We start from the raw sequence: 227251 nt of genomic DNA on the forward strand, positions 1-227251 counted from the left end.
TTTGGGTCAGTATCCCCTACCCAGGAAACCTTCCCCATCGTGATTACCTCTAACGATGTGCATACTTTTCATTTTAAGATATTGTCACATTATTCTCCCCAAGAGTTGTAGCAATTCACATTCCCACGAGTAATGCACACATATATCAGTTTCCCCACATCCTCTCTTAAATTAGATATCACTTTTTACAACTGTTTGCTTATCTGATGGGTGAAAATAGTATCTTATTTTATATTTGCATTTTTCTGAGTACCCAGTGAGGTTGAGTGTAATGGCACAAACTCCTTAATTTACAGATGAGAAATCTAAGGCTCAGAGAAGAGCACGGATCTCGCCCAAGTCACTAATATTTGCTTCATTTCTGTGGTTCACGCGGTGTTGTAGGGCTCAGTAAGGAATCATAGGTCACTCCCCAATGAGTAAAGTTCCCTAAGCAGACCTTATCCAAGCTCTAAAGGAAAGTAGGGAAAGGACACATACTACCTCGTTTTATTCCGTGGGGCTTGAGAGACAAACCTTGTTCTGCTTATACAAACCTTTGTGATTTTATAGACGTGGCTCAAAGACTGGTTTGAGGGCGTTGAGGGAAGGGAGCCATGCTGAATGCAGGCAGGGATGGCTGGTTGTGGAGATAGTAAGTAATCCAGCCTGGTTGAGGGAACAATCAAGCAACCACAAGTGCAACAAATCTAGTGAGGGCCTGGAGGCCTTGGGGAAAAGTGGAAAGATCTGTGGACCGAAAGCCAAGAGGCTTTGGGGCATCGCTTGCTCTCTCAGAGCCTGTTTTCTCCTCTCTGAGAAGAAGGGCTTGGAGGTGCTGAGATCCGCAGCCTGGGAAGGAGGCAGGCCCATGAGGATCTGCTATCCAAAGTCAGGCAAGACAAACAAGCGTCCTCACACATCTGAAACAGTAACAGCGCAGGCAGGAGTTGTCCATGCTCAGGTGACTATGTGGGGAGGCTGGGGTGAAGGTCGTCCGGGGCAGTGGGACTAGAGCTGGGCCCTGAAGGGACCAGTGGGGTTACAATAGGCAGAAGGAAGAGCCTGGCATAGTCTGTGGGGCAAGAGATGGAAAGGAGGGTTGGGTCAGTTTTAACACTAAGGGCCCAGACAGGAAAACGAGAAGAGTAACCGTGACTGAAGAAAGTACTGAAAGAAGCCCTTATGGAGACATGAAGCTGGAGAGATAGGCTGAAGTCAGAAAGGGCAGCCCATGTAGGCCCCGAGTCCTGCAGGAAGGTGAGTCAGCAGTTGTGCTTTAACAGGCAGTGTTAGGAGGCAACTGGTAAAATACAGGGCATTTCAGTTTTCTAAACTGAACTGTAACATTACCACACGCTTGGTGGCTGCTGCAACAAGTCACCAAAAGGTTGGTGGCTTAAAACTGCACAAGGTTATTATCCCACAGTTCTACAGGTTATAACTGTGGCGTGGGTCTCATGGGCTGAAACTGAGGTTTTGGCAGGGCTGTGTTCCTTTCTGGAGCCTCTAGAGGAGAATCTGTTTCCTTTGCTTTGCCAGTTTCTAGAAGCTTTCTGCATTCTTTGGCTCATGGCCCTTTACTCCATCTTGAAAGCCAGCAAAGGCAATTTGCACCCTTCTCACGTCTCATCACTGACCTTTTCTTCTGCCTCCCGCTTCCATTGTTAAGGACTCCTGTGACTACATTGGTCCCATTTGGGTAATCCAGGATAGTCCTAAAATCATCTGATTAGCAGCTTCAATTCCCTCTGCAACCTTAACTTCCCTTTGCCATGTAAGGTGACATAATCCCCGATTCCAGGGATGAGGATGATTAGGATATGGGCCAGTGTCCTGCCTACCTTCCCGTGTCAGTTGGGACTCCGCAAGAAGGAAAATAGAAGGAAATACATTGGCTTAAATAACTGACGCCTCAGTATCGTTCCCTCTTTACCTCTGGATCTGCTTTCCTCGCGGTTGGTTTTGTCACAGCCTTCTTCTAGGCTCACATCCTACCAGCTTGGCAACATTAACGGAGTCCCCTCTCCCAGTAGTTTCAACATAACCCAGAATGACGAGTGTGGATTCTGATTGACCCAACTTCTGTCCAGGGTTGTCCCTGGACCAAACACTGCGGCCTGGGAGACAACCCTCATTAGCCAGGTATGCATTTCATATGCACCCCTGCAAATGAAATACGGGAAGCCCCACGTAACCAAATGGAGCTGGGGGTGGGTAGTTTCTTAGAGGAAAAACGGCAGGCTGCTACCCAGAGCGAACAACAGTGGTAATAATTGCACAACCATGTGAATGCACTTAATACCACAGAACGGTGTACTTTAAAAATGATTAAAATGGTAAATTTTATGTGATGTGTATTTTACCACACACAAAAAATCAATCGAGGCTACGGAGTCCACCCTTGGACTTTTTCTAGACCTGTTAGAAAAGAGGACCTCTGTCTGGCCATGAAGATTACGAGGCTGGTCTGAGGCAATCTCAGAGCTCCTGAGACCATCATGTCACCATGTGGGAGAGACCCTGCCTGAGAACAGAGAGAACATGAGGAAAGCAGAGCCCAAGGATGGAGACAGATTCCTAATGATGATCGAGACACCTGGACCCAGGCCTGCTCTGACCCGCCCCAGTAACTTCCCTCTATGTTTAGACCAAGTCAAGTTCAGTTTCTGTCGTTGGCGATTAAGAGTACAGATGTAAAAAAAAAAAAAGAGGAAGAGGAAGAAGGAAGAAGAGACACCTTAAGCTATGCCTAAGGAGGAAGATACCAACTCTCAAAAAAAAAAAAAAAAAGTGACCAACCTATTCAAACTACCACTGCATTCTCAGCTTATCAGTTCCCTGTATCCCTTTTGTATAAAAAGATGGGATATTGTTATGTACATGAAGCTCAGGTGGCGCGAAGCAAACCCCATGTGTGGTGAATCAGTTTTATAGAAACTATAAATTGGAAGTTATTTCCTTAAAAGAGTGATTCTCAAAATGTGGTCCTGGATCAGCAGCAGCATCAACAGGAAACTTGATGGAGATGCAGATTCTCAGGCCCCATCCACAGTCCCAGGTCGGGGGTGGGGCCAGCAATCTAGATTTTAACTAGCCCTCCAGGTTACTGATGCAAGCTCAGGTTTGAGAACCACTGTTTTAAGACAGTTTTGGTTTTTGGGTTTTTTGGGGTTTTTTTTGTAGTTCTCTTGAATATTTTAAATATGATTCACTTTGAACAAAGACTTAACCATGGATTTTCAAGGGATATAAATCATTGCTAAAGTGATACACAGTACACCTGGGAACACATGTCATATTAAATTATTTGCCTTAAAATGTTTAAAATAAAAATAATATATAACAGTAATGTAAAATAATTTTTTTTTGGAAACACAAGGAATGTTGGGTAGAACATAGCAGGAGAAATCCACAAACAGCCACTACCGGACAAGGTGGACCAGGGCAGCCTGGCGACCAGAAAACATCTGACGGTTCTTAAATTTAGATGTGAACTGTTGATGAATAGAAAGGAAAGACAGAAGCTTTAAATCAGTCGTTCTCAATCTTTTTTGTCTTAAGACCACTTTACGCTTTTTTAAATTACTGAATTTTGTTGCTGTGGAGTTTATCCATTGATGTTTACCGTATTACACATTAAAACTAAGAAAAAAATCTAAATAACAATAACGAACTCTTTACATGTTAACATGTTTTCTGATAATAACTATATATTCCAAAATGAAAATAACTAGTCAGAAGAGTGGCATTGTTTTCCATTTTTTCAAATCTCTTTGCTATCCAGCTAGTGAGAAAGATGGCTTACTGGATTCTCACCTCTGTCTCCGAATTCAGTCTGTTGTGATGTCGCATAGCTTCTGACACTCCACTGTACCCGTGTAGGAGGAGAGTGAAAAGGCAAATAACGGTGTTATTGTGAAAATAGTTTTGACTCACAGACCCCTAGAAAGTTCTCAGGGATCCCCAAGGGTCCCTGGACACACTGAAAGAAGCATGCTACTCATTGGGAATAGACCTGGATTTGAGATCTGGTTATGCTACTTTCTAGCTAGCGTTTGACCTTTGGCAAATTAATGAACCTTTCTGAACTTCCCTTTTCTCATCTATAAGGAAGCTCACCTCATAGTTTTGTGGTGGGGTTAAATTAGGTAACATATGTGCCGGGAGCATATTCAACACTCAGTAGATGTGACCCATTTCTATTGTCACGGAAGTTTTAGGCAGGGGTGACTGTAAGTAGTGGTGTCATTGAGTGGAAAAGGGATGTAAAGTGCAGGAAGAGGTGGTAAGAAAATTTCAACTGGGTCATGGTAAGTTTGAGTTGATGATGGCCTCCCCAGATGGACCAGCCGAGCTGGAGCACTGGGGTCAGGTCCCAGCCAGAGGTCACGATTTGTGCCTGGGAGAGTCACAGGAGGAAATAGAAGATGTAAAGGCCAAGAATGCCAGCTGTGAGGGGGGAACAGCGTCTTGGAGCCCCAGCTCTGAGAAGAGTGCCCGCCACAAAGTGAGCCCTCAGGAATGTTTGTTGCTGTGGGTGGATGCTCTCCGGGGGGGCAATCTAGTGCTCAGCAGTGGAAGTGGAAATGAACCAGGAAAGGGAAGGACAACTAGTCCTGGGCTGTGGAGAGGAAGGAATGGCTGTGATGCTAGCTGTCCTGAGACAGACAGGGATGCCGATCTCCTCTGGAAGCATTTGCTTTCATCAACAAGGGCGTCCTTCCTGAAGCTTTGATTGAGACACCCGCCTTTTAAATTGAGACCACGTAACTAGGCTCAAGAGCTGGAGAAACGGGGGTCAGAGGGGGGTCTTGGCTGTACTCGTGTCCTTTAGGTGTCACTTCACATTTACTTGCTCATTTACATTGGTCACCTTGCCCCTGAGTTGTCTTAAATTGCAGAAGGGAGTGAAGGTGTGTTTTCACATGATGCTTAAGTTGGGACTTAGCTACTGTCTCACAGAAGGATAAAGAGGACGGACCCCAGTGCCTCTTCCCCATCTGCATCTGCTCCTGACCGGATGTGCAGGGAGTCACAGTATGGGGACCCTCCCTGCCCACCTGCCCTTGGCCCAATGCTCTCCTTTTCCAGGATGTGAATGCAGACCATTGTCTTGGAGGCAGCAGCTATGTGTCCCCATAATTTCTCCACCTAGCATGGAATGGACTTTTTTAAGGTCAGTATAATTTCAATAAAGTCATTCTTTCTTAATTTTAAATTTTATTTTAGGCATCTTAAGGCAGTGTCATGGCTGAAAACTACTGGATAATGGAGATTGGGAACCCATCTAGACTTGGGACTTTAATTCTTGGGGAAATAATTCCCTTTTCTATGTGCTTTTGCTATAAGCTGTGTACCTTTAGATTTAACTTTATCATGCAATTGAACTCTCTGCTGAGGGCCTCTTGGTGAGCCTTTCTTGGATGGATGCATATGATGGCCTGATCCTTCCTGTAGGGAGCCAAAGGACACAGAATCAGGTCTCGGGGCTGGCCCTCCTTGGGAATGGATCTGGTCTCCCTTCAGCTGGTGCATTAGCGTCACTGCCCTCAGGGTGGAGCTCACAACACCCCATGGTCAGGCCATCTAAAGAGAGGCAGCTGACACCTTAGGTGGCTTCTGTGTGCGCAGAAGGAATGGGTCATGAGGATGTGTCTCTGCTCCCGTGCTGCTCTCGGAGCCTGGCAGAATATATTTCCCTGGCTGGAAAGGTGGCTCAGCTGCCACTGTCAACTCATGCGGAAGTCCAGAGGCCCGATTCCCTTCGTACTCTACTGCCAGGGGTCCCATTAGATCAACCTCTACTCACCATGCGCCAGACCCTGCAAAGCATTCAGATGTGCACCTTGTCTAACCCTCCCAACAAACTTTTGAAGTAGATCTTGTCACTGAGGCCCAAGTCACAAAACTAGCAAGTGCCCAAGATGGTTAATTTTATGTGTCAGCTTGGCTAAGCGATGGCGCCCAGTTGTTTGGTCCAACACCAGTCCAGATGTTGTTGGGGAGATATTTTTTAGATGTCTTAGTCTGTTCAGGCTGCTATAAGAAGGTACCATAGATTGGGTGGCTTATAAACCATAGAAGTGTATTTCTCATTATTCTGGAGGCTGGCAGTCTGAGACAAGACATAGTAGGGTTCTGGTGAGAGCCTTTTTCTGGGTTGCAGCCAGCCACCTTCTGGCTGTGTCTTCCCATGGTGGAAAGAGCAAGCTAGCACTCTGGTTTCTTCTTAATAAGGACACTAGGGAGAACCCACGCAGTGCTGCCAACGCCCCGGCGAGAAGCTGAGGTCATCATTGGATTTGAAGTATTTAAAGTGGATAGAAAACGGTTTCAGCAATGCATGCAATTAAGTGTGTTGTGGTGGGTGATGGTGCCGTTGGTAAAACATGTCTCCTGATATCCTGTACAACGAACAAATTTCCATCTGAGTAGGTACCGACTGTTTTTGACAACTATGCAGTCACAGTTATGATTGGTGGAGAGCCATATACTCTTGGACTTTTTGATACTGCAGGGCAAGAGGATTATGACAGATTACGACCGCTGAGTTACCCACAAACAGATGTTTTTCTAGTCTGTTTTTCAGTGGTCTCTCCATCCTCATGTGAAAATGTGAAAGAAAAATGGGTGCCTGAGATAACTCACCACTGTCCAAAGACTCCTTTCTTGTTTGTTGGGACCCAAATTGATCTAAGCGATGACCCCTCTACTGTTGAGAAACTTGCCAAGAACAACAGAAGCCTGTCACTCCAGAGACTGCTGAAAAGCTGGCCCGGGACCTGAAGGCTGTCAAGTACGTGGCGTGCTCTGCGCTCACACAGAAAGGCCTACAGAATGTATTTGATGAAGCAATATTGGCTGCCCTGGAGCCTCCAGAACCAAAGAAGAGCCGCAGGTGTGTGCTGCTATGAACATCTCTCCAGAGTCCTTTCTGTACATCTGGTGTCGGCATCATACTAAAAGCAATGTTTAAATCAAACTGAAGATTAAAAATTAAAATTTGTTTTGGCAATAATGACAAATGCCCTGCACCTACCCTCATGCACTCGTGTGAGACAAGGCCCGTAGGCATGGCCCCTTTACCCCCCTCAGTACTAGTTAATTTGGGGTAACTGTGTATTGTCAGAAAAGTGATCAGTCCTAGTTTTTGTTTTGTTGTTCCAGTTTTTTGTTTGTTTTTTGTTTAAAAGCAAGGCATGCTTGTGATGACGCTGTAACAGACTAATCTGGGTTATTGAAGCTGCTCCTGGATTTGACGCTGGAGAGTAATCTGGGGCATCTAGTGGTTTTTTTTTTGGGGGGGGCGTAGGGGGAGTGTGTGTGGGGTTTGTTTTTATTTAGTCATTTTTAAAAAATTCATTAGCCATCAGACAGCCCTTACAGGGAGGAGGATGGAGTGATTGCGCATTCCACCCCCGAGATCTAGTTTAGAAAACATGTTCCCCACCTGGTGCTCTTAGGAAGGAGTATAGTAAATGCCTCATTTAATAACATACTCCTGTTTGAAAGTTGCCTTTTCTCTCCACTCCTGAGTAGGTCCAGTATTTGATGAAACTCGTGAAAGCGGGTGGAACCTGTCTTGCCCCTCCTCTTTTCTAGGATGCACTATATATGTGACTGTGACTTTCAAGGAAATTTGGTAGCCATTTGCTGATTTTTTAAAGTTAATTTCTAACTTCTTTTACTGATAAAATGAAAACAAGTATTGAACCTTTTGAAATGCACCAAATGGATTGAGTACGTAATTAAAAAAACCATTTTTCCCCTGTCAGTCATTGTCTTATATGCTTAGCATAGATGTGCAGCTTGATAGCATGTGAGGCCGTGTTCCTAGAACACAGCAGACCTGGTATAGATGAGGGGTGGTGCTAGGAGACAGATGTCTGTGCAGTGATTCACATCCTCTTCCAGGCTAGGAGGATGGAGACCTGCTTCATTGAGAAGCTAGGGGTGGGGTGGGGATGGGGAGAACATTTAACAACATGGTGACCAGTCAGGGGAATCCCCTTATTTCTGTTTTGCATGAGGAACTCTAGAGCAGCCAGTTGGGGCTCTCTAGTTTAGTAAAAGTCACGGGGAGAGTCTTAGGAAGACTCTTCATAAGTGTTAGTAGGGATTTTATCAGCTTATTTGGGTTGCAGTTTCCAATTTTTAAAAAAGTTTAGGTAATCTCCACCTTCCCCAAATCCTAATTCTTGTAGATTCATTAGTGTTGAACCAATGCTTTCTCATGTCTCAATTCTTTGTATATGCATTCTTTTCCGATGTATTAAACAAACAAAAACCCTTCAAAAAAAACACACAACAACAACAAAAACTAAGGACACTAGTCCCATTCATCAAGTCTCCACCTGCATGATCTAATTATCTCTCAAAGGCCCCACCTCCTAATACCATCACACTGGGATTAGGGATTCAACATATGAATTTTGGGGAGACACAAGCAGCCAGTTCATTGCAGATGGATTAACATTTAAATCAGTAGACTGAATAAAGCTAATTACCTCCCATAATGTGTGTGGGCCTCATCCAATCAGTTGAAGGCCTTAAAAGAAAAGACAGGTCTCTCAGGAGGAAGGAATTCTGTCTCCAAACTGCCCTTGAACTCAAGACTGCAACATCAACTCCTGTGGGAATTTTCAGCCTGCTGGCCTTTCCTGCAGATTTGGGATTTGCCCACACAATTGCATTAGACACTTCCTTAAAATAAATAATTTATAGAAGTGGAAGGCTTTTATAGGCAGAAACTGGGTGGAACAATAAAGTTAGTAGCAAAGGAAAAGAAAGGATTATTTCAGCCCAGGGCACCTTTCTTTGGGGACGGGCAGCAGGAGTCTTATCAAACAGATTACCTAGTGTTGACCAGAAAATTCCAGACTGATTAGTTTAAAATTCCATTCTGGGAGACGCTGAAACCGCACTTAGGTTATGTATTAAGTCCTGGTGGGGCTTAGCAAAATTGACTCCATTCTGGGCCTATTGTTTTTTAACAGATTTGAGCCCCGTTTGGACTCCAAAGCACAAAGCACTGGGAGTGTAAAATCCAGAGACACCCGACCCCCACCCTGTCGACATGAGAACATCTAAATATGTTAAGAATGTTTATTTGAGCCAAAACTGACAACAATGCTGGGAGGCAAGATCTTAAGTGCTCCATAGAATAACAGTTTTGCAGCTTCTTTCATGCATTTGGAATTAAAGAGAGAAGTAAGGGAAATTACAAGGAGGTGGGAGAAAGCAAGGCAGGAACTGGATACAGGATAGCTAACAAGGTTATGTGCTGTCTTGAGGGTTAACACCCCCTTGGAGGGGTGTTACTTCTGGTATTTCAAAGGTGTGTTAACCTAGATGCACAAGAATAATGGACAGGGCTTGATTTAAAAGCTTTCACTGAAGAAGTTACAGGTGTGACTACCCACCGAGACCCACCCAGTTAGGAATTTATGATTTATTACAACACCACTGTTTTGTCCACATACCCTGGGGCTGATTTCACTTCTTACCGATTCCACATCAACACTGCTGGAAATCAGTGTCCCCACCATTTAAGTGTGAACTACCTTTTTAGGCCCCTGAATCTTCTGCTTTACTCTGGATGCAGATCTGTTTTTAATTTGTTATTTCTGTGTATAAAGTAGCCAGCTTACTATTTTTCCCCTTTTCACTGAAATTTGAAAACGGTTCACCACGTCTGTGAGCAATGTTGTAATGACAGGTGCCTCTATAGGAAATTGGGGGGTCCAAGTGTGTGTGTGTGTTTGTGTGTGTGTGTGTGTGTGTGTGTGTGACCAGAGCTGTGTGCGTTTGGGAATAGCTGCCTTCATCCGCACAGTGTCAATGAGACACAGTCCTTGCCCTCAGGAGGCAGGCTGTCACACGTCATCCCAGAAGCCTGGGCGTGAGGGGAAGTGAGGCCCCGTGGAGTTAGGACCCTCAGGCTCTTTACTATCGTAGCTATTTGTCATCACAACCAAGGTACCTTGGACCTCATAATATTCTCCATTTGAGTCAAAGCCATTGGCATGTTTTAGAGCAGGCTGGCCAGAAGTTACCTCTTTAACTGTTAACTCCACAGGCTCTCTTTGAACCCCACTGTGGCACCTTCACTTTCTGCCCCTAATATGGGATGTTTGTAGATATAGTGCTTCGGCATCACGCAGACCTGGGCTTGGCTCCTGACGTACCGTTCAGCAGATCTGTGATCTTGGCCTCATGACTTCACCTCTCTCAGCATCCCTCTCCTCACCTGTCATACTAATTTGGGGAAAAGAACAGTTTTGTACTTACCTAGGGAGCCTGTTGGGGGAATTTAGTGAGATGATATATACCATAGTGCCTTGTATAAATGCTAAAGAAATAATATTATTTTCATTATTGTTACTTATATTCCTTATGTATCTGTTCTTGACTCCTCAGGACCAGGACCATTTTTCTGCTTCTCTTACCCTCTTCCTCATTCTAAATAGGACTTAAGACAAATTTCAGCAGGTTGATGTTAAAAACAGAGGAAAAGTGAAGATATGAACATGCAGTGGAGCTAGTCAAGAGATTAATACAGAAATAGACATCCTCCCTTTATGGGGGGCGGGTAACAGGAATGATCTGAGCTTCATAGCAGCCAAAGAGAAAAGGGAAAGTAGATTGGTTCCACAGTCCAACTGTGTCCATGAACTAAAACAACCTAATAACACACCCTGGCAGGGTTTTTTCCTCCTCAGTATGCTTCCTTCTTGACTTTGTGATTCACTTTGCTGAAGGGAAGCCCATTTGTGGAAAAGTTTTTCTGAAAGTGACCGAAATCCTAAGCCTTAGCAGAGGCCCATCTCTCACTGTTTCCAGCTGATCTAACAGCAAAGAATTAGTTCCTCGCCCAGAGAACTAAAGAACTAATTTTGCAATAGGCCTATGTTTGTGAAACCAAAAGCGTCCGTCACCTGCAGATAACAAACAAGATGTGTGCACACTGTGGTTAGGCTGTTTTGTAGCAACTCTTGTTTCCTCTCTTTTGCAACTTCAGGGTCAAATGGGACATGATCTATACATGAATGATGCAGTTCCCAGGCTGACTGTATAATTTATGTCTAGCCCCTAAGTGAATTTGAATTTCCACTTCCACCCCTTGGAGCGCTTATCAAACCCATCAATCAGTGAAGCTTTATTGAGCACTTCTTTCATGCAAGGCCCCTGCCTGGGAACCCAAGCTCCAGTTTCCAGTGAAAAGGTCAAGGAGGAAATGCAGGTAACTACAGCTCTGGGGACTCAGAAGAACTAGAGAGGCCTGGAAACTTCTTGGAGGAGGTGGGACTTGAAAGATAAGGAGAGGCAGGGAAGAGAAGAGGGCACGTGTGATGACGAGGACTGAGGCTAGGACGGTGCAGGGTGTTCCGGCACCAGGAGGAGCCCGGGGACAGGGAAATCCATGCGTGTTCCCCCCGGAAGCCCCTCAGGGAAGCTTTGGGAGTCATCCAATAGGAGACTTTCTGAGACAATTTGTTACTTGGGAGTTTATGGACTTTTAGAAATATATCATCTCTGAGTGTGGCTCAGAGTCAACGTTAACATTTCTGTGAATGGAAATTACAGGATCCCAGCCACGGACTTTGTGGGAAGTCCGTCGTGTTGCTTGGGATCGTGTCAAGACACTGAAATTGGTGTCAGGAATATTCTTTTTCCATCCTCTGGGGAAAATAACTATGGTTATCTTTGTTTTGGTGTCTTGGGAGGAACTCAAGGAAGTGTTTTGACCTTATATATACTGGTGTCTGAAACACTGGGTTTTTCTTCAAGCCTCTTGACCATAGTGTTCAGTTTTCCCAGTTTGGTGGGGGAGTGGGGTGGAGAGGCAAGGGCTGGGCCCAGAAGGCTGGCATCTGCGAGGACCAAGAACGGGGCTCTTACAGCTGTCAATCATTTAATCTCATGTTATTTCCCTTCTGCAGGTAAGAAAAGGGAAACTCAGTGAGGTTAAAACAAAAACATGTCCAAAGTCACAGAGCTAGAAAGCGACAGGAAGCCAGCTTCAAAATTCAGGTGACTGCAAAGCCCAGCTCCCACTCTGCCGTGCAATCTTCCTTAGGAAAAGGAAACAAAGCTAACAATGAACACAAATGGAATCACCAGGAGACCCCTATCAGTAGAGGATTCCTGGGCCCTTTCCCCAGAGATGCCGGTGTAATGGGTCTGAGGCCCAGGCACCCACACCCCCAAGGTGGTTCTGATGACCAGCCAGACTGAGGACTCTCATTGTAAAAAGGCCTTCACTGTAGGTCCATCCTGGGTGTGTGTGGGGGGTGGGGTGGTGGCGAATGATTGCTACTGGGATCCTCCCTGTGAGAGCCAGCGTGGGAAGTCACGGATGCTAGGCCCTTGATGAGGAAGATGGGGCAAGAGCAAAAAAAAAGAGGAAGTTGTATTTTCCATGGAAATTTGTATGAGAACTAAAATGAGTTCGGGAGAATATGTCACACTTGTAGGTGCAAGAAGCTGTGGAAACTGCTGCTTGCTGACTTCTGTTTCCGCCCCCACACCCTCCTCACTGCTGATGTCACACCAAGAATCTCCGCTGCTCTCTAGGGCTGGGGGCAGGGGTGGTGAGGGGACCTAACATAGTCCAGAAGCATGGCTTCTAGTCCAAACTGTGTCACGAAGCAATATGTTCCCTTGAGTAGGCCCCCCTTCTCTGCCCACAGGCTCTTGTACTGAAAATGAAAGGGCTGGGCTCAGTCTTCAGCCCACAAGTCTATAACCACGGCAGTTCTAAACCTTTTGCAGATGCCAAGACTCCTTTGAAAATTGAGTAAAACTATCAACCCTTTCTTGAGGAAAAAGCACAGGCACTCAAATGTTGGCTGATAGTTTCAGGGAAATTAATGGACTTCCCAAAGCTCATTGACAAAGTCCTAGAGGTGCCTGGGCCCATGTTAAGCACAGCTGGTCCATCTGGAAGCCTCTATGATGGTGTTGTCCAGTGCAGCCACCTCTAGCCACATGAGGAAACAGCACTTGAAATGTGACAGGTCTGAATTGAGATGTGATGTAAATGCAAAGTGCACACTAGATTTTGAAGACTTTGTATGAAAAAAGAATGAAAATATCTCAGTAAGTTTTGTATTGATTATATCTTAAAAGATAACTTGGATATTTGCGGTTGAATAAAATGTTTTGTTAAAATTAATGCCACCTGTTTCTTTCTGCTTTTTAAAAATGTGGCTAGAACATTTGAAAGGACATGCGTTCGTGACGGGCACTATGTACTTATTGGTCAGCACGGTTCTGTGATGACATCCTGTTGGCAAGGACTTGCCGCTGTTTCCCCTGAGTCAGCGTATGCCTTCACAACAAAATTTGCTTCACTGCAGACCCATCACTTCCTACTTCTGGAAGACGCAGTTTCGAGAATAGGTAGGGAAATCTTTGCGAGAACAAGCTGTTTGTTCCGTCATGTCTTCCCGACTAGACTGAAAGCTCCTTGAGGTCAGGGGCATGTCTAATGCTGCTGGGTTCCTCCAGGGATGGGCACCCAGCAAATGGAGTGATTCCCTCTTTGGCCACTTAAGAGACTAGGTTCCAGGTAACATTGGTGTATTAGTTTCCTAGGGCTGTTGTAACAAAGTGCCACCAACTGGCTGGCTTAAAACGCAAACGTAGTCGTTCACAGTTCTGGAGACCAGAAGTCAGGAATCAGGTGTCAGCAGGGCCATGCTCCCTTTGAAGGCTGTAGGGGAGGGATCATTTCCCTTTTTCTTGCTTCTGGTGGTGGCTGGCAATCCTTGGCTTATAGATAGATGTGTCACTCTGAAACCCACCACCCTGGTCACATGGCCTTCCCCTTCTGTCTCACATATTTTTCCCTCTGTGTCCAAATTTTTCTCTTCTTATAGGGACAATTGGATTAGGGCCCATCCTCATCCAGAATGACCTCATTTTAATTTGATTACGTCTGCAAGGACCCTATTTCCAAGCAAGGTCACATGCTGAGTTTCCAGTAGACATGAATTTGGGGGGGGGGGGGGCACTGTTCAACCCAGTACATGTTGAATACCTTTTGTGAGAAAGATGTTTTCAAATACTCTGGTGAGCACTTGGGTAGTTCCCCCAGCATCTCCTGATCCCAAGAAAGGGCAGAACAGAGTGCTTAACGCATGCCAGGCACTGGTCTAGACTCTAGGGACACAGTGATGAACATGACACAGCCTTTGTCCCCATAGAGCTTACTTTCTAGCGATGGAGAAAAACAATACATTGGTATATAGTATGATGTTAGGTTGTGGAAAGCAGGGTACGGGATAGAGAGGAACAGGGTAGGGTGGTAGAGGTGGTGAGCTAATTTTTTATACGATAAGATGGGCAGGGAAGACCACTCTGAAGCAACATTTGAGAACTGAACTGAGGTGACAGTGAGTGGCAGAAGTATCTGGGGGCAGGGCTTCTGGCCCCACCAGTCCCGAGCTGCTGGGCCTGGGTGGAGTGGCAGTGTGGAGGGGCCTTCCAAAGCTTCTGGCTCAAGAGTTTCACTTCCTCCAGCCCCACCTCCCCCATTGTTTGGCTGGGGTAGAGGCTGGGTATCCCTGCTACTCGCTGGAGGGATCAAATGCCATTGTCATATTGACTTTTCCAGACAATATGAACTGAATTTGGTCTTTTCTTTGCTACTTGTTCTTCAAGATCAAGGTCCTAAAATTCATTCCTCCATTTCTTCCTTTTTACCCCCGGGGGTAGACCTGAGTTTTCTACTGTGTCTCTCCAGGGTTTGAGGCTGGCTTCTACTTTCCTCTGGAAGCGGGTGAGTAGCCCCATCCTCCTACATGGGTAGGCTCTCCACCTGGCTCGCTCCTTCACCTCCTTCGAGTTTTCACTCAGATGTCACCTTCCCGAGTGAGTGCCTCTGACTGTGTTACTTCAAAAGAGTGCATGTCACTTCCAACTGCCTGTTCTCTTTGTTTATTTCCCCCTAGCACACTGTATAATTTCTTTAAGCGTGAGGTATCACTTAGTGTATCCCCAAACCCCACCCCATCCTGCTAAACTGTAAACTCCATAAGGGCAAAGATTTGTACCTTTTTTTATTGATATAGCTCGAGCAGCTAGAACAGTGCCTGGAATATTGAGTAGGTACTCAAATATTTGTGCGATTAAAATGAATAAACAAGTGAATGGGTTATGAGGAAGAATCTTAAGTAGATTCTGTGCCTTTCTTTACATGGGAACTGAGAAGCAGAGAACAGCAAGGAATTCTTGAGACTACTTCTAGAGTGTGCCAGACCCAGTGCCAGAAGCAGAAAAGCAGCGGGGAGCAGAGCTGGATGCAGAGCTGCCCTCAAGGAGTTTGCTTTCTCATTGGGGATGGGCAGTTCCCCTCCTTGCACAACTCCAGGGGGCACCATTTTCACAGAACACAATGTGAGTGGTGCCCCTGGAGTTCTTCAAGGCAGGCACCTGTGGGAAAGGCAGGTGGGGAAAGGCTGTGGATGGTCCATGGTGTGGGACTCAGAAGAGAGAGTGGGTACAAGTGAGCAGGGTGTGACAGCTCGGAAGGAGGGCCCAACCCAAGAAAGCATCACCAGCCTAAGGCCAGGAGAAGCACGAGCATGGCCTGCCTCCATGGTGTTCTCTATGCCCAGTACGAGGCTGGCCTGGGGCCAGCACCCAGTGGGCGACGGCTTGATGGGAGGGCAGCAGTGCCCAGGTTCCAGGCTCAGGAGAAGAGTTCAGACTTACTCTTGTGCCTGGGCCTCTAACACAGTGGAGTTCACTCCCCTTGATTTTTTTTTTAAATTTATTGGGGTGACAATTGTTAGTGAAATTACATAGATTTCAGGTGTACAATTCTGTATTACATCATCTATAAATTCCATTGTGTGTTCACCACCCAGAGTCAGTTCTCCTTCCATCACCACATATTTGAACTCCCCTTGATTCTGTTCCTCTAGTTGGTGGCTCTTCATTCTGCTTTGATGGTAGAATCTCAAATCCCCTGGGAAATTAGAAAACAAACAAACAACACTGGATGCCAGAGCCCCATCCTCAGGGATTCCAATTCAGGTGGTCAGAGGTGGGGCTGAGTGTCACCATATGAGGTGAGACTTGTGGTAGCCAGTTTGAGAGCCACTGCCCTACAAGTCCTACTATTGTCCCAGTATTGTGGGAGGTTAAGGATTCTTAACCCCGCATCTCCACAAAAAAATTCAAGGGAGTCTGTGAACTTGAGTGGGAATAGATTACACCTTAATTTTCACTAACCTCCAACTGCAATTGAGCATTTCCTTGTATTATGAATGTGGGTGTCAAACCACAGCAGTGCCTGTGACTTTGTCACCCATAGAAATCACAGATATTTTCATATCACTTTATGATTGTTGTGGGTATCTTGAGACATCATTTAAGTTCATTCCTACTTCAAAATAAAGGTATTAGACTTGCTCCTAGATTTTGTTATTTAATGCATTCGTGAAGGATCACGTATATCACTATATTACTATTTCTAAAATATTTTGATTCCTGGTATTCCACATGATTGTTTCTGTTGAAATTCTATGTACGTATATGTATTTTACAACAGTATTCTGAGAAGGGGTCCCTAGGTTTCCCCAGATGGCCAAAGGGGCCCCTGACCAAGCAAAGACTCACCTTCAGAAGAGGCTTGCTCTCTCGTCCTGTGTGGCCTTCAAGCAAAGGTCATATGATTCATTGTTAGGGCTGCCTGATCTCCCTCTTGGGGTGGGCACCACCAGCTCTCTCACCCTGTTTCCAATCTCTTAGTAAAAGTGCCCCTTTGCCCCCCATTGGCAGTGTAGGGTCAGCCCTCCTGTGGGTACCCAGTTGGGGCTTTCCTTTCTTCCCTGTCAGCCACCTGGGGAGGGGGCAACCCAGACAGTGAGGAAACGAATTTGGACTGGAGGAGAGCGACAGTTCCCCGAGCCTGGGCTGGTTGCCAGCATGCCAATGTTGGCTTATTGCTGCCTTTTCACCACTTTGTCCTGCCTCTATTATTAGTACATCAGGTGGAGGAAATAAAACGGAGACCCATGGATTCCCAGCGATACTCCTTTAGAGCCCTTCTTCAATGCGGTGGACACAGGGGCATCCAAGCCTGACCTAGACATAGTCCCCCCACTTAGGGAGCTCGTAGCCTGTCCAGGGAATCAGAGTAAAAACTCAGAGTAGGAAGAGATTAAAACCAAATAAAAGTTTGGAGCTGGGAAAGGTATAGGTCTTAGAGCAAATCAGAAACAAATGGGTTAACTATAAATGACGCTTCCACACTCTCACACCTATTCCTGGGCTGTTGGTGGGTTGCTCAGCGGGCCCACGGCTGTTTAGCGGAGCTGAAAAGCAGAGGCACAGGGAATTGGAGTCTGGGCTCACTTCCTGGGCTGCTCAGCTCATGATGAGACATCATTTCCAGGCAGCCTAGATGCAAAAGCCTTTGGCCTATTTTCCTTTCAGATGTCAGCAAGAGCAAACAGTCTGGGTCACCATGGTTTGGTTCTTGTTGAAATCCAGAACCATGTCTCTGCTTGAGGAGGAAGGTCTTAGATGGAGAAGAGGCTGGAGTGTTAGCTGCCCAGCTCCCAACAGTGTCCTTGGGTCCATTCCCTACCTCCACCCCTGTGAACATACGCACTGTGGAAGGCATGCACACTGGTGACCAGGTGGTGACACATGGCAGTGTCACCATGGTGAACTTCACCTCTTGACTCAAGAGCCAAAAACAAGGCGTTGTTATATACAAGAATTGTAGTTGTAGGTAGCAGGAGTCCTGGAGAGGGATCACTGGGTCACAGAGGGAATAAAACCCTGTCAAATGGAAAGCCCAGGAAATAACTGTCATGCTTTCCAGAGTCAGAGAACAGGGCCCTCAGACAGGACCTTTTATCCTCCTGGGGTTGGGGTACTCTTTTAGATCCTAGTGAAAGCCATAGACCCTTCTCCCCAGGAGAATTCATGTGTATCGTTTAAATACTGTACCTCATTTCAAAAGTTCTCAACCAAAGGGTGCAAACCCCATGTTAGGAGGAGAAAGAAATAGAGCAGGAATGTGGAATGAATCCCCCATGATTCGTTGCGCAGCTGCTAGCAGCAGGGCCAGGACCTCAGGTCCCAGCTGGCTTAGTCTGCCGCCCTTTCCCCACCCTTCACTGTCTTCACTGGAAAGGAGGAACGGGAGGAAGGGTAGCCACACTCTGGCTCACACCACTGGGCAAACTAATTGGTAGAAATAAACAAAGGACGCCACATGGACCCAAGGTGGCCGAGGCTTCTAGTTCTCCCTCCTCGTCACTCTCTCTTTGAATTCTTGGTTCCACAGCAAAAGACCAACAGGTTTCCTCCCTGAGGCATAACCTGGGGTAGTTACAAAAAGCCTTCTAGCTTCTTCTGTATCTAAGACCCTCTCTTAAAACAGAGAAAGTTTTCAAGATTTTTAACAAGAACCAAACTACACTGACCCCACCGTGTCCACCATGCTGAAATCTGAAAGTGGACCAAAGACTTTCATGCTGGGCTGCCTGGAAATGGTGTCTTCTCAGCATGAGCTGAGCAACCCAGAACAGACTCCTCTCCTCTAAACACCTCTTGGCAATAGTGGAGGGACTGCTGGTGACAAAAGGACCCTCCTAAAAAAAACTAGAGGATCACCCACACTCTTCCAACTAATTCTACCTACAAACAAGGAGGAAACAGTGGGGAATATGCCTCTAGACATCTGAATCCCTCCCCAAGGGCTCAAGAGTGATTTAGGCTGCAGGTTTCTGAGGCTGGGGTTCGAGAGAGCTATGCCCAGAAGCCTGGATTTTCTGACTCAGTGTTCATTTCAGATATGCTATTTCCCCTCAGTTGTGTGTCCTGGTTATTGATTCAGAAAATTTGTCACTCTGAAGGGTCTGAAGCAAAGCCCTGGGGTATGAGCAGGGCTCGGTGGTATCCACAGGAGTACGTGGATTCGAGTTCTGTCCCCAGTGTTCTTTCCAAGGTCTGACTGGTGTCTGTTTAGTATCAGTTCCGCATGGATCAGCTCATTCCTCTTCTGTTTTCTCTCTCCTTTTCTTTTGTATTGCCCAATGTTAGCCATCACCAAAGGGGAAGCCAACTCCCTTTTCCTGACTTCAAACTATTTTTGATTTCACAGTCAAATTTGACCAACTTGGGACAAAATACAGAATAATCAGTGAAGAGTCTGTCTTAGAGAATATTTGAAAAAGGGAATCTAGATAAGAATGGTTTATAATTAGCAGGTCACTTGACTAAACTGGGGTCTTAGAAGAGTGTATTCCCTTAAGTTTTCTTAAATCATTAAGAACCCCCTTACCCCCAACCCCTGATATTGTTTGCACAATTCATTCTCCCCATCTCAGGAGTTTGCTAAGTAAAGATAAATTTCAGCTCCAACCCTGCCAAAATGAGTCAGATTTTTCTGAGTCTAGAATTATATTTGGGGGGGCTCCTTCTATGCAAAATTCTTCTGGGTTATAAGCATCTCTGAATATAAAATGGACACAAAGCAGGAGCTCCCGTGGCCTCTTTGCAACACACCCAGGAAGCTCAGGTCCCATGATGAGACTTTCAGGCACAATAATCCTCCCCACCTAGCTTCTGCCTCTCAGAATTGCAGCAGAAAAAAATTGGAAAGCCATTTAACACGTATTATATGTATATGACTTTTAATTTTGGATTCTTGCTCACTGCAATAGAAAAATTCTGTGACTGTTTTTGAAATAAAGCAGCCCATTCTTCATGAAGCACACTTGAAGAAAAGATGGCTTTCAAAGAAAGACGTGTTATGATTCCTTGAGAACTTCTGAAGATTAAACATGGGACATACGCTGATAATGTGTGATCACCTTTGCAGGGCATGAATGCGTATGAGGCATTTTTAAATAACCTCTGTCATTACTCTTGAGTAGATGTTAAAGCCAATCCAGGAAATTTAGGGACAGAGTGTAGTTTAGGAGTCATAGTATTTCTTGGACTAGTGGGCTGATGAGAAGCACAGCAGTTTGGGAATTACACAATCTCTGCTCATATGTATTTCTTAATAACTCACTGACTACAGTTAAATGAATATTTTCTGTTCCTGTTTGCATTTAACAAAAATAGCAAAGGAAGCATCTATGAGGTTAGGAGAAGAACAAAGCCCAAACAGCAAATTCTGTTCCATTTGACCCAATGTGCACAATAGTGATCAGAGGAGATCTTCGAGAGCTCGTTTTTCCTCTTGACCTTGTGTACTTCCTGTACTTGGCTGCCTCTGCTGGGCGTGCTGCCCAGGCAGCGCTCTGGCTTCTCTGCAGCACTGCCATGATGAGGCTCGGTGGCAGCCATGGGCTATCGGTGACTACCATGCACGAGCAAGGGACTTCTGCAGTTCAAGGCAGATCCCACCATCGCTCTGAGAGGCAGCTGCCCCTCCCTGCATATCACAGATAAGAAAAGAGGCTCAGAGGAGTCAGGCAGCTCTAGGTGGCAGAGCCGGGCTTAAGAGCCACGTCTGTCTGGTTCCAGAGCTTGTGCTTCTACGGCTCTACCACCCACTCTGTGACTTTGTCTCCACTTGTTTTTCTCGCCAAATTTTTTTAGCAGTACAGGAGTGAGAAAGTCCGGCTTCAAGGAACTTACAATTTAGCTAAAGAGAAAAGATGAATAGATAAAAATCATTTCCTTCTCTGTACGAGGAGCTTGGCATTCAGGGATTCTATCTGGAGCATCAGGCCCAATGAGCAGAACTGCAGGAACAGAGCACAGGGAGGGTTCTGGTTAATTTTGGCCAGAGCTGTGGGGGAGGGGGCAATGGGGCGAGAATGCAGTGGGAAACAGTGCAAGTTGGAGGGAGGAGGATTCACACCCCTGAATGATGGGTAAGGTGTAGACACAGTAACAGCTACCTCAATAGCCAGAAGGTATTTGGGGTTTACCAGTGTGAGGTTTTAAGAGCTTCACAGGTTTTGATGCATTGAATCCACCTTACATCCTTCAGATTAGGTACTATCCTTCTGCCTGTTTTCCACAGGAGGAACAGAGATTTAGGGGCTTAGGGAGCTTGTCCAGCTGATCTCCCAGCTAGTACATGGGAGCAGGGATTTGAACCTAGGTAGGCTGGCTCCAAGCCCTAGCTCTTACTTACTACACAAAGGACAGGCTAGGCTAAGCTATACCCTCTCATAGACTGTCATTACACTTATCAAAATTGTTATTATTTGCTTACTGTCTGTTTTTCCACTAGACTACAAGTATGTCTCTGAGAGGACAAGGCTTATGTCTGTCTTACTCTCAGAGGTAATTCCAGTACGAAGATTTGTGACTGGCACATCGAAGGCATTGAGCAGGTTTTTAAATGGATAAACCGCATTGGAGGAAAGCAGAGGATTCCTTTTCATGAGAAAGCCCCATCCCATCCGTCCCCCAGGTCCTCCATTCAATAGCTGGGAAATCACCTCACTTCCTCCTCACCTCAGTTTCCTCATCAGCAAAATGAGGATGATAAGAGAGGTGAAATTTTAGAAAACAGTTTTGCAATTCCTCACAAAGTTCAACATAGAGTTACTATATGACCCAGCATTTTACTCCTGGGTATATATATATCCCAGAGAATTGAAAATACAGTATATGTCCACAAAAAAGACTTGTACATGAATGTTCATAGCAGCATTACCATAATAACCAAAAAATGGAAACAACTCAAATGTCTATCAACGGATAAATGGATAAACAAAATGAGTGTGGGGACAGAGCCAGGAGTAGTTTCCAGGCTCTCGTCCTCACGTGGAAAGTTGCTCACTCAGGTAGTAAATGGCCATCAACTGTGATTGGATGGCCATCAGCTGTGGCTAGTTGGCCGTCAGCTGTAACCAGTGAGCCATTAGCCACTAATATAACTGCTGTGGCTACGCTAGCAGCAAATGGGGGCTAGCAAGAAGATGGTGGCTGAGCTAGCAACAGTGGATTGCAGCTAGCAGGTGAGGTTGGTTAGCAGAGAGAAGTGGACGGCAGGTTGCGGACACAACATGAGCAGTGTGGCTCCTGCTTCCTGTGTCTCCAACCCAGGTGCCAGCAAGAATATGGTGGTATGACTCCCCTATCTATGGCTCCATGGGTGTTCCTTTTTGGCCTCACCGTATCCTTCGTTCTTATGTGGGGAGCAGGACCAGAGACTCCGCATGAGTCCCTGAATGACAATGAGGTATACCCATGCAATGGAATATCATTGGGCACCAAAAGGAATAAAGTATTGATACATGCTACAACATGAGTAAACCTCAAAAACATTATGCTAAGTGAAGAAGCCAGTCACAAAGATTACATATTGTCCCATGTCCCATTTACATGACATATCCAGAATAGACAAGTCCCTAGAGGCAGAAAGTAGATTAGTTGTTGCCAGAGGCTGGATGGAGGGGAGAATAGGCAGTGTTGGGAAGGGGGTGAATTCCCTTCCTCTGCCCTTCTTTAGTTCTTACAGCTGGACTAATTTTAAAATAATAAACTTGACACAAGACTAGGTTAACAGGAGAAAAAAAAACCAATTTATTACGTGATTACAGGATAATTACAATATGATATTCCAATCATAAGATGAGGCTCAAAAAAATGATCCAACTGGGCACCTTTTTATACTTTTTTATGCAAAGGAACAATAAACTTGTGAGGATTGGACAGGACAAAGAAAGTTGGTACTCATTAGAAAGGGATGAAGCAAGGTTTGGGCTTGGGTAGTAAGTTAGTAAAGGGATTACAAGGTTTGTTTATACAGGCTTTTTCGCCTCAGGAGGGCACCTACCAGATGGAGAGTTATTTCCTGCATTTAGGGAGGCAGAGGAGAGTCAGAGAGCTCCTCCGCCCCTGCTGCTTCTCAAGTGCTTTTAATTCTAGATAATCAATATGCCACTGTGGGTTACCTTTGGACAGGCTGCCCTGAGCCCTGGCAGTAGTGACAACTAATGGGTACAGGGTTTCTCTTTGGAGTGACGCAAATATTCTGGCATTAGACACTAGTGATGATGGTTATGAATAGACTAAAAAACCACTGAATTGTACACTTTAAAAGGGTGAATATGATGGCATGTGAATTATATCTCAAAAAAAAAAAAAAAAAACAGAATGCAAGTGAAAACAATACAAAAGTTCTGCCTAAATTTAGGTTGGCAACTTATTCATATTTTGTAGGGAATTTGGGGATCTGGGCAGAGTCTCAAAAATGAGGGTCTTTTTTTATTTTTTATTTTTAGCCTCCACTCTAGTTCAGGTGATGGTGCTAAATTTAGAAAGTCAAGAAGGGGGAGGAAAAGTGCAGGCATGAGACTGGGATTCTAGTGTTTGTGGATCCGGAGGCTTAATATGTGGGAGATAGTGAAGAGAGAATGTGGGCTTGGGACAAGCCAGCTCTAGATTAACCCAGCTTAATTTTCCAGAATTCTCTCTGCCCTTCGCCTCCATCTTCTCTGCCACCATCCTTTTACAAGCCACCATTATCTTGTGTCTGAACTACTGCAGTTGCCTCTTAAGTGCTTCATTCATTCCAGAAATATTTACTGAACACCTGTTAGGGAAGTGCACTGTTCCAGGTATTGGGGATCAGCAGCGAACAAAACACACAGAAATCCCTGCCCTCAGGGAGCTGACATTCCAGACAGCAAACAAATGAATATGCAAATTGCTTGATATATTAGAAAATGGTAAGTACTCTGGAGATAAAGCAGAGGAGGGAGGTAGTGAGTTTTGTGCTGAGGAGTTGCAATTTTAAATTTGGAGGTGAGGAAGACATCATTGAGAGGGTATCATTTGAGCAAAGATTGACAAGTGAGGGGGCAAGCCATGCTGATATCTGAGGGAAAAGTGTTCTAGGCAGAAGGAACAGCCAGTACAAAGGGTTCAAGGGAAGAGTGGCCTGGAGTGGTCCTGTTTGTAGAAAAGCAAGGATGTCATTGTGGCTGGGGGGAGGGAGGGAAGCAATGAGGTCAAAGAGGTAAGGGGAGGGGGGACCCCCTAAGATCTTAAAGTCTCTGTTCTTTCCTCTCTGCAAAACCTTCCAGTGGCTTCTAATTCCTTCTAGCCTACAAGGTTCCACATGGTGTAAGCCCCCTGCCTCTCAGACCCCAAAGGCTCCCCCCACCCCCCAGTGCTTTGCCAAGCTCGTTCCCACCTCAGGACCTCTTCCCTTGTGGTTCTCTCTGCCTGGAAAGACTTTCCCCTATCTTCCTGGCTGGCTAGTTCTTGTCATTCTGATCTCAAACTTCACCTCTTCTGTGAACCCTGTGTAAAGTAGCCCCCGCCTCTGATTATTCCATTACTAGTTTTATTTTCTTGCTTTATGACTACCTAAAATGATCTTGCATGTTTTATATGTGAGTGGTCTGTCTGCTCCCTCAGAAAGGAAGCCCGTGAGGTCAGACACTTCCTCTGGCTTGTTTACCTGCCATTCCTGGAGTCTTCCTTAAAAATTATCTGTTGAATGCAGAGGAATTTGATGACCTTCATCTCCTGGGGTATTCCTCGGATTGAAGAGGTAGCTTTTGGGTGTCAGCACAGCCTGTAAGCTTTCCAGAGGGGTTTATCACTGCACTATCCAGACAACCTTTGCTCTAGGGGATGAACGGTTGTACCTTTGGCTGGGACCCAGCATTCTTTACCTCTGTCTCTAGGAAGGAGAATGCTTTGTGACCTCCACCCTCTGTCCTATAACTACCTGTGACATCCTGGGTGGATTGTGTAACTTCTTTGAGATTGAATTTCCTCTGTAAATGAATATAATTCTGCCTTACTTAAATCTAAGTGTTATTGTGAAGTTAAATAAGATAATTAAGGACTGAACAAATACAAAAAAAAAACCCTTCCAAGGTCCTATCTGCTTTCCTTCTCCTAATCTCATTTCAGCTGGCCAGCTCTCTAAAAACTGGGGATGAGGGAAGCTTCTGAAATTACTGATCTCTGAGATCTGAGAGTGTATCAGGGACCATCTGGCCAAGGGAGTCTCAAGAATTCGTGTTACAGGTGGGGAAACTGAGGCCTACAGTGGGGAAACAATATGTCCAGGAGAATTGGGGGAAGGTCCTAGGTAGCAGTCATCAGATTGGGAGTTCTAACTCTGGGGGCTTCATTAAAACCCTTAGAATTATGTGAATAATCTTATGGTTACAGTTCTTTTTCTGAGAAAAGGTTCACCAATATCTTAAGGGGTTTCTACAATGGCCTTAGATGCTAAGAACACTTTAAGGGTCATGGACTCTTTTGAGAAAATTATAACTGAACTCCTTGAGGTGTCATGTTACCATTCTCCTAGAAAATAGCAGTGCCAGGTTCATAGCAGATGCCCCCAAACTATCTATTGAATGATTGAGTGAGTGAGTGAATGAATGAGGAATGAATAAATAGATCAATGGATTGAGAAATGACACCATTTCCTCCATTTCATTCCAGTGCTCTTTTTACCTACTCACAAATATAAGAAGTTAACCCTCTCCCAAAAAGGACTGAGGACCTTGGATTCTCATTGCCTCATGCCTGACTGCCCTGCCCCTCTGGAATGATCTCCTAGCTGGCTGCACGTGTGTGACAAGCAGCCTCTGTTGGACCAGGCTGTCAGCTGACCTGAAGATGGTCCTATTGTATGTAGAAGATTCAAGCTTTCCCTGTCTGACTTTGCCAGGTGTCAAGAAACCCAACCTCCTGCTCAGCCCTGGTCCTCGGGAGTACAGCTCGGACAGGGACAAGAGCCAGAGAGAGGTGAGTGGCTAGAAGTCCAAACTTTCCAGCTTTTCTGGGCATAGACTAGTGATTCTCCTGGGGGCTGGTTTGGTTTGAGACACAAGAAGGTCCATTAAAAAAAAAAAATCACCAAGCAGATCCTTGAATTTTAGACTTCAGTCACATTGGCCCAGAAATACCCAGACTGAAGGTCTGGGAACAATCTGAGAAAGACAGAGCTGGACCCAAGACTGGGAAGGCTGACAGGTGGAGAGTGTGTCAGGACCTGGGACCTACTGACTTGGAGGTTCCCCTACTGTGAGGAGAGCTTGGTGGTACTTTCTTTAGGAACTCTGAGGGAAGTTTGGGATTTCCTGGCTGGTAAATAGGGTTAGGGAGTACATTCCGAAATAAAGGGGGTTTTCCTTTAGTCGCCAATGAAATCAGACGAATTGCCATTTAGAAATACAACTTTGTGTGGAGGCAGTTTCAGCTTTGTTGGTGACTGAAAGTTGGAGCTGGGACTTCCTCTGACACTTCACTTCAGTCATTCTGAAAATGTAGAATTCTTCTGGGCCCCTCAGACCTGAGTCCCTTTTGCCGGGGGTTTTTAGTGTGATTCACTTTTTGTCTTCCAAGGTGTCCTTTCATTTTCCTGAAATGGTTTGCTAGTATGCCTTGGGACTTTAAGGGCCAATGGAACCTTGATCTCTGTGAGAACTGAGGTTAGCCCGTAGCCCCCTGGGCCCCTGGTGCTCTTAGCACAGGACCTGGATGGAGTAGGTGCTCCACAGCCATCGTTAGGTCAGGAAACACTGCGCTGGTTTTCACAACTCCAAAAAAACCAGGTGAAACTCCAAAAATAGGGGATTTGTTTGTAATTCTGGCACAGGAACCAGGGTAGAATAGCATGTAGCCTTTTGGAAAAGCGAATTATGAAGACTAGGTGGGAATATATAAAAAGATAAGTGGTGGGAAAATATTATCCAGTAATTAGGTTACGGTGGACCAGAAGCAAAGGCAAATGGAAATCATTGTGCTAAGGCAGTGAGATTATGGGTAGTGACTGTTCAAGGTTTTTCTTAAATTTTAACTCTCATATCATCAATGTAAGGTAACAACCAAACCTCTGCAGCGGTATTCTGTAATAGACGTAACCAGGACTTGGGTGGCCGAAGTCCTTTGCTTGTCCTGGCTAGACAGAGCTCCTCATGGACAGAGTCCATTTTGTTCCTGCCTCACCCCCCTGACCCCACCCCTAGCATATAGTAAGTGCTTGAGAAATACTTGCTGAACTAGTGGCTCAATGGGCAGTTTATGCCAAAGGTTAGGTCTTTTTTGAAGATTCCCCAAGGGGTTTTGATTGGAGGAGAACTTGGGAAAAGAATCACATCTGATTCACAAACCACCAGCCAAAGGAAAAGTTTAAGTACTGTGACCTCTTGTCTTGATTGTATATAAGTGAGTTCTTTCCAATTAAAGTTGTTTAGTAAATGCGTAACCAAATTATTTATTTGTTTGTTTGCTTGTTTATTTATTTATTTATTTCCCCCTCAAACAAGCTTTTTCTTGTTTGAATAAAATCACAAAAAGAAGAGGGAAAAACCCTTTGTCCACATGGGTACCTTTCTGGGTTCAGAACCCAGTGAGGGTGATAAAGGGCTGCACTCAGGGAGAAGTGGTGGCCTAACTGACACCGCCTTTGGGACTCAGAATCCATAACTGCAGGTCGACCTCTCTCTTGTTCCAAGTGTGGGCCTCTGTCGAGGTGGGAGGCCGGGCATTCACTGACCTCTCTCTCTTCTTGGGGTCCTGGTGCATGGTTCCATGACTCTGCCAGGGCCTTTATATCAGCATATGGAAGGACTTGGCTTGTGGCCAAGGAGCAAGTGGGGTGTTTTTGGTTTGGTTCGGCATTTGCTAACTGGTAAAGGTCCTGCCTCACTCTATTCCTTCTCTAACACCCTGTGTCTGAAATACCACTGCTAGTTCCTCCTGAAGTGTAGGGTTTCAAAGGCCCCTGCTCAGGCCCAGATCTGGAGAGGGAGCCTCTCTGGACCATTTCTCCAACAGAAAAAAGAACCACAGGTGACTCAACTCTGGGGGAGATTAACCATTGAATTAAGTAGTGGGATATTATATCTGGGAGATAGAAATGATGTGTCCCTAGCAAGGGAGGCCCAGAGCAATTTTATCTTTTCTAGAGCCTCTACCTGGAGTACTAATATTAATTAATATATCCAGCCAGTTAGTCACTCACCTAGCAAGACCCTGAAAGTATGGCATATAACATAGTGAATGTTTGACTTCTTACTCTTTATTTTCCAAGCAGTGCACTAAGCCCTCTACACGTGATATTCTCTTTCAATCTTTCTGACAACTCCGTGAGGTAGATAATATCCCTCCTTTAGAGGAACAAACACCAAGGCTCAGAGATGTGATTTGACCAGTATCATGCAGCTAAATATAGTAATGCTATTTAATAGCTAACGACCATTGAGTACTTACTACTAGAGGGCTTCCTGTTTCAATTCACTTAATAACATTCTCATGAAGGAGACAGAATAACCATTTTATCAAGTGTAGGAAGTAGAATACAAGAAGGTTAAAGGCTCCCCAAGGCATCAGCTAGCAGACGTCAGCGTAGGGATAGGAACACAGGCAGCTCCACTGAGCTGTGCTCTCAACCTCCATGCTGTGTAAGTGTTGGGTCCAGCTGTGTCTGGTCCACAGAAATGTACTAGAGCCTGCTGTGTGCCAGGCACATACGACGACGCTGGTGATCAGACTGGTGACTCAGGTACTGCCCTCGTACATCCAGAGGACCCACGCAGGAAGCAGCCTGGCCTCCTGTCTCCTCCTGCCTGCAAAGGGCAGTCAGCAGAGACCCTAACCTCTTCCTTTGTGGCTCCCCAAGGTAATAATTGTCCTCTTTGGGGGACTAAAACAAGAGATCAGGTGTCTCTAAAGCTTGTTATCCCTGAGACTTGGATCTCTGTGGGGTCTTGCCTTACATGTGCACTGTGGGGTTTTCCCTATCCCTGTTTCACACACGCCCGCACAATAGAAGACGCTGCTGATGGATCCTGTCAGAGAAGCTCCTCCCAAGATTTTGAGGCCAGGATTAAGGGGTCTTAAGTCAAAATTTATGCTAGGGAGAAATTGTGCTTGGCTACATGGCTCTGCCTTTGGAGGTTCTGGAGGGATGTGAGATGATCTGATTTATATTATAACAAGCTGACTCTGGCCACTGCACGGTGACAGAATTGCCAGTACCTGAGTGTGAATGTTTTCCCTGTAGGATCAGCCCTATGGGAGCCCATTTCAGCCTGAGTTCTGGAATCCTGCCCTGGATTGGAGAGGTCCTCTCTGTTCTACAGGACAGGGCTTGGTCCTCTCTGTCCTACAGGACAGGGCTTGGCCCTGGAACTTGGCTTCAGCTGATCAAATTCTGTCCTCAGCTTCCTCAACAGTACAATCCTCAGTGGACTGTGAAAGCATTAAATGTTTTAATATCTGGCAAGTACTTAGCGTACTGCCTGCTTATATTATACATGTGAGCAATTATTATAATTATCCCTGGCCTCATGGGCAGAGATGAACAGAAACCAGGGTCCATCCTGGCTACCTCCCCTTTATCAGCCAGCCTTGAGCCTCCATTCTCACCTGTGAGCTGGGGATGGTTAAGCCAACCTCACATCCTGACTCGCACGTAGTAGACCCCTCCTCCCCCAAGATCAAAGAAAACAGGTTTAAGATTTTTCAGGAAATATTTTGCTCCAGTTGTTTTTCCTTCCTCACTTCCCAAATGTCCACCCTCTCACCACCACCTTCCCCCAAGCCGTGCATCCTTCAATTCTCAGATCTAGTGTGTCTCCTTGCAGTGTCTAGTGTCTCAGATCTAGTGTGTCTAGTGTGTCTCCTTTTGTCTCAGCTAGGATTACCCTTTGGTCCTTGTTCCATCTCTCCACCTCTGGGAAATGACATACACCTTTAAGGACTTCTAACATTACCACACCTGAATGGTAAGGGTGCCTACTTACTGGGCCCTGACTGGGTGCCTGGCTTTGTTCTTTATTGCCATGTGCTGGGTCTTCACACAGATGTGCTTGTTTGATCCTAAGAGTTCCTAGGAGATTGGGGTGATTATCACCCCATTTAAAAGATAGAAAAACCAAGGTACAAGTGATTAAACATCAGGTCTGATGCCATAGCTAGGAAGTAGTAGGTTTGAACCCAAGCAGTCTCAGTCTAAGCCCCAGCTCCCAGCCACTCCATTTTTTTGCCACCACATGACCCTTATGTTTAGAATCCATAGGAATTCGGAAATGGAGCATTGTCTTTGTCCTATGAATGTCAGAGCTTTATTTGTTTACTCTTTCTTAATCAAAAGATATTTTACTCCAGAGTTGGACGGCTCAAATTCCCCCTGGTTATATTCTGCTGGAGTTTCGTTTCTTTTGAAGGAAGGCATTCTTTCTAAATCTCACTGAACTCTCCTATACTCAGAAATAGACATATTTTCTCTTGCTCTGTCACCTGGAGAGATGGAACTCTGCCAATCTGTACATTCTTTCACCAGCTTGAAAAGAGTCTTAAGATGTCTCAAAATCTCTCTGAGCCAGTTCTTCTCTGAAGCAAGACAGACCTGGCCTCTTTCCACTATACTGGTTTCCTGTCAGTGACTCTGAGAAAAGTATTTGCAGTTTTCCAGGCTCTCTCCTTCCATCGGTTATGCTCTGGACAATGACTTACACCTAGTGTGTACACAGGGTCTAAAGCAAGTATGGACGAAGAAGGAGCCACATACTAAACCTAATAAGCTCAGGGGAGGCCTGCATGGTGGGCCTTACAAACTGAGAGACCAAAGTTACCACATAGAATGGTCTGAACATAAAAATTCCTCACTAAAAGCGGGTCATGGCAGTAGTCACATCCTAGGCCTGTAGCTTCTTTAACAAAGGTCAATCTTTACCATAAGGGAACCTGTCTATTGTCTTTTTGCATCTAAGATAACATACCTTTGAAATGTCAGAGTAATCTTTTCCAGACACCTCAGGGCACCCCCCTCCACCTCATCAGAGCACCAGACTACAGAACCCCTCGTTGTTATCTTGTTCCCCACATACCATTTCTATGTGCTGTAAATGTATACTATCCTGTACCCACCAATGTAAAGGAAGTATGTGTCTTTCTGTTTTACTTTTTAGCTAATTCCAGAAATTTCCTTGCTTTGCTTTCTCCTGCCCCTTTAACCTACTACCAATGGATTTCATATAACCCTCCTTACATCTCCTCTTTTGATTCTAATGTACAAAATAAACTAGAAAATGTCCATTCTCCGGAGCATTGAGATTTGCTTGCTGGCAATTGTCATCAGTTTGGCTCAAATAAACCATAAAAATTCTCTATAGGTTTGAGGTTTCTAATGTCGACACAAGCCACACTGGGCTCCTCTGCCCCTGCTCAGAGTTTTATTTTAGCTTAATTTGTTGTTTTCATATTCCAGAACATTTAGAAATGACATAAAAGTATAAAGAAGTAGGAAAACATATGATCCCTAAGACCCCCGCTCCTGACGTTTGTGCAGATTGGAGTTTACTTGAACCTGAGGGCCTGCCTGCCAATGTGCAGGGCACTGCATGGGCCTATGGCAGGGACAGTCCTTGCCCCAAGGTTCTTAGAATCTGAGCTGGTGAGTGTGGAGAAGAGCTTTGAACAATTTCCATTCTAACCAGTATTGACTGAGCATCTATTGTGGCCAGGGATTCTTCTGAGCACTTCAGGTACATTAGTGAACAAAAGATCCCTTTTCTTCCTCAAAGAGTTTCCGTTCTAGTGGGGAAGGCAGACAATGAGTTGATAAATGCTATAGAGAAAAGAAAAGAAAGAAAGGGGGCTGGCGTGCAGGGTGTGTGAGGGGAGACTGCAGTATTAAAAGAGGATTGTGGCCTCCTTAAGAAGGACATATTTGCGTCAAGACTTGAAATAGGTGATGGATTTAGCCATGTGGGAATATAGAGTTTCAGGCAGCAGGAATCGCTAAAGCCTCAGAGAAACAAGATCCAACACAAACATCAGGAAGGGGCCACCCAAAAGATAAGGAGTCTGAGAAGGGGCCAAGGGGGAGGGAGGAAGGAGGGCTGGCCTGCCTTTGCTAATTGCATTGTGTGGCTGCCGTGCTAGGTGGGGCGATTTACCAGACCCTGGGGACCAGCCTCTCCCCAAACCTCTGGGCCAACGGAAATCAGCTCTGATCCAGGCTCTTTCAAACTAGGACCTGGTCTTGTGTAGGCCCTATACTCCCTGGGCCTCAGCGGCCTCAGTGGCCTTGTCTGTAAAAGAAGATAGCCAACATCTGGGTGCTCCCTGGTCTCCTGCCCGCCAGCCCCCTGAGTAATAACAATACTAGTAATAATAGAAATAACAAAAATAATGATAATAATGTTACAAATAAGATGGCAATTGCGTCATCTTCCCAGGGTGAATAAGTTAATTAGTCTCATTATTGAGACTTTTTAAAATCAAAAGTAAAACCATCTAACTTCTGTGGTTTCTGAGGAAAAGAAAGGAAAGAGCATGGTCTTTGGTCAGGAAAAAAAGTGAGGTGAAAGAGGCAAAAGGCTTCCTCTCACCAGCATTTAACCGCCTTCCCTTGGAGGGAACTGTGCTCCGAGGGCGGGTCTTGCCTGCACCTTGAGAGTGTTTCCTTAGCCGAGCTTCAGAACACCCGCAAGCAGCCAACTGTCAGTTTGGGAACGTTTGGGAAGTGTTATGCAAAAGGTGGAAAAAACGGTCTTTGACAAAATAAAAAAAAGAGAGAAAATTTGGCAAAGTTTCCTAGCCTTTAGGTAGGGGCCAGAAATGCAAAAATGTGTTCTCACAATCTGAGTTGCTAAAAGGAGGTTATTTGAGAGCACCATATTGTCAGATACTTGGTGTTGCCCAGGATTTAGGGTACTATGATTCTAGGAGAGAGCTTTTCCTACCCACGACAGACAGGAGTGTTTAATTTTTAGTTCTAGAGGGGAAGTGGGATGTGCTTGTTGGGGAAACGGGACTAACAAATGAAAAGCATACCCAGGGAAGTTCATCCAGACAGGAGAGCTTATGTGAGGGGTCACAGACCTGGTAAGAATCAGGGTCTGAAGTCAGATTATCAAAGGTCAAATCCCACCTGCTTTTATAATGTTCTATGCTTCAGTTTCCTCATCTGTATAATAGGTATAACTTCACAGCGCAGTTATGGTAAAGTGAATGAATACACAGGAAGTCCTTAGAACGGTACCTATGTCCTAGTGAAACAACCGACAGTGGGTGCTTTTGTCTTTGGGTTTCATGGGTTTTTCCTAACCAACATTTGAGTCTTTTTCATTGAAGGCTGCCTATTTTGGGGCACATCTTCTGTGCAAGCACACTTTCAGGTCTTGTATCTCTCTTCTTTCTAACCAAGATTTTCTTTAATCTTAAAAGAGCCACCATTTTCTAAGCCAACACTGTCTAACAGAAATATAATGCAAGCCACAAATATAGGCCTCTATATGTGACTTTAAATTTTCTAGTAGCCACATTTTAAAAATGTAAAACAAGTGAAATTAATTTTAATAATATACATTTTTACCTAATACATCCAATATATTATCATTTCAACATATATTCAATAGAGAAATTGTTGATGAGATTTCACGTTCTTTTCTTGCTTACTACAGCTTTGAAATCCAATGCATATTTTAAAAATACAGTGCATTTCAATTCAGGTTAGTGACACTCCAGGTGCAGTGGCCACATGTGGCTGCCATGTTGGACAGTGCAATGCTAAATGACAGGAAGGTGGTTCTTGGCAGTCAGCTTGGGTGGGCTAGTCAGACTGGACCCTGACTCTCTCCCAGCCACTACTATGATAACTAGAAAGGCCTCTGAGGTTTGCGGGCAGGGGCTCTTCTGGTCATAGGAACAAGGAGGATCTCAGAGCAAGCCCTGCAAGTCCAACGGTGCGGTTTTGAACTGAGATCTATTGAGCAAGCTCTTGCTTGCCCCTAACGGTCTTTTCCTCCCTCCCCTGAATCTAACCTCATCCTCCACCTCCAATTTAATCTTGAGGATTAAATTCTCAAATTAGTTTATTCATGATTATCATCCTCTTTTAAGATGCAAATGTTGGGATAATACCTTCACTGAGTATCAACTGAGACTAAGTAGTTGAGATAGAGATGAGGATGGAAACAGAATGCTCTTTTGGGTGCTGTTTGGAAGCTCAGAGAAGTGGCAGTGTTTAAAAACCAGTAGTGATAGGAAAGAGCTGCTTTCTGCAGGATTTCGGCCTCTAATGAGCCCTTTCAGCACAAGTCACTTAGTTCTAATAGGAGCCTCCTCAACCAAAGGCAGAGTAAGAGCAGAAACCAACGTTCTGGGCATCATGTGTCCGTATTTTTCTAGGTGAATGAGTCTGAATCTGAAAACTACATCAGGAGTCCCTCAAAGTAGGAATTTTCAGACTTGTCTTGCCCATCCATTCCTAGCAGCCCAGAAGAAGCAGAGGCAGCACCTTTTCTTCTGAGGAAATGCCCTTTGATCCTATTTGAGGAAATTTCAGTTTGGTTTCTAGAGTAGGCTGTGCCTTGGGGAAGGCTGGCTTGATTTTGAGGACAGAACCTCCTCTCTGTATCTCTCCCTCTTCTCATTCTGTCGTTTTAGGGTAAATTTGCACATCTTTCCTCTAATTTGTTATTAAGGTTTGCGTGAAGGGAGTCTCATTTCTCTGTTTCCAAGTTCTTGGGAAGAGTGGAAGGGACCTCACTTTTACCCCCATGAGTGCCTAGTATTATTACCTCCAGGGATACTCTAAAATGTGAAAAGTTCTGCTCTTGTTTCATTTGTGGTAAGATTGGACTATCTACATAACCCACAGATGTTCTTCCCTTCAGTCTTACTGACTACTACTTTTTTCCAATCTATTACTATTTTCCCAATCTATTAGTGTTTTCCCAATCTATTCCTAGCTAGCTACATTACCTTGAAGAAAATTACTTTTATAAAGCAGTTCCCAAGTACTGATCTCTGACCCAAGTTCTTCAGTCTCATTATAGCCAAAGAATGCTCTCCATTAATAGTTCTTTTTTGAGTTAAACTTTTGTCAGCAATCAAAATATTTTTTGAGTGTTTTTTTAATTACTAATACAATAATTTTGTTTCATAAATTTGGCATAGTCTGAAAAGGATGAAGAGGAAACATTTGTCATCCTACTGTCTAGAAAACACTACTGTTAACTTTTTGGCAATCAACAGTTATTTGAGCCCATTATATTCCAGTGAAAACTAGATTCCTACAATAATCCAGGTATAAAAACAAGATTAGCACAAGCAACAAAATAGAAATATTCAATACAGAATTCATTCATTTATTCATTTATCCAGTGCCTCGGGAGAAGGCTAAATTAATCTAGAAGTTTAGTCCCTTTGGGGATATCATCAAATAAAGGTCATCAAATGTAGAGCATGTTATCGAAGTCAGAAGAGCAACTCATTCCAACAGTATATACTTCTTTGAGGGAAAGTAGGCAATATTCTTTCATTCTTTAGTGGAGGGGGTGGGGTGTTAAAAGTTAAGATTTCCCTTGAGAAAAATTTTTACTATCTCAATGTAATAACTGTGACCCAACGGTTAAGTTTCTAAATAGCATTTCACTGAGCAATTTTGTTCATTTTTTATGTTTGTGACCAAGACCCCCTCACCCTAAAAAAAAGAGCCTAGAGTATGGAAAAAAAATAAGAACCAACTAAAGTGTAGCAACTTAATTGGTAAATGTGGTCAGCCTTGGAGGATTGAAATCAATGGGCCGTTGAAGATCTGGTTGATGCTCTGTGGTTACAAATTAAGGGACAAGAACTTTTCTCTTCCCTAGTGACAAATAAATAACCTTAAATATAAATGCAGATAGGTGAGTGGAATTTCGGTATGTGTGTTTCGGTATGTGTATGAGATTCAGTCGTGAAGTCTGGGAAATACTGTCGCGGAGTTTGGGAACTTGGAAAGTTTACTTATCTGCAGAGGTGGTGAATTGATGCATGGTTACAGAATTGTCAGGAACTGACAACCAAATTAGTTCTGGGGACATCCATGGGGCCACATAGTGCCACAGGGTAGGGTATAAAATAAAAGCAATAAGAAGAGATGAGAGGGAACCCGGTGTGCTAACAACTGGTATGTGGCACTTTGAATTCTGAAGGCAGGACATGGCAGTGGTAATCTCCGGATGAAAGGTGATAGGGATTTGTCTTTTCTTTTAAGTCCCACCTTGCCACTCCCCAACGGCCCACTTTTCCATAATAAGCATTATTAATTTTTGAATTAGAAAATATAATTTACTAAAGATATAAGAAATCATTTAGAATAGTATTGATAGATAACATGTCTTGGGAGAAAGATAAGACTTAAGAAGTCAAATAAGGACCTCCTTTCTTGATTTATTTTCAAAAGGTCTGGTTCCCCCTAAACCATATGTCCACTCCTGTTCCCTTATACCTAAAATTTTCTCTAAGAGATTTGTTTCTAATATTTGTGATCCCTGTGAAAATATTCCCAAGAGAAGTAACACATCCCACTGCTCCCAATTATTTATGTCAATAATATTTAGCATATGGCTCTTCCATTGCAACTTTTGGTTTTTCAAAGCCCTATAACTTTGGAATTGGAATGTCATATTCTACTAGACTCAAGATAGCATTTGAGAAGTCTTTTTGCCCTTTTATTTTAAAGAACATATTTTTTAGAGCAGTTTTAGGTTCACAGCAAAATTGAGCAGAAGGTATAGAGATTTCCTATATATCACAGCCCCTAGTTTTCTTCTTGTCAAATTATAGATCCAAACTATGGTGGGGGAGCTCTAACCCTCCTCCACCCCCATCTAAGATTAAAACATTAAAAGTCCCAAACTTTTATGTATTTGGCAACACCTGGGGAGGCTTCTGGACTAGGGTCATGGAGACTTTCAACAACGGGAGATCCTGCTCTTGGGAAACTGAGTATGTGGCTACAGTGATGAGAAGGGAGGAGCTAGGGGAAGGAGCCACTGGCCCAGGTGGGGATGCCCATGAGCCTGTGCTCTCCCAGGGCACCTATCCTGTGGGCACCCATCCATTGATACTCAGTGAGGGGACTAAGAACACAATAGTAGCTTCTCCCTTGAGACTTTTTGTCTTGCCACAGTCTCCCACCCACTAAAGGGGAGGAAGGTGGAATGAGAGTAGAAATGAGAGAGTGGGAAATTCAGAGGTGATGAGATCCATGAACAGAGGAGTTGCTTTTTGAAAAAAAAAATAAAAATAAAAATTTTTTTCTCCAAAGTTAGATGTTTTCTTATTTATATGGACTTCAAATAAGATAAAGATACCTTTTTAAAAGGTTCATTTTTAAGAAGTGTCTTACTATGGAAATTCTCAAACTCATATTAAAATAGGGAGATTAGGGTCATGAGCCTCCATCTACCCATCACTCAGCTTCAGCAGTTGTCAGCCCACTGCTATACCTCTCTCATCCCCCCTCTTCAAACTGGGTTATTTAGAAGCAATTCCCAGCCATTTTGTCATTCCAAACTTTAGTATATACCCCTGAAAAATAAAACGACTAAAAGGAAGACTTCTGATGATTTATCAATCTTAACCTGGTTTTCTCATCGTTCTTCACGTGTCACTAGACTTCGTTTTAGGAAACTTGACTTCTAGACCTGGTTTTGCCACTCACCCAGCTGTGTGACTAGTGACACGTCATATACCTTTCTGGACCTCCACCTCTCCTACCTGAGTGAATGAAGTAGATGATTTCTAAGGTCTCTTCCAGTTCTAGAAATCAAAGATTCTTGCAAGGGGCATCCTTTACGCCTCCTGAGATTTGGTACAGGGTTTATTTGCTGTTTGTTTTCTTGGTGCAGTGCTCAGTTCAGAGTCAATACCTTCTCAGTGAAAAGCCAAGGAAGTCCCAGAGGCTGCTGAGTGGTGGAATCTTCAACTTGGAGCTTTAAAAAAGAAGTAAGCCTTAAAACCATTCCTGGAAGCAGTTTTGTGTTGCCCTCAATATCGCTTCCGACAACCTCAATTCATCTTTAAAAAAAAAATTTAAAAAAATTTTCAATTACACTTAACATTCAATATTATATTAGTTTCAGATACACAGCATAGTGGTTAGATATTTATAAATCTTACAAAGTGATCCCCCTGATAAGTCTTGCACCCATCTGGCACCATACACAGTTATTACAATATTATTGATTGTATTCCTTAAACTGTGCTTTATATCCCATGACTATTTTGTAACTTCCAATTTGTACTTCCTTAATCCTTTCACCTTTTTAACTCAGTCCCCCAAACCCCCTAACATCCCATCTAGCAACCATCAGTTTGTTCTCTTTATCTATAAGTTTGTTTCTGTTTTGTTTGTTCATTTATTTTGTTTTTTAGTTTCCACATATAAGTGAAATCATATGGTATTTGAAATCATATGGCCTTTTCTGATTGTTTTTGTAGTTTTTGTCTGTTCCTTTCTTATTCTCTTGTACGTTGATGAATTTCTGTAGTGGTTGTTTAGATTCCTTTCTCTTTATTTTTTGTATATCTCTTGTAGATTTTTGATTTGTGGTTACCATGTTCTTCATATATACCAAGCTATGTTTATAGTAATGTATTTTAATTTGATGGTCACTTAAGTTCAAACACACTCTAAAATCACTACTATTTTTACTCACCCACTTCACGTTCATATTTTTCACTTTATTTGTGTGTATCCTTTAATTTACTGTTTTATTTACACATGATTTTTCTACTTTGACCTTTATAACCTTTGTGCTAGCTTTAGTGTTGGTTGATTCACTGCTTTTATTATGTGTTTGCCTTTGTCAGTGAGAATTTTTCTTTGCAATTTTTTCTTATTCAGATAGATAGATAGATAGATAGATAGATAGATAGATAGATAGATAGATAGATATAGATATAGATATATATAGATATATACTTTTTTCCTTCTTCTTAAAGAAGTTCCTTTAACATTTCTTGTAAGACTGATTTGCTGGTGATAAACTCCTTCAGCTTTTTCTTGTCTGGGAAACTCTTGATTTCTCCTTTGATTCTAAATGATAGCCTTGCTGGTTAGAGTAATCTTGTTTGTATGTCCTTGCTTTTCATCACTTTGAATATTTCATGCCAATCCCTTCTGGCTTGCAAAGTTGCCTTTGAGAAATCATCTGACAGTCTTATGGGAGCTCCCTTGTAGGTAACTAACTGTATTTCTCTTCCTGCTTTTAAGATTTTCTCTTTGTCTTTAATCTTTGGCATTTTAATTATGATGTGTCTTGGTGTGGGCCTCTTTGGGTTGATCTTGTTTGAGACTTTCTGTGCTTCCTGGACTTGTATGCCTATTTCCTTTGCCATGTTAGGGAAGTTTTCCATCATTATTTTTTCAAATAGGTTTTCAATCCCTTTCTCTCTCTCTCTTCTCCTTCTGGTACCCCATGACGCAAATGTTGTTATGCTTGATGTTGTCCCAATGGTCTCTTAAACTATTCTCTTTTTTTTTAAGTTATTTATTTCTTTTTGCTGTTCCAATTAGGTGTTTTCTGCTACCTTGTCTTCCAAATCACTGATTCGATCCTCTGCTTCATCTAATCTGCTATTGATTCCATGTAACGTTTTCTTCATTTCAATTATTGTATTCTTCATTTCTGACTAGTTCTTTTTTATGTTTTCTATCTCCTTTTTCATGTTTCTTATCTCTTTGTTGAAGTTCTCACTGAGATCATCTATTCTTCCCCTAAGTTCACTGAGCATCCTTATAACCAGTGTTTTGAACTCTGCATCTGGTAGATTGTGTGTCTCCATTTTATTTAGTTCTTTTTCTGGACTTTTCCCTCTTCTTTCTTTTGGGACATATTTGTCTCCTCATTTTGGTTGTCTCCCTGTGTTTATTTCTATGTATTAGGTAGAGCTGCTGTATCTCCTGGTCCTGGTAGAGTGGCCTTATGTAGTAGGTGTCCTGTGGGGCCGAATGGTGCTGTCTCCCTGTCCACCTGAGCTGGGTGCTCCAGTGGACACCCTTGTGTGTGTTGTGTGTGCCCTCCTGTTGTAGGTGAGCCATGATTGTTGTTGGCGCATCAGTGGGTGGGATTAACTCTCAAGCTAATTGGCTGTGAGGACTGGCCATGACTACTGTGGACAAGCTTTTGTGTAGGTGCTGACCTCACGTAGCAGGATTTACTTTAGTAAGGATCTGGTGCTTGCTGAGTCCACCCTTTTGGTGTGTCATTTGTGGAGGTGATTGTGTGGTCTGAAGCTGGCCACTAGGTGTGTTGATTCTGGAGCCTCTTGGGAGGGTCTGTGGTGCAGGCCAAAGTCAGCTGCTGCCTATATTAGGCCCATGGCCACCTGGTAGGAGCTACAAAGTGATCTGAGGTTGATAGCTGCCTGTGCTGAGCTTGGAGGCACCTGGGAGTGTTTATGCTATAAATTGACTGACACTAGCTGGCACTAGTGCTGAGCTTGGGGCTGCTTAGCAAGTGGTACAGGACATGCCAAGCCAGTCACTGCTTATTTGAGGTTTGTGGACTTTTGATAGATGTTTGAAAGATCTGTAACATGGGTGTAAGCTGGTCACTTGTGTGAATTAGCCTCTGAAAGAGGTTCAGGCCCGGTGCATAAATTGGGTGTGGCAGGGTCTCAGAGAATCACCAGGGTGGGGCAAGAGTGGTGTTAGCCAAGTTAATGGAGATTCAGATTTTGTGCCCACCTTTGTCTGCTGGCTAAGTGGGAAAAGGACTCAATAAAGAAACAATGGTGCCTGCCAGCCCTTTAGTCTGAGAAAGAGCAGCCCCTCCCCCCTTGCCATGAAGCTACACAATTCAGTTCCTCCCCTATGTCCCTGGTGCTTTTTGAGCTACTGTCACTTTGCTGGAGCTTAGGGCCAGTATTTGTGAGCTAGTGAGTCTGTGCTCAGGCCCTTTAAGAGGATGCTGTGGTCTACAGCAGCACTCTTTCTCACCAGGACTGCTTCCCTGCTGATTTTCACAGCCAGCTGTTGTGGGGATTCCTTTTCCCAGCACTAGTGCTCTGGGCTGGGGAGTCCAGTGTGGGGTTGGGACCACACAATCCTCAGTGGAAATTTCTGCGGCTGAGATATCCCACCTGATTCTTAACCATCACATGTGGGTGTGGGACCAGCCCTTTTCACATCACTCCCCCTTCTATCCGTCTCAACATGGCTTCTTCTTTATATCCTTAGTTATAGGAATTCTGTTCAGCTAGACTTCAGGTGATTCTCAGTGGTGGTTGCTCTATAATTTAGTTGTAATTTTGATGTGGTCATAAGAGGAGATGAGTACAGCATTTACCTACTCTGCTGTCCTTCAACCTTGATTCATCTTAACAAGTGTTCTGCTGAGTTGTGATGCTGGGAAGGTTCAAGTGCTCCAACTGGACCCTCCTTTTTAAAAAACCAGCCAGGAACCAATAGCCAGTGAAAAACGATGTTAACATTGCTTTGGGGGGAGGGGTTACATTACTTTCTTAGACAAGGACTGATTGGTGTCCTGTTCCAGGGTGATTGTAAAGAAATAGAGATACTCAGTATACAGGCAAATCAATGGAACGTGAAGTAAAGTAGGTGTATTGTAGTTTCCCTGGTAAATGAAAGATTAAGTCTGGAATTTGTCCTTTAAAGTTATGGAAACATCCTTACGGCACAGGCTGAGGTTTAGGGAAAGATGGGGGTACTCCTTGGATAATGGAGGAAACTTTGGGCAAGAAGATGGTATCCAGCCCAGAGGAGCACTGCCAATATGACCCTCACAGTGGTGCCATGAGTTTTTGTGGACATCGTCTCATTGGTTTCCCACACCATCTTTAGCACTACGACGATGGGTGCACGAAGAGTGGATGGTCTCGCATCTCTCAGCTGGTAAGTGAGGGAGACAAGCTCTAACTTAGAGCTTCTGGCTGCTGCAGGCATCTGTCCTGCTCCTCTACAGCTTGAAAAACTAGGGAAATTAAACTGGAGAAAACCCATTTAGAAAAAAACCCAAAAACTGTTGGTTGTCAGTGTACTGGGAAAAGAGCAAATGCTTATGAATGCTGAAATTTTTTAAAGAAAATCACCATAATCCAAAGAAGGAAAAAATGATGTACCTAGAAAAAGCCTCCAAAATTACCATTTTAAGGCACGAACTTTAACCAGCTCTGACATTTTGCAGGGAATTAATAGAATTAAACTATTGACAGAGTTTTTTGGTTTGGTGCCAGGGTTTTAAATTGGGGGATAGGATTAAAAGGGACTGAAGATGAGGGCTGTTATTTCAAGCTGAAACCAATATTCCATAGTGGGGAACTCACTGGGTTTGGGAGTTTTGGTGTTGGTTACTGCTCTCAGAGGAGTCCTGGGTGCAATTCCAGCTGGTTCTGAGGAGGGTCATAAGGTACATTCTTTGTAACCCTTGTTTACTTGCATGACAGCTACTCAGTGATTAGATTCTGAGGGCTGTCCTTAGCAGGAAATGGTAAAGGAATCAGCAGGAAGCCGAAAGCAAGTGAAGGGAAACTCCTCCCTCCTGTCAAAGGACAGGCCAGAGTGAGGATGAAATGGCAAGTGGGAGCTGTAGGGACAGACGTGTTGAAAGGGAGTGCCGTTGAATCTTGAATGGAAGGAAGAAAAAAGCACAGGCACCATGGGCAGGAACACATGATAGACTGTTGTGTTTATTGCGTGACTTTAATATGGAGCCTGTACCTGGTTTACCTCAGTCCTGCAGAAGTCTGCACATGAACCCCAGAACCTGGGAAAATGCTGTTCCTTAATTTACAGAGGGCAGTGGGTGTGTTTTCTGAGGGCCAGCAGCCCACGGAGAAGACAACTTCCCCTAGTTTCTGATTTCCAGCTTCTTCAAGGCCAGAGGACCCAAAACTCAAGTTGAAATTTTTTTACCAGAAGAAAAGATGAAAGTATAACTGTAATCTAATCATAAGAAATACTTGGTGTGAAGGAGCAGAGGAGTGGCGAATCATTTTTCTGTTTTACCCTGTTCTTTGTAAATGAAAATACTCACTTTATTCTTGAGGTAGAGGGAGTGTCTGTGATTCAATGGGAGAAACTGAGTCCAAAAAGAAGAAACTGGTTATGTAAATCTGACAACACTCTCTTGTAGATTACAATTTAGCTTTGAAGTTTCACTTCTTGAATTTGATTCAGTGAGTTATGTTACTCTTGATGAAAAAGAAAATTAAGAACATTTTATGTGAAAGGTGTGCAGCAATGAAACGTCATCACCCAGCTCACTTAACTCATCAACAGTGTGTGGACTCTTAATGTTAGCAATCTCCTGTTTAGATTGTTACCTGAAGAAGTGAAAAACAAACTGTGCTGGATGCTGATTCTACCATTTAGTGGGGAAAATTTTCAAGTGGCAAACAACAAAGCTTTTGAAAAACCAGAGCTGGGGAGAGTAATGCAGTTTCATAATGGGTATGAATAGTTATTTTGCTGCCTGGTGTTTTTTTTTGTTGTTGTTTAATCTTTCTGGGTTTTGATGTAGATCTCTTTCTATTTGTTCAGGAAATTGTGACGTGTGTTCTGGGCAGGGTCTGAGGTTTTAGAACCCTTTCTAAAAGGGACAGAGAGCACCCTGCTACATTTCCTAATCGTGGGGTTGGAGTGCTGGTGGTTGAGCTGAAGTGAGCTGGTCACGATGCGGGTGCTTCTCCAGTGCAGCAGGCTGGTCCTGCTTCTCTCCCTCACCCTGGTGTTGGATTCTTCAGTGCAAGGTAAGACTCAGGACTCTTGTCCCTGTGTAATCTTCTTTGTAAGCCCCAGGGTCCACACAAAAAATTACACTCCCTTTAAAGTACAGAATGTATTATGTTGTGAGAAAATAGGCTAAGGAAGGGGATTTATGGTAGCTGAACTCCTTAGTGTGAGTTTGGTTAAGTTTGGTACCAGGAAAAATGAAACTCTCAGGCGGGTGAAGCCTTGTAAACTTTTACAATGATTGAAATGTGCTATTTTTATTTTTTGGATGAAAATGTATGGTTTGTAAACTTTTAAAAGCTCAGGAAAGGAATAATGACTGGTTGCATGGAGGAGATGACACCTTTGTGTTTTGGAGTATCTACCGAAGTGTCTACATCAATCCCTACTTTTAATATATTACAGTGGTGTCATAATTATTGTAACACTGGGAAATGCTATTTTTTAATCAGAGTAAATTTGACAGTATGTATTTTTTCTTGTGTTTTTTTTTAAACCTGATCCTTAGTGAAAATTCAATTATCATTAGGCATAGTTAATACAAACCCTCTCAGATTTTAAAGAGAAGCCACAGAATTTTCCTATTTGTGCTATTGCTCAGAGAAACATCACATTTGTAAATTTCTCGTCAGGTTTCTCTGTCATTTAGTGCTGTTTAGTCAGACAGAAACAACTTAAAACCTAGAATGACTAAGAAAACAAGAATGATCAGTTTTGTAAGAAATACACAATTTCTTCTCCTTTAGTAAATAAGGGATTATGTCTAAATAAGTCAGAAGGTCATGGCCTGATAAATATTAATAGATGGGGTATAGAAAAACATTAAGTTCCCCTAAATCGTAAAGGAAATACTGAGTCATGGTGACACACATGTCCTGGATTTGTTCCTTTGAAGTGACTTCTCGTTGTCTTGTTTTTATTTCTGGTGGAAATGAAATTGTATAGATGATCTCACATACATTAATTATGTATTGAAGATTTAGAAAATCATTTTTTTCTTGTTATGCAATTACTGAAGAGAGAAAAAAACAGCAAGTAACATTGCTGAAACTTTCCCACTAATTATTTATTTTTAAAAGTATAGAACATGTGTTAATTGTAGGGAACAGGCTTTACCTGGATTTTTAGGGGAAATCGTCAGCTTGATGAAGTAATTCCGTAATGTGTTCTGACAAGATTCAGAGCAGAAAAGTCCGTGTTTGTAGCACAGACTCGTGTGACCAGTGGTGCTGGGTCTATCTCACCACAGCTCTTTATGTCTTCACGTGTCACATTCCCCACTAAGATTCAATAAGTAAAACTAGAGTTAGAACAAAAATGTTCCTACGTAGTAGGTATTCACCAGAAAGAAGTGAAAAAAGAAACCATTATGAAATGTATGTCATTTACTGGTAGGTTTAGCTCTTTGTTGGAAAAGAAACCAAAAAAGAGAGAATAAATGAACTGAAAAATGAAGGTGTTTTCAAAAGGGAAGTGCACTTGGTGTTGGAATTAAGGGTTTGTGCTCAGTTCTGATTAAGAAGGGAAATAGGTGTCCACCCACAGCAGCGTGTGTGAGTCATAGCGACTCAAGGCTGCAGTACCAAGAGCCACAGCACCGTTTCACTGCACAGCCACTTCATGCTAGATGGGACTTGATAGCATTCTTTCCCCACTGGTTACGAATGTTTTACTTAGCCCATTGGTTTGCTTCAGCTGATCCAATTAACTAGGTTTCGGCTTGCTTGCTTGTTTGTTTATTTATTTATTTATTTATTTATTTATTATTGGGGAACAGTGTTTACTACCAGGACTTTTTTTTTTTTTCCCCAAGTCAAGTTGTTGTCCTTTCAATCTTAGTTGTGGAGGGTGCAGTTCAGCTTCAAGTTGTTGAACTTTCAGTCTTAGTTGTGGAGGGCGCAGCTCAGCTCCAGGCCCAGTTGCCGTTGCTAGTTGCAGGGGGCGGAGCCCACCATCCCTTGCAGGACTCAGGAGTTGAACTGGCAACCTTGTGGTTGAGAGCCCACTGGTCCATGTGGGAATCGAACCAGCAGCCTTCAGAATTAGGAGCATGGAGCTCCAACTGCCTGAGCCACTGAGCCGGCCCCCAGCTTGCTTCTAGAGAACATATTCAAAACATCTTAGGTTACTGCATTGGTTTGCCAGGGCTGCCATAACAAAGTACCACAGACTGGGTGGCTTAAACAACAGAAATTTATTTCCTTACAGTTTGGGAGGCTTGAAGTCCAAGATCAAGGTGTTGGCAGGGTTGGTTTCATTCTGAAGCCTCTCCCCTTGGCTGTCTTCTCGCTGCCTTCACGTGGTTCTTCCTCTGTGTATGTCTGTGTCCCAATCTCTTCTTCTTATAAGGACACCAGCCGTATGGGATTAGGGTTCATCTATATGACCTCATTTTACCTTAATTACCTCTTTAAGGCCCTATCTCAAATACAGCCCTATTCTGAGGCACTGGGGGGTAAGGACTTCAACCTATGAATTGGGGGGACATAATTCAGCCCATTTCAGTTACTATGTCAAACCCAAGTAAAGACATGGTGTAAAACTGTGTCTACGAGTACAAAGAAATGGAAGTTTGGCAAAGCAGGAGACCCTAGATGGCTAATCAATAAATGTAAAGCTGCAGGGGATTGTTGATGAGGCCTGTGATTCCTTAACTCTTTTATTGCCTCTCTTTTTCAAAGATGCCCATAGAGCGAGAAACTGGAAAATCCATGAGCAGGTGTGGCCAAGGAGGTCAGGGCCAGACCATATGTCTCTTCCACTCACTCCTGGATCACAGCAATGATATTGATTCCACCCATGTGTGCTGCTCTTGGATTGTAATGTGATTTCACACCCGTTCTCTGGTAAATAATCACATTTTCTGTGAGGAGGAATTAACACCAAATTTAGAGAGGAGAAAACTGGATCTTACACTCCTCATCTCATTTGCTCTTTACATCGACCTCTTGCAAATAATTTATGAGACTTGCCAAAGGCCCACTACAACTAATTAATGCCAGAATAGTAGTCTGCTTTCAAGGTCAGAGTTAGCTTTCTACTGCAACTTGGCTGTCTTCTAGGTGGATTAGAGATTTTCTTTATTTCAAACAAAAAACCATTCTTTGATTATATATAGTGTTACTGTAACTTTATCACTGAGTTGAGGGACAGAGAAGAAGAAATTGAAAGTAAACTTAGAACTTTTTATGTAGCTTGTCAAATCAAGGGTCAGGGACACCTCTCCATATTATGGAATCGATTGGCCAATAGGAAGCAACTCCAGCCAAGTGGTGTCTGTTTGAATTCTACCAAACAGTAAATCAAAGTGGTCCCCACCCCCACCCCCGCCCTGTCCCGCATGGCAGTTTCTGCTTAAGTTTCTCTAACACACCTGCACAGCAAGTCCCCATTAAGAATAGGAAACTAGCAACTGTGATGATGATGGGGGGAAATTGGTACTATAATATAAAAAGATACAGAGAGCTTACTGGGGTAAATTATTTGCTCTGGTACTAATTATTTACAGAAAATATTTTGGTAAAGTTAGACTAGCAACAGAGAGAGAGAGAGAGAGAGAGAGAGAGAGAGAGAGAGAGAGAGAGAGAGAGAGGCGGCGGGCAGTGAGGGAAGGAATTCTAAATAAAAACCATTATTCTCCCAGAATCCACTTTAAAATCAACCAGCAGATCCAGGAAATGGGGCCTTTTTGGAAGATAATCTTTCTGTCCATTAGCATAATCTCTTTTATTTTTTAAAATATGGTAATCATAAGATATTTCTCTCAAGCAAGATAGAGTCAAAGATATCCCACAACATCAGGGGCTAGAACTGTTGAATTTTCACATCCTGCAACCCCCCCTTGAATAGGTATGTCAAGAATTATGTGTCTGTAACAGTGTTCTTTATTTTAAAGTAGATTTAAAAGCATCAGTCCCAAATCAAATAAACTTTTGGAGGGGAAGGGGGGACTTCTACCTCTGATTTCTTTATAAATTTTTAAATCAGCTTTATTGAGAACATTTGCATACCATACAATACACCCATTTAAACTATACAACTCAATGGTTTTTACCATATTCACAGGTATGTGCAACCATCACCATAGTCAATTTAGAACATTTTATCACCCCAAAAGAGTCCCCTTTATAAATTTTAAAAGCCAACATTCTGAAAGCTGGGGGAATTTTTGTATTTTAGATTTTATTTTTACTAATTTATCAAAATTGTATTTGTTATACCAGTGAAAAGATATGGTCTGTTGCATGGATTCTTCTTCATGAAGTATTAGTTTTAGTTTTCTGTTTAACTTCCTATCTATGCAAATAATTCCCCGGCTTGATATTCAGTGCATCAGCGGCAGGTAGAGGAAAATGCCTAGACCTGCTCTATCCAAAATGGTAGCCATGAGCCCGTTGTGGCTACTGAACACTTGAGGTGTGTGAAATGAGGCGAGTACAAACTGAGATGTGGTTTAAGTGCAAAATATACACCAGATATGAAGTCTTAGTATGACAGTGTTTGAATATATTGCTTAAAATAAAATGTATTAAAATTAATTTCATTTGTTTCTTTTTACTTTTTAAAATATGGCTGCTATAACACTGAAAATACCGTATGTGGTTTCGTCTTATGTTTCTATTGGACAGCCCTGGTCTAGACAACATAGGGCGTGAAGACAGCGCCCTCTGCTGGAAGAGATGTTGGGTTTTTATCCCACCTTCAAGATGAGGCTTCTAAGTAGCAATTAAGATTCCAAATTTAGGCTGCTTCGGGAAAGAATTAGAGGAGGAAGAAAGAGCTAAAAAGTGTTAAATACCTACCATATGCAAAGGCTTGTGCTAGATGTTTCGCACACGTTTACCTTGCTTAAACAGGAACTCTTTGGGATACTATTAATAACATTTGAAAGATGAGAAATTGAGAGCCATTAAATAGGAGAATAGGAATTTAAATTCTAGTCTCTCTGTGAGCTGTTTTCTATCAGAGATAGCTCTTTGTTCTCCTAATCAGAGAAACTAGCACTTAAAGAGCTCTGACATGGTGCTATTCTAAGAACCTAACATTTCTATCTCATTATTAGATCTATTACTGTCCCCATTTTATGGATGAGGAAATTGAGGTACAGGGAGCGAAGTAAGTTGGTCAAGGTCACACAGCTGGTAAGGGACAGACATTGTGATATCAATCTTTCTACCTTACCTCCACCCTCCAGGCAGTGACAGAGCTAATCCATTTTGCATGACTAGCTGTCTGTCCCAGACCAGACATTGAAAGCTATATTCAGGAACCATGGGGCAGATTTCAATAGAATAGTAGTCCCAAAGAAAGGAAAGAAATGCAATGGGAGAATATTTACTTTTTTTTTTTCACAAAAGAGTATTTATTTGTTTATATTTTTAAAGAAATATTGTTTATGAAATGAGAACAAAAAATCACCAGAGTCTACTACTATAGTTATGTTCCTGTATTTCCTCCCATCCCCCCCAATATCTGTTTATGTAGTTGCATTAACAACTATTATGCATACAGAATGGTCTTCTATTTTTTTCACTCATTTTAAAATATAGATTTTCCTATGATGCTACATAGTCTTTTCCAATAACCTACTACTTTTTTACCATTTGGTTAATATTCTCTCATATGAATGCCTCAATTTATCTGAGTGTTTTCTATTGTTTTGACTACTCAGTTGTTTTCTTTTTTTAAATAATACTAAGGTGAACAGCTTCATGTGTTTTTTATATACATTATATTTGCTCTATCTATAGATCTCTTTATAGATCCATATAAATATGTATCATGTATATCTTAATGATATAATAACTTGGCAATGTTGTATTTATAAAATTAATCAGAGATACTAGCTAGGGAAAAGTTGAGAACAAACAGAGATAATAGAGAGTCATGAGGAAAAGGGACATAATGAGGAAAGAGAACATTTGGAAAATATTCAGTGGTTCTGCAGTCTTTTAAGAACAATGTTCTTGGCCATCCCATTGACATGAAATGTGAACTTGACCTCAGCAAAAGCTCCACTTTTCAATCTCTGAGAATTACTGTCAGAAGAGAGCAGGACACACCTTGTGCATATTCTCTTTGAAACAGAGGCGGGGTGGGTGGGTGGGGGGGGGGCCGGGGGGGGGCGGGGGGGGGGAGCCAAACTCCAAAATTCATGATCTCTGGGTGTGGGGGAAGGAGATTAGGGGTAATTTTCCCTCTTTTGTTTGCTACATTTTTCAGTTTTCTGTGATAAACACATATTCCCCTTCTAACATAAATGTTATTTTTAAAAATTGGCAACAAATCAGTCTAGGTATAAGGAATATCTAAACAGAATTTGCATTTCTAGGAGAGGTACTATAAAAGGTACAGACCCCTCTTGACTAGTCTCTGAGTTAAAACAAAGTCAGGAAACCCTTTGACAAGTTGCTGTATGAGTCCATTTACATAAAATTCTAGAAAATGCAAACTAATCTATAATGACAGAAAGCAGATTAATGGTTTGGTGGGGTCAGAAGGAATCAAGAGGAGAGAGGGAGAAGGGCAGGATCACAAAGGGCTCAAGGAAACTTTGGGCGTGTTGGATATGTTCATATTTGTTTTATTATAGTGATGGTTCCAATGGAGTATTCATATGTCAAAACATTAAATTGTTCAACTTAAATATGTACAGCTTATTGTATGTCAATTCCACTAGACTGAAGCTGTTAAAAATAAAAATAATTAATTTTGAATAGACAACGCATACAGATGACTCAGAAATCAAAAGGTTTAAAAGGATATGCTGTGAAAACTCAGTGTCCTTCTTTCCACTGTCTTCCAGCCACCAATTCCCTCCACAAAGGCAGTTTGTTGTATATCTTTTCAGAGGTGTTCCATGCATATAAGCACATATGTAAATATATTCTTAAAAACACAAACACACACAAGTAGTAACACACAGTGCATAGTGTTCGTTAGTTTTTTTTTACTTGATAATATATCTTGGAGATTATTCTGTATCAGTACCCAGGGATCTGTTTCATTCTTTTAATAGCTACAGGGTATTATAGGTTATCTCTTAATTTATTTAACATTTAATTTTCCAGTCTTTTGTTATTGCAAAAAAAAAATGCTACAGTGATTGTCGATAGCACCGTCCTTTTTTCTCTCTCTGTTAAATAGTTATCATTTACATTTTGATCTGTACAGGACAACAATGTGCTGTGCTTTGAAACTACCTTTCCTGCTTTTCAAAAATTCTATCTGTCAACTATATTAAAAAAACATTCTACACATGCCTCTTCTTGCTAGGTGATTATTAGTTACACTTGTGTGAATAAAGTGTATGCTTGGGGTGCGGAAGAGATGAACATTTTGAAGGGTGGTGAAGTATTTCTCATCACCACGCCTCCATCCTTGCCAAATTGAGGAATGAAGAATTTATTCTATGAATGAATAAGAAATCTCCTATATAACCCCATAACACCAGTTGAAATTAAACTCAAAAAAAGCTGTGACAATCTAGGATATTTGAACCTGTCTGTCCCTCTGTGAACCAAGGAACCTTGTTCTTTCGAAATCTCTGACTGTATCAGAGGGCAAAGAAAGAGGCCAAGTTTTTGTCTACTTTCCATTCCTAAGAGCACCATATGGCCCTAAGGAACTAGGACTCTGTAATATTTCAGGTACACTCAGGGTATTCCTTAGCCTTTCTGAACATCATTTGACTCACCTTCACAAGAAAAGTCAGGCTTTAGGGTCACCTACAGGTTTGAATCCTGGGTCCTCTACTTAGCTCCTGTGTTGACTCAGTTTTGCTCTGTGTAAAATGGAGATACTCGTACAAAAATAGTAATAGTTAACCTTATCCAGTGTTTGCTGTGTGCCTGGCAATATATTAAGGTCTTTACATGCATTTTCTCATTTGATTTTTGTGACCAGCTTATGAAAAAGAGATACTAATGTATCTTCATTTTATAGTGGGGATTTGGGGAAGTGAAAGTTTCACAGCTCAGCAGTAGCAGAGCTGGGACTTGACTTCGGGCAGCTGATTGCAAAGCCTATTCTAACCTCCAACTCTGGGCTACCTTATAAGGGTGATGAGAGGAGGACAAATGATGTATATAAAAGGCTGGCACATAGTGGGTGCTCCCATTATATTAATGGTCATAAAACCTGTCCACACCTTACCTTCTACCAAATTTAGAATCTACTTAATTAAACATTTCTCAGGGACAGAGAGATTAGAAGCTGTGTAAGAGATACTTATTAACCACATGGATTCCTTGTTTGGGCAGGTTTACCTCTGCAGAGAGCCAGGTACCAGTGGGTCCGCTGTAATCCCGACAGTAATTCTGCAAACTGCATTGATGAAAAGGGACCAACGGTCGATCTATCTCCAGGGGAATCCAACAGAATCCTCTCTCCAAGGAATGACCCTTTTTTGTAAGTGGACTTTACTTTTACTTTCACCAGCTTTTGTTAAGATCTTGGCATGGAGGTAAGAGGGTCATCCAGAGTGATTTTATTCAAGCTCTTGTTTTGGTGGTTTGGTTTTCACTGTACAGTACATGATAAAACTGTACGATATTTACTGGTATATAAGATGTGCAAGAATACACGATTCATCTAGGCTTTTGCAAAGTCTTTTTATTGTGTGGCAGAGACAAAAATTGAATGAAAAAATGGTGAAAATAATTGGTGAAAATATTTTTAACCAATAGGAATTGAAAATGATTATTTTATTTATGTAAATAGAGCCCATTAGAAGGTAAAATCTAATAGGAGTCCCTCAACTGAATGGATAAACAAAATGTATATTTCTAAAGTGGAATATTATTTAATCATAAGAAAGAACGAAGTACTGATATAGGCTACAGGGATGAATCCTGAAAACATTATGCAAATTGAAAGAAACCAGACACCAAAAGCCATATGATTCCGCTTATATGAAATGTCCAGAATAGATAAATCCATAGAGGCAGAAAAATAGATTAGTGGTTGCCAGGGGCTTGGGGGAAGGGAGGAATAAAGAGTGACTGTTAATAGGTATGGGATTCTTGAAGGGTGATAAAAACATTCTGGAATTATATAGTGGTGATTCTTTTTTTTAAAGAAGAAATTAGCGAAATGAAGAATAAATGCCATGACTTACAAAAAGAAAACCAAACATTCTTGATCAAATAAAACCTGCTTTAAACTTGCAAAATATACTCAATAGGAATTCTTAAGTAACAAAAAATTGAATTGTTTTAGAATCTATTATCTCAATGAATATCAAAGTTACATAACAGACAACAGAAATGTATTATGAAAAGGATTACCATAAAAGTTTTAATCCTCAGAGTTAAACCTAGAAAATCACTCTTCTCAAAGCCAGGTAAACGGTCACACCCAAGCCATGCAAGTCCATCATCACTCTGGGGATCCTGGTGACCCTCTTTAGCACTGCAGTCACCGTGTAAGATATTATGTCATCGCCACCCTCAAAATGCAGCTCTGCAATCCTGCCCCTTGAACCTGACATTACAGCATCATTCATTATTTTAAGTTCCAATAGTAATTCATGTAAATCTAAAGTGTTAGAGGAATAACCTAAGTTCTCCAAAACAATCACTTTACACCATTTCTCCTCTCTTTACATCTCAATGCTATTTCGTCTGCACAGCCAGTAACCTTCCTTTTCACTTTGGCGCTCCTGTCACCGTGGATGAACCTTCCCTGCATCTGTGTAGGTCCTGGACCTGTGTGCCGTCAGGTCTATTTCTTCTTCCTCCTTCTCCCTGCTCTGTACTGGGTGGGGGGTGAGGGCTGATTCCTGCGATCTGCGTTTCTCAGGCTGCCAGATCTGTGACTGAGATTGGCCAATGGGAGGAACGGAAGAGAGATTGGAGAGCAAGTTCACTAATCTCTGCGTTTCCTCGCTGTTCCCTGTTTGGCTTCGCTTCTCTTCTATCACACGTGTAAGCAGTTCCCTGTGTTAAATATTTAGATATGTTTCCTGATTGGACTCTGACTGTGGCAGCTTCTAAGGCCACCCCTCCTTGTGCTGGGTATCTTATCCCCACATACCCTCTCCAGAACTTTAATTCTACAGTTACCCCTCTAAACCCAGCGTCTTCTTCCCATCAGGATGCAAACATTCTCTAGCATCTCCTACACTTAGGTGAAATCCCTTCTTCAACTCTGCATCCTCTCCAGCTATTGCCCCATTCTCTGCTCCTCTTTACAGGAGCACTTCCTGAAAGGGTAGCCTGTGCTTGCTGTCTCCCCCTCCTCTCCTCAACCTCTCCTGGTTGCACTTCTGTTCCCACTCTCCACTCAGACTGCTTGTTAAGGTCACAGTTACTCCCGGCTGACAGAACCACTGGTTACTTCTCTCTGTTTAGCTTACTTGACTTAACTTACTTGACTTCTTAATTGCCTTCAAAAACAGTTGACCTCCCCTCCTTTGAAATGTTTTCTTCTTTGGGCTTCCAAGGCCCCACCTTATCTTGGGTTTCCTTCTACGTCCCTGACTATTCTTTTTCCTCTGCTCAATATTTTATATGGTGGTGTGGTCCTGGCTCCGTCCTGGGCCTTTGCTCTATTTGCATGCTTCCTTTAGGTGACCTCATTCTGTTCCATGGCTTTCAATACTCGGGGTGTGTGTGTGTGTGTGTGTGTGTGTGTGTGTGTGTGTAACTACCAAATCTGTGTTTCCAGCTATGATCCCTTTTCCCTGACCCCATAGTCTAAACTAGCCATCCGGTCACCCTCTGTTACATTAGTCTTTTTCATTTTTCTGCACAGCATTTAGCGCCACCTAATGTTTCCTGATTAATAGATGCACTTTTTATTGTCTGTCTTCCCCATTAAATTATAAACTTTTTTTTTTTTTAATAAACTTTTGAGCAGGGACCCTTTCTGTCAATCCCCATTCTATCCAGGCACTCAGAACAGGGATCAAATGTTCAATAAATATTTACTGAATGCATGCATGAATGAAATTCTAATCTGCAATATGGCCTGTGGTTTATTATTTTCATGGAGAAAATGACCCATAGGCTGTGAAACTCAGTGTTTGATACTTTGTGGCCTTCTTTTGCCATTGAGGGGTGGTGCCATTGCCCTGGGCTTTTAGTACTGAGTGACTTCTAACCACCACACTAAACCCAGATGAATGAATGTACTTTTTTTGGAGGAGGAAATTGAATGTGAATATGCAAATATAATCCTTAACTTATGACAAAGAATTTCTTAGGAGTGGGCTTTGTTGAAGCACTGTCAATTATTAGAAGTTTTGTAGAAATTTTAAATTAGGAAAAAATGTCATCTATCTAGACTGACTCACTTGTTTGTCCTTTCTTTAGTGGGAGAACAAGGAAAAAAGGGGTCTTTTTATTTTTAATAAATGATCCTGTAAGTAAATTCCACATATAGGATTGCTATGCTAGTGATAAGAAAACTAGCATTGTTTATATGAGTTGGCAGTGGGTAAATGTGGACTTGATTAATGCAATGAGTTAGGTATAATAAAATAGACAAACATGAGGAAAGGTCTGGCTTGTTTTTTGTGTTAAAGTATTGAATAACTGGGAAGCTTTTAATTTGATTAACTGGGTGGCGGCATTTATTTTGTTATCTTTAAAAAAGTGTATTACGATTACCTTCCTCATATCTCCAGCTTTACTGTGATATTTTTCATTTTTCTGTCTTCCTTCAGGACGAGGAGATCTGAGAACTTGAATGATGTCTTCCCTCTTTCTGAGGACTATCCTGGATCAGGCTCTGGAAGTGGCTCTGGAAGTGACTTCCTAAGTAGAATGGAAGAGGAATACCAACCAGTAGATAATATTGATGCTTTCTATTACAACTCTAGGCCTCTGCCCTCAGACAACCAGGACTTGAATCAAGATGGACCAGAAGAGAATTTTATTATATAAAAGAAAGGATTTCTCACCTTGATTTCAGGCAGTGCATTCAGTATATTTGGTTTGCCATGGTTAAATGATTAATTTTGTGACAAAAAGTTTTATAGAAAGTTTAAAACATCTGAAAAAGAAGTTTAAGTTTTATCATCTTTTTACCTTTTTTGTCTCATGAATTCTTAAAGCTCCTTCATCTATACTGTCCTAGATAATACCTGCATTTTCTTTGTATCGCATTCAACCAACATCACGATGAAATTAACTCCCCAAGTCTATAAAATTGCTTTAAAGAATAAATTATACTCGTCTTTAAAAATTCAGTTTGAGAAGCAAATTGACAGGCAGTGTTTCTTACCTAAGTCTTTAGAAACTTGACTCTGTGAATTACAGATATGCCCTTTTTATGAAAAAAAACCCAGATGAAACACAGTGAATTTAGAGTGGGTATTTGACATGTTTTATGATGTGAAATGTACTGCTCTAATATTCCCATTGGATGTGTTTACAGAGCTATTGAACATGGCTTGTTTAAAAGTATGATTCCTATTATAATTACAAATGTAAGAGCCAAATTAAAGCATAGTTGTGCTCTCAATATCTCATACTGCTTTACCTTTTTCCTGGATATCTGTGTATTTTCAAATGTTATTCTATTAAAGCAGAAGTATAATCAAAGGGTTAAGCTGTCTGGGACGTCTTGTTCTAAACTGAAGATAGTAATTATTTTTGTTCAGATGTTTCTAGAACTCTTATTAACAAAATATCTATGAAATTATTTTACAGTGAGAACAGATTTTGTAACTAGAATCAATCCTATTAACTATTAGATTGGTGCAAAAGCAATGGCAGTTTTTGCAATTATTTTTAACCTTTTAAACCGCAATTACATTTGCACCAAACTAATAGTAGGTGAAGAAAACAATCATACTACAGCAAGAGGGTTGTTCTTGTCCAAGCACTTCCTCTTCCTGAAGGCAGTTCCCATCAAATGTTCCCCTTAGTTCCAAAAAGCCAGTTATTGTCATGGACCCTTTTCTGCACCATCCAGACCCCCTCTTCAGAACTGAGGACTTTCTCACATTAATCTCTGCTGAAGAGAGCCACTCTGTCCAAGGCCAACCAAGGCTTCTTCCCAGGGCAGCCTGTACCCGATGACTGGCTGATGTGGGCATGTGAATGTCAGGTCCCTTCCCTAAACTTGGGGCAGCTCAAAAGCACCATGATTGATTCAGAGCTTCCTGAGAGGTCAGCTGAGGCTTTGCTGGGAATGCTTTGCAGCTCAGTTTCTTCCTTAGTTTTTTGCTTCCTTCCATTCCCTCACAGCTGTGCTCCTTTAGAAACTTTCTGCAAGCCAGTTTTCATCTCAGAATTTGCTCCATGGAGAATCCAACCTGAGACAGTTGGTGCCAGGACAAGTAGAAAGGAGGTGGTACTGTGGGATTTTGAAGCTAGGTCACCTGCTGCCTGGCTGGCAATGAGGGCTCCCACCTTGGCCGTAGATGCAGCATGGGCACAGGATAGCATTCTAATCGTTAAAACTTTCACTGATGATGCACTGGATGGTGTACCAATGGAGGGAAATGCACTAGGGTAAGAGGTATCAGACATTCGAGAAATATGATGAAGAAGGAATTATAAAGACAATGGTATTGGATGGCTATTGCTGGAGGCAATTAATGCCTTTAAAAGAGACAATGAATAGCCAGGGATGATTAATTAAAGGCTAAATGTGAAAACCAATAAGCCTCCTTGGCAGCATATTAAGAAACTCTCTTCTGTAGTGGAAGGGCAGAAAACGCTGAGGACCAGGCCCAGGATGTAATCATAAGAACAGCAGAGATCAAGAATGTTAAATTGTCCAATCTAACCAAGTCTATTATGCAAAGTCAGGGCCCTAATTGGAAAAAAATGAGCCCCTGGGAGATGAGGACATCTGGGCTGGTATTCAGATCTTGAATGCCCAGATTTCTTCAAATCCTCTGAACCTAGAGAAGAGGCCCACTCCTTATGAACTAATGCTTTCCTCTGGCTTGAAGGTGATTAAGAGACTTCTGCCCTTCAAGATCACAGACATGCTCCCTCAAGGTCTGTCCCCACCTTCCCTCCTAGCCATCAAATCAATAACTAGTTATATTATAAACCAACAGGGAAGTGTTGGGCCTGAGAAGGAAGAAAGGTAATATACTCTGAAGATTCTGCAGAACCTAGTAGCTGTCATGGACCTCAGAAGCAAGGGGTGTGTCTATGCGACTCAATTCTAAGAGTGCTAGATCGAAGGATGGAGATAAAACATAAAGTTGGATGGGAATATTTGCCACTGTAGAAGTACTCTTCTGGAACACAGGTCTTAACGCCCTGGCAAGAACCCCAGGAGAAGGTGTTGATCCGTTGCTCGAATGGCTCTTAGAAGGTTGGAGAGAGTGCAGCCCCTTTTAAGTGAAGTAGAATGCTAGAACTGCCATGGCATGCAGTGGAAGAAGGGGTTCAAAATGTTTAAGGAAGGGAGGATGCTAGAATGAACAGACTGTGTAAGCCTTGAAAAGCCACCAGATGACCTCGTTCTGCAGGACGGCCGGAGTGGTGAAGAATATGCTGGTGAGAGGGACAGCATGTCTGGGCTATCAGTGGTAGCTCTCCTCTGAAGGGAGGCGGTGATGGTAGAGCTGTTGTTACAGAACTGGGCTCACTAATACTAGCAATGGGAATGATAGGATCCCAAAATAATAGAGGCCGGGTCATAGTGCAAGGTCAGAATGAAACCCAGGAGACCCTGATGGGGAGAGTTATGGAGATGGCATCTCTAGAGGTAAGATAGTTGGTAAGAGTTCTGCATTCAATTCCAATGTGTTGTGGGGCAGAGTGGGGGAGGGGCAGGGGAAAGGAAGGAATTCAACCACACCCACCAGCAAGTCTCCAACACCAGCTGGATGTCCTACAATTCAACTCAATTCTGAACTATCTACGTGGAGATAGCATCATACTCTACAGGTTAAGGGCTTGGTCCCACAAGGCTCCTCTCTACTTTAGATGCCAATCACAAGCTCAGGTTGATACCTGTGCTTCTGACCAACTGACTGTAGATTGGAGGGTCCAACAATCCCCTCCTGAAGTTCTATTAATTTGATAGAGTGTCTCACAGAACTCAGAGAACCATTTTACTTACTGGATCACCAGTATATTATAAAAGGATGTAACTCCAGCCAGATGAAGAGATACATAGGGCAATGTTTTGAACGAAGAAGCTTCTGTCCTAGTGGAGTTTCGGGCCTGGTACAGTGGCATGTGGACAGTTCTGGTTCACCAACATGGAAGCTCTCAAACTTCTTCCTTTTGGATTTTTTTGGAGGCTTCATTACACAGGTATGATTGATTAAGTCACTGGCCATTGGTGATTGAAATCAATCGCCAGTCTGTCTCCCCTGGGGGTCAGGGCGGGGTGTGAATGAAAGTTCCAACCCTGTAATCACAAGGTTGCCTCCACTGGCAACCAGCCCCCAATCCTAGGTACAGTCTAAAAGTCACCTCATTAACATAACAAAAGAGACTGTAAGGCTTTCATCTTTTAGGAAATTCCAAGCATTTTAGCTCTGTGCCAAAGACAGTAAATAAAGGCCAAATATATACAGAGGGTGCCAACAAAATGTATACACTTTTTAAGAAAGGAAAAACTGTATTAAAATTATGCTGATGGTAACCACTTTGAGCACCTCTTGTAATTGCACAAGTCAAACCTGACTTATATTCATCTTTTGTTATTGGTATATATTATCAAAATTTTAATTCAATTTTTTCCTTTCTTAAAATGCGTATACATTTTTTTGGCACCCTCTGTATATTCCTTATTATAAATCACAATATCACAGTTGGGCAGCCAACAAAGATATCACTCAATCTATTCAATGAGAAACAATAAGGATGGATGATTAAGGCAGCTGCCTTAATAAAAAAGTGTGATCCCTCAGACCAGTTTCCTTACCTGAGTTAGTTTTCAGACCTGGGAACCACTGACTAAAACAGAGGTTAGATCCTCTGGAATAAGGATCCTGTGGCATTGTGGCGAGTATATAGAACACCGATTCCTCTAATGCTTAACCAAAGGTGTTACTGAAGAACAGGTTCTTGGTATTGTCACAGGAAAGAATTCAAGGACTCCCCAAATAAACCATGCAAACAAAGCAAATCAACCAGTGGATTTATTAAGAGAAAGGCATAGAGTGCACTCCTAAAACAGTGGGAGCAGACAGGTCAGGAGCAGACAACTACACTGAAGAGGCTTAGGACTTTATTAAAATGAGGGCATGAAGTATTCAAGTTTAGTTGGTCATGAGTTGGTCAGGTAATAAATGGAATCTTGACCCAGGTCTGGCTTACAGTGGTCATTTAGTCAGTCCCCAAATGTATAATTAGCGTGCACATACTTGGTAGTTAGCACAACCTCCACATTGATTTCTTGACCTATGTGCTAGGAGCTATTGTAATGAAAAAGACCAAATGAAAACTTCCAAAGCTGCGACCCCCATGTCCACCAATAAATCAAAAACATTTCATCCTGAGGGGAACAGCAGAGATTAGTAGTACCTTTAAAAACCTAAAGAATGCAGGGGTGTTGTTCCCCAGTGTATGTCCATTTAATTCACTAGTTCGGGTCTTGCAAAAACCAGATGGATCCTGGAGGATGACAGTGGACTCTCACAAGTTCAGACAAGTAATTCTAATTGCAGCAGGTCTGCCAGATGTAGTACTTCTGCTATGGCAGAGTTACACAGCTTCAGGTATGTGGTAGGCAGGCCCTGAGCTGGCAAATGCTTTCTTTTCCATCCCTGTCAAAAAAGAGGATCAGAAACAGTTTGTGTTCTCTTGGATTGGACAACAGTATATATTTGTCCAATATATAAGGAAGCATCCATCAGAGAAGCATCCATCAGAGAAGAGGCACTACACCACCAGAAGGACAACATGACTTGGGCAGATGTCAGTCAGCCTCCGTCACGGACCACCCTAATGCTAGCAAAATGAACACGGAGAAGTAGCCATATGGCAGGGAGGAGGCTATGCGTGGGCTCCCGCTGACCAAGACTGATCTAGCTACCGATGTTGCCAAGTGTCCCATGTGCTAGCAGCGGCAGTCACTGCTGAATTATGATGTGGCACCATTCTTCAAGGAGGCCTTGGTAGCAAGTTGACTATATTGGCCTCCTTCCATCTTGGAGGGGCCAGATATTTGTTCTAATAGGAACAGACATGTATTCTAAGTATGGATTTGCTTTTCCTATCCATGGGGCTTCCAGCAGCATCAAGATCTAAGGGCTTGCAGAATGTTTAATTCACCAACATGATTCATATATAACAATGCATCAGCTCAAAGGACCCACTTTTACAGTGAGGAGATTCAGCAGACACATGACCCTGGTTGCCGTTGATTGTATCACATATCATATAGATGCCACCAGCATGATAGAATAATGGAAGGGCCTGTTGAAGCCACAGCTGAGACACCAGCTTGGATATGATACATTGAGATTGGGACACCAACTTCCAGGATGTGTATCACGCTTAATCAGTAAACTTTTTATTGTACTGCGTCCTTAGTATAGGTAATACGTGGCTCCAGGATCCAAAGAGTGGAAGTAAGATAGGACACATTTAATATCTAACTTGTACTTGGGGAATTTGTGTTTCCTATCCTGATAACTCCGTGTTTTGCAGATTCAGATGTTATGGTTCCCCAGGGGAAACATTTCCATCAGGGGACACAGTAAGCATCCTATTGAACTTTAAGCTATGGCTGTCATCATTCAGGCACTTCAAGCTCTTTGCACCAAGGGGTGAACAGTCAAGAAGAAGTCACCATCTAGGCAGTGGTAATGAACCTGATCAGCAGGAGGAGGGAGGTCTGCTGCTACACAGTGGGGATTGGGAAAACTATCTTTGACACCCAGGTGATCTACTGATGATTCTCTTCATACTTCCTTATCCAGTTTTGATGGTAAATGGATAAAATCTGCAGCCAGGCCTGAGAAGTATGTGATAACCAGGGGCTCAGATACTCTTGGTTGAAGGTCTGGGTCAGTCCTCCAACTAAACCATATAGACCAGTAGTGGTGTTAGTCAAGGATGAGCAAATCTAAATTGATAACAAAGGAGGAATTTGGTGAGTATCAGTTGTAGTCTTGATACCAGCTGCAGCAGAAGCATCTGAAGTTCATTCCACTGACCTTCTAAGTTTCCCCCAGGAAAAGAGACCTCCCGTGTCCTGAAGGAGAAGCTTCCAGAATTTATATGAAGCAAATGGATCTGAGTGGCACAGGGGTGGACTATTATGGTTGCCGTGCTGTGCTGTGTTGCCCAGATGCCCCCTTCAGAACTGGAGGACTTATTCCCTTAGCTACTGGGAAGGTTGGCTGACAGCTGCAAGTTCTTGGATGGACAGACACATTATCCAAGGTCATACTCTCTTCCCTGGATAGCTCACAGCCAAAGACTCATCTGTGTGGAGGTATAAAGGCTTGCACTCCACTTGGGACAACTATGATGGGACAGTCCAGCTTCCGAACTCTCTATGGGATCAGGTGAAGCTTCTTGTAACTCCATTGCAGCTTAATTTATTCCTGTCTAATCCTGTTTCCTTCCAATTCTACACAGGTATTGATCCTAAGAACACTCTCTGAAAAACTTCCCCTGTGACTTTGCTTCTCATAGAACCCAACTCAGGAATTGTCTTCATAGCATTTTACTTTTGGTGACAGTTCTTAAGTTATACCCTGATCTTTCCATTAATAAATACATCTGTGATTATTTAACAGAAACTTTGTGAGTTTTTATGCCCAGTAAGGTGTTATCGTCATGAGACCTTTTTTTTGGCTCCCATGACTATTATAATACAGCAGAGAGGATAAGTCATGTTTTAGAAAATATACATATTGCTTTGTGTTTTTCTACTTAAGCACTAGGTTTTACATATTTGAGGAAAGGATAGATAGTCTAGGTTGATTTTTATCAATGACACTTTTATTAAGAAAGATCTTAAACTTGCCACAAAGGAAATAGAATATATTTCTATGTTTACAAAGGTAATTAGACTAATAGAAAAAGTATGAGCCTTAGGATTGCAAAGTCCTGACTTAAATACCAATTTCACTCTTTATTAGCTTTGTAACTTAAGGCAAATTACTCAGTTTTGCTAAGCTTGTCTAGGGAGAGCCATGTAGTGAAGGGTTAATTGCGTGGACCTGGAGTCAGATCACTTTGGTTCAAAGCTCTCTCACTTACCAACTAGGTAACCTTGGATGAGTTACTTAACCTCTTTGTACTATAGTTTCCTCCTCTTTAAAATGAAGCTAATAGTGCCTACGTTATAGGTTTGTTGAGAAGATTAAATAATGTATATAGTGTACCTGGAACAATGTCACTGATTGAGTGATCGATAAACACAAGCTATTATCATTATCTGCACTATAGGTTCACAATATTAGCCCAATGGGTTATAGTGAAGACTAACTGAGGCAATGCATGAGATATGATTATCTCAGTGCCTGGCTCATAGTAAGCCTCTAAAAAATTATAATCATGAAAATGTGTGTTATAGCTACTTCATAAGATTATTTTAAAGAGTCCATCTATGTGCCAGGTACTGTGCTTGGTGCTTGGGATACAGAAGGCAACAAAGACACATCAGACAGCCTTTGTCCTTGAGCTTAGAGTCTAACAGGGATTGAATGAAAGTGAATGTTAGTCTTGCCTGGTGCACAGGAAGGTAGAGAAATTAATGTAAATATTCTCCGGCACATAGGGGAAACAGTATATAATCCATGTAGGTTCTTTTACCTTTTGGGTTCTATTTGTCAGTCAGTCATTTATCATGTGGACACCAATAAACCCTCAAATCCTACCTCACATTATTTGCAAAATTTAATTTGAGATGGATCACATATTTAAATGTAAAATCCAAATTCTAAGGTCATCTAAAAACAGTAAGAAAATAAATAGGCAAGCTACAGACTGGGAGAAAATATTTGCAATTAATATATTTGATACAGAATTGTATCCAAAATATTTAATAAATTATAACTCAATAAGAAGGCAAACATCCCAATAAAAGATTGTCCAAAGTTTTGACAGACACTCACAAAGGGAGGTATACTACATTGTTAATTACCAGGGAAATGCAAATTAAAACCACAGTGATATAACGACACACCCGTAACAATGGCTAATATTGAAAACATTGACAACACCAAATGGCAAAGATATAGAGATACTAAATTTTCATGTACTGCTGATGGGAGGGTAAAATGGCACAACCATTTTAGAAAACGGTGTGATAGTTTCTTACAAAATTAAATATATACCTACCTTACACAGCAATTCCACTTTAAGTATGTTCACAAAAGGACTTGTTCATGAATGTTGATAGCACTTTATTCACAAAACAGATGTCTGTTAACAGGAAAAAAGATATTTTGTGATTTATTCATACAATGGAATACTACTAAGCAATAAAAAGAGACAAATTGTTAATACATAGAAAAACATGAATGAATTTCAAAATCATTGTGTTTAGTGAGTGAAATGAGACACAAAATAGTACTTACTGTATGATTTAATTACTATGACAATATAAAGCACCCAAAACCAACCAATATTGAAAAAACTTAGAACAGTGGTTGACTTTAGGAGATGGCATTGACTAAGAGGATATGAGAAAGTTTTCTGGGGTGGATGGCAGCATTGTACATCTTGATAAAAGTGTGGGTTAAAGCCATATGCATTTGTCAAAACTGATCAAACTGTATACTTAAAACTTATGTATGTAAATTATAACTCAAAAAAGAAAAGGGGAGCAATGAGGTAAAACATTAAGTATGGGTACATTTAAGAAAATAACTGGGGATGGCCGGTTAGCTCAGTCGGTTAGAGCGTGGTGCTCTTAACAACAAGGTTGCGGGTTCCATCCCCACATGGGCCACTGTGAGCTGCGTCCTCCACAACTAGATTGAAACAACTACTTGACTTGGAGCTGATGGGTCCTGGAAAAACACACTTAAAATAAATAAAAGTTTAAAAAGAAAGAAAGAAAAACAAAGAAAATAACTGTATATTGTGAAAGAAACATTTGGCATTTACAATGGTAACTCAAAAAAGGAAACAAGAATGTGTACCTTGATTACAGCAGCAGGGTGAAGTTGCTAAGCAGAATATATTCTATCTGGTCTGGAAGGTTAAGAGAAAAAAGTGTTTTTATACTCAATGATATGCTTTAAATTAGATTTTTTTGGGGTGTATTTGTATTTGATTCTGTTTCCTTAGCTTTGGCTGTTAACTCTGCAAATAGCTGCTGCCTGACACTGTCACAGTCATTAATAGACTTTTAGACTTTTTAGACTTCGTGAATTTAAATACATGCCTTATCCTAACTGGTTCCTGGTAGATAGAGGCTCAAATTATATTCTCACCTAATACTTTTTTACCTAAACCTGGCACTTTTGTTTACAAAGTCTATGAAGTGATCCCCCTGATAAGTCCAGTGCCCATCGGGCACCTTACATGATCTTTACAATATTGTGATTATTTGCCCCATACTGTATTAACTATCAATTTATATTTCTTAATGCCTTCACCTTTTCCACTCTGACCCCAACCCCATTTCCATCTGTCACCCTGATAGATCTAGTACCTACCTGGCCCCATACCTAGTTAGTACAATATTGTTGACTATATTCCTTATGCTATAGCCTCCATCCCCATGACTGCTGTATAACACCCAATTTGTACTTCTTAATCCCTTCCCCTTTCACCCGTCCTTAACCCCCTCCCATCTTAAAGAAGTCCCTCTAAGATTCCTTGTAATACTGGTTTGGTGATGATGAACTCCTTCAGCTTTTTCTTGTCTGGGAAGCTCCTTATCTATCCTTCAATTCTAAACGACAGCCTTGCTGGGTAGAGCAATCTTGGTTGTATGTCATTGTTTTTCATCACTTGGAATATTTCTTGCCACTCCCTTCTTCCCTACAAAATTGCTGTTGAGAAATCAGCTAACAGTCGTATGGGGGCTCCTTTGTAGGTAACTAACTGCTTTTCTCTTGCTGCTTTTAAGATTCTCTCTTTGTATTTAACCTTTGGCATTTTAATTATGCTGTGTCTTGGTGTGGGCCTCTTTGGGTTCATCTTGTTTGGGACACTGTGCTTCCTGGGCTTGAATGTCTATTTCCTTCACTAGGCTAGGGAAGTTTTCTGACATTACTTCTTCAAAAAGGTTTTCAGTTCCTTGCTCTCTCTCTTCTCCTTCTGGTACCCCTATAATGTGAATGTTGGTATGCCTGATATTGCAGATTCTATCTGACTTATTAAATGTGCTTTGACTACAGTCCTACTTACTAAGGTCAAGTGGGCAGTGTGATAGAGTTAAAAAGAATTCTGTACTGGGAATCAGGACATTAGCACTCTCCAATAATCAGTTGTATGGTCTGATCCTAATGAAATAAAAAAGTTGATCTCCCATTAGATCTACTAATTAAAAAACAAAACAAAATATTTTTGTGGATTTACTGAGTTTTAGGTGTTGCGGTTGGTTGGAGAGGTGTGGGATGAAGTTGTAGCTTTTAGTCCCTTCCCTAAGTCTCGTAGAGAAGACAGACTATATTCAAAGAGAAGAAACAGCGTGCTCTGGTGGAATGAGGTTGGAAGAAGACAGTTCTCCTGATGGTTGTGAAGAGATACACAGGCAAAATGTTGCTTTAAAATTCTGACCCAACAATCCTCCTGAATCTGGAGGTAAGGGAGCAACACCTATAGATCTCATTATACTCAACTGTTCTCTCATTTGTCCTCAACCTGTATTATTTACTGTCCCTGTCATTCACTAGGCTTCAGTTACCCTGTCTTTCCATTACTGGAAAGAACCAAGCCTTTTCTTAGTTTAGGACCTTTGTATTTGCTATTCTTTCTGCCTGGAATGGACTCTTCCTTCAGTTCTTTTGATAGGTGACTCATCCTTTCAGGTTTCAGTTTAAATGTCACTTTCTACCACCTATCTAAAAATAGCCCTTTTCAACCCATCATGTCCCCATGTTTATTTCTGCTTGTGCTTTTTTTCACTGAAAATATTTTATTTAATTACTTGTTTCTTGACTATTTCTTACACTAAATTCAAGCTCCTTGGGAGGAAGAACCTCCTCCTCCTCCTCCTCCTCCTCCTCCTCCTCCTCCTCCTCCTCCTTCTCCTTCTTTGCTCTACCCCTACAGCCTAGAAGAAAAACTAGCATTCAGTGAGCACTCAATAAGTATGTGTTTAATGAGTGAATGTCAGGATCCCAGAATGCAAATATCTGGCTCCAGCAAATACTCTCAGTTATCTGACAGAGATTCCTATAATAAAAACAGTCTAGGGGGAAAACATGAAACTCATTCTTTCTCCTTTGATTTATCCTTAATTTTCTTTACAGTCCTACGTAAAAGGACTCTGTACTTGTTTTATTTCACATTTTATCTATATTGTCATTTGTATCGAGCATCAACAATAATAGAAATGAATTTTAAAACATGTATAAAGATGTTGTCTTACTCTACTAAATAGGAATTTTTCAGAGACACAAAGGAGAATATTTAATCACAGTGTAGGGCTAATACACAGATAACTGTTTTCACAGAAATTTCTGCCTTATAAACTGCATGTAGGATTTTTGCAGCTAAGTTTATGAAGGATATTAACATGCAATTTTCTTTTCTGTAATGTCCTTGTCAGATTTTGGTATCAGGATTATGATTGCCTCAAAAAGGAGTTGGCATGTGTTCTCTCTTCTTATATTCTCTTTAAAAGTTTGTGTAAAAAGCTTGGAATTATTTCTTCCTTACATTTTGGTAGAACTCACCAGTGAATTCTATGGCCTAGAGGTGTTTAAGGGTAGGAAGATTCAATTTCTTTAACTGATGTAGGACTGTTCAGATTTTGTATTTCTTCTTATGTTCATTTCAGAAAGTTTTGTTTTATGGAAGGTGTCCATTTCCTCTAAGTTGTCAAACTTATGGAAATAAAAATTGTTCATATATTCCCTATTATCCTTTTGATGTCTGTAGGATCTAAAGTGATGTCTTCTTTTTCATTCCTAATATTGTTAATTTGTGTTTGCACCATATTTTCTTAATCAGTATTGCTAGGGGCTTTAAAATATGTTAACCTTTCAAAGTACCAACTTTTTGCTTTCTTGCTCTCCTCTATTTGCTTGCCTATTTTCTATTCTATTGACTTCTGTTCTTTTCTTTATTTTCCTTCCTTCTACTCTCTTAGAGTTTAATTTGCGTTTTTTACTGTGAGAGAAAAATACATAACATAAAATATACCATCTTAACCATTTTACAGTGTGCAGTTCAGTAGCATTAAGTATATTCATATTGTTGTAAAACAGATCTCCAGAACTTTTTCATCTTGCAAACCTGAAACTCTGTACCTATTAACAACTCTCCTTTCCTCCTACCCCCAATCTCTGGTAACCACCATTCTACTGTCTGTTTCTAAGAATTTGACTACTTTAGCTACCTCATATAAGTGGAATCATACAGTTTATCTTTTTGTGACTGGCTTATTTCACTTAGCATAATGTCCTCAAGATTCATCCATGTTGTAGCATGTGACAGGATTTCCTTTCTTTTTAGATGGAAGATTATTCCATTCATCTGTCCATGAACATTTGGATTATTTCTATCTCTTGGCTAGTCTAAATGAACATGAGTGTTCATATGTGCTATAAATTTGGGTATCCAAATATCTCTTTGAGACCCTACTTTTCTTTTAGATATATACCAGAAATGGGATTGCTGGATCGTACAGTAATTATATTCTCAATTTTTTGAAGACCCTCTGCAGTATTTTCCATAGGGGTTACACCATTTTGCAATCCCACCAACAGCGTATAAAGGTTCCAATTTCTCTACATCCTCTCTCACATTTGTTACCTTGATTTTTTTCCCCCCTTCTTCCGCCTTCCCCACCTTCCACACTCCGGTTCAAGCTGTTGTTTCTCAGTCTAGTTGTGCAGGACACAGCTCCTTGGTCCATGCTGGTATTATGAGCCTTGCACTCCCCCTCGCTGAGGCAGTCGGTTGCCAGTTGTCGGTCGGCCGCTCACAGCAGCTCACGGCAGCTCTCGCCAGCTGGCGGCCACTCACGCTGGCTGCTGGCCACTCATACTGGCCACCAACAGCTCATGCTGGCACACGGTAGCCCATGGCAGCTCACGAAAACCTCCGGCTTCTCACAGCAGCCCAGATCCAGGGAGAGCTGTTGTTCACAATCTTAGCTGTAGAGGGCACAGCTCACTGGCCCATGTGGGAATCGAAGGGGTGACCTCAGCATTAGGAGCATGGCGCGCCAACCACCTGAGCCACCGGGCAGCTCTTTTTAAATTTATTTTTATTTTTATAGTAACCATCCTAATGGGTGTGAGGTGATACCTCCTGGTTTTGATTTGCATTTCTCTGATGATTAGTGATGTTGAGCATCTTTTCAGATGCTTGGACATTTGTATATCATCTTTGGAGAAATGTCTATTCAAGTCCTTTGCCCAATGTTTAATCGGGTTATTTGATTTCTTTTTGTTACTGAGTTGTAGTTCTTTATATATTCTGGACACCTAATTAGCTATACGACTTACAAATATTTTCTCCCATTCCATAGGTTACCTTTCACTCTGTTGTGTCCTTTGCTGAACAAAAGTTTCTAAATTTGATGTAGTCCCATTTGACTGTCGCCTGTGTTTTTGGTGTCATAGCCAAGAAATCATTGACAACTCTATTGTTGTGAAGATTTTTCTCTATGTTTTCTTCTAGGAGGTTTATAGTTTTAGGTCTTATGTTTAAGTCTTTAATCCATTTTGAGTTACTTTTACATATGGTGTAAGATAAGGGTCCAACTTCAATCTTTTGCATGTGGATATCCAGTTTTCCCAACACTATTTGTTGAAGAGACTGTCCTTTCCCCCATTAAGTCGTCAAGTCACCTTTATCAAAGATCACTTGATCATATATGCAAGGGCTTTTTATTTTTTAAATAAGACTTTACTTTTTTGAGCAATTTTAGGCTCACAGCAAAACTGAGCCCAAAGTAGAGTTCGCATATACCTCATGCCCCCTCCGCATGCTTTTTTCAAGCTTCCTCATGTGAATGTAGATTGATTTTAAATCTTTCTTTACAAATATATGCATTTAAACTACAGATATCCCTCGAAATACTACTTCAGTTGTATCCCATTAATTGTTACGTTGTACTTTCATCTTTTACTTGAATCTATTTTTAAATTTCCACTATTGTCTTTGCCACAGTGATTTAGAATTATGTTGCTTAGTTTCCAAATATTTGTGGATTTTCGGGCTAACCTTTTTGTTATTTCTAGTTTAATTCTATTGTGGTTAGTAACCATACTCTAATTTCAAGCCTCTTAAATTTGAGACTTGCTTTATGGCCCTGCCTCACAAGCTTGATTTTGTTTTGTTATGATGGGATAATTATGGTGCATTCTGAGTGACTTTTTTCCTTCTTCTTCGGTTATGTATAGACTGCACTGTGGTGGTTCGCCACTAAGTTTTGAAATCCTAAAACAGTATTCCATCATCTGGAGGTCCTCCAGGCTTACACTAGTGATTAGGATGCGGTTAAAGCCAGAGTACTCTTTAGAAGCATCATCAGGCTTTTTAAGAAGGCTTTTCCCTCTCACGGAATGGCAGGGTGATACAACCGATCTGTGAAGCCTCTAGCAGCTCGGGGCGGATAGTTCTCCGGACTGTGTACTTCAGGCAGCAACGGATGTAGTACCCTAACATTTTTTTCTATTGGTAGTCTCTTCAGAGTCAACAAAGTTAACAAGTTCTCAAAACCCAGAAGCTCTCAGGGGAAGAGGGAGCTGGGTAGAGTTCAAGAAAGGTGCAATAATGCCTCACCCCTGGATTAAGAGAGCACCTATCCTGCGAGGCCTAAGGAAGCAGGGCCCCGGGTAACTGCTTCCCTTCCCCTCGGGGGTCAGTAACCTAACCGCAGAGAGCGCCTCTGCAACAAACTCTCTCACCTTCCTCCTTCCCCAGCTACTCAAACTTTCTCAGGGAAGAAGAATCAATGCAGCAAAACCCAACATCGAACCACCCGTCACGTGACGGAAAAGAGAGCAAAGAAGACCTAGAGAGCTTGCGGCCCCTCAGGCCCCTCCCTCTTTACGACAACTCAGTGGCTCCGCCCCCTCCGTTGCGGGGTGGAGCACAAGGCCCCGCCTCCAAACAGCCTCTCCTCGCCGGGCCTGGCAGGCCAGTAGGGCGGGGCCAGAGAGCCGGAGGAGACCGGTGCTGGGGGAAGGGAAGAGAGGAAGGGAGGGGTCACATGCGGTGGGAGGCCCAAGGTCACGTGACGGGGCTCCGGCGCTGGGAGTTCTCCTGAGCGAAGAGGAGTGAAGTGGGGGGGACGCGACGGCGCGGCGCTGACAATGGTGAGTGCGCGGCGGCCCGCGCGCTCGCTTCCAGCCCTCACCCCGGAGCGCGCCGCGAGACGGCCAACTGCGGGCTTGGCGTCGCGGGAGGGGCCGCAGGGAGCGGCAGAAGGAGGCAGGCTAGCGGGGCGGGGAGCCTGTCTGACCACGGCCTTAGGCCTGTCTGACCACGGCGGGGTCGGGGAAGTGCGGGCGGCGCCGTCTCTTCCCGGTCTCGGCGAGGCCAGAGCATTCGCAGGAGGCGGCGCGCTCTCCCGGCCATGTCAGAGCCTCTGCCCGCGTTCCTGGATCGGCTGTGGGGGCCCTGGCTGGGTACTCGGACCCCGCCTCTGCGGGGGCTCGCCACTGCCTCCCCCTCCAAGGTAGCCAGTCCCTCCTCCCCTCCCGGGCGGCCTCGCTTCCCTTCAGGTAGGATGACCCTGGAGTCCCCCAGTTCCGGACTCGGGTGGAAGGGGACTGGGTCACTCTCTTCCAGTGTGTCACGAGCTTGATAAACTGACATTATGCGATTTCCTGACCCCAGTTCAGCCTGATGTTGACACTTGTAGAATGAGAGAGAGAAAGAAAAGGACCTTGGAATGGGGACATTTTTAACTGAAAAGACTAAGTTTTGGGTCCGCTGGTTTAAGCATTGGCTTTCATTTCCTTCCCCAAGCCATTTCTACGGTAGAAACTTAACGCTCTGGGATGTTGAAATGGCCTAGGGAGTTGAGGGAGGCAAATCAGAGTACTCGAGCCACAGTTAGTGGGAAGCACAAGCGTGGGCACGATGGCGTTTAACTTTGTGTGTGTTGACACTCTCTAGATTGGATCTCATTTCGCTCATTTTATGGTAATATTCGTTTCATTTAGCAAGCATATGTTAGGCACCTACTGTGTGTTCTTATACCACCTGCTTTACCAAAGCTCAACGGCTCAAACTGCGTGAGACTTTTGGCTAAAGACCAAGCTAGGTTTATTTTTTAAAAGTTACTTTGAATAAATACTCTTTACTTACTTTGCATAAGATTGACATGTTCATTCTTAAACTTGGAGCCTTTTTTCCTTTCATTCAACAGATAATTAGGTGTGCTCAGGGGCGGTGAGCAATACTGAAACAGACCTTGCTCTCTTGTAGTTTACAGTCTAGATAAACATTTGTGTAATTATTTGTTTAATTGGAAATTGCGGTTGTGATAAATACTAAGAAGGAAGTATTGGGGGACTTTGCCTACTTGGGAGTCTTTCTTTAATTGAATATAATTTGCAAAGAAAACTTAAAAGGCCTTCCTAGTTTTGTGCTTCTATTTAAAATTACTGCTTTTAGTAAGCTTTTGAATTATGGTCAAGAGCGATTTATTTTTATTTTCAGATTAGTCAAACTAAATTGTAAGGCTTTGAACACTGAAATGGGCACATGTGTAATATATGTATGAAAATTTGCTGTTTCATTGCTTGTGTATGGGCTGAGTAAATTGTGAGAGCCTCCCTTCTGCCTCACCTTGAGGTGCATTTCTTTTCATCCACTTGACCTAGTGAAATTTCTTCAGTGGGAGCTAAAAGTTTGTTGTCTTTTAATGTATCCACATGTAATTTGGCTAGATGGTCATGCTCAATATTGGGTTTATAAATTATATCTTAATATGAAAAAAATCTTAAATTAACGTAAAGTCAGTGATACGAGGTTTAGGCCACGATTAGAAAAGTGTAAAAACAATTGCTAATAATGTTTTAATAGTCATATATTGCAGACTAATTATTTAAGGGCTACCTAAGACTTTTAACTTGTATATTAATTGTCTGTCTAGTATTGCTCCTGAAAATCTCATGTTCTAAATGCTTACTTGAAGGTATCTTTTCCAGAACTGAGTAGTCTTTCACTTTAAAGATCTCAAAACTGTCTTCTGTGATTTCAGCAAAAGTGTACGTTAATGTACCTAACCCTCTTTACAACTTTTATTCCCTTCTTCAAGGCCTCACCATCCTGACAATTTTGTATTTTGTTTTCTCTTTACATATCAGGAGAAGTATTATAATTTGATTGTGAATAATTTAAAAAATATTTTAATTTTACGACTTTTTGTTTGAAATGACAAAAGATGCACATCTTGAAATAAAAACTTCACAAGTGGTACTTTGGGTAGAGAATCTTTCAACTCCTTTTAGGAGGAAAACAAAAGACAAACTTTTTTCACAGATTTTTTTCTCTGTGTTGTTTACTTGTTAAATGTAAGACAGCCACAATTTCCTGAAGGCTTTTAGTAAGACTAGTTCATTTTTGCTATGACTTAGAGTAAAAACACATGATGTTGACCCAGTGCTAAATTCTCATGACCGTCATTCACTTAACGTTGTTAAAGTGTTATAGTTTATTTCTCAGCCTACTATTCTGCATATGTAGAATAAGTTTTTTAAATATCTTGCAATCTCTCCCAATCTTAGTATTTTAATTGTGTTGAAAATGCAGATTATAATTATCTTTTGTGTTAAGTCATAAAGGATCTATACTTAAGGATTTTTAAATATCCAAATTAATAGAATTATATTAACAAAACTAATCTTCTGTTACTAAAATAGGACAACATAGAATATGGAAAAGACTTTGGGATCATTAGTGCAAATGATGAAAAGCAAGTGAATTATCAGACTGGTTAAAACTCTACTAAGGGGTAAAATATGTATGTTATTTTTCATTAGGCATTTAAAGTCATTATATAAGGAATGCATAATTGATTATTTTAAAATGCATGAATTATATAGCATGTTACCTGCATGTGGTGACTAAGAAGAGACTCAGAGATTGCAATAATGCAAGGAAGTTTCATGTTGCACAGATTTAAAGATCTTATACTACAAAAGTAATAATTTGTCAATACATGTACACTCACTTAAGTATTCTGTAATAGTCTCTTCTTAAAAGCTGTTCCACAATATGTAGAGCTTTTCTCTCAAACTCAGTCTTCTTTCTCAGTCTCTTATAGTTCTGCTTTCCTTTTAGAAGCTTCTTCTTGGTTCAAGGCACTTGACTATTTAGTACCTGTGTTTTGGGGTACAGGGTACAGGGCACTGATTCAGCCCCAGGGAGTGTTGTCAGATGGTCCTGGATGGACCTTTGTATCTCCCTCAGAGGCTGTAAATATTTTAAAGGACTAGAAGACTAGCTTTCGTTATTGATAAAAATAATCCACAAGTATATCTGATATTGGAATTGCTAATGGATTCTGTATTATTACTATAATATGCTTTGGCATTCTTAAGCAATTGATCTTTGTCCCTTATAGTTCTGTCATGTTTGGGATTTATAGAACAGGCTTATACATTTTTGGAGGGAAAAATTTACAGAAATTTAGTTACTCTCCTCCATTAGAACCCGTTGCTTTCCAAGGGCTTACACAGTGTAACATCCTGTTCAGACCTATGTAGCAGTAGATTTTACAGGAAGTAGTATATTGTAATAATTTGGATTTGTATGAGTAATTTGGATTTTATGACTTCTGCTTAATTGAAGAACCTCATAGAGGTATGACTAAAGGTAGTTTTTCAAATCCAAATGTGAAGAATTTTTTAGATTTCTAGTATATATAAGTATTTGGTTATTTGTAGTGGTAGTTATGGAAATAATTGAAATTACATATTTAAATTTGTTTAGTTTTTGTCTTTTTATTGTAAAACTCATGTAATGAATTTATCTTAAATTATTAAGTGTACAGCACAATATTAACTGTATGCACATTGTATTACATTTATTTAGTTTTGATGTAGAATTTTATGTAAGTTCATTTCCTTGTGAACGCACAGATTTACAGTCTGTTAAACTGTAGGTCATCCTTAATTAAAATTGAATTATAAAACATAGTGACTGGCAAAACATGGTAACGATGAGTATTTTTCTTTTATTTTAGAGTTTTCTTGGTGGTTTTTTTGGTCCCATTTGTGAGATCGATGTTGTCCTTAATGATGGAGAAACCAGGAAAATGGCGGAAATGAAAACTGAAGATGGCAAAGTAGAAAAACACTATCTTTTCTATGATGGGGAATCTGTTTCAGGAAAGGTAAATCATGTGTCTGGGAGAATTACCTAGTTGGGGATGTTAGAATTAGTCATCAAAGTGGTCTGTGCTATTTCTAAATTTGATTTTATTAGAGATGGAATTTTTCTTTCAGAGGGTCCGCTAAAATCCTTGATTCATTAGAACATTTGTAGGAAAGATTCTTAAACTGAAGGTTTACAGGGGCAGAGTCTAAATTAAATTGGATGCAAAATTTTGTGTTTGTGACTGGACATGTTTAGCTTCAGACAGTTTCTCCAGTGGGGCTGCAATCCATACAAAGTTCGTTTCCCCGTAACATAAAGTTGAGTTTTAGAGATTAAGGATAATTCTCTAGTATACCTTTGTAAAAGTTTCTTTATCATTCTTTGTAGCTTATCGCTCTGTTCTACCACCATGTGTCTCTCTTCGTTTCTTGGTACTCTGTAGAGAACTTAAGTACATTTGGAATGTATCTATGCGTGGTCAGATACATTTATGATACCTTCTATATGGTTTCACTTTTTCCCCTTTTCCTTATCAAGTGATATATAAGATTATTCTTATACCTTAGGAAATATCAATATTCATTAGTCTGTGTTATTGAGGAATGGTAATATTATAGAGCAAATCAAGCTGTGAAACATTTGAAATAATTTTTAAAATATAAAATAAGATAATTTTGCTTTCCTTCTTGTTAAAGTAATATAGACACATGGTAGACAGTTCGGGAAATAATGTAACTTTAATCCCATCATATGGAAAGAAGTCACTGTTAAAATTTGGGTGTTTCTTCCTAGTCTCTCTGCATTAATTAATGTTTATGTGTATGTAGTATATTAAGCATACTTTTCCCTATTACTGGATATTTATGTAGTTTTTATTTTTCAGATGGCTTATACTATATCACTGTATCTTTGATAATACAGACATCTATATACATAAATTTTTCTCCAAATTTCTGTAGGATAAGATAATTTCCTTAGAATGAATTCCTGGAAGTGAGTTGCTGGACATGAGTATTTGAAGGGTGTTGATACATATGAATCTGGAAAATTTGCATCAAATCACATGTCCATTTATAATGTCTTGTTTCACCCAACTTTCATTACATATCACTTTTTAATCTTTTATTTTGATAGGCAAAAATTTTATACATATATATTATTTATTGGGGTGACAATGGTTAGTAATATTACATAGATTTCAAGTGTTCATTTTTACAATACATCATCCACATATCACATTGTGTGTTCACCACCCAGAAAAATGATATTTTTATATTTAGCATTTCTTTGGTTACTAGATAGGTTGAACTTAGGTTTATTAGCCATTTTATTGCATTGTCTGTTCTGATCCTTTGCCAAATTACTTCTATTGCCGTCTTAGTGTTATACCTGAAATAAATATTTTGGTTTTCAACTTTACTCTTCTGGTACTCTTCCTTTAAAAAGATGGAGAGAAAGAGAGGCCTAAAAGAGAGCAAGTTAATCAGAAGGATGGAGCGTGTCAAATGAAAGATGAGTAAAGAAAATAGTGTTTGGTCTGTGGAAGAGAAGACTTGTTAATATTGTGGAGTCGGAGAGGGTAGGGATACCAATCTAGTCTTTCTAGAGATAGATTGAACCTGCTAATATCTCACATATTTAATTTATAGATCTGACAAGTAAGTATCTGTCCTGCTAGGTTGAAAGCTTTTTAAGTGATCAGAGAATCAATGTGCTTCTGTAGTCTCCATAAAATACATTACAGTTTGTTTATGTAATAAACTCACTAAATATTTATTTGATTTTATTTACTGTTTTTAAGTCTAGTAGTGAACATTTCCTGTCTGGTTTAAAATAATCTATGTCATCTGGGTCAATTAAGAGTTCATGGCTGATGTTTATGGGTTAAATAAAGGAAGAAGGGAATGTTTAAGGAAATAGAACCACTTAAGTGTGGTTTTTTAAAAATAGCTGGTATTCAAATTACATTTTTGGAATTGCTAGGGATCATGTGTAGATCTAATCAATAACTATAGAGTATATTTTTAAAAATGATACATCTCTTAGAGGTAAATATTTTGCTCAAAAGATGTTATATCTGGAATGTGATTATTTATTGACCTGAGATTATTTTTTTCAGTTTTCACCTTTTTGTTGTGAAATAAAACATACAGAAAACCATACAAAACAAAAATAAATTATTATAAGGCGTATTTTCTTGTAATCACCATTCAGGTCAAGAAGGAGGCCTTTGCCAACCACTCCTTATGTTCCGTCCCCTTCCCCTCAAAAGCAACCACTATGCTCACATTTATGGTAATAAACTTCCTGTGTTTCTTAATCACTTAGGCTTGCTCCTTTAAAAAAAATTAGTACGGCTTTTAAGTCTCTTTCAATCTCATGTTCCCTCTTCATGCCTTTCTCCCCCCGCCCCTTTTTTCCCCCAAATTATTTGTTGAAGAACCTGGGCCATTGGCACTGTGGAGTTCTCTGTGATTACACTCACGATACAGTTATTGCCTGTAAATTGGCAGCTGGATCCAGATACTTGATCAAACTCAAATTAAATTCTTTTGGCTAACATTCAGGTGATGGTGTGTTTTTTTAGCAGGGGTACATGATATCTAGTTTCCTCTTCCTCTCTTTTTTTTTTTCTTTGCAACTCTTGTAACAGTTGTTAATACTGATTTCTGGCATACCTCCAGAATAGGTCATTAAATATTCATGAGTACTTTGAAAAGAAAGCTTAAAAGAAAAAGAAAACAAGCATTGGTTACCTGTGACCTAGCATGGGTCACTAAGAACAAGTCTTACCACACCAGTCTAGGCTTTTTGAAATGTCTGAGTATTAATAAAAAGATCATTGGGATAGAGTTGGAAGATCTAGCTTTGACTTTACCACTGTCCTAGTAGATAACTCTTGGTAGTCATTTAACTTTCTGGATCTCACCTGTAAATTGAGGAAGTTGCACTGAATCATTGGTTTCCAAACTTGGCTTTGCATTGTAGGATTCTCTACATAAAAATCCTTCATATATTAGATGTGATGTCGGAGACGGGGGAGGGCTGACATCCCATCCAAAGCAAGAATAAATTCTTTTATGATATTCTGACAGTGAGCTTCTGTATGCACTTTGTTTTCAGTTTTTTTAAAAGACTTTTTTTTTTTTTTTCACGTTCCGCCTTCCCCGCACTCCGATTCAAGCCGTTGTTTCTCAGTCTAGTTGTGTAGGACACAGCTCCCTGGCCTATGCTGGTGGTATTATGAGCCTTGTGCTCCCCTCGGTTGCCAGTCAGCCGCTCACAGCAGCTCACGGCAGCTCTTGCAGCTGCCAGCCCCTTACGTTGGCTGCTGGCTGCTCATGGCAGCACACGGTAGCCTACCGCGGCACACAGCAACCCACAACACCTCACGCCAACCTCCGGCTGCTCACGGCAGCCCAGCTTCAGGGAGAGCTGTTGTTCACAATCTTAGCTGTAGAGGGCGCAGCTCACTGGCCCATGTGGGAATCGAACTTGCGACCTCGTTGTTAGGAGCATGGTCCTCCAACCACCTGACACACTGGGCTGGCCCCCTGTTTTTTTTAAAGGCAGTTTTAGGTTTACATCAAAATTGAGGAGTTACAGAGATTTCTCATGTACCCCATGCCCCCACACTTAGACCCCCTTTCCTGTCATCAACATCACTCCCCCAAATGGTACATTTCTCACCAGTGACGAACCTAATTGACACATCATAATCACCCAAAGTCCATAGTGTACCCAAGGATTCACTCTTGGTGTTGCATTTTCTGTGGGTTTGGACAAATGTATGATGACATGAGGTGTGATAAAAAATATATGGTGAATGTTTACATTTAAAAAATTTTTCTTATAGTAAAAGACACATTGCCATTAATCCCTCTCAAAATACTTTCTCTTGCTTCGAACACACTTATCCCATCATTCTTGCCTCTTTCTGAAGCAGTTCTGGAAGTCCTCTTTTGTGAATGTCTTTAGTTGTGCTGTCGTGGCTGCCTTGATGTCCTGAATCATTTTGACTTTGGGGAAGAGCCAGAAGTCTCATGGTGCCAAATCTGGTGAATAAGGTGGATGAGGACACACTGTAATGTTTTTATTTGATAGAAATTGCCGTGTACCAGAAGCAATGTGTGACGTGGAGCGTTATTGTGATGGAGGGTGATTTACGGCACACTTTAAAACACACCTTCTCTCAACTGTAGCTCACACCAGATTGACTGCACCGAACAAATTGAAACTTACACTGTTACTAAGGTTCAACGTGCCACATTGAAGATCGCTACCTTTCCGTTGGATGGCACTTGGCAGCAGCATTCACTGTATTTTGTGATCACAATGGAAAAGCCCTGTGTCACACATCATTTCAGGTTTGACAGCAATTTCTGTCAAATAAAAACATTGCGGTGTGTCCTCATCCACTTTATTCACCAGAGCTGGTACTGTGCGACTTCTGGCTCTTTCCCAAAATGACCATGAAAGGTAAACATTTTGAATCGTTTCAGGACATCGAGGCAGCCACAACAGCACAACTAAAGACACTCACAAAAGAAGACCTTCCAGAACTGCTTCAGAAAGTGGCAAGAATGATGGGATAAATGTGTTCAAAGCAAGGGGGAGTAATTTGAGGGAGATTAATGGCAATGTGTCTTTTACTGTAATAAATTTTATTTAAACATTCACCATATTGTTTGATCACATGTCGTATATCCATCACTATGTCATATAGAATCTTTTCATTGACCTGAAAATCCTCTTTGTTCATCTCCCCTGTCCCCAAAACTATTAATCTTTTTATTGTCACCATAGGTTTGCCTTTTTCAGAATGTCATATAGTTAGAAATCATACTGTATGTAGCCTTTTCACATTGGCTTTCACTTAATAATATGCATTTAAGGTTCCTCTACGACTTTTCATGACTTGATAACTGGTATCTTTTTAATGCTGAATAATATTCCGTTGTTTCAATGTACCAGTTTATTTATCCATTCACCTACTGAAGGACATCTCAGTTCTTGAAAGTCTTTGACAATTATGAATGAAGCTTCTATAAACATCTGTGTACAGATTTTTGTATAAAGTTTTCAGCTCATTTGGATAAATACTTGTAAGTGCACTTGGTAAGCCTGTCTTTAGCTCTGTAAGAAACTGTCTTTTAAAGTAGCGCTGCCATTTTGTATTTCCACCAGCGATAAATGAGAGTTCCTGTTGCTCCACATCCTTGCTAGCATTTGGTGTTGTCAGTGTTTTGGCTTTTGTCCATTCTAATAGATATACAGTGGCATCTCATTGTTTTAATTTGCAACTTCCTAAAGTATGATGTTGAACATCTTTTCATACGTTTATTTGCCAAATGTATTTCTTCTTTGGTGAATGCCTGTTCAATATTTTTTAAATTGAATTATTTGTTTTCTTGTTGCGTTTCAAGAGTTCTTTGTGAATTTTGGATAATAGTCCTTTTTCATCTGTCTTTTGCAAATATTTTTCTCCCAATCTATGGCTTTTCTTCTCATCGTCTTGATTGTTACATGGTGTTAATTTCCATTTCCCTGACATCTAATAAGATTGTGCATCTTTTCATATATTTATTGGCCATTTGTTATCTTTTGTGAAGTGCCTATTCATGTTTTTTTTGGGGGGGGGGGTTCATTTGACTTTTTTCCTTATTGATGTTGAGGATTTTTTTTGTATGTTCTTGATAAGAGTCTTATGTTTCTAAATATAGAGTCCTTCATCTGTGTAAACCTATATATTGTGAATACCTCCTCTCACTTTCTGGCTTGACTTTTCACTATGTTAACGGTGTCTTTTGATGAGCAGTTATTCTTACTTTTAACACATTACACGTGTTTTGTTTCCTTTTTATTAATGCTTTTTGTAGCCTATTTAAGAAATCTTTGCCTACCTTATGGGCATGAAGATACTCTTGTTTTCGTTCTCCTGTAAATTTTGTATTTTACATTCAGATCCTCAGTTTGCTTGGAATTGATTTTGTCTATGTGACATAGGAGTTGAGGCTAGTTTGTTTTTTTATTTTTTAACATAATGGATATCTAATTAGCCCACAATATTTATTGAAAAAGCCATTCTTTCCCCCTATTGTATTGCAATCAACTGCTAATCCCATTTGTCATAAAGCAGAGGTCATGTGGGTCTATTCCAACCTCTCTCTGTTCTGTTCTATTGATCTATTTGTGACATACACTTTTTCTTTTTTTAAAAACCTTATTGACTTATAATTTACGTACCACAAAACTCACCCTATTGAATTGTACAGTACAATTCAGTGATTTTTGCTTTATTTGCAGAGTTGTTTATCCATCACCACTATCTAATTCTATAATATTTTCATCAGAAAAGCACCCAGAAAAGCACCATACCATTATCAGTCACTCCCTTGGGGCCATAGATTGGATGTTTGTGTCCTCATAAGATTCATGTGTTGAAACCTAATTCTCAATGTGATGGTATTTGGAGGTGGGGCCTTTGGGAAGTGATGAGGTTCTGAGGGCAAATCCCTCGAATAGGATTATTGCCCTTATGAAAGAGGCTCCCAAGAAGTCTTGCACCTTCGGCCCTGTGAGGACACAGTGAAAAGACAGCTGTGTATGAACCAGAAATCAAGCTCTCACCAGACAACAAATTCGCTGGTGCCTTGATCTTGGAACTGTCCAGCCTTCAGAACTGTGAACAATAAATTCCTGTTGTTTATAAGCCACCTAGTCTGTGGTAGTTTGTTATAGCAGCTCAAATGGACTAAGACACCTATCAAGTACTAATCTACAAATGCTTTCTTTCACTATGGATTGCCTATTCTGGACATTTCATATGAATGGAATCATAAAATAATGTGGCCTTTTGTATCTGGCTCCTTTCATTTAGCATGATGTTTTCAAGGTTCATATCTTTAAAAAATCTTTTTTGGTTAAAAAAATGTATAAAAAATAAAATTAGCCATTTTGACCATTTTTAAGTGTGCAATTCAGTGGCATTAATTACATTCACAATGTTGTGCAATCATCACCACCATTTCCTAAATTTGTTCATCACCCCGAACAGAAACTTGGTACCAGTTAAGCAATAACTACCCATTTCCCTTTTCTCCCAATTTCTAGATACCTCTAGTCTACTTTGTTTTCCTACAAATTTGCCTGTTCTAGATATTTCATATAAGAATGGTCATACAGGATTTGGCCTTTTGTGCCTGCCTTATTTCATTTAGCGTAATGTTTTCAAGGTTCGTTCACGTTGTAGCATGTATCCAAACATCATTCTTTTTGATGGCTGAATAATATTCCAGTATATGTCCATGTGCTATATGGTTATACCACATTTCCTTTATCTACTCATCAGTTGAGGACTTTGGTGTATCCACTTTTTGGCTATTATGAATAATGCTGTACTTGTGTGAACAATTTTTTGTGCGAATATATGTTTTCATTTCTCTTCGTGTCTCTAGGAGTGGAATTGCTGGATCATATGTTAACTCTGTTTAACTTTTAGAGGAACTGCCAAAGTTTTCCAAGCAGGTATACCATTTTACATTCTCTCCAGCAATGTATGAGGGTTCCAATTTCTTCACATTCTTGGCAATACTTAGGATTGTATTTTTTATTATGGCCGTCTTAGTGGGTGTGAAGTAGTATCCCATTATGGTTTTGATTTGCATTTCACTAATGACTAATAATATTAAGGATCTTTTCGTGTGCTTATTGCCATTTGTATATCTTTGGAAAAGAGTCTATTCTTCTCTGACCATTTTTTAAAATTGTGTTGTCTCTATTGTTGAGTTGTGAAAGTTCTTTATATATTCTGGATACAAGTCCTTTATCAGTTATGTTTTGCAAGTATTTTCTCCTGTAATTTGTCTTACTTTCTTGATGGTGTCTTATAGCACTAAAGTTTGAAATTTTGATGAAGTCCAATTTTTGTTTTCTTTTGTTGCTCATATTGTTGGTGTCATCTAAAATAACCATTGTCCATCCAAGGTAATGAAGATTTACATTTAGGTTTTCTTCTCAGACTTTTGTAGTTGTAGCTTGTATATTTAAGTCTTTGATCCATTTTGAGTTAATATTTGTATATTGTATGAGGTAGGGTTCCAACTTCATTCTTTTACATGTTGATATTTAGTTGTTCCAGCACCATTTGTTGAAAAGAGTATTTTTTCCACATTGAATTGTCTTGGGACTGTTGTAGCACATACTTTTTGTAGTTAAAATAATTGCTATCTGTCAAAATTTTTTGGAGAGTTTTTGAAGCATTCCTTAAGGCAATGGGGGAAATATTTAGATTATCATGAGATTAATAGGGAACATCTACTTGCTCAGGTTCTTTTTATCCTCAGTTAGAATATTTACTGCTTTGGTTCATGTGACAAATATTCTTTAAGTCTAGAACAATTTGGACTATATCCTAAATTATTATGCTTTAAGAATATGTTTAACCTAGGTTTCCACTTTTTAAAATACAGCTTGTATCTCTGTACTTTCTGAATAATTTTGGGAGAGCCTTGCTGACTGTGTTTAATTACTGAGGTACAGGTTTGTTTGTTGTTTAGAATTGTGAAAAATTTGACTAGTAATTTATCTGGCAAGTTGGAGGGGGTCATAAGTTATAATTTTTTTAACCAGGATATTCTTTTAGATTGGTCAATGATGAGCAAATTGTCTTGAAATGGTGGTATCAGTGCCAAGCCACCTATAGTGAATTCTACATCTATTACTTGTTGCAAAAGTGAAGAAAGACATATGTTTAGTTTGAGATTATAGGAGTGTATAGTTTAGTTATTTAAGCCAGGAATATTACTGTAGTATCTTTCATCAACATAAATATGGACCATATTCTTCTAGCAGCAGTTGGAAACTTATCTTGGATGATCACGATATCCAGCAACAATCATGTACAGATACCTTGGTGCCCACTATAAATGGCATGTAGTACACTGATATATGTTTGTCTTAAACACAATATGGATGAATTTAACTCTTTAAATAGATCCTGAAGACATCATAATTCGAGACATCTATAGATATTATACGAGTATGTATGCATGCATATATGTATATAGAGAGAAGATGGTAAAGCATATGGGATAAAGTATAAACATATGATGGGTTTGAGTAATGGTTATGTGGGATTTCCTTGTGCTGTTCTTGCAACTTTTCTATAAGTTTGAAATTATAATAAAAGTTACAAAAATATAACTGAGTTGGTGTTAAAATTCTTTAACCCAGTTCATTGTCATTATTTCATTTATTTTTCCATGTTCCCTTGCAGAATAGCTTTTAAACCAAAATACTTAATTATGCCTTCCAATTCTGGCATCCTTCAGGTTCCAGAATAGCTTGCATTAGGCTTAAAAGCAACTATATTTAATAATAGTGGAAGATTAAGGAAAATTTCATAGTTTAGGCAGTTTGGTGGGAAAATTGAACAACTTTGCATTTCTACCTCAATAAGGTGGTTTCAAAGGGCTTTTGAAGAACTCTAAATTTTAAAAATATCGTGTATAGCTGTGTTCAAACAAAGACATTCTCATAAACTGTTGCATAATAGAATTGTTTAAAGTATACTTTTTTCTATGTGCTTTATTAGGTGCAAATTAGGGAATAGCTGTAATTACTGCCTGGCATATGAAACAGTTGGGAGTTATACCTGTTTTATTTGTGGTTCAAACCAAAAATTCAGCTTGTTAATATATGTGAAGCATTTCTAAGTACTACCCTTTTTTTCTTAAAAGAAGTATTTTTCTGACTTTGGAAGTATTACTTGCCTGTTATATATAAAAAAAAAACCTTGAAAACTATAAAGAAAACAAAATTACCTGTAATCATACATTCCAGAAATGACTGCTGTTAAGAGTATTTCTTTTATGTGGTTTTAAAAAATATAATTGGCATTATACTTGTATACAATTTGACCATGCTTCCTTCATGTAACATATCATGCACATCTGCTGACATCATTAAAAATTCTTTGACCGTATTATTTTTAAACTTTAATAATATTCCATCATATGGTGTACCACAATTTTAGTTATTTTTTTTTTCTGAGATATTAATATGGAAGGCAAGTAACTAACTCATCCTGGTAACAGATAATGGAAGATAGAGAAGAGTGACTATTTTAATTTATGTAGTTTATAAGCAGAAGTAATTGGAACTCTGTTTTTATTGGTCCTTGATTTCTATTATATTTTGAGAAACATTGTTTGGAAGAAAAGCTTTTAAGAATCACATTACCAATATTTTTATAGTAAAGAATAAACCTGGATGTATGCTTTTTTGTTTAGCTAATCCATAAACATTTGGCACTTTAGTTTTAATATGTCAAATTAAAAATTTATAAAATTAAGGTTTTCATTTGGCAGGTAATGAATTTAGGGAATTTGAAGGTATATATTTTATTTCATAAGTATGTAAGATAAATCATACTCAAAATTTAAATCTTTGGACATTCTGTTTTAGGATAAGAAGCAGACCCAGGGCAATAAGCATTGGTTTTATGGTTAGAAATTACAACAATATAGTCTTGGTTACAAAAAGCTGAAAGTGATCCTTCAGGTCAATTCTTGGAATTAGTGATTACCTGACATTAAAATGCTGTTGTCGTAGAATTGTTTAACCATTTGACCGAAAAACATATTTGAATAGTTGAAAGTTTTCCGCCTTTTTTTTTTTATTGAGTCTTTATAGTTTTCTAGCTATAAAGAAGGATTCTTTCCTAACAGAGCAGATGCTTTAAGTGATAGGTTCGTTAGTGATCGCATGTAAGTTATACCTTCTCTGGTGCTGTAAGATCATCATGATCTGGGTACGTGATGTTGTCTCAAACTTCAGAAATGAATACCTGAAATACTTACAATTGCATTCGTCTGGAAGGAATCTACACTAGTAGGCCCACTCATAGGATTAACATCTCTTAAAATTTCATGTTTTGGCAGGTAAACCTAGCCTTTAAGCAACCTGGAAAGAGGCTAGAGCACCAAGGAATTAGAATTGAATTTGTAGGTCAAATTGGTGAGTTTTAAAATAGTATTACTTTTTTTCCTTGATAACTGAGTTTGAAGAGGGTTGTATTTGGCACTTAAATAATTGAATTTAGAGCTTAGCTTTGTGGAAAGAACTGATTTTGCATAATAAAAGGATTTATTTTATAAACATTAAATCATGTTTCATTTAATTGTGTTAAATGATATTTGACTCATCCTGCCTTTATTAAAATTAATTAGTAAAAATGAAACGAGTTATGTAAGCTACCAGCCTTGAAAAATAATTCTTGTAAATTAGTTGACTCACTGAAATTTCCATCTGCCTACATTTTTTTCACCAGCTTTAGTCACAATTATGTGTCACCTTCATTCATCACTTTCTAATTACCCATGCTATTTGTCTTCCTAAACTAGTGTGTATCCTAAGCCATACTCACCTGTCAACAGAAAATTCTATGTGAAAAGGAAAGACGTAATTTCTTCTTGACTTAGATCAACTTTTGTACATTTCCATACATGTATTTCCAGAGACTTTCTTGATTTAGCAGGAGTGTAACTGTATAAATCTTTTAGTACTGCAGATTCAGAAAAGAGAAAACAGGTCTTTATAATACTGTAACATAGTTAGGTTTTAAATCTAGTTTTCTAAGTTTTACTGTATGTTTTTAAAGTATCAAAATTGGAGTGGGTGGATATTTATTTACATATCTGTTCTAGATGAGATTATACATGAGGGGCAAATTATAGTAATTGACTGGTAGTTGTTTTAGTCTTTTGTGTATTATAGTTTTATCAAGGAAATATATTCGCCTAACTAAAGCAAAACAAAATGCTTTTTGCCTTGAAGAGAGGAAGTTCAGATAATTGCTGGAAATCTGTTTTTTAAAACAGCTTCATATTGGGCAAACCCTAACTACATTAAAGGAATGAATTCATTTTTATTTGCTTTGGAGGTAGAAGATTGGGTTTTAATGAGATGACGTTAAATATAATTGGTATTTTTCTTTTTAAAATTTCTTAGAACTTTTCAATGACAAGAGTAATACTCACGAATTTGTAAACCTAGTGAAAGAACTAGCCTTACCTGGAGAACTGACCCAGAGCAGAAGTTATGATTTTGAATTTATGCAAGTTGAAAAGCCATATGAATCTTACATCGGTGCCAATGTTCGCTTGAGGTATGAACTAGGTATACTAGACACTGTAGACATAGTCAAAACCAGAAGTAATACAGTTACTACTGAACGTCTTATTAGAACTTCTAATTATAATTCTGGAGTGGAAGACTTAAAATTTTTAAAAATTCTGTCAAATCTTTTGTTTTGTCTAACTAATGCTGATCTGAGGTAATAAGAGCTTTCTATCATTCTAGATTTAGAGAACCGTATGATGAGACGTTTCAGTCATATACTTCCTTTGTATGAACTGTCCCTTAGGTACTCATTTGTTGTGTAAATGGAATTACCCTCTAAATGCATTAGTTTCCCAACAAGTCTCATGTAGTGTACAGTTAAGGAGTGATCTAGAGAGGTTTCTTCCAGTAGGCTTGATGGTAGCACACCAAATTTATCTGAAAGTTACACAATTCTTTAAATTGAACGTTTTTTCCATGGTGGGGGCATTTATTTAAAAATTAGAACTCCTTTGTGAAGTAAGTTGATCCCAAAGGAGTTCCAGGAGGAGAAAGCAGAGTTGTAGTTAATGTTTGCTTTTTTAAACACCGTGATTTATCATAGGAGATTTAACTTGACCTCTCCATTAACTTTGTAGGTATTTTCTTAAAGTGACAATAGTAAGAAGACTGACAGACTTGGTAAAAGAATATGATCTTATTGTTCACCAGCTTGCCACCTATCCTGATGTTAACAACTCTATTAAGATGGAAGTGGGCATTGAGGATTGTCTACATATAGAATTTGAATATAATAAGTCAAAGTAAGTACCTTTCACAAACAACTTAAATGTTCAGGGATAACTAAGAAGCTTTTCGGGTCTTTGTAGATTGGTCAAAGAGAGGATAGAATTGACATTAATCTGATGTTAACAGACCAACGGAATCTCTGAGCTGAAAGGAGCTTTAGGTGTTTGGTCTGGCTTCTGATTCATTGCAGGTGTCTTTCACATTCTATTCCTGGTAAGTCTCCGCGTGGCCATTTTCTGTAGAGAATCTTACCATCTCAGAGGCAGCTAATCCCTTATGTCTGTAAAAATTGATTTTACTGGCCTGACATCACTTTAACTTGGTTATCTCTTTAAAACTAAATGAAAATACTTTTTATCTGACTACATAAACATTAAATACATTTTCATTACTGAAAATTTTGACAATGTAGAAGTCAAAGGAAGCAAACATCTCACATATTTTCACCTTTGCCATTTAAGCACAATTATTATTCTCTTACATATCTTTCCATGAGGGAGGGGAAGGAAAGTATATGTGTTTATATATGTTATATTTTTACAGAAATGGGCCCTTTTGTTTATTGTTTAATGCCTTTTCAAACTTTATTATGGAAAATTTCAAATACGTACCAAAGAATATGAATAGTATATAATGAATCCTCAGGTACGATTGCCCAGTTCCAACTGTTGTCAACACATGGTTAGATTTGTTTTGTGTGTATTGAGCCCTACATTCCAGCAGCAAATTTCAGGCATAAAATTTCATTCATAAAAACTATGTATCATTTTTAACATAACCACAATACTGTTATATCTAAAAATATTAATTCCTTAATATCTTCACATAGCCAGTGTTCACATTTCCCTAATTGTTTCATAAATGTCTTTTTTTTGTTTCTCCACATGGTTTGCTCAAATCAGTTTTCAAACAAGATTTGTCCAAATCTAGTCCATCGAGACACATCACATTTGGTTGTTTGACTCTTAAATCTAATTTATAGGTTTTCTCCCTATTTTTTTCATTAAAGCTTATTTGTTGAAGAAATGGATGTATACTCTTTTATCCCCTTCCTGTGCACTCTTCTGTTACATGATTTTTATTAGTTGTCACTCCCCAGTTTTTATCGCTGAATATATGATGTAATGCCTTCAGAGTCTTATATTGTTAGTAAAATTATCAGATAGTTTAGGACCTAAAAACTTGTCACTGGAAGCCTCCCTTCAGACTGACATAATTGCATTAATCAACTCTTGGGATATTATTTTGAGATCCAAACCTGGGAGAAGCTTAAAAAAGTCCTCTGGGTGTTGTGGGAATTTCCAGGTTTATTATCTCTTCATTTCAAGGTACCTGGGGAAAGGTCTTTGATAAGTAGATAGTATAGCAACAAACTCATCTAGGGGGTCTCTCTTTGATGCCTGGTGATTTGTTAGGTGCACTAGTCTAGCACTTGGAGTAGTAATGACACTAAACTCTTGTGTAGAGTTTTTAATGTTCAAAAACATCTTCATAACACCAAATGAATATTTTTTGTTTGTTTGTTTCTCAAATGAATATTTCAAGCATAAAAATCTTAAATTTTCCATGCTTAAGTTCTTTGGAATTTAAGTTAACCTCTGAGTAAGGACCAACAATTAATCAGGCTAATTCTTCCTTCTGAGGTATAGTGATGGTCAAGTAAAAGTTTGCTTCCTTATTTTATAGTATAGTCGTATGCTACGTAATGATGTTTCCATCAACGACAGATTGCACCTACAACAGTGGTATACCATATAGCCTAGGTGTGCAGTAGGCTGTCATCCATGTTATGTAAGTGCGCGCCAGGATACTCACACAATGACGAAATCATGGTACATTTCTCAGAACGTATCCCCATCATTAAGCAGTGCATATCGTAAAATGATTAAAACTTTTTTGGAGGAACATTTAACAATATGAATACTCAAAATGGTATTCTTAAATAGTTACTAATCTAAAGATGTGTATTAAACTCTTTTAGGACATGTTTCACTCTTTTTGTTTGTTTTTTAAATTTTAGTAAGTGAGATATATTATTTCCCCAAAGGTATCACTTAAAGGATGTGATTGTTGGAAAAATTTACTTCTTATTAGTAAGAATAAAGATCCAACATATGGAGTTACAACTGATCAAAAAAGAGATCACAGGAATTGGTAAGTTGAAATAGCATATGAATTAAAATTCCTGTTTTAGTTGAAATTTTAAAATCTTAAAATATTATTTAAACATAAAATAAATGTCTACATTGGATACTAACTTTGATACTTAATATTGCTGACAGTAAGTTATTCATTGATGCTTTTTTAAATTAATTTTTGTATATAGTAATTCCTCTTAGCCGTGGGGGATACATTTTTAGGACCCCCAGTAGATGCCTAAAACTGCAGATAGCACTGAGCCCTATATACTGTTTTTTCCCTATACATACATACATACCTATGATAAAGTTTAATTTGTAAGTTAGGCACAGTAAGAGATTAACAAGAACAACAATAAAATCAACAATTAGAACAATATACTGTAATAAAAGTTATGTGACCTTTCTCTCTCTCTCTCTCTCCCCCAAAATATCTTACTGTGCTGTACTCACCCTTCTTGTGATGATGTGAGATGATACAGTGCCTACGTGATGAAATGATGTGAGGTGAATGACATAGGCATTGTGACGTAGCATTAGGTTACTGTAAGAGTAGGCATACTGTGATAGTTGATCTGATAATGAGATGGCTACTGAAGTAATTGATAGGCAGATAGTTTATAGAGTGTGGATACACTGGACCACATGATTCATATCCCAGGCAGGATGGAGCGGGATGGTGTGATATTTCATCACGCTACTCACAACAGCGAGCACTCTAAAACTTATGAATAGTTTATTTCTGGAATTTTCCATTTAATATTTTTGAACCGTGGTTGACCACAGGTAACTGAAACCACGGATAAGGGGGGAACTACTGTAGGTAATAAATTTACATGGTTCAAAAATAAAGTGTAAGGGGCCAGCTTCCGTGGCTCAGGCGGTTAGAGCTCCATGCTCCTAACTCTGAAGGCTGCCGGTTTGATCCCACATGGGCCAGTGGGCTCTCAACCACAAGGTTGCCAGTTCAATCCCTCGAGTCCTGCAAGGGCAGCACCCCCTGCAACCAAGATTGAACACAGCATCTTGAGCTGAGCTGCTGCTGAGCTCCCGGATGGCTTAGTTGGTTGGAGTGCGTCCTCTTAACCACAGGGTTGCCGGTTCGACTCCCGGAAGGGATGGTGGGCAGAGCCCCCTGCAACTAGCAATGGCAACTGGACCTGGAGTTGAGCTGTGCCCACTACAGCTAAGACTGAAAGGGCAACAACTTGAAGCTGAACGGTGCTCTCCACAACTAAGATTGAAAGGACAACAACTTGACTTGGAAAAAAAATGTCCTGGAAGTACACACTGTTCCCTAATAAAGTCCTGTTCCCCTTCCCCAATAGAAATCTTTAAAAAAAAATAAAAAAATAAAATAAGTGAATCTAAAAAAAAAGTGTAAGACCACACAGTAAAAAATGTCCTATTTTTGTACTCCAAGTATTATCTACTCATAGGTGATAGGTTTATAAGTTTTAAAATCCTTCTAGAGCTTATGCATATACAAGCCAAGTACCTCTATGTTATGCCCTTCCCCCCTTTTTAGTTAAATGCTTACATAAACTACATACTTTGCTTTTTCACTTAATATATCTTAGAGATATTTTCATATCAACATGTAAGAAAGAGCACTTGCTCATCTTTTTTTATAGTATTCCATTCCAAGGGTGTACTAGAATTTAACCAGTCTGCTGTTGGTGGACAGACAGGTTGTTTCCAGATTTTTGCTATTACAGACAGTGCTTCAGTTAATAACATCATTTTGCCTTAGGGGTGTGTGTTTGTAGAACTGCTATTTCAAAGGGTATATTCATTTGTCATTTTGATACGTGTTAATCAGTTTTGTCCTCTTTAGGGGTTGTAATAATCTGTATCTGCCAGCAATGAATGTAGGAGAGTGCCTCTTTTTCCTCTGTTCTCACCAGCACAATGTTATAAAACTTTTAGCTGATTTGATGGGTAGGAGAAGAAGTTCCCCATTGTAGTTTTAATTTAGTTTTCTCATTCTGAGTGAGGGTGAGCGTCTTTTCATATGTATAAAAGCCATTTCTGTAAACTGGCTATTCCATACCTTTTGCCCCATCGATATTGGATTACCAGCCTTTTCTTATTTGTAGAAACTATATATATGTTACAGAATTCAATCCCTTTTACTGTTAAGAGCAGCAAAACTTTCCCCAGTGTATCTTGCTATGGTGGGTTATGCCATGTAGAAGTTCTTGATGTTAATGTACTAGTATATAGATTTAGTTTATCCTCTTCAGCTTTTGTTGGTTTTTTTGCCGAAAATCATTTTAGGCAACACTTTTTAAGAATTTGTAATTGATAGTTATAATTATAAATTTCTGTTTTTCTTAGTCTCCATCTTTTACCTTCTAATAAAAGTCTAAGTGATTTAAAAACATTAAAATAAAACCAGGTTCCCATTTACTGTTTAAAAAGAAATTGTTTATTTAAACATTTTTTGTGAGTATAAAGATTATGTTCAAGTTTAGAAAATTTTAAATGAAAAATAATCTGTACTCATCCAGAACAGACGTGTATTTTACATCATTGGGATCATTACTGTGTGTTTTGGTATATTTTTTTCACTTACCATAATAGCGACTTTTTAAAAATATCTGGGTTCCAATAATTTCTTTGAGGTCAAATTCCCAAATTTCAAAGAACTATATGTAAATCAGATATTCAGTTTGATATTTTGTTTATGTTAAAGTTAACTAACTCTGAGAGAATACAGTTTGGGTGTTGGAGAGAAAACTAGCATGTCAGTGGTTAGTTCTGATGTGTATTACTAGTTTCTATTTTAACAGATACTGGAAATGACAAGGACCTCGGAAGAAGATTCTTTCTTGCGCTGTATATTACTTTTGGGAGGAAGGGAAAGAAACACTCAGTTTGGGCGTTCAGTATGTTAAGTGTAGATCAAGAAATAGAAAAGCATTATCAACATTTTCACAAAATGGGAAGATAAATTAGTACTAAAATAATGTAGTAGGAAAATAGGAAGAAGGTATAAGACTGGAAATTATATTCTGGAAATATTTAAATTAATATCGTTTACATTGTTGCACTAGGACCCAGTACCACAACAGAAACAGAAACAATCGCTAAATATGAAATAATGGATGGTGCACCAGTAAAAGGTAACACACTTTTCATTTACTACTTTTTTGGTATAGGTAGTGCAAACAGCAAGTGTTCATGGCAATTTAGTTTGAAAGTATTTATTCAGTATGGGCATGTTTGAGAATTCTTAGAATGATTCTTACAATAATGGTTTTTAAAATCATCTTTGTATAGATACTGAGAAGACTACAATAGTACTTACTAGTCTGAAGTAAGGTTTAATTTTTTTACTCAGTTTAAATTTAGAATTTAGAAGACACGTATATCTCTTCCCTAGTTCTGAATTTGTGATACTTTGTCTTCTGTTATAATAGTTCATCTCTGTAAATCTTTTTTATTCTTGATGAACATAAAGTACAGTATAGCTGAGCATTAATTCCTGTAGGATTCAAGAAAATAAGCAGTTCCATTACTAGATAATTTTCATTGTCTAAGATAATGAAGCCAGTATTTATCGTTTTAAATTTATATCTTTGAAGTTGTGGTATATATACACAATGGAATACTATTCAGCGGTAAGAAAAGATGATATAGGAACATTTGTGACAACATGGATGGATCTTGAGAGTGTAATGCTGAGCGAAATAAGTCAGACAGAAAAAGCAGAGAACCATGTGATTTCACTGATATGTGGTATATAAACCAAAAACAACAAAAGAACAAGACAAACAAATGAGAAACAGAAACTCATAGACACAGGCAATAGTTTAGTGGTTACCAGAGGATAAGGGGGGTGGGGGGTGGGGGGTGGGAGATGAAGGTAAAGGGGATCAAATATATGGTGATGGAAGGAGAACTGACTCTGAGTGATGAACACACAATGGGATTTATAGATGATGTAATACAGAATTGTACACCTGAAATCTATGTAATTTTACTAACAATTGTCACCCCAATAAATTTAATAAAAATAAAATGTATATCTTTGGCTTTTTTTTACTCTGTTAGTAATTACTTCAAAAAGTAGCTACCATTTATTGAGTGCCAGCTCTGGAGGAGGCATTGTACTCTCTCAGGTGCTCTGAAGTTCCCTACCACCCTTTGAGTTAGGTGTTGGTATTCCTTATTTTACAGATGAAAACAAGATGCAAAGAAGTTTTAAAAATTTGTTAAAGGTGATATAGTGTAGGGAGGCAGAACTTTACTTCTGCCCATCATAGATTTTCTGCTGGGACTGCATAACAAAAAGATTAATAAGAGAAAAGATTTATTTAATGCATGCAGTGTACATCACGCAGGAGAAACCTCAACAAAAAAAAATAACTCAAAGCAGTGGCTTAAAATTTTAGCTTATACAGCATCTTTAAAAGAACCATAAATTTGGAGAGAAATGGCTGGACAAAGAAAAGTAGTTTTAGACTTCCAAGAGTGGCAAACTGTGGGAAGGTAAATACATGGGAGGAAACTAATGGAGTAAGGGTTCATTTGCAGATTCCTCTGGTTCCACTCCTGAGCTGATGAGTCTGTCTCCAGTAAAAGGAGAATTTATATCCTGCCTTTAGGCAGAAAAGGGGGAGACTTTCTGTTTTTGCTGCTTCTTGATTGCCTTCAGCTCAAAATAATTTGTACAAAGAAGCATATTTTGTGGTGACGTATTCTACTTGCCTTCAATAGCTAATCATAGCAGAGTTGGAGTTTGAACTTAGGACTTTCTGATTCCAAGACCCATGTGTGTACTCTCATGTTATGCAACAATTACTTTGTAAAATTCCAGCAGCCACAAATTTTTATGTAAATTGATGGGTTGTATATCTTTGAGGAAATAGATATACACAAGAAAAGTATTACATAAAAAGATTCCAAACAGAAGATGCAAATAATTACCCTTAGGAAAAGAGAAGCCATGAAAATCTATATAGCAATCTTTGGTGATGAAGGAATGTCATCATTCTGAACATGCTAGTTTCTTCGGATGAATTAGTAATAAGTATTCAAGCATTTACACACATGATTAGAAATTATGGTAAACTTCATGAAAGCAGAAAATAACAATTATTAAAACAACATCTCTCTGCTGGCATGTAGTATTTTTACATGTAGTATTAACCCGTGTAGCCCTTACAAATTCTCTACAAGATGGATATTATTGGTATTCCCCAGATGAGGGACTTAAAGCAGAATGGTTAAGTGACTTGGTCAAGGTCACACAGCCAGTAAATCATAGAGTTGGGATTAAAATCCAGGCATTCTGGCTCTAGAGCAGTGGGTCTCATTTAGGAGCAATTTTGCCACCCCTACACTCCTCACCCCCAGGACATTTGGCAATGCCTGGAGACATTTTTGGTTGTCACACTTGGGGAATGCTACTGGCATCTAGTGGGTAGAGGCCAGGGATGCTGCTAAACCTCCTACAGGGCACAGCACCTTACAACAAAGAATTAACAAGCTTAAAATATTAATAGTGCCAAGGCTGAGAAACCTGGGTTTAAAGTTTTTGTTATGTTGCTGTCTCATGAGGAACTGGAGCATTCATATCTTCTCCATCATGTTCTAGGTGTTGTGTGACTTTATTTAATAAGCTTTTAGAATTAAATGGAAATTGCTTTTCTTTCAGGTGAATCAATTCCAATAAGACTATTTTTAGCGGGATATGACCCCACTCCAACAATGAGAGATGTGAACAAAAAATTTTCAGTAAGGTACTTTTTGAATCTAGTCCTTGTTGATGAGGAAGACAGAAGGTACTTCAAGCAGCAGGTATGGTGCTACCCAGGCTCGTATCCTGTTCAATGGCAGTTCTAAAAACACCTGAAAAGACTCGTTTTTCTAAACTTGATTGTACTGAGCAAGGGGGTTACTAAGTAAGTGAAAACACTGAGAGTATAAGGAAGTACGTAGGCATGAATGGGATTGTGTTGTGATAGATCTCTTCTCAAGCATTCTGTAGGATCCAAAATGGGCTATAATTTAGCAGGGCTTTTATTTTTCTCTTGAAAGTTTTTTTTTTTTTTTTTTTTAATAAAAACAATACCTGCTGTTTGTTTAAAAAAAAGGGGGTGGGGGTGGCCGGTTAGTTCAGTTGGTTAGAGCGTGGTGCTGATAACACCAAATTTGCTGGTTCAATCCCAGCATGGGCCACTGACCTGCGTCCTCCTTAAAAAAAAAAAAAAAAAAAAAAAAGATTTTAAAAAAAAATCAGGAAATACAGAACAGAATGAAGTAAAGGGCAACAAAAATTTCATCATCACGATGAGTTTTCCAGACCTATTTGTGTGTGTTTAGATCATATAAGGCATGTTGTTCTTTGATTTGCTTTTTTACTCAAATGTCTTAAATATCTTTCCTGTGTCAACAAATACAGATTTCCGGTATCACTTTTTATGACTCATTAATATGGTGGGTTCTGGGGTTTCCATTTTTTCCTTATTAAACAATTCTGTTACAAATGTCCATGAGATGACCCAGATCTAATACGTTTGATGTAAAATGTTTATCATAAAACTTGTTCTCATATCAAAATCAAAGTCATGGTGAATTTTGAATGAAGATTGATTAGAATAGATTTTTTGTATTCTGAATCAGATTAATATTTGAATGTCAATTGAGTGTTCAAAACTAATTAGAAATTATTTTGTGCTGAGTGCTGTGAAGAATATAAAAACTACCTTTTATAAACAGGGTTTGTCCTCAAGGGTCTCACATTGCAGATATGTGGAAAAATAAAAATTATTTAAGTTAATTAAGAAAAAACTTAATAGTTCTAATACTTTAGAAGAGAAAAAACTTAATTCCACTAATGCTGCCACCATAATGCTGTGTAATTAAACATAGGTAATTATAAGTTCAAAATAGATTATATGAAATTTACAATTTCCAAATCAATTACATATTGTGGCCCTATTGAGTAAGTATATCGCTTCCCATGGGCATTCATTTAGATGTTTAAATTCTGATATATTGGTTAAAAAAACAACAGCCTGTCATGACTGTCTGAAGCAAATAATTTGCAAGTAATTTTAGGAATTTGGAAGAGATCTCAGGATGGATTGGTTAGGGTCAGATTTAGATTGGCTGAGGAACAGAGTTGGAGGATATATTGGGGAAGATGTGGGACAAGTTTATTTGGAGTGCGTTGGAGGCAGTGAGTAACTCAGTTTGGGGGGGATGCGGGTCTAGGGAAGGAAGAGAGTGAGGTTGGTACATTGGAAAAAGTTTGTGGAGGGCCTTGCGTGCTTGGCTGGAGATGGGTCCTGGAGGCACTGAGAACTACCGAAGAGCAATGTAGGCAGTGTTGTAGACTAATCCGTGATGGGAAGGGTGGATAAAGGGGCCTCAGGCAATCCGAGGCAGTCCTCTACCAGGACGGCATTTTAGTATCTAAGATTGAAATGACAAGGGCGTGAACATGAATGAGGGCAGTGGAATAGCAAACCAAAGGACAGGTTTTAAGAATTCTTTACTGATGCAAATAATTAGTTGGAAACTCATATTAAATGAGCCTTCCTAGATTAACACATTTTAAACAAAGGTTCTTACTATTAAAAAAAAAAAAAAAAAAGAATTCTTTAAATCAATAATACCTAGAACTTTGTGCCAGATTGGATTGGTAGTGGTGGTGTGCATGGGTGCTGATTGGGGGAGGCAGAGTTGGCAGAAAGGGCATTTCAAGATTAGAACCAGAAGAAAGTGGGTCCATCAGGAAAGAGGAGGGCTTTAGTAGGGAAGACTTTAATTTTGTTTTTGTTAAAATTGAAGTGGCATTATTTTCATGTTGAAAATTTAAGGCATAATATGAGAACATTGATTTGTTAACATTGTGCTTTTTTTTTTTTTTTTTTTTTTTTTAATTAGGAAATCATTTTGTGGAGAAAAGCTCCTGAAAAACTGAGGAAACAGAGAACAAACTTTCACCAGCGATTTGAATCACCAGAATCACAGGCATCTGCTGAACAGCCTGAAATGTGAAGTGAATGGGGAAAAAAAAAGAAAAACCAAGGCCTCCTATATCCACTGAGATTAAGTTTGGCAGGATAAAGATGGTTGCAATATGTATGGGGGGGAGGAAAGGCCAAAAGTCCATTTATAATAGTCTTCCTTTATCTTACAGTGCTGCATTTATTTTATGATATAACTAAATGTTCTTCGTGTATATACATTAAAAAATGTGCTTTCTTTGAAACACTGGGACTTTCTTAAGTTGCCTTTTTTTTTTACTGCATACTTTGATGATAAGCACTCATATGCATCAATATAAACATTAAAGATTTTCATGAGTAGGCTGGTATTTGTAATTTTGCTTTCTTTCTGCATAAGTTGATTATAAATCCTTTTCTCCTTTTTCATGCTAATGATTACCTCTTATTCTCTACTTGCAAAAAATGAAATATTTTGTGTTCAAATAAAAGTAGAAAACCTGAATGGCCCTTACATACTGCAGAGATTTAAAACATGGCATCTTGATATTTTTTCGTACTACATTTATGGTTTTACATATGTATTTGAGAAATGTATATGGAATGTTTCACTGTAGGTGCATCTGAGTCTACCATTCCGTGGGTTCCTGGATTTTATTCTCTTTGAAGTCTTCTGTGGTAAGAATATTAAATTTTTTCCACAAGGGATTATGTGGCATGTCATTGTAGCTTTTTCCCCCCATGTTTAAGTAACCATTTTGCTACTACCCATCAGGTTCTACTGTGTGCTTTCTGCAATGTGGAGTTGACTCTGTATTGTTGGCATTTTAGAATTTTTAAAAACTATATAATTTTTCCATTAACACTTTGAAATTTTTTTAAGGAATATTTTTACCACATACACACAAATGTAATTTTCTTGACTTCATAAATATTTTCTTCCCTTTTCAGGGGAGAATTTGAGGATGGGGAGATTCAGTTAGACCTGTTAAGCATGTAGTTATCCAGATCTGGACAATTTTTATGTTTGTTAAATTGGGACTTTGGCTAGTTCAAACTCAGTTTTAAACTTCACCCATTCTGCTTAAAAAATTTTAACACTAAATTCAAGTCATTTTTTCAAAGTCTGTAAAAAAGAAGGCTGCAGTCATCTGTTCATATGCATGAGGTCTGATCTCAAATACACTAAATGTGGGGTGTAGGAACTAAAACGACAAAGCCTGTTGTTTGAAACTACTTTCACTTATGGTTCATTGGTTTTTGTACCAGTATTTTTTATACACTTCAGTGCAAGTCTCGTCAGTTAACCTTACTTTATGAGTAAGCTAAGTAACCCAAATTACATTTCTTTAAACTTGTTTTACTACTATGGCACTTTGATAAAATGGTCAGTAACCAACTTTACTGGCTAAAGGTTCCATGTACCATGTGCTGGAGCATCTATTTTACATGTGGATATCTGTAAATGGTAATGTTTTCCTTCATGTAAGTGCCTGTTCAGAATTTCAGAATTTTAAAATGCCAAATATTTTCATGGTCACTTGCATGTAGTAATCTAGAAAATATTCAAAGAAAATTTGAAAACCAATTGTATTTAATCAGCCTCAAATTGTGCAACCATGATGTATAATAAAGAATTTGAAACAGATACTGAGCTTGCTATTTGAATGATTAAAATAGTTCTATTTTCAAATCTCTTCTCATTGTCAGATTTATCATTGAGGCCAGAATTGCTCAGTAGTTCAGTAAAGCTATAATTGTGATGATTAGAAGTTTTTATAAATGTCAGTTTCAATTTTAAAGAGCTATGTAATGCTTTTAATTAGGTGGCTTAAAACACTTGTCATAAATAGGATGCTTATTCACTTTGCTTGAGACTTTGTTGCATAACCAGTTTGAAAAATAAAAATTTGAATTCAGTATTTGGTGAACTGAGTAAAAAGTTGGCCAGGTAATCTGAAGTAAACTGGAAAAGAAATTTGTGTCTTTAATAGTGTACAATATCTAATCCAGTTGTTCTGAACCCTGGCTGCATATTTAAATCACTTCTGGAGTTTTTAAAAATAACTATGCCAAGTCCTACCCAGACAGACAAAATCAGAATTTCAGGGACCTGGACGTAAGCATTAAAACTACCCAGAGTTGAGAACCACTGTCTAAACAATTTAAGTAGTTGTTTTTCTCACTAGTGAAGAATTTTTGTTGTCTTGAATTGTTGGGGAAGAAAAACTTTTTATCTGCTTTTTGTATGTTTGGGAACCTGCTAACTAAACTGACAAAAATTAGCAAGAGAAAAGAGATTTAATTGAGTAGGAGGGAGTTCACAAAAATGTGACTTAAAGGGGTGGTTAGAATTGGGGGCTTACATGTCATCTTGATAAGGGAAAGGGGATGAGGGACATAAATGACTTAGGGCATTTTGGGGGGAGAAAGGGCACTTGAGGGTAAAGCAAATCACTTTCAGGAAAAATATATGGGCCCTTAGGAGAACGCCGGGATGCCAAAAAATGTATACACATGACTTGTATTCATCTTTTGTTATCGATATACATTGAGTATTACAATTTTAATAGTTTTTTCCTTTCTTAAAATGTGTGTACATTTTTTTGGCACCCTCTGTAGATGGTAGACATAATAGTTTTGTGACAGTTGGTTTAGGTATGGTACCAAATTTTCACTGTGGTGATGAAGTTAATCTTGCCTGGTTGCTCCCCGAGGGCCTTTATCACAGTTGAGTTCTTTTGGGAGGCTCCGCTTTTAGGCAGATACGGGATTTCAGGAACTCAGATGCCTTCTACTCAGAAATGTTATGCCACAGTGGTATATTCTGGACTCCTAATATGGATCAGGTAGTTGGAATACTCAATTATAATTACCATGTGAGTCAGTAAAGTCTTATATTTAATTATGTTCCTTTATAGTCAGCTGAATCTGTTAGACATATATAAAGGCATACTCCAAAGGTTTATACTAGCCTGGATTGGAATATAGCATATTTTAAGTTTCAAGTTAGGTAAAGGCATAGTAAGGAAAATGTGCGCCCTTAAATATAATATATCCTTTTCTTAGGCTTGGGGTCTTCTATGAGCATAATTCTTACGTCATTCCCCTATCTAAAATCTTTTAGTGACTCAATTCCTGGATAAAGTTGAAGTTCCATATTACCAAACACCTTCAGCCCCAGTTAATGCCAGACTCCATGGAGAATGCCCACCCTCCTTCCTGCACTCCAGCTAACTTCTAGTAAGGCTCTCCTGGCCAGTCTTGCCTGACACCATCTTCATCTCTAAGTCACAGAGTTAGATGTCCCTTTGTTGTGCTGCCAAGGCACACTGCACACCTCCAGGACTGCTGACCACACTTAAAAGACGTTAATTCTATGGATTTAAGCCTCTTGAGGGCTCAGCCTGGTTTGTTTTGGTATACTTTGTGCCTGTCATATACACTCAGTATCTGAATAAATGGATGAAACTAATTTTCCTAGTGATAAAAGTCCTTTAGAAAAAGATACGGTTCCAAATGCAATAAAATTACGGATAAGAACTGTTATACACCTCAGGATTAGAATAAAGGAAACAGACTAGCGTCCGTAGGAGTGTTACCAGGTCTTGGAGAAGAAAGCAAAACCAGAGCAGGACCATGTGGGTGCTATCTACAAGTTGCACAAATGCATCTGATAGTTGTCCCCTCCCTAGATTTGGGGGAATTGGATGAGATGATGTCTGTCAAGACCCCTTCTTGCTTTAATACTCCATGATTTTAAGAGTAAATTTATAAACATTCACTTAGGATAAACAATATAGTATCTAGATGATAACCTTACATAAGAAAAATACAGGAAACTTCAAATTACAGAATTTGGTTTAGGCAAGATGTGAGGAGGAGAAATCTACAAGGAGGTGCTTTTGGGAAACCTATACCAGGTTTTGTCAATAGCAAAGGCAGAGAAGAGAGAAGAACTTGCTCATTTTATTCCCTACCACCTGGGTTATCTTCTCCCACTTCCTTTCCCCCCCTCCCATTTATTTCTGTATTTACGCAATGCATTCCGTATGTTTCTTGAGTATTTCATTAGCGCTATTTCATTATAGATTATAGTCCCTTCCTAACCTTCAGGTTAGGAAGGAACTATCCTCTATAGCAGTTCTCCAAGTGTGGTCCCCAGACCAACAACACCTGGAAACTTGTTAGAAATGCAAACTTGGGCCCCTCCCCAAACCTACTGAATCAGAAACTCCGGGGATAGGGCCCAACAATCTTTGTTTTTAACAAGCTTTTCAGATGATTATGATGCAGCCTAAAGTTTGAGAATTACTATAGAAACAATGGATAGAGTTTTAGTGCTATGATAGTGGTGTACTAGGTCCTATGGCATACCAGAAATGCACCCGATGTGTTCAGAGGTATGGAGGTGAGAAATGATGACAACTGGTACATAGTTCTGGCATAAACAGAATAATAAATTTGGGGAGTAGAGAGGTTAGGCTGGAAGAGGAGTATAAGGAGAGCCAATTTAGGAAGGGACTTGGATGCTATACAAATGAATGGAATATGGGCTTTATCTGAACATTTATTCAGAATTCACTGAAGCATTTTAAGCAAGAGTAACAACCAGATTTGTATTTTGAAAAGATTGTAGTGACTGCAAAGTATGGATGGAGCCTTGATAGACTAGGATACCAGTTACATGTTTATTGCATTCATTTTTTTTTTTTTTTTTTTTTTAAAGATTTTTATTGGGGAAGGGGAACAGGACTTTATTGGGGAACAATGGTCAAATTGTTGTCCTTTCAATCTTAGTTGTGGATGGTGCTGTTCAGCTTCAAGTTGTTGTTCTTTCAGTCTTAGTTGTGGAGGGCGCAGCTCAGCTCCAGGTCCAGTTGCCGTTGCTAGTTGCAGGGGGCACAGCCCACCATCCCTTGTGGGAGTCGAACCGGCAACCTTGTGGTTGACAGCCCACGCTCCAACCAACAACTGAGCCATCCGGGAGGCAGCTCAGCTCAAGGTGCCGTGTTCAATCTTAGTTGCAGGGGGCAGAGCCCACCATCCCTTGCGGGACTCGAGGAATTGAACTGGCAACCTTATGGTTGAGAGCCCACTGGCCCATGTGGGAATCAAACCGGCAGCCTTCGGAGTTAGGAGCACGGAGCTCTAACCGCCTGAGCCACCGGGCCGGCCCGCATTCATTTTTTTCAGCGAACAAAACACATATGGAGGCTCTATTATGTGCAGGTGCTGATAACAGTGCTATAAATCTCTCTCAAAGGGAATGACAGCTCTATCCTGTAAAAGCAAAATATTTATGTTGAATTTTTCCATTTCAGTGTTTATAAAACTTTATGAATTGCTGAAGAGGAAAATGTATATACATGCTTATCATAAAATTCAGACCGTACTTTATACCTGCAAGGAAGTACAAAGTTACCAGTTAAAATAGTTTTACGATCTATTTTTTCTGCAAAACTATATTAGAGTATGTTACTACATTCATAAGATTAGCAACAATTGTTGGTTCTGGCCCAATAATATAAATGGTTGTAGGAATACTAACAAAAGGAGTAACACTAGCCTCAGATGCATATTAAAAGTTTGGCTTATCCTCCCAGTTTCCAAATATGATGAGACATCCCTTGTTTAATGCCATTCTATCATAGTCACTAAATTGTCTAAGGATTCTTTTGTAAAGCCCATTCCATATACATGGTCTCTACCATAATTCAGATGCTAATCCACCATCTTCACCTAGAACATTTGCTATAGTTATAATTGGTTTTCCTTCCTCTTTTTTTTTTTTTTTGGGTGGGGGGTTTGTTTCAGTTGTGAGGGAGGAAAATAATTTTTCCTCCTATTCTGTAAGTTCTGGCTGGACTAATAATCAAATTAGCATGAAGACAGATTAACGGAACCCTTGTATGTATATACTTATTATGTATATACATACAAGGGTTCCAAGAATGAGACAGAGACCACATAGGATTGCATGCTATCTTGAGCTAAGAAGGGGGCGTTGGGTTGTGATTGGGACTTCAAAGAAGGAAGGCAATATACGTGGAGATGGAACAGCAAGTGTTTGGTAAATAAATGTTTGCTGGGCCATCTTTAACAATGGGATACAGAGAGGACTTTGATCAAATGGGTCTTGCTAGGTTCCTCCCTGCCTATCACACCTAGTTCATATTAAACTACAGGTATCTAGTATAAGGATAGCTCCCTACCAGGAGCAGGTCCTCTACTTAAATTGTTTTTTTAGATTTTATTGGGGAGCAGTGTGTTTTTCCCAGGACCCATCAGCTCCAAGTCAAGTTGTTCTTCAATCTTAATTGTGGAGGGCGCAGCTCAGCTCCAAGTCCAGTTGCCATTGTTCAATCTTAGTTGTGTGGGGGGCGAGGGGGGAGGTGTAGCCCACCATCCCTTGTGGGAATCAAACCGGCAACCTTGTGGTTGAGAGCACGTGCTCCAATCAACTGAGCCATCCAGCTGCCCGGGAGCTCAGTGGCAGCTTAGTGGCAGCTCATTGTCTTCATTCTAATTGCGGAGGGCACAGCCCGCTGGCCAGTGTGGGAATCGAACCGGCAACCCTGTTGCCCAGAGCTCACACTCTAACCAAGTGAGCCACCCATCTGCCTCTCTAAATTCTTTTAGGCAGTTATTGGTCTTTTGTTTCTTAACAATAACCAGCTTAAAATAATATCAAAAAAGTGTATTTTAGAGTGGCAAACCTGTTTCCCTTCACAGTCTATCCTAGACACTTTCTAAATTGAGTTCTCAAAAATTTAATGATTTTTTTATAAAACATAGAATGAGGCCTGCCTTAACTCTGGTATTTAAAAATTTTCAGCATGCCTTTTCCATAGTTAAGTCTCTACTTACACCATTTCCTCTGACTGGAATTTCCTTACCTCTTCTCTACTTGTCTTGTTTTGTTGGCTTTTAAGTCTGGCCGAAATCTCCTTAGCTCTGAAAGTGCTCATTATTTTCTTTCTTTCTTTCTTTTTTTTTTTTTTTTTTTTAAGATTTTATTAGGGAAGGGGAACAGGACTTTATTGGTAAACAGTGTGTACTTCCAGGACTTTTTTCCAAGTCGAGCTGTTGTCCTTTCAATTTAGTTGTGGAGGGCACAGCTCAGCTCCAGGTCCAGTTGCCATTGCTAGTTGCAGGGGGCGCTGCCCACCATCCCTTGCGGGACTCGAGGAATTGAACTGGCAACCTTGTGGTTGAGAGCCCACTGGCCCATGTGGGAATCGAACCGGCAGCCTTTGGAGTTAGGAGCATGGAGCTCTAACCGCCTGAACCACCAGGCCGGCCCAGTGCTCATTTCTTTTAACTCTCATTAGCGTAAGAATAATAAGTATTTGTATTATTTAACGTGTACACTTTCTTTCAGCAAAACCAGATCAGAAACTCTTTGAGGGCAAGGGTCCCCCTATTTGTATCCCTGATGTTTAAAAAGTATTTTGTGAATCAAAGGCACATAGCACATTGTTATTGGAATCCTATTTGACACGTAATATTGCATATTACATGGCACATTTCTTGAAGTTACCAAGTCTTAATGTTTTAAGTATAATGAGAGAGACAGGTGGAAAAATCTAACAGCATATTTTGAAATTAATGTTGCAACCTCGTATGCACACAGCCAATGCAAATGAAACTAAGATTGGCAGGGGTACAGAAGACAATTTTTTGTTATGCGGTTGTGAAACACTGGCTGCTAGGATGATGCACACAAACTGCTCACATTACAGTACAAGTACTTAACACGCGTCACACGAAAGGTTTTCCTTAAGAAACTGTAGAACAAAATTCCTTGGCAACGTTCCTGTAGGGCATGTCAAATTATGCTAATGCTACGCTATCAGAAAACGAAAGTTAATAATTCAAGGAACTTTTGGGAAATGCTGGTTAGTGCTGGATTCAGCATGCCAAGCTGGTCATCACAGTACAGTTGCTTCTACCTCAATCGCCTCTGCTGAACTCCCCGCGCTGCCCACGTGCTGCTGACCGCGCCAGCTTGCGTCACGTGACACAGCTCGCAGGCCCCTTCTTCTCACATGTGACAACCCCAAAAGTGCCTGATTATTTTCCTTTGGGAAGCTGGCTCCAACTTCTAATGAAAGAGAGAGAACAAGAACTTATCTTTTCTAGTTTTCGTTTCTAAGCTTTCCCTTCCTTTTATGAGCAGTCTTACGGCACCAGTACTTTTTCCTTAGTGATCGGGATTTTTCCTGGGCAGCTTTCCTGCTCCCTCTGGGTCTTTCCGAACAGTAGTCGCTGGCGGTGTGCGTCACTGTTCGCCGCCGTGTCCCTGCGCTGCTCCAGCCAGTCTCCTTTAGGGCTTGTGGCCTCGATGTCCTTCCCTCGTTGTGCCCTGTTGTGGGCTCGGCTCCCGGCGGGGCGCCACGCTGGCCACCCGGCAGCCGTCTGCTCTGCCCTTCGCGCCCACGTTGGGCTCTTTCCTGGGGCCCTGGGGCGCGTTCCTGCCGTTGCCTCCGCCTCCTCCTCTGCCTCGGGGGGTTCTAAAGCCCCGAACACATCCTTGTTCGTGCCGCTGACTGTGAAACCTCAGGGCCCTAGCGCGGATGGCGATGTCGGGGCCGAGCTAACCCGTCCTCTGGACAAGAGTGAGTGCAGGAGCTAGCGAGGGTGTCGGGGTGGTGTCTCTAGGGCCGACGGGCGACCGTAGGGAAGCTTTCCCTGGAGACCCGAGGTCCTCTCGAGCGTTGTCCTCGTGCCTGCCAGTGTCTGTCTGCCTTGCTGGTTTGTGAGCCCTCAGAACTTGGGATTGTGTCCGTTTCATCCTTCTATGTGCCGCCCCAGAAATGGCCTTTTCCCTTTCACTCTCCTCTCAGTGTTAGTTTAAACCCTCCTGTGATGGGACGATTCACCTTTTCTTTTTTTCAGACGTTAGGTGGGCAACCAATTTTCTAGCATCCTTCTTTGTTTCTTACCGCTGCCCAGCACTGTTGTCTTCAAGAAGGGGCAGGGGAGTGAGTGGGTCAAAGGAAAGCCGGTGGGGGAACTTCTTCTTTCAGGGTTCTTGTCACTGACTGGGCACTTAACGCAAACCAGACACTGTGAGAGGCGGTCTGGTAGTTGCCAAGAGCAACCAGATTCAGATCCACATCTTTTCCTCTCCAGACACATGTCGTGGGCAGGAAGGGCACATGGATAACAAGGTAGAAGATGACATGGGTGTCCTTGCCACAGGTGGTAGGCACCATGGTCATCCCGGGCGCCAGGGAACAAATCGTTTAGCATCAGCAAGTGGCCGTGGGTTTGGTCCCCCAAACTAACTTTGGATGGATTTAGCAGGGAGGCGTGTAAATGTCTACAAGGGGAATCTCGGATTACAAGGCTGTACCCCTCTCGTTTCTGGATGATTAGGGAGGTGAGGCAGTTTCCTCTGTCCAAAGGAAGCTCTGGGAGGCTGAGGAAATGCTATCACTTCACAGGGCACTAGCGCTCCAGGAACTATCTTTAGGCATTTCACTTCAACAAGCAACATTGGTGCCTTCTATTGTCACTTTAAAATACAGACTACAACATGCTATGGGTCAAATCTTGTTTTTCAGGACAAAGATACAATGCTTTCGCTGAAAATGTGATGGAACTCGCACCGTCTTTGTTATTTAACCCGTCTTCCAAACCACTGTTGAGCAAGCCCTTTCACTTTTCTTGGAGCTGGGGGCTATATTATTTTGATTACTTTAATAGTGTAATTATTTATATTAGTTTATTATTTATTTTAAAATTGTGATAAAAATATAAAATTTACCATCTCAACTATTGTTTAAGGGTATTGCTCATTAGTGTTAAGTACATTTACGGTGTTGTAAAATCCATCTCCAGAACTTTTGCATCTTGTAAAACTCAAACTCTAAACCCATTAAAGGTAATTTCCCCATTTATTATTTTATTTTATTTTTCAATTATAATATGCATTTTGATTTTTTTAATTAAAGTTTATTGGGGTGACAGTTGTTAGTAAAGTTACATGGATTTCAGGTATACAATTCTGTAATACATTATCTATGTATCACGTGTGTTCATCCCCATTTATTTTACATTTTTTAAGATACAGTAATTTGTTGGGCTAGAAAGCGGTGGCCAAGATCACGGCCCTGGCTGAAGCTCCAGAGATGAGCGGCTGAGAGACCCGGCGTGAGGGCCCGCGCTCTCGCGGGGCGGGGACGTGGCGCGTCTGGAACGTGAGGTAGAAGGCCTGGCGCGCGCACACGCGAGGAAAAACGCCTGCGTCCGGGTTTCCTCTCGCGCCATGGCCCCCAAACCCCGCGCGTGAGGCGTTGGATGGCAGGACACGCGGGCACGGCCGGCGGCAGGGGTTACCGCGCTCGGCTGTCCCCCTCTCCTCGTGGGGGCGCTGTGGCGCTCTTCCCCTCCTCGCAGGCGGTCGGAGCCCAGGTTGGCGCTGCGGCGTCTGCACGGGGAGGCGAGAGTCAGCAGGTTGTTTACCAAGGATAAAAAAATAGGGTACAGACCCTTTGTATCGGGAGTTTGGAACCAGGGGGCTACTTTCACCCGCTGAAGGTCCGGGGCTGCTGGACGCCCGGACCCTGCTTGCTCAGCCGGAGGGACATTCCTCCGAAACAGCTGCGCCCCTGTGAGGAATGAGCGGGTTAATGGACGGTTCAGGGACAGAGCAGACTAACTTTTCCTCCAGTGAAGGGCGCCATGCTCTCAGGGACATGGAAGGAACCTTTTCTGCAATGGAAAATGTGCTTCCTCAGATTACCCTAAACTTGTCTGCCCATTGTTTTTAGTGGCATTTAAGATTCTGCTGTGCACTTAGTGGAGGAACAAATGTTTTTAAAATAAAACAGATACAGGTCACAGCCTTAAAAAAAGATACAGTAATTTACGTGAGATAATTTGTTTTATTTATTAGATTTAAATATAGAAAAATCCTTATTTTACGCAGCGATTCCAATTTACCTGAAAGTGGAAGTGTTTTTGAGGCTTCCAGTAAGGAAATACAATGAAGACATACCGTGTTTCCCCAAAAGTAAGACCCAGCCGGACCATCAGCGCTAATGCGTCTTTTGGAGCCAAAAATTGGTATAAGACCGGGTCTTATATAATATATAATACAAGACCGGGTCTTATATTAATTTTTGCTCCAAAAGACGCATTAGCGCTGATGGTCCGGCTGGGTCTTATTTACCAGGAAACACGGTAGCACCCAGACATTGAGTTCAGCCAGGTGACCACCAGTGACAGATGCATGGTCTCCTGATTTTTGATTGATCACTGGCATGTTTATAGGAGCTGGCAGCAACAAATAATATTTATGGTTGATTTTATTAGCTGTTGTGAATCTGAGGGAGGCTATCAGGTTAATTGAGGCAGGCTGTGGGAAATTCCTCATAGATTCTAGTCCTGGTAGATGGGGAGATGCAGACTGGAACTTGGATTCTTAGAGCTGCGGCAAGAGTATTGAAGCCACTCGCCTCCCTATTAGGAGGGTGAACTGGAGTCAGAATTTTTGGGAAGCTTGCTTGTCAAAACACCTGGACTGATATATTCTGGCATACCACTGACGAAGTACGAGTACAAAATTAGGGTGTAATGCCAAGGGGCTCAAGATTATGGAGATAGGCCCTGTATAGGCTCTTAGGGGATACTTTCCTAACTTCACATCTAGCTAGCTTCCTGGATGAGAATCGTGCTGTTGGTTGTGAGAAGAACCTTGTGGAAAGAGCAGAGACTTAAGGAAGTCATTGTAATTTACTGTAAGTTTATTGGGTACAGACCCATTTCGGCGTATAGGGAATAAATAGCTCGGGCTCCTGAGTCTTAATGCTGCTGTCACGCTGTCACCTGAGCTAGATGCAGAAAGGTCAGACGCATTTCTTCTAATACAGCTATCTGCTGCAAGAGTGGCAATGTTTGTATACCTAGTACCACTTTTTAGAACTTTCTTTGTGATTATGTGAAGGGTTCAGCACGAGTTCCTACCACAAGAACAATATTCAGGCACATCTTAATATTCAGTGACAAGGAGTCAGCTCTGACTCCTGGGGACCCTGTGAATGAGTGATGTCCACCACGTCCTGTCCTTAAGAGCCCTGCTCAGCTCCTGTAGACTCACGCCTACGGTTTCTGTTATGGAGTCGATCCATCTCATATTGGGTCTGCCTCTTTCCTGCTGCCTTCTTTTTTTCCCAGCTTTATTATCTTTTCCAAAGACTCCTACCTTTTCATGATGTGCCCAGAGTAAGACATCTTCCGTTTTGTCATTTTTACCTCCAGTGATGTTTCAGGCGCAATTTGCTCTAGTACCCACTTGTTTGTCTTTCTGCTGGTCCAGGGTAACCATCGAGCTCACCTCCAACTCCCTACTTCAAATGAATCTTTTTTTTTTCCTGTCAGCTTTCTGCACTGTCCAACTTTCACATCGGTACATAGTAGTCGGGAATATGAGAGTGTGTGGATGATCTTAGCTTTGGTCTCTAATGACCCTTCTTTGTTCTTGGTGGCCTTTCCGAATTCTTCCATTGTTGTCTTTCTGAGTGTCTGCCTTGATTTCTTGGCTGTAGTTTCCATTTGAATTGATGACTGAACCAAGGAAAGCAAAATCTTGAACAATTTTAATGACTTCACTGTCTGTAGTAAAGTTGTGTATTTCCTACCCCTTTAATGCTACAACTAGTATTAGTAAAGGATAATAAAACTAGTTATAATATTAAAGGGAAAGGAACTAAATGCCGCTACTCAGTAGTCTTTTGATACAATCTCTTCAGGGTTGATTCTGCCTTTCTTTTTGGATCCTAGAGATTTTCTAGCCTATTTCTGATCGCTTCTCTCCACCTGTTTCCACTGTGACTTTGGACTTTTCAATTTATGAAGAGGTTGAATCACATAACCTTCCCATCTGCTTCTCCAACCTTCAAATGAGCACGTAGCTTCTGTGTATTGAGATGGACTTCTAGTTGATTACTGATGAGTACAGTGCAACAAGTGAATTAAACCATTTTAACAAAATGGGTAAATCATAAGGTTTAAGCAGTCCCAAGCCCATAATAGCTACTTTGTTCTTCATCAGGATGTAAGTGGAATGAGTAACGTGGATCATTATTTTTGTGTACAGATTCTTGGAAGGTAGTGTTAGATTTTAGAAAAGAACCTATTCTGATGGATTGTCTTGAACATTTTGTTTTCTCTTCAGAAGAATATGTAATCATTTAAAACACAACGCACCTGGTTTAGAGTTTATAGTGGGCTTTTTAATTTTAGCATACACAGTTTTGAATCCCAATACAGCCATAGTAAATGCCAGGCTCCTATTACAGGAAGCTGGAAGAAAGCTGTTACCTGGTTAAAAGTTGTAGTGACTGAATAATTTCTACCGTGGCTGAAATCCAGAGAGTGTCTTCATTAATCACTGTTAATTTTAATGAGAAGTAAAAAAAATCAGGTCATTGTGTTAACAACAGTGAAACAGTTAAAACTTATTTTTATGAAAAACAAAGCTGTTTCCATATACTTCTGTAGTAGATTAAAATTTTTCTCAGTGTCATTTCCATTGTCTTAATGTTCTTGCAGTTATTTAAAAAAAATTGATAGTGGATTTCCAAAAATCCTTTTATATAAAATAAAGTATTGATGCAGATAAACCTCACTTTAAAAAAAAAAAAAAATTATTGGGGAGTATTGAGGAACAGTGTGTTTTTCCAGGACCCATCAGCTCCCTGTCAAATCGTTTTCAATCTAGTTGTGAAGGGTGCAGCTCACTGGCCCATGTGGGATTGAACCGGCGACCTTGGTGTCATGAGCACTGCACTCTAACCACTGAGAAAACTGGCACCCGAAACCTCACTTTTTTGTGTGGGTAGTATTCATTTTTTAAAACAGCTTTAAAATATTTGCATACCATAAATTTCATCCATTTAAAGTGTCTGGTTAAGTGGAATATTTGCAGGGTTGTACAATTATCACCACAATCTAATTTTAGAACATTTTCATCACCCCAAAAAGAAATCCTCATACCCAGTAGCAATCACTAGCCGTTCCCCAAGCCCCTACTCCCCTCCGCCAAGCCCGTGGTACACGAATCCACATCGTTTCTGTTTGGACATTTCATATAAATAGTATTCAGTATGTGGTCTTTCTTGACTATCTGTCACTTAGCATTAGAAACCGCATTTTTTTTTTTTAATGGTCGCCTTAGTTTTTTTTTATTTTTTTATTTTTTTATTTTTTATTTATTTATTTTATTTATTTATTTATTTTCCCCAAGTCAAGCTGTTGTCCTTTCAATCTTAGTTGTGGAGGGTTCTGTTCAGCTTCAAGTTGTTGTTCTTTCAGTCTTAGTTGTGGAGGGCGCAGCTCAGCTCCAGGTCCAGTTGCCGTTGCCAGTTGCAGGGGGCACAGCCCACCATCCGTTGTGGGAGTCGAACCGGCAACCTTGTGGTTGAGAGGGTGCACTCCAACCAACTGAGCCATCCGGGAGCTCAGCGGCAGCTCAGCTCAAGGTGCTGTGTTCAATTTTTTTTAGTTGCAGGGGGCGCTGCCCACCATCCCTTGCGGGAGTTGAGGAATTGAACTGGCAACCTTGTGGTTGAGAGCCTGTGCTCCAACCAACTGAGCCATCCGGGAGGCAGCTCAGCTCAAGGTGCCGTGTTCAATCTTAGTTGCAGGGGGCAGAGCCCACCTCGAGGGATTGAACTGGCAACCTTGTGGTTGAGAGCCCACTGGCCCATGTGGGAATCGAACCGGCAGCCTTCGGAGTTAGGAGCACGGAGCTCTAACCGCCTGAGCCACCGGGCCGGCCCCAAACCTCATATTTTTTAAGCATTTAAAATTGAGTAAAGTATTGTGATTCTTGCATAACACTGGAATGTTTTAATTATAGGAAATGGGTTAGTTCTAAATAAATTTGATGTCTTCAGTTTTTATTAGTTTATAGGTTAGCAGAATTTCCCCAAGTAATTGCATGTGCTTCATTATAGTCTTTTTGTCACTGATTTTTCTGCTGTTGCTGCAAAGAAACTGTTGCCCCCAGTGGATACAAAGTAACAGAAACCCAGAAATATCAGGATAACTGCCTGTGGTAGGGCAGACGTGTGTATAGCATTCAGCTGTGGGCAAACATAGTGGCCAAACCAGCGATTCTGAAGTTGCCTCATTCTGCAGAACAAATTTTTGTTAGTGGGATGCTTTATTCAGGCTTAATTTCTTCAGTGAGTGTTGTATGTATTATAGCTTGAAAATGTGGTTCGTACTTTTGTGGGAGGTAGAAATATAGGCTACTTGACTTTTTTATGTTTCACGGGCAAAGACCGTATCTTCAGTTTTGGCCTGCTTTCCCAGAAATGCAGAGTGTGAGGCTGGATCAGTAAAATGTTTCATCTCTACAGAATAATGCAGTCGTATTTTAACATGTACATTGGTAATACAATCTCAGCTTGATTAATTTAAAATATTTTCGCCTATAAAATTTTTGATTCATAGTGGCATGTTACTTCAGCAGGCATCTAATTCAGCCTTTCCTACAGCACAGTAATTTCTCTGCTGTCACCCTTGACATACAGTCATCTAAGCCTTGCTTGAGTACTTTCAGTGACAAGGAGCTGGCACTTTTGTGAGACAATCCCTTTTCACTGTTCTAATTGTTAGGAAGTTCTTATATAAATTCAACTGAAATCTGCTTCCCTCACTTCCCACTGACTTTAGTTTTGCTATCTAGAACAAAATAAGTAATCTGTTCTCCCTGAAATCATCTTCAAACTAAAAAATATCCCTGGTTCCTTTAATCATGTGCATAAAAGCATAATGATCTGGTCCTTGCAGTATTGGTTGTCTTTCTAGACACCTTTTAGCTGCTGGCTCTTAGATGTTCAGAATGGTTGTAAGTAAACAAAACAGAACGTGGTTATCTAAAAGTGGCCTGATGGAGGCTAGGGGCGATGTCTCATCCTGTAGCACCTTGCTTATACCTCTGCAGTATAACAAGAATATTGCAGTTTGACTTTACAATTTTTCTAGGCACTTCATCTCACTATTAAACCATAAAGAGCTTGTGATCACCCCAAACCGTTATGTTCTTGTAACATTCAGTAGACTGCTACCTTGAGTGTTAAGACTTCAAGTTTCTTTTGCTTTTTGGGCATTTCTCTTTCTGGGAAACAAATGTTAAACTTTGATATCTTTCTTCCAGATGAAGTAAAGAAGATCTTAGACAAGTTTTACAAGAGGAAAGAAATTCAGAAATTGGGTGCTGATTATGGACTTGATGGTAAGGCTAATAACGTTCCATTAGAGATATTTTATTACTTAGATTGCAGCTTTGTCAGTATTGTGTGGCACCTTGTGTGGCCTAGACATACGTGCCTACTGTGTTTCCCCGAAAACAAGACCTAGCCAGACAGTCAGCTCTAATGCGTCTTTTGGAGCTAAAATTAATATAAGACCCGATCTTATTTTACTCTGATATAAGACTGGGTCTTATACGCTATAAGACTGGGTATAATATAATATAATATAATATAATATAATATAAACTAGGTCTTATATTAATTTTTGCTCCAAAAGACGCATTAGAGCTGATTGTCCAACTAGGTCTTATTTTCGGGGAAATAGGGTAGTTATAACCTGCAGGACGTCCCTGAACTTTGCTTCTGTCTGGGCAGGAGATTGGCTAGATACCTGGTGAACCAGACACAGCAAAGAAACTGTGTTCAGCTTTCCTTCATGTTGTGCTAGAATTTCAATTTTAGCCCAGATCATAATAAACCAGCTATACTATCAAACAGAAAAAGACACTTGATGAGTTAAGTGTGATTTGTATATGTACCTTTTAAAATGAGAAATGAAATGAAAACTAAGCCCTGCCTATTTTGATTTTGTGTTTCCTGTAGCTCGTCTCTTCCACCAAGCTTTCATAAGCTTTAGAAATTATATCATGCAGTCTCACTCCCTGGATGTGGACATTCACATTATTTTGAATGATATTTGCTTCAGTGCAGGCAAGTGTTTATAATGACTTTTTAAAATCCTTGTTGAACATACTTTCTGTTTCTTTCATGTTTACTTCTCTAGTCAGGTCTTTATTTTAGAATAGGCCATATTAATATTCTCTGTAAATAATTCAGTGCTTGAGTAGAAGGCTGTCTAGATCCTTTTTGCTTTATAGTGGGTCCCTGAGCTAGTTATTAAATCACCCATGTGTCAGAGACTGGAGGTAGCCTTGATCTGTCACCATCTGCTCTTCACTATGTGTTAATATAGGACATAGTGAATTGAACTCTCACACAAGATAGAATTAATACATAGCAGATTCCATCTACTTCTGCCACTGGCTTCTTCCTCATATCAGGAAAAGAGCTCTTGCCATAAAATAAAAAAAGGTAAGAGCATCATTATTTTGATCCTGTGGGCAGCTTGGCTTTGGTTATGTGTTTTAAATGTATTTGACTATTAGACCTTTACGCTGTGCCGGGTGCTGAGGTAGAGCCTGGGTACATAGCCGAATGTGACACTGCCCAGCCTCCTCAGACCCACGACTGAGGTGTGGAGACTTCTTGTTGAGGAATCAGTTCGCTTTCATGTTTTGTCTTGCCGTGGTCTCTGTAGCGTAAAAAATGTTTGCACCTGCAATTCTCTTCAGTAACCACAGGCCTCTCTAATGTATATTTCCAGGTTCTTTAGTTTTAATTTAGCTTTCAGCAATGCTGATCTTTACCTGTTTGCATGGAAGGAATAGAACATGGTGGTTGGGAGCCAATTTTCTGTTTCCTTAGAAAATAGAAGTGAAATTAGGCAAACGTAAGACAAAGCAGGATCTCAGAAAAGGGTATAGTTCCTTGCTCCAGGGTTTTTCGTTTTATCCTGTCAGTGTCCCTCTAACTTAGCTCACTAAGAAAAAAGGTTTCACTAAGTTAGCTATGGATAACATGTAAATTGCACATGTTAATACAGTGTTTTATTTTCCAGCTCATGTGGATGATTTATTTCCATTTTTCTTGAGACATGCGAAACAGATGTTTCCAGTGTTGGAATGTAAGGATGATCTACGTAAAATCAGTGACTTAAGAATACCACCTAATTGGTTAGTGTCTTCATTTGTGGATTTGAAATGTTAAGTTTCTAATCTTGGGAGATTAATGATAATTATGTTTTTCTATTAATGCTGGATGATAAATCATAAGGAGTATAGATTGTATTGTTTTACCTTGAAAAACAGGAAGTTAATCCTGGCAGGAAATTAACTGGTGTCTCCCCTTGATCCTGAGCTTGGTTTTAGGTTTTTTTACTACATATCTAGAGTAGCCCTTACTTTAGGGTGTTGTCCTTACAAGGTGTGGCCTTTCTGGTGTCTCAGCTGAATGCCTGGGGTGTTAGTGAGCTCTCTCACCAGCGCTGTGGCCGGAACGCCAACATCTCCTAGCACTTAGCCACCTCACTGAGACTTTCTGCTCAAACCCTTAGCAAGCTGTCCTCCTGGGGCCTGCACATACTCATCCAGCCCTTGGCCGAGGACCCATGGGTAACTCCCACGCAGACCCCACGCAAGGCTCCCCTCCACTGCGCCTTGTCTTCTCTTCCACATTCTGTCCTGGAAATTCGAGCTGCTTCAGCAACTCTGAACTTGATCTCTGCTGCTCAGCTCAGGGGGACTGTTGTACAGTGCTTGGGTTCCACCTCTCTGTGCCCTGTGGGGTGCAGAAGGGCTCATCTCAAGTGTTGTCTTCTTTCAGGGCCTGTAGTCTTGCACTGCCTGTTGTCCATGTCCCTAAGCAGCTGTTTACTTAGTCTGGTTTTATACTTTTTATGGTGGGAAGGCAAGCCCATCATGGCCAGAAGCAGAAGACATGGCCATTATATTGTATATGTTAAAATTCAGAAGCCTGGGAATGTTTGCTTATAGGGTCATGTGTTTAGAGCTGTGGAAATGATGTGAACGTATCTATGGAGCGGATGGCAGTTCAAACTTATTTTAAGTAACCCTTGAGGAAAAGGAAAATATCCAAGAAATTAATTTGCATTTGGAGTTTTCTGTCCTCTAGTTAGTAAATGTTAGAAAGCAGCCATTATTTTAGTGTGGATACGAAACTCATCATTTCACTTAAGTTCTTCAAATATGTTATCTTGTTCATGTTAAGAGGATGTTTCATTGGAATTTTTTTTTAGTTGATAACTTGGCCAAGATGGATTTTGAGATTAAGCTGTTTACCTACTCATCTTTTAGGTACCCAGAAGCCAGAGCCATACAGCGGAAGATAATCTTCCATTCAGGCCCCACAAACAGTGGAAAGACTTATCACGCAATCCAGAGATACTTGTCAGCAAAATCTGGAGTGTATTGTGGTCCTTTAAAATTACTGGCACATGAGATCTTCGAAAAGAGTAATGCTGCTGTCAGTGTATTACCAAATATTCACTCTCTTTATTGTTAATTTTGTGTTTGTGTGTGTGTGGGGGGTAAGAGTGTAGATGGGAGGCAGGGAAGGGGCATATGTAGTAATTTACCCTTAACAGAAATTGCTATATTTCATTGCACCTAAGAAGCCATCAATTGTAAGATGTATTATTGTTTTATGTACAACTGAGAAAGAAAAAGATACTGCTAACTGAACTGTGACATGCCAACAATTGTTAAGATGTGTCTTGATTTCAGAGACACTAAAATGTGAAAATATTAGAGTACAGAATGTTTCACATACAGAGATATGCAGAGAATAGCACAAATAAGCTAAACCCAGTAGCCAACTCCCATCAGATTCTAACATTTGCCATACTTGTTTTATTTACTTTTTTAAGAAATAAAATTAATTGATCCATTTGAAACTCTCTGAACACCTCTTTTGCCTCCTCAGAGTTACAACCACTACTCTGTTATGATGTTTAATTTACCTTTATTTAGATTAGACCTCTGATACTCTCAATTAGAACCAATGATAAAGACTGAAGCCACCTTTTCAGACCTGAAAAGGACTGAATGCCCTGTGGTCTGAGGCATCATTTTACTGAATGGTCCAAAATTTGGTTCATTGTTATCATGGCTTTTTAATGTGAGATTACCCAGTTTTGGTAGGTAATTTGCATTCTCTCTTTTTTGTTTTGAATAATTTGTGTAGGTTGCTTACATAATTGCCTCGTTATCTATAAATACTTGAAGTATTGCCTCAGAACAAAGACTTTCTTTTACATAACCACAGGGTATTTATCGAAAGCAGGACATTTAATATTGATAGAATACTATTATTTAATCCACAGCCTATATTCAAATTTTGCCAATTGTCCAATAACAACAGCAACATTCCCCTTTCCCTGCTGCTCACCCCACCCCCAGATTCTGTTCATGGTCTCACACTGTATTTCATCATCATGTCTCTAGTTTTCATTAATCTGGGACAATTTCTTAGTCTGCCTTTGTCTTTCATAACCTTGACACTTTGGAAGACTACTACAGGTTATTTGTGTTGTAAACTGTCACTCAGTTTGTGTATGTCTGATGTTTCCTCATGATTAGTTTCAGGCCACTAGGGAGACCAGCTGTTCCAGTTTGCCTGGAGTTTTCCAGATTTAGCACCAAAAGTCATTTGTCTTGGGAAACCCCTCAGTGCTGGGTGAAACAGGGTGATTGATCACTCTAATATATACCCTGGCTTTGATGTTGGTCCTTCTCAAGGAACTATATTAGGAGGACTTTACATTTTTAAATTTTATTTATGATATTCTTGAATATAGAAACAATTCATGTTCATTTTATTTTAATAAACTGAAAGTACAGAAACGTACAAAGTTAAAAAGTGAAACTGCTACAATTTCTCACGCTTTTGTTATCTTAGAAGTCAGCTGGCTTGAGATGTTTCCAAGTTTACCTAAGTTATGTAAGAGAGTAGCTTTTATTTTATTTTTTATGAAAAAATTTCTTTAGGGGCCGGCCCAGTGGCTCAGGTGGTTAGAGCTCCGTGCTCCTAACTTCAAAGGCTGCCGGTTCGATTCCCACGTGGGCCAGTGGGCTCTCAACCACAAGGTTGCTGGTTTGACTCCTCAACTCCCTCAAGGGATGGTGGGCTCCGCCCCCTGCAACTAAGATTGAACATGGCATCTTGAGCTGAGCTGCCTCCCGGATGGCTCAGTTGGTTGGATCGCAGGCTCTCAACCACAAGGGTGTTGCCAGTTTAATTCCTTGAGTCCCACAAGGGATGGTGGGCAGCGCCCCCTGCAACTAAAGATTGAGCATGGCACCTTGAGGTGACCTGCCACTGAGCTCCCAGATGGCTCAGTTGGTTGGAGCACGTCCTCTCAACCATACGGTTGCCGGTTCAACTCCCGCAAGGGATGGTGGGTTGCAGAAGCGGCAACTGGACCTGGAGCTGAGCTGCGCCCTCCACAACTAAAACTGAAAGGACAAAACTTGAAGCTGAACGGCACCCTCCACAACTAAGATTGAAAGGACAACAACTTGACTTGGAAAAAAAGTCCTGGAAGTACACACTGTTCCCCTTCCCCAATAAAATCTTTAAAAAAAAAAAAAAAAGATTGGAACAGAATAGGCATTGAGGCTGTTAGCTACAAATATGAAAAGTTTGTTAATGAAAGGAAAGAATAAAATTACAGAAAGTAAAAATTAAAAAAAAGATTTTTTTAAAGGATTGGAAATATTTTGTTTCAGCTATTAGACAAATACATTTGATGGTAATGGAGAGAATACTCTAGTAAACATCCAAAACTTTTTGCTGTTGTTTTCAAGGTTAAAATAATCCATTTCTTTTTCTCATCCTAGGGTGTACCATGTGACTTGGTAACCGGTGAAGAACGCGTGACAGTAGGGCTAGATGGGAAACAGGCGGCCCATGTTGCTTGTACTGTTGAGATGTGCAGTGTTGCAACTCCTTGTACGTATATACCATTTAAAAAGCTTTATGGTTTAGTATTTTTTTAATTTTAAAATGCTGATGAGCATATGAAATGTTCTTTATTGTGAAAAAAATTTTAAATTGAGATGAATAAGGGAATAATACAACAATTACTCAGTACCTCCTATCACTTACAAATGCCCAAAACTCTCCATCACGTTTGAATGTTCTTTCCCTTTTTCTCTTATAAGAACTAAAATGGTAACAAGTATGACATTACCTTTATACAACTCCTCACTTCAATTCCTTCCCCCTCTTTTGACCCCAACTGCTATCAAGTATTTGGTGTATATTTTTCCTGTTTTTTTTATATCACTGATATATATTACCTTTCAATACTATAGATTGTGGGAGTTTTTTTGTTTGTTTGTTTGTTTTTAGTTTCAGGTGCACAAGACAAAGCAAAACTTAGACGTTTATCATTTATATCCCTCACACTGTGTGAATCCCCCTCCCCCCATCCACTATCCCTCTGTACGTTCCCCAAATTAATTTTCAATCCCCCATGACCATCTTGTGGTTACCGACTATTTTTCAAAACCTCTCACCTTCCCCTTATCCCCAGGAGTTTTTTTTAATTAAAAAAAATTTCTCTTCTATGTATTGATTCATTTTTAAATGTTTAACATAATTTAACTTACAGAAAAGTTACAAGAACAACACAAACTATTCCTATATACGTGTCTCCTGGGTTCCCCAAATATTAATATTATGTTATTTTCTGTATCTCTATCTCTCTAACTATATATATATATATATATATATATATATATATATATATATATATATATCTCCATGTATTTTCTTCTGAAGCTGTTTTTTTTTTTTAAATTTATTTTTCAGTTACCATTGACATATAATATTATTTTAGTTTTAGGTGTACACACAACATAGTGATTAGATATTTATGTACCTCACAAAGTGATCGCCCCAATAAGTCTATTGCCCATCTGACACTGTACAGTTATTATAATATTATTGATTATATTCCCTATACTGTACTTTATATCCCCTAGATTGTGTTTTAAAACATTTACATGATTATTCTATTGTATTATTGTTCCAACTTGTTGTTTATTCTAGTCTTGTTTTATATGCGTATATATATATATATATATATATATATATATATATATATAAAGTTTATTCATTTAAACTATTATATAGTATTTCATCTTATGACTAAAATTATTCATTCCTCTATTAAAGGATACTTAGGTTGTATAAAATCTTTATTAATAGTCATTTTGGAAATATTTTAAATGAAAATTAACTTTTTCTTATTGCCTAAGCAATTATATCTTCATACAGAAAACATAAAAATAAACACAAAGGAAAAGGGAAAAAATACATAATCTCCCAGTCCCACCCATTGAGAATCAACAAGTGTTAACCCTATGGTGTATATTTTTCAGATTTTTTTTCCTGCATTTGTGTTTGTATTGTGTATGCATATACTTATTTGCATATTGTGGGTGTGTATATTAAATAAATAGGGATTATATGTTGTGTACTATTATGTGTTAGAGCACATTATATACTATTTAGTAGCTTTTTAAATCTTATCATCTTTCTGAGTAAATGCATAGATTTTTAAATATTAATTCATTATAAAATAATACATGTCAAAATTCAAATAGCACAGAACTTTATAAATAAAAATTCCCCCTTCTCTCTCTTTTCTAATCTTGTTTGCATATACTCAGAGGTGATAAGTAATTTTAAATCAGATGGTTTTTCGGTATACCGGGGGTGCGGGGTGCCAAAAAAATGTATACAAGTGGACACTTTGGTCAACGTTGCTCAAGCAGTAGTTTGCCGTAATCAGAAGTGTCTGGACGCTGATGGTAACCACTTTGAGCACCTCTTGTAATCGCAGAAGTCAAACGTGACTTGTATTCATCTTTTGTTATTGGTATATATTATTAACAATTTTAGTACAGTTTTCCTTTCTTAAAATGCGTATACATTTTTTTGGCACCCTCTGTAGAATTAGCTTTCTTTTGTTTCCTAAATGTCATTGTGCGCATATTAAATTTTTTAAATTTAATGTGTTCTTAGCTCTTTGGTATTTTGGGAAGAAAATTAAAATATAATTTATATGACTTAAAATAAATTAGAATAAAATAATATGGTTGGAAGCATTTTGGCATCAGAAAATAAAATGAAGCACTAATTTTTGCTATAGTGATGAGTTTAAAACTCCTAAGAAGCTGGAGGTCGGGTAATTACACTTTGCACTCTACTTTCTGCTCCTAGCACCTGTCTGGGTTCCTGTGGTAGAGATGCTTCATTTACTACAGGGCTGTATACTCCTGGTTCCTGGAAGCATAGATACTTTCTTTTACTGCTGTATATGTGTGTTAGTTTTTATTAGGCAGATTCTTCAGGCTATGTCTGAGATTGCAGAAAATAGGACAAATGAACCTGCTTAATTTGGGAGGCAGTGCAGTAGAGTGCTTAAGAGTATAAACTTTGGGGCTAGATGGCGTGGGTTTGAATTTTGTATTTTTTGATCTTACACTTAACTGCACATACTGTGTAACCTTGGATTAGTAACTTAACTTCTCTGGGCCTCAGTTTATTTTATAAAATGGAGATGATGATGACTTTCCTCATACGTTTGTTGTGAGGGTTAAATGAGTATCATTGTAAAGCATTTAGAACAAGACTGCCGGAAAAGAAGCACTTAATGATTCAATGATGATGATTATGGTGGTGATGAAAGCTTGAATTTTGGTGTTGTAATTTGTTTATAATACTATTTGCGTAGATCATATTGCTCACAGTAACTTTTTATTTTAAGATGAAGTGGCTGTGATTGATGAAATTCAAATGATTAAAGATCCAGCCAGAGGATGGGCCTGGACCAGAGCACTTCTAGGTTGGTGGTCTTAATGCTATAACACCTGTGCTTTGTGGCATCTGCACTGAGATGCATTTATCTGCTTGACATTGCCAAGTAGAGCCAGCTAGATCCTTTCTTTTTTGACACATCAGACAAAAAAGTCAGCTAAGTGTGAGTTTTATTTTCCAAATATTATTTTTATAATGGGAAGACCATTTTTCCTGTTACAAAGTTAGCGTAACCATTGAATTAAAGTTAAAATGTTCAAATCTCACCATATTTACACACCCACTATTCAGATTTTGGTGTGTTTCATGCCAGTCTTTTTTCTTACGCATATGGTGTTTTGTGACTATATAACTTTGTATCTTGCTTTTTTCAGATCTATTTTAGGCATTTTTGGTACCACATATTAATATTGCATATTCTCTATGGAAGAGCTGTACTATGATTTTTTCTACAGAGTTTCCCCTATTATGATTAATGCTGCAGTAAAAATCTTTGTGGCCATAGGTTTTTAGTTTTTTATTTTATTATTTCTTTAGGATAGGCTCCTGGAAGTGGAGTTCTTGAGGTCCACGGACATGAATGAATGTTATTGGAGTGAATTTTTGATCAGCATGTTGTAGGTCAGGTGTTTTCAAATTTAAGAACAAATAGCTGACCTCTTTCTTCAAACAAGAGTATTCTTTGAAGCCTATAATGTAAAATCGATGAAAGTGTGTCTGCTAAGGGGTAAAGAAGCTTTTCCTCCTACCCTCCAGCTCCCAGCCTCTGTGGCACCTCAGTGATTCCACGGAGCCTAATTTGGAAAGCACAAGTACTGGACTAATGTTCAGTACTAACCATAAAATGCCAGGTTCTAGTCCTGGCTGGCATCACCTCTAAACCTTGGCCAAAGCAATTTAAAAGCCTTGAGATTTATAAAAATGGAGATAATCTTTGCCCGCTAGAAAGTTGCTTGGAGGTTTGATTAAAAGGGATAATATTTATGAAAACATTTGGTAAAGTTGTAAAGCAAAAGGTAACAAACTATTTTTGCTATGTAAAGTGTTGCACATTTAATTTTATATCTTTAAAATTTTTTAAATTGTAATTTTGCATTTAACAGGACTCTGTGCTGAAGAAGTCCATTTATGTGGAGAAGCTGCTGCTATTGACCTGGTTACTGAGCTGATGTACACAACGGGGGAGGAAGTAGAGGTACACGCTTCGGTCTGAGGACAGCACAGCAAACAGCCCCGAGTACCCAGGCAGTAGCTTCATAGGCACCAGACAGTGGCAAAGTCAGAACTTGACTACAAAGAAAGCTTCGTTTCCTCATAGTTGACTAGATCATAGATGTTTGATTGAACCTCATGAGCTGAAGTTCTGACCGAGTGGCCATCACACCCTGCGTCTTCCCAAAGTGCAGCAAAGTCTTCATCATCTTCTGACAAAAACCTTCTGGAGTTTGAACAGATAGCTTTAGAATTAAATAAATCAGGAGTGTTGGAAGTTTGGGGCTCAGCAAAAGTTTGGTGTTTTTAAAGTCTCAGATGTTGCATAATTGGGGCCTTTGATATACATCTAATTACTAGAGATCGTTTGTATCCCTTTCTCAAATTCCTAGACTAGGAAGTTACTTGTTTTCTTTTAATCCTACTTTTCATTTTCTTTACCAGTGTTCTATAAGATGAAGAAATACTGTTAAAGTCGTCCATTAATTTTGTGCTCAGATTTCAGAGAGAACTAGTGAAGTGTAGTGGAAGAAGTTCTGGATTCTAGTCTTTCTTGGTTTTGCTATTACTAGCTTAGTGTTCGTAGGCAAATCACAGAAAGCTAGACCTGAAAAAATCCTTATCAGACTTTGTCTTTTATTGGACTCTATTTTACTCTTTTATAAAATGGAAATAAGTTAATATAATAACCCTTCTGAACTTACTGAGTTGCCACGAAAATCAAATATATATGAAAGTGCTTTGAAAAGTTATGAAACACTTTAACCTTTTATAAATTTAGAAATACCAATGAGAAATGAAAGTAACATTTATGATATTAAAATAAATATTTTCCTGCATTTTCCCTTGAAAAACATTGGAACTTATCAGTTTTTAGCTACTTTTAAATGCTTTGCAAATTTTTCAGTTAATTAGTCACAAGAAGTTGAATTAAGTGTGTTATTTTACAATATCATGTCTTTATTAAAGGTTCGAACCTATAAGAGGCTTACCCCCATTTCTGTGCTGGATCATGCACTAGAATCATTAGACAACCTTCGGCCCGGGGACTGCATTGTCTGTTTTAGCAAGAATGATATTTATTCTGTGAGTCGACAGATTGAAATTCGGGGATTGGAATCAGCTGTTATATATGGCAGTCTCCCACCTGGTAATTGTTGGCTTTCATCATGACAGCATCTGAAATCGAAATTCTGTTGAGATATGTATAGAAAACACAGTAAAAGATACTGAATTAAGTTGCTTGACATATTAGTAATTTGTTGTAAGTCGTATAAAATAAATGTTTCTCTAGTTCATCTTGGTGAGGATAGAAGAATTTTGATTATGTCTAGCTCTTGTCATTAGACTATAAATGTTGAGCTGATGATTCTCTTACAGAAATGTCATTAAAATTTGAACTTAGTAATATTCCTCAGGTTGTAGTCCTGAAACCTGTTACTGTGTGTCCTCAGAAATGATAAGGCTATTGTGGGGGTTGTGTTGCTCTCTGGGGGGATACGTAAAGGAGTGGAAATAAAGGATAAGTGGCTCTTTGAGGATATAAAGAAATAAGTTTGAAAGAATAAGGGTTTTATCCATAAAAATGGAGAGTAGGAGGTTAAGGTTTCCAAGATCTACTTAGTGTGATATAGTAAAAGATTGAAGACACTGATTTAACATAAACTGTTCTCATTTTAGGAACCAAACTTGCTCAAGCAAAAAAGTTTAATGATCCTGATGATCCCTGCAAAATCCTGGTTGCTACGGATGCAATTGGCATGGGACTTAACTTGTAAGTAATTTGTTAACGGTCATGGATATTCAGTGGGTTAGATGTCAATTTAAAAATTTATAGTTGGCGTTAGACCAAACCCTTTAATTTAGGAGAGAGGGTATGACAGTATAGAGCTGAGATTTATGTAGCTTCCATCTGTTACGGGAGTAAAAAGAAAATGTCATATAGCACTAAGTCTGTGAGTGCTGCTCCCTGCTGCTGGTAACCTGTGCATTATCTCACTTTATTTTCAGTTTCTCAGGCAACAAGTGTGTGAGTGCCTGTTATGTTTGTGGGGCTAGCTGTGATCTCTAGGGGGACCAGTATTAAGCCAAATGCTCCCCTCTGGGGAATGACTCAAAAAACGATTCATAGCCATTAATAGCTTTTAAACGCAGCCTGAGAACGCTTTATGTGGTTTCTTTGTGAAAAAGTTATTTTCTGTAGCCTTATTGAGGTAAAACTAACATATGGTACAATTTACCCACTGTAAATATACAATTTGATGATTTTTAGTAAATTTACACAATTGTTAAAAAATACTATTTAAAGGGAAGAAAAAGAATTACCAACAAACTTATTTTCTTTATTTTGAAAACAGTGGGCAAGTTTGCAAATAGGCTAGAATCAGAGTCATTTCTACAATGACCCAGTGATGGAGGGTTTTGCATATACTGTCTGTGAGATCACTTTTACTTCTATTTCAGGAGCATAAGACGAATTATTTTTTACTCCCTTATAAAGCCGAGTATCAATGAAAAGGGAGAGAAGGAAATAGAACCAATTACCACTTCTCAAGCCTTGCAGATTGCTGGCAGAGCTGGTAGATTCAGTTCAAAATATAAAGAAGGAGAGGTTACAACAATGCATCGAGAAGACCTCCGTTTATTAAAGGAAATTTTGAATAGGCCTGTGGATCCTATAAGGGTAAGGTGTATATAACATGTTAATTACTTCTCTGTGGAGGACTGTCATTCCTTTCTTCACCTACCCTCCAAACTTGCCTCAGACACCTGGAAACAAATAAAAGAAAAATTTTATGCTATAAAAATCATGTCAAAGAAGCTCTACTTTATTGCTTTGGAGAGAGATAGAGACCCCCTGGTTGAGAAGGGTGTGCAAATGAAAGATCCAGATGGAACATGTTTAGTAAACCTGCTTTTCCTTTAGTTCTTCCTGTCATTTAGCCGCAGGTGGGGATAGGGGCCCAGTTGCTTAGGCACACAGCTATGTCAGCAGATTGAAAAATTGCCTGAAGTTTGAATGTAGAAGAAACCCTTGAGTGTGGGGCAAAAACAGCACTAAGCAATACAACTTCGAGTCAGTGAGGACAAGGTTAAGTTTTGGTTAGTGTCGTTAATGAGGCAGAAATGTACGTGTTTTAAACAAACTAGCTTAACAATTTAAAGTTGCCTGGAAAATTTACCTAATGTGGCTCTTCTTGTTTTTCAGTGGCCCTAGATCAGGGGTGTCCAAACTGCGGCCTGCGGGCCAACTGCAGCCCGCGATCCATTTTTAATTGGCCTGCAGCAAATTCCAAAAATATATTTAGTTTACTTAAATAAACCAGGAGAGGCAATCCGTACTTCACCTCGAGTGAGTGGCCCGGCTGTTTGTGTATTTTACCGCATATGGCCCTTGGTGAAAAATGTTGAAAAAAGTTTGGACACCCCTGCTCTAGATAAAGGGGAATATAAATGAGATAATGCAAGAAAAAGTTGTTTGAGGAAAGCTGTGGTTAAAATCATTTCTGTAGCTTTTGTTAGAGTACGGGTAATAATGACACACCCCCATTTGCCTTCTGTGTACCTTATTTCTTGTGCTCATGTTCTTCTTCCCTCCCACCATGATGACTCATATCGCTCTCCTTCTTTCTCTTTCTCATTCCTTCTCTCTGTTTTTTTCTAGCTTATTCTTACCTGTAGGTATTTCTTTCTTTCCTTTTTTTTTTTTAAGGGCACAGCTCACAGTGGCCCACGTGGGGTATCGAACCAGCAACCTTGGTGTTATTAGCACCATGCTCTAACCAACTGAGCTAACCAGGCACCCCATTTCTTAACACTGCAATATACAGTTAAAGAGATACATTTTCTCATGTACTTATGTATGTATGTATGTCAGTTATATTGTCCTGGTTAAAGCAGTTAGGTTCTCCTTGTTCATTTTTGTTCAGTGGAAAGAATTGAGACCCTGGAAAGCATGTTGATACTCTATCAGATCATAATAGATTTTAGAAATATAACTGAAATGGAGGTGAAAGATTGATTACTCAGTAGGTATAATTGGTTACTTTTACTGAATCATCTCATTAGCTTTCCTAATTGGTAATAGGAAAATGATGATGCACTTCTCCCTTTTACTCAAATTCTTATATAGGACTTTATCTTGAAATAACTTAGGAAAACTTACCCTTTTAAAAAAATGAACTTATGGTTGTTTTTTTCTTTTACTAAAGGCAGCTGGTCTTCATCCAACTGCTGAACAGATTGAAATGTTTGCCTACCATCTCCCTGACACAACGCTTTCTAATCTCATTGTAAGTAGAAATTCACTTTTAAATCTTTTTTAAAAAGAATGTTGATATGTCAGACAATTACTGGTTAACCTTATGGGTGTGAATGGATAGTCTGTTTTTGTGAATTTGCTATTAATATTTATGAAATTCATCTTGAAAGCGAAAACTTTCCTCTCAAAATCTCCTGGTCTGATACGGATTAACGAGATTGTCTTTTGTAGACTTGAGTACTTTATTCATGCCCAATTAGGCAGTCCAGTAATTTAATATATCTTTCCCCCTCCCTCTAGGATATTTTTGTAGACTTTTCACAAGTTGATGGCCAATATTTTGTCTGCAATTTGGATGATTTTAAATTTTCTGCAGAGTTGATCCAGCATATTCCATTAAGTCTACGGGTGAGGTATGTTTTCTGCACAGCCCCGATCAACAAGAAGCAGCCTTTTGTCTGTTCTTCATTGTTACAGGTAAGCCTATATTTTTATGGTAGTTTGAGTTGTTCCAGGTTAATGTATTTCCCCAAAACAATACTTTGTTACTCAAAACACTTGTAGAATACCTTTTAATATGAGATAACTATGTAAGAAAGAACTTAAATGTAAATGATTCTTCTTCTTATAATTTTTTTGGGAAAGGAGAAACCTTAATTTGTATTTGGGCTTATATGGTAGCTTTTGTGAAGGAGCTAAAACAAAAATTAAATACAATTATTTTCAAGGGATGGGGACCTCTTTGCATGATGATACACTATTTCCTTATTGGTATTGGGTAATAGTTTTTGGAAGGGAGCAGGGATTGGGGGCTTAGTAGTGGCAATACTATTCAGTTTTTTTAAAACTATAAGGTACTGAGCCAAGGATTGCTATCTTGCATGAGTTTGGTGTCAAGGGTTCAGTCTCTTTTCTTTTAACTTAAGAGGGTGTATAAATCTCTGACCTCTGAGAAGCATAGGGTTCACCCAAACAAGGGGGCCAGGGAAGGACAGTAGAACCTGAGCTTCTAGCGCCCCACCGTGTTCTTTCTCCTCCTGGGCCCTTACTCACCCTGTTGGGGTGCCCTCCCCACCCCACTAAACCCATATGCTGAGGTTGCTAAGATCTATAGTAATAACGAAATCTTTTACCCGTGAAATTGTGAGGAAGGAAAAAAATGTGTGCTATTTTGATGGGAGAAAAAGACCACATTCATGTAACTTTTATTATAGTATATTGTTATAATTGTTTTATTACTAGTTATTGTTGTTAATCTCTTATTGTCCCTCATTTATGTATTAAACATTGTCGTAGGAATGTATGTATAGGAAAAAACAGAATATGTAGGGTTCAGTACTAGCTGTAGTTTCAGGCATCCACTGGGGATGTTGGAACATATACCCCAAGGATAAGGGAGGATTACTATGTTTTACCACAATTTGTCTAAAACTGCTCTGCCTCTCTGAAGTATTGACCTTGCTTAGGTTAAACATTTAGAGATAATTATCCTTAATTAGGAAATGAACCCTTTGAAATCAGCTTATTCTTGATGCTAATGATTTTAACCTCTTGCTTAGAAGGTCTTACATGGATGTATTCCTGTCTCGTAGTATGTTGTGATGTGTAATATGCCTGATGTTGTCTTGGGGGGCAGCATGGTTTTCAGAGCACGTTCTCCAGCAGTGTGTGTTGCGGCTCAGGCAGGTGGGATGGTGGTCATACGGTACTGACAGAGTAGCTGAAGCACACAGTGGTGGCTTAGCCGGAATCACACAGCTGGGAAAGAGGCAGAGTCTTTTTATTGGTTTGATAGACTCATGACCAGCCTTGCACCAAGCCACCTCAAAGAGTTTCTTTATAATAAGGGAAGACATTAATAAGATAGAGAAAATGAAGCTCATATTAGAGGTTATAGGACCATTACTAAGAAATGAGAGTCTTAGGTACTTTCTGCCCAGAACTTAGAACATCAAATCATAAAAGTTAACAGACTTTATTTAGGCCCTGGAAAGTTAGTTCTTATACAAGTGCTGATGCACTTAGTATTGTCCTGGTTTTGTAAAAAAGGAAATTATCTCCCCACCTTTCTTAAAAAGTAGGTTTATAAAACATTAAGTGTTCTTAAAAATAATAGAAAAGTAGGGCCGGCCCGGTGGCTCAGGCGGTTAGAGCTCCGTGCTCCTAACTCTGAAGGCTGCCGGTTCGATTTCCACATGGGCCAGTGGGCTCTCAACCACAAGGTTGCCAGTTCAACTCCTCGAGTCCTGCAAAGGATGGTGGACAGCGCCCTCTGCAACTAAAATTGAACACGGCACCTTGAGCTGAGCTGCCGCTGAGCTCCCTGATGGCTCAGTTGGTTGGACCGTGTCCTTTCAACCATAAGGTTGCCGGTTCAACTCCCGCAAGGGATGGTGGGCTGTGCCCCCTGCAACTAGAAATGGCAACTGAACCTGGAGCTGAGCTGCGCCCTCCACAACTAAGACTGAAAGGACAACAACTTGACTTGGAAAAAAAAGTCCTGGAAGTACACACTGTTCCCCAATAAAGTCCTGTGTTCCCCTTCCCCAATAAAAAAAAAAAAAAAAAAAGTATAAAGAAGGAAAGAAACCAGCCTGTCCATTGAAACACAATCACAGTTAACATTTTATTCTTTCTTTTTGTTTGTTTTCTAATCACAGACTTAAGTGAATTCTGATTCTCATACCAAACTCTTTCTGCTGTTTCTCTTAGTTTGCCAGGCAGTATAGCAGGAACGAGCCCCTGACCTTCACATGGTTACGCCGATATATGAAATGGCCATTACTTCCACCTAAGAATATTAAAGACCTCATGGATCTTGAAGCTGTCCATGATGTCTTGGATCTTTACCTGTGGCTAAGGTATCAAATTTTTCCTTTTTCTGTGCTGTCAGTTTTATAAGTAATAGGGCAAGTTAAAGGTTTTATAGATGGTCTTTTGCTCTTTCAAATGAGGCGCATATTTGCAGGGTACTCTATGTTTATTGTCAGTAATGCAGTTGATCCTGGTTTATTCCCTTTCCAAAATGACTTAAGAAATTCCTCTTACGATTCTAGTTAAGATAGGTAGATGGGAAGGTCCACTAGGTTCTTGCTACTGAAAGGGCGGCTCCTGAACCAAAAGCATTGGTGTCACCTGGGAGCTTGTAAGAAATAGAGAATATCAGGCCCACCCCAGTCTTAATCAAATTCTGCATTTTAACAGGATCCCCAGGTGATTGATTTGCACACTAACATTTGAGAGGTACAGTAAGTCCTCAATTAACGTTGCGATAGATTCTGAGACTTTAAGCAAAAAGGTATATAACAAACCAGTTTTACTGTGGGCTGATTGTTGCAAATAAGACTTAAGCTCCTCTAGTTTTGCATCATGTTATAATGAAATGATGTTATTTGAGGACCTGCTGTACTGCTCTAGATTAGAGGTTCTCAAAAGAGGGGCGCGTCCCACTAGGGGAGCATATTGTAACCACTTAAGATAGGAGTGATGCCCTATCTTCATAGTGACATATTCCTCAGGTGTATTGGGGCAGAAATAAAGGTTGAGCAAAGGCACTGGACAGGTTTTGCAAAAACTTAACATTTTGGAATTAATCAGTGTCATGATATGCTTCTGTCATTGAGATTAGTTTAGCGACTATAGAAAAAGAACTGTTGCTATATAACACAATGTCTTTTTCCCAGCTATCGGTTTATAGATATGTTTCCAGATGCCAGCCTTGTCCGAGACCTCCAGAAAGAACTAGATGGTATTATCCAAGATGGTGTACACAACATCACCAAACTGATTAAAATTTCAGAGACACATAAGCTGTTGAATTTGGAGAGCTTGTCAGCAGAGGGCCAATCTCGTTTGTCGGGAACCTTAAAGAGCCACGCTAGAAGGATGCGTCTTACCAAAACTTTAGAGAGTAAAGTTGCGGTACCACCCAACTCCAGTGCAGCAGAGAAATCCCTTGCTTCCAGATTGGTGCAGCAAGGACTCCTTACTGCAGACATGCTGAAACAGCTAGAAAAAGAGTGGTTGACACGACGAACTGAGCATGGCAAAGAAAGAACAGAATCTGAGACTTACTCAAAAGGGACAAGAAGAAAGAAGAAGGAACCTGATTCGGACTAGTTTTATTTTTATTTTTGCAAATAAAATCTGTTTTAAAATCCTTTTTTCCCCTCATCTGCATTTACTGTGTACTGTAGTATTATGGCTATCTCATACTGTTTGTTTTTGTTTTGCCCAGAAAAAAAAACTTTTAAAGATGAGTAAACTGCTGTTTGTTTCTACACTTTAAATATACAGAATGTCGTAGAGATTTTATTTAAAGCTTTATATAATGGCCATTTGTAGTATAGAACTAAGACAATGCACTATAAGGAATTCTGCATGGGAATAAAATCAGTTTGGTGAATTGTGTGACCAGTTTCCAACACCACTGCTGAGGATATCATGGATGGAATTCTTTGACAAATAGTGCATGTACCAGAGGCTCTTCTAGGTGCTGGAAATATGCAGTAAGGAAGACATAGGGAGATTTTGATACGGGAGACAGAAATAAGTTCAATATTGTCAGTTCTGTGAGGGCTGAGATTGTCTGTCTAGTTGACTGCAATCTCTTCAGTGCCTAGACTATAGGAGAAGCACAATCAGCCTTTGTTAAATGAATGGATGTAATTTCAGAGATAACTGCTAGGATAAAGAAGAATAAGGGAAAAGAGTGACAAGTGGTAGCAGTGGGCTGTTTTAGATACAGAGGTCTTTCCATGTCCAAAGGCCAGTCTGATGCACAGTGGCCTCTACTTGTCCAACAAAGTTTTCGGCACACGTTAGAGACAGCTGAAAGGAGCATAAAGACACAGGCTTTGGAGTTGGACAGGCCTGGGTTCAGTGTCTCATCACTACTAGCTCAGTGACCTTGCCCTCTCTGGGGCTTGGTCTCTATCTGAAGACGATGGACAATAACGCCTACAGTTATTTGGGAGGTTAAATGTCATGAGGTGGCATTTGGCACTGTACCTGGCGTATAAGGAAGTGTTTTATCGGTGAACCTGAAAGTTGGGGTTTGTTCTGGGCTGTGAATTGGGCTCTTAGCTGATTTCAAGAACTGAACTAATTTCTTGAGCAACTGCTAACCAGTCTGACTTCAGACTAGGGATTAAATTGGTTTGGGAAATTGGGTCAAGGGACAGCCAAGTTTGCCAAGCTAGTCATCTCTCTACCTTTTTCTTTAGTTCTGAGTTCATATGATTTTTCATTTAATTGAGATGTCAAGCTTTATTCTTGTAACCTTTGCCTCTGTGGAAATAAAGGCTGAATAGGTGGCACTGACTATATTTCTCCCTTGCTTGTGGGTAAACAGTAGTGAAATGCCTGGAAGGGCATATTTCTTTAGATATTCTTCATTGGACAACAGTTCATAGAGTTTGTCTTCCCCTGTGACTTACGTCATAGCAGGCATAGTCCATTCTTGCCCAGATGGTCTCAAGAAATACCCATGAACTGAACTAGATAATGGATTTGGTCTCATTGTATTTAAGTGAGGTATATCACGTAGAGGGTTAATTCTCCCACTTTTTCCGTTTTGGGGGCCAAAGCTGGTAATTCAGAGCAGACAGACAAGACACTTGCAAACTTCGGCAAGTTAAATGTTAGTAAAGCCTCAGATAAGAGTGGGGGTGGGGAATGCTGTAAGGAAAGGGCTGCTTGAGCACTGAGCTAGGGTGTTTATAAATAGTGATAGTTTTCACCTTTGGGGGTGGACGGAAAGCTCTGTGGTTAGACGCAAGAAGAGACTAAAGAAATGCAATCAAGTGAAACTAAAAGGGGAAACATAATTGGAGTGACCCAGAATAATTCTCTGCAAAGTGCTTAAAACTGTCACTATGAAAACAACCTGATTTTCCTTCTCTACGACAAGCTGGACATGTCATTTATCTTTCATTGCGGGCTTCTGGGCCAGCTAAGTCCCAGGCGTATATTTCACTAAAGTCATGTCCTCAACCCTTCCAAAATACAACTTTTTTTTTCTTGCAGTTTTCTAACAGGTTTTGAAGTACTTGCCTGAAATAATCCTGTTTGGATTATTGTGGATTCAGCTGAACATCAACATGGAGCGTCAACGGAGGCTTAGATGTTGACCTCAGTTCCCGTCAGTACAGAGCTGGGTAATTCAGTAAAATGTGGTTAGTACAATAACTGGTTAGGAATAATAACCAATGACTTGTAATGCTTTGTACATTATATTTGTGGCCGAGAGTAAATCTACAAAATGAAATGGGGTCTTTTGAAAAATGACTTACTATGACTCACAAGCATACAAAACTACGACAAATCAGTGAAGTCTTACAGCGCAGAACTGGGAGTCTATTTATGGTGCAGTCATTCTATGTGTGTCCACCTCAAAGCAAACCCATTAGGACATAATGAAAAGTTGTGGTTTGCTAAAAAGACAAGCAAATGAATAAATGAGTCTAGTTATTTCCCTCTGTTTTGCAGCTATAAAATACATAAACTGGAACAGAGCAGTGTTTATAAACATGTTTCTGAGTTGTTACCTAAAAACCTGTCACTGAATATAGACATTTCCACACAGGACTGATAAACAGTAGTTGTCTCTATGGGCAAAAAGATGCCAGAGAAGAAAAAAAAAGTCCGTGAAGTAGGTAGGATCAGCCTTTTGAGGGCTGAATTACAAAAGCTATTTTGGGCAAATTTTGGTAGAGGCAGGAATTTTGAATTTCTTTAAGGCTATACTCTTGGAATCTACTCAAAGAGTCTATCACGTGCTCCCTATCCACTCCTTGCCCTTGACATGCTCCTGATGCTCACAGAGCCTTGGCAAAGTCCTGTAACCCGGTGACTGTGAATCGCCATTGCACACACCGGTAAATTGCGGTGAAATTGATAACCCCCTGCTGGAAAATGGTTTTTCTCAAGGGCTTGTAATCAGCTCAAGATCATTTTTTTTTTTTAGACTTTATTAGGGAACAGTGTGTACTTCCAGGCCTTTTTTCCAAGTCAAGTTGTTGTCATTTCAATCTTCGTTGTGGAGGGTGCCGTTCAGCTTCAAGTTGTTGTCCTTTCAGTCCTAGTTGTGGAGGGCACAGCTCAGCTCCAGGTCCAGTTGCCGTTGCTAGTTGCAGGGGGCGCAGCCCACCATCCCTTGCGGGACTCGAGGAGTTGAACCGGCAACCTTGTGGTTGAGAGCCCACTGGCCCATGTGGGAATCGAACCGGCAGCCTTTGGAGTTAGGAGCATGGAGCTCTAACTGCCTGAGCCACCGGGCCCACCCCTCAAGATCATTTTTTTAAAAAATTCCTTCAGTAATTTGTAGTGTTCAAAAATTGCCTTATTCTTTTAACAGCTACATTTTCATTTTCTTAATATGTTTATCACTCATTGTGATCCTTTTAAAATTGATAAATGAATGGATATTAATCACATTCTATCCATAAAATTCCCTGTACGTGTAAGTATTTAAAGGAATGCATAATATTAGGTTGGTGCAAAAGTAATTGCGGTTTTTGCAACTATTTTTAACCTTTTAAGCCGCAATTGAAAAAAAACCCTCCTATGACTTAGTCTCCGAAATTCTGCACAGTAATTTAATTTCAATTTCATTACTACCTGGTTCATATTCCATGACTTTTTACTTACAGTACAAATTCATATAAATGATTTTCAGCTGAATTATCAATTCTTGCCTCCTGTTAATTTTTAATAATATTAGAGCTCATGCATTTTCACATATTCTTTTAACTCTAAATCTTGCCTAGATCTTAAAACTTTTGAGTTTATCTTCTGTGTTTTCCTAGGCTACTACTCTTTTTCCCTTACCAACGAAATACATCATGTATTGTTATAGCAAAGTTAATAATGTATTTGTATATGTATTACCTTATTTCAATGACAGACAACCCTAGTATAGTATTTCTTAGAGGCTGTCATCTTATTAGCTGAATTTAAAATGCTCAAAACTAATTAAGAACTCTAAAATGAGTTTGTTTGGGGTTGTTTTTTTGTTTGTTTGTTTTAGTATTTCCTTACGTTCTGCTACTACAAGTTTCTTCAAGTCCATCTTGGATATATATCCTGCCCTAGTCTAGAATAGCCATTTTTCCAAGGTGCCCTGGTTTCTCTCTCTCTCTCTCTCTCTCTCTCTCTCTCTCTCTCTCTCTCTCTCTCTCTCTCTCTCTCTCTCTCATTTTCAGAGTGATATTAGAAACTGAAATCTGGGCACTATGTGTGCTTATTTCTACTGGGTGTCATTGCCTCTAGGGTTTCTCAGCTGGCAGAGCAAGGAAACACATGTGAGTATATTAACCTATGTATACAAAGTCTGACAATTAAGTTTGCAAACTTGTTGCAACGATGTTGCTAACCTTTTTTGGTATCAGAGGGATTATTCATTAAGAATTTGTACCAGGTGGACAAACAGTTAACCAAGTTGACTATTTGGAAGTGCTGAAAAGGCTGCATGAAAAAGTTAGACGACCTGAACTTTTTGCCAACAATTCATGGCTCTTGCATCACAACAATGCACCAGCTCACAGGGCACTGTCTGTGGGGAGTTTTTAGCCAGTAAACAAATAACTGTATTGGAACACCCTCCCTACTCTCCTGATCTGGCCCCCAATGACTTCTGTTTTTACTTGAAGATAAAGGAAATATTGAAAGGAAGACATTTTGATGACATTTAGGACATCAAGGGTAATACGACGACAGCTCTAATGGCCATTTCAGAAAAAGAGTTCCAAAAGTGCCTTGAAGGATGGACTAGGTGCTGGCGTCGGTGCATAGCTTCCCAAGGGGAGCACTTCAAAGGTGACTGTAGTGATATTTAGCAATGAAGTATGTAGCACTTTTTCTAGGATGAGTTTGCAAACTTATTTGTCCGACCTCGTATGCACATATCTACAAATATTTACAAATATTTATGTGTTCATCTCTATATTAAGCTAAACATGAGTTTATAGTGATGTTCTCGACTCTAATCCAGTGACACAAATCATCCTAGCCTCCCCTTGCTTTTATGTCACCCTCCACTCCAACAGTGAGAAACCTACCTCCCACTACCCACCCTTCACTCACTTAATTGTTCAGTTCCAGTGTACATGTATAGTGGTTGCAGATTTGTTCAGCCATGCTCCTGGGGGAAACAGCTTTATTAACCAGGCCACAGTGCTACATACAGTTCCGTTTACCTTTAGTCTTGCTGACTCCACTCATTTCCAAGATTATTAGGTCAGCATCTTCCCATCCTCTTCAGAGAGGCTATTTCATACATTTATAATACAGTTAGGTTCTTTTGTCAGTCTGTATTACATCCCTGGTCTCCTAAATATTTTTTTTTAATTCACATACATTAAAGTTCATTCTTTGTGCTGTAAAGTTCTGTGGGTTTTGACAAATGTATTGTGTCATATATTCACTGATAGAGCATCGTACAGAATAGTTTCACTTCCCTAAAAACTCCCCTGTGCTTCGCTTATTCAACCCTCCCCCTCTCCAAACATCTGGTAACACCGATATGCTTACTATATTATTTTGCCTTTTCCATATCCATAGGTTTTTAAATTTTTCTCTGAGGCCATTTAGTTTTACCAGAGAAAAAAACGGGTCCCCCAACTCCTCCCAGTGAGGGAGGAAAGGTTGTATACAGCTAGATGTCTGCTGGTGGAAACAAGACAGAAAAAAGTAGTTTGGGGTCTCGTTGTTCAGCTTGAAGTTTTCACTTTGGCCCTATTTTCAGTCTTGTGTCTCTCAGTCTCACTTTACATGGTGCCTGATGGTCCCAAGTCCAGAGACTTTTGGGTTCAATCTCGCCAGAGAATAAATGCCCAGTCTCCTATAGGGGCAGGGGTTGGTGGTCACTCATTGCTCTAGGTGGAGGGACACACCTGTGGCCTAACTGCAGCCTAACTAGCTTTGTTTTTTTTTTTTTTTTTTAAGATTTTATTGGGGAAGGGGAACAGGACTTTATTGGGGGACAGTGTGTATTTCCAGGACTTTTCATTGGGGAACAGTAATGTGTTTTTCCCAGGACTCATCAGCTCCATCCAAGTCAAGTTATCATTTTAGTCTTCGTTGTGGAGGGCGCAGCTCAGCTCCAGGTCCAGTCTCCGTTGTTAGTTGCAGGGGGCGCAGCCCACCATACCTTGCGGGAGTCAAACTGGCAACCTTGTGGTTGAGAGCACGTGCTCCAACCAACTGAGCCATCTGGCCACCCGGGAGCTCAGTGGCAGCTCATTCACTTCATTCTCGTTGAGGAGGGTGCAACACTCTGGCCCATGTGGGAATCGAACCAGCACCCCTGTTGCCCAGAGCTTGCGTTCTAATCAACTGAGCCACCTGTCCGCCCCTAACTGCCTTTTTATATAGACTTTTAGCCAATCTCCTGTTTTCGGGTGTTTCCTACTGCTTTGCAGAGGTATCTGAGCCTCCAATTCCTGAACATTAGAATTCTAGAGTTACAAATATCATCACTCATTCTCAACAGAATCATTGCAAGCTGTTAGGTTTCAATGTTTCCCCTGCTAAGCCATCACTTTTCTGTTAGCTTTCTGTCTTCCAAAATTATGTTAAAATTCCTGATCAATCACTATTTCATTTCTCTTTGTCCTCGTGTGTTTATGCTACATTTAACCAGAAGTCTCATTTGCTTTTAGAAGTTTTCTATTTTGTGCAATTGTGATTGTAATTACTCCGAAAAATGTTAAAAGCCACATTTCCTTGTATGACTTGTCTTTCCTTGATATGTATTTTGCAAACACAGCTCTTGATGTATAGTTGGGATAAAAAATAATTGTGTATAATTGATTTCCTCATGAGCATTCCCTGTCTTCTCTTGGGTCAGGAATAAACCTATAAGAGATTATCAGTAGCTTTCTTTTGAAATTAGCGGAGGTTAACATTTCTGCTTCATTTGTGGTTGTTCCCATGGAGACACCATAGTAACTGTAACTACAGGCTGGGTTTGGAAGTTTCTACATTGACTCTTTTAATGGAAGTTTGCTCTCTAACACTGTCTTCTTTTGCAGCAAGTGGAATACCAGCAGGTCGGACTGGTTTATATTATGGACAACTTAACTTTGGACTTACCATTAAAAAGAACATGGGACAGAATTGAAGTCTATTTTTTTTTTTTTAGTAACAGGAATAGAATATTTATAAAATTCCCAACTCTTCCTATCATTCCAGTAAATGGAACTGGTACCTTCTAATGGTTTATGGTTACGTTTTACTGAATATACTGAAAGGGCTGCATGCGTTTTCTTATCCTAATAGGATGAGATGAAATAGCAGTTTTAAGAAAGGGTCCCTAACCAGGTGAAGGCTTAGATTAAAGGGATACTTTTAGCTTGCCCACTGTGGGCCACATGCCTTCTCTTATGTGAGCTCATTTACTTTCATTCTCATAATGATTACTGAGGTAGCTACAAACCCTTTACAGATATGAACTTGGGGCCTTCTTTAGTGAGGGCAGAGTGGGAACCCAGGGCCTGTGCACTTGCCCCTCTGCTGCCAGCTTTGGGCGGGTTGTCCCAGCTTCGGTCCCATGTTTCCCCTTCATGGGGAAACATGCTTCTAGGTTCGTGAGAGCCACACAGTGATTAAGCGTGGGCTCTGCAGCTACACTACCCACATTTAAATATCTATTCCACCATGTACCAGTTTCGCTCTGTGCCTCAGTTTCTCCATTTGTAAAGTGGAGAGAGTGATAGTTGCTGTGGGAATTCATATTGTAAATCCCCTAGTAAACACTATACAAGTGTTTACTAAATAAATCTGTAAATTCTATTGGACTTCTGGTCCTCTTATCTAGTCAGTATTACCGTGCTCAGTATTAAAGGAAAGCAGATACTTCCTTTAAATGGTGCGCTCTATGGAAACGTGTATAGAGGTGAGAGCATTTCCTATCTTACATGGAAGATTTGGGCCAGATGGGTACTACACGTTAACTAAAATGTCCCTTGGCAGTGCCAACTCTCAAATGGCTATTCTTAAGGAAAATCCAAGTGCTTATAATACTTACACTAAGATATCCTTGAATACTTACATAGAGCTTTGATAAGGGTAAAAATTCCAAGGGTTAGACTAGACTAGTCAGATGAGGAATGATAAAATAATTGAGTTATTTTTGTCTATATTCAATAAAGTGAGGGGACTGAGCTGCTCCAAACGCATATGATCTTCATAATCATTAAGCGTCCTGGTTTAGTAGGCTCACACCTGTAATGTAGATACTGATAAAAGTGAACTGGCATCCTAAGATAATTAACCATAGAGCTGGGAGGACTATGGGTGGAGCTGGGTTCCCCCCCTGCCTTGTTAACTCTAGTCCTGACTTCCTGTTAAACTTTGTGGTAACTTCCAGCGGGAGGGACACTAATAAATAGAGAAGCCATCTTGGAATCGGGCCTTTTTTGCACACGTGTGGCGCGTTGGAGCTCGGCCCAGAAGTGTGTTCGCATACTCCTCGGTGGCTTTGTTTCTTTTTCTTTTTGCGGATAAACCGCTCTTTTGGTGGGCTACCTGGAGAATTATTTGTCCAGTCGAAAATGCTGATCTGCTTGGAAAAAAATGGAATGATGTAACTGATGAAAGTTGCGGAGTGTCATTTGCCTGATTAAAATTCCAAATGCCGCCTAGCTGGCACATACAAGCAACCATGAGATTACAGAGACCTTTGGTTATGGCTTTGTGTCCTTTTGTCCACTGGCCATTGTAACCTCATCCCTATGTTGAAGAAATCAGTGACAGTTGGAGCCGAACTGCACCACAGAGGTTACTTTTTAAATGGAGGAATTAAGACAAGTACTATTATCATCTGTGGGCGGGCAACCAGCCCCAGGATGTTTTCCTCAGCCTGTGCAGACTCAAGCATAGCACGATTGTTTCAGAAAACCAGCAGTTCCACATGCTTTGGGGAACTGAATAGTTCCAACAACCGAAGGTTAACTTTTGTTTGCTTGTCTAATAGACAAAGTAAAGGAGCTAAAAGAGAGTTCATAGTCTGAGGGGTAAACAGACTGAAAAGGAGTGGGTTTGTCATTCTGGGAGACAGTATCTGATTTTTATTTCTCAGATATCAATCTGTAAAAGTACCTGGAGTAATTTTGATCAAGCGTAGGCTTAAACTAGACTTCCGGTGGCTGAACCACATGACCATGGGATAAAAAGAGCACTGATTGGAGAATCAGTCTTTTGGGGAGACCATTGTTAAAGGTTCTCTCACCAAGCAATTGTTTGGTAATTGTTTTGATTAATGAGATCGTGCGGCAGGAAAGGAAACAAAGCTGAGGCTGCTAAGCTGGCAGGAAAACATGTTTTTTTCCCTCCTATTGAAGAGGAGGTAAGTTATAGGAGCGAGAAACATTGGGGTGCCCAGCTATCCTTCATTAACATTTTAGGAAGCATTTCATTAGTATTTGGGAAGTTATGGCCAAGAATTCCTTAAACTGTACATAGTTTTCCGAGTAGTTGGAATTCTTGATAATAACTCAGCAGAATGCTGCTGCTACTAACAGTTATCAATTGAGTATTTACTGCAAGGAGAAAGAATAGAGGCAATATTACGTATTAGTTAAGAGCTGGACCCTGGAATTGAACTCCTGGATTTGAGTTCTCACTGTACCATTTACAAGCGTTGTGATTTCGAATAAGTCACTTAACCTTTCTGGACCTCAGTTTTCTCATCTAAAAAATGGGAATAGTAAGTGCTCCATCCGTGTTAGCTGCTGTTGTTAACACCATTGTTATTGTTACTGATTTTGTTAGCTGACCAATGACTGTGGAAAGAATGCAAGGTCTATTGTACCCACACATTGGCCCCTTTCTGGGTTCTTCTCATATCACATGTGATGAGGGAGATAATCAAGTGAGTAAACCAAACACCTTCGCAGCATGAGGCATTTCCTACCTGTAACTTCCAATTTTTCTCTCCAGCAGCAGCTTCCTTCCCAATGAGTCCTGCTGATTTCAGTTCAGTCTTTCTCTTGCCTATATTTTTCTGGATCACTACCTGTGAAATCAAGGTTTTCTGGTTTAACATTGTGAATAGATAAACCTTAATCGATTATTTTCCATTACCATGGACTGTTAACTAAGAGATCTAATCTGTCACAAACAGAGCCATTTGTCCCAGCATTCTTGAAATCTCCCCGACCAGGGCAATGTTTAGTCTTAATTAAAACAGTGCTACAGAGGAGCAGGGAGTCATGGAGTTATACTGCTGGGTTGAGGAGAAAAGGGCTAAAGAGAAAAGCCTAGACATTTGCAAAGCAGCTCAGCTGGTTGAAAGTTGGTATTGTTTAACACCCAACTTCTCAGAAGATTTTCCTCGGCTGAGTGGGCTTGGTGGAGCCCTGGCTTGAGAGTGTTGCTTAGCAACAAGATTTTGTATCACTGGAGTTTCAGAGTCAAGCACAACCCATCCCCTGCCTCCCCTCCACCAACTCTCAGCTACCATCCTGAGCGTCCTACTAGACAATCAAGTGTGCAGGAGGGAGGGACCAGAGAGAGGGGGCGAAGTTTAATCATTGCACTGAGCAGCCTGGAAGTATTTAATCTGTAGCACCTAGTTCCCCACAGGCCTCCAGCCTGAACTGGAAGTGTGCAGTACTCCGGAGACTGCTCTGAAATCTTGGCCCATCTCAGGACAAACCAAACTTGGGGAAAATGTTTGCGGTACACTTGATGGCGTTTTACTTCACCAAGATGAAGGAGGATCAGATCAAGAAGGTAAGGGCTCCCAAAGCTGAGAAATGCGGGCTTCACTCTTCACTCACAGACCTGATACCTTGCGTTCATCGCAAGGATTTAAGAGAGCTTATTTAAAAACACAGAGGGAGCATAGGACCAGTGAAACAAAACTCACAGAAGGGGAAGAGGAAGTAAGTCTCCCCAGGCTGGGCATTGCATATTGTCCTGAGCCTTGAATTTCACTCGGAACTTCCTGGCAGATCCCCGGGTGGCAAGGGGAGGAGGAGAAAGCTTTTAGAAGCCATTTGTATTATTTGATGTAAGGCATGTTTGGGGAGAAGGCTACAGAAGAGAGGAGAATCATTATAAAAGAAATTTTGAGATCTTTTAAAGTAATTCCTGTGATTTTTCATGTGCTTGAAAGAATATACATGTAGCACCAAGAGGGAGGTGAGTTTTTATGTACAGTAATCGAAATACTTATGATTGGCGTGTGCTGTTGGCCAAGGGTATGCTAGTCATGGTGTGCATTATTTTGCCACTTTGCCCAAGAAACTCACCGACAAAATTCTTTCCAAGGTGGGCTGGTTAAAATTTGCTGAGGCTCAACTGGGGGCCGTCAGCATTTCCTCCTGGCAGCTTGGAAGAAACCCAGCCTGCCACTCCAGCCATACCAGCTCCCCAGAGTGTCTCTCAATATACGGTTAATGGAAGTCCTCCCCGCAGCGGGACTTAGCCAAGGTAACCCAGATGTTTAAAGTGGTGCTGGGGAGATTAAACCAAAGTCACCGACTCCTCCTCCTGCATTCTTTCCATTGTGCCATGATGCTTCCTGGTGTTTCAAACTGAGAGAAAAGGAGATGGTCCCTTGCAGCCCTCATGCTCGGTGGGATAAACTCCCACTAAATCCTGTTCATCAGAGAGTAGGGTTAGAGGTTATAGCAAATCTTAAAATATAAATCAATCAGATGTAACCTGTATTTACATTTGTTGATTAGATTCCCAGAGCCCTTTACTGGCTTCTTAAGGAGGTGGAAACATGCTCTACAGCACTGCTTAAGAATTCACTTTCTGTTATTACTTGCTTGGTAAAGATGCAACCTGCGAGGTATCTCTCCAACCCCCAAAGGGGGGGTCTTTGGAAACTTGACACCTGAGGTTCTGCAAATTAGTTTCCGTTCCTTGGGCCTCTTTGTGGTGGTTAATTTTTGTTACACCCTAGAATCAGGTGGATGTGTTTATCCACCAGCCCAGGTGCAGTCTCAGGAGGCCTCTGTGACTGAAAATGCCACTTCCACTGATCTGTTCCAGATTCTTCTGGGTGGAGGGTCAGCCTGTGTCAAGGCCTAGGGTTGACCTACCCTCTCCCTATGATGGGCAAGAAAGCCTGTGAGAGGGAGCTGAGTAGGGCTGGTCAGGAAGACTTTGTAGCCATCTTAAGGAAGTGACACAGCAGGTGTCTGGGGTAGCACGGGAGGCTGGTTTATGGGTTGCTGGGATGAGTCACAGGTTCAGAGAACACTGGCTCATTCACTTCTCCAGGTGGTGAAAACACACCTGGTCAAAAGGCACAGGCTCCTTCTCCCTCTGGTGTCAGGCATCCGGTCCCCTTCTTAGTGCCTGTGTTTCCGGTCTCTACACTTATCAAGATCCTGAACTTACCTGACTGCTAGGATTGCTATCAGACCCTGGGATGATTTTTAAAAATCTTTCTATAACAACATTAAAATAAAAACAATACAGAATAAAACAAAGAAAAGAAAGAGAGAGAGAGAGAGAGAGAGAGAGAGAGAGAGAGAGAGAGAGAGAGAGAAGAGAGAAACTACTCTGACAGCTTCTCTTCCGATTTAATACATTGATATTATTTGACCTATTCATAGCATTGGGGTGGGCCTGGCCACTGACCTATAGATTGTTTACTCGTAAGAGAAGGACCGGTTAGGTTTTCAAAGTGTCCTTTTTACAGTCTAGTAAGTCAACATTACGAAAAGTGGAAATGTTACCTTTAATCCCACCGCTCCCGTTTCTCAGTGTGTGTTTTTACATTTATATTTATATAGTGTATACAATTCTGAACTTGTGTCCTTCACTTATCGTTATATTGTAACCACTTATGTACATTTCTCCATTTCTTTATAATTATGTGAATATCTTCCTAGTAATCAATTTGGATATGCCATAATTTAACTTTTCCCTCTTGTAGGACGTTCGGCTACTTTCTAAAATGCCTTTTTTTTTTTTTTTGACAGTTAAAAATTGCTTTGCTAAACATTGGTATGTATTTAATGCCCTCCACCTTTGGGATTATTTCCTAAAGGCTCCCAGAAGTGAAATCACTGGGTCCAAGAGTTGACCCTTTTTATGACTCTTGATTCATAAAACGGGACCTTTGGCCTGTGATCTCTGAGTCCCTTGCAGCTCCCACCTCCCATAATTCGGTAAACGCTGAGTTTACATTTGACAATCTGCCCGTCCTATGTTAAACACGCTGCCTGCTGGCTCCTTTGCTCAGCAGCAGTGCCATGCATAGTTTGGGAGCCACTCCAGAAGCAGGCTTGCTTGCCTCCTGCAGCTCAAGCCCCCTCCCTCAGGGCTTGCAACATGTATGCCTGGCTACACAAGCCCCAGCTCACCTATTTGCATTGAAAATACAGCAACGTTCTTCCTTTGTCCCCACATACGTTTCATTCTTCCCTTCTAGCTACTGTACCAGGAACTGCAAGATACAAAGAACAAACAAGAAACTGCTGCTAAATTGACCTTCTTTTTACATAACTGTAACTTATTGAAGCAACGGGAGCGGTAACACAAAGTCCTGAATGACTGTTAAACTGCAGCTCACAAGTGACCCAAGCACTTTAAAGCCATTACTTACACAGACGGGATGACCCTATGGGGATGACCAGAGAGGTTCTTTATACTCTGGGGCTGCGTGAACATGAGCAATAGGCTCAGGGCCACTGTCTCAGAGGCCTTGGGTGATAAAGGAGGAAGTTTCCTTCCCGTGTGGTACATCTTGCCTTTCCCAAGCCCAAATTACTTGAGTCACATCTCTGTCATCAGCTTTCTCCGTGTGAGCGGCAGTGCCAACCAATTAGTCATGAACAAATGCCGGATGAACGGGAAGCCCTTAGTGAAGCCTGACCTGGTTCCATACTGTCTTCTCAAATGTGCTGACAGCCCAATTGTCCTGTTTTATTAATGGCTCTCTGATGGTTTCCTGGCTTCTCTCTTGCCCCCAAGTCCCTGGAACCATGGCCATTTCACTGGCTTGGGTCTCTGTATCGGCCCGACTGAGCTGGGCTGCCGTCCTCTAGGTCTAGCTGACGGCTAGGTACCTGCCCTGTGATTAAGGCCGTGTGGCCCCTGCACTTTTGGTGTAGTCTGTCTGTTGGGCTTGTAGGTCCCGCAGTCCCAGGGCTGCCACTTACCCGCAGCTCCCCTAATGCTGCTTAATGACTCTGAGCCTTGGGGTGCTCGTCTCTCCATCAGGGACAAGAATTTTGGCCTTACCTGGCTGCCTCAAGGGGATATCATGGTAATTAAATGAGGGGACAGGCATGAAAGCACTTTGTAGTCTGTAATGTATGTTCTTAGCCTTAGGGAAAAGCGTGGGAGAGCAGTTCCTCCAGGAACGGGCTAGGATAGCGCCTTCTTGTGACCTGGGTGGGTAGAGAGGCCCCTCAGTATACAAAGCACGGGTGGCAAATACAGGGCACTTAGGCCACTGGCCCTCCTCCTGCCCTTGTCAATAATCCACCCCAGTGAGCCCTGGAATCCAGGTTGCCCCCGCCACAGGATTAGCAGCGGGGACGAAGCTGTTCTGCTTTTCCTGATGTGACGTAGCTCCTTCAAGTGGGCTGGTCACAGTCATAGTGCTTTTTATAACTTACCTCCTGTGGGGGTCCTGTACCTCAATTTCCTGGTTACTTGAGTGACATCCACTGGTTTCCAATAGCAATTTGAGCTGGCATTAAAAATTAAACTTCAGGGGCCGGCCCGGTGGCTCAGGTGGTTAGAGCTCCGTGCTCCTAACTCCGAAGGCTGCTGGTTCGATTCCCACATGGGCCAGTGGGCTCTCAACCACAAGGTTGCCAGTTCAATTCCTCGAGTCCCGCAAGGGATGGTGGGCTCTGCCCCCTGCAACTAAGATTGAACACGGCACCTTGAGCTGAGCTGCCTCCCGGATGGCTCAGTTGTTGGTTGGAGCGTGGGCTCTCAACCACAAGGTTGCCGGTTCGACTCCTGCAAGGGATGGTGGGCTGCGCCCCCTGCAACTAGCAACGGCAACTGGACCTGGAGCTGAGCTGCGCCCTCCACAACTAAGACTGAAAGAACAACAACTTGAAGCCGAACAGAACCCTCCACAACTAAGATTGAAAGGACAACAATTTGACCATTGTTCCCCAATAAAGTCCTGTTCCCCTTCCCCAATAAAATCTTTAAAAAAAAAAAAAAAAATTAAACTTCATCTTAATTAGAGCAGCCTCAGACAAAAACAAAATGGAAATTTAAAGGACTGGATTTTAGAGATTGCAGTTGGAAATGGGGTTAGCTCTGAGCTCCCTAGCAGCTCGTAAACAAAGGGAAACATGTTTGGACATATACTGTCATCATTAGACGAAAGAGCTTCCATGTTTAGGAATTCAAGGTTCAAGATACATTAATAGCTAGTCTTTCCTAGCAGCGAAGCAGTGCGTCGAGGGTGAGGGCTCTGAACTGGGCATTAGAAAACCTAAATCTTTCTTAGTTTTTGCCCCTCCATTGACCCATCATAAAAATGGGGAAATCGGTTCTTCCTAAGAGCTTACACTTGAGAGGAATAAATTCTCACCTTCCCCAGCCTTCCATTCTGTTCTTCTAACTCCCCACCTCGTCCCCAGCTTGATAAGGGGTCCGGCAAGGAACCTTTGGGAATCCACGTCACGAAGCTGTCCCCACGTAGTGGGAATTTACAGCCTCAGCTGGAGGGCAGGTGCCCCCAGCAGCTAACCCTGGTCACCCCGGTGTCTGTTCCAGGTGGACAGGTTCCTGTATCACATGCGTCTGTCTGATGAGACCCTTTTGGACATCATGACTCGTTTCCAGGCTGAAATGCAGAAGGGTCTGGGGAAGGACACCAACCCTACCGCCTCGGTGAAGATGCTGCCCACCTTTGTCAGGGCCATTCCAGACGGCTCAGGTGAGGGGGCTGGGGGCTTCCTGGGGTCCTGATTCTCCCGGGTCCTTCTTAGCTGAAGGTAACTGATGTTTGCTCCTGTTCCCTGGCTTATCGCTCCAGCCCTTTCTCCACACCCTCCCCCCGCCTTCAGCTCTTGATGCATCAGTCAGACTCAATACCAAGAGTTTTGAACCAAAGCTCCAACTATCTTGCTTGTTCTCTGCCTGCCGTGGCCCCGCACATTCTGTTCCCTCTCCTGTCAGAACATCCCAGCATCCTTCCCCTGGTGAACGCCAGTGGAGCTTTTTGATCTCAGTGTACAGACCACTGCCCCCATCTGGGAAGCATTCCCGTGCTGGCTCAGGTACTTGGCAGCGCCCATCACCCTGCTGTGTGTGACCGTCTCCCTGCGGGACCAGTACTCCACGAGGGCTGGGGCTTCTCCACCCCGTGTTCTGAGCCCCTGGCATGGTGCCTGATGCATACTAGGCCCGGAGGTATTTGACTGGCTAATAAATGGCATTTTATGCCTAGGTATCTAGGTTCTAGGCTATCAATAGTAAGTAATGGAAGACAGTGTGATATAAGAGAAAGAATATTAAATGATAATTCAAGACATTTGGGTTCTAGGCCGGCCCAGCTCTGCCATTCCTAGGTGGCCTTTGGCAAAATGTTGAGCTTTACTTTCTCTATCTGTAAAATGACAGAGTTGGCCTATATGTTAGTTTTCTATTGATGCTGTAATAAATTACCACACACACAGCAACTTAAAACAAGACAAATTTATTCTCATAGCTGTGGAGTGGGTGTCACGGGGCTATAACCAAGGCGTGCGCAGGGCTGGATTCCTTCCGGAGGCCCGAGGGGCAAATCTGTTTCCTTGCCTTTTCCAGCTTCTAGAGGCGGCCTGTATTCCTCTCTCAAGCCCCTTTCCATCCCCAAGTCGGCAGTGTAGCATCTTCGAATCTCTCTCTGACTCAGTCCCTTCTGCATCTTCCACATTTAAATGTGGCCCACTGAGATAATCCAGGATAATCTCCCAACCTCAAGGTCAACTGATGAGCAAGTTCGATTCCATCCGCAGCCTTCATTCCCTCTTGCTATATGAACTAACGTATTCACAAGACCTGGGGATTGGGATGTGGACAGCTCTGGGGGACCATTATGTTGCTTACACAGTCTAGAGAACTCTAGAAGGAATCTATGAGATTTCATCCAACTCCTCCATTCTCAGTCTCTGGGAAAAGCCATACGAGAGAAACGAACTGGTATCTACCAGATGCTTCCTGTGGTCAAGGGGTGCTAGGGACTCACTGTCCCACACAATCCCCGTAAGAACCCCGTGGTGTACCTCTTATCCCCAGGACAGATGAAAGTACTGAGGACCAAGGGGTTACCCCAGGGTCAGGGTCCCAGTGTTCTGTCCAGGCTCCAGCAAGGGCTCGGGGACTCTTGAAGGAAGAGGGACTGAAGTTTGGGGAGCCCTCAGGGGCCTTAGATTAGATTAGCCAGATTCCGGGTCCCTTTGGGACACTGCCTGGGTCAAAGTAGCTTGGCTCTGCGGTTTGAGAGGCCCCTGGGAACTGAGGAGAGAGACCTGTTCTGTTGCTGGTGGGTGAGTATACAGGGCGGGCAGTGTACCACCCCAGAGGAACAGAAGCTTTGGAGACAGATAGTCCTGCTTTGAAATCTCTCCTGGTTCCTGACACTGTGCTGAGAGTGCTGAGGGGACTATGGTCCTTGACGGGTCATCCAGGGCTAGTTGGAGGAAGCAGCGGAGTCCTGGGGTGTGTGGGGGCAGTGAGGGAGCCACAGAGGGAGGGTGAAGTCCTCCTGGCTCCCTGTGCCATGGCGCCTCCTGCAGAGGTTGTCCCCAGAAGCAAGGGGAAGTGGCCTTTGATGGTTGGGAGGATGCTGGGCCAGATGTGCCTTCCTGGCCCAGGCTGCTTCAGAAAGCTTTGGAAATTCCTTCCTCCTTAGGCCACCTCCTTTCTTCCTGTCTCCTCGAAGCCTCTCGTCACACAATGCATCTTACCAGTGATCCTGTGGCAGAGTCCCTATGAAGCCACGTGGCCTTGGGGAGTCCCTATCCTCATCAGTAAAGGGACGTGGCCAGTTTGCCCTACCGACATGCAGGGTCATTAGGATCAGATGAGGTCATGTGGAAGGAGTGTTTTAAAATCTACAAAATGTTGTCCCAAGTCTGCTGTAGCTCCTGTGAACTAGCTAGTGATGTAATTTCATGATTACTAACCAACAAGACCAAACAAATAGCACTCTCTTAATCCTGGAGGGCCTCCGTTTCAGAAATGTATGCAGTTTCCAAAGAAACCCTCTGAGTGCACCCGCTGTCTGTAGTTTCCCCTCCTGCCACCGGAACCTACCTGAGAGGAGGTAAACTATTGGAGCTTATTGCCTCCCAGTGTTTCAGTCGGGGAGCTGCCACTGACGGTGCTTACAAAGTACCTTACAACTGTTACCATTTGTGCCATCTCCTTTACCATCACGAAGGAAGTGTCCACTGACTGGGAAGGGGACTGATTCTGTGGGCCGCACCCCAGCTGCCTCCCTTCTTGGCCTCTTCCTCCAGGCAGCCTCCTAGGCCTCCTGGAGGGTGAGCCTTGCGGGTGAGCCCGGGGAGCCCCGAGGCAGTTGGCTGATAGGCACAGGGGTCCCATACCTGCCTGAGCATCAGACTCACCTGGCACGATTCCTAAACACATGGTTTCCTAGGCGTCTTCCCCTGGAGATTCTGAACCTCCGGGGATCTACACATTCAAACGTATGTGCCTTTGCCAGATGATGCACTAGCAGGTGGGGAAGGGCCAGAGGCACAAGCTTTGGCCATGGCTTAGGAGGAGGAAACCCCCAGCGTCCGCGGCAGCCTGGAGCCACTGGGCGGTCAGGGGAGCAGCATCCACAGTGGGCAGGTTGTCCAGGAAATCTCACCCTCTTGGGAGGTCATTTTCTTCTTTTTAATTGTTATTATTTTTAATTTATATTTTATTGAGAAATGACTGATATATACCATATATTAGTTTCAGGTGTACAATACAAGGATTCAATACTTGTATATATTGTGAAATGATCACCACAATAAGTCTAGTTGGTATCTGTCACCAGACACAGTTACAAAATGTTTTTCTTGGGTTGAGAACTCTTAAGATCTACTCTCTTAGCAACTTTCAAATATGCGATACAGTGTTATTAACTGCAGTCACCATGCTGTAACTACATCCCTGTGGTGGGAGGTCATAATAATCTCTGTGAAGACCGTAATGGTCCCACTGCCGCTGTTGCCCTCTTCCGGGCAGGTTCTCCCCTGGGGTCCCATGAGTCTTTTGTCTGGGGGCAGAGTCATGGAAGGGACCATACCACATGGTTTCCATGAATACTGCCCTGAGTCACCGGTGGAGCAAGGTGATTGCTTAGTGGTAATGGTGCTGGTGGCCCGAGGAACAAATGAGTGCATGCTGACACCATACCAGGTCTGTGCACACCTCCTGTCTGGATGGGGGCACAGCAGCCTCCTCTTTTATTAAAACCCTTTGGTCTAGCCTGCGGGGTGCCACAAGTGTTTTCCCAGAATCTCAATTGGACCTTGGCACTCCCTAGCTCAAAGTCTTTCTGTGGCTCCCCCTCACCTTCCAGATAAAGCCCAAGCTCCTTGGGGCTGAGGCAGCTTTCTAAATCCTTCCTAATTTACCCTGAGACTACCTGCCAGCCTCATTTCTGTCACACCTCCCTCCTTCCTCAGAAGCACAGTTCCCCCCTCTCCCATCCACCCCAGTGTGAGCTGGTTCCTTTGCTCAGTTTCTTCTCCCTGGGATCCATCCACCCTTCCCCTCCCCTACCCAGCTGGCTGATTCTCTCTCATTCAGCTCTCAGCTCTGTATCGTCCCTTCTGGATTGTTGCTCCTGCTCTGATTTAGATCCCGCTCCGTGTGCTTCCCATGATCAGAGCACTTTCGCTGCTGTATGGAAGTGACTTACTTGCCTGTACGTCTGATGGGCTCCCAAAGTCTTTCGTCTTTGCACCCCTAGCACCTGGCGCATTACTTGGCACAGAGTCGTGCTCAGTAAATGTTTGTACATGGACTGTGTGATCTACCCTACGGTACTTCCTATGCAGCAAGGTAACCTCTGTGAAAACATCTCTTGCTTGGTACATGAGGAGTGCTAACAAAATTTGCTCAGGATTACGTAGGTCCCTGTATTCCCTGTTGGAATAATAAATGGCTCCTTTGGGGCTGACCTAGGGAGATAAGTATCTCACTTTCCAGATGTTTCCACAAAAACAAAATATCCAGATGTTTCCACAGAAACAAAAGATCCAGCTGGCTGAGCCCGTAAATGAGGACCCTAAGCCTTTGCTACACCAGCAGGTCCACGTCCCAGCAGCACCTGGCAGCTTGTTCAGAAAGGCAGAGTCGCAAACACCACCTCCGCTACATCACAATCTGTGTGTTAACCAAATTCTTGGGAGGTCCACGTGCACATTCAAGTTTGAAGAGCACCAGGAGCGCCTGCTTGTGGCTCTGCGACTACCAGGAACAGAGAAACCTAGTTGAGCCAGGTCAAGAAAGGGGGTTGGGGGTTTCTGTACAAGGACACAACCGGGAAGGAGACACACCTGATCCCGTGGGATTCTGAGGGCAGGAACCATGGTCCACTCGGGACTGTGACTCCATGGTTTCGGCGATATCTGTGGGGCTACCCTGGCTGCCCTGCTGACCTCCGGCTTGCAAGACGCTTCCATTTCTGATTTTACCACCTACCAGCAACTTCCCTCTATGTTGTTTTTCATAAGGAGTGAATCTGAATGGCCAGCGGGCCCCTTAGAGCCACGAAGCAGCTGTAGCTGGGGGTCACATGGTACAAAACAAGGCCACTTGGGTTCCCAGGTTTGTGGGCATGGAGTTTCCCTCACACACGCCTTGGGCATATAGCATGAAGCGTGCCTGGTACGGGTAGCCACTCTTCAGGCCCATACATTCTATACAAACGCTTGTTGGTTCCAGGGTTTGCCCACCTGAGTTCCCAGCCCGTATCTACGACTGACGCTGAAGGTACTGGCAGGGTCCTGGGCAGGAATTCTGTCTGGAGCCTGAGTTGACCTATCAGGGTGGGCGGCCTTGCTGCAATATGTGTATCACTTCCACCTTTTTATTAACAGCATCTGTCTTGCACTGGGCTGGGTCGTGCTACATTTTCTCATTTGGGAGTGACTCTGGCCCCAAATATTGAGTATCCTCCCTGCCACCCCACCTCCCCGCTCAGTCCCGTGCTTGGAGTACCAGCTCTCTTTTCCCGAGGAGGGTAATACTACCTGCCTTGAATTTACATTTGCCTTCTCCAAAGGAACACGTTTCCTCCCTATAGCATAGCCCCGTGGGCAGGGCTCAGGCTGCAGAGTCAGAGAGACTTGGGTCACGCCCCAGCTCTGCCCCTTACTGGGAGGGCTCATGGCAGCAGCTGCATTCTGGAGTCTCAGTAAGTACACATAATGGTACCTGGCTTTTTTTCTTTTTTAAATTATTTTTCAATGGTAGTTGACATACAATATTATATTAGTTTCAGGAATACAACATAGTGATGAGACACATACATTATGAAGTGATCACCACGATACGTCTAGTACCCATCTGACACCATCCGTAGCTATTACGATATTATTGATTATATTCCCTATGCTGTGCATTACATTCCCATGACTTATTTTATAACTGGAAATTTATACTTAATCCCCTTCTCCTTTTTCACCCCGAACCCGCTCCCATCTGGCAACCATCAGATTGTTCTCTGTTTCAGGTGTACAAAACAGCATAATGATTAGACATTTACACCCCTCACAAAGTGATAATAATACTAGCTTTTGAGGTGGTTGTGAGACTTAATGACATCTCTTGCATGTCCAGCTTCTAACGCAGAGCTTGCTGTATAGCATACCGTCAGTAAACAACTTTTTTGTTTGTTTTTTAATAGAAAATGGGGAGTTTCTTTCCCTGGATCTAGGAGGATCCAAATTTCGAGTGTTGAAGGTGCAAGTCTCTGAAGAGGGGAAACAAAATGTCCAGATGGAGAGTCAGTTCTATCCGACACCCAATGAAATTATCCGAGGGCCTGGCTCCGAGGTACCAGGGCAGGGGCTCTACAAAGCGGGGCTGGGGTGGGGTGTCTGAAGGCCTGGACATGTAGCTCATGAGTGGCCCGTGCTTTCTCGTCTCTGCAGCTGTTTGATTACGTAGCTGACTGCCTGGCAGATTTCATGAAGACCAAAGGGCTGATGCACAGGAAACTGCCCCTGGGCCTAACCTTCTCTTTTCCCTGCGCGCAGACTAAATTGGAAGAGGTAAGGCCAGTGGTGCGGAGGGAAGAAGCTGCAAGACTGGAGTCTGTGCGGGTTGGGAACAGGAGCGATCAGCAGCAGTTTTCTGGCTTGTTTTTTCTTTTCTTTTTTTAACTGATGAGGTAGAAATGTGAGGCATAGAACTCGTTATCGCGGCGGCCTTGATTTTGCACTTCACGGGGCACAGCACAGGGGTTCTCAGACCTCAGTTGCATTGGAATCCCCCTGGGGGGCCAGGGGATAGGGAGGCTTGATAAACACAGATTGCTGGGCCCCACCTGGGGTTTTCTTACTCAGTGCAGCCTGAGATTTGCTAACAGGTTCCCTGGTGATAATGGATACTGCTGGTCTGGGGACCGTATGGCAGAACCACTGACAGCAGAAGAGTGTAAGCAGAGTGGGGAGGCTCAGGGAACCTCACCTGGACGGTGAGCCCTTAGGAGGAGTGGGGGGGGGGCACTGGAATGACAGTGTTGTTGAGCAGACACCACACCTGGGTGTACAGTCTCGGCTGTGCCACTTGCCATCTCGGTGTGCCTCTGATTTCAATGTGTAAACGTAGATGTAAAAACCTGATTCTTTTGTAAATCTATGAAGATAAATAAGGGGCCATATAAAAGGACAGTGAGCTTTCTGGGTCCTGGGGTTTATGGGAAGAGTCAGGTCTGGGATGGTGGCCCGTGGTCTCCAATCGCATGTACAGGTCATGACACCCAGCTGGCAGTCAGTGCACAGACCACCTTGATATCATGCCCCAACTTGGGATGTGTTGGATATTATTGGCTTGAGCCACTTATGGGTGTCAGGTAGTGGAAAGGAAGTGGGTTTCCCCATCCCTCAGACCTGGCTGTGAATCGTGGCGCAGAAAACTTGTGTCCCTTGGGCGTGTTACTTAACTTCTTGAGCCCTGGCTTTCACTGTACATCACAAGCTGTGAACAGGGACAATAATACCCACTTGCGGGGCTGAGACCAAACCTCTGCAAGTGCCCAGTGCTATGCCTGCTGTATCAGTGGGGGCTGCGCGGTTAGGAGGGTTGTCCCCTCGTGACTCGGCTAGTTCAGCTTCTGCACCTTGTCCCCAATTCTGCAGGTGCTTCTGGAGGGCAAGCACTGCTTTATATTGTTCTTCCTGTCCACCCCCAGGGTCTCTCGCACACTGTCTTGTATTTCCCAGGTGTCAGATAACTGGAAATTGTAAAGTACAATCAGTCATTTACTGATTCCATTGAATGGGAATTTGCCGTCCTCTGTCTATACAGGGGATGGGCTGAGGTTTATAAAGAAAGGATTGGGGGAAATAGTATAATGAAGGTTTCAGGGAATGTTAGAAGAGGCCAAGTGGCGCTTTGCTTTGAAGTGGCATCATCTTTGCTGGCTAGAAGAGCAGAGGTCCCAGGAGTCGAAGTGGAAGGTGGAGTCAGGAATCAGGCCTGGAGATCAGATTCACCAAATAGTTAAACACCTCTTACTGAAGCTCAGGAACAGAGACCGCAGGAAGACGGGAGAAAATTCTCAAGCTCTGTGGGAGTTACTGTGACTTTGAAAATCAAACTTGCATATTTTCTTGATAAATGTGGGGTGAGTGTATGGTTTGTCCATCCAGGATTTTGGCATTTACCTAAGTCAAGTATCCACCAGCACCTTTCAACAACAACAACAACAACAACAATAATAATAATAAACACTGTACCTCAGATTTTGACACTGTATCTTGCACTCTGCTGAACTCTTTATGTGTATTATCTCATTAAAATCCCCAAACAATCATATGAGGTAGGTAAGATTATTTCTATTTTATATTTGAGAAAAACTACAGCTCAGAGGAGTTAAGAGCCTTGCCTAAGGCCACGTGACCAAGAGTGGCTCAGCCCATGCTCACAAACTCCTGGACCAGACCATCTTTCCAGAAAGACACAGCTCTAGGATGTTTTTAAAAATGCCAGCAGGTGCCTGAAAGCATTTTGACCCATTTTTTATTGTATTCCAGTAAGGATTTTCTGGTAACATTAGACTACAGCAGTGTGCTTGATTATATCAACGAAGGGAGAAACTTTTTCTCATCAAAGTCTAGTTGAATTGCTTGTATTTTATAAAATTTTCCCCAAAAGTGCCTTTCAGTGAAGACTAAAATTAAGTAGAATAGCTTCGGCTACAAGGAAATGCCTTAATAATAACTGGGTGTGGGCGTAGCTATTTAACCATGGTTCTGCTGCAGGGGTAGATTTTGTGACACAAAAATAAGGCTCTTGGGGACAATGGTGATCAGCTATATGTGTGCAGAAGGAGGTGGGAAGGAGAAGCCTCTGTGAGGTCTGGTGGAGGGCGCCTTTGTGGAACTAAAAAGTGATGAAACATCAGGGCGAGGGAATTAAAGGCGGTCACTTTGTTGCTGTTGTGGTGGTTGTTGTTTTAATGAGGGGACAGAAAAGTCTTAGCCAAAGAGAAATTTGTGTGCACGTGTGTGTTCCTGATAAAATGGTAATTATTCTTCAAGGTAGGAAAAAAAAAAAAGGTAGAGAAAAGAAGGTAGAAACCAAAAAGTTTAAAGAGGGAAATAGAAATCACCTCTAATCCCAATCTTCAGAGACACCCACTACTAGAATTACTGGGTTTTCCTTTCAGTCATATCTGTTAAATACGGATGTTATGCTACATGTACAATTTAAAAAATACATAGTTGTATGCACTGCTTTTTTTTCACTTAACAGTACATCGCAAGCATTTATTCCCTACTCCCCCATACACCATCCCCCCCATAGGTCCCACATTGTGCTTAGCACCTTTTTGGGGGGATGCCACCCCTCAATCTCTCAGGGGAAGAAGGGATGTTACCATGGCCTATGAGAGCAGAAGTTAGGGAGAGCTACCACTAGGTGGTGCTGTGGTCCAGGGAAAAGCTGCTCTTCACTGGCGAGAGAGGGACCTGTTTTCCAGGTTGGTTTTGTCCTTCACTCCCTCTGAGACGGAGAACAGTTTCCTTCCTCTCTACAGCTCAGCTTCTTTATCGATAAACTGAGGGGATTGGGGAAGTGTGGTCGAGGTGTTCGTGAGTTTGGGCTCAGCCACTCTTAACTGTGTGTGGCCTTGGTCCAAGTTCTCTTCCAGTCTGGAAAAATTCTATGATTATTTGCTATTTTAGACACGAAACTCTTGGGAAACACCGACTTTAAGCAACTAATTGATGATGCAAGTTGAGAACCATTTTTCTAAGTTGAAACTCCTGAGGGAGTTCCACAAGCTAACACCATGTTAGTTCTGTTTTGTGCACCTGGTAACCTGCATTCTGTACACATTACACATAGTATGTATCGACCACATACCAGGTATTTCCATCAGAGCATTCCTGTGACAGAGGCTGGGAAGTGACATTTCCATCTAACAGATGAGTAAATCGAGGGTCAGAGAGGTTGAATGACTTGTCCAATGGCTTGTGAATACAAGTATTCTGACTCTTCCGCAGTTGTTCTTTCTGCCGCTATGTATCATAGTTCAGACTGCTCGGATGGGAGAAGTAATGATGTTTAAGTTATTAGAAAAGGCCTGTGAATAAATGCGGAAAGAATTGGGATGATTCAGCTTAAAGAAGAGAAGGCCGGGTTGTGGGGGGTTGGGGGTGGGGGTCGTGCACTTTAAGCACAAAATTCCTGCAGCTCATTTTCAGATCTATCTTTGTTTTGACTGGATCTGAATTCTTCCCCTAGGGTGTTCTGCTTTCATGGACGAAGAAGTTTAAGGCTCGGGGAGTCCAGGACACAGATGTAGTGAGCCGTCTGACCAAAGCCATAAAAAAACACAAGGTGAGGAGTTCGCCTCAGCATGGGGAGCCCCCCAGGCCTTGCCCCTTTCTCTTGAGGGGGCGTCTCACACTGTGCCTGCCCTGGAAGGAGAATCAGAGAAGGAATCGATCTCAGGGAAGTCTCACTGTAGTACAGGTGTGGCCAACTTGGATAAACCCACTGGTGGGCCTTGGTATGTGGAGCTTGTTCCAGTTACTGTTGAAAGTTGGACACTCTTCCCTGGGACCTTCCCAGCCGCCACAGCCCCCTCAGGCCGTCTTGGTTAGCCCCCCATGCTGTGTGTAATGCTCCAACCCCCAGCTCTCCTCTCTGAGGCTTAAAAGGTCACTTTCTTTCAAGTCTGGCTCTCTATTCCACTTTCTACTCTCTACTCATTGAACATCTCTTTTTGTTGAATAAATTTTACAATAATCTAAATAACTCCAAAAGCAAGACACGCTCCTTGCTCACTGCAAAGTACGCAAATAAACCCAAATTACTTGTTACCCTGATAGCAAGAGGACTATTTTGATAGATACCCTTCCAGTCTTTTTTTCTCTTTAAAGCTGTGACCGTTTTCTTTGTGTTTTTCTCTTATTATTTTCATTTTACTTTGAAATACTCCCCCAGCCTTGGGGAATGTGGTGCAATAACGCAGGGTGACTTGGCAGAAAGGTGCTGCCCACAGAGAGGCCTTGGCTGAGGCTGGCTGAGATGTCCCGATAAATGAGGACTTTGGTGTTTTTTCCTGAAAACACCATTGCTCTCAGGATACACACGCTTTCCCCGGGGTCCTGCATGGGTTCCCCTATTCAGCTCCCTCCTGCTCTTTCTTTCCCCTAGACCCCTGAACCTCGACAAAGGCCTTGCATCTTCCGGGCAGGCCCCGCTGGCAAGATCTAGTGATTGTCTCACCCAGTCACCTTCACTGCTTTTGCTTCCTGCGTGGGGAAAGGTAAAGGGCTAACGTATTCTTCCCACCCGCTGACGCCCTCTTGGGCTTATGTTCAAACAGGACATCGATGTGGACATCCTGGCCTTGGTCAATGACACTGTGGGGACCATGATGACGTGCGCCTATGACGATCCCTACTGTGAAGTTGGTGTCATCCTTGGTAACTCAATTTGACTTGCTTTTTTGGGGGTGGGGGGGGAGGAGTGGGGGAGGGGCTGGTGTGGGGCTTAGTTTCAGCAAGCTCTGAGTAACTTCTGTGGAAGGGTATTGGTACTGTCTATCTAGGAGAAACAACATAGAAAGATGAGAAATGAATACATGCGTTCACTGATTCATTCAACAAGCGTTCACTTGGGTGCCTATTATGTCCGGCCTTGTGCTCTGTATTGGGTTCTCAGTGGTGAGTTAGCACTCAAAGGTCCCTGGACTCACAGAGCTTTTGGTGGGGTGGTGGATGAAAGGGCAAAACAAGGCCTAAAGGTAATTTCAGGTGGTGGTTAGTGTGATGCAAATGAAGCAGGGTGGTGTGACTGAGCGTGAGTTGGGTAGGGTGGTTAGGGCAGGCCTTCTGAGGGGTCACATCTGAGCAGGAACCTCAGTGATGAGGAGGAGGGAGCAGAGAGGAGATCAAGAGGAAGAGAATCCCTGGCAAAGAAAAGAGGAAGCTTATGGCCTCTGAGATGGGAAGGAGTCCAGTGCTTGAGGAACCCCAAAAGGCTGACTGGGGGCTGAGTCAAAGTGAGTGAAGGCTGAGGGGAGTAGGCTGTTCGGGTTAGAGGCAGTGGACGGGGCTGGGCAGACTGTACAGAATGGACACGGCCACTGTAGGGTCTTTGGCTGCTCCCCCTAGGGATCCAGGGAGGCCCTGGAGGACTTTGGTGATGGATGGATAAATGGGGTGCGTGTGCACTTTCACAAAAGCTCATTTTGGCTGGTGTGTGGAGAATCAACTACTGGGGGCAAAAGTGGAAGCCAGGTGACCAGCCAGGAGGTCATGTGCAGGCAAGATGGGTGGAGGCCTGGACCAGGGAGGTAACAGTGCAGTGGGGGGGGGGGGGTCCCTGAGCTGGGAGGGTCTCTGCAGGAGGGGTCTGTTAGAAGGCTATTTAGGGGACAGTAAAGCTATGGATTGGATTCATAGGCTGTTCTTGAGTATACCCTTCCACCTCCCAGTTCTTTACCACCATTGGGAAAAGTTTTCTGAATTGCTTTTTCTTAATTTCTGACTACATTCTGCTCAGCCTGACTTTCCCAAAGCATACATCTTTATATCTGAGGGCCTTCATCTGCTCTCCCATTTCTGGAGCCCCACACCTCAGAAGGAGACGAGCGCTTGCGAGTCACAGCATCCAGCTACTGTCCACTGTGTCTGTCTTAGTGACAATGCTAGGTAACCCGCAGACTGGGTGCCATGCCTAAGTGGTGTTCATGCTTTTCTGAGAAAAGCTTCTTCCAAATATTGTATTACATTCTGCTTCTCTGCATTTCTTATTTCTCATGTTGGCTTTAAAATCCTCAGGCCAGAGTATCAACCAGGGGAAGATGCTTAAAAAAAAATTTCTTTAAAAAAAAACAACAAAAACAGCTTTATTGAGGCATAAAAATTTTCCTGTCTTAGGTGTACAATTCAATGAATTTTAATACATTGGCAGAGTTTTGTAACCATCACCACTACCCAATTTTAGAACGTTTCCATCATCCCGATAGGCCCAAACAGATTGTGCCCATTTGCAGTCACTTCCCAGTACTCAAGTGTTTGAGGCATTTCCTTGGAGTGATTTTGTGTTTGAATAATGGAGTGTTGCTTTCTTAGGTGATAGCTAATCACTGTCAAAGATAAGGTTGTAGCGTATGCTAGGAACAATTTGTGGCAGGCCATGAGGAAAGCGTATTTTTAGTATCAGATAGAGAAGAGGTTAAGTAGCTTCAGGAAAGGATTTTTAAAAATTACTGTGGGTTGGTGATTTAAAAAAATATATCTATAAGTTTGAGGTTAACTCACCCTCCTCTCTGTAAATGAGTTTTGTCAGCTCTCAATACATAGTCATCAGGCACTTTTCACAATTGACTCCATTCAGAACAGCAAACCATTAACACCCTGAGGAGTAGAGACTCCACACTGACGTCAGCTTTAAGTCTCAGGAACTTCCCGGGCTTGCCGAAGGAATTGCCGAAGGAAGCTGCTTCCCTCAGCGAGAACCAGTCCCGGGAGTGGATCAGAGGCGCTCGGTGGTGCAAGGGGAGGACTCTCAGGCAGATGAGTCCTCTCTGTGTTTGCCCAGCCAGGTGCCCTTCCTTCTCTGCATATTCTCTCTGACCCCTTGTTCAGGCACTGGCACCAACGCGTGTTACATGGAGGACATGAGCAACATTGACCTGGTGGAAGGCGACGAGGGCAGGATGTGCATCAACACCGAGTGGGGGGCGTTTGGGGACGACGGCGCCCTGGAGGACATCCGCACCGAGTTTGACCGGGATCTGGACCTCGGCTCGCTCAACCCCGGGAAGCAGCTGTGAGTCCCCTCGTGCTCTCACCTGTGCATCAGCCCCAGGAAATACCCAAGCACTCGGGGACACTTTAGACCTGGGAGGCTGTGTCGTAGGGACTGGTTATCCATTGCAAGAGTTTTTGAGGCAAAGCTTGTATTTCAGTTTCATTGGACAGATGAGAAAACGGAAGCCTAGGACGTGATTTCGCCTAGGTCATACGCTAATTCTACATTCAGTCCATATTTCTGGACCACAGATGTGTGAGGCAGGGGAGATAGCAGCGGGAAACCAGGTGACTCAGGTCCTGCCCTCTGGGCTCATTTGGAAGAGTGGCCACGTGACAAATCAGTGCCACCCGAGGAAGCTGGGCTCAGCCACAGTCCAGTGCTCCCGGCCACCCTGCTTTCTGACTCCTTCACAGCCTCAGGTGTCATGCAGCCTTTCTCAGCTCTTGTCCCACACTCACCTGCAGGAGAACTGTTTACTAAGGGGGTGTATATGCATTGCCCCAGCCCCAGCCCTGGGAACAACCATTTTGGCTCAGTTCTGTCTACATGCTGAGCTCCCTGAAGGCAGGCTACACGTGTGCTTTTTATTTCCTTTCTATACATAGTGTCTTACATGTTATTGCAACTCATTAAGTGTCTGTTGGATGCAAAAAAATATTTAAAATTTTAAAAATTATTTCAGACTTATAAAAAGTTGTGAAAGAAAATTGTACAAAACTCCCCTTCACTCAGATTCCCTTAATAGTAACATTCTCTGTATGTTTGTGTGTATATGTATATATAATACATATAAAATACACCTGTATATAAAATACACGTCTGTATACAATTATTTCTTCTGAGCCATTTGAAACTAAGTTGCAAATATAATATCCCTTCACTCCTCGATACTTCAGAGTGTATTACCTGAAAACTAGTGCGTTCCCTTAACATAACCAAAGTGCAATTATCAAAATTAAGAAATTAACATTTAATCAGTTCTAATATCTAATTTATAGGCCTTATTCAAAATTCACCAGCTGACCCACTAATGTCCCTTATAAAAAAGAAAAAGAAATTGTCCAGGCTTCAATCCAGGATCACACATTATATTAATATTTTGCTGCTGGTCTCTTTAGCCTCCTTTAATCTTGAAAACTTCTGTAGTAGCTCTTTGTTTTTCATGATCGGGAAGCATAGAAGTCATTCACTTTACAGAATGTCCCTCAATTTGGCTTTGTCTGTTTCCTCATGATTAGATTCAGGTGAGGCATTTTGGCAGGAATATCCCACAGGTGATGTGTGTCCTCTTCAGTGCATCACACCTGGAGGCACATGTTCGTTCCGTTACTGGGGACGCCACCGTGAATCACTGGGTTACGGGGACACGCAGCAGGTTTCTCCACCAGAGGTTATTCCTATTCCCTCTGTAATGAAGAAGTATCTGGTGAAGAGATACTTTGAGGCCATGTAAATACCTGTTTTGCATTAAACTTTCATTTTCTAATTTTAGCCTCCACTGATGAATTTCTAAGTCCATCATTCCCTCTATGTGTATTGTTATTCTACTGTAAGGAAGAGCTTTCCTATCCCCTCCACTTTTCTGTTTATACTAATATGGACTCATGGATTTTTAAATTTTTATTTCATGGGTTATAATTTCTTCCTACCATTATTTATTTTGATGTTCAAATTTTTTCAGATTTGGCCAGTAGAAGCCCCTTCAGGCTGGTCCCTATGTCCTTTTGACATATTCTCATCACTTTCTCTGGTGCAGTAAGATGCTCCAGGCTCATTGTGCATTTTTTCCAGCCCTTGTGCATGGAGCAGTCATTTTGTCAAGAAGCCCTGGTGGATAAATATTTTAAGTACCTCCCAGGAATCATTCAAACACAGAACTGAACAGCTGGAAAGTAAATTTCTGCTTTGGTTGTGCCTGTTCCCCAGCACACACCCATTTCCCTGGTGACACAGAGCAGTCACAGCCCAAGGAAGTGGTGCCTGCTTTTTAGGCTTTGTCATCCCGTCCCTCTCCATTTCCCTTAAAATAAATTCCATTTCCCCAAAGTCAGCCTGGATTTCTTTTCTTTTGTCTTCTGTTTCTGCAATGCTCTGACTTTTTACAATGAAATAGATAAAACTGATTAGGAAACAGGTTGTCCGTAATTTTGTGCCCTATTATATCTGGAAAATAAACACTGTATTTAATAGTTTACAATCGCTTCTTAGATGCAGACTCAGAGTCTAGGTTTGGGTAGTCTCTTGGGATAGTTCATCCACATGACTGTAGAACCTTTCCGGGGCTCTCCAAGCCCTGCTCACAGACACAGCATCTTTCTTGGGCAGAAGGATGGTGTAGGAGTTGGAAGCATCTGAAATGTGGGTTTGTCATGGCATGGTTGGGAAAGTACGTGAAGGCTCTGTGGTTAATTCCTGAAACCTAACATGAGAATGGCACCCCCTTGTCTACGGCCACAGCACCCTGAACGTGCCCGTTCTCGTCTGATCTCGGAAGCCAAGCAGGGTCGGGCCTGGTTAGTACTCTGAGGGGAGAATGGCACCCCCATGGCCAGGGGTGGTTGAGATAAAGATTCTTGAAATCAAATGCTTTGTGAGCAGGAAGGAATCTTAGATCTCCTCTGGTTTAGTCCTCCCCTCTTATAGGTGAGGAGAGTGGTTCAGTGAGGGTAAGTGGGCTCCCAAGGGCACCCCAAGCTGGGACAGGGACTTAGGCCTCCTGACCCGTGGAGCGGCCCTCCCACCCCTCATGCTCCTGACTACGGGCCATGGCTCACGGGCTTTGGGAAAGGATGCTGCACAACCAAAGGCATTGCTGCCACTGATCTGTTCACCAAATTGTAGGTTTGAGAAGATGATCAGCGGCCTGTACTTAGGCGAACTCGTCAGGCTCATCCTGCTGAAGATGGCCAAGGCCGGCCTCCTGTTTGGCGGCAGGAAATCCTCCACCCTCCTCACTAAGGGCAAGATTGAAACACGGCATGTGGCTCTCATGGAGAAGTAAGCGCTGGCTGGGTCCCTCCTACCTTGACTCTGCAGAGGGATGGGGTGGGTGGCCAAGGTGTGCGATGCTCGTGGTAGTGGTGCGCGGAAGGGACCAGGTCTTCCTCATTCACCAGGATGATTCCGACTTGGGCACAGACTCAGGTGGGTCAGCGAAGCCCGCCGAAACTCAGATGTGGCTTCTTGTTGGTTTCATCAGCCTAGGATTTTGCTGATGGAGATCCATCCCCTGCCTCATGTTTTGCTGCCTTCTTTCACCCTACAGTGGTGATTTATAACTTTTTTAGGGTCACTGACCCCTTTGAGAATCTGATTCAAGTTCTGGACCCTTTACCCCCCAATTGTATATTTGCACACAGTTTTGCTTATAATACCAGGGTATCCTTTGACCCATGGAATCTCAGTTAAGAACTCCTGCTATAGCAAGAGCCTTCTCTACCTGGTACTGTTGGGGACTAGCTTTGGCTTTGAGGCCTCATACACAGGTCCCTGCAATGGGGACTCATCCCAGTCAACTTGGGGTCCTGTTCCTCTGGCGTAGAAACCCTGGCATTACCCTGGATTTTGTAGTTTACTGGATTAACTTATCTAAGTGGCATCTGACTCTCAGAGACTCTGACTCTCAGTCTGTGCAGAGCTTGGCAGGGACTGAGTTGCAGAAAAAGGCAGTATAGTACAGGGTAAGTAAAAGGGTGGGCCGTGTACTCTAACTGCCTGAGTTCAAATCCTGGCCCTCGCACTTACTAGCTGTGTGACTGTGGACAAGTTACTTACTCTCTCTGTGCCTCAGGGCTCACTTCCGTACAATAGGGGAACATGGTACTTCCCCCAGAACTGTTGTGAGGATTGAGCTAATCCATGTCAAGTCTTTAGACAAGTGCCGGCACATAGTGAGTGTTCAATAAATGGTGGCTGCTATGATCATTGGTGATATTATTATCATCATTCTATTACTGTGTGCCAGCCTATTTATTTTCACCATCCTGAGAGGTGAGAAAACTGGTTCCCTGAGGGGGACTCCCATGGAATGGAAAAGTGTGGTCCCCTCATTCCTGTCCCCTGGCCAGGTATAAAGAAGGCCTTGCCAATACAAGAGAGATCCTTACGGATCTGGGCCTGGAGCCTTCGGAGGCCGACTGCATCGCGGTTCAGCACGTCTGCACCATCGTCTCCTTCCGCTCAGCCAACCTCTGTGCTGCGGCCCTAGCAGCCATCCTGACACGCCTCCGGGAGAACAAGAAGCTGGCGAGGCTCCGGACCACAGTGGGCGTGGACGGCACACTCTACAAGATACATCCTCAGTGAGTGCTACCTGCCAGCCCACCCCCCCAACAAATGGGTCTCCCCTGGAGCAGGGCCCCAGTGTTCTCTCTAAACTATGCTTCTCTGGGTTGCGGGAACCATCCATCTCCTACTGGTTCTGAGAATACAGGGGAAAGGGTAAATTGGGAGACTACGTCCGTCTAGCTGGCTGGGTTGCTTTGGGGGAATCATTCTTAATGAAATATTCTGCTAATGCCAGTTGCCTGACTAGCAAGGCCACCCATCTGTGTGTTTATCCATCTAGTCACCTATCTATCCATTATTATTGAATATCTATTATGTGGTAAGATTGTAAAGTAAGATATACCCAGTTGTAGACTGGGAAAAATTGAGTTGTTAGAGGTTTCCAAGTTCATATGAAAGATACTGGTGGGAAAATACAGGGAAATGAGAATTTCCCAGAAAGGGGGAGAGTGAAAGCCCCTGTGGCTCTCAGAGGTGTATTAGAAGTCAGGTGGGTATACCCTGGAAAAAGCTGGGGAAAGAACCCTTCGCCTTTGGGCAGAGATGCTATTCAGCTGATACATTATGCATGGACATGCCCTAGTGGTTAACATATGAGCGATAAAATAGCCACTTCTTTGAGCCTCCCAAATGTCCCACTCACTTGCTCCAACTGCCCTAGCCCCTCCCCCTTCTCACTCCCCTCCTTCACCTCCGTCTAGCAACTAAAGGGGTGAGCCCTGGCCTAGCAGGGCTCCCAGGACCCCATTCCACTGCTACCCTATGTCTGCTCCCACCAGCTGGGCCCAGGCCTTTATGATTGTTACCTATTTTCCTGTCACCCCTACCTTCAGATACCCCAAACGCCTGCACAAGGTGGTGAGGAGACTGGTCCCGAACTGTGACGTACGCTTCCTCCTGTCGGAGAGTGGCAGCACCAAGGGGGCCGCCATGGTGACGGCAGTGGCCTCCCGCTTGCAGGCCCAGCGGAAGCAGATTGACAGCGTGCTGTCTTTGCTCCGGCTGACCACGGAGCAGCTCGTGTGTGTGCGGGACAAGATGCGGGCAGAGCTGGAGTACGGGCTGAAGAAGGACACCCACCCACTGGCCACGGTCAAGATGCTGCCCACCTATGTGTGCGGGATGCCGGACGGCACAGGTGGGCCCTGCGCAGCTCCTTTCTCTGAACGGTCCCCCAGGGCTCCCATCAAAAGTCCTTACATCCAGTAAGGCTTTTTGTTTTAAGAGCTTTGACTTCTTGTCTGTAATGGAGGAAGGGGGAGTAGGGTAGAAGGTTGGTGCTCCTGAATATATTTGCCTTGGTTGATCCAAGGCAATTGCAGTGAAAGAATACCCCAGTTAGGGTACGTGTGTGTCTGTGTAGTTGAGAACATGGAGTGTACCCCATGTTGTTGGCAAACGGGACCCAGATGCTGTCCCCTGGGTACTTGGAGTTGTCGGGCCTGTGCTCCTGCCTACTTCTCTGTTTCTCTTCTCCCCTGGGGCTTGGCTCTCTTGCTGTCCTCTCTCATCAGTTTCTGCCCCTGACTGTCACAACCCCTGATCCATCTTCCTGGTCCGCTGTGATCAACTGAGAGGAGCCACTCAACAGTGCAGGCAGTCCTTTAGATAAGTTACTTCATGGCAATTAATGATTTATTATAAACCCAAAACAACAAAAGAACAAGACAAACAAATGAGAAACAAAAACTCGTAGATAAGTTACTTCACCTCTTTGAACTGCGTGAACCTCGCCCAGAAATAACAACCTTTGTGAAATGCTTTATGTCTTGTAGTTGGCTTTTGAACCTTTAATTTCATTTTGTCGTCACCACCATTTTGTATGTTACGGAAAGAGAAAATGACTCTCATTTTATGGATGTCACATGGAAACTCAGAGAGGTTAGATGACGTGGTCAAGGTCACACAGCTGTACTTTGGGTCTCTCAACAACAAAGATCTTCTCCAGATCTTCCTTGAGTTTACAAAGGGGGGAAAAAACAGAGCAGAAAAGGCGCTGTTCAATTATTCATTCCTTCGTCCCTTTTATCCTCCTGCCTCGTTTCTCAAACTTTCCTTAAGCAGCTACTATATGTCAGGCTGTGTTCTAGGCACAGTGATAGAGCAGTGAGGAAAACACAAGTCCTTATTCTTGTGGAGTTTACGTTCTGTTAGGCTGGCAGACAATCAACAAGCACGGTATGATGCTGTGTAATGACAGGGGCTATGAAGAAAAACAGAGCAGGATAAGGGGTAAGAGAGCTGGCTGGGACTGACTCAAAGAATAGCAAAATGACCAGTGCGATTAGAACAGAGTGAGTGGGGCAGAGAGCAAGGTGACAGGCTTCCCAGAACAGACTGTGATGCTCTGCGATGTTGGCAAAGTGAGAGGCAATGGATGGTATTGGGGTCGCACTTGATGTGGTTTCTTATTAGTCAGGTGTGGGTGTGGGTATCTGGGAAGGGGAGAACAGGAATAGGAAGAATCGTTTCATGCCAGTGATGAACAATTCCTCTAGGCCGTACAGACAGGACGGCATCACCTCCCAGAGTACACTGCAGTCAGGGTAGCCTGGCCCGGACGCAGCCTCAGAGGCTCCTTGGGCATAAGTGTCACGTGCGGCCTTTACTACATACCAGGAAGTCAGGCTGGCCTCAGACAGGCCCCAGGTGCCTACCCAGGGCTCCCACGCCGTGCTCCGTGACCACCCCACTCTGCTGGTCTGGGAGCCTCTCGGGTGCAGGCTCTGGTCTGCTCCCTTTCTGCACCTCCTTGTCCTCCCAGTGCCTCCCTATGGTTCCCTGCTGTGTGCGTGCGGGTGGAATGCAGCCCCACTTTCTCCACCACAGAGAAAGGCAAGTTCCTTGCCCTGGACCTCGGGGGAACCAACTTCCGCGTCCTCCTGGTGAAGATCAGAAGCGGGCGGAGGTCGGTGCGAATGTACAACAAGATCTTTGCCATTCCCCTGGAGATCATGCAGGGAACCGGCGAGGAGGTAAAGGCCAGGCTGGGGTTCCTGCTCCGAGGGGCCAGCCAGCCGCCCCCAGCCACCGCCAGCCCCATATGACGAGCACTCTCTCCCTGCAGCTGTTTGACCACATCGTGCAGTGCATCGCTGACTTCCTGGACTACATGGGCCTCAAGGGAGCCCAGCTGCCCTTGGGCTTCACGTTCTCCTTCCCCTGCCGGCAGAAGAGCATTGACAAGGTAAGACAGCCCCGCCAGACTTGCCACCAGCCCGCTGGGCTTCCCTCCTCCACCAGCAGAATCTCAAGAGACCTGAGTTCATTTCATTTGGGGGCCTTAGGCTCAGGGCCACTGGGGAAACATGATGCAGAATTTTAACCATTTTAATTTTTTCTGTTTATTATGTTGCATTTTCATTATTATTTTTTGGATTGAAGTTCACAAAAGAATTGAGGATAGTATACAATATAGGGACACATGCATAAGAGTACTGTTAAAAGAGAGGCCACATCACATTATGGAGAGATAGAATGAGGTAGCGAACAGTTAAGTCCACTTGTAACACTTAGGCAGTCGTATTCTGTGTCTTTCTAGGCACTGAGTGTAAACAGGAAACAATGGCTTGCAGGGTTTTTCTCGTCTGATGAACGAAAGCTTACCAGTGCGTTAGAAGAAATGCCTTTCTTTCTTGATATTAGACTTTCAGAAGGAATTTATCACATGGACACTTACTTAGTTGACACTGAAGAACATCAAGGATATTAATTTTAATACATTATTCATAATAATTTAGAAACATGTATGATAAGGCCTTTCTTGGAATGCTTTGATAAAAACACCTTTCATCAGCTCATGGAGTATGGAGCTCCTTGTCTCTGGTAGAATTTCACCAACCAAGGCATAAAAGCATGTCACTCCTGAATTTCCAGGGAGAACGCTGGTCAGTGCAGCAGGTCAACCAGAGAGAGCTAATGACAATATCGAGAAGAGTGGTACCAGAGATTTGTTAAGATTTTGTCTAATCCACTGTTTTTGTTTTGCTGTATTGTGCTTTTTACCACTTCTTATTGTGGTAAAATATACATAACATAAAACTTACCACTTCATTTTTAAGCGTACAGTTCTGTGGCATTAAGCACATTCAGGCTGTTGTGCAACCTTAACCACTATCCATCTTCTGAATGTTTTCATCTTCCCAAACAACCTCTGTCCCCATTAAACAGGTAACTCGCAATTCCCCCTCCCCGCCAGCCCCTGACAACCACCTTTCAACTTTCTGTCTCTATGAATTTGAACACTCTAGGTACTTCACATAGGTGGAATCATACTATATCCTTTTGTAACTGGCTTATATCACTTAGCATAATGTCCTCGAGGTTCATCCATGTTGTAGCATGCGTCAGAATTTCTTTCCTTTTTAAGGCTGAATAATATTCCATTGTACATATACACACTGTTTTTAATCACCATTTTGCAGTTGAGAAAAATGGAGAGACAGAGAGGTTAAGTCAGTTGTCCAAGTTGCCACACTTATAAGTGGTGATGGAGGCCTCCAACCCAGCACATGGCTCTGAGAGCCCAGGCTCTTGCATTCTGCCCTTGTGGGGCCCAGGGCCCGGGAGGCATACTTTCGATGCCAGTGTTTGTGAACCATTTTGGTTTTAATACACAGTAACCCTGCATATATATAATCAAAACCCCCCCAAATCAAGAAATAATACTCATCCTTATTGTGTGCATGACACTCTATTTCCTATCCTATTTTATTTTCCACATGAGGAAATGGAGGCTTGCAGGTCTCATCTGATGGGCAGGTGTAAAATCAGAACTGAACCGGAGCTCTCCAGGGCTCCGAGAACACCATGGAAACAAACGCTTCAGCAGGTGCCTCTCCACCCCACTCCAGTCGTTCAGAGAATGGGGAGAAATGGGCTCAAAAGGCTGAATTATCTGGTAATAAGGCTGACCTCTCAAAATGAAAAATGCCAGAATGTTAAGAGCTGGAAGATCTACTTCTCAAGATTTCATTTCTGAAACCTGTGCCCAAGGAAAAAGGAACAAGGGTGTTCACTGCAGCACTGCTTTTTAATCATGAAAAATGAGCAATCACCCAAATGTCTGGCAATGGAGAGTGACTAAATAAGTGAACTAGAGAGTATCAATCACATGGAATTCATCACTTAGTTTTTATTTAACACACACAGCCATCGTGCTTGCTCTGTGGCAGACAGCATTCCAAGTGCTTCACACATATTTCCTACCCAGTTGGGAGACAGCAGGGTCTAACAGTTACAAGCGTGCAGGAGTCTGGGACCTCACTGCTCGGTTTGAATCTGGGCTTCTCCACTTCCTGGCTGTCCGACCTTGGGCAAGTTATTTGACCCCTCTGTACCTTGATTTCCTCATTTGAAAAATGGCGATAACAATAGTACTTATTCTACAGGTATGTTTTGTGAATTTTTACAATCTCTGTACAATTATATTTGTGGAATATTTTACTCAATGAAGGAATGTGTCAGATCCATATTGACTGACCTGGAAAGGTCTAGAGGACACATTACTGAGTGAGTGAAACAAATTGCAGCAGTCCACACATGGAATGAATTCATTTAAAAATACATGTAAACACAAAAAAGGCCCGGGAGCATTCATATCAGACTGATAATACAGGTTACCTCTCAGGTTGGGGAGATAGTTAAAGGGGACTTTATCATTATTAGGAACGCTTTAGTTTTTTACAAGGGCAATGCATTCCTCTATTGCTGCTGCCATTAATAACACAGGTAACCCCCGTATAACACGGTTGTTAGGTTCTTAAAAATGTCGTGTTATGTGAGTCCGTGTTATATGAAACAAAGAACTAGTACAAAAAAGGGGGTTAGGTTCCAAAAATTTAAGAAACATACTATTGTATTTTTATAATTAAGAGAACATCTTTATTAAAGCAACGTTCACCAAAAGTATAGCATATTAATATGTACTAAATAATGTTTTCTATGTCATCACTACTAAGCACCATTAACTGAGGCTGTTTTCTTTTTGACAAGATACCTTCATATTCTGAACTTAATATTCCACAAACAAAATGGAACTAAAATTCTAATAAATTTTAAAATTCTGCAGTCAAATCTGATGTGACATCCATGCTCGAATGAAAAATTTCAAATGAGATATCTTTTGCTCTTAAAAGCTCTTATTACGCTCTGTGTTGTTTGGGAATTTCTCTAAATTCTCAAACCGTGTTAGAGTGAAACCATGTTCTAGGCTGCCGTGTTGTATGAGGGTTTCCCCGAATTCTCGAACTGTGTTAGAGCCAAACCGTGTTATAGAAGTGCCGTGTCATACAGGGGTTACCTGTACACCATGGGGGGGGGGGTCGAAGGAGCCACGTGCAGCTGTCCCCAGGCCTGAACGATCAGCAGATGCCAGGACACTGGGCCCCCAGGCCTCTGTCTCCCAGAAGTTGATGGGATCATGAAGACACAGCTTAGAGGGAGGGGGAGACCAATGGTGCGAAACCACTGATTTTGGGGATAAAAAAGAGGCTTTCAAATTAAAAATATTGTTTTGTGTAATTACAACTAATAAGAGAGATTTTTCAGTTGCCAGTGAATCTCTAATGTCCTACATATATCCAGCAGGAAAGGACCAAGGGAACCCAGCTTCCCGAGGACAGTGGAGAGCAGGCGGGGGCTGGGGCTGAAGGCCTCAGGTGAGGCGGGCCACAGGTTGGGGGCTCTACCATCAGAGCTGCTGGCCACCTCTCCTATTCCAGAGTTCTCCTATTATAAACAAAAACCGTATACAGGCTAATTTTAGGAAAACTAGAAAATATAGACACGCATAATCTTGTACCTGGAGTGAACCATTGTCAACCCCTTGGAATATATGTTGTTTCAGAACTTTTGTCAGATTCAAGTGTGTGCGTGTGTGTGTGTGTGTGTGTGATTTTTAAAAAGAATAATAGAATAATTCACCATCTGTTTTTGTTTAATGTGTGTTCACTTAACAGTGTATGGTGAACATCTTTCTCTAATGTCCAACGTTCTCTTCCAACATGATTTTTTTATGGCTGTATAACATTTCCTATGTGGATGTATATAATACAAGATGATAGATCCATTTTGTTGGACTGAAAGGACGCCTCCAGTTTTTTACTGTGGAACAATGCTTTGATAAACATTTTGTAGCTTAACCTTTAATCACATCTTAATCTGTCCTTGGCTAAATTAGAAGTGGGATCACTACGATCCAGGCCTTTGTTCTGTGCAGCCATGGCCAGGGAACATAAGTTGACCCCTGATAAATACTAACTGCGACAATTATTCCATTTGGCAATGGACCCTGCCTGAGCACCATGCTTCGGGATGCCTCTGGGCCCAGGGTTAGGGCTGCAGAAATGGACGTAGCCAAAAACACACACATCTGACTAGCAGTCAACTACCTATTATATGTTGAGGTTGTGTAGTGACCCCCGCAAACTATTGCTCAAAATAACGTCCCCTCCTTTCTTTCAGGGAACACTCATTGAGTGGACCAAAGGCTTTAAGGCCACTGACTGTGAAGGGGAAGACGTGGTGGACATGCTCAGGGAAGCCATCAAGAGGAGAAACGTAGGCTGTGGGGTTGAGGCTCATGCCTGACCTTGCCCCTTTCCCCCAGGCCCTCTGCTTGGCCAGCCTATGCCCAGCCCTGTGACCCTGACCTCTGCCCCCAGCCCCCATACACACCTTGGGCTGATTTGCCCTCCCTGAGCCTGTTTGGTTTGACCATTCTACTTACAGTAGAACCGTTTCCTTTGTAGGAGTTTGACCTGGACATCGTTGCAGTTGTGAATGACACCGTGGGGACCATGATGACCTGTGCTCATGAAGATCCTAACTGTGAGATTGGCCTGATTGCAGGTAAGTGGGCAGGCATGCACCTCTGATCCTTTGGAGGTTCCTTTGTAACATAGTGAGGGGAGGGGGGCATCGTTCCATTCTGAGGCTCTGAAGCCGGCTTTGTCCAAGGCAGAAATGAAGTGAAGATTGGGATTCCAGGTCCCCTAATTTCTAAGTCTTTACTTAATATCTTTCTCCATGAAGGGTCCCAAGCCAAAATGGTCCTTTTTGTTGAAGAAGGAGAGTGACATAGGAAGAGGGGATTTTCAGATTAGGGCCTTGGAGCAGATTATTCTAGGAAGAAAGAGACTTCAGTTGGATCATGGTGGCCTGGTGCTGAGGGAGCTGGATTTTCATGCTGGCTCCAACATATACCTCCTCTGTTCTCTGGCCTTTTCTGGCTATCAGGGTGCACAGGATGGGGAAGAGTTGGAAGGAAACCTAGGACAGGAGAAGGGAGTGGCCTGAGGCAAGATAGGCCTCTTCGGGGTTTTGGGAGAAGTATGACAGTGACTAAGGGCCAGGGTGGATTCTAGCGGGATGGTCTCTAAGAAGTGGGGGGACAGGTAGGAGTTGAACAGGTAGAGAAGGATGAAGGGCATTCCAAGTGACAGGCACAGGTTAAGTAATGACAGAATCTGAGAAAGTTGTTCCAGTTGTTTGGGGTTCCTGGAGGTGAATAGCAGGTGGACCAAGAAGATGGGAACATACTGAGTTGTGTTCAATGCCACGTAAGAGGCTTCATGTCACTCTAACTCTTACCCACTTTGTGACCTCGGGCAGGTTACTTATTCTGTCTGGACTTGAGTTCCCTCATCTGTAGGAGGGGTTGGGCTAGATCTAGGAGAGCAAAGAGTTGAGACTTGTTTAATTGAATATAATAGTTGCCTGGACTGTTGTGTTGGGAATAATTCTGAGGCCAGGTCATGGACAGAGGAGAAAAGGATGGCTTGTAGAGGCCAAGCGTTTGCTTATCCAAGATGATTCCTCACGGTCGCTTCCAGCTCTGATTGCTAACTCTGTGACTGCTTGGAAGCTCACTGTGTGCCTGTCACTCAACAATGACAGTGACGACAACGACGGCAGTGACGATGATGATATGGTATCACAGGTGCCATTTACTGAATACTTACTCTGTGGAGGAAACTTATGGACATCATCGCCTTCTTTTTTTCTTTATAACAAATCTACGAGGCAGATGAAGAAACTGGACCTCTGACAGATGACATACTTGTCTAATGTCACTCAGCAATGAGTGTAACGCTGGAATCCACACCCAGTTGTATCTGACTCTGAGCCTAAATTCCTACCCACTGCGCCCTGCTGCTCTTTAAGGCCTGTGGTGTCTCTGGAAGACTAAAGTCTCTTCATGATTCCTTCTAGGAACCGGCAGCAACATGTGCTACATGGAGGAGCTAAGGAACATAGAGCTGGTGGAAGGGGACCAAGGGAAGATGTGCATTAACACCGAGTGGGGAGGATTTGGAGATAATGGCTGCATAGATGACATCCAGACCCAGTATGACAAGGAGGTGGATGAGGGGTCCTTGAATCCTGGCAAACAGAGGTGAGAAGGCGGATGTGTCCACTTGTGCAGGCTGTGCAGTATAGGACTTTCCCGGACCTAAGGGGGGGGGTGCCATTTCCACATCATAGACACTATAGCTTTATATGTTTATTACAACTCTGTCAGATGTCAGTGAACTCCCTTATTTGAATGAAACCAAAATATTATGACAACTTTCTAATAAGTGAAAAGAAGGGGTGCCTTTTTCTAATTACCATAAGATACCATAAGGGCTAGTGGTGGCTTTGGAAGTGAGGCAGAGGCTGTCGGAAAGTCCATTCACTGTGGGCTGGGTGTCACAGAGCAGGGACATGGTGACTCTGTGGGCCCTCTCAGGATGGCTGCTAGTAGGTCCAGTTTAGGGGTCAACATTCTCAACCTTTCAAGAAGTGGCTGCCAGGTTGCTGACCTCTGTTGTTCTGGGGTTGGAAGTGGCTGCTAGTGAAAGATGGGAATCCTGGTTCTCAGCCATGATATTGTGTCCCAACATGGGTCGCAGTCACTTGTGAGGTGTATTCCAATTGCCAACCACACTGAAAATACTGAAAATAAGGAATTGTTCTTTAAAAAATAAAAAAAAAAGAGTCCATTTTCTCTTGCATTCTTGTATACCTTCTTGAGTAGGAGAGAGAGTAGATGGGGACTGAACTCTCTCACTGGGGATTGGTAGTTAACCCCAGCCTGTCCATTAGAACAGGGTTGGCAAACTTTTTCTCTAACGGACGAGAGGGTACATGTTTTGTGATCAGGCCGTATTGTCTTTGTCACAACTAGACTCAGTGTCTCAATACATAAAATAAGGTGGAAATACAGATTTACTGTGATGAGTGACAGCCAAGTGGAGAAGCTGAGCAGATAGGAAAGGTACCACTATATAGGAAGAGACTTGGACAGGGCGAGTCTGGCCCTGGTGGTTTCTCATCTTTCTTTGGCACCAGTCTTTGTAGCTGGAAGGCAGGTGACCTGTGGTAAGTCCCGCTGAAGCAGGGATTGCTCCAAAAAGAAGGGAACTTATCTCTGAATCCCACAATTGGGCATCTGAGTGTCATGGCTCTTTTCAATGAGTGAGTTCCTCCTGACTTTGTTGCATCTCTGAATCCACTGGAGGCTCACAATTTTGGAGTGAGAGTTTAAGGGGGCAGCACGTTTGAATTTGCTGCCATAATTTGTCTGTTTCGTGTTGCTTCCGTGGTTTCACATGAGCATTGAAGGGAACACAAGTCCAGCCCTGAAGTCTCCGATTTCCGTTTGACGCTGCAGGCAGTGACCTCCAGCTCTGCATCGCTGTGCTTAACACCGGCACACACACCTGTCTGTGTCTGCTGGTTCTCCTCTCCTGCTCCTGCCGTGTGCTCCCCGCCTGGTAGAAAGGGAAAAGGCAGCTAACATTTTTTGGGCCACGCCCGGGGTGTGCAGTTTAAATGTGTTATCTCATGCAGCAGAATCTCTAGTGGAACAGATTTCTTCCAATATAAAGCAGCAAGAATCTTCAGTAGAACAGATTTGTAACACAAAGCCAGTCGGCTTTGGGTCCAGGAGAGGGACAAACTTTTGCTTAGTCCCTGCTGTGCACCAGATGCTTGCCGCCCAATAGTCCTGTGGGCTCAGTGTTTTGCTCCCTGTTTCGTGGATGATGACTTAGTACTTGCTCAGGTCATACAATTAATATGTGGCAGAGCTGGGACCTGGCTCCTGGTCAAAAGGCTCCAAAGCCTGGCTTTTCCACATCATGCTGTGTTAGGCATTGCATTTTTCTTGCCCTGCAGCACATTCTGAAACATTCCGAACAAGGCGTGCCTTCCACACCCCAACCTGTGAACCATTCACCAGCACTGATTTTTGGGAATCATTCACCAGCACTGAGTTTCCTCCTCTCACCAGCCTATCCCTCTTCCACAAACAGATATGAGAAAATGACCAGTGGGATGTACCTGGGGGAGATCGTGCGGCAGATTCTGATTGACCTGACCAAGCAGGGTCTCCTCTTCCGCGGGCAGATTTCAGAACGTCTCCGGACCAGGGGCATCTTTGAAACCAAGTTCCTGTCCCAGATTGAAAGGTGATGTGTGATCAGGTTCACCTTGTTTTGGGGGTTCTGCTCTCATGCGAGGGTTGGGTAGGTTTGAGATTTAAAAATACAAACAGTGAGGCTGAGACCAAGCAGGGAATTGCCTCCCGGGGCAGCCGCCTCTCTCCAGCTGCATCAGGACCACAGCTCGGGGGTGTGCACACAGCTGAGGGGCCAGCAGCCTGTCTGAGTCTCAAGGTTCCTAAACTGTTACACAAGAGTTAGCTTAGCCTAGAGAATGATCCTCTTGTTCTTGAAAAGAAAATGTGTCCATCATATAAAAGTCTTTTTAAAAAATCACCCCTATGCTCACTACTAAATATAGCTGTTTTCATTTTGCATATTATATTCCCTTTCATGTTCTTGAATGTTTGAAACATTTTTGGTTTGTTTTTTTTTGTGTGTTTTTTTTTAAACATTTTTGTGATTGTAATCATATTTACAGATACCATTTTGTATATTGTTTATTCAGTGTTTGTTCATGGAAGTTTTCATTGACGATTCTGGTTCTTGATTTTTTATTATGAAGTTCTAAACATATACGAAAGTAGAGGGAATAGTAAAATGAACCTAACGTGTCCATTACCATCTTCAACATGATCAACTCATGGACAAAGTGGGTTCATCTGTGTACTCCTGCTTTCCTCACCCCCAAGCTGGATTAATTTGAAACAAGTTCCACGTTTTCTATTAATTCATCTATAAATATTTCAAAACATATTTCTAAAATATGAGTTCTTTAAGAAAAACGTAACTACCATACCATCACCACGCGTGAAATAGCGAATGATAAACCTTCATGTCATAAATACCCTCTCAGTGTTCCCACCTCCCAAATTGCCTAAAAATAATGGTTTTTACAGTTCAGTTGTTTGCATCTGTATCCAGACAAGGTCCATGCATTGCATTTGCTTGGTATGTTCGTTAAATCTCTTTTAATTAATAGAATTCCCCTCCCTTTCTTGTTTCCCTTTGTAATGTGATTGATGAAGAAACTATATTTTTTTATCCTATGAGGTTCCTATATTCTAGATTTTGCTGATTGCAGCAGCCAGCATTTTCTTCTGTTCCTTTTATTTCCTGCAAACTCATAGTTAGACCCAGATGTTAGATTCGGTGTTGAATTTTGGACAACAGTATTTCATAGGTGACACTGAGTTGTCGGTCTCTCTTTTATGATATTAGCGTCATTGACGCTCATTACCTAGATCTATGATTTCACTAGAAATTGTAAAATGACGATAATTTAATGCTGTCAACTCCTTCTGCATTTATTAACTGGGATACTTCTAGAAAGAGAAATTTTCCCATATCAACCCTTTGGTGTAATTATGATTTTAAATGGCTGCATTGTGTAAAATTGTTTCTTTTATTTCTTTTTTTGATTAAAGTTTGAGGTGACAATGGTTAGTAAAGTTACATAGGTTTCAAGTGTACAATTCTGTAATACATCATCTATATCTCACATTGTGTGTTCACCACCCAGAGTCAGTTCTCCTTCCATCACCATAACATTGTTTCTGTACTATAATCGACTAAACTCTCCCTTTAGTATAAAATGTCTAGCTTGTAATGTATGGATTTCTGCACTTTTGAGTAACACCATAACTATGCTTTTTGTACATATAGTCATTTGTATCTCATGAATTATTTCCTTAGGAGTAGAAGCATTTCCCTATGGACACACTTTTTTAAAAAGCTAGTTTCAGTTTCCATCACTACCAGAAATGTACAAATGTCAGTTTCACTGCTTTTCATACCAGCACCGGATGTTATTAGAGGCTTTGTTTTGGAATTTCTCTCAATTTGCATTCATTCATTTAATTCTCCTGGTCTTTTTGGCCAGGTGCCTGCAAGCCAAAAATCAGTGGGGGAAAAAGAAAACTGTTTATAAATGAAAACAGTGTACTTAACACGTTGCGTATGGATCACGAGAATCTTCACAAGGGATTTAAACCCCGCCGTACACAACGTGTTAATGAGGGAAATCAGATAGACTATTGCAGAGAAATTCCTTCTGTCTAAGGAGGAGATGGTGGAATCAGTAGCAGCAGCAGCGATTTTGTATTTTTGAAGTGCTGATTAGCAAATGGTCGGCATCCTTTTTTTGGTCTGGTCTTCAACCCATCATATCCAAAAGTGCAAGTTAAAAGTTATCACCTTTGGTGACCAGAGGGGTCTTTTCTTGCTGTGGGAGGAAATAAAGTCTCCCTCGTGTGCAAGAGATAAGCAAATTGATTTATCTTTGCCTTGCTTTTTTTTTCTTTTTGCCTGAATACAAAGAAAGTTGTTCCTGGACAAAGCATGTTGAAAGGAGCTATGTGCCTCCAGAAATATTTGCTTCTGACACACAAAATGTGTCTGCTTTGGATGCTTTGATTTCTGCAGGCATTAAAAACAAAAACAAAAACCCCTAGTGGAATTAAGAGAAAATCAAACCCATCTAGTGCCAATGGGAAAATGGTGGGTGCTATGCTGACTGTGGGCCATTTCAAAGCATGTTGTATGGATGAGACAGTGATTCTCAGGGGAAGAACCCTGGATTTACAATCTCAGAGCCTTAGCTTAAGATCTGTCTCTACCACTTAACTTTTTTGTGCTGTGTGACCTGAGGCAAGTAGCTTCACCTCTCTGGACCCCAAGTTTCTTCTTTATAAGATAAATAATTGATCTGCTGCTTAACCCCAAGGATTGCCCTGAGCATCGAGTAAAGGAACATACATGAAAGAACTAGGTAACCTGTGAAGGGCTAGACCGTGAAAGGAATTTCAGGGTTTATTTTTATATATCCTAAAAAAAAAATCAAAAAAAAAAATCCCACTTTTATTCTTCCTATACAAATATTACTCATTCATAAGACATGAATAATGAAGAAACTAAGAATTACTGGTAATCTTACCAGCATCTGAACAGAGTTCCTTCTGCTCTCTTTTTCTGTACAAGGACAAACATTATTAAAAAACCAAAACAAACCAAGACCATAGTATTTTATTATTTATTTTTTCACTCAATGCATCAGAAACATTGTCCATAGCATTAAATATTCTCATGCAAACTCATCGTTAAAGTCTACAAAAGGGTTCTACTGTCTGGCTACACCCCCACTGACCCATTGAATCCGCTATCTGACCACAGAGGTTGTTTCTCAGTTGTTCTCTCTTTATAATACTCTCCTTTCTTAAGTGTTACCTGAGACGGTCAAGGCTATAACTTCATGTTGTTTAGCTTGGGAGCTCTGTAAGTTCACTGTGAGATAAGCAGGGTCTAGACTCGAGGCTAACCTGTCCCCATGGAGGGTGGTGCTCTGCGAGTACTTACGGTCCTCGCAGGTTCCCGTTTACTAAGATGCTGATTGTACATTGTATATACATTATTCATTTGCCCACTGAATGTACACAGCATTGTGCTGTGCTATTGAGAATACAATCTTACCTTCAAAGAGAATGTAGTCTAGTTGGGAAGAGAAAGCACAGGATCAGGAAAAGTCAAAAGGAAGGAAAGTTGGCCTCCAACTGAATGGGGCCAGAGTATTGGAAGCGGGTGTGTTCCGCGGGGGAGCCTAGATGTGGTGTGAGAAGGTGTGTGTTTGAATCCCTCTCTATTCTCTAGCACTCTGAACCTCCGATTCCTCTTCTGAAAAATGGGTACCTGGTGTGTTGGTGGCTGAATCTGAGAATAGCTCCTAGTGAGCTAATAGATTGGAACATGCCGAACCTAAGAGGTGCTTATACTTTATTTTTTAAAGATGATATGACTTTCTGGCATGGCAGAACTTCCTAAGTCTCAGAACTTTTAAGGCATTGTACCCCCAGGTTAGCTATTGTCCGGATCCTTTTCTCCTCCCTCCTGCTAGGACATTTAGGGATGAGGTCTATGAGCCATGTGGGGCAGGATCCAGGGCCCCCAAAAAGCAGGTCCTGATTTCCTGCTGTGCTTCCCTGCAGCGATCGGCTGGCCCTCCTGCAGGTCAGGGGGATCCTGCAGCAGCTCGGCTTGGACAGCACCTGTGAGGACAGCATCGTGGTGAAGGAGGTGTGTGGAGCTGTGTCCCGCCGGGCGGCCCAGCTCTGTGGCGCTGGCATGGCTGCCATCGTGGAGAAAAGGAGGGAAGACCAGGGGCTGGAGCGCCTGAAGATCACTGTGGGCGTGGACGGAACCCTGTACAAGCTGCACCCTCAGTGAGTGCCCGAGCAGGCCGGGGTGGGAGGGTGCCGAGGCCACGCGTGGACTCTCGTGACTCTGACAGACAAGGTTGAGCCCGGGTGGCTGTGCTTGCTAGTGGTATGACGTGGGCGGATGCACCGTCGTCGCTGATGGACCCCAGCTTCCTCATCTGTAAAATGCAGGCAGTAATGACCTCTACCTCATAGAGCTGCCTGAGGATTTCGTGGGTTAATACCTAGAAAGGGCTTCACACAGTGCTCAGTAAATACAGTTTTTAACAAATCCCCTCCCAAACTCACAGGGGACTACTGAGAACTGAATATGGTGTATGACAGAGAGCATTGACAAGTGGGAGCTAGTTGTACTTTTCTTAGCTCAGAAGAAGTGGACAGAAAGATTACGAGCCCTCACAGGCAATGTGAGCTTGAATTCTGGCTCTACCACCTAGAAGCTGGCAGGCCTAGGGCCAGTTTCTTACTGTCTTTGAGCCTCAGTTCTTTCTCTGTGAAGTGAGGACAAAAGTCATGCCTGCCTCATAGATGGTTGTGGGGATTCAGTTAAATAGTGTGTGTAGTGTGCGTGGCACATCACAAAAACTTCAATGATGAAAGCTATTATTTTTACTTAATGTTTTACATTTTGTTTAGGTGAACCGGAAAAGTATTAACAAGCTTATACAAATTTCCAATCATGTTGAAATGTATACATGAACTTATTATTGTAATCCTTGATCCTTAGCCCATCCTATGATGCTAATTGTCCAAAATGACTGGTATCTTCTCTTGGTTTTCCCCTCGGGGTCACATATTTTTGTTGTGGTTCCTACAAGCCTTTCCACTGAACCAAGACTTGACCAAGGAACAAAACCACAGGATCATTTCAATAGGTGCAGACAAAGCAGTTGATAAAATCTAACACCTTCAAAGTAAAAGTACTCAGCGAGCTAGGAATAAGGGAACTTCCTCAACCTGGTAAAGAGTATCTATGAAAAACCCACAGCTGACATCATATTTACTGGTGAAAAACTGGATGCTTTTCTGTTAAGATCAGAAATAAGACCAGGACGCCCACTCTCCCATTGCTCTTCAGCATTGTACTGCCTCTAATGACGCCTCCAAACGGGTGTGTGATTTTGTCTCTCAGTCAAATCATGATTCAAGGAGAGGTTTGTAGGAACCAGAATGAAAATGTGTGATCTCAAGGGTAAATCTAGCCAGGGCAGTTAGGCAAGTAAAAGAAGTATAAGACATCCATATTGGAAAAGCAAAGGTAAAACTACCTTTGTTTGCAGATGACATAATTTGGCATATAGAAAATCCTAAGGAATACACACACACACACACACACACACACACACACACACACACACACACAAGCCAATTGAAACTAATAAATTCATCAGGGTTTCAGGATACAAGATCAATATACAAAAACCAATTACATTTCTATGTATTAGCAATGAATATTCCAAAAATAAAATTAAGAAAGAAAATTTTATTTACAACAGCGTTAAAAGGAACAAAATAGTAATAAATTTAACAAAATAAGTATAAAACATGTACATTGAAAACTACAAAACATCATTGAAAGAAATTAAAGAAGACCTAAATGAATGGTAAAACATCGCATGTTAATGGGCCAGAAGACTTAATAGTAAGATAGCGATACTTCCCGAATTGATCTTCCAACTAAGAATAATCACTGTCAAAATCCCAGCAGATTTCTTTGCAGAAATCAACAAGTTGTTCCTAATGTTCATATGGAAATGCAAAGAATTCAGAATAGTCAAAACAATCTTCAAAGAAGAACAAAGTTGAAGAACTCACTTCTCTTTTTGAAAACTTACTCTAATGTGACAATAATCAAGACAAGTCTGGTACTGACTTAAAGATAAACATACAGCTCGTTGGAATAGAATTGAGAAGATAGGAATATGCCCAAACACTTATGGCCAATTGATTTTCAACAAGGATGCCAACATCATTCAATGGGTAAAGAATATTATTTTCAACCAATGGTGCAATAACTGGATATCCACGTGTTAAAAAATGAAATTGGACTCCTACCACACACTGTGTACAAAAATTAATTCAAAATGGATCAGACCTGAATTTAAGAGCTGAAAACTAAAAAACTCTTAAAAGAAAGCATAGATGGAAATCTTTGTGACTTTGAATTAGGTAATGTTTTAAAATATGACATCAAAAGCATAAGTAGCAATAACAAAAATAGATAAATTGGACCTCATCAAAATTAAGAACTGTAAAAATTAAGCACCGTACAAAGTGAAAAGACAGACTGGAAGAAAATATTTGCAAATCCTGTATCTGATGAGGGCCTTATATCTAGAATATATAAAGAACACTTAAAACAACTCAACACTAAAGACAAGTAAGCCGATTAACAAATGGGCCAAGGATTTAAGTAGACATTTCTCCAAAGGAGATCTACAAGTGGCCAGTAAGCACAGGAAAAGATGCTCAATATCATTAGTCACTAGGAAAATGCAAATCAAAACCATGAGATACCATTTCACATCCACTGGGATGACGATAATAAAAACGAGTGACAATAACAAGTGTTGATCAGGATGTGACAAAATTGGAACTCTCATACATTGTTGGTGGGAAACAGTTTGGCAGTTTCTAAAAAATATAAACATAGAGTTACCATATGACCTAGCAATTCCATTCCTAGGTGTACGTAAGAGAACCGAAAACATGTTCACACAAGAACTTTGGTGATGTTCATAGCAGCATTATTCCTAATAGCTAAAAGGGAAAACAACCCAAGTGTCCATCAGCTGATGGATGGGTAAACAAAATGTGGACTATCCGAACAATGGGATATTACTCATAAAAAGGAATAAAGTACTGACACATGCTACAACTTTGACGAACCTTGAAAACCATCATGTTAAGTAAAAGAAGCCAGACACAAAAGGCCACATATAGGATTCCATTATATTAAGTTTCCAGAATAGGCAAGTGTATAGAGATAGAAGGTAGATTAGTGGTTGTTGGGGGCTTCTTGGGGGGGGGGGGTGCCGTGAATAGGAAGTGACTATTATGGGTATGAGGTTTCTTTTAAGGATGACAAAAATGTTGTGGGATTAGATAGTGGTGATGGTTGCACGACTTTGTGAATACACTAAACTGCACTAAATTATACATTTAAAAAAGACATGATTGAGCAGTGACTGCCAAGCTATTTTCTCCTTTCTCCCAGGAAGTTTGGGGCTAACATCCTTACTGTGCTTTCAATAAGACTTCAAACATTCTCCTCCACCTTAACCAGCAGAGCCCCAAGGAGCTTCAGTGGTTGGCAAGAGTTACCCACTGGTTGTGTGTTAGAGTTGGGTTCAGAACCTGCTCTGCCATGATGGCCCTCAGAGATGACCACCATCTGTACCCTTATAGTAACCCAGGATCCCAGGACCCGAAGCCTAGATGCCCAGGCCTCTGATAAACACACTTTGATCCCACAGACTAGCCTGGTAACTGATTCCCAGGATGTCAATGGTAATGGATTTACTATCGCAAAGGATTTGAGAGAGGCCAAGTATCATTGTGATTAAGACTGTGTGCTTTGGGGGAAATTAATGGATGGATAGATGGATAAAGAAAATAAGGCCAAATTTCAACTTTGTTGAGTCTAGGCAGAAGATGTACAGGTGTTCAATGAACTATGCTTTCAACTTTTCTGTAAGTTTGAAATAAAACTTTGGGGAAAATTTGAACCAAAAAAAGGTGGGCTTTGGAAAAAGACAGGCCTGGTTCAAATCCTAATAAGCTTACTAGTTGTACAAATTTGGACAAATTCTTAGTTTTTGAACATCAACTCATTTATGTCGTGAAGATAGTAACAATTATTTTCAAATTATTGTTGTCACACTTTGATGTTTGTATGTAAAACACCTAGAATAGTCTCTGGCATGAGTAGTCTTTCAATAAAAGGCAACGTTAAAGCAGCTATTGAAGAAGCTGTATAAGCTGTTCTAGAGCCTCGAGAAACAAGCAGGAAGGAACAAACTAGATTGGAATCATTTATAATATGCTGATTCTATATACAAGTGCTGATGATGGTTTTTTTTTCTCTTTTTCATAGCTTTTCTTGGATATTGCAGGAAACTGTGAAAGAATTAGCCCCTCGCTGTGACGTGACGTTCATGCTGTCAGAAGATGGGAGTGGAAAGGGAGCCGCTCTGATCACTGCTGTGGCCAAGAGGTTACAGCAGGCACAGAAGGAGAACTAGGAGCCCGTCAGGGTCAGGCCCGAGGAGCCTTGGATACCGACCAGCCTTTCCTCTGGCAGAGAAGGTGGTCAGGGACCAACAGGCAAGATTCTGCTGACTACCTTCTAGACGGCCGAAAGAGAACCCAAGGTTCTTGGGTATTAGCAGTTTGTTACTGGTTTTCAAGGGCAGTAAATGATATCTCTGTGTGGCATAGTTGGGCTCAAAGTGGGCCAGCTTGTAAAATCAAAGCTTGCGTGTGGCTTGAGAGATCCTCTTCCAGCAAAACCTTCAGCTGAGGCTGACCTGTCAGTTCTCTATGGCTTTGGGTCTTGTGATCACTGGCCTTGGCAATGGACGTGCGGTCTGCCCATGGGGTCTGGCTGGCTGAGCTCCCACTGGTATGCTTCAGCCATCACTATAGTAGGTTGGGTCCTCTACTTGGGGCTGCACACTCAAGGGGCTAGGGACTCCTGCAATAAACCGGAGACTTAATCTAACTTGTCCTTAACTTGTCATGTTGGCTTCAAATGTGAAGCGAGAACAAAGACTTTGGAGTATTCAGCCCCAGGATGAGAAAGATTGATTGCCAGGGAGGCTTGCAGGAAGCTCTTCACTCTCAAAGGAAGTTAAGTCAGCACCCTGGAGGGTTCTGTGTCTCAATATGTGTGTCACTGTTTGGGGCACCTGTTCTGTGTCTCAATATGTGTGTCACTGTTTGGGACAACTGTTTTTCATTTTACATGTGGTTTGCGTCGCTGCTGTTGATTGTTGTTTGAAGAGCTGTTGGTTATATGAAATCCAGTAAATGAATAAAAAATATTTGATTTCCCAAGAATCTTTGCATGAAGTATTAATATTTCATCTGGGAGGCTCGCTTGGTAACTTCAGGCTCTGCCGTGGACTAAGGGGCACAGAGAGTCAGAAGTTGCTGAGAGCATGCCTCCAGTCCAGACTTCCTACCAACAGAGGGAAATATATGGCATATCTTCTATAATATCTTTAACAGATTATCCAAATTTTATTTGAATGAATACTCCCGGTGACTCTATTACATGATCTTACAATCTATAAGGGTGAGAAGCCTGCCAGGGCTGGGGATGGATGAGGGAGTTGAGGTTCTCTGGGAAATTTCTTCTTCATACATTTAGTAAACATGTATGGAAATACTGCTGTGGGCAGTTCCTAGATTTACCAAAATGAACTGTGTTGTATTTTAAGATTATACCTCTTTGGAGAGAGGTTGTATGACTTCATTAAATTTAGCTTTTTTGAATTTTGAGGTTATGTCTCTTTGGCCAAATGTTTTACCTGATCAGATTTTGTCTTAGTGACTCCCAAACCATGTTGCCCTTGTTATCTGTCCCCAGTTTTCTCATTCCTTGGTAAGACTCCTCCAGCTCCTAGTCCCTCTTTCCCTTGGTTCTGCTGGGATCTCTCCCTTTGCCATCCGTCTGGAGAGATGGTCTCTCTGGCCCAGAGATTCAGGTAACGGCGCCGCCATGTTCTCCCACAACCTGGTCTCTCAGCACGTTTGGCAGGATGAGGACGTCGCCCAGCCAACTTGCCTTCCAGTTTTGGTCTCTTACAAGAGAAAGAAGCCCCCAGGTATCCAGGCAACCTTGTACATTCTGACGAATGATAGCATCATAGAAGCCTTGAACCACGACGGAACTGCAGAGAGGGCAGACATCCATCTTGCTGTCTTTGGACAGGTCAGTCCCTGAAACACCTGGGATGATGGAGAACTAATTTCTCAGTTTGCTAAGCAGGCTCAGCAACCACAAAGGTAAACATTCCCCATGAACGGGCCCCACAGACGTTTTCTCTTGGGAAGAGCATCTTCATCTACATCCAGTCCTATGGTTACTTTCTCCCTGTAACTTTCTGGCTAGAGAGAGCTAATGAGCATAGATTTTAGAACTACATTTTCCCCATTACCCTAACTCTACAGAACAAGTGACCTCCTTCCCATTTGTCTGTCTTCAGAAATCTTGTTTTCTCGTCTTCCCATCAGCTAAATGGGTGCCCTTGAGAAGAAAGACTCATTTTTGTTGCTGTTTGCAGATCCTACCACAGTGGCTGGCATTGAGTAGCTATTGGACAGTTCTATAATTGAATGATTGAATCCTCAAACCAACAAGGGAATGAATTATTGCTCTCTTTTGAATCTCTCCATTCTAGAGCCTTACCCAATGGGACTTGAGACTTACACACGGTACTCTATAAATGATGGTTCAATGAATGCTAAGTTCTGTTCTAGGCACTGAGGACCCAAAGAAATATAAGACACCATTCTTGCTTTGTAAGAACTCAGAGGCTAGCAAGGAAGGAAAGACATGTAAGTATCTGCAATACACTATGGTAAACAGAAACAAGATGAACATACAGTTTCTAACCATGTCCTGCATCCTTTAGATTGGAAGGATGCACCATAAACCCCTTTGGCAATCCTTCTCACAGAATAATGTTTTAAAATGCATAAGTAAAATGCCTAGGGTTACCAAGGAAGCCAACGGTATTGAATTACAGTTATTAGAATAATAAAAAGGTGATACAGTAATATATGTGCTCATTTGTTAATGCATTCTGTACCAAGAGTCAGCAGGAACCAAATAATAACCATCATTTTGAAGTCCTGGTGATATAAACAGTGTTTTGAGACATTCACAACAACAGCGCAGGTGTGAAAGTGTCCGTGATTCCTCCCAGAAAGTCACAGTTGCTGCTGGCACTATTGTTGCCCACATTCATAATAGAAGGAAATGCCAAATTTCAAGTAGAGGTGATTGAAAGTGAAGTAACTTTTTCACAGAAAAGTTTATAGACTCTGGAGGGCTTAACCAAGGTGGCCCAGGTTAATAATTGCTGACTGAAATGTGCGCATGGACCTGGCACTTATTCAGAGATAGCATCTTAGATGGTGGAGAGACAGTGGTTTGAAGAGTTGGGCATGCTTCCCGAGCTTTGATTTCCTCCTGAGAGAAAGGAGAATAATATAACAGCCTAACAAGTTGGTGTGAACTGCACAAGCTACATATGTAGCAAGTGGATAAGCTGGGAGCCACTTGTACATGTGTAAGGTAGTCGTGTACGGTTGTTGCTGTGGTTAGGGGCCCATCCTATTATTGGTGTGAGCAACCTGAGCATCAACATGACTTGTGGTGTTGCCCAGACATGTGGATGGCTAATGACAACTGGGGGAGACGAGTTTCTCACACCCGCTTCCCTCCACCCCCACTGTCTTGATATTCCCTTTCTTGCTGTTTCAGTTGAAATTCCTGGTGAATCGGATTTTCTTAGAGGAAGGAAGGGACTTGGGAGAAGTTGACTAAGTAGGGATTTAGTAGCTCATATTTGGGGTGAACTAGGAGGGCAGTTAGAGGAGAAGAGTTGAATTCTTTTCTGGTCCAGCCAGGAAGAGAAGAGGGGAGAAAGTGAAAATCTTCGTGGGTTTTTTGTTTTGTTTTTAATATGAGAAGGAAAGAGAGATGGGAAGAAAGGTAGGTCATTGACAGTGGTTTCAGGCATTGGCCTGAAGAGCAGGGGTGCACTAATACCACAAGGGGCGATTCCAGGGGGTGTCATTCCCATCGTAGGCTATATGTGAGTCTCAGTTTCTCTTGAGTCCCCTTTGTGGTAGCTAGCATGGACGAGAGTGGCTTTTCCCAAAGTATGTTCAAAGAGTAACTGGATGTTCCCAAGTTTAATTCTCAAATAAAAAGGCTCACTGCTCCATCCCACACACGACAGCTTGGCCTATCTCCCACCATAATATTTCAACAATTCCTGAAGGGAATGCTTATATCCTCCAGTTCCTCTAATTCTTGCTCCAGCTCTCTTCTCACTCATCTCAACTGCTCTCAAAATTCCTGCAGCTGCCGCCTCTCTCTCTGTTTTGGCTGATGTATGGAACTGTTCCTTCCTCTTTGATTCCCTAAAACACCATTAACTCAAGTCCAATGTCTGGAACAGACTTAACTAAAGGTTTGAGGATTGTGGAGGGAGACTACTTCACAGAATAAGAAACAATTTAAACATGAATATCAGATAACAAATTTCCATGACTATCCCCACCCCAGAGAATTTCTCACTGGTCATCTTTCTCCATAGGCTCTGCTGGCTACCACCTTGTATGAGTTCTTCCATTTTCTCTGGAGACTTCTTTCTCATATTCGCCTCTTCTCTGAATTCTGGACAACTTCCATAAAATAAAAAGTTCCTCTTGCTTTGTGTTACAGAGCAAGTGACTCTCCTGTGGTATCAACACACCCCTAGGCCAGCCCAAGGGCCCTTGCCTTTCCCAACCAAAAAGAACCATTGAGGTATTTTGACTTAAAAAAAAAGGGATTTTTCTCTCTAAAAGGAATTATTCTGTTCTCTTAGAATCAAGAAACAGCAAACATGATTCCCTGACCTATAGTAAACTGTACATATTTAAAGTTTATAATTTGATACGTCTTGATGACATCATCATCACAATCAAGGTAAAGAACATATCTATCACCATCAAAAATTTCCTTGTGACCCTTTGCAATCTCTCTTTCCCACCTCTTACTTCCTCCTCCATACTCAGGTAACTATAGATTTGCTTTCTGTTTCTATATAATTTACTTGATACATTTTTTTTAAACTTTTTTTTTTAAAGATTTTTTTTTGTGGGGGAAGGGGAACAGGAATTTATTGGGAAACAGTGTGTACTTCCAGGACTTTTTTCCAAGTCAAGTTGTTGTCCTTTCAATCTTAGTTGTGGAGGGCACAGCTCAGCTCCAGGTCCAGTTGCCATTGCTAGTTGCAGGGGGTGCTTCCCACCATCCCTTGCGGGACTCGAAGACTCGAACTGGCAACCTTTTGGTTGAGAGCCCGCACTCCAACCAACTGAGCCATCCGGGAGGCAGCTCAGCTCAAGGTGCCGTGTTCAATCTTAGTTGCAGGGGGCACTGCCCACCATCCCTTGTGGAAGCTGAGGAATCAAACTGGCATCCTTGTGGGTGAGAGCCCACTGGCCCATGTGGGAATCGAACCTGCAGCCTTCGACATTAGGAGCACGGAGCTCCAACCGCCTGAGCCACTGGGCCGACCCCATTACTTGATACGTTTTGATGACATCGTCATCACAATCAAGATAAAGAACAGATCCATCACCATCAAAAATTTTTGATCTGGCTTCTTTCACTCAGTGTATTTATTCTGTGACACATGTCATTGCAAGTTCATTTTTTTATTGCTGAGTATTCCAATGTGTGAATATACCACAGTTTGTTTATCCATTCACCTATTCATGAGTATTTGGGCTGTTTCCTGTTTTGGGTTATGACAAATAAAGCACCTATGAATGTTCTATACAAGTCTTTCTATGGACATATGCTTTCATTTATCCTGGGTAAATGCCTAGGAGTGAAATAGCTAGGTCATTTGGTTAAATTTTTAGACAAAACTATTTTCCAAAAGAGTTAAACCATTTTATAGTCCCATTAGCAGTATATGAGAGTTCGAGTTTCTCCACATCTTTGTCAACACTTGGATTGGTCGGTCATTTTAATTTTAGACAATCTAATAGGTGGGTAGTGATTTATAATTGTGGTTTTAATTTGTATTTTTCTGAGATTCAACATCTTATCATATGTTTACTGACCAAATGTTTTCCTTCTTCTGTGAAATGCTTAATTATGGCTTTAGTCTATTTTTAAGTGTGCTCTTTGTTTCTTTTTTATTGATTTTAGGAGTTCCTTATATATTATGGATCTAGTCCTTTGTTGATTTTAGGCACATCCAATATCTTCTCATTTACTTTGTCTTTTTATTTTCTTTTAGGTTTTGATTAACACAGTTCTTAATGTAATATTATCAAGATTTTCAACCTTCTTTAAAAAGTAAGCATTTTTGTGTCTTGTTTAACCAATCTTTCCTTCCCCTCAAAGTCAGAAAGATTTTAACAGTTTTGTCTTCTAAAACATTTTAGTTTTGTTTTTGACATTTAGTTCTCAGTCTAAGTGGAGATGATATTTTTATCTGTGGTGTGATTAGAAATAAATTTCATTTTTTCCCCATACAGATAGTTTTGCAAGCTCTGTTTTTTTTAAAAATAGTCCCTGCTTTTTCTACTGATGACATACTGGCATAAATGATTAAATTCCACAAAAAACAAAAACAAAAATAAATCTCTATTGGTAATTGCACTGATGTTGCATTGCATCTATAGATCAATTTGGGGAGAATGGTCTCTTTAAGGCAGGGGTGTCCAAACTTTTTTCAATGTTTTTTACCAAGGGCCATATGCGGTAAAATACACAAACAGCCAGGCCACTCACTCGAGGTGAAGTATGTATTGCCTCACCTGGTTTATTTAAGTAAACTAAATATATTTTTGGAATTTGCTGCAGGCCAATTAAAAATGGATTGCGGGCAGCAGTTGGCCCGTGGGCCGCAGTTTGGACACCCCAGCTTTAAGGTGTTGTTTCTTCCCAGCCATTAACATGGGATGATTCTGCATTGATTTAGGTCTTCTCTAATGTTTTCCAAAAAGCTTTGTAATTTCCTACATAGGTCTTGCACTATTTTTTTTCATAGACTTATTCCTAATTTAGTTCCTAATTGTTTGGTTGCTGATGCAAAGAAATGCAATTGACTTTTATTATTGATCTTATATACAGTCACTTTATTAGACTTTTCCATTACTTTTGTTAAGCTTTTAAACTTCCCTACCCTCCCCGTCTCTGGTAACCACTAATCTGTTCTCTGTATCTAAGATTCAGTTTTGTTTTTTTTTAGAGTTCACATATAATTGAGATCATACGGTGTTTGTCTTTCTCTGTCTGACTTGTTTAGCTTAGCATAATGCCCTCAAGTTCCATCCACGTTGTTGCAAGTGGCAGGATTTCCATCTTTTTTATGAATAATATTCCGTTGTATGTAGATGACACATTTTTTAAAATTAAAGTTTATTGGGGTCACAATTGTTAGTAAAGTTACATAGATTTCAGGTATACAATTCAGTAGTACATCATCTATATCTCACATTATGTGTTCACCACCCAGAGTCAGTTCTCCTTTCATCACCATATATTTGACCCCATTTACCCTCTTCACATTTTCTTTAATGGACACATAGGTTGTTTCCATATCTTGGCTGTTGTAAATGATGTTCCAGTGAACAGGGAAGTGTAGGTATCTTTTCGAGCTAATGATTTTATTTCCCTTAGATAAATACCCAGAAGGGCTATAGGACTATTTCTATCGTCTATTTTTTCTCTTGCTTATGAGTCACATTTTTCTACTACTTTGTGTGATATATGTATCTAATATGTATCTATGTACCTGTCTAGTAATTGTGTATAGTAACTGTAGAGTCTGAAGTAGATAAGAACCCTTCCTTCTTGAGGCAGCTAAGATGATGGACTCATTTCTTCAATCCAGTCTGATATTGAGCTGTGTCAGTTTACCTTTAGTTTCAGATATTGTAAGAGTGATGCCTATCTTGTGTTTATTGCAGGCTCTCCCTTCAAGCAGACTTCTCTTTCCCAAACATAGTAATATTTCAGGAAACATTTCTCTGAATTTCTAAATTAGCTCCCAGTCTCCTCTACTGCCCAGCAAATAGCAAAACTCCTGTTGGGGACTCCTGGCAAGTGAGAAAATCCAATTATGCATTTGAGGCTTCTCCAGATTCTACTTTGTCAAGCTGTGAAAAGATGGCCGGTTTCTCATTCTCTCTCAGAGCGGGATTGCCTCTGCTCTGAAAGTCCAATCTCTACTAACCCAAGCGCAGACCTAGAAAATGCCCTCAGAGAGGAATACTATCACCAATCTCCAGTCACCTTGAAAAATTTCTTTCTGCTTTGGAAATTAGTTCTATTACACTTCCTTGTAATCATACCTTTCCAGTGCCTCTAAAAAGAAATATAATTTCTTCAGCTTATTTTTTTTCTAATTGTTACAGTGAGTACAGTGGTCTGCTTCTACCTTCTGTGTCCTAACCACCAGTTCTAAATACTTAAAATTCCCATTATGACTTCTTATTTCACTCATTAGTTATTTAAAAGAGTCTTAAGTTTGTACTTTTATAATTTCCAAAACTAGGAAGTTTTAAAATGCATCATTTTGTTATTAACTTCTAACACAATTGTGTCTTGTTCATAGAATATGGTCTGTATTAGGGGTTGGCAAACTTTTTCTGTAAAGGGCCCTTGGGAGTCACACAGTCTGTTACTCTATAACATAAATGTAGCCATAGAAAATGTGTAAATGAGTGTGGATGGTGGTGCTCTAGTAAAACACTAGTTACAAAAACAGGTGGAAGGCTGGATTTGTCTTGTAGGCAATAGTTTGCTAGCTCCTGGTCTATACTTTATTATTTAGAAACCTGTAGGCTTGTTTTGTAAATATTTTATGGGTGCTTGAAATAAATATGTGTTTTCTATTAGATAAGTCTTCTATATATGTCTATTAGATTAAACTTGCTGATTTTATTGTTTAAATCTTCCATATCTTTGTTGATTTTGTTTGACCTAACGACAGAAATATGTTCACATCTCCTCTTAAAATGTTGAATTGTCACATTTTTTCCTATAGATCTAACAATTTTTGCTTTAAATATTTAGAGGCCAATTTATTAGAATTTTAACAAACTTCTTTATGAATGGAATTTTTATCATTCTTATAGTGACCCCATGTGTAACGATGCCTTTCATTTTACAGTCTGTATTGTCTGATAATAATTCACCAGCTTTCTTTGGGTAAGTGTTCACCTGATATATCTTTTTTCATCCTTTTACATTCAACTCAGATGTTCTTAGGCATTAGACATGCCTCTTATAAATAGCATTTGGCAGTATCTTTGTTGTTCAGTACATTTTCATTTCTGTAACTGCTAATATATTTGAACTTTTTTCTATTATTTTAGTTTTATGTCTATTTAGTCTATTTTTTACCTATGAATCTTTTTATATACATTTCCTTTTTTTCCTTCCTTCCCTTTTTTGGATGGGGGTGGGAGGTTAATACATATATCTTCTCCCAAAAAAGACAAGTATTTTATTTTATTGTATTTTTATTTTATGTTAAGATTTTTATTAAAATATAGCTAGCATACAATATTATGTTAGTTTCAGGTGTACACCATAGTTATTCAACATTTACAGACCTAAAGAAGTGATCACCATGATAAGTCCAGCAACCATCTAACACTGTACCACGCCATCACAATGTTATTACTATATCCCCTATGCTGTACATTACATCCCCATGACTTATTTGTTTTATACCTGAAAATTTGGACCTCTTGTTCCCCTTCACTTTTTAAAATTTTCGATTATAGTTGACATTCAGTATTACTTTATGTCAATTTCAGGTGTACAACATAGTGGTTAGACATTTATACAATTTAAGAAGTGATCCCCCGACTAGTCTAGGACCCACCTGGCACTATACATAGTTATTACCATATTATTGACCATATTCCCTATGCTTTACTTTACATCCCCATGACTGTAACAACCAATTTGTACTTCTTAATCCCTTCACCTTTTACACTCACCCACAACCCCTCTCCTTTCTGGAAACAATCAAAATGTTTTCTGACCGCCGAATAGTATTCCATTGTGTATATATACCACAACTTCGTAAGAAAAGATGATATAGGAACATTTGTGACAACATGGATGGATCTTGAGAGTGTAATGCTGAGCGAAATAAGTCAGACAGAAAAAGCAGAGAACCATGTGATTTCACTGATATGTGGTATATAAACCAAAAACAACAAAAGAACAAGACAAACAAATGAGAAACAGAAACTCATAGACACAGACAATAGTTTAGTGGTTACCAGAGGGTAAGGGGGTTGGGGGGTGGGAGATGAGGGTAAGGGGGATCAAATATATGGTGATGGAAAGAGAACTGACTCTGGGTGGTGAACACACAATGGGATTTATAGATGATGTAATACAGAATTGTACACCTGAAATCTATGTAATTTTACTAACAATTGTCACCTCAATAAATTTAAAAAAAAATGTTTTCTGTATCTATGAGTTTGTTGTTGTTGGTTTTTTTTTGGTTTATTTTGTTCTTTAGATTTCATGTATAAACAAAATCACATTACATCTGTCTTTCTCTGACATACTCCACTCAGCACAATTCCCTCCAGGTCCATCCATGCTGCCACAGATGGCAAGAACCCATTCTCTTCCACGGCTGAGCAATATTCCATTGTATATATGTACCACCTCCTCTTTATCCATTCTTCTATCGATGGACACCCAAGCTCCCTCCACATCTTGGCCATTGTAAACAATGCTGCAGTGAACATATGGACGCACAGGTCCCCTTGAAGTAGTGTTTGGGTTTCTTCAGATAAATACCCTGAAGTGGGATTACTGGGTTCTTCTTTGCCTCTTGTTATAACCTTTGTTTTAAAGTCCATTTGTCTGGTGTAAGTTGTGCTACCCCAGCTTTTTGTTTGTTTGTTTGTTTGTTTCCATTTTCATGAAATATCTTTTCCCATCTCTTTACTTTCTATCTGTGTTTGTCTTTCAATCTGAAGTGATTCTCTTGTAGGCAGCGTATGTAAGGGTTTTGTTTTCTTGTCCATTCAGCCACCCTATGTCTTTTGAGTGGAGCACTTAATCCATTTACATTGAAAGTAATTGTTAATAGACATGTAGCTATTGCCACTTTATTATTCATAATTTTGATCTCTCTCTTTTTTTCCATCTTAGGGAATTTCCTCTAACATTCTGTGTAATACTGGTTTGGTGGTGATAACTCCTTTAGCTTTTTCTTATCTGGGCAGTTCTTTATTTGTCTTTCAATTCTAAATAATAAGTTTGTTGGATAGAATAATCTTGGTTGTAGGTGCTTGCTCTTCATCACATTGAATATTTTATGCCAATCCCTTCTGGCCTGCAAAGTTTCTGTTGAGAAACCAACTGACAATCTATTGGGAGTTCCCTTGTAGGTAACTAACTGCTTTTTTCTTGCTGCTTTTAGGATTCTCTCTTTGTCTTTTAACCTTTGGCATTTTAATTATAATGTGTCTTGGTGCGGGCTTGTTTGGGATGCTTTGTGCTTCCTGGGCTTGTATGTGTTTCCTTTCCAGATCAGGGAAGTTTTCAGTCATTATTTCTTCAAATAGCTTCTCAATCCCTTGCTTTCTCTCTTCTTCTGGTACCCCTATGATGCGAATATTGTTATGCTTCATGTTTCCAGAGGTCTCTTAAACTATCCTCATTTTGGGGGGTTCTTTTTTCATTTTGCTGTTCTGATTGGGTGTTTTCTGCTACCTTTTCTTCCAAATTGCTGATTCGATCATTTGCTTCATCTAGTCTGTTGGTGATTCCTTCTAGTGCATTCTTCACTTCAATTACAGTATTCTTCACTTCTGACTGGTTCTTTTTGATGATTTATATTTATATGTCCTTTTTAATGCTTGCCATCTCTTTGTTGAAGTTCTCACTAAATTCCCTGAGCATCTTTATAACCATTGTTTTGAACTCTGTATCTAGGAGGTTGCTTGCCTCCATTTTGATTAGTTCTTTTTCAGGAGTTTTCTCCTGTTCTTTCATTTGGGACGTATTTCTTTGTTCCTCATTTTAGCTGCCTCTCTTTGTTTCTATGTATTGGGTAGATCTGTTATGTCCCCCAGTCTTGGCCGGGTGGACTAATGTAGGTGTCCTGTGGGGCCCTGGCACAGTCTTCCTTGTCACCTGCACTAGGTGCTCCATGAGCGTCCCTTGTGTGGGTTGTATGTGCCCTCTTGTTATAGTTGAGTCTTGATTGCTATTGGCACGTCAGTGAGTAGGACTGACCCCCAGGCTGATTGGCTGTGGGGTTTGGCCACATCCACAGCTTACGGGCTGCTGTGTGTGGGGCTCACTCCACTGGGGGATTTGCTCCAGCAGGCTCTGGTGCCTATTGAGACTGTCCTTTGTGTGTGCCACTTGTGGGGCTAATTGGGTGGTGCTCTGCTGTGACCTGTAGCCAACCTCCAAGTATGTTGGTTCTGGAGCCTCTTGCGAGGGGCTCCAGTGGGCGGCCCAGGTCTCCTCCTACCTGTGAATGGCCAGAGACTACCTAGCAGGAGCTATAAAGCAATTGTACTTGTTCACTATCTGTGCTAATCCTGGAGGCATGTGGGAAAGACCATGCTGTGAACTCAGGACAGGTGCCACCAATACCAGGCCTGGGGTAGCTCTGCAAAAAGCCAGCACACACCATGGCCTGCTGCCACCTGCCGACTCTGTTAAGGTTCAGCCCCTGATAAAGCTTTGTGCAGTACATGAATTAGGTGAAGTGGAGTCTCAGTGAGTCACCAGAGTGGGAAGAATTGTGGTCACAAGTTTAATGTAAACTCTGGTTTGGTACCAGTGCTGAGCCTGGAGCTACTCAGCAAAAGTCTCAGAGCACACCAAGGCCAGTTTCTCGCCCACCTGGGTTTGCATACTTCGATAGTTTTTCAAGAAAGAGCGCAATGTGGGTGGGGCTAGCTGCTCATGGAGATAGTGCCTCTGGTTTGGGGTGAGTTGGGTGGGATGGGGGCCCAGGGTGTCAGCCGGGTGGAGCAGCAGAGCTCACCAGGTGAATCAGATACAGATTTGGCCTGTGGGGGTGGGCTCAACTCAGAAATGATGGCACCTGGCTGCATGGGAGAGGATCTCACACAGGAAACATGGTGATTGTCCTCCAGCCCTTGCTTTCCAGCACTTCAGTCTGTCCCCTAATGCCTCCAATACCCTCTGAGTTACTGTCCCTCCACCAGAGCCCAAGGTGAGCATCTACGAGGAGAGGGTAAGTGCTCGGGCCTTTTAAGAAGACATCTGGGTTTCCCATTGCCTTACGTCCCACCCAGATGGTTGGAATTCCCACTGTTTTTCATAGCCAGACATGGAAGCTCCTCTCCTCGGCACCAGTACTCCAGGCTGGGGAGACTGGTTTGCAGCTGGGGTCTCTCACTCCTCCGGGGGGAACCTCCATGGCCGAGATATCCCTCCTGATTCTCAGCTGCCACATGGAGGTTTGGGGCCCAGCCCGTTTCGCATCTCCACCCCTTTTACCAGTCTTGATGGGGCTTCTTCTTTATATCCTTAGTTATAAAACTTCTGTTCAGCCAGACTTCAGATGGTTCTCTGGGTTGATTGTTCTGTAATTTAGTTGTAATTTTAATGTATTCACAGAAGGAAGCAGGCACAGTGTTTATCTACTCTACTATTTTGGATCTCTCTAAAGAAGACAAGTATTTTAACACGCTTTCATGTACTTTGGTCTCTCCAAGCCCTATAGCCCACCATGTTGACATTGTCTAGAATTTCACTTCTGTGTTATTATTTATAAACATTCATTTGTTTGACTACTTTCTCCAAAAGTCTTTTCAAGGAGAGCCTTTATGTAGTAAACCGAGTATTTATGTGCCTGGAAATATTACTGTGCCCTTATAGTTGAGTGATACTACAAAATTCTAGATTCAAGAATCCTTCCCTTTAACTCATTAAATATTTAACGCCATTGATTTCTTACTTCATTGTTGCTGTTTAGAAGCCTAATGTCAATCTGGTTCTTGTTCCTTTTTGGGTGATATACTCTGTCTTTCCAGAGGCCTTTAGAATTTTCTATGACATTTTCTATGATATTCTATAGTACAGGGTAGATTTTCCTGTGTATATTTTGTTTAGTACTCTATGGTCCTTTCCATCTGAGGTCATTTGTTTTCACTTAATTGTAGAAAATGTATCTGTTTTTTCTTCAAATATTTTCTATTTGTCTTATTATTTTCCTCTTTTTTTCTGGGACTCTTGTTATCCAGATATTAACACTTCTATCCTCCATATGGTTTAACTTTTCTTTTTCTTTCTCTATTGCTCACTGGGAGAGTTCCTCAATCTGATCTTCCAATTTAGAAATTCATTCTTCAGCTGTATCCATCTGTTACGTTTTGTATTTTATTTTCTTAACAGTGTATTTCAAAGAGTAAAAGTTTTAAATTTTAATAAAGTCTAATTTATTATTTGTTTTCTTTTATGGCATGTGTTTTTTGTGTCCTACCTAAAAGAGAGATATTTGCCTAATTTTCTTTCTTTTTGGCCTAATTTTCTGTTATGTTGTTTTTTTAACTATCTATATTATGTTTTCCATATGTAATAGTTCTAGTTTTTTAAATAATGTTTTATCTTATTTCATGTGACTCTCCTTTATCTGATTAAGGATATCTATCATACTTATTTTGTATTCTCAATCTGCCTGTTATACTATTTCTGCTTCAAATAGTATATGTTGTCTGGTTCATTGATGTTCTTTTCAGATAGTTTTGTTCCTCAAATGTCTACTTTGTTTTGCCTGGTGAAGTTATATTCACCCAGGGATTACCCACTACTTTCTCTTGGAATGTGTATTGAGTCAGAACCTAAGGCTAGACTTTAGCCTGAGTCAGTCCCAGTGAGTTCCTTGAGAGGGAGAAGAAGACCTCTAGGATGGAGAGTCCTGCGCCCCCCGCCCCGCCCCCCCCCGCCCCCCCATTCAACAGTGAAATACTCCTGTTAGCCTCAGGTGTCTGCCTTCATCAGGGTTTTAGGGATTGGCCTTTAGCCTCTTAGGGAGAAGTAGTGTCTAGAGGAAACTCTCACTGGATTATCATCTACCAGCCCTTGGGATGGGTGAGTGATGCGGGAGGCTAGTCAAGCCTCACCTGTTTTCCCAGCTTTTCACCCAGGCAGGACTTATGGAACCCTGTACTGGGGTCTGAAATATTCCTGCCCCTAATGACGGAGCAGGAAGGATTGTCTCAGGTTATATGCTGGGAAAGGCAGGAGCAGATTTTAAATTCCTCTTTTGTTAACTACAAAAGTCATTTTTCATCTATAAAAAACAGACATTTCATATGGTGCGATTAACATATATGAATGTAGTTTGTTTGTAGCAGTGGTAAAAAAAATGGAATTCTACTCTACACATTATTCTGTATCTAGCTTTTTTGGTTTAACAATATTGTCGTAAGAAACATCCAAACCTGTAAAGAATTTTTATAAGAGATTATCTGAGCCGAACTGACAACATATGCTGGGGAGCAAGATCTCAAATGCTCCCGAGAATAAGTTTTGCAGCTTCCTCTATGTATTTAAAATTAAGGAGGGAAGTAAGGAAGATTACGTGGAGGTGGGGGAGAGCAAAACAGAGTTGGATTACAGGATAGTTAACAAGGTTATGTGCTGTCTTGAGGGCTAACACCACCTTGGAGGGGTGTTACTTCTGGTATTTCAAAGGTGTGTTAACCTAGATGCACAAGAACAATGGACAGGGCTTGATTTAAAAGCTTTCATTAAAGACTTTCCAGACATGGGGCCAAACCACCATGCCTGCCCAGTTAGGGACTTAACGATCAGATCACCCTGTGAGGTTGCTTTCCATGGAACCCTATTTTTTTTGTCCACAACAATACTTCATGGATAATGGTTATGATTTATGTCATATTTTCTTTTTTTATGGCTCTTTATAAGCCTAAGTGAAATGTGATTCATAATGTATCACAGTGCTGATAAAAAATTTGTTTTATAGTGAACTGTGGAGGGACAGAGGGCAGGGCTGGACACAAAAATAAATATGACGGTGGGATTAGGGCTGAGGGGACAGAAGACAGGAGATTGACATTTTCCAGGGAAACTGACGCGTTAGCCAGCATCCACTTTGGAAGCACCCCGCATTTCCTCTGACACCTAAAGCACCTACTAGAAAGCACGTACTGCTCACCTTACGGCTGCCTGGCTTGCTCATGGTGGGTATATACGTATGTGCTTAATCTGTGTTTTGTCTATCAGCTCTTGGAGGGATTCATAATTCTACTCTGCCCCCCAATCTCCACCCCTCACCCCTTCCCCCCACTCACCCACACCCTTTCCCTCCTGTGCCTGGTACACAGAAGGCAGCACTCACTGGAGCATCTGGAAATCCCTCTCTCCTCTCAAAGAGAACTAGAGCTGTGTGGTCGGTCTCTGAGCCTCAGATCCCAGTCCGTCTAGATTTCTGTGTCTGTCTGTGAGGTCAGGGAAAGCTTCAGGGTCAAGGACAGGCTGGACTGTCCTGGGATGGAAGCTTGGATCAGAACTGTTGCACAGTGTCTGGACTTTTGCACAAAAGAGACTTGAATTGTAGATCAGCTGAGAGGTTATTGTGATAGCTCTGGTGCCCTGTGCCACCAGGGCACTGGAACCCTGTGGGAGCACATAGCTGACATTTTTGTGCTTGAGATTAGGAAGTCTTTTGCTTCCTCTGTGAAGAGGCTGGAATTCAATGGACTGTTGTGGTAGGATGCAGTCTTTTTGTTTTGTTTTTTTGAAAAATGAAACAGAGTTGACTCCAGTTGTTACAAGGTGGTGGGCAGATGAGTGCTCTCTCTGCTGGTGAAAAGCCAGTTTAAGAGCATGTAGTCACATTTTGGTCCCACATCATCAAGAGCACAGAGAAACTGTGATTCCAGCCTTAGAAGAGTGAGCTTTTATCTTGATGTGACTCTCCAAAGACCATCTTTACAACAAGAAGTGTCACAGCCCCCTTTCATAGTAAGTTTCTTTTGACATTTTGCTTTGGTTGGTAAGTTCCCTGTTGTCACTCAAGGGCTGATGTCATTTCCAGATAGTGTTGTCTCCAGGCCTGGGGTCACTGACGGGTGGTGAGATGACTAGGTTGAGAGGCACGTCCCTGTGTTGTATTTCTTCTGGGGCTTCAGTCTGGCTGTCTCTGAAATGGGCTAATCGTCTCTGCCCTCGTCCTCATGTTACAAAGGATGCTGGGAGAGAATGACAGTACCAGTGCAAAAGAGAATTTAAGCTGCCATTTTATACTCTGCCACATTTTGTTTTCTCTGAGTTGGGTCTTTTGTTAGCATGTTTCTTTGGAGCAAAACTTGTCTAGGGTTGACTTTGGTTTCTTGATTGAAGAAGAAATTGGATAATGCCCAATTGCAGGTACACTAAGGAGGGTGGACATTCGCTAGGCAGATTGGTTAAATGAAGCTGTGCATGAACATACAGTTGCTTGGATGTGATGAGGAACCTCAGAATGACACAGGAAACATGTTCTGAAGGCTGTTTCCTCCAGAAACTAAGTAGATCCTGGTCTGTGAGGTAGTTAATACCCGTGAAAAGCATTGACAGTTTCAATGCACAGCCCCACAAAATTTCTTCCTCACCAGCTAAATCATGATGGCAGGGCTTAGTAGAAACCACATAGGAGATGTGGTACTGAGCTAGAGAGGCTTGGGTTAGAATTAGGATCAAATTCCTGTGATCTTGACTTAACTTTCTCCAAAATGTAGACTAATCTGCCAAGATACCCTCACATCAGCAGGCCCAGCGGAAGGGCACATGTGCTTGAAGTTTCTATTGTGTTCACCTTGCTTTAATAAAAGCATTTATAAGTCTAGGGTCTTCTCTTATACTTTGATTGGTCAGTGATTGAATCCAGAGAACTAAGGCCAATGGAAGGAAGATTTCATTTTGGACATAACCAGCTGGCAAGGGAAAGGGCTGCTTTGAAGGGTGAGATGCCACTTACTGGATCTTGTCTTCGATGGGGGAGGAATGGGATATGATGTGCTCGGTTCTTTTCAGTTCTCACAGAATAGGCTTTCAGCTCCTGGAGTCGCATCTCCTGGGCTATTAATCTCCGAATTGATAAAATCCTTGTGTAGATTCTTGGCACAAAGCCCTTGTGTTTTATCCCCTATCGAATAACTTGTCCCGTTTCTCTCTGCCTGATAGTGGCAGACCCCTGTCAGGCTTTCCCTCAGAATATCATTTATGAATTTCTCTTCCATGTGGAGAACAGGAGAGAGTGGGAGAGAACCAAAGTCTATTATACTTTTAATGAGTGAATCCACTTGACTATAGGCATCTAGAACATGGCTCTCAGTTAGCAGGTCACAGTATGTCCAAGAGAGCTTGTTAAGAACAGATTGTTGGCTCTGTCCCCAAAGTTTTCAATTTGGTAGGTCTGGGATGGGGCCCGAGAATGTACATGGATAACAAGTTCCCAGGTAATGCTGCTGTATGGACCACACTTGGAGAATGACTCCCCTCGAGGATAGAGACCCAAGCCATCCTTCGCAGGAAGGCCCAAATCTAGAGGGGGCAGGTTAATAAGTCTTAGGGCACATCCTCCTCCTTTTCCACTGCTTTCTCCTCTATTACCAAGGCTCACTTGTCCCTGCCTTAGGAACCTCCAAAGAAAACTCTGACCCGGAGCAATGGATCCGGATCCAAAGTCACTTCCTCTAGGAAGCCTTCCACGAACCTTCGGGATTAGATGTCATGGCTCCTTTGTGAAAATGACCACACATAGCTCCGTTTGTAGTTGTTAATTCATGTGATTTCTTAATTCATATCTCTCCCCTAGAGACTATAGGCTCCACGAGGGCAGGATTTAAGAACAGTAGGAAAGAGGCGAGGTGGTTGGGTTGGGGAATGGTGATGGTCACCCCCAGGATTGTGGAAGATAGTAGAAGAACAGGGGTTTTTGTCTCCAGAGAAGCACCTCAGGAAGGAGGTGGCCTGAGACATTCACGGGGACCTTTCGCTCAGCTCTACCCCAGCTATCTCTAGCATCAACCAGAGTTTTGCCTTCTCTCTTTTTTCTACCAACTTGGGCTTTTCATTTCTCCACAGATTTTAAAACCTGAGTTGTTACTAGCTCTGAGCTACTTGTTAGCTCTCAGCCCCAGCTACTGCACCTATAAAATAAAGAGCTAAAGCTGTAGGATGGGGCAGCACTGACTTCAAAACCCAGCTCTGCTACTGTTGCGTTTCCATGAGCATGTGATGTAGCCTCTCGAAGCTGAGCTTCCGGGGGCATGTGGAAACGGTTCCCACTTCCTGACATTGGAAGCTTCTGGGGTCCACGCATAGGAAATTTTTAGCACGGTGCCTGGCATACAGGAGGACTCAATTCACATGAGCTACCATTGTCATCGTTACCTTTATTATCCTCTTCACCATCGTCACCATTCCTGTCCTTCCCTCAACCCAACGGTTCTGTGAGGTCTCAGTGGGACAAAGAACTTAATAACCATAAAGCACTGTCTGAATGTCAAGGGCATCCAAGTGCCCCACCCTCACCAACAAGGCTGCAGCAACATACTCTTAACTAGGAACCTAAGGCCTGTGCCCTTCCTGCTATAGGATGTCAATGCAGGATCTCCCCCTTTAGTCCTTTTGTGGCTCTTGATATTATGACAAATGCATCTTTTGTCCCTTTCTGTTCTTATGACTCCAACTAACCAACTAAATAATTGTTATTCAGAGCATCGTTCCTGAGGAAGAAAAGACCCAAGATACCCACCCACACCTGCTTTGTGCCAAGAATCTACAGTTGGATTGCAAGGACATCATATGTTGGCCTTTTGGAAAAATGAGAGCGAGACCAAGTGACAAGGCAGCAGAGGTGTCTCAAATCATCCCAAGGCAAGTGAGTGGGTTGCTGAATCACGCTGGTGTCACCTCCCTGAGCCAGACCTTCCCTGGCCTTTTGCGTTAGGTGGCTTCTTGTCCTTCTCTGTAAAAGATGATGAATAAGGAGATTGCCAAGTCTCGTGATCTCAAACGGAAGGTCCTGGAGTTCAGACTCACTCACTTTACTGATGAGGCCCAGATCGGGACAGACATTTCCCCAGGGTCACACAGTGGTTTGTTACTGGACCCAAACTCACTCCAGTTAGTTTGGTCTTTAGAAAAGGGCAAATGCTATGCCGGTGTACATCATAGCTTGATAACCTGTAAAAGGCCTCTTTCCCCCGAGTACTCATTAGCCCTTCTCCATTAACTTCTGTGTCTGAATGGATGCTGTGCTATTGAGGGAGAGTGATACAGTGATTGAGTACAGGAGCTGCAGCCAGCCTGATTTCAAATCTCAGCTTTGCTACTTACCAGCAACAGTATGACCTTGGAAAGTTACTCGACTTCTTTGAGTGTCAGATTCCTTACCTGCAAAATGGGATGATATTACTTATAAGGGATTCTTGTGAGTTAATGCCTTGAGTTGTAGTAGTACCCGGCAAATAATAAGCACTCAATAAATGCTAGTTATAATTACTTCCAAGTAAGTGGCTTAAGAGAGAGATGGGAAGTCAGTTGGTTAGGGATTGCATGCTCCCTGAAAAAGATGCTGAACCGATAGATACAAAGAAAGCATCATTGGAAACGGATAAGGAGTCCAGCCATTAGCAGATGCAAATGAATGGCGGATATTTCTGTTATTAAAATGCTGGGATATCAGGATCCCTACATTTAGGTAAATAACACAGGAAATGAAGCATCTACTTTGAAATTGTATTATAATGGTGCCTGTGCCAGCTTTTTGGGGAAGGAGAACACTTGGTTTATACAGATGCTTTAGATTCTGAAGAGGGAGTTCTAGAGATCTGTGTGAGTCCCCCAGAGAACACCAATGGGCTTCCCGGGTAGTGGAGTGACGGGAATGCCAGCGCCCAGCGTGAAGTAGGGTGTGTACGCAGAATGGGACCATGGTGGGCCAGTGGAGATGCCGCCAATTTCTATATGAATTCTAGACCAAACAGTCTTTTTGACGGAAAGCAAAGCTGCTTTGAATGATCTTCAGAGTGCTCTGGGCCAGTCCTGAGGGCTCCATTCTCTCCTCTAGTCCTGTCTCCTCTTCGGTAGCAGCAGGTAGTGTGAGCTACGGAACAAGGGGATGATACCATAATCTTCCCTTGTCACACAACAGATCTATGGGGACTTGAAGAAATAAAGGCCAGTGGGAAACATGTAGCCTTTATTCTCTGTAAGGTTGCTTGGGTGATCCAGAACAGCGTTTGAACTAGACTTGGGAAGCTGCCTGGGTATCAGAAAGGAAGGCAAGAATGCATGTGGGTTTTGTTGATAACCTGCTTTGAATGCTAGTGGGCAGCTGGGCTTCTGCACACTCTCCTTGCAGAGAGCCCAGAGCTGGGGAGAGCAGAGTTTACCCCACTCCAGATGAGGCTCTAGGAGTGGAAGACATGACACAGACTCTGGAGGGGAGGCAGCATATGCAGTGGAAAGAAAACGGAGCCTGGAGTCTGTAAGATCTGAGCCCATGCTTGTCTCCTCATGTCCTGCTGTATGTATGACCTTGGGCAAGTTCCAATACCCCTCAGAATGTCAGCGTCCTCATCTATAATAGGATCGTATCATCCCCCTCATAATAGTGTTACCAGGATCAAATGAGAAAATGTGTAAGAAATTCGATGCACAGTTAGTACTCTGTGAATGTAACTCTTTCTTCTTATGGCATTTTTAATGATAATTGGGCAACAAAGTTTTTCACTGCCAGCTTCCGTTCAGGCCATGCTAATAACTCCCTTGAGGGATCCAAGTAGCTGTGTATGCCTTTCAAAATGACCCTGTGAGGTAGACAGGAGAGTGCTTGTCGCAGGTGACACTGAGGCTTGGAGAGCTAAGCATCTTCCCTGAGAACATCTGGGTAATGTGTGGTGACCCGGGCCGAGAGCCAGTTCTTTCACTCCTAGCTCACGGCTCTTCCACTCTGGCCTGGGCTCACTTATCCGCAGCCGCATTGGGCTCAGCTGGTGGTTGTAAAGGAAGAAACAGTCCACCAGGTGTCTCCTTCTCACTACTCGCTCTGACCCTTCTGATCACCAAATATGTGGCGTTTCTTTCCCACACCGAGCAATTCTATGGTAACTTATAATCTAACTCCGTTCTGACACTGTCTGCCTGGAGATAGTAGCGTCAGAATCAGGTTAAGGGCTCAGTCCTGCAAGCCCACCCCCCCTCCCACTTCACATGCCAATCACAAGTTCAGGTTGTCACCTGTGCTTTTGACCAACTGGCTATAGATTGGAGGTTCCTACGACCCCTTCCTCACATTTGATTAATTTGCAACCCAATTAAAAAATGGACAAAGGATCTAAGTAGACATTTTCCCAAGGAAGACACATGAAAAGATGTTCACTATCACTAATAATGATGGGAATGCAAATCAAAACCACAATGAGATATCCCTCATACCTGTTAGCATGGCTAGTATCAAAAATACAAGAAATAACAAGTGTTGGAGAGGATGTGGAGAAAAGGGAACCCTCATACATTATTGGTGGGAATGTATTCATAAATCGGTGCAGACACTATGCAAAACAGTTTGGATTTCCCCCCAAAATGAAGAACTACCATATAATCCAGCTATGCCACTTCTGAGTATTTATCAGAAGAATACAAAGACACTAATTCAAAAAGATATATGTATCCCTATGTTCATTGCAGCATTATTTATAATAGCCAAGATATGGAAACAGCCTAATATATATACAAGTATATACTACTCAGCCATAAAAAAGAAGGAAATCTTGCCATTTGCAACAACGTGGATGGAACTTCAGGGTATTATGATAAGTGAAATAAGTCAGATGGAGAAAGACAAATAATGTATGATTTTACTCATGTGGAATCTGAAAAACAAGGAAAATAAAACAAAACTCAGATAACATATTGGTGGTTGACCAGAAGAAAAATGGGGTGGGGAACCAAATGGGTGAAGGGGATCAATTGTGTGGTGATGGGTGGTATTTAGACTTTTGGGAGTGATCACTTTGTAGTGGGTACAGATGTCAAATTATAATGTTGTCCACCTGAAGCCCATGTAATGTTTCATATCAATTTTACCTAAGCAAAAAAAAGAAAGAAAGAAAGAAAGAAAAAGAAAAGGGCTTGTCATGAATAACAAGACACTTCTTTCACCTTTGTCACTCTGGAGTTATTTTAGGAGCTGGAGCTATTTGAGGACAAAGTAATATTATAATATAATATATAAATAATATATTATAATATAATAATATATATAATATAATACAATACAATATGTAACAATGATAATGTAATAATATTTATTATAACAAAAGATTTGCCCATTGCTCTTATCGCTTAGAAAATCACGAGGGTTTTAGGAGCTGTGTGCCGAGAACAGGAACAAAGACCATACATATCTTTCTATAAATCACAGTATCACAGTGGTTCTGTAGATCTGAGCCAGGCATGGCTGGTCTCAGTTGGGCTCACTGCTGCATCTCAGCCACAGGCCACACTTGGCCCCAGTCTGCCTACCAGGCTCTAAGGCAGGAACCACAGACTGGCAACAGGGCGATGTCAAGTGCGCCTTTTCTGAGCGAGTTGGTGCAGCAGTCCACACGCAAAGCAGCTCAGATGGGAGGAGACAGATCTCACGGGTCAGGAGCAGGATTCCTTCTGCTTAAAAGCTTCCTGCCCCACAGGAGCCAACTTTTCCTGTAACAACTCCACAGGGACCTCTTTCGGGGTCCATGTAGGAGACAAGACAACAGTCACCTCAGTCAGGGAAGCCTAAAGCTATGGCATCCCATTTAATATTTACAGTTCTTCTGACACAGAAGTAATCCATTAACCAAGTATCATTTTTATCATAAGCAATATTGCTCAGTAATATATTTGACGTGGGACCCTTTATCAGGTAACCAGGGAAACAGAGCTAGAGAGTTAACCTAAGGCCAAATTCTAATGTAAAAGGGGAAAACGTTATTAATTCTCGCCTATTATGACCTCCCATTTTATAGACAAGGAAACTTAGGCTCAGAGACATTCCGTAAATGCAGAGCAAGGATTAGAACCCAGATCCCAGGCTGCATTGCTATTTTAACTGTTAGCCTATCTGGCATAATTAGAACATCCTTTTTTTTTTCCTGTTATTTTTTCCCTTCCCCCCAGCTTTATTGAACTATAATTGACAAATTAAAAATATATGTATTTAAGGTATACATTTTACCTTAAATATGTACAATTGTATATATGACGTTTTGACATAATATACACTGTGAAATGATTATCAAAATCCAGCTGATGGACATATCCATCACCTCACAGTTATCACTTTTGTAGAGCATCATTTTATAAAAACAAAGTTAAATCATAAATTACAAAGCAAAATACATATTATGTTTCTATCACATTCTGCTTTGGACGGTGCCCGCTATTGGCATTTCATTAGCACAGGTTGATGGAGCCAGTGACCCCCTGTCAATGCCTGGAGAACAAGCTAATAGAGGAACCAGGGATAAAACTAGGAAGGCTTTCCCCTCTCAGCCAAGGCTCGTTACACCGTTTTGGTCATGCGCTGTATCAGTAAAGTATTTCTGCAGACACATTTGTATATGTATAAAATACAATACATGTATTTTAATTATTTTGAGATTACATATATACATTTATGATTCCACATATGTGAAATATCCAGAACAGGCAAATCCATAGAGGAAAAGAAAGTAGATGACAGGTTGGAAGGAGGAGCCAGAGGGGAGTGACTGCTGATAAGGACAGGGCTTCTTTTGGGGGTGATGAAAACGTTCTGGAATTAGATAGTAGTGGTGGTTGTACAACCTCATGAATATACCAGAAACCACTGAATTGTATCCATACTTTAAAAGGTGACTCTTTCAGTATGTGGATTATATCTCAATTTAAAAATATATACATTTAATAATGTACTAAAATAATGTATACATGATAAAGAATAGCCTGAAAAAGTTATAGGGCAAGAATTTAAAAAGTCATAAATAAAATTTCTAACATTGTCTTCCCTCACTCCAACAAATTGTCCTGCCTGCTTTCTGTGGACCCACTGTTTTAAACCACCTCTGAATACGCTGTGCTTCCAATTATAAGCTATTTATGACACTTAGTAAGAGCCCATTTTTACTTTCACAATATTGTGAATTTCAGTAAAATTGCTAATCAATCAACAATAATAATTGTTAAGTGACATATATCGAGTACTTACTAGGTGCCAAACACTATTCTAAGTGTTCTGTTTATGTACACACACCTCACATTTCTATGTGGCTCTACTAGTACTATTATTAACCCATTTTACAGCTGAGGAAACTAAAGTTCAGTTAGTTTATGTAACTCTTCCAGAGTAAAAGCTGTTCCGTGGCTGAGTAGGGCTTCTAACAAAGCAGCTGGAGGCTGTGTTCAATACCTATGTCCCTGCCTCCTGGAAGCTCTTCCTCTAACTGGGGAGGGTGTGCAATTGGAAGTAAATAAAAGACTAGTACTGATACTTGTAAGTTCTTTGAGGAATACGAGGTCTGACAATTAAGTTCATGAACTTGTTGCAATGACGTTGCTAACCTTTTTTGGTATCAGAAGGATTATTCATTATGCGTTTGTACCAACTGACAGTTAACCAAGTTTACTATTTGGAAGTACTAAAAACGCTGCAGGAAAAAGTTAGACGACTTGAACTTTTCGCCAACAATTCATGGCCCTTGCGTCATGACAATGCACCAGCTCACAGGGCACTGTCTATGAGGGAGGTTTTAGCCAGGAAACAAATAACTGTATTGGAACACCCTCCCTACTCACCTGATCTAGCCCCCAATGACTTTACCCAAAGATAAAGGAAATATTGAAAGACATTTTGATGACATTCAGGACATCAAGTATAATACAGGGACAGCTGTGATGGCCATTCCAGGGAAAGAGTTCCTAAATTGTTTTGAAGGGTGGACTAGGCGCTGGCATCGGTGCATAGCTTCCCAAGGGGAGTACTTCGAAGGTGACTGTAGTGATATTCAGCAATGAGGGATGTAGCACTTTTTCTAGGATGCGTTCACGAACTGAATTGTCCGACCTCGTATATAACAACTAAGTTCTGTGTCTCCTCTCTTCCAGAACCCCTCAGATGAAGGAATTAAGTATGAGCTTTAAATTAAACTTTGTTTATGTAAACAAATAACAAAACTCCCCACAAATTTTGTTTATGCCTTTGAGCTGGGCCAGGGGGGTGGGTGGAGTGGGAATTGGGATATTAGGGGTGACAGGTATCCTGCCAAGACCAACTCTGGCAGAATTCACCAAGCCTGAGCTGCTGGGATTCAGTGGCTGGGTGCCCAGTGTTACGCTAGTGTTAGACGGCTGGACTCTTGGCTTCCTCTCTTAGGGCTGAAAAGGCCTTAAATAGTAGGGAGGTTTTGGATTTGCTGCAACATGGTAATTGTTAGGCAAATCACATAACATCTGTAAGCTGCTCAGGATATGGCAGAGACTTAATAATGTAATGAATTTTAACTTAGGATATCTGACATTTATTGACTAGGGACTCTTGAGTTAGCCTTTCAATATATGAATTATAAAATCTCTACCCAGTGTAACCATAAAATAGTCGGGATCTATATTTATTGACATGAAAATATTTTCATAATGTATTATTCCATGGAAAAACAATAGATTTAAAAAGAGATTCTTAAAAAGTAGATTCAAAAAGAGCACAGTTCCAGTTGTTTCGCGTTGTTATTGTTGTGTGGTTCTCTGGAGAAAAAGATCAGGAAGGATATATATACCAAAATGTTAATAAAACTTCTTTCTCTAGGAATAAAGGTGATTTTAATTGTTAAACTACTTGCTTATATTTTCTGACTTTCTTGGGGATGAGTTAGCATTGCTACTATAAATAGAAAAGTAACTTTTACCCAGAGATCCTCCCTATCCTGTTTCAATTAAATGGGGAAAGGAGGACACTGTGATAAAGATCACACTTGCGAAATTTTGGCCTTTTGAAGCTATCTTGGCTAATTTCCAATTTTTTTAAAAATTTTTTTATGAGAGTTTACTTGACCCAAACTGGTGATACATGCCTCAGAGCAAGATCTTAAATACTCCAGAGGATAACTGTTTTGCTGATTGTTTTATGTATTTGAAATTAAGGAGGGGATATATAGAAAATTGGAGAAAACAAGGCAGGGATTGGATACAGGATAGTTTACTAGATTACGTGCTGTCTTGAGGGTTAACACCCCCTTGGAGGGGTGTTACTTCTGGTATTTCAAAGGTGTGTTAACCTAGATGCACAAGAACAATGGACAGGGCTTGATTTAAAAGCTTTCACTGAAGAAGTTACAGGTGTGACTACCCACTGTGTCCCTCCCAGTTAGGAATTTATGATCAGATCACCTAATTTCCATTTCCATTTGACTTCCTCCCCAAAGCACTGCTCCTTTTTAGACCTCATCTTAACTGCATTAATTGATTTCAAGTTTGTTCTCCAAAATGTGTCAAAACTCCACAGAAAATCATTACAGTATTTATATTTTTAAGCAAATACAGTTAAGGTGTTACATTTTATTAAAATAAATTGATTAAAGTATAAAATTTTCCTATTTGTATTCATTCTTGAAAAGCACAAGAATATAGGAAAAGGTACATCTGTTTTCCTAAACTTCCTTAGAACACTGAGCTCGTGGGGTTAAGTCGAACGCTGCCGTCAGCGGCATGGAAATATCATTCAACTACAGTCAAACATCGCAGCAAAAATGTTAAGCAGAGCAGGCTGCAGATGGTGGTGAGGTGCTACCTGCAGACAGGCTCCAGGGAACTTCTTCTAGAATAACATCCTGCCAGCATCCTTATATCATTTTCCTTGGGATTATGGATCTTTCTGGAAACAGCGATCTCCTCTCTGCCCAGGGTCCTCAGTATCCGGTGTTTAGGCTCCCAATTGGTGAAGACATAAACAAGAACCCCTAATATCGCCTCCTTTGGGCTTTGCTTTTCTCCAGGAGTCCCAGGTCCTGCTGCTGAAAGCAAAAGAGAAGAAAGGACCCAGACACAGGAGGTGTCCTCCCACCATGGGGCAGAGCTGCCAGCGAGCATTGGTAAGATCTCCTCCAGCGTTTCCCTGACTTCACATGGTCACAGGCGCCATGGCCCGCTCGGCCCATTCTTTCTGGCAGTGTGTTAAGTTGGGGTCCATTTTATAGGAGGGAAACCCCAGACCAAGAGCACAGCAGGGACATGTTATGGGACAAGGCAGGAACCCCTCAGACTGGGCCTCTAACTCTCTGTGCAGGTTAATTCTCACCTGGGCCAGGTAGGTCCTGACCAAGGGGAACCCAGGGGACCACTCACGTAACCCATCTGGTTCATCACTTCTTAGCCCATTACGCTGTGAAGTCATGAACGTGTGCTGAACACAGGAGTGTGGCTTTTTCTCTCTTAGCTGGATTTTACATTGCCATGTAAAAGCAGAGCTCATTCTTGCCTTTTAGAGAGAGCTTTGCTTCTCCCCTGGATGTTGAACAAACCCTGGAGAAGATTTATAGGACAAATTATTAGGTTGGTGCAAAAGTAATTGCGGTTGAAAAGGTTAAAAATAATTGCAAAAATCGCAATGACTTTTGCACCAACCTAATATGTTCTCCTGAGTAGCTGGCTCAATGTAAATTACCTGTGCGTCCAAAGGCCCGTCTGGAGCAAGAACTATAGTTGTTCCCTTTTTACAGTTTGGGAACTTGAGGCACAGTGTGGTTTAAGCCCCTCGACAAACACAGGGCCAGGATTTGTGGAGTGCCCTGGGGACAGAACTGAGAGCAACATCTCCATCACTGGTGTGGCCTGGCCTGCTGGTCTGGTGAAGACTTTTCCCTGGTCAGCCCATGACAAATTAGCTCTCCATTAGCATCTGAAAGTGGGAAGGGGAAGTGCAAGCTCCAGAAGCTGCTGTGCAGGTGAGGAGCTGGGCACTCCCCAGGCAGCAGGCAATTTCGCCTCAGCCCGGCAGGACTGGTTTAAACACTCCCCTTCCTCATCTCTGAGGGCGGCTCTGCAAAGTCTCGCCCAGAGGCACGCGGCTGTGTCAGAACTGGATTTGATCCTGTTTCTAACACCCAAACCGGAGCTCAGTCTCAGTCTCTTTTGCACACTCCAAGGCAACTGTTTGGGTTCCAGTGGCAAGTGGAGGCCACTAAATATAAAAACCTGAAGACTCCTTTGGCCCCTGGGCCTCCTATGCCTCTCGCCTCTTGTCCTCTTTTACTCACCAGGAAAAAAAGTTTTGCCTGCGCTGGGAATGCAGAGCACCTTCAAACCGGGAGGTTTGTCGGAGATGGCATTGCCACCGCTCATGGTCTCCACTGCCTCTACCTGCCCCTGCCTGCCCCTGCCTCGCTTTGCCAGCTCCAGGCAGAATGCCACCAAGAGTTTAAAACAGGCCAGGCCAGCCTTGGGGAGGTGGCACAAAGCAGCCAGTGTCACAGGCACCACGTGGTAGCCAGCAGGCTTGGGCTGGTACTTGGGTCGAACATGGGCTCTCGGGCCTCAGACACAAGATGGAAACCCAGGAGTTGGAAATTGGTTTGACCCCCAAGTAGCCCTGGGTTATTGCAGTTACTGTGCCTCTCTGCAACCATGATCTTTACTGTAGCTACTGCCATTTAATGAGCAATTGCTCTGCGCCAGCCACTCCGCTTTACAGGATCTCTTTTCATTTTCACAAAGGCAGCAAAAAGTAGGGATCATTCCCATTTTACAGACGGGGAAACTGAGGCTTAGAGAAGTTAAAGTACTTGCCCAAGTTTGCCCGGCTGGTCAGTGGCAGATCCAGGGCATTAACTCAGGTCTCCCTGGCCCTAATCCTGTACTTTTTCTACCTCCTCAATAAACTGAAGGCTGAAGGTGAGGTGTGCTACTCCACCCACAAATTCCTAAGGACAGTTATTTTTCGAGTTGTTTCAAGCTTAGAAATGTTGTGCTCTGGATATTGAATCCCCATTCTTAACCTACAGCAGAGCCCAAAATTGTACGGTCCGTTCAGTTTCCTTCTCCTTGGCTCCCTGGCTATTCCAAGCCCCAGATAATGTTTTTCATGTTGCCTTACTTTCAGTTCTCACACAGGCTGGTAAGTATCTGCAAGGCTTCATTAGAACCCTTTCAGTAGGAAGTTTGCTTTCATGGAGATTAATTTTGGTGTACGGCCTACACTGTTTGGGCCTTGGTTGAAAACTTGCCTAGATTGTCCTGGTCACTCGTGCTCTCTGTGGGATGCCTTTTCTTGCTTCCCTAGAACCATGATTTCTACGGAGCTGCTTTGATTTGGGGCCTGCTTAGAAGAGGGCATGGCTTTTCAGTTCATGAACAGCAAACATTTATTGAGCAGCTCTCCTATGCAAGGAAGGACAAGAAGTGCTGAAAGGATGGTACCTGCCCTTCAGGGAGGATACATGGTTTACCTCTGATTTTTACAGGGACTGCTGGCTGTCCATCTGTGGGCCGCTATGCAACCTTTTAGAAACCTCAATCTCTTTCTTTATAAAGTAGGATTGCCTCTTGTGCTCTGTGGCTCTGGGTTCCATCCTTTCCCACCCACTGGGGGTGGTGGTTGCAAGAATCCCAAAAGCAGTAAGAGAGGGCAAACACAAGTGTCTTTCCAGCCTCTGCCAAAGCGAGTCACACGGCCAACCCCCAGATCACTGTGGTTGGAGACTACAGGAGCGCGTGGGTACAGGGAAGAGAATTGTGTGGCTGCATTTTTTTTTTCTTCTACAAAAAATTTACTGCACGCTTCTTATCCCTCCCAGCTGCCATCATGAAGAAATCCGCATGGGCCTCTCTCTTGATTAGCAGGCAGCAGCTTCCAAAATCTGTGAGACATGGGAAGTGATGAAAGGGCAGGCAGGGTGATGATTCAGCCGTTCCCAGGCCCCAGCAAGAGTTGGTCGCTGCTAGATGGCCATGTTCCGTCCACGCTCATCTGGGCAGCATTGCATTCTGCAATTGTGGGGACCTATGGGGCCAATGGTTCAGCAGGGACAGACCCCCATAGTTCCCCTACACTCCTCTAACAGCTCAGCCAGTGCTGTGCTTTCTTTATTGACATAGCCATATTCTCTAGTGGATTGTGGGCTCCCTGTGAGAAGAGTCACTGTTGTTTTTCATCTTTGAATCTCCCCCTCCTAACACGGTGCCTGGCACCTATGTGAACACCTAATTAATGTTTATGTGAATCAATTCATGAATCGGACATGTCTGAGCTCAGCTGCGTTTCATCCAGAGAATCTTTAATTGTGTTACAATTTGCTTAGTTATTTCAAGGTTACTTGTAATTATGTTTGCTTTTTGAGCATAATTGATTAGCTATAAGCATTAATATGTCGTGAATGGAACTTGCTAAGATGCGTTTGTAACACCGTATCTTGTCCTGTCTTCCTTTAAGGGTCAAACATGTCAAAGTACAATCCAACCCCCGCTTACTCAAAATAAGGTAAGAAACCTAACAGTTTTTTGCATTTCCCTCTGTAACATTTTCTGTAAAAGAGAGACATGGTATGGCAATGTCCCGTGGGAATTCTGATTACGGTTTTAGTAAGACAAGCGCGCTGCAGTGCAGTCCCAGGGTAAGGAAGAATGCTGACCTATAACGGGCTCAGACACAAGATGGAAACCCAGGAGTTGGAAATTGGTTTGACCCCCAAGTGGCCCTGGGTTATTGCAGTTACTGTGCCTCTCTGCAACCATGATCTTTACTGTAGCTACTGCCATTTAATGAGCAATTGCTCTGCGCCAGCCCACCCCAGGGCAAGTGCTTTCGGAGGGGGCCTTGGTTACTAATCTCCATTCTTAGCAAAATGCTAAGTATCATAGCTAAGTACAGGGCCCTCCTGCCTCGGAGCTGTATGGCATACTCCAAGAGACTCTGGGAGAGGGAATGAAATAGTCTCTGCCCTCTTTTCCAGTGTGTAGAATCAGGTATGCCAGGAAATTGGCATCCCTCCCTCCGCACCTTAAAATGGACAAGTTTCAGATGTTTCCTATTGAAATATATCCCATATGGTCCAAATTAGAGAGTCTTCTTTGCTATTTATGATGGTCTCCTATCCTCCCTCCCATCCCCCAAGCTGGTACCTTACCAGCCCTTTGATTTTACAATAAAGTGGATCTGAGGGAGGTTGCTTCATGCGAAGATGGTAAGGTAGAGTCTCTAAGAGCCAACTTGCTGGGGAAAGTACAGTAACTCAATTTCTCCTGTATTTGGGTCTATTACCCGGTACCAAGCCTGGGTCTTGATTCATAGCTGCCTCTCCCCTGATCCTCGTTGCACTGACTGAGAAGCTGTATTCTTCTTCTTTCGAGAGTGAATTAGACGCAGTCTCTAGCCTCCGAGGACTTATAGCTGAGAAGTGAAATACAACATACCAAGAAAAAACGAGTTACAACGTAGGGTGACATGTGCCTTAAGAGCCAGGTGAGGGGAGGATCAACCCTGTCTTGTGGAGATAAGGAAGGCTGGACGGATGGTGAGATTTGTAGAGGGTCTTGAAGTGGCAGCAGAAATTGGCAAGGCCAGGAAGGACATTCCAAGCAGAGAGAACAGCAAGTGCAAAAGCAGAGCCTTGAAGGGTAAAAAGAATCCTGGAGAGGCTGAGTGGTGTGTTGCTGGTGGGGAATGGGTTGGGGGTTATGATGAAGTTGGGTGGGGCTGGCATTGGGTGTCTGGGTAAGGAACTCTCTTGGTGGGCCCAAAGCCTCTTTTAGACTGAAGCGTCACGTGATTAAGTTTTCTGTCTGGCAGTGACAGGGAGCATGAGCCGCGGGCATTCAGGAAACCAGACAGGGGGCAGTGGGGATAAATATAGAGAGATCTCCAGAGCAGGTGTGTGTGCAAGGTGATCCACCTCAGAGTGGGAGGAAAGTATTACAAGTTCCATTGTTACCAGTTTTTGAAAGACCGATCAACACTGGTGGCCTTGCTTAGTCAGCCTTTCAGATGGTTACTTGTGTTACCCTATACCCAGGGTCTCACACAAGGGACAGGGGCTAATAGTGGCTCCCTCCTTTGTTTCCTGGCCATTTTTAGCATTGTTTTAAAGGCATTACCATTTTATAACTGTCTGGTTGAAGTAGTTTTATGTGTCATGTTATCTGGCTTTAACTGAACTGACTCACAAAATAAGCAAGTGGCTTAGAAAGATTGCTGCATAGAAACTGTGTGTTGAAGCTAATGGACAATGAGCAAATAAGAGCCCTGACAATTTTCTTAGCCCTGGTACAAGCTACCCATCAGCCACATCCTGGGGTTAAGAGAAAATAAAGATATGATCAAATATACTAAGTAATCAGCCAATAAAATAAAATAAAATAAATAAAATAAAATAAAATAAAATAAAATAAAATAGTAAGGCTGCTTAATTTCTGTCTTTGCTTTGTGTATTGCTAGTGATGAGCTAATCCCTGTGTATACAGAGGGCCTTGAGATAATTAGCTAATGATAATATTAGCCCATCACATTTTTTTTAGAGTTTTTTTAACTTTATTTTATTGGGGAACAGTGTGTTTTTCCAGGACCCATCAGCTCCAAGTCAAGTCGTTATTTTCAATCTAGTTGTGGAGGGTGCAGCTCACAGGCCCATGTGGGGATCGAACTGATGACCTTGGTGTTATGAGCACTACACTCTAACCAACTGAGCTAACCGGCCGCCCTAGCCCCCTATATTTTAAAAGTTTATTTCATTGTTATCTCTTTATTTTTTAATTAAAGTATAATTTACTAGCAGTCAAATGCATCAATTCTAAGTGTCAGCTTAATCAGTTTGAACTCATGTACACTCAGGCACCACTTAATGACGGGATACAATCTGAAAAATGTGTCGTGAGGAGATTTTGACATATGAGCATCACAGTGAGCATTTACACACACCCGGATGGCATCGCCCACTACTGTAATCATGTGAGCTCTACTTTATACGATTGGCAGCGCAGTAGGTTTGTTTACACCAGCATCACCACAAACACGAGTAAGGGCTGTGCTATGATGTTACGATGGCTTCAACGTCACTAGGTGATAGAAAATTTTTAGGTCCATTATAATCTTATGGGACCACGGTCTTGTATGTGGTCCATCGTTAACCGCAATGTCATCACACAGTGTATGACTGTATACATGTAACCATCACCTAGTTACATAGAACATTTCCATCACTCGCAACAATCTACTTTTTTAGTCACTGCTTCCCCACCCCCTGTTGTGAGGTTAAAACTGTTCTGACTTCTATCAGCATAGTTTACTTTTCCTGTTCTTGAACCTCATGTAAATATAATCGTACACATGTGCTCTTTTGACCTGGCTTCAATGTTTTTATATTGTTGCATGTATCAAGAGTTTATTCCTACATGATCTTGTACATAGAAAATCCTAAGGTATCCACACCCTCCCTCCCCCCTCCAGCAATTATTAGAACTAACAAACACATTCAGCAAAGTTGCAGGATACAAAATGAATATACAAAAATTAATCGTACTTCTATACATTGCAATGAGCAACCCTAAGATAAAATTAAGAAAGCAATTTCATTTACAATAGCACCAGAAAGAACAAAAGCCTTAGGAATAAACTTTTCAGAAGTACAAGACTTACACTCTGAAAACTTGAAAGGAAATAAAGAAGATCTAAATAAATGGAAAGACATGTATGTTATGGATTAGAAGATTTACTATTATTAAGATGGCAAAACTTTCCAAGTTGATCTACAGATTCAACACAATCCCTATCAAAATCCTAGCTGGCTTCCTCGAAGGAATTGATAAATTAATCCTAAAATTCATGTGGAAATGGAAGGGACTCAGAATAGTTAAAACACCTTGAATAAGAAGAAGAAAGTTGAAGAACTCACATTTCTTGTTTTCAAAACGTGCAAAGCTATAGTAATCAAGACTCTGTGGTCCTGGCATAAGGACCCACATACAGATCAATGGACCAGAACTGAGAGTCCAGAATTATAGTCATTTGATTTTTGGTAAGGGCGTGAAAACAAGTCAATGGAGGTAAGAATACACCTTTAACACATGGTTCTGGGACAATTCGATATCCACATGCAAAAGAATGAAGTTGAACCATTTACAAAAATTAATTTAAAATGGATTAAAGACCTAAATACAATAGCTAAAATTGTAAAACTCTTAGAAGAAAACATAGGTATAAATCTTTGTGAGCCTTGGATTTGGCAATGGCTTTTTTTTTTTTTTTAAATGGTAGGTAAATACAATGACTTCTTTTTAAAAAATTTTTATTGGGCAACAGTGTGTTTTTTCCAGGACCCATCAGCTCCAAGTCAAGTAGTTGTCCTTCAATCTATTTGATGAGAGCGCAGCTCAGCTTCAAGTCTAGTTGCTGTTTTCAATCTTAGTTGCAAGGGCGCAGCCCACCATCCCATGTGGGAATCGAACCAGCAACCTTGTTAAGAGCTCACGCTCTAACCAACTGAGCTGTCTGGCCACCCCAGCAATGGCTTTTTAATATGAAACCTGTTAGGGGCTGAATTGTGTCCCCACCTCCCAATTCATGTCTTGAAGTCTTAACCCTTATTACCTCAGAATGTAATCATATTTGGAGATTAGGTCTTTAAAAATGTAATTAAGTTAAAATGGGGTCTTTAGGGTGGACCCGAATTCAGTCTGACGGGTGTCTTTCTAAGGAGAGGAAATTTGGACCTACAAAGCGACGTCAGGGATGTGCGCACACAGAAAGCAGACCGTGTGCGGGAGGCAGGCTTCTGCAAGCCGGGGAAAGCGGCCTCGGAGGAAACCAAACCTGCTGACACCTTGGTCTTGGACTTCCAGCCTCCAGAACTGTGAAAAAATAAATTTCTGTTGTGTAAGCCACCCAGTCTGTGGTATTTTGTTATGGCAAGGGTGACCCTAGTAAATAAGTAGAACCCCAAAAGAACCCCAAAGTGGAAACAACCAAATGTCCACCAACTGATAAATGGATAAACAAACTGCGGTATATCCACACAATGGAATATTATTCAGAAATAAAAAAGAATGAATTCAGATATATACTACACCATGGATGAACCTTAAAACCATTATGCTAAATGAAAGAAGCCAGCCCTACATACTGTATGATTCCATTTATATGAAATGTCCAGAATAGGCAAATCTGTAGCAACAAAAAATAAATTACTCCTTGCCTAGGGCTGGGCAGCTGGGGGTTTAGGAAGTGACAGCTAATAAGTACGAGGTTTCTTTTGGGGGTGATGAAAATGTCCTAACATTGTAAACTTTTCATACAATCCTGGATGATCTCACAACTCCGGGATTGTATTAAAAATTATTGAATTGTACACTTTAAATTGGTGAATTATATGGTATGTGAACCATATCTCAATGAAGCTTACCCCAAAAAAGCATTCCTTTTTTTATAGCTGAAAAGTACGAATCATGTGTGAATATACTACAATTTCTTTATTAACTCATGTGCTTATGGACATCCGGTTGTTTCTAATTTGGACTATTATTAACAAAGCGTTATGAACATTTTTGAACAAATCTTTGTATGGATGGACATATGCTTTCCTTTCTCCTGAGTAAATAGCCAGGAATGGAATTGCTGGGTCATGGGATAGGTATGTATTGAACTTCATAGAAATAGCCAAACGGTTCCAAAGTAACTATCATTTTACAGTCTCATTGATCTCATCCATTTTCATGCCTATGTTTTAGGTATGCGTTACAACATGTATAGTATATTAGTACTGTAGTATGTGTTAATAGTTGTAAATAAATATACATATTATTGAGATACATGATCGAAACATTTTTCCTACAGGGGTTTCTGCACAAACAAGGTCCATAGTTTGGTGCTAGGAGACAGCTGATATTGCTAAGGAATTTGTATTAGTTTCCTAGGGCTGCAATAACAAATTACCACTAACCTGGTGGTTTGAAATGTTAGGCATTTATTGTCTCACAGTTCTGTAGACGGAAGTCCAAAATCAAACTGTCAGCAGGGTCTGCTCTCTCCACAGACTCTTCTACTTCGGGTGGCTCCAGGTGTTCCTTGGTTTGTGACTGTAAAACTCTCTAATCTCTGCCTCCCTCTTCACGTAGCATTCTCCTTTTTCTCCCTATGTCTGCTGCTCTGCCATTTCTCAGGACAGTCATTGGATTTGGGGCTCACTGGTAATCCAGGATCATTTTGAGATCCTGGACTGAGATCCTTACCTTAATTATATACACAGAGACCTTTCCAAATAAAGTCACATTCACAGGTTGTAGGGGTTAGAATATATCTCTTGGGGGTGGGGGCACCATTCAACCCACTACAGGCCTGTTCCAGCAGAGTGAATGGGGAGGAAAGGATGGATTCAAAAGAATTCTTAACTGTGATTTGTTTGTTCCTGAGACACATTTATAGGTAAATCCGATAGGGTTTGGTGACAGATTAGATGTGGGCACTTGGGAGGGGGAAAAACTCAAGAATGCTGTCCAGGTTTCCAGCTTGGGTAACAGAGAGATGGGGCTGCCTAGAACACTCTTTTCCCAGACGCTGGCATGGCATGCTCCCTCATTTTAGTCTGGTTTCTGCTCAGATGTCACGTCCTCAGAGAGGCCTTCCTGTCCATCCTAACTGGTACTCCTGCCCTCTACCTGTTCAGCCTGGGTATTAGTTAGGATTAGATTTGGCTGGTGGTTACAGAAAACTCCCAGATAGCACTTGGGTTAACACACTGGAATTTTATTTTTCTCTCAAGTTCTAGAAATTTGGAGGTAGTCAATCAGAGGCTGCTATGGGGCTCCTTGGTGACAGAAATGCAAGTTCCTTCTCTTTTATTTTGTTGCTTTGTTTTGCATGGCTGCCATTTCCAAGGTTATCTCATAATCCCAGAGGGTTTCGGTATCTCTAGCTAGTCTGTCTGTCTGTATTTCAGCCAACAGGAAGGAGGAAGGAGGGCTGACAAAGAGGGAAACCTGCACCATTGATGCATCTCAAGGAAGGGCCTGGAAGCTACCATGAGACCCTCACTCTCGTCTTGTTAGCCAGAAATTTGTCACACAGCCACATCTAATTGCAGGGGAAGCTAAACATATAGTCTTTATTTGAGGGAGAGGGTCTGAATTCAGCTGAAAATTGGACTGTTCATTAGTTAGGACAAAAGGGAAATGGAAATCGTAGGATGCAGCTGGATTGGCTACCCTCTGCTATGTTTTTCCTCCTAGTACCTGATCTATTGTATATTTAATTTGTGATTTATTTACTGTCTGTATCTGCCCACCATGACGTGGGCAGGGACTCCATCTTGCTCACCAGCACATTTCTAGTGACTAGGAAGTGCACGACACCTCAGGTACTTCACAGACATCTGTTGAGTGACTAAACGACAAGGCGGGGAATTGAGAAGAAAGAGTAAGTTTAAGATAAAGAAAATGACTGTGATGGGAGACATACTGGGTTTCGGGTATCTATGGGTTATCTAGGAGTTGATACTCACAGGCAGTTGGCAATATGGGTCTGGAGCTTGGGAGAGACGTAGGGGCTGGAGCGTTTGACAAGTGTGATTCTTTGGGTAGGGCACACTGGGGTGGACCCACAGAGGACAGTGAGAGAGGAAGGCACACTCAGCTGGGTCAGCGGAAGTGACCAAGCCTGATGCACACCCACCCCCCAGAAGCAGCTGCTTCCATAGCTGCCTTACAGCCCCCTTTGGTCATGTGGGTCTGCCTCATCACTTGGTTTGAGAATGCCCTTTACAGGAGGACTCTGCAGAGCCAGGGGCCAGTGTCACGCTTTACAAATCTAACCAAATACACCTTGGTACCCTAGGCTCCATAACGCAGGTCCTTGAACCCATCTGTGACTGAGCTGTCATTGGGCCTGGGTGGAATAAGAGAAATAAGGACAATATGATAAAGTCAGTATTTCACCTTGTTGGAGGGGCAGAGTGGCCTGGAGCCTAGCTCTTCCACGCAGTAGCCATGTGGCCTTGGAGAAGTCATTTAACCTCCCTGGGACTCAGTATTCTCATCTACAAGATAGAGATATAACTAGTATCTACCTCACTGGGTTGTTCTGAGGGTCAAACCAGTTATTAATATAAGTAAAGAGTTCAGAACCTGGTACATAGTACGTTCTACCTAAGCACTAGCTATTATTATTATAAGGCCAAACATATTTAGTTTAAAAAGCAGCCCTTATTTTCACTTCTCTGGGTTAGAACATCTTTTCCTTTAGGCACTTATGGTGGTAGGAAATGGAAACTATAAACTTTAAAAAATATCCTTTCTTAGCAAAATAAAAGGTGAGGACCAGGTTTTTGCATGTTTGTATGTTTAATTTGCTGGCCTGAAACCCCACAGCCAAGAACCCTGCTAGGTGTTGGCATGAACATTTGCCTGTATATTTTGGTATTAACTCTAAGGGGCAGGAGTGAGCACCCTTTATTGGTTGCATGATGGCAGTTGTGTGTGGGCGCTGGGAAGAACTATCCCAGGAAACTCAGGGTAACCAGCAGGGTGATTTGAGATTACTCTGTTCCAACAAGATATGGGCTTTCTTTGGGGAGGGAGTCGGCCTGAGATAAGAAGCAGGGCTGAAGCCAGGCAGGCCTCAGCAGTCTGATTAACCCTTCTTCCTCCAGTCCATTCTTCTTTTTGCACAGGCGGCTTGTTCAGAGGCAGTTTCTCAGGTTCAGAGGCAATGGAATGAAGATGAGATGTCCAGGAAGTGACAGGGCCAGACTGGCGGAGGGACTGTCATCCCCAAAGGGGAGCAGAAACCTTCTTGGGACAGAAGCTGAGAAAGGCATCAGGACCTTTCTGAGCCAGGTAAACAGGTCAGGGTTGAGCAAGGAGCAGGCAGGCAGGGGCTTTAATGCTACCTGAGAGGGTTGAGACTTGGGTGAAGCAAGCGAAGTGCCTGGGGTGCAAGATTTGGGTGCAAGATTTAAATCTCACACACCACCCCCCTCTCTTGCCTCATACCTGTCTTGCCTCATCTTAATCCTAGGCCTAATACCTGAGGCCTTCTGCCTGAACATTCTACTTATCAGTGGAAAACTTAAATGCCTACAGGGACCAGTCGACAGTGTGGATCAGTGAAGTGAATGGGCTGGGTGGGGCCTGGGGCAAGCTGCAGCACCCCTGCTCTGTCTGAAGGGGGCAGTGGGACCCCATTCCAGCTAATGGTTGCCTCTAACATGGGCCTTGTGCAGTTAGACCTTAGATGCCAGAAACCAGGATTTTAAAGTCAAATTTCTTAATTTTCAAGTATTTATAAAACATTAGTTGGGTCAAAGAAGATATGTTGTAGGCCAGGTTTTATTGTGGTGGTTGCCAATTTATAAATTCCGTTACGACGTTTTCAGAGGACAGAACTTTGGGCAAATGAAAGAAAGGAGACAGGCTGAGAACGCGATTTTACAAACCCAGTTATTCAAGGGGCTGGGCACCTGGGCCTTCTCACCAGCCTTCTCACGCAGGAAGCAGAACTGTCTGCAAAGTTGATGAGAAAGGCATAACAAACTCTTATCTCAGTGTGCTCTGGGTCTGCAGAGCCACTAAAACCCTGCATCAAGTGCCTTCAGCACCATACAAAAGAGACTGCGAAAAATAGTGTGGGTTGATTGCATTTCACAAATTTCCTCCAAATGTTCCCCTGGAAAGTTAGGATCTAAGTCAGTCATTCTTATTCCTGACAGCACCTGAGACTCACGTGGGGAACTGTTAAAAGGTGATGTTTGGACTGTACCCCAGGTTAATTCAGCCATCATCGCTGGGGCGGGAACCTGGGTATCAGCATTGTAAATGCTTTCCAGATGATTCTTTTATGCAGCCAGGTTGAAAACCACGGATCTAAGGAACACAAACGCTGGGTCAGGCTCCCTTCCAGGTGCTTCTTTCCAGAATGAGTTGTGCATGACAGCGCCCCACGACCAACAACGGTGCCAGGATTCCAAGAGGCGCTGTGGTTTGGGCACTGGCCTTCATTTTTCTTTTTTCACATTCTCTCTCTCTTTGAGACTTTAAACAAGCTCTAGAACTTCCATAACCCTCAATGACTGATTAAGTGAGGGTAATGATATTTACCCTTCTAACCTCACCAGCCTGTTATCAGGAGAAATGAGGCAATAAATGAGAAACTGCTCTGTAAACTGTCAACATTATGCAAACATTGCTCTTCCAAGTGTTTCCCAGGTGCTGGGGTACGGCTCTGATCCACTGGAGAGAATTTCTGGAGTAACGTTCCTAGTGTCATGGGTCAGATGTGAATGGCTGCCCTGTGACTTAGCTGCAGCCCGTGTTCTCTTACTGGCAGGTGTGTTTTGTGGGGTGGCAGCCTAGCACTGTCTGACCCTTACCCGCTCCACCCCAACTCATAGGAAGCACAGGAAATGAACAGAGAAACCCAGGGCAATTCAGGGAGATGGGAGGGTAAAGGAAAGAGACTTCCTGTGCCCAAGATCTTCGCTGCTGTTGCTGAGAGCCCAGAATGTCATCAGCAAGGGGCTCAGTGTGGGTCTAAGAGCTATGTGACAGCAGAAAGAGGCGGAATAATAAAGAAATGCATGAGGTGATACCTGGCATGATAGAGGGGACATGGCAGCGCATGGGCTCTGGCTTCAGGAAGCTGTCTGATTGGGGCAGATAAGGCCAGCCCCCAAGAGGACAGTCAACAGCATCAGGCAGTTTGTCATGACTCAGTGTTACTTATCTGAGCCCCAGGCTGCAGCGAGGTGGTGGGAAGGATGATGGGAAGAGCACGGGCTGGGCATCAGCACTGAGCCTGAGTCCCAGCTCCTCACAACCTGACACTGGGCAAGATGGCCCACTGGCTGTATCTCAGCTTCCTCACGTGTAACAGAGAGCCTTGGTCTAAATCTAGATGGACTCTGAGTGCAGTCTGAGTTTGCCCTGTGGAGGTGCTGAGGCCTGGGAGACTGGGGTGAGTAGTCATGTTCAGTGGAGGCTTTATGGGGAGGGAGGGTGAGCTAGACAGACACTTAGTCAGATGGAGGCAGAAGGCAGGGTAAGCAAGGAAATATGAGCAGGGGCTCAAATGGAATGGACATGGTGGTAAGTG

General features: G+C 41.6%; 5 protein-coding genes across 8 annotated transcripts; all 5 read left to right on the forward strand.

The window, feature by feature from the left end:
• The first annotated feature begins 6203 nt into the window (after positions 1–6203).
• LOC109435051 (cell division control protein 42 homolog) lies at positions 6204–8283 on the forward strand. Its single transcript, XM_074339531.2, is given in 2 exon segments — positions 6204–6715; positions 6718–8283. Coding segments are annotated over 2 exon segments (573 nt in total). The 5' UTR covers positions 6204–6321; the 3' UTR covers positions 6897–8283.
• Positions 8284–14570: 6287 nt separating this feature from the next.
• On the forward strand, positions 14571–55983 carry SRGN (serglycin). Its single transcript, XM_019731913.3, has 5 exons — positions 14571–14767; positions 25393–25698; positions 43244–43452; positions 51697–51844; positions 55104–55983. Exons 3-5 carry the CDS (start codon positions 43377–43379, stop codon positions 55321–55323), a joined length of 444 nt encoding a protein of 147 aa, XP_019587472.2. The 5' UTR covers positions 14571–14767; positions 25393–25698; positions 43244–43376; the 3' UTR covers positions 55324–55983.
• Positions 55984–70571: 14588 nt separating this feature from the next.
• Positions 70572–99449, forward strand: VPS26A (VPS26 retromer complex component A). 4 transcript variants are annotated; one of them, XM_019731726.3, is made up of 9 exons: positions 70572–70772; positions 74654–74803; positions 85731–85806; positions 86800–86956; positions 87549–87713; positions 89747–89853; positions 92897–92965; positions 95503–95645; positions 97740–99449. In XM_019731726.3, the coding sequence occupies exons 1-9, from the start codon at positions 70770–70772 to the stop codon at positions 97851–97853; spliced, it is 984 nt and encodes a 327-aa protein (XP_019587285.1). In that variant the 5' UTR covers positions 70572–70769; the 3' UTR covers positions 97854–99449. The 4 variants fall into 4 exon arrangements, with proteins under 4 accessions (XP_019587285.1, XP_019587286.1, XP_019587284.2 ...); XM_019731727.3 differs by lacking the exon at positions 70572–70772 and adding an exon at positions 70773–71180; XM_019731725.3 differs by lacking the exon at positions 70572–70772 and adding an exon at positions 70903–71134.
• A 6608-nt stretch (positions 99450–106057) lies between these two features.
• SUPV3L1 (Suv3 like RNA helicase) lies at positions 106058–132174 on the forward strand. The gene is made up of 15 exons (XM_019731887.3): positions 106058–106422; positions 113979–114056; positions 114679–114786; positions 115754–115868; positions 117009–117177; positions 119553–119664; positions 122492–122569; positions 123645–123736; positions 124723–124903; positions 125434–125527; positions 126217–126436; positions 127965–128045; positions 128315–128491; positions 130727–130875; positions 131698–132174. The coding sequence occupies exons 1-15, from the start codon at positions 106149–106151 to the stop codon at positions 132131–132133; spliced, it is 2364 nt and encodes a 787-aa protein (XP_019587446.3). The 5' UTR covers positions 106058–106148; the 3' UTR covers positions 132134–132174.
• Positions 132175–142454: 10280 nt separating this feature from the next.
• Positions 142455–186440, forward strand: HKDC1 (hexokinase domain containing 1). The gene is made up of 18 exons (XM_019731708.3): positions 142455–142750; positions 147731–147893; positions 153858–154006; positions 154105–154224; positions 157925–158020; positions 159015–159114; positions 161284–161467; positions 164294–164449; positions 165520–165753; positions 166573–166877; positions 168569–168714; positions 168807–168926; positions 173204–173299; positions 173491–173590; positions 174953–175136; positions 177040–177195; positions 181149–181382; positions 185476–186440. Exons 1-18 carry the CDS (start codon positions 142688–142690, stop codon positions 185621–185623), a joined length of 2754 nt encoding a protein of 917 aa, XP_019587267.3. The 5' UTR covers positions 142455–142687; the 3' UTR covers positions 185624–186440.
• The last annotated feature ends 40811 nt before the right edge of the window (positions 186441–227251 follow it).

The sequence above is a fragment of the Rhinolophus sinicus genome, chromosome 15 (assembly GCF_057876585.1).
Source record: "Rhinolophus sinicus isolate RSI-liver-muscle chromosome 15, RSI-T2T, whole genome shotgun sequence".
NCBI classification, from domain to species: domain Eukaryota; kingdom Metazoa; phylum Chordata; class Mammalia; order Chiroptera; family Rhinolophidae; genus Rhinolophus; species Rhinolophus sinicus.

What these genes read in the sequence shown, in the direction of transcription:
- SRGN (XM_019731913.3), top strand. Translation starts at nt 43,377, where the DNA reads ATGCGGGTGCTTCTCCAGTGCAGCAGGCTGGTCCTGCTTCTCTCCCTC. An exon ending in GTTGGATTCTTCAGTGCAAG is followed by an intron (nt 43,453 to 51,696) that starts GTAAGACTCAGG and finishes TTGTTTGGGCAG; the next exon opens with GTTTACCTCTGCAGAGAGCC. An exon ending in CCAAGGAATGACCCTTTTTT is followed by an intron (nt 51,845 to 55,103) that starts GTAAGTGGACTT and finishes GTCTTCCTTCAG; the next exon opens with GACGAGGAGATCTGAGAACT.
- VPS26A (XM_019731725.3), top strand. Translation starts at nt 71,033, where the DNA reads ATGTCAGAGCCTCTGCCCGCGTTCCTGGATCGGCTGTGGGGGCCCTGG. An exon ending in GGGAATCTGTTTCAGGAAAG is followed by an intron (nt 74,804 to 85,730) that starts GTAAATCATGTG and finishes ATGTTTTGGCAG; the next exon opens with GTAAACCTAGCCTTTAAGCA. An exon ending in GGTGCCAATGTTCGCTTGAG is followed by an intron (nt 86,957 to 87,548) that starts GTATGAACTAGG and finishes TTAACTTTGTAG; the next exon opens with GTATTTTCTTAAAGTGACAA.
- SUPV3L1 (XM_019731887.3), top strand. Translation starts at nt 106,149, where the DNA reads ATGTCCTTCCCTCGTTGTGCCCTGTTGTGGGCTCGGCTCCCGGCGGGG. An exon ending in TCGAAAAGAGTAATGCTGCT is followed by an intron (nt 117,178 to 119,552) that starts GTCAGTGTATTA and finishes TTCTCATCCTAG; the next exon opens with GGTGTACCATGTGACTTGGT. An exon ending in GGCCTGTGGATCCTATAAGG is followed by an intron (nt 126,437 to 127,964) that starts GTAAGGTGTATA and finishes CTTTTACTAAAG; the next exon opens with GCAGCTGGTCTTCATCCAAC.
- HKDC1 (XM_019731708.3), top strand. Translation starts at nt 142,688, where the DNA reads ATGTTTGCGGTACACTTGATGGCGTTTTACTTCACCAAGATGAAGGAG. An exon ending in TGAAGTTGGTGTCATCCTTG is followed by an intron (nt 159,115 to 161,283) that starts GTAACTCAATTT and finishes CCCCTTGTTCAG; the next exon opens with GCACTGGCACCAACGCGTGT. An exon ending in GGCAGAAGAGCATTGACAAG is followed by an intron (nt 168,927 to 173,203) that starts GTAAGACAGCCC and finishes CCTTTCTTTCAG; the next exon opens with GGAACACTCATTGAGTGGAC.